The 288,358-nt window shown below is 42.1% G+C and overlaps 2 protein-coding genes across 2 annotated transcripts in view; one reads left to right on the plus strand and one right to left on the minus strand.

Moving 5' to 3' along the window:
* Window positions 1-17,339: 17,339 nt before the first annotated feature.
* On the minus strand, window positions 17,340-227,735 carry LOC140204096 (eukaryotic translation initiation factor 3 subunit E-A). Its single transcript, XM_072270472.1, has 13 exons — window positions 227,612-227,735; window positions 217,654-217,771; window positions 194,324-194,441; window positions 168,585-168,627; window positions 167,781-167,885; window positions 139,940-140,065; window positions 139,634-139,758; window positions 124,135-124,261; window positions 99,297-99,398; window positions 59,622-59,731; window positions 37,400-37,502; window positions 28,153-28,287; window positions 17,340-17,531 (listed from the first exon to the last, which is right to left on the minus strand). Exons 1-13 carry the CDS (start codon window positions 227,699-227,701, stop codon window positions 17,493-17,495), a joined length of 1,341 nt encoding a protein of 446 aa, XP_072126573.1. The 5' UTR covers window positions 227,702-227,735; the 3' UTR covers window positions 17,340-17,492.
* Window positions 227,736-275,742: 48,007 nt separating this feature from the next.
* The window catches only part of emc2 (ER membrane protein complex subunit 2), a 150,119-nt gene continuing 137,503 nt past the window's right edge, over window positions 275,743-288,358 (plus strand). Inside the window, exon 1 of the mRNA XM_072260810.1 lies at window positions 275,743-275,809. Within this exon, the coding sequence (XP_072116911.1) occupies window positions 275,770-275,809 (40 nt within the window). The 5' untranslated portion in view covers window positions 275,743-275,769. The remainder of the gene's footprint in view (window positions 275,810-288,358) is intronic.

Genomic DNA, 288,358 nt, shown 5'->3' on the forward strand with positions numbered 1-288,358 from the left:
GGACTACCTTAGAAATGGGGCACTCCGAGTGTAATGCAGCCTCTCTCGAAATGGGCTTGGATGACCGCAAGACCATAAAACATAGGAGCATAAATATACCATTCGGCCCATTGAGTCTACTCTGTGGTCCAGCATAGCTGAATTATTATCCCTCTCAACCCCATTCTCCTGCCTTCTCCCCATATCTTTTGACGCCCTGACTAATCAAGAATCTATCCACCTCTGCTTTAAATATATCCAATGACTTGGCCTCCACAGCAGTTTATGGCAATGAATGCCACAGATTCGCCAACCTCTAGCAACAGAAATTCCTTCTCATCTCTGTTCTAAATGGACATCCTTCTATTCTGAGGCTATGCCCTCTGGTCCTAGACTCACCCACTATGGGAAACATCCTCTCCACATCCACTGTATCTAGGCCTTTCAGTATTCAATAGGTTTCAATGAGATCCCCCCTCATTCTTCTAAATTTCAGTGAGTAAAGGCCCAGAGCCATCAAACATTCCATATAGATTAACAGTTTCATTACCAGAATCATTTTCGTGAACCTGCTCTGGACCCTCTCCAATGCAGCACTTCTTTTCTTAGGAAAGGGGCCCAAAACTGCTCACAGTACTCCAAATGCAGTCTGATCAATTCCTTATAAAGCCTCAGCATTATATCTTTGCTCCTATATTCTAGTGCTCTCAAAATGACCGCTAACCTTGCATTTGCCTTCTTTACCACTGACTTAACCTGCAAGTTAACCTTTAGGCAGGGGTTCACAACCTTTTTTAAGCCATGAACCCCCTACCATTAGCCAAGGGGTCAGAATCTCAGGCTGGGAACCCCTGCTTTAGGGAATCCTGCACAAGGACTCCCAAGCCCCTTTGCACTTCTGATTTTTGAATTTTCTCCCCATTTAGAAAATAGACTACACTTTTATTTATTCCACTAAAGTGCATGACCATACACTTCCCTACACAATATTCCATCAGCCACTTCTTTCAGCCAATCCATCGAAGTCCTCCTGCAGACCCCTGCTTCCTCAACACTATCTGCCTCTCCACCTATCTTCGTATTGTCTGCAACTTGGCCATAAAGCTATCAATTCCATCATCCAAATCATTGACATATAGCATGAAAAGAAGCGGTCCCAATACCAACTCTCATAGAGCATCACTTGTCACTGGCAGGCAACCTGAATATGCCACCTTTATTCCCAATCTTCGCCTCCTGCCAGTCAGTCAATCTTCTATCCATCCTATTATCTTTCCTGTAATATCATGTGCTTGTCAAGGCCTTCTGAATTTCCAAGTAACCAACATCCACTGACTCTCCTTTGTCTATCCGGCCTACTGTTCCCCTTAAAGAAACCATGCTGACTTTGGCCTACTTTATCATGTGCCTCCAAGTACCCTGAAACCTCATCCTTAATAATGGACTCCAACATCTTCCCATTCACTGAAGTCAGGCTAACTGACCTATAATTTCCTTTGCTCTGCTTCCCTCCATTCTTAAAGAGTGGAGTGACATTTGCAATTTTTCTGTCCTCCAGAACCATTCCAGAATCTAGTGATTCCTGAAAGAATCTATGCAGTTACCTCCTTCAGGACCCAGGGGTGTAGTCCATCTGGTCCAGGTGATTTATCTACCTTCAGAACTTTCAGCTTCCCAAGCATCTTCTTAGTAATAGAAATTTCTCTCACTTCTGCCCCCGACTTCCTCGAATTTCTGGCATATTGCTAGTGCCATCCACAGTGAAGACTGATGTAAAAACAAAGTTTCTTTGTTCCTCATTACTAACTCTCCAGCCTCATTTTCCAGCAGTCCGATGTCCACTCTCACCTCTCTATTATTCTTTATACACTATCTGAAAAACATTTTTGGTATCCTCATTTATATTATCAGCTAACCGTATTTCACCTTTTCTTCCCTTATGGTTTTTAGTTGCCTCTGATGGTTTTCAAAGACTTCCTAATCCTCTAACATCCCTCTAATCTTTGCTATATTATACACCCTCTCTTTTTTTTTTACACTGTCTTTGACTTTCTTGTCAGCCACCGTTGCCTCATCCTCCATTTAGAGTACTTTTTCCGCTTTGGGATATGTCAATACTGCGCCTTCTGAATTGCCCCCAGAAACTCCAGCCACTGCTGTTCTGCCATCATCCCAAGGAGGAAAAGGTGGCAGTGCGACGCAGCACGCACGGCCACTCCGGTGAATGATATCTGTAATCTGTCAAGTAGGGTGCCGTGCTTAATCCTGATTTGATGGAGGCAGACGTGAGAGCATGAGGAACATCTGGAGAAACTTCTGAAATGCCTTTTTCACTGCGCTGTTACTGTGCGATCCAGAATCTCTGGAGGGGAAGGCCCCGAGTCCTCGGCTTTGCCTGTTGCTTGGCGGCCGGGAGCGGGGACGAAGCGCTCGGCAGAGATGGTGCTCGGTGCTCAGTGCTCAGTGTCGGAGGGCTGGTCGGAGGCTCAAAGTTTTTGGACGGACTCAGAGTCGGCTGTGGTTGGGTGCTTCCAAGAAGCGAGTTTCTCCCTTCTGCCTTCTGCTATCGGGGACTATTGGGAGTCGATCGGAACTTTGAGAATTTTTTTTACCGTGCCCATAGTCTGTTCTTTATCAAATTATGGTATTGCTTTGCACTGCTGTAACTATATGTTATAATTATGTGGTCTTGTCAGTGTTAGCCTTTGGCTTATCCTGTTTTTTTTGTGATATCACTCTGGAGGAACATTGTATCATTTCTTAATGCATGCATGCATTTCTAAATGACAATAAACGAGGACTGAGTGTCCTCATAATCTAATCTAATCTAATCCCTGTTAGAGTTCCCTTCCAATCAACTAGGCCAGCAGCTCTCTCATGTCTCTGTAATTCCCTTTACTCCATTGTAATACTGATACATTTGATTTTAGCTTCTCTCTCTCAAATGCATGATGAATTCTGTCATATTTTGATCACTGTCTCCCAAGGGTTTCTTTATCTTAAGCTCCCTCATCAAATCTGGTTCATTACACAACACCCGATCCAGAATTGCCTTTCCCCTAGTGGGCTCAACCACAAGCTGCTCTAAAAAGCCATCACAAACAAGAGAAAATCTGCAGATGCTGGAAATCCAAGCAACGCACACAAAATGCTGGAGGAACTCAACAGGTCAGGCAGCATCTATGGAAAAGAGGATAGTTGACATTTCGGGCTGAGACCCTTCAACAGGACTTCAGCAGTGCTGAAGGGTCTTGGCCTGAAATGTTGACTGTACTCTTTTCCATAGAAGCTGCCTGGCCTGCTGACTTGCTCCAGCATTTTGTGTGTGTTGCTAAAAAGCCATCTTGTAAGTAGTCAACAAATTCCCTCACTTAGGATCCAGCGCCAACCTGATTTTCCCAATCTACCTGCATATTGAAATTCCCCATGAACATCATAGCATTGCCCTTTTCTCCTGCCTTGTCTATCTCCCATTGTAATTTGTATCCCACTCCTGGCTACTGTTCGGAGGCCTGTATATAATTCCCATCAGGATCTTTTTACCCTTGCAGTTTCTTAGCTCTACCCACAAGGATTCTAAATCTTCTGATCCTGTGTCACCTCTTTCTAATCATTTGATTTCATTTTTGTCCAATGGAGCCTCTCCACCCCCTCTGCCTACCTGCCTATCCTTTTGGCACAATGTGTATCCTTGGATGTTAAACTCCCAACAACGATCTTCTTTCAGCCACAACTCAGTGATGTCCACAGCATCATACCTGCTGATCACTAACTGAACTTCAAGATCTTATTCCGTATACTGTGTGCATTCAAATATAACACCACCAGCCCTGCGTTCATCACTGTTTTTGAATTTTCCCCCATGTGACCCCTCAACCCATCCCACTGATTGCAATTTTTCCCTATCGTCTGCCTTTCCTTCCTCACTGTCTCAGCGCACACTGCATCTACTTGTACACCAACGGCCCCATCCTCAGCACTTTCACTCGGGTCCCCACCCCCTGCCAAGTTAGTTTAAACTTTCCCCAGCAGTTCCAGCAGACCTGCCCATAGGGATATTGGTTCAGAGATAGCCGATCCTTTTTGTTCAGGTCACCTCAGCCCCCGGAGAGGTTCCAATGATCCAAGAACCTGAAACCCTGTCCCCTGCACCAGTTCCTCAGCTGCTTATTCATCTGTATTATCATCCCATTCCTGTCCGGACTAGCACAAGACACTGGAGCAATCCAGAGATTACTACCTCAGATCTTCACTTGAGGGCCCATAAATAGATCAGCAGAATGAAGACCGCCATCCTCGACCTCGAGGGATAGCCACAACCACGTCAACTACCTTGGAGGCATTGCTCCTTAGCCTTTCCCCTAATTCCATATCCTCACTGCACAGGACCTCTTCCCCTTTCTACCTACAGTACTGTGCAAAGGTCTTAGGTACATATACATATATATAGCCAGGGTGCCTGGTGCTTTTACACAGTATTGTATTTGTCAAGGTGGAGTGGAGAGCGATTTTGTAAATCTGGATGTTGGGAATGTCGAGGGGGGAATGCCACGGGAGGGGTGTGGGGCAGGTGGCAGAGAAGGAGTGCCAGGGACAGGGGGTGGTGCGGGTACAGACACACCCAGAACTGGGACATCGGGCAAGGCCATTTGATTCCAAACAATTGGTTTATTGATCATTACAGAGTATCTCTGTCTTATGCCTCCTGCTCCCTCCTCTCTCCCTTCCCACTTTCCCTAAAAAAATTCCCCTCTCCCTTCCAACTCTCAGTCCACAATATAGACCCATATCAGAATCAGGATACATACATATAGTCCTAAGACTTCTGCATATTGTTGTAAGTCATTGGTGCCAAAGTGCACCACGACTTTTGGCTGCTCACCCTCCCTCTTGAGAATATTCTGCAGCCACTTTGAGACATCCTTGACGCCAGCACCTGGAGGCAACACACCATCCTGGCATCTATTTCGCAGCCACAGAATTTCCTGTCCATCCTCCAAATTATCACCATTGCTCTGCCTGACTTTACCCTTCCCTGCTGAGCCTCAGAACTGGCCACAGTACCACTGGCCTGGCTGTTGCTGCTGTGCCCAGGTGGATCATTCCCCCACAGCAGCATACAAAGGTCTATCAAATCACAGACAAGAGGATGTCTGCAGATACTGGAATCACGAGCAACGCACACAAAATGCTGGAGGAACTCAGCAGGCCAGGCAGCATCTATGGAAAAACGTACAGTCAATGTTTTGGGCCAAAACCCTTCGGCAGGCTGATGGGAATGGCCAGTCCCCTTACTTCTCCTGGTGGTCACCCATTCACTATCTGAAGCCTGAATGGATATTTTCAGATAGCAACTGTGGGTGAGTGGGTTGGAGGAACAAGCCAGCTTCAGCCTGATTGTGGCTGGAGGTAGGGTCTAAATACCAACTCCTTTCTGGTAGATATTTCCTCTCTTCAAGAGCAGCATAAGTAACATTGGGTCAGGACCAACTTCACCCAACTAGTGCACCAGAGTTGCCCTAATAATGCAGAGAAGGAACAGCAAGATTCTGTGCCATTCAATGTATGCAAGCAAGTTGCAGTGCCTATAAAAAGTATTCCTACCCTCCCTCGGAAGTTTTCACATTTTATTGTTTTAGAGCATTGAATCACAGTGGCTTTTTTGACACCGATCAACAGAAAAGACTCTTTTGTGTCAAAGTGAAAACGAATTTCCATAAAATGGTCTGAATATAATATCGCTATTTTTCTCTTTCAGGGTTCTTTTGAAGACCCTGACCTGGAGTTACACACTGACTATGGTTCTTTGTGGGAATGGGACCCACTCTCGGGATTTCATGACCGACCATTATCCGACATGCCAAGGGCACAGCCTAAGAGTTCATCTCGCCTTTGGACGCCTAGGATCTTGGGGCTCTGGAGACGGGTGGATCGAAGGTCGGTGTCCCGACAGACCGGTGTGTCGTGGGAGCCGGAAGATCTTTGTCTGTGTGCCCAGAGACCTGAGATCTTTGGGCACAGAGCTCGGAAAAAGCCACACAGTGGACTTTTTAACATCATAAACCAGCAAGTTGTTTGCTATGTTTCCACTCTCGCTGTGAAACAGAGACATCTCTTTTTCCCTTATTAGGGAGAGAGAGAGCCTGTGGTATGTCGAATACCGGGTGAATGCGTAGTCTTTGGAGTACTGCAAGTCTGTGTCTTTGCTGTTGCTTTTGCTGCACACTTGAGTGCTCAGTGATGGATGCCAATGCATTTTTTTTGCCGATGGTGGAAGGCGAGATTGTTGCTTGCTGCCGCTTACACGCGAGATGGAGGGGAGCTGGGGGGGGGTGGACTTTGGGGTTCTAACATTTAACTGCCATTCATTCTTTGGGGAACTCCTCTGTTTGCATGAATAGTTGTGAGGAAAACACATTTCAGGATGTATATTGTATACATTTTTCTGACATTAAATGTTCCTCTGAAACCTTTGGAAATTTATGACAATAATCAAACACAAAATAATTGATTGCATAATTACTCACTCCCTTCAAGTCAGTATTTAGTAGGTGCAATTTTGGCAGCAATTATAGCTTTGAGTCTGTGTGGATAGGTCTCTATCAGCTTTGCACATCTGGACACTATAATTTTTCCCCATTCTCCTTAACGAAACTGCTCAAGCTCTGTCAGATTGCATGGGGATCATGAGTGAACAGCCCTTTTCAAGTCCAGCCACAAATTCTCAATTGGATTAAAGTCTAGACCAGGGGTGGCCAACCTGTTACATTCCATGCGTCAATTTTTTCACACACGAGTTCAGATGCGCCGTACAACTCTTGTACCCCATTCATTTCTTGTAAAAATATGTTAATATAGACATATTTAGCATTTTTACATGACATATTGATTTAATATAAAAACAAGATAAACATTACTTACCTTAATGAGACTTCTTTTAACAAATATATTTTGCCTTCTTTTGATTTCTTTCTTCTTCTTAATCACATATTCTTTCCGTAACTCAGACCCAAGTACTAGCTTCAGTTTTCCGTCTATTTCAGTCTGATGTTGTGTTTTATAGTGTCCATTAAGATCATGTCTTCTATTATGTGAGAAATGTTTTCACAAGCAAAGCACAACGGTTTTCCTGACGTACCCGCTATAAATAAGAACTCATTTTCCCACTGTTCATTGAATTCACACTTACTATCACTTTCTGATTTTCTTTTGCACTGTGATGGGTAACTGAATGTAAAAACAAGGCTTAATTTTCGAAAAAGTACAAAACAGCAAATGTTCACAAAGGACGAACAAAGCACAACTCCGTAGAGCACGAGTGTCAATTGTAAACTGACTGGCAAAAACCTGCGACGGACCGTTGGTACAGACGCCTGGCACCTCAGGATCAAACAAGTATCAAACGTGTATTGAACAGTTATGGAACGACTGCAGAACAAAAGTCCTTCTTTCCTAGTTTGACTCATTGAACATTTTTTAAAAATGAAAACAGATTAATGTGAAAGAAGGTAACGTTTGCCAAAAGATGTACACGAAATAATAAAATCGCTAAAAATAATTGCTAAGTTTTACATTTATTCTCAGTAAAACCCATTTCTAGCTCTAAGCTACTGGAATTCCTGTTATAGATTTTTTTTCTACAAATTGGTTTTGGGTTAATACTTTTTGCATGAGTAGGCTTACTTTTTTATTATTATCACTGGGGTGCAATGCGCCACTTGTAATCATCCAATATGCCACTTTTGGCACATGCACCATAGGTTGGCCATCCCTGGTCTAGACTCTGACTTGACCACTCCAGGACATTAACTTGTTGTTTTTAAGCCATTCCTGTGTAGTTTTAGCTTTATGCTTGGGGTCATTGTCTTGCTGGAAAACCAGTCTTCTCCCAAGTCGCAGTTCTCTCACAGACCGCATCAGGTTTTCCTCCAGGATTTCCCTGTATTTTGCTTTCACCATCTACCTTCACAATACTTCCAGGGCCTGCTGCAGTGAAGCAGCCCCACAGCATGATGCCGACACCACCGTGCTTCATGGTAGGGATGGTGTGTTTTTGATGATGTGTGGTGTTTGGCTTATGCCAAACATAGGATTTAGTCTGGTGGCCAAAAAGCTCAAATTGGTTTCATCAGACCATGGAACCTTCTTCCTGCTGACTTCAGAGTCTCCCACATGCCTTCTAGCAAACTTTAGCCAAGATTCATGTGAGTTTTTTCCCAACAGTGGCTCTCTCTTTACCACTCTCCCATAAAGCTGTGACTGGTGAAGCATCTGGGCAACAATTGTTGTCTGCACAGTCTCTCCCATCTCAGCCACTGAAGCTTGTAACTCCTCCAGAGTTGACACAGGTCTCTTGGTGGCCACTTTCACTAGTCCCCTTCTTGCATGGTCATGACAGCCTGCTCCAGGCAGATTTACAGCTGTGCCATATTCTTCCTATTTCTTGATAACTGACTTAACTGTATTCCAAGGGATATTCAGTGACTTGGGAATTTTCTTGTATCCTCTCCTGTTTGTGTTTTTCAATAACCTTTTCACATAGTTGTTTGGAGTATTTGTTTGTTTTTGTGGTGTAGTTTTTGTCAGGATACCGACTCACCAGCAGTAGGATCTTCCAGATACAGGTGTATTTTTACTACGATCAATTGAAACACCTTGACTGTGCACAGGTGATCTCCATTTAACAAATTATGTGACTTCTAAAACCAATTAGCTGCACTGGTGATGATTTGGTGTGTCGTATTAAAGGGGGCAAATATTTAAGCAATTATTTAATTATCGATATTTGTAATTAATTTAGCTCATTTTGTAGAGATCTGTTTTCACTTTGACACGAGTCTTTTTCTCTTGATCAGTGTTTTTTTAAAAAAAGCCAAATTAAATCCACTGTGATTCAATGTTGTAAAACAATAAAACATGAAAATTTCCAAGAGGAGTGAATAGTTTACTTTCTGAGCAGTGACTCCCCTCTCAATCTTGGGGGACGTTACAATGGCTCCTGAAAGATACGCACCCAGGGGGGCATAAAGAGGCAAGATTTCCCTGAATGGTGGATGGTCCAAGGGCAACACCATTCTTGGACCCTCATATGGAGCATTAAAAGGGAAGCAAAGAGCTAACCTGGATGCAGGCTGTAAAACTTTTATATTGGTTGTCAAATCTTGTCACATCTGCTGAGTGTGGAGAAGGAAGTAGAGGCCACACTGCTAAAGCTTGAAGGCCTGAGCCCAGTACTCAGGTATAATGATTTGTACCAACCTTCAGAAGGGAACTGGACACAATCTCGTTGGATAGAAGATTGCAGGCACTCATGTGCTCACATAATTATGGAAGATCCCAGGAAAGGTAGGCTAACAGAGCTTCTTTTCAGTAAGCCGGAGCATAGGTATCTGGTCACTGAGCTAAGGATGGGTGTTCAATTATTGATTTCTCTCACAACATAGCCTACCATTCCTGACCGCCTGTCAGGTGCCCATCATGTCAGCATCCAGGTAAATCCGCCGGTCCTTTAGGCCAGACATTCCTGAATTTTTAAATCTGGTCACAAGGCCACCTGAAATTCTGTTACACCCCAATCCCATTCCAGTGTTCCCTCACCAGCCCCTCCAAGTTTAAGTAGAGAAAAGTCCTTGTCTGGGCACGGGCTTCTCAACATCAGTCCAAGGATTGCAAAGTGCACAGTAGTGTTCACTTTGCATGTTCTAGTTTTCAGAGAACGCTGTCATTGTGCTGATACTCTGTGCTTCATGACATTGCATTGAAGTGTCCCTGCTGACAGAATTAGATCAGGTCTGTGAACATGTGGTCGAGTAATTCTCTTCCTGAGTCTCACTATCAAACTGTCAATTGGTGCTGTACATATGTATTTATAAACCTCCCAATCTGTTCAATTCGTGCCATAGCTTATGGCTGGGAGTGTGAAATACTCACATCAAGAGCTTTGATTACCCCACGCTACATCTGTGCCACACAGAACCTTCTTTCAGGGCTACAGACTTACCCTTCCGTGTGGGTGAGCTATCACAAAAATAAAACAGAAGGCAGCTTTGAAATAAATGCTTCCAAAGATGAAACCTCTCATCTCCTCACCACAGCACTGAACACACCCTCAATGTGCTCAAGGTATTTCATTCACTGCATTAGTTATCATAAAACAACAACTCAATAAACCTTACTGAACAAACCACTATTCAGCCCATTGGACCTGCGCTAGTCCATTGAAAGAATGCTCCAATTATCTCCACCTTATGTTCTTCCCTGCACATGCTTCATGCATTTATCCAGTTCCCCTATTCAAAGTTCCAGCTGAGCAGTTTCCAGATCACAATACTCTCTCCTCCTTTCTTCTTCGTTTTCATCAGCAATATTCTTTGATCAATGTCCTCCAACATCAGACATAGGTTATCAATGACTACTAAAACCATTGCTTCCTTTAAATCTCCTTCCCCTCTGCTCCATGATCTACCCTGGCTTCTCCAGTATCTGCACAGCTATAGTCTCATGCTTCCTGGGACTCCCATGGTAAACCTCTCCATTTTTCAGAGCCCCACTATCTTTTTTAAGAGTTGGTGTCTGGACCTGATCCAAGTGAGGCTTAAACAAAATCAATGGATTAATTTCCAAGCACCTACTACACCTTCACCCTTGACCCTGGCTTAGCTCTCCTTATGGCCCTGCTTCCCTTTCTACAGCTGCTGCCGTGTTCCCTGCGATGTTTTTTATCTCTGCTTTCCATCATCTGCAGCGTTTTGCTTTTAGATTTAATCACCCTCTGATAATAATAGTGCACAATGTGGGTAACTCTCCCAAAGCTGAGAAGGTTAAGAGGAGTTCTAAACATAGTCCCACAGCCAACTGTAAAGCATGTCAGGTTGCTGTTTGACTACAGCTCAGTATTCAACACCATTATCGCCTCAGTATTAATCAACAACCTTATAAACCTGGGCCTCTGTGCCTCTCTCTCCAACTGAGTTCTTGACTTTATCAGACCAGTCAATCTGGATCAGTGATAACGTCTCCTTCTGATGATAAAATGAGGTGAACTTCACGGAGATGTGCTTAACTCACAGCACTACACCCAGAACTGTGGCTAGGCACAGCTCAATTGCCATTTATAAATTTGCAAATAATCACTCTTGTTGGTAAAATCTCAGATGGCAACAAGGAGGCATACAGGAGCGGTAGGTTGTTAATTCACTGGTGTCACAACAACAACCTTGGACTCAATGTCAGCAAGACCAAAGAATTGACTGTGGATTCAGGAAGTGGAAGTTGGAGAACACACACCGGTCCTTATTGAGGGGTCAGTGATGGAAATGGTGAGCGGCTTTAAGCTCCTAGTGTCAATATCTCAGGATCTCTCCCGGACAAACATATTGATGCAGTCACAAAAATGGCACACCAGTGGTTCTATTTCATTAGGAGTTTGAGGATACTAATACTTATGTCAGGCTGCTGTTTATTGAACTACAGCTCAGCATTTAACTGTCATTCCTACAGTTCAAAAAGCTCCAAAGCCCGGGCCTTCGTACCTCCCACTGCAACTGGACCCTCGACTTCCTCACTGGAAGACCACAGTCTGTGTAGATCGGATATAACATCTCTCTCTCATTGATATTCAACACTGGTGCACCTCAAGGATGTGTGTTTAGCCCACTGCTCTACACCCATGATTGTGTGGCTAGGCACAGCTCAAATGTTATCTATAAACTTGTTTATGACATAGCTATTGTGGGCAGAATTTCAGATGGTGAGCAAGATAGATCATCTGGTTGTGGTGTCACAGCAAGAACCTTGCACTCAACATCAGTAAGACAAAAGATTTGGTTGTGGACTTCAGAAAGGGTAAGACAAGGGAACACACACCTGTCCTCATGGAGATCAGAAGTGGAACAGATGAGCAATTTCAAGCTCCTGGGTGTCAACATTTCTAAGGATCTATTCTGGGCTCAACATATTGATAGTTACAAAAAAGGCATGACAGCAGCTTATTTCATTAGGAGTTTGAGGAGATTTGGACTGTCACCAAAAATACTGTGGAGCCACTGGCTGCATCACTGTCTGGCACAGGATCGAAATAAACTGTAGAAATTTGAGAATGCTGTCAGATCCATTATGGGCACTAGCCTCCCCAGCATCCAGGACATCTTCAAGAAGCAATGCCTCAAAAAGGCTGCATCCATCATTAAGGACCCCCACCATCCAGGATGTGTCCTCTTCTCATTGGTACCATCAGGGAGGTGGTACAGGAGCCTTAAGACACACACACAACAATTCAGGACTTGCTTTATCCTCCTCTGCCATTTCTGAATGGATATTGAACCCATGAACACTACCTCACTACTTCCCTCTTTTCGCACTACGTATTTAACTATATATATCAATTTTTATTATGCATTGCAATGTACTGCTGCCACATAACAACAGATATCATGACATATGCCAGTGATATTAAATCTGATCTTAATACTTGGTGTGTCACCAAAGACACAAATTTCTACGGATATACGGTGGAGGGTTCTGACTGGTTGCATCATACCTCGGTATGGAAGCAGAGATGCAGAGGATTGCAAATAGCTGCAGAGGGCTGTAGACTCAGCAGCTCCAACATGGACACAATCCTCCCCACCATCTAGGTCATTTTCAAGAGGCAGTGCCTCAAGAAGGCAACACCCATTATTAAATCCATTTGGCCCTACCCTCTTCTTCTTCCTACCATCAGGGAGGACCACAAAGGCACACACTTAATAATTCAGAAAAAGCTTCTACCCACTGGTCCCCACCATCACATTTGTGAACAGTTCAAGAACACCAAGCCATTATTCCACTTTTTTGTAATTTATAGTAATTTTATGTATTTGGCACTGTACTATTGCTGCAAAACACCTAATTTCACATTGTACAAGACAGTGATAATAAACCAGATCCTAAAGGGAAGCTTGGATGCAACTTGACAAGGGCCAGTGAAACTGCAGGAGGGTGAGAATACCCAAAAGACAATGATAATGATAAATGGAATGGATCCCTGCTTAGGTGGGTAGACAATAGATGATGCTTGTACACAGTGGGTGTTGTGATGTGGGATGCTTCAGCAAAAGGGTTAGAGGAAGTAGAGTCACCAGCATCTTCCAGAAGGGAATTGGATAAACACTGAGAAGGAAAAACCTGTTTATGGGAAAGAAGTTGAGTGGGATTAATTGGAAAACTCAGTCCTGGTCAGCTGAATGGCTTCCTGTTCATGCATACCTAAAAATCACTAGCATGGTGTTAATGAAGCTTTGGCAATGAATAAAATCAAATCTTTCTTGCTGTAAAATATTTAAATATAAAGGGCCAACAGCTGAGATGTGGAGAGAGCAGAACCTCAAAACATGCAACGGCCAATGAATTCTGTTTAGAATTTGGAGATGCAGGAAACAGCGGCCAACCTTTACAAAGCAGGACCTACAAACAGCTACAATTAATAAAAACATAAAGAACAGTACTGTATCAGAATAGGCCTTTCAGCCCACAATGTCCATGCCAACCAAGCCAACAATTTAAATGGCATAGTGTCTGCACAGGGCCCGTACCCCTCCATTCTCTACCTAAATGCCTCTTAAACATTTGTTGAGTGCCACTGTGCCTTAATGGTTATTTCTGAGGACTTGGAATGCACAAGATGGATTATAAATTGGAACTTTGCCCCAGAAGCAGTGCTTGGGGCACCAGACAGCTCCAATGAAACTGAAATCAGTAGAGGCCAGGGTAAACTCCACACCCCTTGCACAGCACCCCACACAAAGCGCAGCCCCAGGACCTCACAACTGGAGTTTTTCAGCATGGTATTCTAGACCCAACAATTTTATAAATTTCCCTCTGCAATACAGAAGAACCATGGATTCTGCCTAGAGATCTGCTAACACTGATGAGGGGGTCTTGCTCACAGACAGAGCTAGTGAATAACTTGGTCCATCCCTGTCTGATTTATGGGACACACAATGACTACTTCCAACAAGTACCCGACGGTCTCTTCTGGTATTCAGTGTATGTCATCATGGAATTAACATCCTAAACTCTGTCATTATAACTGGATCAGCCACACAGCGGTGTGGAGAGTTGATCAGAAGCTGGGCACCCTGCAACAAGAGGCACCACCATCCATAAGCTACGTCAATGGATTCTCTCCACACAAGGTCATCACCATCCAGTGCCAAGTAGCCCATGTAATTGGTGCAGCCACTTCCATGAACATAGACCCACTCCATCAACAAGGTGCAGCATATAATGTATAATGTCACTCATCTAACCTTCTCCACCAGTAGTTTCCAAATCCAAAACTGTAACAGCTTAGAGAAGGTCAGAAGATGCTTTGGTTCATCAATGTCTAACTGAAAGGGTCAACTGTTTAAGGAGAAACAACTCCTCTGAAGAGATGATTCCAAACTGATCCCGGGCTATCATTTGGAGGTCTTGTTCATCTCGCTGAACTTCCCAATGAACTAGAGGAATTCTACCCAGTGAACCATTTTCAAACAAAACAGTAAAATGAAAATGCTAGAAATACTCAATAGGGCAGGCAGCGTGTATGGAGAGAAACAGGTTTAATGTTTCACCTGAAAGGCCATTGATCTGAACTGTGTCTTCACAGGTGCCGTCACTGAGTATCTGCAGCATTTTGTTGTTTTGTATCAGGATTCCATCATTTGCAATATTTGGCAATTGGAAAAGTGAGTGAAATTACTTTGAGGAAGATAGCCAAGAGAATGCCAGGCCAGCTCCCACTTTATCACCAGATGCATACGACAGTGATGTGAATTCCACGCAGCCGAATAGAGAAACCTGTATCACAGAACATAGAAATTTACAGCACATTACAAGCACTTCAGCCCACAATGTTGTACGACCATGTAACCTACTCTAGAGACTGCCTAGAATTTCCCTAGCGCATAGACCTCTATTTTTCTAAGCACCATGTACTACGAGGCTCTTAAGAGACCCTATTGTATTCACTTTCACCACTGCCGACGGCAAGGCATTCCACATGCCCACGACTCCGTGTGAAAAACTTACCCTTGACATCCCCTTGGTACCCATTTCCAAGCACCTTAAAACTATGCCCCTCGTGTTAGCCATTTCAGCCCTGGGAAAAAGCCTCTGACTATCCACACGATCAATGCCCCTAATCATCTTATACACCTCTATCAGGTCACCTCTCATCCTCTGCTGCTCCGAGAAAAGGCCAAATTCACTCAACCTATTCTCATAAGGTACACCCTCCAATCCAGGCAACATCCCTGTAAACCTCCTCTGCACTCTCTCTATAGTATCCACATCCTTCCCGTAGTGAGGTAACCAGAACTGAACACAGTACTCCAAGTGGGGTCTGATTAAGGTCTTATACAGCTGTAACATTACCTCATGGCTGTTGAACTCAAACCCACGGTTGATGAGTGCCAACAGACCATACGCCTTCTTAATAGCACTGTCAACCTGAGCAGCAGCTTTGAATGTCCTATTGACACAGACCCCAAGATCTCTCAGATCCTCCACACTGTCAGAGTTTTACCATTTATATTATATTCTGTCTTCAAATTTGACCTACCAAAATGAACCACTTCACACTTATTTGGGTTGAAGTCCATCTGCCACTTCTCAGCCCAGTTCTGCATCCTATCGCTGTCCCGCTGTAACCTCTGACAACCCAGATTATCCACAACACCCCCAACCTTTGTGTCATATGCATCTGATAAATTTACACTATTTGCTGAAACTAAGCACCATGTGAATTCCTGTACTGTTTTTGCCTTGTGATCTCAGCCTCTGCATCCAGTGCATTTACGAACTTTTAAGACATGACAGGGCACAATGCTTCACCATTTATAATCAGCTTCCTCCTGCAGAACATTCTAAGAGTAAATCTAGCAATTATCGTCCTGTGAGTTTGACATCAGTGGTGGGTAAATTGATGGAAAGTATTCTTAGAGATGGTGTATATATAATTATCTGGATAGACAGGGTCTGATTAGGAACAGTCAACATGGATTTGTGCGTGGAAGGTCATGTTTGACAAATCTTACTGAATTTTTTGAAGAGGTTACTTAGGAAAGTCGACAAAGCTAAAGCGGTGGATGTTGTCTATATGGACTTCAGTAAGGCCTTTAACAAGGTTCCACGTAGAAGGTTAGTTAGGAAGGTTCAATTGTTAGGTATTAATATTGAAGTAGTAAAATGGATTCAGCAGTGGCTGGATGGGAGATGCCAGAGAGTAGTGGTGGATAACTGTTTCTTAGATTGGAGGCCGATGACTAGTGGTGTACTAGGTCCAATGTTGTTTGTCATATACATTAATGATCTGGATGATGGGGTGGTAAATTGGATGAGTAAGTATGCAGATGATACTAGATAGGTGGAGTTGTGGATAATGAAGTAGGTTTTCAAAGCCTGCAGAGAGATTTAGGCCAGTTAGAAGAGTGGGCTGAAAGATGGCAGATGGAGTTTAATGCTGATAAATGTGAGGTGCTACATTTTGGTAGGACTAATCAAAATAGTACATGGTAAATGGTAGGGCATTGAAGAACGCAGTAGAACAGAGGGATCTAGGAATAATGGTGCATAGTTCCCTGAAGGTGGAATCTCATATGGATAGGGTGGTGAAGAAAGCTTTTGGTATGCTGGCCTTTATAAATCAGAGCATTGAGTATAGGAGTTGGGATGTAATGTTGAAATTGTACGAGGCTTTGGTGAGGCCAAATTTGGAGTATTGTGTACAGTTTTGGTCACCAAATTATAGGAAAGATATCCACAAAATAAAGAGTACAGAGTAGGTTTACTAGAATGTTACCTGTTTCATCACCTCAGTTACAGAGAAAGGTTGAACAAGTTGGGTCTTTATTCCTTGAAGCGTAGAAGGTTGAGGGGGGATTTGATAGAGGTATTTAAAATTATGAGGGGGATAGATAGAGTTGACGTGGATAGGCTTTTTCCATTGACAGTGGGGGAGATTCAAACAAGAGGACATGAGTTGAGAGTTAAAGGGCAAAAGTTTAGGGGTAACATGAAGGGGAACTTCTTTACTCATAGAGTTGTGGCTGTGTGGAACGAGCTTCCAGCAGAAGCAGTTGAGGCAGTTCGAAGTTGTCATTTAAAGTTAAATTGGACAGCTATATGCACAGGAAAGGAATGGAGAGTTATGGGCTAAGTGCAGGTCAGTGGGATTAGGTGAGAGTAAGAGCTTGGCATGGACTAGAAGGGCCGAGATGGCCTGTTTCTGTGCTGTAATTGTTGTATGGTTATATTCAGAATAAAATCAAAGCAATTTCCTGATGTATTAATATATTACTATTAACAGCCACAAATAAACTTCACACAAAAAGTCACAATATTTTAAAATCACGTTTTATTTGACCCATAAACACAAATTTCAAAATGTGACAAAGATTTTAAAAATGGATTATTGCAAAGATGAGCTTCATTTGGTCTGGTAAACCAGGACTGGTCTGATCTTCAATTTGTATATTATTCGGCATTTATTTTCAGTAAAAGCCAGAGTCTGTAGTAGTCCAGTTGGGAGCCTGCAAAACAAGAACAAGAACATATCCATTAAGACAAAACACAGGGAGATTTACTTCGCACATGTTACACCTTGGCATCTTAAACTGTAAATGCATTCAGTTAATCAGACCAGATTATAACATTACTAATTCACATTTGCTAAATAAGGAAATCTGTATTGATTTAAACTGAACATTTATTACACTCTTTGGCTGAAAATACCATTAATAGTCCAAACAGCAAATATCCCTAAACAATTAAGTGCCTGAAGTGCGACACACCATTTCAATAACAATTGAGTGCATGACATAATGTTCCTCTCCTAAAATGGCAACAAATACCAATTTTACAAAAAGAACCAAAGACTGCCTTAGAGGGAAGGCTGGGCATGATAAATATGTACCAACCACATCAGGAAACCATAACTGTTTCACCAAGAAAACAGGAGGCCACTCAGTCTCTCATTCTATCCTTCACTGCAATCATGGCTGATTTTAATCCTATCACAAACAAGAGAAAAATCTGCAGATGTTGGAAATCTGAGCAATACGCACAAAATGCTGGAGGAACTCAGCAGGAAAGGCAGCATCTAAGAAAAGATTTTAACCCTATCCACCTTTCCTGTTTTTATAATGCTTCTAATTCCCAAATTTTCCTGGATAGTTCTTCTCCAGCTCTTCTATCGATAAACTGTTTCCTGCTTGAGCCAAAATTTTCAGAGCACTTGCTGCCATTGTTCAGCAAACCAGTCTTGTGTTTTTGTGCATAGGTGAGTATCCTGATTTTGTTTCCACTCTGAAGGAATGGTTCTCGCATCAACTTTTCCATTAAGACCATTTTTGACAAGACCTCTCTGCATTATAGAAGGGTGTTCTTGGGCTCCCGTGGTTTCTGTGAATTCAGAGTTGATAGCAGTGCCGAACTTCTTTGGATTCAGAAGGGCTGTCAGTTTGTGCATCTTTGGAAGAGCTTGGAAGGCACACCTTGAAACTGTCTGCCACAAAATTTATGTTTGGGAGAGCCTGCTGATGCAGAATGACCACCTTGTGTCTTTTTGCTATGCTCACTCTTGCCATGGTATAAGAATTTTTGAGTTTAGTTCATTCAACTCATTGTCAATGATCAGCACCTGTTTGTTATATTGTTTAATCCTGCACAGGGCTACATACCTACAAAGTAATCAAGCTTTCATTTGAAAAGTGGTCTATTACTTAATATGTTACTTTCTTTAATGAAATACAAAAAAATCTCCAACCTTTAATCTTTTGGAAAAAAAAAAGTTGAGATCTAAAATCCTTTCTTTTTTCTGACACACTAATGTAGAAGACAGTTTATTGATAGAAGAGCTGGAGAAAAACTATCCAGGAAAATTTGGGAATTAGAAGCATTATAAAAACAGGGAAGGTGGGTAGGGTTAAAATCTTTTCTTAGATGCTGCCTTTCCTGTTGAGTTCCTCCAGTATTTTGTGTGTATTGCTCAGATTTCCAACATCTGCAGATTTTTCTCTTGTTTGTGATAGGGTGAAGTAATAATATAAACATCTAAAACAAAATTTATATACAAAATCTAGGGTGCCTGAGACTTTTGCACAGTACTGTTACGTCAGTGATATTAAACTTGATTCTAATCTCCTTAAAAATGAAAAAAAAAAGTCACTGGTACATTATCTCCACATCATATAGCATGGACCCTGAAGCTCCACTGACAAAGTACCCAGTTACGCCAATGAAAACACAGATGCCCAACTGAAATGCTACAAGGGATAGTTGGCGTAACATAAATGCTGTGTACAAACACTTAAATATAAGGGATAAAACAAAAATTATATTATTATCCATCTCCAACATGGACAGAAATCAATCAAAAAGGAGACTCATTGAAATAAGTATTGAGAATTTCAGATACTTTATGTAGCAGTTAGCATAATGATATCACAGTGTCATCTCGAAGATCAGAGTTCAATTTCCGCCACCGTACGTAAGGAGTCTCCCCTTGAGCACATGGATTTCTCTGGTTCACTGGTTTCCACCCACATTCCCAAGATGTACAGGTTAGGGTTAGTAAATTGTGGGCATGTTACCTTGGCACAGGAAACATCGCGACATTTGCAGACTGTTCCAGCACAATCCTCGCTGATTTGATTTTATACAAACAACATATTTCACTGTGTTTTGATGTACATATGACAAACGAACCTCATCTTCTTTTATTTAAATTTTTAGATATTCCACTAGTCTTTCCAAAATTTTGCCAACTTAGTTCTAAGCACCAAGTTAGTTGTGAAGAAATTCTTATGGATCTACCTTCACATTAACAATAATTTAAACTCAAAGTGCCTTATCTGCTCCAATACACTTGAGTCAATGTTATTCTGAATACTGACTTGTCACTCCCCAAATGAATGACAGTAATACCTCACATATCAGAAGCTTGATCTGTTAAACCAAAATCACCTGCACCATTCAGCAGAATTTCCAACATGTAGAAAGGTCTTGGTATCCCCACAAAAATAATGAGAATGGCTCAGCCAACTGCAGTCATGTCATCACAGACAGTGTCAAATATTCAGGAGCAACCCGCAAAATGCTGCAGGAACTCAGTCAGGCAGCATCTATGGACGGAAATGGATAGTTGAGATTTCAAATCAAGACCCTTCATTATGACTGGAAAGAATAAAAGATTGGGGTGGGGGGTAGAGTGGAGGAACAAAATCTGGTAGGTGTCTTTCTTGTGTCTGTCAACATTTAGGCAGCTTTAAATACAAATTGATAGCAAGTCAACAAAAATCCAGTAGATACATGGACTATAGATCTGCAAGGAAGGATAAAGAACTGGCACTTCTACAACACTTCCCTATTTATGATAACTGAAAGCATTTGACCACTAGGAAATATTCTGAAGAGCATAAATGAAAAGTAGGAAACAGGGAAAGAATCCTCTGCATAGCAAGCTCCCAAAAACAGCATGTGAAAATTAGAGATCATTTAACATTAGTGAAGGCAAGGTAAAGTATTTTGAGTACAGTTGGGGAGGGGGGGAAACGACCTACCTGGGGGATGGAACAGGGCAGTGCCTCTAGCACTGAGCCTACCCCTGTGGCTCAGAAGGGTAGGGAACTGAAGAGGATGGCAGCAGTAACAGGGGACTCCATAGTTAGGGGGATAGACAGATGATTCTGTGGACACGAAAAAGAAATGTGGATGGTAGTTTGCCTCCCAGGTGCCAGGGCGTGGTGTTTCTGAATGCGTCCACAATATCCTGAAAAGAGAGGGTGGACAGCCAGAGGTCGTGATACATATTGGTACCGAGGACATCGGTCACAAAAGGGAGGAGGTCTTGAAAACAGAATGCAGGGGGTTAGGAAGAAAGCTAAGAAGTAGGACCTCAAGGGTAGTAATCTCCGAATTGCTGCCTGTGCCACGTGACAGTGAGGATACGATTAGAATGAGGTGGCAGATAAATGTGTGGCTGAAGAATTGGAGCGGGGTCAGGGATTCAGATTTCTGGATAATTGGGACCTCTTCTGGGGCAAGTGGGACCTCTACAAAAGAGATGGGTTGCACTTGAATTTGAGTGGGGCCAATATTCTTGTGGCAGGTTTACTACAGCTGCTGGGAGTGGTTTAAACAAATATGGAAAGGGAATGGGAACCAGTATGATAGAGCTGAGGATGAACCAGCAGGTTTACAAATAGATGATGAATGTAACATGAATATATGGAACGACAAGCCAATGATAGGGTACAAATACAGACAGAGCAAAAAGTTAAATTGTAGCAAAGAGGCAAAATTCAGAAGAGCGAAGAATGCAGGACTGAGGGTGCTGTACTTAAATGCATGTAGCATTTGGAATAAGGTGGGCGAACTTATAGCGCAATTAGAGACTGGTCGGTATGACTGAGTCGTGGCAAAAAGAAAGCCATAGTTGGAAGCTTAACATCAAAGGATATGCTTTGTATCAGAAGGACAGGCAGGAAGGCATAGGCAGTGGTGTGGTTCTGTTGGTAAGAGATGGAATTACAGCTTTAGAAAGAGGAGACATAGGATCAGAAAATGTTGAATCTTTGCGGGTGGAGTTAAGAAAAAGCAAGAGTTAAATAAAACATTATGCGAATCACATATAGGCCTCCAAACAGTAGTCAAGATGTGGGGATAAGATTGCAAAGGAAGCTGGAAAAGGCATGTAATAAGGGTAATGTCACAATTGTAATGGGGGACTTCAACAGGCAAGGGGATTGGGAAAATCGGGTTGGTGTCAGATGGCAACAGAGGGAATTTGTTGAATGCCTATGAGATGGCTTTTTAGAGCAGCTTGTGCTTGAGCCCACTTGGGGAAAGGCTATCTTAGTCTGGGTGTCATGTAACAACCGAGATCTTATTATGGAGCTTACTGTAAAGGAACCCTTAGGAAACAGTGATTATAATATTATTGAATTCATAGTGCAATTTTTTTTTTTATTAAGTGCAATCGTGAACAATAGCCAGATCAGAAATGCTGACCAAGTCAACTAGCTCCCAAAGAAAACTCTGATAAGCTAATCAGATGGTTCACTGCTGCTCAGCGATAGAACATTAAAAAATCATATGTACAATTAAGAAACATTAAAAGATAGTAGAAATACTGGAATCATGATGAAGTCTGCTGGAGAGAGACATTTATACACATATACAAAGAGATTGAAGGTTAAGGTTGCAGGATGACAAAACGTGGCAGGAGCACTTGGAACTAAAAACTAATCCCTACCGGGAGAAATCAGCACCTGTTCTTTCCGCACTGTTCTCCAGCAGTTTAAGGACTAAGTCCAGCCGGAACACAACTCACAAGTGCCCTTGAAAGTCAGGTATTAACCCTACCTACCAACAACTAAGCATTGCCATCCTGGTCCCCTTCATGATAGCTTATGAAGAAGCATGTGACTTCCCTCCCAGAGATGATAGGTGTTTGTGCACTCGACTCTTGAAGGCTTGGACCCCATGGTTGCAGATGTTTCCAACCACAGCATCTGGAAGGCTGTTCCAAATTCTGATAGCACAGTGAAGGAAACTTCTATCCAGTGTGTAGGTTCTCACATCAAGCATAGAAACAGCATGAGCAGGCATAGATAAACTTGATCGTGTGGTGCGCCGTCTCTCAGAAGATGAAGGCAGCATGGTGCGAAGGTCTGCATTTTGTATAGCACAGTAGCTGCAGCAACCTGTCATCTGTGGTGGAAGCTACTGATGGCTAGCTTTTCACGAGCTGAGGCTTCATCTACACCTATAATCCTGAGGGCCTTTCTTTGAATGGAATCAAGCTGGCTGAGGACACTCTGTGAGGCATTCATCCACGATACTTTGTACCTGGGCTTTGTAAACCGTGGCTCTGCCCTTTTTGTCTAGTTTGGATGCTACTTTCCACAGAGCTCCAAGCCTTTGTCCAGCCCTGTTTGAAATAGTGGAAAGTGTTTATCCCACACCAACTGGCTGTCAATTTGAGAGGGAGAAGCACAAGTCACATGTATCAGTATTTTAATGGAATAAAGGGACTTACAGAAGCATGAGAGAGCAACTTGCCCAGGTGGAATGGAGGAGGATGACAGCAGAATAGAGACGGCTGATGTTTCTGGGAATAGTTCACAAGGTGAAGGATAGGTATGTTCCACAGACGAAGAAGTTCTCAAATGGCAGGGTACACAACTGTGGCTGACAAGAGAAGTCAAGGATTGCATAAAAGTCAAGGAAAGGGCAAATAAAGTAGCAAAACTGAGTAGGAAGTTGGATGTTTGGGAACCTTTTAAAATCCAACAATAGGCAACTAAAAAAGATCTAAGAAGGGAAAAGATGAAATATAAGGACAAACTAGCCAATAATATAAAGCATGATACCAAAAAGTTTTTTCACTTATATAAAAAGGGAGGTGATAGTTAATATTGGACCACTGGAACATTATGCTGGTGAGGTAGTAATGGGGGACAAAGAAATGGCAGATGAACTTAATGTGTACTTTGCATCAGTCTTCACTGTGGAAGACACTAAAAGTATGCCAGAGGTCCATGAGTGTCAGGGAGCAGAAGTGAATGCCATTGCTATTACAAAGGAAAAAGTGCAAGCAAACTGAAAGGTCCTAAGGTGGATAAGTCATCTGGACCAGTTGGATTACATCCCAGAATCCTGAGAGAGGTTGCTAAAGAGATAACAGATGCATTGGCCATGATCTTTCAAGAATCACTTTATTCTGGCATGGCCCCAAAGAACAGGAAGATTGGAAATGTCAATCCACTCTTTAAAAAGGGAGGAAGGCAAAAAAAAAGGAAATTATAGGCCAGTTAGCCTAACCTCAGTGGTTGGGAAAATGTTGGAGTCTATTATTAAAGATGAGGTTTCGGGTACTTGGAGATTAATGATAAAATAAATCAAAGTCACGGGGTTTTTGCAAAGGGAAATCTTGCCTGACAAATCTGTTAAGAGTTCTTTGAGGAAGTAACAAGCAGGGTGGATAAAGGAGAGGCAGTGGATGTCATTTACTTGGATTTTCAGAAGGCACTTGATGAGGGGCCACACATGAGGCTGCTGAACAAGATAAAATCCTATGGCACTACAGGAAAAATACTGGCATGGATAGCGGAATAGCGGAATGGCTGACAGGCAGGAAGCAGTGAGTGGGAGTAAAGGGGGCCTTTTCTGGTTGGCTGCCAGTGACTAGTGATGTTCCTCAGGGGTCAGTATTGGGACCACTTCTTTTCACATTGTTTGTCAATGATTTGGATAATGGAATTGATAGCAAAGTTTGTGGATGATACGAGGACAGGTGGAGGAGTAGGTAGTGCTGAGGAATCAATGCGATTGCAGCAGGACTTAGAAATTGGAAGAATGGGCAAAAAAAGATGGAAAACTGTGGGAAATGTATGATAATGCATTTTGGTAAAAGGAAGAATAGTGTAGACTATTATTTAAATGGGAGAAGGTTCAAACATCAGAGGTGCAGAGGGACTTAGCAGTTCTTGTGCAAGACTTCTAGAAGGTTAATTTACAGGTTGAGTCTGTGGTAAAGAAAGCAAATGCAATGTTGGGATTCATTTCAAGGAGAATAGAATATAAAAGCAAGGAGATAATACTGAAGCTTTATAAGACACTAGCCAGGCCACACTTGGGAGTACTGTGAACAGTTTTGGGCCTCATATCTCAGAAAGGACGTGTTGTCATTGGAGAGAGTCCAGAGGAGGTTCATGAGGATGATTCTGGGAATGAAAGGGTTAACATATGAGGAGTGTTTGGCAGCTTTGGGCCTGTACTCACTGGAATTTAGAAAAATGCCGGGGGGTGGGAGGAATCTTATTGAAACCTATCAAGTGTTGAAAGGACTAGATAGGGTGGGTGTGAAGAGGATGTTTCCTATGGTGGGGGTAGCCTGAACTACCTGAACTACAGGGCACAGCCTCAAAATTGAGGAGTGACCTTTTAGTACAGAGGTACAGAGGAATATTTTTAGCCAGAGAGTGGTGAATCTATGGAATGTTTTGCTACAGACTGCGGTGGAGGCTAAGTCCGTGGGTATATTTAAGACGGAAGTTGACAGTTTCCTGATTGGTCAGGGCATCAAGGGATATGGTATATGGGTTGAGTGAGATCCGGATTCAGCCATGATGAAATGGAGGAGCAGACTCAATGGGCTGATTGGCCTAATTCTGTTCCTGTGTCTTATTGTCTTATTGTCTTAAGTATTGGTCAGGGTAACCGGGAGAATGACTTGTACTTCGGAGGGGTCATGAGGTTCTTTATATACATTAAGAAGCACAAAGTGAAACATGAAATGCATGTTAAAACAAAAAAACCCACTCTACTCTGGCAGCTACAGAGGTTTGGCAGTGCTTTTCTGCTTGATCTTTAAAGGAGAGACAGAGTTCCAATACAAGGATCATTGGGATTTTCCCCCTCTTTCTTTAATTAGTAGTTCTAAAATTAAAATTCTGGTTGCCTGAACTTGTTTGGTGCTAGTCACTTCTTTTACTAAAAACTCCTTAGCCATTTTTGTTCAGCTTATAAGTTGAACAAAACTAATTATTCTCCACAAATGACATAAAAGCAGAAGGATATTTGTTACCTTAATCTGGCAAAGTTGTTAAAATCAATTATTTCCCACCAGTCATAGACCTAGCTAATCTAAAGGATTATTGGAAAAATGGAGCTGTGTGCTCTTTTAGAACTTAAAGGTATTCAGTATTAATTTAGCTAACTAAAAGAGAAGCAGCTCACAAAATCCCTTCATTATACCAGGGAAATAAAATAAAGACATCCTGTTCTTTTCTTTGACACATATTGAACATGGAATATTAGTTCAGGAAAACACCTCTCTGGACTTGAGCTAGTACTTACCTGACAGTTTGCAAACACAGGATTCAAAATAATCTCCAGTTTAAAACAGCAAAGCACTGCCAAAAATGTTAACTCTTCCCAATAAATAAGGCACAAAATATTATCTACATGATTGCTAGTGTAGATGGTTGTGTAAACAACAGAAATTTTCTCAAATTTGAAAAAATAAACTGCAAGCATGATGCACTGACCAAGGAAAAAATTCAGAAGAACTGGCAGAAGTCCTACAGATTCAATAACAGATTTAGTATCCTACAAATATTTCCTTCCTTCCAGATCGCAGCCTTTCATTGGCTGGTGGAGATGAAGAAAGGAGGATGGCTGCAGCGCAAGCTGCTTGGACAATGAACTGAGCATGCCCCCTTTGGCTGTACTGCGAAAATACGTGGCATAGAGTAATCCTCGGCACAGCTGGAGGTTGTTTTGTTGACTGCACAGCTTGTTCACATGCTTCCTCCTCTTAACCCAACCCCCCCCCCCCCCCCCAAGTCCCCCCATCCCAACTACATATTTCAGTCAGGATCAAGAACAATGAAAAAGAAAACAGCAGTCTGATACCAGTGTTTAATCACTCATGACCAATCCCCTATCTTCATGGCATGTAATCTTGCCACCACCCACCAGAATAGCTAAGCAAAGTTGCATGTGGATTCAGCTCTGGTGGTGGACAGATCAGAGATATTAATGTTTTTATTAATACCACGTAGAACAAATGTACACAACACAGTACTTGTTTCCAAAATTCCCTTTTAACACTTACCAGTCAAACTACACAAGACGTTTTCACTAATTCCCCAAAGCAGCCTACAGATGTTTTTTTCTATAGTCACTTATTTTAATTTTGCATTTTATAATCAATCACACTAAATTTAACCTTACATAATCATGAAGCTCAGTTTTGTTATTGGTTATTAAAAACAGATATACCATGGAATATCTGTCAACATGGCTGAAGGATGTACTGATTTCAACCCATCTGAAAAATCCCAAGATAAATCAGTGCAAGAAATTTACACAGCTTTTTTGCAAAGCCAAATAAACATGGGAAACAAGGTAATTTTTCTGGATGGGGGCAAAGGAGAAATGACTGGTTCCCAGTTCGATGTGTTATTCAAATATGGGTAAAAAAAAATAGACACCAATATATTTTACACAAATCAATGTGAAAGTTTTTGACAGTACAGCATACACATACCCTATAAGACTTTGCAATTTTGCCAAGCTGATTATGGATAAGGGAACATATGATGAATGCCTAAGATTCAGTTTAAGATAAAATATGTTGCATTAAAATTGTTTCCTTTTACAGTATTTTCTGAGTAAACTATATAAAAACTGTGCATGAAATACCAAATGGAAATGCAAACCAGTGGAAAGGAGACAATACTCACTGGAAAGAAATTTCTCGAAAACTTGTGGGGTAGTGAGGGAAGATTAGGTCATTACTTGCACTTGTTAGCTAGAAAAATATACCTTTTTCATCCCCATTTTATTTGGCTCTCATAATGGATCCTGCGATGAAACTGTGCGGATCTCGTGTTGATTTAACTAGGGACTTTTTAAAATGGGATGAAGTCAGTACAAGCTTTCAGCTGTATTGGCAGCTTTTCGATGACAAGTCTGTTTTTAATAAGGGCAGCTGCATGGAGCAACTAGTAGAGTTGCTGCCTTGCAGCTCCGATGATTCAGGTTCAATCCTGACCTCTGGTGCGGTCTGCATGGAGTTCACATGTTCTTCCCATGATTCCAGGTGCTCCAGATTCCTCCCACATCCCAAACAAGGACACTACAAATTGCTCCATTGCGTAGGTGAGTAGCAGTAATAGGGGGTAATAATATGAATGTGGGAAGAATAAAATGAGATTGCCATAAGTTTAGCTTTAGCTGCATGATGATCAGTATAGCCTCAACGGGATGAAGAACCTTGTTGTACAAGGCTTTGCTAAAATATATTTCATTCAGTGCCATTTATAAATGCAAAATTTATGTTGTTGCAATTTCTTCTTTATTACCTTTGCTCTAATTTCAAAGCGATTCAATTCAATCTGAAGTTGTAGTGACTATGGGTCACTTAATTACACATCATTTGCCATTTAAAACTTTTGTTTTGTGCTGTAGAACTAATGATAACTATATTATATCAATTTAAAATACTAAATTAATATTAAAGAACTGCCTTAAAGATTAGGTTTAATAATGAATAATTAAACAAACCTAGTCTAACACTGCATGGCCCTGAACATTCTAGCTCTTAGATTCTGTAAGACCACAGCAGTTCACATTGCTCACCTCAGTCCTGTTGTTTTGATTCATCTTTTTCTCAATGTTCATAGCCAGCATCTGACTCCGAAAAGAGAGGCTTTTTGTTTTCTCAATAACCTGTTGGTATGGTGAAACAGCATTGTTTCCCATGACGACATGTCCCTACAAAGAAAGAAATAGTTACCTCAACCACTGGAAAGAATTGCACACATCTGTAACTTGGAGTCAGTGGACTAAAATAGATCAAAGTTTATCAAGCAATGTAAATAATTAAGAAAGAATGGGAAATTCTCAGGTTACCAACACATTTGATATTTTCTCCATTTAAAGCAGAGATTGTTGAAGATGGAGGTGGTCAATGCCACGAATCATGGTCTTCCACACAACAATACAGACAGCTGTATCCTTTCAATACCTAATATGAGCCCATGAGTCATATTATCATCAACCCTGAATTATACCAGCTTTAATGCAGAAAGGTCATTGAGCTTCACTCAACATCAGAGCTGCAGCACTTAGAAAAAGCTTGTCAAGCATAAGTGGTGGCATTTCTGAACTAAAAACCTTCTAGGGTTAAAATGTTGAACTCATTCTTCAATTGGCAGAAGTACATACAATGAATTACAATTGGAGTAACAGCTCAGCCAGAGGGCAACTCTGAGAAATCGTACTACCAGTGTTAACACAAGACAACTACTTCATCAAAACCTAAAGCAGGCAAAACCAGCTGTCGCAGATTTCCTACTTATTAGTTCACAAGAAAAGTGCCTGACAATATTTGTTTGTTGAGGCTTTGGCCCTCTTGAATTTTCTAGTGAGTTGAGCTTTAGCAAAAGCAGACACTGTAGAGACTCTCATTACAAAAAGCTGTCAGCATATCAACCACTGGATACGGTTAGCTGAATATGAATATTCAACTTACAAAAGATTTTAAATTTGCATAAGATATGCAAGAGGTATTCAGCTCTGAAACGTTAACCTGCTCCAGCTTAATCAGGCTCTAGGAAAAAGTCAGCTTTAACATCAGTCAAAATCATCTGTTCATTACAACACCAGTCACTAACCTGGGAAACTGTATACATAATATATCCAGCACCAAATATGATGACTGAGCCCAAACAGTCCATGCGACATTCCATTCATGCCCCTTCCAACCTCTCTTATCAAAATCTATCAGCATTGTCTTCCTCCCTGCGGTGAACACAACTGCAACTGATTCCCATTATCCTACATCATCTTTGCTGTTTACTTTATCTGCACAAGTTCTATTCTCAGCTTCTGAAAAGCAGCTTTTCTCCAATCTGTTAGCTTGGCGTATTTACATTATTCTTGTCATTTCAAAACACTACATCATCATCATACTATGGTCACTAATAATTCAATGTCCCTATACATTTTATTCTCATTCTTTGTTATTAGCTCAATTTGAATTCTATTAGTTTGCACTTAATATCTATTTTATCTATTTATTTAGAGATACAGTGTGGAATAGGCCCTTCCAGCTCAATGAGCTGCACCGCCCAGCAACCCATCTATAAAAACATTAGCCTAATCACAAGGCAATTCACAATGACCAATTAACCTACTAACTGGGATGTCTTTGAATTGTGGGAGGAAAGCAGAACACCCACGGAAAATCCACTGAGTCATGGGGAGAATGTATAAATTTGTTACTGACTGCGCTGGAATTGAATTCTGAACTCTGAGCTGTAAGAGGGACGTGCTAACCTCTGCGCTACCATGGTGCCTGGTTCATAAAGAAGTCTTGCCCCTTTGTTGTTCAATTAACATCAGGGTGGTTGAAATCCCCTGTGATTATTCTATTTTTAAATTCATTTCCTGAATTTATTTTTTCTTTACCTCCCTTTCACTAGTAGATGGCCTGGTGGATCCACCAATTAGTGCAATCTCGCAAGTCACTCCCTCACCATCATTACATTTCCTGCTAATTTCAAGTCTTTGCCACTATAATTTCTGCTTGATCACAGGTCCCATGCAGTTCAGCTGAATCTGTGCTATTGGTCCTATTCCTTCCTGTTTTGGAACTAGTGTCAAGGTGCCATGAATATGAATCCCTCTGACACTTTAATCTTTCAGCTACAAATTAATTTGGTGATGTGAAGGTCTATACCAATTTACATGTTGAACCAATTAAAAAATTCTCATTCTTCTTTCTATCACTTCCTGCAAAACTCCACTCCACGTGGCTTCAATGGTTATCACTAATTCCAAATCCTGGAACTCTGGATGCATCTTCAACATATGGACTGGAAGAGTTGTGACGAGAGTACACATGAATTAAGATGTTAACTGTCCTGTGCTGGCACCAGTGGGATCAGCAGTTGGTCTGCCACCTGTCTTCAGGACAAAGAGAGATAAGGAAAACAATGGAGCAGCATTTGGAGATGTTAATTAAGGGACGGAAGGAGGGCTGTCAAGAGCAGCCCCCTCCTTTGAACTCTGAACTGTTTGAAGTGATGGACAGGCGATACCCCAGCAGGGGGATAAAAAGGGACAGGTTCGCTAAGTCAAGACACACACGACACCCCGAGGTAACGAGACCCTGGAAGCGGTGTATCTCCCACAAGTCGGTGGGAGGTTTTGGAGGGCTGGTCGCGGGACCAAGCCATAGACGCACAGGGTGGAAAGGTACGATCGGCGGGAACCTGGTGTGTGTCCGCCCTTGCCTGGGTGCCGGGTTCACCGCAGAGAAACGATTGTATCTGGAAACGGAGGGGTCATGGTCGGTGACCTCAGAAGACATCACAAAGGGCTCGCCCGAAAGCTGACTGCGAAGAATATCGAAGGTCTGTGTGGAAGCCATTTGAATATTCATTTGTTTTTGCTCTCTCTCTCCTTCCCACAACTGTCCACCTCCCACGACAGTGATTACTGTGAACTGAACTGAACTTTGCGTCACTTTGAAACTGGTCATTTACCCCTAGACGACGATAGAGCTTGATTGATCCTGTTAACCTAATTCTGTGTACATGTGTGTTTATCATTGCTGGACTGTTGCATTTATTATCCTTTTGATTAGAGTACTGTGTTGCTTGTTTCTTTAATAAAACCTTCTTAGTTCTAGTAATCCAGACTCCAACTGAGTGATCCATTTCTGCTGGATTGGCAACCCAGTTACGGGGTACGTAACAGAGTTCACAGCAGCTGCTGATCCCAACCTTCCTGAAGATATTGAGAGAGAGATGTTGTTTGATATTGTAGCGATGCTCACATCCCACAAGAATAAAATAATCAATGTTATTTATATACAAACCATACTCCCTGATCTTACCCAATTTTTAGCAAAATGAACTTGTTCATGGCTAATGAGCAAGCCAACAATCCATGGAATGTGTGGGCTAAAACACTTGGCCAAAATATTCCGATGGTAGTGTGAACCTTCAGGCTCAAGGGAGAGAGGGTGAGTATGTAGGTTTCAACTACAGATCGTCTTTCTATTTGGATTACAACGTTTCAAGTCTAGTGTTCTGATTGATTTCTAGCGTCTGGAGACAATGAGGAAATCAATGGTCTACTTGGTTCAGTCAGGAGCACCACATCATGAGGTTTTATATCGATCAATGCCAGATTTTTAAAAATCTTAGTGGTGTTCAGTCTGCCCATTAACGTGAGATGGACCCTCTAGCTTTAGGTATCAAGGCAGTTAATGGTCCTCTATTGGCCAGATGAAATAGCAGAAAGGCTGGCTGTGAATATCCACAGACAAGTTTCAGTCTACAGTGTGCCATAACCCATCTCATCAAAGCTTACTCCTTGAAAGAGAATTTATTAGGCTCTGTTTAATGCCCCATGGCTTAGCGTCACAAAGCACTATACAGGTGGTCCCCATTTTCCGAACGTTCGCTTTACACCTCGTTGTTACGAAAGACCTACATTAGTTACCTATTTTCGCGAACAGAAGGTGTCTTCACTGTTACGAAAAAAGGCAGCACGCGCCCAAACAGCCAAGCTCTCCCCCCGGAACTGCATTCTAGCCGGCATGCTTAAACACATGCTTTATCTTGATTTATTTTGTGCATCCGTTAGCAAGATGAGTTCTAAGGTATCGGAAAAGCCTAAAAGAGCTCGTAAGGGTGTTATACTTAGCGTAAAACTAGACATAATTAAGCGTTTCGATCGTGGTGAACGAAGTAAGGACTTTGTCCGTGCATTGAACTTGCCTGCATCCACCATTTGCACTATTTATATGCAGAGAGAAAGAATTTTGAAAGCTGCCGATGTTACTGTTGGTTCTGCTCGTAGCAAAGTGGTCTCTCTTAGTCGGCATCCAATAATGGATAAAATGGGAAGTCTATTGCTTGAGTGGATTGATGGGTGAACAAAGCGTGGTGTTCCGTTAAGTTTTCTTATACTTAAGGAGAAATCAGTCAGTCTTTTTAATAAGCTGAAACAGAAAACACTGGAAGATGGTGATGAAAGTGTTGCGAAAGTGGAATTTAAAGGAATTCATGAGTGGTTTGGTTGGTTTCTGAGGCGAGGGCACCTTCATAGTTTAAGCCAGTGGTCCCCAACCACCGGGCCGCGGACCGGTACCGGGCCGCAAAGCATGTGCTACCGGTCTGTGAGGAAACGATATGATATGGCGATATGAGTCAGCGGCACCTTTCCTCATTCCCTGTCACACCCACTGTTGAGCTTGAACGCACGCGAGCTCATTAACCGCGCATCATCCATGTCAGCGCGGGACGGAGATCAATTCCTCGAGCTTGCAAATGTCGGTGGGCTGAAAAGTATGTTTGACATAACATCTCTGCTGGCATTCCGGATCAAAGTCAAGGCTAAATATCCTGAGATAGCCACGAAAGTACTGAAAACATTGCTTCCATTTCCAACATACCTCTGCAGTGAATGCAACAAAAATTAAATTGCGGAATATACTGGACATAAGGAACCCCCTTCGAGTATCGCTGTCTCCCATAACCCCTTGATGGGACCGTCTTGTTGCAGGGAAACAAGCCCAGGGCTCCCACTGATTCAGCAATATTGGTGTGTTGCAATGATTTTATGTGTTCATACGGGGAAAATATGTTCTGTGTGTTTAATATCCAAATGTTACTTAAAATGTTATGATGCTATTGACTTATAAGTGACTTATATAACCATATAACAATTACAGCACGGAAACAGGCCATCTCTGCCCTTCTAGTCCATGCCGAACGCTACTCTCACCTAGTCCCACCGACCTGCACTCAACCCATAACGCTCCATTCCTTTCCAATCCATATACCTATCCAATTTTTCTTTAAATGATAATATCAAACCTGCCTCTACCACTTCTACTGGAAGTTCGTTCAACACTTACTTCAAGCTCCCCTGTCCTCCCCTGATAATTGACTTATCACTCTTATTCATGCAAGGAAAATATGTGCTGTGTGTTTAATAATAAATTTGTTAGATAAACTCTTTTAGAAACGAAATTGAGTGTATTAGCCACTTATCACCTATATTCCGGTCGTGATTACCCCCCCTCCCCCACCCCCGAACAGAATTGCCAAAAACGATTTGTAGAAAAAAAATCAGCACATACACACGTGCACTGGTGCCCGGCAAGGCTTCATGGTCATTGTAGTCTCTCTGGGTAAACACAATGTATTTGACTGCTACTCTTGTCCGTTGGCAACCCTACACCCTCCCCCCCCCCGCCCCCCCGGGTTGGCCGGTCTGCAAGAATATTGTCAATATTAAACCGGTCCGCAGTGCAAAAAAGGTTGGGGACCCCTGGTTTAAGCAGTGGTCCCCAACCTCCAGGCCACGGACTGATACATTGTCGCGAAGGCTGCAGTGGTGCAGCAGTAGTCGGGACGCACCCAGCACATCTTTAAGAAAAAAGCCGAAATAAACAAGCTAATTAATTAGGTGCCGCCTGGCACATAAATGTCAGCCCAGATCAGAGGCGAATGCCGACTGCATCAGGTGGTTATTTATATAAGCAAGTGTTTGACAAAACTGCAATTTATTGGAGTCTTCCCGATTCCAGTAAGTGAAACTACACTGTACATACATTATTTCTACTTTATATAGGCTGTGTATTTTTATGTGTTATTTGGTATGATTTGGCAGCTTCATAGCTTAAAGGTTACCGGAGAGAGTGTTTCTGTCGAGAGTGCTTCTGCAAGATTTTCGCTGCGCTAGACAGTGCTGCAGAAAAGTATTTCTACTTTATATAAGCTGTGTATTTATCATATCATTCCTGCTTTTACTATATGTTTCTGTTATTTTAGATTTTATGCGTTACTTGGCATGATTTGGTACGTTATTTTTGAGTCTGCGAACGCTCACAAAATTTTCCCATATAAATAAATGGTAATTGCGTCTTCACTTTACGACATTCCGGCTTACGAACCGTTTCATAGGAACGCTCTACCTTCGGATGGCGGGGGAAACCTGTATACTTAAAACTGTACAGGTTTCCCCCGCTATCCGAAGGTAGAGCGTTCCTATGAAACGGTTCGTAAGCCGGAATGTCATAAAGTGAAGAAGCAATTACCATTTATTTATATGGGAAAATTTTGTGAGCGTTCGCAGACTCAAAAATAACCTACCAAATCATGCCAAATAACGCATAAAACCTAACATAACAGTAACATATAGTAAAAGCAGGAATGATATGATAAATACACAGCTTATATAAAGTAGAAATACTTTTCTACAATCAATGCCTGAACTGTTCTCTGTAACGAAAATCTCACGCAAGCGCTGTCAGCAAAAACATGGCGCAAGCACTCTCCGGTAACCTTTGAGCTATGAAGATCCCAAATCATACCAAGTAACACGTAAAAAATACACAGCCGATATAAAGTAGAAATAATGTATGTACAGTGTAGTATCACTTACTGGAATTGGGAAAGCACAGAGCACACTGATGATGGTGTGTTAGACTGAGTCGTCGGAGTTTGGGTGGTGCAGTGGCCCCCACCCTCCGGGCAGCGAACCGATACCGATCCACAGAGAATGCAGAGGTACAGCGGTAGCCGGGAGGCACACAGCACATCTTGAAGAAAAAAGCCGAAATAAACATGCTAATTAATTAGGTGCCGCTCGGCATGTAATTGTCGGCCCAGATCAGTGCCGATTGCATCGTCTCTGATCTGGGCCAACAATTACGTGTCGGGCGGCACCTAATTAATTAGCATGTTTATTTCGGCTTTTTTCTTAAAGGTGTGCTGTGTGTCTCCTGGCTACTGCTGCATTCTCCGCAAATCGGTATCTGTCCGCAGCCCAGGGGCTGGGGTGGTGGGACACTGGGGTGTCATCTCGCAGTCTATTTCCATTCGAGCAGGCAGCTCATCTTCTCCTATGACTGCCCGCCTCGATGTCGAAGGTCGAGGTTCGTCTGCTGTGGCTGATGTGGAAGGCTTGCTTGACTGCTGAACCTCGCGCATTTTTCTATCATACAGTTCTTTGTAAGCACTCAAACCATCCTGCAAATATACCCTAAACCGACGTACCCTTTCAAAATTAAAGTCGTACTTTATCATTACTCATCCAGTTTTGATTGTTATCCTTTCCTCTTCCAATTGCATCAGCTCTTCATCTATCAGTTCTTGGTCATGGGATGCCAAAACCTCTTCAACATCATCTTCGTCAGCTTCCACAAGCCAAACTCACGTTGTCCTTACTTCATTCACCACGATCAAAACGCTTAATTATGTCTAGTTTTACGCTAAGTGTAACACCCTTACGAGCTCTTTCAGGCTTTTCCGATACCATAGAACTCATCTTGCTAACGACTGCTCACAGACACGTGTTTAAGCAATGCCGGCAAGAATGCAGTTCCGAATCCAGGAGAGAGTGGCTGCTCAGGGCGCACGCTGCCTTTTATCACGCACTGCTTTTTTCATAACAGTGAAAACACCTTCTGTTAGCGAAAACAGGGTACTAATGTGGGTCCTTCGTAACAGTGAGGTTTTGGAAAGTGAACGTTCGAAAAGTGGGGACACCTGTACTTATTATTGCCGTGTAGACAAATTCAGCAGCCCACATGGTGCACGCAAGCTCCTGCAAAATGTAGTAATGTACATGGCAAGGGCACTGTTTTGGGGCTTAATTATAAATTTTGACCAGGTATCCAGTCAGCTCCCTACTTTTCAAATGTTTACCCGATTTCAAGAATGATGGTCTTAGATTACAGGCTCACCTAAAAGAATTGCACTTGAAGAGATGCAGCATTCTTTCAGTATTGCACTGAAGTCTATACGAAGTCTTGGCTTGGATTAATTGCTCAGTATGGATTGAACCCATGCACATTTAGTCAGTCTATTACATTAACTTATAGGTTCCAACTCTTGAACTGAAATCTGAAATTTCTTTTAGTACATCTCGCAAACTTATTTTTCATCAAGTTAACTTGGTGGCACTGCCATTAACGCTTCAAGTACTATCCTGATTTATGTTTTATATTTGTTACATGAACTATTAAGTTAAACTCCTTATAAGGCCTGAAGAAGCAGTTGAACCAAAGACAGTTATCAATTAAAAACACAAAAAATGCAACCACATTGTGTTTGTAGAAGTAGAGAGCATTTAGAGATCATATAAAGATGTGTGATTAGGGATAACTAACCATGAACAGTGAAAGAATGGCTTGCTTTCTGTGAGGAGTCACTGTAAACAGAAAGCCAGAAGACAGCTGGTTTATTGGATAGTTATAGCAGTTGGAAAGTAAAGAGGTTTTCGCCACAATTTTTTTCATTAGGTAATTGCAAGTTTAAGTAGGTAGGGCAGCATGGTAGCATAAAGGGTGCACAGCAGTGTAATGGGCAGCACAGTAGCGCAAGTGCAGCATGGTAGTGTAGCAGTGGGCGTAACACTTTGGAGCACCAGCTGTAAAATTGGGGTTCAATTCCTGTTGTTTATGAGGACTTTGTACGTTCTTCCCACGGGTCTCTCCTGGGTGCTCCGTTTTCCTCCCACATTCCAAAGACACTTGCGGCTGTTTCGATGGACATGTGACAGATAAAGCTCATCTTTAAGTTGGTTATTCCATAAATAGCTTGCCCAACTTTCCTTTCAGTAAAAAAGTTACATAAAAATTATCAAAAACTATACAAATGTGATATGCTTCCACAGAACAATGAGGCCATCTAGATATTGCATACTACTGTTGTATAGTTTGAAAAGGAGACAACTTGATACTAACCAATGAATTCCCCAAGCCTCCACCTCCTTGTTTCACAATAAGACTCAAAATCCACTTGAATGGATTTGCTTTTGAAGCAAACCAACAAAACAACATTTTCAGAGACCCACTTACCAGTTTGGAATCTATTTTCGCATCCAACCTGGCATTTCGAATCAAGTTGACAATCCATCGCTCTGCTTCTTCAGGAGTCATATTCAGCTTCTCTGCAAGCATGCTGAAACAAGGAGAAAGGAGAGTCTTTACAACAAGGCAATTTGATCATTTACATCTCTGAACAAGCTGCAAGAGTCTTATAAATTGTCTTCAGATGTGGTAAAGTGACCAGCCTTTAGCAGTAGGAAGGACAGAATCCACAGCACAGCAATGAATAGGCTTTAAATCTGGTTGCAACAACTGTTAACTATAGCAGGAACAAAAACCAAACTTGTGATTTATTACATGATTTGTAACTGCAGATTTAAAAGAAAGAAAGTTCCTAACCAACATTTAACTCTACAGTTTTACTAGTAGATCAGCACTTTTGTAACTGCAATGTATCATTTGACTATGTTATCCAAACCATACATAATCTAAACCATTTACCAGCACATCAGGACCAGGGATATTTTGTTTAAAGCAAGTTGGAAACAGTTGAAAAATTACAGCAATTTTAAAAGAAGGGAGGCAATGACAGGTGGAAGGAAATAATTTTATCAGTGTGTACAAATAAATACGAACTGGGTCTGAATGGAATAGACATTGACATTTGTCACATTGACACAGTGAAAGTGGTAGGGGAGGTACCATTGTGCTTGTCAGTAGGGTCAACATCACTCCTCAGAACAATCCTAGTAAACAAAGTGAGATATTCAGATATCAGTATGTCAACATTGACTTAATACAGTCAAGCTCCGCTCTCTCAGATCTGAGAAAACCGGTGTGGGGATTGCAGTAAATAATTTAGGTTTGGCCAAAATAACAGACGCGAGAAAATTATCAGTTGCTCTGCATGTTATCGAACTGTGGGTCAGACAATCAGCATTTGAGAACAGAGGATGCAACTGAAGGCACTTGGGACAGTAGCTCATAAAGAATGGAAGTGGATTTGTGTACCTATGTGGTGAATCCAAGATCATTCTGCAGTCTTACACTACTGGGCAGTGTTAATGTTTTCTATACAGTGATAATGACAGTGTCACCAACTTCCCAAGAAGCCTCCTCTAGAACCTTCATCAAAATTTGTAGTTGCCTGAGCTATTCATGTTCCTTAAATCCTTGCTTTTTGTTCAGAGTCCTAAGTTGGCAAATTCAAAACCGAGAATTCAGTTCTAAACCTTAAGTAGGAGGTGGAGGTAAATCTTATAAAATTCTATGGAACTGCTTTCAAGGGAGAAGAGCTAGATGTAAACAGATTAACCAGTATTTGTAGTAGCAACATAGTTGGTTGATACATTTCTTATTTCATAGCTTTGGGACTTTGATGCTCAGAAAGGTGTTGAATGAGACTTTTCACCATTTTGATCTTCTGTGAAAGTAGTCCTAGAAAATCTTTACAATCAATTTCCTGTGCAGATGAACATGGTCCTTAATTTCTTTCTGATTTTAACCTTACCTGCAATGCCCAAAACTTGCCACAGAACTCTTTGGAGAAACTATATTGCATCACAAATTTCCTGTCACTTTGCTGCTGCTGAACTCCATGCCACTTCTAACTCAAAATCCATGTCAATAATGTCAAAAGCCACATTAATAATAAAAATTCAGCTTCAGTACAGGAACAAAGAGCTTCTGGATTTAGGTTTGGCCTATTCTATTGATATGAGGCTGTAAGAATGGGAGGACCTTTACTTGAAGGAGACCAAAACTACAACAACTGTTGGAGTCATATACAAGTGTTAGAAAATTATTTCAAATTGCACTGGGAAAGTTGAAGAATGGGGAAATGCAAATGTACTTGAGGCTTTTTATCATTTTGATGAAGCCCTGAGTGTTTGCTCATTATTGCATAGTGCCTTGAAAAAATATTCAGCCCCCTACAACCACTTTAGCATTTTTTGTCTCATTTTCTAAATCTAAAATATACTGAAATAGTATTTTTGAGCTAATCTACTAAACATTATGCATCATGTCAAACCAAAAGAAAAATTTCACAACCTGTCAAAAATCTACTAAAAAATTATAAACCACAATTGTGCGGCAGAAAAAGTATTTGTTCCCTTTGCAATTACTATGCTAACTTTCCTCAGGTTCAATACTGTATATTACCTTACCAACTCACCCAATTTGTTCATGTAGAAAATTGGAGGATCACCTGTTTTCAATTAATTCATAAGTATAAATAACCCTCTTTCTGTAAGATCCAAGTATGGTAGATTTTCAAGAGACCAAACCAAAATGAAGATAAAAGAGCATTTGCGACACGTCAGGGAAATGATAATAGAGAAGGACAATTTTGGAGAAGAGTACAAGGCCATCTCAAAGGCACTGAACATACTTAGGAGTTCAGTGTAGTTCATCTTGAAAAAGTGGAAAGAGTATGAAAACATAGCCACATTGCATAGGTTAGGCCGCCCCTCTAAACTTAGTCGCCACAGAAGAATGGTACTTATAAGAGAGGTTACTGTGATGCCAACAGTCACTCTGAGTGTGCTGCAGAAGTCAGAGGCTGCAAATGAAGATGTTCATGGTTCCATAATCTCTAAGGCCTTGCACAAAAAGGGCTCTTATGGAAGAGTGGCAAAGCAGTAGCTCTGGCTTAAAAAAAAACATATTCTTGCCCGTAAAACACTTTGCAAAGTGTCACTCAGAAGATAAGGTAAAGATGGCACATGGATGATAAGGGTATGGAGAACTATGGTCCGGGTGCAGGTCAACGGGAGTAGGCAGATTAAATGGCTCGGCATGGATTAGATGAGCTGAAGGGCCTGTTTCTGTGCTATACTTTTCAATGTGGAAGAAAGATAAGTTTAAAATGGAACTTTTTGGCCTTAACACTAAGCGGTACATGTGGCATAAATCTAATACTGTACATCAGCCAGGTAACACAGTCTCTATTGTAAAGTATGGTGGAGGTAGCATCATGCTGCAGGGAATGGAAATCTGGTCAGGATTGATGGGAAGATGAATGCTGGTAGACATAGAAAGATCCTGGATAAAAATCTGTTAGCCTCTGTCAGAAAGCTTAACCTAGGAAGGCAGTTTCCCTTTCAGCAAGACAATGACCCAAAGCACACTGCCAGAGCAACCATGGAGTGGCTTCACATGAAAAACAATTGTTTCTTTGAGAGGCCCAGTCAGACCTAACATTATCCCAATCAAATATCTCTGGCAAGAGCGCAAGATTGCTGTCCCCTGTTACTCCTCAACCAATGAGGCACAGCTTGAGCAATCTTGCAAGGAGGAATGGGCAAATCTTGCTCCATCATGCAGTGCAAAGCTACAAAAGACTTACCAAAAAGACCACTGGCTGTAAAAGCTGCAAAAGGTGGTTCAACTAAGTACTGAACAAAGGGGGATGAATACTTCTAAACTGCTAACATTTCAGTTTTAAAATTTTTAGTTTTTCATGCTTTATAATTTTCCGTTTCTTCGGCTCCACTGTGAAAAAAATGAGCATGTAATTCACAAATAAAAATTCTAAAATGAAATAGATCAAAATCCCTGGTCAAGACACTGTTTATCATCCAATGCAACAGAATGCCAGAATTACAAAACTCACCTGCCCAAATTTTTACAGCACAATACCTGACGTTTGATGTGGAGTTTGCAATCTCTCCACAACTATGCACTTCTGTTATACTGTATGTTAGTGGCACACCAACAAACCACAACAAAAATCAGACATACAAGATGCTCAGATTAGTACTTTGTTAACCTGAAGAACAAATTCTGAAATGGCAGCTCAAAGAGATTCTGAGGGTTTGCAAACATGGTATGTAGCACTCAGTGTCAAGACTAGACCTCAGCTCAGATTCCAGACTTGTCTCAACTATTCTCCCTACCTTCAACGAGGAACATCTAAGATGCTCTACTTTTGACTAAGAATCACAAGCATAGATGTCATTACTTGTGTCTTTTCAATAAACCCAATGCATTTCCTGCTGCTCTGTAGCTAGTTTCAGAGCCCCATGAATCCTCGCCTATCAACACTACAGGTCTCAACCAACTGCTGGCATTTTCCTCAGCAGCCTGAGTCTACCTGGCAGTAAATAGCATGCTGTAAACCCTCAGGCCAAAATATCTGCAGCTTCCCATCACTTCTTGCAATTAAATTTCTTCAAAAGCCAACTCACCACAATTAACTGTCTTCAACACAGTAAAGGCAATTATAAATGGTCTTTATGCTTTAAAGACAAACATTTGAATTTTTTAAGACTACACTTAGAATACAGAAAAGTACAGGCCTTTGACCTTTGTACTGTGCTGACTGTGTCCACCTTTTAACCTACTCCAAGATCATAGCCCTCCATTTTTTTCTTTCAAAAATGTATCTGTACCAGAGTCCCTTAAACGCCCTAAATGTATCTGCCTCTACCACCACCTCTGGCATCATGATTCATGCACCCACCACTCCGTGGGTAAAAAAAAACATTTTGGTTACCCGCCCCTCCCCCCGAACACTTCCCTCCAATCACCTTAAAATAAACTCTCTCATATTAGCCTATTAGCTGTTTCTGCCCTGGGCAGATGTCCACTCTATCAATGCCTCCTATCATCTTCAAGTCACTTCTCATCCTCCTGTGCTCCAAGGAGAGAAGTCCTACTTCATTCAACCTTTCCTCATAATTCATGCTTACTAATCCAGACAACAGCCTGGGAAATCTTTCTAAAGTTTCAACATTTTTCCTAAAATGAGGTGACCAGAAATCAACAAAATCCTCAAAGTGTGGTCTAACAAAAATGTTATACAGCTAATATCTCACAGCTCTTGAACTCAGTCCAATGACCAACATGCCATACGCCTTCTTAATCACCCTATTGACAGCAACTTTAAGAGATCTATGGACATGGACCCCAAGGTACATGCCACATATTCATGTGCCACACTATCCTATTCTTACCCTCAATTGTGCTTGGTCAAAGCAGCTACCTAAAGATTGCTATCCTTGGGGTCCTGCTTCTTAGCTTCCTACCCAGCTCCCTAAGTTCGATCTTCAGGACCTCATCTTTTTCCTACCAATGCATACGATGACTTCTGGCAGCTCACCCTCCCCTTTAAGAATACTGTAGACCGAATATGAGACCTCCCTGACCCTGACACCTGGGAGATAACATACCATCTAGGAGTCTCTTTCACATTGACAGAATCTCCAATTTGTTCCCCTAGCTATAGAAACCCCTATCACTCCTGCTCTCCTCTTCTCCCCCATTCTCTTCTGAGACACAGAGCCAAACTCAGTGCCAGAGATCTGGTGGTTACAGCTTTCAGTAGGCTGTACCTCTCAACAGTACCCAAAGCAGTATACTTGTTATTAAGGGAACAGCCACAGGGATACTCTTCATTGTTTGTCTATTCTCTTTGCCTGTCTTGATAGTCACCTAGTTACCTATCTCTTGTAACTTAGGTGTGACTACTTACTTGTAGTTCCTATATATTAATTCCTCATTCTCCCAGATGAACCGTTTGTCATCCAACTCCAGTTCTCACAGATGTATTAATCACTGGGGGTCTCCCAGGTCTCCTACATCTTGCAAGAGGAGCACACCACTGTTCTGGGATTTATTTGCACTCTTCTAAGTAAACAGTAATAAAAAAAAATTAGAAACTTGATAGAAATCTCAACTCTTCTCACCAAAGCCTCAGTTCCCCACTAACTCTGTCCACTCACACTAGGGCTGCTCCCACAATTATATATGAACAAAGCTCTATGATAGGCCCCACTTTTGAAAATAATCGCATATTTGCACAAACACTAACTCAGGGTACTCCCCGTTCGTCCCTCACCTAACATCACTCACAAATAAGATAATTATTTTCTTATGTTGAAATACAAGCCCACAAGAAAACACCTATTGGTATAATCAACCATATAGTACATGGACATGAGCACGTATACACATATACCCAATACCACCATGGAATCTCTTACAAAAGAAATCCCAGTGACAATAAGGGATAGAAATAAAACAAAGGAAAACTCTCCAACTTAAGGATAACAATGAACATGCAAAGATTCACTTAATTCACCAAACTTCTTCACAGGACAGAATCTGCACCAAACGTAGCCATACTCAAGGAGAAGAGGAAAAGTGCCTTAAAATTTATTTCTACTTTTGCTGAAGCATAATGCATACCCTGTGGTCTACCAATAATGGATAAGAGTAGGCCATTTTAGACTATAGACACACTATGTGGATTAGAATAATGTAAGCCCAATTTATCAAACCTGAAAAACAAAGCCTGAAGTCTTTCTCTTTTTAACCTCTTCCAGGGTCACTTACAGTGGCATGCAAAAGTTTGGGCACCTCTGGTCAAAATCTCTGTTACTGTGAATAGCTAAATGAGTAGGAAAGGTTTTCTTCTGATGACTCTTCCATGAAGGTCATATTTGTGCAGGTGTCGCTACACAGTAGAACAGTGCACCACCACTCCAGAGTCTGCTAAATCTTCCATAAGGTCTTTTGCAGTCAAACGAGGGTTTTGACTTGCCTTTCTAGCAATCTCACAAGCAGTTCTCTCGGTCTTCCAGACCTCAACTTGACCTCCACCGTTCCTGTTAACTGCCATTTCTTAATTACATTATGAACTGAGAAAATGGCTACCTGAAAATGCTTTGCTATCTTCTTATAGCCTTCTCCTGCTTTGTGGGCATCATTTATTTTAATTTTCAGAGTGCTAGGCAGCTGTTTAGAGGAGCCCATGGCTGCTGATTGTTGGGGCAAGGTTTGAAGAGTTATGGTATTTATAAAGCTTTGAAGTTTGCATCACCTGGCCTTTCCTAATGATGACTGTGAACAAACCATAGCCCTAACAAGCTAATTAAGGTCTGAGACCTTGGTAAAAGTTATCTGAGAGCTCAGATCTCTTGGGGTGCCCAAACTTTTGCATGGTGCTCTTTTCCTTTTTTTTCACTCTAAAATTGTACCAAACAAAAATAATACACTAATCTTGCTTAAAACGTTGAAAAGAATGTTTCATCTTTAACTTTATGACTTTTGGAGATCAGTTCATCTTCTACTCCCTTAACTATTCACAGTAACAGAAATTTTGACCGGGGTACCCAAACTTTTGCATGCCACTGTATCTCACCAACTTGCTCTAACAGTGATGATGATACCACACCATGAATTAACTTGGCTGCAAAGCACTTTAGGACATGCTGAGGACATTAAGGCATAGTGCCTCCTTCCAATGCCTCGGCTAGAGAATAAATGAACAAGTTGTTAGAGAAATATTTCAGCCTTGTTTCCCATAAAATAATCTTTCAACAGTTGCAAAATAGCACTAATTTGCAAGGAGCAGGAGAAGATGGTGGCGCGACACAGCACGTGCAGCCTCTCCAGTGATGAATATCTGTTATCTGTCAAGTAGGATGCTGTGCACAATTCTGATTTGATGGAGGCAGATGAGAGAGCACGGAGGAACATCTGGTGAAACTTCTGAAATGCCTGTTTCGCTGCCGCCGCTACTGTGTGATCTGAAATCTCTGGAGGGGAAGGCCCCGAATCTTCGGCTTTGCTTGTTGCTCGGCGGCCAGGGGCGGGGTCGAAGTGCTCGGCAGAGATGGTGCTCCGTGTCGGAGGGCTGGTCGGAGGCTTGAAGTTTTCGGACGGACTCAGAGTCGGACTGTGGTCGAGTGCTTCCAGGATGCTGCATCGGCAAGTTTGCGGCGCTGGAAGCTCCTGGCAGGGAGAGTTTCTCCCTTCTACCGTCTACATGAGGTGTTGGGGCTATCGGGATTTAGAGACTTTTTGTTTACCGTGCCCATGGTCTGCTCTAATCAAATTACGGTATTGCTTTGCACTGTTGTAACTATATGTTATAATTATGTGGTCTTTGTCTTTGTCTGTCTTGTGTTTCTGTGATATCATACTGGAGGACCATTGTATCATTTTTTAATGCATGCATTTCTAAATGACAATAAACGAGGACTGAGTGTCCCCATAATCTAATCTAATCTAATCTAATCTAATCTAATTTTCTTTAAGGAGCGTTCTAGTTTTTGGGAATGTTAAAAGGAGTGTTATAAAACTTAACTGGCAAGAGCTTGCTAGTGAATTATACACAGGCTCTGCACAAATAAAAAGCAGTGTCAGAATCTTTGTGATATAAAAAGTACAAGTACCATCTGCACAACACAACACAGCTCTCAGCTAAAAGCCATTGTATTTCAGTAAAAATAGCGAAATCTGTTATCCTCTTGGAATATAGAATATCTTTATATACATTATTAAGCTTAATTTTCCCTGGCATATTTTATTAGAATAACTCAGGGCTTTATCGACAAAACTTCACAATGAGTCCTTCAATTTAAGTAGCATTGCTACACATTAGGGAGAAGGAAAGGATGTTGAAGCAGAACAGAGGCAGAGCAGCCACTGAGGCAGTAAAAACCTACACACAAGCCAGCTGGTTCAGAAACCAATATAACAGGGCATGGAAATCGCCTTCTTGTGTTAACTCACTGGTGAGACACATGAAAGTCCATAAAAGGAAGTGTGGAAAATGGTTGTTTATTTCCTAAATAAAATATTGCTTCCTTTGTAAATATGGAATAAATCTGGAGGCATAATCCAGTAGTAGTATTGCCTACAGCAGTACTGCATTGGAGAAACATCAACCAAATAAGGTGATTGCAACAAGTTTTAGCCAATGCATGCATTAATAGAAACTACCTTAAATACATTTCCACTAAATAGGATCTGATTAACAGTAATCTGTAATATGGGCATGTCAATGGTTGACTAACTCACCATACTGATTACTAGACAACTTTTACAGATAGTGCCAAACATTAACAAATGCTCTTTCACTTCACTAACGTGATACAGCAAGTAGTGAATACCCCAAGTGCATCTACTTACAAGTTCACGTGTAGAAAAGTCTGACATTGAAATCTCTGCTCCCTTCTGCTTGTTTGATAAATTGTGATCAAAAATAAAGACCACTCCTACTTTTCTTCAAATAATGCAAAGGGATCTTTTGCATTTGACAGCCAGGACTACGAACTACTCTCTCATATCTCATTTATAACGCAGCACTGTTTTCAGCACTAGAGTGTAGTATCTGCACAGATTAAAGACTCAAGTCTGATGTGAGATCACTCATTGTCAAGTCTAAAATTCCTGCAATGATTTGTTATGAGTCACTTCTACCATGGCACACCTACTTTATGTACTAGATACAAGTTATCTTCAAGTATTACCTTAAACCTCTTTATGCAGCTCCAATTAACCATACAACTAATAGATCATGTTGAACAATATTCAAACTGCTACTGGTAACTTTTACTTACATGGCTAATCCAGGTTCAGATTTAATAGTACACAAATGATGAAAGTGATAAATAAGGATATTCATGACCAACAGTTGCAAATATTTTAAATAATTTGACAGAACAAAATGAAGTGATACTACATAGCTTTTAACATGGCTTCCCAAAGATTAAAAAGGAAAAGCATATGTAACATATCAATCCCTCCCTCTGTCCCCAAATGTTACAGTAAGCTGCAAAAATAAAAGCAATGAACTGAGATATGGACAAGAAATTCCAAACGCTAGTTTAAGATATTCCAGATATTCTATGTAGTGAATCTCAATTTGACAAGGAAGTTTTTCACAAATGTCCATTCTTCTGCAATAATTCAGTGTCCAGTGATACAACAGCTGAATCTCACCTCAGCTGTACACTGGTTTCTCTCATTCATGGGAGCTGGCTTTAAGGCAGAATGCCAATACGTGCAGAACAACACCAATTTACACGTTCAACAAAAAAAAAATCAGGCGAGCTAAGTCAGCCAGAGCTTCAAATAAATCAAGGTCCGTCAACAGTTTTGCAGAAAATTTACATCCAATGCTTCTGTTAATGAATCTTTTATTTAACTGCAAGTTCTTTAGCCATGAAACGCTTGCGAAAGCATTGGCATTCCAACATCAGTCAACAAGAGGTAAAATTAATTCAAATAGTTTCTTTAACAAGGATGGTCTCAGCTGAGTTCTTCCAAAATGGGAGATGAAAATAAAAATTATTTCTCAACTTAACATCATTGGCTTTCAAAGAGCATTTTAACAAAAGCTCATTGAGTATTTAATTGGCTCTTCATATTCATCTTTGCCCATCTCCCCAAAAAAATCCTCTGACCATTAAGGAAACAAGATATCTGCATTTAAAAAAAACCAGCAGAGAGACAGATTCCAGTGTCCAACAGGTTCAGCTCAGTCTTTTGGCGAACACATTTCTTAGCTGTCCAAATTTCATTGCTGAGCTTGAGGCTTCTGGTAACATGGAATGAAATTTGCTCCTGTGAATAATGCTCAGTGATCCATAGCTAGAGTAAATGCTATCACCTAGCCTCAAGGCATGGTGGCCATCTCTTCTCCATTTCACAATAAAAGTATTTGTGGGATTCCATTTTTACTTCCTCTAGTGTTGAACACCTGCCATACAAGTCTGTAGATATGTATGGTTTAACTGCAAACTCAAAAAACATGTTCATTTCAAGCAGCAGCTCAATGATTTAAAAGGAAATTAATCTGATTATAATGCTTGCTAGAAAAGACCAACTTTGTTTGTAATTGAGCATATTAGTGCTATCACATAGCAGCTCGAGTCTGTAAGCTACTGGCAAGCACTCAGCAGCTTGGCAATTCTACTTGTCCTTAAAAGTCACATTTTAAAACAATTACTTTCTTATTTGAAGCATCTGACTAATTAAAGTGTTTGTGCAAACTGTGCTGCCCCTTTCTCAAGTTAACTGCAAGGCAAACAGTGAGTGTGGGACACTCTTTTGCCATGATGAGGCCACTCTCAGGGTGGAGGAGCAACACCCTCATATGCTGTCTAGGTAGCCTCCTACATGATGGCATGAACATTGATTTCTCCTTATGGTAATTCCCCCCCCCACCCTCTTCCCTCGTCTTCTGTTCCTCACTCTGCCCCTCCTTCTTCCCTTTCTCCCACGGACTCCTCTCTTATCAGATTCCTTCTTCTCCAACATTTTATCTTTGCCACCTACTTGGCTTCACCTATCACATACAAGATAGTCCTCCTATCCCTCCCCTCACCTTTTTAATCTGGCATCTTCCCCCCTTCTTTTCCAGTCCTGAAGAAGGGTCTCGACCCAAAATGTTGACCGTTTATTCAGCTCCATAAATTCTGCCTGACCTGCTGAGTTCCACTGACTTGTATGATGTAAATAAACAATATAAAGAAAGGAATAATGAGGTTAACTGCCCAAACAACTTCTCTTGAAAGCTTCTTTCCCTGACCAAATTTCATTTCCAATCCTTAGCTCGGTGTAATTTTTTGTCAGAATGATTTGGCTCTGTGAAATGCTTTTCAGTATGAGGAGAGATTGAATAGGCTAGACTTGCTTACACTCAAGTTTAGAGGAGTGAGAGGCAACCTCATGGAAACTTACAAAACTCTACAAGGATTGACATGGTGAATTCAGAGAAAATGTTGCCCCAGCTTATGAATCCAGAAACAGAGCGCATCGTTTCAGAACAAGGATTATGCTGTAATGTTTATGACTTGGAATGAGGAGAAATTTCTTCACACAGTGGTTTACTGTTGGAATAGTTGGGATATTTAGAGAGTCAAGGGATGTATAGATAGTGTTAGAAAATAGAGTTTGAGATGATGATTATCTATGATCTTACTGAGAGATGGAGCAGCTCAAAGTGCCAGATGGGCTACTCCTGCTTCTACTTGTAATATTCTTATGAGTGAGAATGACAACTTAAAAATCTCATGGCTATAAGCATTCCAGTTTAAATCAATCTAGATGAAGAACAAGTGCTCAACATCTTCACTTTGGCAAGTGTGTATTTCAATTTCCTTGTCTGTGCACAGTTCTGATGAGCTGGATGTTTTTATTATTCATCCCCAGTAGGATTAGTTCATGTTAAATTACAGAGCCTTAATAAAAACAAGGCAACATTCCTTCAATACCTCTATTCCAGTGTTCCTTAGGTCTACAGTAAAGACCGTGATAAAGATTTCCTGCCTCAGCAATCGGAGGATGCTGCAGTTTTAATTATCCTTCTTACTTAACAGCATTCAGAATTCTTTCACATATATTTGTACATCAAAATTCATTCCTTAAGAGTGGGAAATGTTTGCAGCATAAATCTTCCTTGGTTCTCTTACAATGTAATTTGCAGTGAATAGTTTCACCCTCTCTTCTTTTTAGTATTTGTGTTATTAATTTGAATTTTGATCTGTAGTAATTAAACTATTTTATAAATACATGAACAGCAAGTTGCTCTAACAAGGGCTCTAATAAGTGCAGTAAATATGAAGTAGAATCCTTAAGATATATAATGAACGATCAATTCAAAGAAGCATGACACTTTCTGATGCATTCTTGAGACCGTTTCTACCATGCACTCACAGTACTGTCAGATGTTATCAAAAAGAACAAATTTCTGATGGGGATTATGACTTTAATTGGATATCCAAGTATTAAATAACTACACAAAGATGAAACAGTCTCCCTCACTGCAACGCTTTGCAGTAGCAAATTAGATCTGCATCTGAACAGCACATTGTACCTTCTTGCAGAAATTGCACATGAACGCAAACAGTATGGATCCATGCACAGCTCAACAGATCATTAATCACATATGCATTTTGCCTTCTTAAAAGTTCACAAATTTGACAAATATTGGGCACCATCCAGACAACGACCCAAAGTTTCATACTCCACAATCTTGTACAATGTGCAATGCAGGAGACCAGAGATAATATCCAGGAATAGATCAGGCTCAGCTCATTTACAAAATGTGCCGTGGTCTTCACAACAGAAAGTTACTTAATTACTCACATACAACATCATACTGCAAATGCATTTTGTCACTTTGCCTCACTTGCAACTAAAAGGTGCTGCAATATGCAAAGAACACCTTTTGCACAAAAGCCTGTATTTATCTGATTATCTGTGAAAGAATTTAAGTTTTTGCAAAGCACTAATCAATTAATGTAGATAAAGGCAATTTACTTCATTGAGGTTTGTGAAACATGCCATCATCAATTTTATGCCTGCAAGCTTCCCTTCCTGACTTTCAAACTTGTGTACTGTGCAAAGAAAACAGTATGGATCCATGCTCCAGTAACTAACATAGTTTTGTGGCAGTTCAATAAAAAAAAATGGGGAACTGATCATTAATTGAAAAGCAGTACCAATTGATCAACAAGGTACCATCAATCCTGAATTTTGAGAAACCTGTTAATATTTCAGATGTCAGGTGTTTCTGTTTAAGGCCAGGTTTTACTCTGTAAGAATGAACTACAGATGTGCAAACCTGTGCTTACAGAACCTCATTAAAGAGAGAATTCTATCAGTGGTTTCTTGGAAGTGATTTATTTTCTTGTGTTAAGTTAATATGAAACAGGAGAACCATTCAACCAACTTGTTACCTTATCAATGGGAGCTCCCTGATAATCCGGAGCAGAACACCAAAAATAACTAACAATGAGATAACACATTCACAGATAATCTTGACTGTATAATAGAAACACCATCACTTCCCTTAAAATTTGTATGCGTCAGTGCATTTTTTTGTATTTGTCACAAACACCAATAATTTTGATTTTTGTCTGCAGATCGAAACAATACCAAATTAAAGCTAAAATGAATTCAGATTTGGATAACTTTTCTGCAATCCTTTTTTAAGAAAAAATGGTATTTGGAAATTTGCACTTTGCCCACTCTAGTTATAATACTGACATCATTTCTTAATCCACTTGAATAACAGCATCAGAAACAGAATCATATTTTCACAGAATACAGCTGGATCAGACCAAAGGTCTCGTGCGTATATCCGCATTAATCATGAGAAGAGTGACCACAAAGATGAGAGAACTGACTTAGTTGTCCAGATGGAATAATTTCAATAATAATGAGGAAATTAAGGATTTCTAGAGACTACATGGTTTATTGATGTACTTTATTAATAAGTGCATGCAACTCAGTGTCTCCCAGAAGATTTTTCATCAACTTGTCACAATGTACATTTAGCCTCTGGTTGTAAATTGGCAGTGACACATCAGGTTTTAAATGAGAAATTTTTAAAACTTCATTTCGGAAGCACATGATGATTCTTGAGAGGGAATGTTAAATTTATAGCAATACTATATCTTCTGATTAACTATAAAGAATCACCGTCTGCGTGAGATGATGGGACTTTTGAGACTTTTTACTGTGCCCATGGTCTGTTCTTTATCAAATTACGGTATTGCTTTGCACTGTTGTAACTATATGTTATAATTATGTGGTTTTGGTCAGTTTTTCAGTCGGTTTGTCTTGTGTTTCTGTGATATCATTCTGGAGAAACACGGTATCATTTCTTAATGCATGTATTACTAAATGACAATAAAAGAGGACTGTGTGCCCTCATAATCTAATCTAATCTAATCCCAGACCTAAAACCACTCAAACAGTTAATCACACGTGAAATTGAGGAACTCCATATTGCCTGATTTGTTGAGTTCCTCAACTGCTTGGTGTCTGTTGCTCAAGATTTTCAGCATCTCTTCTGTCTACCGTTTAAGATCATGATTGCCTGGAGAATAATCCTGAAAGAAATGTAAATGCCTAAAATAGCTGAAACAGTTAACATCCCTCAATGAAGACTTTTATAAACTACAACAACAACAACAGCAGCCATATTGGTGTTTGCCAGTACTGACCTCTAACTGGTAAATTCTTATATTTCCACTCAGACAACTGTCAAAACTCTGTTGCATGTGACTGTTCTGTTCAGCCTTTGCCTTGATTTGGTCATTTATAACTTTGCACTCTTATGGTAAATCTTAACTTGTGATTTACAGTTCAGCAGCATTTATCTACCATCAGGGCGGGATTACTTAAGGCCAGCTGTCAAAATTGCCAAGGTGCTGCATGATATGCTCCATCCAGTATACTAATGCTATTAGATTCTGACAACATTCAGCTTATCCCACCCAGTCAATGGCTGATGCATAGATGCACAAGTATGCATTAATATCAGAGACATGCAATTATGTGACACTGAAATTTAATGTTAGGCATTCCACTGCTCAGCTTTTGAGGGAAAAAGTGACTAATGGTATCCTTTTGGTCTTTGTAGAATACCTCAAAGCAGGTGGTGTAAAATGGCATTTCTTCTAGTTCAAAGAAAGGTCATTCACCTCCATGTGACTGCTTGGGGGAAAAAAATCACTACTTGTAGCATAGTACTATTGCAGATAGTTGGTAATGGAAAGATACACAGTAGCAGACATCCCACCTCTCCCGGAAGTTCCAGGAGTCTCCCGCATATTAATAGCGGCTCCCTAATGCCCGCAATTTATATACAATGTCCCGGAAATCACTTTTTTTTTGAGAGCGAGCGAGCGAGAGTGTGAGAGAGACCATGAGAGCGACAGAGAGAGAGAGAGAGAGAGAGAGAGACACCGCGGGAGTGAGAGAGAGCAAGCACGAGAGCCCGAGTGAGAGAGAGAGAGAGAGAGAGAGAGCGCGAGCCAGCGCACATGCGCGCCATGGCAGAGTTTTCCAAAAAAAAGAAAATATAAAATGTACATCACCCCAGACTACACTAAAGTGTACCCCTGCCTAATAGGGGTCAAAAATAATGACAGTGTTGCTCGCTGCACTGTTTGCAACAGTGACTTTTCTATTGCCTGTGGTGGGTTAAGACTGTAAAAGACATGTTGAGGTGAGATTAACAGGTGTCATTCGTTCATTAGCAATAGCTAACATTATTTAAACTAGCTGGCTAGCTGCTAAGGAGCTACTCTATTGCAGACATCCCACCTCTCCCGGAAGCTCTGGGAGTCTCCTGCAAATTGATGGTGCTACCTCCCTGAAATGAGTTTTTGCGGGGTGGGATATCTGCAGTAGTTCCATGTACAAGCTTTATTTATATTTTGGCACCTAAAATGCGTTGTACTAAACAGTTTCAGAAATTTCTGTAGCTGATATTACCTATTTACAATGGAGATACAAGATAGACTGCTGATGATGGAAGTCTGGAGCAACACACAAAAATGCTGGAAGAATTCAATCAGTCAGACAGGATTTACTTAGGGAAATGGACAGTCGACATTTTGTAGCCCGACCTTCGTTCAGGACTGGGAAGAAAGAGGGGAATTAGCCAGTATATAAAGGTGGGGTAGAGGTAGAGCAAGAGCTAGCAGGTGATAAGTGGATCATGATGCGAAGGAAAAGACAGGCAGGTAGAGGAGGGGGAGAGAGTGGAAAATAATGTAAGGGAACAAAATGGAATCTGATAGGAGAGGACAGTGGATTATGGAATATGGGAAGGAAGTGAGAAAGGGAATTAAAGGGTGCAATGAGTAGGCAATGGGCAGATCGAGAAAGCGGAGGGGTAATCAGGAATGGTTGAATAAGGGAAAAGGAAGGGGTGGGGTCAGAGGCGAGTGGTACTGCAAGCTGAAGAAATCAATGTTCATAACATCAGGTTGGGACACTAGCAAGGGAGAATATGAGGTGATATTCCTCTCATCTGCACTTGGCCTCAAATTTGAAGTAGAGGAGGCTGTGGACAAACACGTTGTCATAGAAATGGTAAATGGAATTAACATGGCTAGCCACAGAGCGATCACCACCATTTTGGCAGATGGAGTGGAGATGATGATGATGATGATGATAATATCATCATCATCATCATCCTCCCCCTCCCCTCCCCCCTCCCCCTCCTCCTCCCCCCCTCCTCCTCCTCCCCCCCTCCTCCTCCTCCCCCCCTCCTCCTCCTCCCCCCCTCCTCTTCCCCCCCTCCTCTCTTCTTCTTCTTCTTCTTCTGTTGTTTTATGGCGGTTGGCAAACCAGCTTTTAGGTGCATTACCGCCACCTGCTAGACTGGAGTGTGGATCGTTGGATAAACAGAAGGGAAAAGAATTGCATTCCCTAAATTCTATATAATAAACCTGAATCTTTCAGATACTTCATGATACGGATCTGTATTTCTCTTGAATTCCCACTTAAAATGTCTTCTATATCCACATCAGTTTTTGTTTGTTTATCTTAAGCGCTCCTATCATCTTCACTCTTTCTTTTTGATACTTCTTACGTTTTATCAATACATGTTCAACTGCTTCTGGATGATTACAGTGTGGAGATACTCAATGAAGCACTCACCAATATAAATGAGGCTGCACCAGGAATACCGGATGCAGTAAGTGACCCTGATGGACTCACAAGTGAAGGACTGCCTCATCTTGAAGCTCTGTTGGGATCCTGAAAGTTGGTGAAGGGAAGTTGTAGAGGCAGGTCTAAATGCTTAGTGCTACATCTATTTGCATTGGACAAGAAAATGATCAATTTCAATCGTTTCTCATGAGCCAATTCAAACAGAGGTCTCAAGCAAGTACTGATCCTTCCCTCACTCACAAAGACCCTCTTCATGTGAGAATAATCTCAAGATTCACTGAGGATACGTACATATACAAGCAAAACAATCTCAGAATGCACGCACTTTTGCACAGGTGTGTAACCACTAAGTAAGATTCTGACAATGAACCTACAACTTATGGATAATTTACTAGCCTTTAATTGCTTTCAGCATATTACAAGCAGTTATTAACAGCTTGGATTCTCATAAGGAGAACTTACAAGGGCCTTAGATTAGCCAGATGAGCAAATGAAGTATTATGTCTGTCCTCCAGGCTAGGCATGAGCAATTCCATATTACATCCAGTGAGCATGTGTCATACGCAGTGTTTTGTACAAATGAGATATAGCCAAAAGATAACCACAAAACACACTCCCAATTAAGGATATTTCTGACTTGAACCATAAAGTTGCTGTTTTGTCTTCAACCTACAAACTTTCACAATCACACAATGATGTTAACCTAATGTAGCTGGCAATGTGCATTGGGAGGGAGGAAAGAACTGGGCATGTTTTCCTGCTGTGCTTAGTGCACGTTCTGCTTTGTTGTGCTCTGTGTTGCACTGCCAAGCATTCTGGCCATGCTATGTTGGTGCTGGAATGTGTGGCAACACTTGCAGGCTGCCCCCAGCACATCTTTGGCTGTGTAGGCTAACGGAAATGACATTTCACTATATATTTTGATGTACATATTACAAGTAAATATAAATCTGAATCAGAAGTGGGTTAAGAGAGGGATGGGAAATGTAGGTTGGAACTTGGTTCAAATATACACAGCTTTCAAGTCAGGTTGTGTGAATCGGGCAAGAGATGGCAAACAGCACACTAGTTAGTTATACTGAAGAATTAAATCCTATAACCCCCAAGAAGTGAGTGGTTCAGGATCAGCTCTGCTGTTTTGCATGATATGATATTCTATAATCACAGCTCCATCTTTCAGCTAGACACAAGCAAAAGACAAGAATCCATATTCAACAAAGTATCCCTGGAGCTGGAACATTCCACATCATTTGAAAAAGACAAACTTCTGCAAAAAGAAACTACTCAGGTGGCTTTAATTGCAAAGATTTTGGCAATAAAGCATCAAATTATTTTTCAAAAGAAATATCTATTCCAAATATGGCAAGATTGATTAATTCATACATGTTGGGGAACTTCTCACCTAATCCATTAACTTGGGTAACAGACTGACACCCAGCTGAATCCTCCAAGAACTAAAGAATTTCTTCAGGAATTTTAATCCAATATTTTAAAATATTTTACTGCTCCCTTAGCCTACAAAATACATGTGTGACTGACTAAAGAGCCATTACTTGTAGAAGTGTTTCTCACAAATGTCTAGTAACTTATACAAACATACATGCTTCAAAAACCATTACTAATAAGCAGTAGAATTGAAACAAATAGACACTGACACTGTGGGGCCCTGCTCTCCTCAGAGATATTCAAATACATGAGCTGCTCTGCTAGGCATTTAATGGTCTTATGAATTTTTAAAAAGTAAAATACAAAAACAATTGAGTGAACTCAGCCTTTTCTCCTTGGAGCGACGGAGGATCAGAGGTGACCTGGTAGAGGTGTAAAAGGTAATGAGAGGTATTGATTGTGTGGATAGACAGAGGCTTTTCCCCAGGGCTGAAATGGCTAGCACAAGAGGGCATTATTTTGAGGTGCTTGGAAGTAGGTACAGAGGAAATGTCAGGGGTAAATTTTTTTTTTATGCGGAGAGTGGTGAGTGCGTGGATTGGGCTGCCGGTGGAGGCGGAAACGATAGGGTCTTTTAAGAGGCTCCTGGATAGGTACATGGAGCTTAGAAAAGTAGAGGGCTATGGGTAAAGCCTAGGTAGTTCTAAGGTAGGGACATGTTCGGCACAGCTTTGTGGGCCGTAGGGCCTGTATTGTGCTGTACGTTTTCTATGTTTCCACAATAACCTTTAGAGATTTTTCACAGGCTGTGTTATCTGTGCTATCTTCTGCTTTCTAAACAAATTACAATCACCATAAATAATAATTGTCATTTTCACCACTGCCATATACGTGGCTCGGTATTTTTATTAAGCATGCTTTGAGCTTATTTTTACTTAACAGATTTCTTGATACTAAAAACTATTCTACTTCCCAGTGCAACCCCCAGAACACTAGTTAACAAGGAGCCAACAGGTTTTGTTTCAGTAGCCAAATGCATGTTAATCATTAGTTAAACAATTGCTCTCAATATGTTCAAATAGTATGTGTATTCTGCGGTATCAAACAGTGCCAAACAAGCAACTATTATACCAAATATTACAAACAAGTCACAAGTCTGCTGGAATGGCTACAGCTCTTCCGTCAGCTCCAAGGGAAAATAAGAATATATTTTATTCGAATAGATACACATGCACACTGAGTGGTTTTTAAGGAAACTTCGACAAAAATAAAATTCTAGTAAATTTCTTGTATTATTCACCATTAAAAAATTAAGAAGATTCCACACTTTTATTTAAAACAAACCACAATCAACTCTATAGGTTGACAGAAAGATTTTCTTTGTTCTTTTCAGGATTTCAGCTTCCAATCAAAAATTATCATCTATTGACGGGTGGGTGAGGAGGTGTTTGCTGCCTTAAGCCTACACACTAGCATCCTAAGGTTCAATTTCCCATTACACTATCTTTCATATCATCATGTTGCAACAGATTTCATATTCTTAGCTATCTGACATTGGAAAATTTAAATTTATAAGCCTGAGCGTCATGTACAGTGGCTATAAAAAGTATTCCCCCCCCATCGGAAGTTTTCATGTTTTATTGTTTTACAGCATTGAATCACAGTGGATTTTATTTGGCTTTTGTGACACTGAGCAACAGAAAAATTGTTTGAGGATGTGACAAAACACATTGATGAAGGTAGAGCAGTAGATGTAGTGTATCTGGATTTCAGCGAGGCATTTGAATAGGTACCCCATGCAAGGCTTATTGAGAAAGTAAGGAGTCATGGGATCCAACGGGAAATTGCTTTGTGGATCCAGAATTGGCTTGCCCACAGAGTGGTTGTAGACGGGTCATATTCCACATGGAGGTCGGTCACCAGTGGTGTGCCTCTGGGAACTGTTCTGGGACCACTACTCTTTGTGATTTTTATAAATGACCTGAATGAAGAAGTGGAGGAATTGGTTAGTAAATTTGTTGATGACACAAGGTTGGAGGTGTTGTGGATAGTGTGGAGGGCTGTCAGAGGTTACAGCAGGACATTGATAGGATGCAAAAATGGGCTGAGAATTGGCAGATGGAGTTCAACCCAGATAAGTGTGAGGTGGTTCATTTTGGTAGGTCAAATATGATGACAGAATATAGTATTAATGGCGAGACTCTTGGCAGTGTGAAGGATCAGAGAGATCTTGGGGTCCGAGTCCATAGGACACTCAAAGATGCTGTGCAGGTTGACTCTGTGGTTAAGAAAATATACAGTGCATTGGACTTCATCAATCGTGGGATGAGTTCAAGAGCCGAGAGGTAATGTTGCAGCTATATAGTACCCCACTTGGAGTACCATGTTCAGTTCTGGTCACCTCACTACAGGAAGGATGTGGAAACCATAGAAAGGGTGTAGAGGAGATTTGCAAGGATGTTGCCTGGATTGGGGAGCATGCCTTATGAGAATAGGTTGAGTGAACTCGACCTTTTCTCCTTGAAGCGACGGAGGATGAGAGGTGACCTGATAGAGGTGTGTAAGATGATAAGAGGCATCGATCGTGTGGATAGTCAGAGGCTTTTTTTCAGGGCTGAAATGGTTGTCACAAGAGGACACATGTTTAAGGTGCTGGGGAGTAGGTACAGAGGAAATGTCAGGGGTAAGTTGTTTTACGTAGAGAGTGGTGAATGCGTGGAATGGGCTGCTGGCAGCGGTGGTGGAGGCCGATACGATAAGGTCTTTTAAGAGACGTTTGGATAGGTACATGGAACTTAGAAAAATAGAGGGTTATGGGTAAGCCTAGTAATTTCTAAGGTAGGGACATGTTTGGCATAAATTTGTGGGCCGAAGGGCCTGTATTGTGCTGTAGGTTTTCTATGTTTCTATATCTGAGGTCCCAAAGGAAACTAGTCACAACATGTTGGAACCATTCTGGAAGAAAGAATTTTGAAAACAGAGCAGATGCAAAGGTGAGAAGTTTGAGCACAAGAGATCTGAAATCACAAGTTTCATTCAAAATCCTATCTATATCAGACAATGCATCTCAAAAAGAATGAGGCAGATGCACAAAGTGCCAGAGTATCTCCAATGAATCTCACTTAAAGTGCAGAAACATGAATTCTCTCAAACTCCACTGGTTTAGTCAACTGGTTCAGAAATTATTTGAACAGTAGTAAACATCTCAGAACTACATAGACAGTTAATATTTATTCAAACAAAACTTAAACACAAGGTCCCATGACCACTATCCACTTAATTTGCATTTCCATCAGTTAAACTGATCAGTTGAAGTTAGAGTATTACTCAAGCATCATTCAAAAGACTGGCCATTACTGGGTTCTGGGAGTTGAAAAAACAAAATTCTGGAAACACTCATCTTGACAGGCTGCAGCTGCAGAGAAACAAACCAGATGAATGTTTCAACTCTGAGACCCTTATTCAAAATTGGGAAAGGGTAGTTTCCAGTTCTGATGAATGGTGTTAGACCCAAAGCATTTACAAGTTTCCCCTTCCACAGATACTGTTGAGTGTTTTCAGCATTTTCTGTTTCCTTGTCTAGAGGAGCTCACGGTAAGATCATGATTTAAGTAACTTGCTTCTACACAAGCTGGTGATTAAGAGGCATCTGTACCTGATGCTAATGCACTGATGAATACGACAAAATGTCTCAAAGATAAAGAGCCGGGCATTCTCTATGAAGTCCTCAAGGCAGGCCACCAAGAAGAAATCATTCACAAGCACCTGAAATGAGAATATATATATATACATAGATAAATAATCAATGAAAATTCCACAATAAACTATTAAAATAGCAAATAACATGTGTTTTACACAGCCCTCTTTCACTACATTTGTAGTAGTTTGCAATACATCCTTATCTGAAGTGATTCTCATCTTGGAACATCAGCCCAAAAAAAATCAAGTTTCTACATAGCAGCAAAGAACAGAAAGATTTAGGGCAACTCTGTGGGTGTTGGTAACACAAGCAGAAAAATTGTTAACCAGCAAAAGCACATCTGTAAGCAAAACTATTCATTTTGGAAACCAGCAAGAGAGTTCTGCCCTTAGTAAGATTAGCTGTTAGATAAAGGGAGAAATAAAATTCTTTTAAGTATTGTTTTATTCTCCTGAACAGATTGATACAGATGGATTTCAAACTTATCAATATCAACACAAAATTCTCACCAGCCAATCTAAGATGATTTTAAGATGGTACTGACAAGTGGGTACTCTTTGCATGTAGCTCCAAAGGGAATCATCAAATATTCTCATTTAGGATCACTACAGCTGAAATCCACAGTCAGAGACATGGGTATTTTAGTGAAAACATCATTTTAAGATGCTTTTAAAAATCTATCATCTTCTATCAGCAGACCCTGGACTATAGCATCAGGTCATGAGTACAATTCCTCTTTAAGAAAAAGAAGGTGTTGAAATGCAGGGCCCTTAGATCCCCATTCCCTACTATCCTACTGGTAAATGTATAGTCTCTGGAAGATAAAATTGAAGACTTCAGAACAAGATTGCAGAGAACTAAAGGGACATGAGGGACTGCTGTGTAATTTGCTTGCAGGAAACATGGCTCCCTTGCCCAATCTCCCGCCATTTTGTATGCAGCTCTGCAGCCCGAGGGCTTCGCCTCACTGCCAAGACAGGACAGCCAAGCCTTTTAAAGGCAGAGGAGGGAAATTATGCTTCATGATTAACTCATTGTGGTGCACAGGTGTCAGTTCCTCCTCAGTCCTGCTCATCTGACCTGCAACATCTAGCAGTCAAGTGTCTTCCATTTTATCTGCTAAAGGAGCTTACTGCCATCATCCTGGCTGCAGTGTACATTCCACCCTTAGCCAATGTCAGGCAGGCACTAGAGGAGCTGAGCATTGTGATCTGCAGTCATGAAAAAGGGCACTGATACTTTCCCTATCATCGTGGGGGATTTCAACCAGGTCAGCTTGAGAAAGTCACATATCAACTACCAACAAAATATCACCTGTGGACCCAGAGGAGCAAACACACTTAACCATTGTTACACCACCATCAGAAATGCTTACCATGACATCAAACACCTGCACTTTATAAAGTTTGATTACATCTCTGCTCAGCACACAGCGATCATAGTACCAGTGGTGAAGACCAACAAGGGATGGTCACAGCAGATGGAGGAACATTTACAGCACTACTATGAGCTGCCTTCAAATTTGAATTAATATGTCAGGTTGTTACTCACTTCATCAAGACTTGTGTATATGAGTGTGTGCCTTCAAAAATATACTGGATATACCCAAACCAAAAGCCGTGGATGAACCAAGAGAATCGTAGACTGCTGGGGACTAGATCTGTGGCACTTAAGACAAGTTATCTAGAAAAGGTACAACCTATAGAAGGCTATTTTGTGAATAAGCAATTCTGATTGAAGTTAGGAACAGGAGCAGATGCACCATCAGTTCTGGCAGAGTTTGCAGGCCATTACTTCCTACAAGGCGAAACTTAGCATCATAAACATCTGAAGTGCTTCACTCTCAAATGAGCTGAACACCTTTTTGCATGCTTTGAAAGAGAATAATACTAAACCTGTGTGAACCCCTGCACCATCTGGTAACACTGTGATCTCTGTTTCGGAGGTAGACATTAAAACATCTTTCAAGAGGTCAAACACACGCGTCAGGACCTGATGGTGTACCTAGTAGGCCACTGAAAACCTGTGCCAACCAACTGGCGAGGGCATTCAAGGGCATCTTCAATTTCTCACTGCTTTAGTAGGAGATTCCCAGCTGCTTCAAAAGGGTGACAGTCATACCAGTGCCCAAGAAGAGCAGAGTGAGCTGCCACAATGACTATTGCCCAGTTGTACTCACATCTGCTATGAAATGCCTTGAGGGGTTGGTTATGGCCAGAATCAACTCTTGCCTAAGCAAGGACCTGGACTTGCTGCAATTTGTCTATTACCACAATAGGAATAACTATGCCAGGCTGCTGTCTTTTGATTACAGTTCAACCTTCAACACCATCATCAATATGCTCCAAAACTTGGACCTCTGTACCTTCCTCTGCAAACAGATCTTTAACTTCCTCATCAGTAGACCAAAGTTAGTACAGACCGGAAATAAGATCTCCTTGCTGACAAGCAACACTGATGCACCTCAAGAATGCGTACTTAGCCCATTACTCTACTCTACCTACACCCATGACTGTGTGACTAGGCACAGCTCAACGCCAACTATACATTTGCCAATGACACAAGACGTTTTTTTTTGCGCAGAGTGGTGAGTGCGTGGAATGAGCTGCCAGCAGCGGTGGTGGAGGTCGAAACGATAGGATTGTTTAAGAGACTCCTGGATGGATACATAGAGGTTAGAAAAATAGAGGGCTATGGGTAAGCCTTGGTAGTTCTAAGGTAAGGACATGTTCGGCACAGCTTTGTGGGCCGAAGGGCCTGTATTGTGCTGTAGGTTTTCTGTGTTTCTATGTTACCCAGTTGTCAGAATTTCAGATGGTGATGAGGAGGCACAGAGGAGTGAGACAGATCAGCTGGTTGAGTGGTGTCACAAAAACAACCTTGCACTCAACATCATTAAGACCAAGGATCTGATTGTGGACTTCAGGAATCAGAAGTCGAGGAAAAATACAGCAGTCCCCATTGAGGGATCAGCAGTGGAAAGAGTGAGCAGCTTCAAGTTCCTAGATGTCAACATCATGAAGATCTATTCTTGACCTAACATACTGACAACATTATAAAGAAGGCATAACGGCGGCTATATTTCATTAGGAGTTTGAAGAGACTTGGTATGTCAACAGACTCAGCAAATTTCTACAGATGTATCATGGACAGCATTCTAATCATTTGTTATGAAAGGGTCAATGCACAGGATTGGAAAAAGCTGAATAAAGTTGTAAACTCAGCCAGCTCCATCATGGACATTAGCCTCCCAGCACTGAGGACATTTGAAAAGGCGATGCCACAAAAAGGTTGCATCCTTCATTAAGGACATGCTTTCTTTTCTTTGCAAGCATCAAGGAGGAGGTACAAGAGCCAGAAGACATTCACTCAATATTTTGGGAACAGCTTCTTCCTCTCCATCATCATATTTCTGAATGGTCAATGAATCCATGTATACTCGCTCACTATTTTTTGTTTTCTTTTTGTACTACTTATCCCCTTTAATTTTATATATACTGTATATATATTTTCTTACTGTAATTTAAAAGACTTTTAAAAATTACTCTGGTTGCACAGTACTGCTGCCCCAAAACAGCAAATTTCACAACATATGCCAATGATATTAAACCTGACTTAGAATCTGATTCTGATTCTGAAGCAGCAGCTGGGGTTCACTGGCCAAATGCCAGCATATGCAATAGTGTTTAAATGAAAAATAATCCAAAAGTTAGATATCAATGTTATAAAAAAATTCACGGGGTCTTGCTATAGGAATAACCCGAGTTACAGCCTCTTTCAATTTTGTAATGGTCAGAGAAAGGTAAAGTCAGCTCAAGAAGGCAAATGCCAAATGGTTCTTTGGGTGTGATGCCTGACATATGCTGTAGCTTATTATTTAATACTTAATTTCGTACCTTTTCCATCATTCTTCTTTATCACAGTGCTTATTAACTGGCCAACAACTTTACCTATCACTTATCTGCTCTAAGCAAGGAGTCTCTATTATATCTATAATTTAGTTTGTCTTCCTTTGAAATCCAAAATCAACATCATGAAAAACGACTAGCACCAGTCATTACTGGAAATTCAAATCCAATACTCATGCATGAAATTAAAGCAGAACAGGAAAACAGCCAACAAAATGCTAATGCATTATTCACCCTGACCATATTACCTACTAAGACAAATTATAACGGTTATCTTCAAACCTATATTATCAGATTGCATCGAGAATACTGTAAGAATGTTTGGGCAAACAGCTAACTCACAAAGGACTACAATCTAAAACTTCACTATTTCTCCAGATAGTGTTTTGGTGCACCAATATTTTCAACAGACTGTCAGTGTCTGCAGTTTCAAGTTGCCATTTTGGGCTGTGAACTGTCCATTATTCATCCAAGTTAAGTAATCTTCCCTTAAGGTGATAAATTGCAATCATATTACTCTCTACTAGTCTGATTGCTGATGATTTCTACACTGGTCCAGCCTCCAAGGAGATCTGAGAGCACAGACATTGCTCCTTCCAAATGGCAACCCACTCTGCGTTGTTACAATGAGAAAGATCAAACAATATCAACGGCCTGGTATATCAGTGTTGTGTCCTGTCATAAATGCAATTTTCCAACAGACAGATGTGGATTAATCCTCACTGTTAAACAATATCAGAATACATGTTCCGTTATGAAATGACCATAAAATTCCAAATCAGAAGAAATCAAAATGTCACAAACTCCTATAACCACATCAGAGCCATTAATATTTGAAATATCACAGGAAGCAAAAGCTGGAGAAATTACCAAGCCAGACTTTTCTATGTTTTATTAATTCATGCATCCAGATTTAAAAAGATAATGAAACAGCCACTCTGGCTTCAACATAATATCTGGACTGGCAGTCTCCCTCAAATCTGCAACTTCAGTCTCAAGAATTTTTCTCAAGATGTTTCTCAAGAATTAGTTTAGGTGTTTCTACTATTGTTAAAGCACAACTTTTTTCAAACAATGAAACTTAGAATATTCTGCTTAAAAAAACACCAAAATCCAACATCTTATTACAACTAGTCTCAGACCATCTCAGATCAGCATGTTCTGGATTAAAGGAGGCATGATTGAGATATTTCACATATATAAAATTATGAGGCAAACAGATAGCAAGATTTTTTCCCCTTTTCAAAAGTGAATAAAATTTAGAGGGCATAGATTTTGGGCAAAGGGTAAGAGATTTCGAGGTGAACAGAGGGGGACTTTTTTTCACCTGGAGAGTGGCAAGTACCTGGAATGCACTGCCAGAAAAAGTAGTGGAAGCAGAGTTACTGTGAGCACTTAGGAAGTGCCTAAATCACCAGGCATAGAAGGCTACAGGCCAAATGTTGGAAAATATAATTAATACGGAAGGGTCCCTGCTGGTTGGTGTAGATGTGGAAATTCTTCCATATTCCATTCTGTATGACACTGTGATTCATGCCAGAAATTTGAGCCGTGGGGGGAGGGGAAGGCAGACAAGCTAGAAGGTGGTAAGTGGACCCAGGTGGGTGGGAAAGATAAAGGGCTGGAATAGAAAAGATCAGATAGGAGACGGCCAGTCTGGCCTCTTACTCCTTTTCCTCATCTTCCTATCTCCTCCTCCTGATGCCACTTTTTCTTCCCTTTTTCCCATAGTCCACTCTCCTCTTCCATCAGATTCCTTCTTCTCCAGACCTTTACCTTTCCCACCCACTTGGTTTCACCTATCATCTTCTAGCCTGACCACTTTTCCCTCCTCCACCCCTTTTTAATTCTGGTATCTTCTCCCTTTCTTTCCAGTCCTGATGAAGGGTCTTGGCCTGAAATATTGACTGTTTATCCAGTTCTACAGATGCTGCCTGACCTACTGAGTTCCTCTGCCTTACACAAATCCCATTTTATTCTCCTCACCCACATTTCAATCAGCTCCTCCCAACCAGATTCTACTTTTCTTCTATACAATAGGAGCAATTTACAGTGCCAATTAACCTACCAATCAGCACATTTTTGGGATGTGGGAGAAAACAGAAAATTCACTGAACTGCATCTTTCACTTTTTCTACCCAAGAGGGTAACTATACTCTCCACGTTGTTTCATCTGTGTTGTCCTCGCACTTGCACTTTGCTTGCCTATATCCCCATTAGTCAACTGCAGGAAACATAAAGTTGTGGTGGTAGGGGATTTTAATTTTCCATACACTGATTGGGACTCCCATACTGTTAGGGGTCTAGATGGTTTAGAGTTTGTAAAATGTGTTCAGGAAAGTTTTCTAAATCAGAAGATAGAGGGACCAACTAGAGGAGATGCAATATTGGATCTCCTGTTAGGAAACGAATTAGGGCAAGTGACAGAAGTCTGTGTAGGGGAGCACTTTGGTTCCAGTGATCATAACACCATTAGTTTCAATTTGATCATGGACAAGGATAGATCTGGTCCTAGGGTTGAGGTTCTGAACTGGAAGAAGGCCAAATTTGAAGAAATGAGAAAGGATCTAAAAAGCGTGGATTGGGACAGGTTGTTCTCTGGCAAAGATGTGATTGGTAGGTGGGAAGCCTTCAAAGGGGAAATTTTGAGAGTGCAGAGTTTGTATGTTCCTGTCAGGATTAAAGGCAAATTGAATAGGAATAAGGAACCTTGGTTCTCAAGGGATATTGCAACTCTGATAAAGAAGAAGAGGGAGTGGTATGAAATGTATAGGAAACAGGGGGTAAATCAGGTGCTTGAGGAGTATAAGAAGTGCAAGAAAATACTTAAGAAAGAAATCAGGAGGGCAAAAAGAAGACATGAGGTTGCCTTGGCAGTCAAAGTGAAGGATAATCCAAAGAGCTTTTACAAGTATATTAAGAGCAAAAGGATTGTAAGGGATAAAATTGGTCCTCTTGAAGATCAGAGTGGTCGGCTTTGTGCGGAACCAAAGGAAATGGGGGAGATCTTAAATAGGTTTTTTGCGTCTGTATTTACTAAGGAAGCTGGCATGAAATCTATGGAATTGAGGGAATCAAGTAGTGAGACCATGGAAACTGTACAGATTGAAAAGGAGGAGGTGCTTGCTGTCTTGAGGAAAATTAAAGTGGATAAATCCCCGGGACCTGACAGAGTGCTCCCTCAGACCTTGAAGGAGACTAGTGTTGAAATTGCGGGGGCCCTGGCAGAAATATTTAAAATGTCGCTGTCTACGGGTGAAGTGCCGGAGGATTGGAGAGTGGCTCATGTTGTTCCATTGTTTAAAAAAGGATCAAAAAGTAATCCGGGGAATTATAGGCCGGTGAGTTTAATGTCAGTAGTAGGTAAGTTATTGGAGGGAGTACTAAGAGACAGAATCTACAAGCATTTGGATAGACAGGGGCTTATTAGGGAGAGTCAACATGGCTTTGTGCGTGGTAGATCATGTTTGACCAATCTGTTGGGAGTTTTTCGAGGAGGTTACCAGGAAAGTGGATGAAGGGAAGGCAGTGGATATTGTCTACATGGACTTCAGTAAGGCCTTTGACAAGGTCTCGCATGGGAGGTTAGTTAGGAAAATTCAGTCGCTAGGTATACATGGAGAGGTGGTAAATTGGATTAGACATTGGCTCAATGGAAGAAGCCAGAGAGTGGTGGTAGAGAATTGCTTCTCTGAGTGGAGGCCTCTCACTAGTGGTGTGCCACAGGGATCAGTGCTGGGTCCATTGTTATTTGTCATCTATATCAATGATCTGAATGATAATGTGGTAAATTGGACCAGCAAGTTTGCTGATGATACAAAGATTGGAGGTGTAGTAGACAGTGAGGAAGGTTTTCAGAGCCTGCAGAGGGACTTGGATCAGCTGGAAAAATGGGCTGAAAAATGGCAGATGGAGTTTAATACTGACAAGTGTGAGGTATTGTACGTTGGAAGGACAAACCAACGTAGAACATACAGGGTTAATAGTAAGGCACTGAGGAGTGCAGTGGAACAGAGGGATCTGGGAATACAGATACAAAATTCCCTAAAAGTGTCGTCACAGGTAGATAGGGTCGTAAAGAGAGCTTTTGGTACATTGGCCTTTATTAATCAAAGTATTGAGTATAAGAGCTGGAATGTTATGATGAGGTTGTATAAGGCATTGGTGAGGCCGAATCTGGAGTATTGTGTTCAGTTTTGATCACCAAATTACAGGAAGGATATAAATAAGGTTGAAAGAGTGCAGAGAAGGTTTACAAGGATGTTGCCGGGACTTGAGAAACTCAGTTACAGAGAAAGGTTGAATAGGTTAGGACTTTATTCCCTGAAGCGTAAAAGAATGAGGGGAGATTTGATAGAGGTATATAAAATTATGATGGGTATAGATAGAGTGAATGCAAGCAGGCTTTTTCCACTGAGGCAAGGGGAGAAAAAAACCAGAGGACATGGGTTAAGGGTGAGGGGGGAACAGTTTAAAGAGAAAATTAGGGGGGGCGTCTTCACACAGAGAGTGGTGGGAGTATGGAATGAGCTGCCAGACGAGGTGGTAAATGCGGGTTCTTTTTTAACATTTAAGAATAAATTGGACAGATACATGGATAGGAGGTGTATGGAGGGATATGGTCTGCGTGCAGGTCAGTGGGACTAGGCAGAAAATGGTTCGGCACAGCCAAGAAGGGCCAAAGGGCCTGTTTCTGTGCTGTAGTTTCTATGGTTTCTATGGTTTCTAGTCATTCTTCCCTCTTGCACTCACTGCCACCTAGTTATATATGAGCACCAAATTTGGATACAATGCACAAAATTCCATCATCCAAATCACTGATGTAAGTCACCTGAACCACTGGAGATTCTATAACCACCTTTGTGGCAGAGATTTCTCAGCTTCCATTCTTAAAATCTGTTCCCAACCTCTTTTCTGACACTTTAACCAGTCATTAACCAAGATCAATATATTCCCACAATACAATGTGCTTATTGTTTTTCATAAATATTCCTGTGATATTCTACTGAAGGCCTTCTGAAAGTCCAAATAAACCATGTATGAAGGCTATCTCTTATTTACTCTGCCAACCATAGGTCATGAACTGGCAAACAGAATTATTTCCATAAATCCATGCCGACTTTGCCCAGCCAAATGCTGCTATCAATCCCTTAATAAGACATTTGAGTAATGAAGTCTATTGTTCCTCAATTTGGCCCCATCTCCTTTCCTAAATAAAGAAGGGAACTGGCATTTATCACCCAATCTGCGAGAAAGTTTTGGAAAACAACAATGTCGTCTCCATTGCTACCTCGTTTAAAACTCTAGGATACCAGTAATCATCTCCTGGGTATTTGTTGGCTTTCAGTGTCATTAATCCCTTCAAAGTACATCTTTTCAATACTGTAATACTGATGACACCCAGCTCCTCATTTATTCCAGAACTGCAGTACTCCATTATTTCGTACAGACAATTGTGAAGGGTTTAGTCATTCAACAGATGACAGCATCATAAACCCAGACAGCAAAGATAGAAGGCAACTGGCAAATAGGCAAAGATAGAAACCAATAGAAGAGAAGCACTTATATGTTGTGAGTGGTAAGGAATGAGAATAGTGGGAATACAGTGTAGACAGATTAAATTGCCATTCAAAAGGAAACTGGGTAAGGATTTGAAAAGAAACAGAAACTGCAGGGGAAAGGGCAGGAAAGGTGGCTGAAGTACTCTTGTATAGAATCAGCAATAAACTGAATATATTCATAACCTCTGATTCAATTGAAAGAATAATTATATTCAGTACCAAGGTGCTACAGTTGCAAGAAAAAGTTTGTGAACCCTTTGCAGTTACCTGGGTTTCCATATTAATTATATGTGGTCTGATAAAATGTGGTCTGATCTTCACGTAAGTCACAATAACAGACAAACACAATCTGCCTAAGCTAGTAACACATAAACAATTGTACTACTTCTTGTCAATACCGAGTACACCATTTAAAGAATCACAATTTAGGTTCAAAAAAAGTATGTGAACTTCTGAGTTAATGCCATCTACAAAAGCTATTTGAAGTTGGGTATTCCAATCAAGAAGGGATTGGAGGTGTGGATTGTAGAGGTACTCGGCCCTGCAAAAAAAAGACACACAAAGTCAGGTTACTGACAAAGCCTGCTCTTCTCAAGAAAGATCTGTTTATGTGCACCATGCTTCGAGCATAACAATTTTTAGAGGACCTCAGAAGAATTGCAGAGATGCACGAAGCTGGAGAGAGCTACAAAAGCATTGCTAAAGACCCAAGTGTTCTTCAGTCCACAGTATACAAAATTGTAAACAAATGAAGGAAATTCAGTACTGTTGCTACTCTCCCTAGGAACGGGTGTCCTGCAAAGATCACACCAAGAGCACAATGTGCAATGCTGAAGGAGGTGAAAAAGAACCCATGGGTATCCGAAAACCTGCAGAAATCTCTAGACCTTGCTAAAGTCTCTAATCATATCTCCACTGTAAGAAAAACAATGAACACGAACGGTGCTCATGGAAGGATGTCACAGAGGAAACCACTACTCTCAAAAAAAAACACATTGCTGTACATCTCTAGTTTGCAAAAGACCACCTGCAAGTCCCACAACGCTTCTGGGATAATGTTCTGTGGACAGATGAGACAAAAGTTGAACTTCTTGACAGAAATGCACACCCGATGTTTGGAAGAAAAAGCACACTGCATGCCAACACCAAAGCTTCATCTGTGAAGCATGGTGGAAGAAGCATCATGGTTTGGGGTTGCTTTGCTGTCTCAGGGCCTGGACAGCTTGCAATCATTGAGGGTACAATGAATTCAAAATTGTATCAAGACATTTTACAGGAGAATGTCAGGCTAGTGGTCTGTCACCTGAAACTTAACAGAAGCTGGATAATGCAACAAGACAATGATCTGAAACACAAGAGTAAATCAACAACAGAATGGTTTAAAAAGAAGAAGACATGTTTTGGAATGGCCAAATCAGAGTCCAGATCTTAACCCAACTGAGATGCTGTGGCATGACCTGAAGAAGGCTGTTCATGCAAGGTATCCCAGAAATATTGATGAACTGAAACAGTTTTGTATAAAGGAATGATCTAAAATTCATCCTTGCCATTGTGCAAGTCTGATCAGCAGCTACAGGAAATGTTTGGTGGAGGTAACTGCTGCTAAAGAAGGCTCTACCAGCCTGGACTGTGAATAATAAACAATGTGTTCAATTAAGACATGAGAAGTACAATAGTTTGTGTGTTATTAGTTTAGGCAGATTATGTTTGTCTATTATTGTGACTTAGATGAAGATCAGACCACATTTTATGAGTACTTAATGCAGAAAACCAGGTAATTGCAAAGGATTCACAAACCTTTTCTTGCAACTGTCATTGTTGCCTGAAATAGCATTAAAAAATGACATCACTGTAGTGTTTTCACATTAACTTGCTATGAAAGTAAAAGCAAATGATTATTTAAAATAACTATAAAGATATTCTAACTATTACCATCGAGTGCTTATCACTTGCTACAGACAGGCATTTCATTATTGTATTCAGTTGAATTTGACACCAGATTAAGTCAGCTGTATACCCTTGCATACTTTAAAGAACAGCATTGGCTACTCAGTAAGAAAAATCGTGGTTCTACCAACACCTGCTTTAAATGTAGGTGTTCATAGTCCCAGTATGACAACCCAACTACACCCTCAGAGTTATTGCTCCATTTAGGTAACACCTAACACAAGAAAAAGATAGAGGTACGTTTACAATTTATCAGAGTTACTGGTGTTGGGCTACTTCTTTATATGTTATATAATCAATGTTCTGAATGAAGGAATTGATGGCTTTGTGGCCAAGTATGGTGACATTATGAAGATAGGTGGAGAGGCAGAAAGTGTTGAGGAAGCAGGGAGTCTGCAGAAGGATTTAAACAGATAGGGAGAATGGGCAAAGTGGCAGATGGAATATAGTGTAGGGAAGTGAATGGTCATGCATTTTGGTAGAAAGAATAAAGATGTAGACTATTTTCTAACAGGGAGAAAATTCAGAAATCAGAGATGCAAATGGATTTAGGAGTCTCCATACAGGATTCCCTATAGGTTAAGTTGCAGGTTCAGTCAGTGGTAAGAAAGGCAAATGCAATGTTTACAATTTATTTTGAGAAGACTAGAATATAAAAGCAACCATGTAATGCTGAGGCTTAATAAGGCATTGGTCAAATCACACTTGAAGTATCATGAGCAGTTTTGGGATGCTTATCGAGAATATGTGCTGCCATTTGAGAGGGTCCAGAGGAGGCTCACGAGAACAATTCCAGAATGAAGGAATTAATGTTTGAAGAGCGTGATGGCTCTGGGCCTGTACTCACTGAAGTTTAGAAGAATTTAAGGGGGATATCTAATTGAAAACTTTTGAATATTGAAACTTGTTGAGTGGATGTTCCCAACCTCTTTAATGCCATGGACTCCTACCATTAACTGAAGCATCTGAGGACCATAAGTTGGGAACCCCTGCTATAGAGTCTAGGACCAGAGGGTACTGCCTCAAAAAAGAGGGGCACCTATTTAGAACAGAGATGAAGTAGAATTTCTTTAGCCAGAGGGTGGTGTAATTGTAGAATTAATTGACATAGACCCTTCTCGGCCCAAAACGTCGACGGTACCTCTTCCTAAAGATGCCGCCTGGCCTGCTGCGCTCACCAGCATTTTGTGTCTGTTGCTTGTAATTCCAGCATCTGCAGATTTCCTTGTGTTTGCGTTGATAGATTATTGATTAGCTCTTGATCAGAGGTTACAGTGAGAAGATGGAAGAATAGGGTTGAGAGAGATAATAAATCAGCCATGATGGAATGGTGGAGCAAACACGATGGGCCAAATGGCCTGATTCAGCTCTATATCTATGGTCTTCAAAGTCATCATAAATCAGTTGATAAAGAGCTCTTGGGTGAATGTTGATGAGAAAAACACGTCCATATGATTAGAATTAAATGATCACATTAGCTACAGTATGCAGAATAAGTGGTTCAATGGAAAGAGGCCAAAATACCTAATGATTTGATGCAGCATGTATGAAATAAATAATTGCCATTTTATTATGGCATAATAGGATTATAGGATTATATGACAATGTAAATCTTAGCTAATGTACAATTTTAATTCCATAAAGAATAAATCTCATGTTTATCTCTAACGGTATTTGAACCAAAATATTGTATTTAAATATCAACAGTAACCAAACAGTGTATACACAAAATGCAAATGTTACTTCTTCACAGACCTAATTCACTTTTTGGCAGATGATGTGGTGGACTGAGATTTCCCAAAAGTCATGGGCTGCTACAGAAACGTTTCCTAGGAAAAGTGAAGTGAGCCCTGGCCCTTTGACTAACAGCCTGATTTGACAGTGCTGATCTTCTGCCTCTCTTCACCAATGAGAGGGGGAAGCTTCTACCAACAAGTAGTTAGGCTAATGAGTTTCTCTAGGATCAGTCTGAATTAAAACTAGGAGCAGCAAGACAGCGCAGTGGTTAGAGCAACACTATAGCAGCGCCAGTGACCCGGGATCGATTCCCACTGCTGTCTGTAAGGAGTTTGTATGTTCTCACTGTGACTGCTTGGGCTTCCTCTGGGTGCGAGAGTCTCCTCCCACAGTTCAAAGACCTACGGGTTAGTAGGTTATTGATCACATGGGTTTGACTGGGTGGCACAGGCTTCTTGGGCCAGAAGGCTTATTGCTGTGCTGTATCTCTAAATAAAATAAAATAAAACAAAGCAGCTTTGTAATGTAATGGTAGCATGGATAGATTTTTAATCTCTGTTTTTCTTCTTCTGGTGCTTCAGATTGCAGATGTCTGCTATTTACAATCCCCAAACAAGCCTTCTGTTGCTAACTAACTTACTTTTTTTTTAAGATTTTACCACCCTTTTAAAGCCAGCTCCTCCACCATTGTATTAGTTACTCCCTCCCGGTCTCTACTCTTTCGTACACCCTCCCTTTTGCTCATTGCAACATCATCCCTTCTTTTCCATGGCTGATGACAAAAAAAATGTTGAGTTGCTGAACGGTCCTTTCAGGACCTAATGTATTTAATAGGCAATTTCATAATCTTTGCATCTAATTTTGTATAAATACTATCCAAATTCTTTCGTTTTAAATCTACCTATGGATGGTTATGTTCACAGCCATTAGCGAATCAACTAGAATGTAAATGAATAGCTGCGAACATTTAACATTGGATGCAAAGGATAGAATTGTTATGTTGTTCCTATACAACAGTGAGAAAGAGAAAGATGAATCATTAAAATGAACAGCAATTCAAAGACTCAAACATACTTTTATAACTGAAAATACCGGTTGCTGATCACAGCCATTTATTTTTCAGCAGTATACTAAATTGTCAGAAATATTATATTGTCTAAGTAAACAGGAAATCTGATATGAATCAACCCATTTCCAAAGAATACCACTGACCCCACATGAAGGCACATGGGTGAATCAAGCTCCCAACTACAGTGGCCATTTGCAGCACTGAAATTTACAGATCTCTTACAAACAGTACATGGAATTCAAGAAAAAAAACATTAATTTACCTGATTCACTTAGCTCTCACACAATTTTAGAAAAAAAAGAATCACGAAAGTATCATTATTTCCTGCTTTCATCTTTTGCCAGTATAATTAGTTACTATCATAATTAAAATCAGCTGAATTCAGCACAAGTTGAAGCATCAAAATGCTGTGTTAAGGCAGAAAAAACATTATTTCCCTTCCCCTTGACTACTCTTCATTTATCTTTTCTCCCAGCTGTACATTTATTGAGCCTTGTTTTCTGAACACAGAGTAACCACAGTATCCACAAGCATGGCAAGTATTCTTTGTATGCAAAAAGGAGTGTCTTACTGATGGCTAAATAAATGATATTGGCTTCTTTCTCCCATGCTCCCAATGTAGCCTTCTCTACATCGGTAAGTTCCGTCATAAATTGGGGGTGGTGTGGGGGGGAACTATTTCATTGATCTCTGTTACATCCGCCAAAAGCAGGACTTCCTGGTGGCCAAACATTCAAATTCCCATTCCGACATGTCAGTCCATGGCCTTCTCCTATGCCAAGATGAAGCCACCCTCAGGGTGGAGGAGCAACACTATATATTCTGCTTGGGATCCTCCAACCTAATGGCATGACTATCAATTTTTCTTTCGGGTAAACAAATTCCCCCCCCCTCCGCCCACCCCTCTATTCCTCACTCTGATCTTTTACCTCTTCTCACCTGCCTATTACTTTTCCCTGGGTCCGCCCTCCATTCCCTTTCTCCTATGGTCCACTCTCCTCTCCTATCAAATTCCTTCTTTTCCAGCCTTGACCTTTCCCACCAGCCTGGCTTCACCTATCACTTTCCAGCTAGCCACCTTCCCCTCTCCCCCACCTCTTTATTCTAGCATCTTCCCTCTTCCTGCTTAGTCCTGAGGAAGGGTCTCAGTCCAAAATGTTGACTGTCTGCTTACTTCCATAGGTTCTGCATGACCTGCAGAGATCCTCCAGCATTGTGTGTGAGTTGCTTTGGATTTCCAGCATCCGTAGACTTTTTTTTGTGTTTATTCTTTCGCCCAAGTCTGAGTGTGATTTACACATCACCATGACATATAACTTATTCGAATATAGAATGATTTAGGAAGCACAAAACCTACTCCATCCTATGTGAGACATTCCTTTCACTTCTACTCCTCCTTGCCTGGAGTATATTTCCACAGGCACTTGGAGTTGTACACTGAAACAAAGCTAAAGTTTAGAGGGTGAACATATCATCAGCAGAAAGTGGCAAGGGAGATGCAGGCTGTTCATGAAATAATGGATCAGCAAGATAGCTGATGAACAACTGGGCTGATCATCTACTACTCAAAGGTGCAAGACAGTTGCGGTGTGGCGTGTACGGGTCAAATCAAGGCGGCAGGGCCCGAGCCTAAAAGAGGGGAACGAACCAAGGTTTGGCCATTGCTGGACTGAATTTGGAGCCAATTCGAAGCAGCAGAACTGAGGTGAGACAGAGGGGCCAGATTGAAAAGGTCGGGTATGCACTGAATCGAGGCGACAGGTTCCGTGTCCAAGAGCGTATCAAAGTGGCAGGCCTGGGTCCAAGAGCAAGGAATGACCTGCTGTTTGGTTGATTTGAGCACTGGGCCAATGTTCAGTTGCTGCTCGGCGAAGTTTAATCATCTCTGCACTGAACTGCATCCAGCTGCAGCTCCTCGAAGACCATGTTAGGGATCTGCAGCAGCACCAGGATGACCTTCAGCTTGTACAGGAGAGTGAGAAGATAATTGATCAGAGTTACAGGGAAGTAGTCACGTCTAAGTTGCAGGAGGTGAATAACTGGGTGACTGTCAATAGAAATGGAAATGTGAATAGGCAGTTAGTTTCGAGTACCCCTGTGGCCATTCCCCTCAATAATAAGTATACTGCTTTGGATACTGTTGTGGGAAATAACCTCCTAGGGGAATTCCACAGAGACTGGATTACTGGCACTGAGCACAGGTCTGTGGTGCACAAGAGAATGAGGGAGAAGAGGCGAGTGGTAGCGATAGGGGACTCATTAGGGAATAGACACAAGATTCTGTGGACACGAACAGGACTCCTGAATGGTACTTTGCCTCCCAGGTGTTAGGGTCAGAGACGTCTCGGATTGCATCCACAGCATTTTGGAGGGAGAGGGAAGGCAACCAGATGTCTTGGTACATGTTGGTACCACTGATGTAGGAAGGGAAGCAACGAGGTCCTGAAAAGAGTACTTAGAGAGCTAGGTAGAAAGTCAAGAAGCAGGACCTCCAGGGTAGCAATTTCTGGATTGCTGCCTGTGCCATGTGCCAGTGAGGGTAGAAACAGGATGTTCTGGCAGATTAATGCATGGCTCAGAAGCTGGTGCAGGGGATAGGGCTTCAGGTTCTTGGATCACTGGGATCCCCTCTGAGGGAGGTATAACCTGTTCAAAAGTGATAGGTTGCACTTGAACCCAATATTCCCGTGGACAGGTTTGTTAAGAGTTGTTGGGGAGGGCTTAAACTAATTTGGTGGGAGGGGGGGTGAGAACCAGAGTAAAGGGACTTAGGATAGGGCGAATGGTAAAAAAGCAAAGATAGCGTGCAGTCACACTGTCAGGAAAGGCAGGCAGATGATAAGACATAATTGCAGCGAGCAGGGTGAATATCTGTGCATTATGAATGCAGAATCAAAAAGGGTAGCTAACACAGTACTCAAAGTGTTATATCTCAATGAACAGTGTATAAGAAATAAGAAATCTTGTTGCACTATTACAGATGGTGTATGATGTTCTAACCATCACTGAATCGTGGCTGAAGGATAGTTATAGTTGGGAGCTTAATATCCAAGGTTGCACGTTGTATCAAAGGAATAGGAAGGTAGGCAGAGAGGGTGGTGTGGCTCTGCTAGTAAAGGATGGCATCAAATCAGTACAAAGATGTGACATAAGGTCAGAACAATTGAATCCTTGTGGGTTGAGTTAAGAAACTGCAAGCGTAAAAGGACCCTGATGGCAGTTACATACAGGCCTCGCAACCAGTAGCTGGGATGTGGACCACAGATTACAACGAGAAACAGAAAAGACGTGTCAAAGGGGCAATATTTTGATAGTAATGGGAGGTTTCAACATGCAAGTCGATTGGGAAAATCAAGTTGGTAATGGATCTCAAGAGAGTGAGTTTGCTGAATGCCTACAAGATGGCTTTTTAGAGCAGTTTGTTGTTGAGCCTGCTAGGGGATCAGCTAAACTGGATTAGGTGTCATGTAATGAACCGGAGGTGATTCATGGAGTTTAAGGTAAAAGAACCTTTAGGAGGCAATGATCACAATATGATTGAGTTCAACTTGAAATTTGATAGGGAGAAAGTAAAGTCTGATGTAGCGGTATTTTAGTGGAGTAAAGTAAATTACAGTGGTATGAGAGAGGAGTTGTCCAAAATAAATTGGAAGGAAATGCTGGCAGAGCAGCAATGTTGTCAAGTTTCTGGGTAAAATGAGTAAGGTGTAGGCTAAGTGCATTCCAAAAAGAAAGAAGTACTCTAATGGTTAAAGTGTACAACCGTAGCTGATAAGGGAAGTCAAAGCCAATGTAAACACAAAAGAGAGGACATACAACAAAGCAAACATTAATGGGAAGACAGAGGATTGGAAAGCTTTTAAAATCCTACAGACAGCAACTAAAAGAATTAGGAGGGAAAACATGAAATATGAAAGCAAGCTAGCAAACAATACCAAAAATTGTAAAAGCGTTTTCAAGAATGTAAAACATAAAAGAGAGATGAGAGTGGATATAGGACCTCTAGAAAATGAGTCCAGAGAATTAATAACAGGGGTCAAGGGGAGGAACTAAATGAGTACTTTGCATCAGTCTTCATTGTGGAAGACACTACCAGTGTGCCAGACGTTGGAGGGTGTGAGGGGTGAGAAGTTAGTGCAGTTACTATTACAAGGGAGAAGGTGCTCAAAAAGCTGAAAGAACTAAGGGTGCACAAGTTACCTGGACCACATGAACTGCAGACTAGGGTTCTGAGAAAAGTAGCGGCAGATACTGTGGAGGCATTAGTAATAACCTTTCAAAATCCATTGTACTCTGGCATGGTGCCAGAGGACTGGAAAATTCAAATGTCACTCCACTCTTTAAGAAAGGAGGAAGGCGGAAGAAAGGAAATTATAGACAAGTTAGCCTGACCTCAGGGGTTGGGTATATGTTGCAGTATATGTTAAGGATGAGGTTATGGAGTACTTGGTGACATAGGACAAGTTAGGACAAAGACAGCATGGTTTACTTAAGGGAAAATCTTGCCTGACGAACCTGTTGGAATTCTTTGAGGAGATTAAAAATAACATAGATAAAGGAGATGCAGTGGATGTTGCGAATTTGGACTTTCAGAAGGCCTTTGACAAGCTGCTACACATGAGGCTGCTTACCAAGTTAAGAATCCATGGTATCACAGGAAAGTTATTGGCATGGTTAGAGCATTGGCTGATTGGCAGCAGGCAGCGAGTGGGGACAAAAGGATCCTTTTCTGGTTGGCTGCCAGTGATTAGTGGTATTCTGCAGGGGTTGGTGTTGGGACTACTTCTTTTGATGCTGCATATCAGTGATTTACAGGAAGGGATACATAGCTTTCTTGCCAAGTTTGGAGTTGATATGAAGACCGGTGGAGAGGCAGAGTGTTGAGGAAACAGGAAGGCTGCAGAAGGACTAAGACAGATTAGGAGAATGGGCAAAAGAGTGGCAAATGAAATACAATGTTGGAAAATGCACATGGTCATGTACTTTGGTAGTAGAAATAAACGCAGGCCATTTTTTAAAAATTCAAAAATTTGAGATGCAAAGGGACTTGGCTTCGTTGTGCAGAATAATTTGCAGGTCGAGTTGGTGGTGGGGAAGACAAAAGCAATTCATTTCCTTTCAATTCATTTCAAGAAGTCTAGAAGACGAGCAGAGATGTGATGCTGAGGCTTTATAAGGCACTGGTGAGGCCTCATCTTGAGTATTGTGAGCAATTTTGGGCTCCTCATCTAGGAAAAGATGTGCTGGCATTGGAGAGGGTCCAGAAGAGGTTCACAAGGATGATTCTAGGAATGACACTGTTATCATATGAGAACGTTTGATAGCTCTTGGTCTGTACTCGCTGGAATATAGAAGGATGGGGGGAACCTCATTGAAACATTTTGCATGTTGAAAGGTCTAGACAGAATAGATGTGAAAAGGATGTTTCCCATATTGGGGGGAGTCCAGGACAAGTGGGCACAGCCTCAGGATAGAGGGGCGTCCATTTAAAACAGAGATGTGGAGAAATTTCTTTAGTCAGAGGGTGGTGAATTTGTGGAACTTATTATCACAGGCAGCTGTGGATAGATATAGATAGATAGATGTACTTTATTGATCCCGAGGGAAATTGGGTTTCGTTACAGCCGCACCAACCAAGAATAGGGCATAAATATAGCAATACAAAAACCACAAACAATTAAACAACAAAATGCAAACTATGCCAGATGGAAAAAAGTCCAGGACCAGTCTACTGGCTCAGGGTGTCTGATCCCTCCACAGGAGGAGCTGCAAGTTCGATGGCCACAGGCAGGAACGACCTCCCGTGCCACCCAGTGTTGAATCTCGGTGGAATGTGGCCGAAGTCCAACAGTAAAAAGTTCAATATCCGGTCTACAAACACGTTCCTCGATCGTAATATGACCCGGATTGCACCACCTGTTGTTAACCAGAACAGTAAGGACCCAACTCCTTTATGCTTACCGCTCTCAGTGCACTTCCGGTCAGCCGGAACAGTCTGGAAGCCGTCCATGGAGAAGTTTTGACTGGGTATGTCCTCGTGCAGCCCCGTTCCAGTGAAACACATAACACTGCGCTCCCAAAATGTTCTCTGACGCCTGGCTAGCGCCGTGAACTCGTCCATTTTATTACCCACCGAACTCCTCTTCTCATAAGTCTCTGTTGTCTCGACCCGGTCCTCTTTCCCAATGAGGGGAGGTCATTGGGCGTATTTGAGGCAGAGTTTTAATTGGTTCTTGATTGGACATGGCATCAAGGGTTACGGGGAGAGGAGAAAATGATCAGCCATGATTGAATAGCAGAGCACACATGATGGGCCAAATGGCCTAAGTCTGATCTTATGTCTTATGGTCTAACTGAGGCTGTAGCCTCTAACTAATGAGTTCCTGGATCAGCTGCAGTGATGACTGGCTTCATTGTTGGGGACCTACTTTTGCGAATTTTAGTTCTGAATGTTATTTGCTTACTTTTATTGTTTTTATTTTTTCCTGCACACTGGGTGTTTGACGGGCTTCTTTTATTAATGGGTTTTATTGGGTTTCTTTGTTTTGTGGCTGACTGTAAGGAGACGAGTCAAATTTGTATAGAGTATACGTATTTTGATAATAAACGTACTTCGAACTTTGATCAAAATCATTAATGATTGAGCAGGATCTCAGAAAAGTGAAACCAGGTCTAAAGCTAAAATTTGAACGTTCACCATCAAAGCTGGTTTATATCTGCTTGACTCTTAAAACATCTGCTTTTCTTAATTGTAAGGTAAAGACATGGTCAGCCTGAACATTCAAGCTAACACTGTGCAAAATATGCATTAAAAAAGCACTACAGATTCCTTTCACAAGAAAACAACACTTAAAAGCAGCAAATGTTCTTTCCACACGTTCCTATACCAAGCCAGGGCTCTACTTCCTCTTGATATGTTAATGCAACCTTTATGCATTTGTCACACGAAGACCAGAAACACCAGCATAATTGGAGCTGAAAAGTGAGAAGGGGCCATATTTCAACATTACTTCAATAACCATGAAGCAATTTAGAAGTTTTAATGTTCAGAAAGATGCTGTGGAAAGTTAAATCAGATTTATTTTTAGGGAGATTACAAACTGGATCACCTGATATGCCTAATATTTCACTGATATGCCTAAACTCAACTAAATGCATAATTACATATTTCAGTGCAATTTTGTTTTTTATTGCGTTCTGAAGTTTGAGAGAACTACATAGATATGTTGACATCTTGTCAAACTACCTCTTCTAAAAAACAATCCTACAGGATTTGACAGAAGACTGGCTGGTGTTTCACAAAATCACAGAAAGAATACAAAACAGGTCATTCAGTATATCAACTCCTCCTCTCACTCCACCCCACAGCCTTGCATCTTATTTCCCTCTTCGAGTACCTATCCAGATCTAGTTTTCGCCCTGTTCTTGAGCCTACACAAATTTGTTCCTCATTTCTGAAGAGCTATCACTCTTCTCTAGTGCTATAATTTCCATTCCCCAAGCAATCTGCAACAGCACCTTCCATCAAAAATTAATTTGTCAATCATGATGGATGTGACCCATTATTCATTCATCAGTCATTATTTTATAAACCTTAAGTTACCCAATGTCTACTCTTCCCGAGACCTCTCCTCAAATTGTTCTGTAAAGAAATCTTAAGCTGAGAAATAATCAATATCCTTCACTGGGGACAACCAACAAAACACCTTAACGCCGAGAATTAGACAAGATATTGTAAAATAACAAAGTGGCATACTTTCTTTTAAGGTCAATTGGACTGTGAATATAACTTCACTGTTCTAAATTCTGGGAATGGCAAAAGAAGTTTACATCAGAAAGAAAGGCAGAGTAATTTATGAACAATCGCAAAATCAGGATCCAATATATAATTTTGAAAACAAAACTTCGGTGCTTTCATCCTTGCCCAAAGGATATTGTATGTCATAGTATTTTAAAACATACTAAGTAAATGAAGATACATCTCCATATACTTAAATATGGATTAAATGAGAACATTTTAAATTTGAGTCTAAGTGGCTGCTTTGCATTCAAAATACTTGTCTCATTCTGGAAAAATCAAAACCTCCTAACATCTCCTCCACAACCATCATCAGCACAAGTGCATAATGAAGATGTATGTTTAGATTCCTGCTCTACTCACTTTATACTTATGACTATGTGGCTAAGTGCAACTCCAATGCCATATTCAAGTTTGTTGATGACAGCATGGTCGTTGGCCAAATCAAAGGTGGTAACGAATTACATACAGAAGGGAGATCAGAGGATTCATCCTGGGACCGGGGACCGGCACATAAGTGCCACACAAAAGCAGCATGACCGTGCCCCTACTTTCTTGTAAGCTTGCATCGTTGATTGGCCAGATTAATTCTAGAAAAATGAATATTTTGCCTAAATTTTTATATTTATTTCAGGCCGTACCTGTTTTTATTCCTAAATCCTTTTTTGATTCTCTGGATTCTATTATATTTTCTTATATATGGAAAAATAAAATTTCTCAATTAAATAAAGTTCATCTTCAAAAAGCTAAAAAGAGTGGAGGTTTAGCCTTACCCAATTTTAGGTTTTATTACTGGGCAGTCAATATACGGAATCTTACATTTTGGTTATATTATATTAATCGAGAGGACTGTTCCGTTTGGGTTTCTTTAGAAGCTAATTCTGTTAATAAATTTTCTATCATTTCTCTTCTCAGATCCTCAATTCCTTTATCTTGAAGTAATTTAACTGATAATTTTGTAGTTAAACACACCTTGAGGATTTGGGTACAATTTAGAAAATATTTTGGTTTATTGAGTTTTTCACTTTCAAGTCTCATTTTTTCTAACTATTTTCTTAAACCTTCTATGATTGATGTAGTTTTTAAAGAGTGGAATAGATTGGGTATTAAATGTTTCCAGGATGTGCTTGTTGGAGATAGTCTCTCTTCATTTGAACAACTGTCAGCTAAGTATAGCCTACCCAAAACCCACTTTTTTCAATCTTTACAAATTAAGAGACTTTTTGTGTTCTCAAGTACATACATTTCCTATAAGTCCAGATAAGAATTTACTTGATACAATTTTTAATTTGAAACCCTTCCATCATGGATCTATATCTAATATTTATGGTATGTTGTTGGGAATGAGAAATATTCCTTTCGACAAAATTAAAAATCTCTGGGAACAAGATTTGCAGATTCCAATTTCTGAGGATTCTTGGAATGAAATTTTTTAAATTGGTTATTACCTCATCGTTATGTGCCTGTCATTCCCTTCTTCAATTTAAAGTGGTTCAAAAGGCCCACATGACTAAAGATAAGCTGTCTCATTTTTATTCGGATATATCTCCCTATTGTGATAGATGTAACAATGGAGAAGCTTCACTAATTCATATGTTTTGGACTTGTCTGAGTCTTGAAAAATATTGGAAGTAAGTATTCCAAACTTTTTCAGTGCTTTTTAAAGTAAATTTTAAACCTAATCCTTTGACTGCCTTATTCGGTATTGTTAGAGGAAATTATATTATTTGGAGTCACATGGTTTGCATATTTTGGCCTTTATTTCTCTCATAGCCAGGAGGACATTGTTGCTTAAGTGGAAGGATGCCACTCCGCCTACTCATACTCATTGGTTACATGATGTTATGTCTTGTTTAAATTTAGAGAAGATTCGCTGTTCAATTTCTGAACCTAGATATGATTTTTTAACATTGTGGGGACCTTTTCTGAATTATTTTCAAAATCTTTGATATGCTATTAAGCACAGATGTTGGCTAACAATATGTTTTATTATATGATATGGATTTTTTCTTTTTTTTAAACCAAACAGCTGTTTTTTTTTCTGGTAGAGGGTTTAGATCTTTTTTGTATAACAAAATTACCTCTTTTCAATATTATATTTAAATTTAATGTATACAGATATGGGGTAATGAGACTATATTTGTGATTCCAATATATTGTAATCGATATATATTATATATCCTACTGTACTCTATTCTTTTATGTAAGAAGTCAATAAAAATATTGAAAAAGAAAAAAAGTTTGCATAGATTTGGTTCGTCATCTAAAACTCTGACAAAGTTCTAGATACACAGTGAAGAACAGACAGATTGGTTGCATTGCGGCCTGGTATGGAACATCACTTCCCTTGAATGGAAAAATCAACAAAAAATGGTGGAAACAACTCAATATATCACAGGTAAAGCCCTTTCCACCATTAAGCACATTTACAAGGAGCACTACCACAAGAAATCAGCATCCATCATCAAAGACCCCACCATCCAAGGCCATGCTCTCTTCCCACTGCTGCGCGGAGGTTGTTCAGGAGCCTGTGGTCCACACCACTAGGTTCAGGAACTCATTATAGACAACTGAGTGGTATCCAATAGGAACTAAGGTTTCACAAATTAAGATTTATTAGGTAAGTTATTGTAGGTGATCTTGATTCCACTCAGGTAACAGCTACAAAAGACTGATTTATATTCAAGATTACCTTTATAGTAGCATTCTTAAATTAAAAATCTGCAGCACTCAAGTAAGCTTGCTCAGTTTTCAACATCCAGAAACAACAAGCATTTACATTTAATTTCAAACACAGGATCTACAGCAGCCGTTTATGTATAAGTTTTCACAAAAACTAATTTGCTGATGATGAAATAATATGCTATACTGATTGATAAACATTCATCCATCAATCAACAAGCTATTATAAATAATTCCTCTGTCCTTCTTTGATATGGTGTCATGGATATTATAATATTCATCCAAAAGGGAACAGTGGTCTTGGCTTATATCTCATCCAAGACTGCATCTAGACTGATGCCGTATTTGAATTAAAAAATCTGGGACACCAATTCATGAAGGTGGCTACGTGGAAAAAGCACTGGAAAACATTTCAACCATAAAACAATATCAAAGTACTGCAAGTGTTGGCAAGCTTTAAAAAAAAATCATTTTCTGCAAACTCTATTCATGAACTACTTGAGTCACTTGAGCATTTGTAATTATTGAAGCTAACTATATGTAAATACAATAAATTCTCAGACCAAACTCCCCCTATACTACCTTGAGAAGAGCAATGATATAGGTTACATTCAGTCATATTCTGTTGCAAAACTCCAACAAACAGTTTGAGAATTTCAGAAATAAAGAAAACTAGGCCATTAGCTGGTTGCTAATCACAACATAAAAGATCCGATATCAAATTAGGCATACGAAGAATGCTCTCAGCAGATGGTAATAGACCAATTCCCAAACTAAAGGGCATACACATCTCTAGGATGACATTCCAGACCACTGCAGTACAATAATAATAATTTAACTGAAAACTCAATGCAGTTCTCAAATAAAAATTAGGCATAAAATAAATGCATAGTGCTAATTTTAAGACTTAAATCATTTCTGTTCATTTCCAAGCCCATTATCTACCAAATTATCATATTCAATTATGGCTGTCTCACAGCTGTTCGTCATTGTCCATGCACCTGAGATTCCGAAATGTTATTCATGAAGTAAAAGAAGTGAACTATTATATTCATATTTTCAGCAGATGATACTACTGCATGCCAAGAGGGCAGCCTGTATACATTAAATTGAGAAAATATTTGGCTGGGTACATTTTAGAAGGCACTAATATAAAGTAATATAATTTAACTTGACTTAATCATGGCATAAAATGCTCAACCTTTACATTTATTAGAACTATTCCACTGCTTTTGAATACCAAACCAATTTGAGTTATCTCAATTGCCACTGCAGCACTTTAATAATTCAACCTGCACCTTCTATAAATTGATGTTCCCTTGAATTTACTGCTGGATATTCAAGACCTTGGTGTTCTAAGGGCTAGAAGAGAATAATAGTTTTCAAAATATCACCTTTTGTAAGTAATATAGGCATGGGGAGAGATTATGGATTGATCTTCACTTAATTTTCATTCCCCCATCACATTCTCATCATCAATACAAAAATCACCCTGTTTCATCATCAAGTGCTACATCTCTTCCCAGTTCTGAAACACTGGGGTAATTCCATTGCTATTTTTCAAACTACATTTCAAATGTTTCTTTCGCATTCCACATTAGACTCAGTGGGGAATAAGCATGCACCTGCCAGGTTGGACATCAATATTTGGGTGGCAAGAATGATCAGGCCTTGGTAATGAAGCAGCAGAAGTCACTTTCCAGAATGTTGATCCAATACTCTGAGCATTCAAACTGGGAAAGTTCACTGGATTTGATGGCAGTTCCTTAATGGGGTGGATTCCCAGCACAACCATATTAAGCAGCAACTACTTCCCGCTTCAGGATGGTGGTAATGTAAATCTACCTGAGTCAGCTGAGGACAACAACAAGAACGGCACCATAGATAGATATGTTCAGATAGGCAAGCAAAAATGGAATATAAAAGAAAAAGAAAGGTTGGCCTCTAAAACAACAGGATATTGCTTGTTGAACAGAGACTACAGAATACTCCTGCTCAGAGGAATCCACCTGAGATCATAGAAGAAATACAAATTCGGTATAAGGGTACAGTAATAATTAGGAAAGCACAAGGAAGATTGGCTTTATTAAAGTTTCAAAGTACAGTATACAACCCTGAGATTTGTCTTTCCACAGATAGCTGTGAAACAAAAAACACCATAGAACCATTTCAGAGAAAAATCATACATTAAGACCATTAAAGACCCAATGCATGAGAGAAAATAAACACAAACAGCAAAAAGTGAGCATATAACACAGAGAACAGTAAACATAAAACCACAGAGATCCTAAAATGGTCCAGGAGCTGATGATCCAGTCAGCTCAGCACTCTGTCAATGGCAGCAGGCCAAAGCGCGCAAAGCCAGTTCCGCACTAAGGCGCCTCAATCAGATCACACAAATAGTAAAAAAAAAGAGTAAATGAGAATACATGGCACTTGAGTCCCCAAAAGCAAATCCACAGCCATGGAGAGTGTTCAGCACAGAGGATATTGCACATCAAATGAAAATGAGTCCACAGCCATAAGCCACCTAGGCGATTGTACCTTGCAATATGGGACCCTACACCCCTGCACCTTCCACTAGCTACACCGAGAGGGAGACAACTTGAATGTAGGTAGATGCTGCTGAACACTCATTCGTTTTCCACTCTTGACCTCATTAATTTTAACCTCGCTCGACAGTTCAATCGGCGCAGAGTAATGGAGCCGACTACGGGTTCGTACTCCGTCATTAGGGATGGATGGCCACACTGCACACTCCATTCTCAACCTTCCCAAAGCCCCCAAGAGATTGCAGAAGTGTCAGATCATTTAGTTGGTTCAAAAATACATTAAAATGGTAATTAAAGGTTGCAATCAATCACAGCTCAAGAGAAGTATATTTAAAAGAAGAAGAGTATTCAGTAGTGTCGAGAGCTGTTTGCAGGATGACTCCCCATTGATCACCAGCGCCATCTTGCCAGAACATTACAGAGAGAAGGGAGTATGAAAGTAGAAACACCTTGCTGCATCTGCACAAAGCAATTGTGAGACCACACCTGCACTAGTTTGGCTTCCTTACTGCAATTTACAGTCCAATTGTTTAGAAAAGACTCTTTAAATTGATTCTTGGGGAATGCTTGCTTTATGAGGAACAGTTGAGCAGATTGGGTTGATATTCTTTAGAATTCAGTAAAATGAGAAGTAATTGAAACAAAGATTCCAAAAGGCACGTAAAAGCTGACAAGCTACTCCACCCCACCCTCAAGAGAGGAAATAGAATAAGGGAACACATTTTCAGAATAAGGTTAACTCCAAAACTGAGATTAATGTTGTCACTCAGAGTTATGAATGTTCAGAATCTCTACCCCAGGGAGCTGTGGAACACATTCAAGGCTGATAGAAACGATTGGGAACTAAAGAGGAGTTACAGGCTATGGACCAACAGACAGGAAAATTAAATTCATTGCTGGATAAACCATGAACTTAATGGAACAGACTGGCAGGAACCTACATTCAACCTCTGCTCCTAGTTCTTATATTCTTGTTGGATGTCAGCAACATTCACTATCTTGGTGTATACAAAATGCAAGAGGAAGGCCAACTTCCCATCCATTTAGTACTGCACGTTAAAGTTATCTCCATTTAAGGATTGATTAAAAGACAGTTAACCTTGAACAGATTGACTTCTGCCTAAACAAAAAATGTCCAATTGTTAAACCATTTAGAAAAGACCCCCTTCTCCCACAGGCATGGCCCCCGTCCCTGCAAAGTTGGATTTCTGTTCAGAATGAGATGTGTGGACAATAGCAGGAAATTCCTGGAATGTTTAGATACTGCAATGAGGCACATTGATTCTGGTCAGCTTCTGAATATGATGAAATCAGTAAATTCAGCAAGATAATTACAAATGTACTGAGAAGGCAGCTTTTGGTTAAAGTGGGTAATAGCTATTTGGCCATGACAATGCAAGACATCTAATACACTCCTGAAAATTTCCCCAGAGAGATCACTGTTTCTTCCCCCCACCCCAATGTCAATTCATTATTTTATTTATTAGAAAATAAATAAAATATATCAGGGGATATATTTTATTTATCAGGGGATTCTAAATTATATCCACAGCCTTCATCTACAGGTAACTTGCAATTAATACCAATTGCTGATAAGTCCTGTTTGGTGGAGAATCTGAAAAAGCATTTTCTGGCAGGACGAGAAATAAAGAGTGGGCTAAATGAAGGGGCACACACGTGAAATGTCAGCTACTTTTCTCTCTTTGAAGGCCAGCTAACAGGCAGATTATCTACGTTTTACATTTACAATATAGCATTTTATCTCTGAGGTTATTGGGATAAAAAGCTCAGGTTACCATATAAACCAACCTTGCTGGCATTTGGGAGTAGTGGAATTTCAGACACTGCTAGAGCTCCTAACATAACGCTCAGCTCCTTTCACTTGGTATTTACTCAAGGTACTGAGAGACAATATACTTGCTTACTTTTTCAATTCTCAAGCTTTTAGTAAATATACTTTCCCTTATAGTCAAAATCTGGTGAAATCTACACTGACTTCAGAGTTAGTAAGTAAATCTGAAAAATTGATGAACAATGCCAGAAGCCCAAAGAAATTAAAAATCAAAACAGAAAATGTGGTCAAATAGAATGCTTCCAAGATGCTAACATATATGCTTTTATTGAACTCCTGATGGAGAACTGATTTCTATAGGTTTACCAACCAATTCAAAACATTTATTATGGTTTATCAGTTGCCCAGATGGATCAAATGCAAAAGGACACCTTCTTTTGAGAAAGATGATTAACCAGGTACACAAGAGGAAGAATAAAGAATCCTTCTGGTGACATGGCAATTGAAACTTATTCACGCATTGCACCTCATTGCCACAATACCACTTCAAAAGTGACTCAACTGAACTCATAATTGCTGTCGTGATCACCACTTGGCCACAGAGTTTTAAATTTTTAACTTTTTCTGCAAACATTTTGCTGCTCCACTCCTATATTACATGGTAAATAAACATGTAAATAGGACTATGAGGCCTATGAATCTGAAGAAGGTCTCAATTCAAAGTTCCATCCATAATACTCAGGAATATTCTCTGGAATTTACCTACTGTATCTTCTGTATTAGAGGTATTTAAAACTCTTAAACACAAAGATATTCTTCAAATGCTAGAAATCCAGTTCAGCACACAAAGTGCTGGAGAAACTCAGCAGGCCAGGCAGCAGCTATCTAAGAAACTCTCAGAAAGCCACATGAATGATAGAAAAATGGAGGGCTATGTAGGAGGGAAGGATTATATTGATCTTAGAGTAACCTGACCTTTACCGCACTGTTCAATGTTCTAATACAGCCTCTTCGAAAGCTGCAACATATTTACATAGACATCCTGGACACATAAGTTAGCCACATAGAAAATCCAACTTATGGACAGCCTCCGAAAACCAAAGGAGGTTTAAAAATATTCAAAGAGGAATGAATGTGACATAATAATTTGGGGGAATGAACGGCATTACTGGTTAGATGTCTAAAATAAAATAAAAACTACTGCAAAATTATCCTTATGCTTGTAGCTTGCTGTTTCAGATGTATAATACATCAAAATCATAAACTAGACAGAGCAATGCTGAAGTTATCTGTGACTGTAAATGAACCTTTCTTATAGAGCAGTTGAAAATAACTGTACTCAGAAAAAAACTTTAAAAAAATGTCCCAATGTCCCCGACACCAAAAGAAGGCAATGACTGCCCCAAGAAAACTCCACAAAGACATGGATTGAAAAATTTTATGAGGAAGTCATTATTTCAGTTACACGATGGATTACGTATTTATTTATTGTATAAACAAACTATCAGCACAGTACCCTGATTGGCATTGCCATTGAAAGTTTCCTAAGATTTCTAAGCATCTTAAATTTTAATCATATTGACTTTTGGTTATTATTTCTTCGACATGCCATTCAAAGTCCAATTTACAAGTCTAGGTTAGTGATTACAATTACAAAAAAAAAACTGCATTTTTTATGCCTTCAACAGTCAGGGTTGATAAAACACATTATATATTTTACAGGTTTATTTAAGTTTCTGCAATGGATATATTTATTCAAATTATTATTAAATGATGTTACAGATTTAGAAGCAATTTCATTGTAATGTCTCATACAATCATAAATAGAGAAATTCATGGACTTGACAGACCATTTAGAATAGCTTCGCCACATAGACTGTAGCTGTTTATATACCATCTTCACATTACACATCACTGCCATCCACTTTTCAATGCCAATGTAGGATGGGTTACAAAAGATGGCGTTGGAGGAGACCCTCAATCCCCCCATACCAGAAACACTCTTTACTTTAAATGTGATACTACCAAATGTTTCAGGATTCATGGGTGACATTCCAGCAATAAATTTGACCATGAGTTTCAATAAATGGAACTACATGCAACTAATTTTGAGATAATCATTGTAGTATCTCAGCTTGCACATTGCAATTCTGTTAACCACCCATAAAAAGAGTAAACACACTGCTGTGCCATTATATACCAGGATTAATGCAGGACAACGATTTAGAAATGCATCAAATTATTAAGCTAATAAAACAGTATTGGTCCATTAGGTAACAAGGGCATTTAAAGTTTTAGTACTTCATGCTAAACAAGTCCCAATTAACTTAATCTGATTTGTTCCCTATTCAATGGCTAGGACAGTGCTTCCCTCTGAGCCTTTGCTCAGGAATGTACCTCAAAATACCATGCAAAAGAAATCAAGCAACAATCTCTCTTCGCACTTAGAACAACTCCAAAGAAGTGAAATATCCCAGTCTGTATTCCATATGTTCATTGGGTTTTGCCAAGGACCTGACAGATTTCTGCTAGAGGGCAGTTCTTGGCCCTGAATAGAGTATCCAGCTCACCACAATTCCAGCTGGATCCATACCACCTCCTGCTGAATTTATAAATGGAGGCATCACAACACAGCAGTGTCGAATGCCATATTTCCACTCATCTGCTCACCCAGTCTCAGATTTATTGCTGAGTGTTATACTGGGTCAAGGAAGACTGTCAGCTTTGGAAACAAAACACGTTTTCCACTTGGATAAAACTCTGCCAGGCAGTATTTTTAAGTTAAAGCTTTCTTTTCATGAGGCTCACAATAAATCTGGTGTCTACTCATAAACACTACTCGCAGTCCATCATTCTCATGTCTATTTTAGTCATACTTATGGTCAGAGTGGCAACCTATAACAAATAACAATCAGTTTGGTGTTGCAGGCCATGTCTGTCCAAAGCTGCCAGTAAAACTCCAAGATGACTCCATTAGACCATAAGACATTGGAGTAGAATTAGACCATTTGTCCAATCGAGTCAGTTCCGCCATTCAATCATGGCTGATCCTTTCTGCCCTTCCTCAGTCCAACACACCGGCTAACTCTCTGCAACCTTTGATGCCATATCCTATCCAGAACCTAATAAGCTCTGCCTTAAAACACTCAATGAACTGGCCTCCACAGCTGCCTGTGGCAATAAATTCCACAAATTCACCACCCCCGGCTAAAGAAATTTCTCTGCATCTCTGTTTTAAATGCACGCCCCTCTATCTTGAGGCTGTGCCCTCTTGTCCTGGACTCCCCACTATGGGGAAACATCCTTCCCACATTTCAACATTCAAAAGGTTTCAATGAGGTCCACCACCACCCCCATCCTTCTAAATTCCAGCAAGTACAGGCCCAGAGCTATCAAACGTTCATGTATGATAACCCTTTCATTCCTGGAATCATCCTTGTGAACTTCCTCTATAGCCTCTCCAATGCCAGCACATCTTTTCTTAGGTGAGGAGCCCAAAACTATTCACAGTACTCAAGGTGAGGCCTCACCATTGACTTATAAAGCCTCAGCATCACATCCCGGCTCTTGTATTCTAGACTTCTTGAAATGAGTGCTAATATTGCATTTGCTTTCCTCACCACTGACTCTACCTGCAAGTTAACCTTTACTGTGTTCTGCACAACAACACCAAGTCACTTTGTATCTCAGATTTCTGGATTTTCTCCCCTTTAAAAAAAAAGTCTGTGCATTTATTTCTACTACTAAAGTGCAAGACCATGCATTTTCCAACATTGTATTTCATTTGCCACTCTCTTGCCCATTCTCCTAATCTGTCTAAGTCCTTCTGCAGCCTACCTGTTTCCTCAACACTATCTGCCCCTCCACCAATCTTCATATCATCTGCAAACTTAGCAACAAAACCATATGTTCCATCATCTAAATCAGTGGTTCTCAACCTCCGGGCTGTGAAGCATGTAAAGGTGCAGCGGTAGCTGGAGCACACCCAGCACATCTTTAAGAAAAAAGCCAAAATAAACAAGCTAATTAATTAGGTGCCGCCCAGAAGCCAGTCTTCATTAGAGGAACTGAGGTGGAGAGGATCAATAACTTTAAATTCTTCGGCATTAAGGATTGACATTTCTCTCTCTGAAAAGTGTCAGAGGATCTGTCCTGGGACCAGCATGTAACTGTCATTACAAAGAAAGCACGGCAGCGCCTATACTTTATTAGAAGTTTGTGTAGGTTCAACATGTCACCTCCATCCTGACAGCCCTGTCTTTTCAGCCCGTCTGAGCTGGCGGTTAAATTGACCAAACAATGGAATAGCTAAAGGTTCCAGCGCCCTGGAAAGAGGAGTGAATATCGCGTAGAGCTAGTGAAATCGGCAATCGCCTCTGATCTGGGCCGACATTTACGTGCCAGGCAGCACCTAATTAATTAGCTTGTTTATTTCAGCTTTTTTCTTCAAGATGTGCTGGGTGCGCTCCAGCTACTGCTGCACCCCTGCATGCTTTGCGGCCCGGAGGTTGGGGACCACTGATCTAAATCACTGATAAACAGCATCAAAAGAAGTAGTCCCAACACCAACCCCTGCAGAACACCAGTAGTCACTGGCAGCCAACCAGGAAAGGATCCTTTTATTCCCACTCGCTGCCTCCTACCAATCAGCCAATGCTTAACCATGCCATTAACTTTCCTGTGATACCATGGGCTCCTAACTTGGTAAGCAGCCTCATGTGTAGCAGCTTGTCAAAGGCCTTCTGTAAGTCCAAATTCACAACATCCACCGCATCTCCTTTATCTATCCTATTTTTAATCTCCTCAAATAATTCCAACAGGTTTTTCAGGCAAGATTTTCCCTAAAGTAAACCATGCTGTCTTTGTCCTAACGTCCTGTATCACCAACTACTCCATAATCTCATCCTTAAGAATTGACTGCAACATATACCCAACCACTGAGGTCAGGCTAACTGGTCTATAATTTCCTTTCTGCCGTCTTCCTCCTTTCTTAAACAGTGAAGTGACATTTGAAATTTTCCAGACCAATAGCACCATACCAGAGTACAATAATTTTTGAAAGATTATTACTCTAATAATCTTTGTATCCTTCTCTACCACCGTCACCTGCAGCCCATTCCACGCACTCACCACTCTCTGCGTAAAAATACTCACCCCTGACATCTCCTCTGTACCTACTTCCAAGCACTTTAAAACTGTGTCCTCTCGTGTTAGCCATTTCAGCCCTGGGAAAAAGCCTGTGATTATCCCCATGATCAATACCTCTCATCATCTTCTACACCTCTATCAGGTCACCTCTCATCCTCCACCATTCCAAGGAGAAAAGGCAAAGTTCACTCAACCTATTCTCATAAGGCATGCTCCCCAATCCAGGCAACATCCTTGTAAATCTCCTCTGCACCCTTTCTATGGTTTCCACATCCTTCCTGTAGTGAGGCGACCAGAACTGAGCACAGTACTCCAAGTGGGGTCTGACGAGGTTCCTATATACCTTTAACGTTACCTCTTGGCTCTTGAATTCAATCCCATGGTTGAAGAAGGCCAATGCACTGTATGCCTTTTTAAACCACAGAGTCAACCTGTACAGCAGCTTTGAGTGTCCTATGGACTCGGACCCCAAGATCCCTCCAATCCTCCACACTACCAAGAGTCTTACCATTAATACTATATTCTGCCATCATATTTGACCTACCAAAATGAACCACCTCACACTTATCTGGGTTGAACTCCATCTGCCACTTCTCAGCCCAGTTTTGTATCCTATCAATGTCCCGCTATAACCTCTGACAGCCCTCCACATTATCCACAACACCTCCAACCTTTGCGTCATCAGCAAATTTACTAATCCATCCCTTCACTTCCTCATCCAGGTCATTTATAAAAATCACGAAGAGAAGGGGTCCCAGAACAGATCCCTGAGGCACACCACTGGTCACCGATCTCCATGCAGAATATGACCTGTCTACAACCACTCTTTGCCTTCTGTGGGCAAGCCAATTCTGGATCCACAAAGCAATGTCCCCATGGATCCCATGCCCCTTTGCTTTCTCAATAAGCCTTGCATAGCTTAGATAGGCATTGGTCAGCATGGACAACCTGAGCCTGTTTCATGCTGTATAGCTCTATGGCTTGACTTAAAACTCCTTTCTACTAAATCACTGCTGAGGTTGTCCTCTGGTCTCATAATTGTGTACAAGAAAACATTCACATTGAGGATCGCTTACTACTTTTTTAAACAGTCTTTGCACTTTCTCCCCCTTGACCCGATTTTATCCACGAGGTATCAATCTGAAAATTAATCCAGAATGTCTTGATTAACATGATTCTGTCAACAAGACTAATTCTTTCAAGTTTAATGTCACACTAACCATAACCCAAAAAACACAAAGAACAACTCCAGAAATATTAATGATTTTTCAAAGAACTATTATTTGAGGTCATGGCACATTGCGAATGTCATTTATATTTTCCCTTCAAAAAACTCAGAAGCAATGCAATTAACCTTTGCCAGTTTGTTTATATCAAGATATCTTTATATTATAAAACTTTGATGAACTTTCTCAGAATCCATGATATTCCAAAGTTCAGCAATTCCTACACACGTTAGTTGCCTTTCATGAAGCTAAAAGTGAGTCAATTGCACTGGGGAGAACAGAGAGCAGGATGACAGATGAGGTAAAGTTTGCATGGAGGTGGGAAGACTGAACTGACATCAAAACAGAAAGGAGGTTGGGGAAGCAAGTATTTCACACAGTTGGAAGAGAAATTGAAGGGATTGTGAATCCAGATGTTGTGATGCATATTGGAATCAGCAATATAGGCAAAGCAGGAGTTAGACCCTGCCAAGAGTGCCCAGAAAGCTAGGGTCCAAGCTAACATAGAGCATCTCATGGAAATTGATCTTTGGATTAACTGTGCCAAATTGTCAAATGTATTATAAGGTTAAGTGTGCGGCTGAAAAGAGTTGTGTGTGAAATACTGGTTTAGCTTCATGAGCCAGTGAAACTACATCTGGAGAAAAATGACTATTATGCAGAGAAGAGCTTCAGTAAACCGACATATAACTCGGGCAGCAAGCAGGACAAATTGATAAAATAGAACTTGGACAGGGGTCAATACAAAAGTAGAAAGAGGAACATCAAGGATGCATGTTGAAATAAGAGCATGCCTCAAAGTTCGTCCCCACTCTACTGATGAAATGATCTTTCAAGGCAGAGTACAACACACTGGTACTAGTGCATCATTAGAGGGAAAGGGTCCAACAAAGGTAAGAATACATTAGGGCCTAATGTCTCCTTGGGGGAAAATAGAAACTAGTTAAAGCTAACATGATTACATCAGAATGAAGGATTGAAAGCAAAATAGATTAACTCATGGCACTAATGGAAATAACCTTTAACAAAACAGAGACAGTCGCAATATGACGGGAATAAAAATCATTCAAAAAATCTTGTAAATAGTTGATTATACTACTTAATTATGATTTAAAATCCAAATCACAAAACTTTGTAGGTGTAAGGGAAGGGACGAACAAGATGGTTTGCGAAATTGATTTAAAAAATAGTTTAGAAATTTAAAATCATTCATAATATGCAAAATAAATACACATTCTCCAAAAAAAAAGGAAAATATGGTCCAATTGTGGCTAATCAAATTAGGTTAAACGAAGAGTCTTATAATGCTACCAGAAAGCCTGCACAAGCCTAGAATGAAAGATTTTAGATTCTTCCAAGTCTTGACCCAGAGATTAATAAGAAGAAACTTGATTGAAGCTAAATCTAAGAGACACAAAAAGCAGATAGTAAAATCTCATCTAGGTCTATGGAAAAAAGATGACAGTGAAAGTAAACACAAGCCTATGCAGAAGAAATTATCATGGAGGAGAAAGGATATGGAAAAAATGACGAAGGGTCTCGGCCTGAAACGTCAACTGCACCTCTTCCTAGAGATGCTGCCTGGCCTGCTGCGTTCACCAGCAACTTTTATGTGTGTTGCTTGAATTTCCAGCATCTGCAGAATTCCTGTTGTTTATGGAAAAAATAATCTCATTTTGCATTTACATTCACAGATGGAGACTAGGTATTTCTAAAATAGATGGGAACTTAAAGAAAATATTAGGGAAAAACAAACTACTTAAACTTAAATCAATGAAATACCTTGAATTGACATCTTAAAGAGGCAGTAACCATGATTGTGGATACAGTGAGTGCAATACCACATTTTAGGATAGTTCCTTGTAAATGGAAGGTAAGAAACAATCTCACAATTTAAGGAGAGAATGAGAGAGAATTCAGATTTCCAGGACAATTAACTTCATCTATAGCAGGATAAATGCTAGGATCTTGTTATCAAAATCATGGTACAAGAGCTGTGTGAACTCAATCTCGCTTTGCTAGTCAACACTCCCATGTCAAATATAGAAACATTCTGTTCAATATGTAGCTTTACTAGAAGAAAACATAATAATCTAACATTATAATACCATTTACCAAACTTCATCATATCCCGTTAACCCAAATAGCAGAGTCATCTCAGCAACCTTAAAGATGCATGTTCTCGATGTGTATTGCTTATTTATTTTTTTCTCTCTTTCTTTTGGTATTTCCACTATTAGTTGTTTCTCTTTGTACACTGGTTGTCGTCCGCCCTGTTGGGTGTGGTCTTTCATTAATTCTATTGTGTTTCTTGTACTTACTGTGATTGCCCGCAAAAAAAGGAACTGCAGGTAACATACAAGTACTTTGTTAGTAAATTTACTTTGAACTTGAACTTTAATTTACATTGGGAAATTTTTTGAAGCCCTTCAAAACTTGGATGAAGCAATGAAGCTGTGAAGAGCTTTCTGAACAAAGGATTGCATACTGTCTGTTGTAGTTGAAATGCACACTCTGCATTCAATTGCAGTCAGTGCAATGAAGGGAAGTTGGAGGTGTAGAACATGAAACAGGGCCTTCAGCCCATAATACCTGCACCAAACACTGCCAAATTAAACCAAACCTGTACATAATCCATACCTCTCCATTTTTCTCACATCCATGTGCTTTTCGAAGAATCTCTTAAGTGTACATAATGTATCAGTCCCTAACATGCTGTGTTCCAGGCACCTACCACCCTCTGTGTAAAATGCCCATCCCTGACATCTCCGCTATACTTTCTTCACTCACTTTAAATGAAATGTCCTCTGGTACTGCCCACTGCTACTCTGGGAAAAAGGTGCTGACTGTCCATTTTATCTATGCCTCTCATAATTTTATCCGCGTTTAATCCTCCTTCAACTTAGCCTAGTGTGCTCAATCTTTCTTTATTTTTGCTGGGGAAAAGATTCTGACAGCCCACCCTATCTATAACTTTACTAACTTAATAAATTTCTGTCACATCTCCCCTTTGACTCCGACGCTTCAGAGAAAACAACCAAAGTTTGTGAAACTTCTCCTTTTAGCTCATACGCTCTAATTTAGGCAGTATTCTGGTAAAACCTTTCTGCAAAAATGATGAAACAATGTACAGGGAGGAGGTCAAACACCTAGAGAGCTGGTGCAGGGATAACAACTTGATGCTTAATGTCACCAAAACCAAGGAGATGATCGTCGATTTCAGACGGTCTCAGCCTGAGCACACACCCCTCAGCATCAGCGGCTCCACAGTGGAGAGAGTGGAAAACATCAAGTTCCTTGGGGTGCAGATCTCAGACAATCTCACCTGGTCCAGGAACACCACTGGGATTGTGAAATGGGCCCAGCAGAGATTGCACTATCTAAGGAAGCTTAAACAAGCATCATTCCCCACTAACATCTTAACTACTTTCTACAGAGGCGTGGTTGAGTGTGCTGACCTTTTGCATCGCAACCTGGTACTCCAGCTGCAGTGCTGTCGACAAAAAAGCCTTGCAGAGGGTGGTTAGGGGAGCAGAGAAGGTTATTGGGGTCTCCCTACCTTCTGTCCAAGACCTCTTTCAGAGGCGATGCCTCCAGAAGACACGGTACATCATTAAAGACCCCTCACACCCTCTCCATGAACTGTTTGTTCTTCTGCCATCAGGCAAACGTTACAGGAGCATCAAAACTAAAACCACAAGGCTACTAAACAGCTTCCTCCCAGAGGCAGTCAGACCGCTAAATAGCTGCTCCACCTGACTCTGCTTTGGACACTTTTAACTTGCACTGGACACTTATAACTTGATTTTAACTGACATGTGGCTGTTGTGTTTTACTATTTATTGTTATGTTTATTATTTAGTGATGCGTTTGTTATGATTGCACTGCTCCTGAGAAACGCTGTCTCATTCTGCCCTGCAGAGCTGATGTACGGTTAGAATGACAATAAAGTTTTTTGAATCTTTTGAATCTTTGAATCTTTGCATCCTTTTCAAAGCTTCCACACCTTTTTAGTGCTAACGATTTTCCTAAATGTCAGCAATCGCAAAGGTGCACTTGAAAACCCACAGGTTCACTCATTTGCTTAACACATGCTTCATATTTGAAATGAAATATAGAATTCCTTCAAACATTTTGAACTAGTATGATTACTTGTCGCAATGGATAACTGCAGGAATTCATAGCACAACAAGATTTGAAACAAACTTACCGATTCACACTCTCTGAGCTTTTTCTGAGCACCATCAAAATCAAAATTCACATACAGGCACTCCACAAATTCTGTGATAGGGTCTTTGTAGGTGTAAGATTCCTGCAACAAACATTAAAAAAAATCACTGAAGTGAAATAGCAGTACTCATGAAATACTATGGAGTTACACATCACTACCACTTCTGTTTCTAAGCAGGTTTCAAAACTGAAGGACAGTTCAGAGAAATGACATGACACACCTTTACATGGTAAAAGATTCTTCCAATACAATCAATTTTTTTTCAGAGCCATTATGCACAAGAAAAATCAATTGTTCTAATTCACATGAAACCTATTCCAGGATTATTTAGTTGACTGTTCATACATAAAAGCTCACGCAAAGTTAATTGTTGGCTATTAAAATATTAATATCACAGACTGCAAAAACAGCTTGAAATTCAGCACAGTTAAATATAGAAATAGACTAACTGTTCTTATTTTCCAAAGCACCAGCCAACAACAGTAAATCTAAAGCATGTATTTTGTTTCTGTATGCAAGGTCCTTCTACATAACTTTTATCATAGATATTTCAAAACTTGAAAATTTAAAAAAAAAACAGAATTTGGGTTCTTCGAACCCAACCTTTTGTGGGTTTCTGGTACCCCTACAAGTTTGGACAGTGGGTAGCACTAATTCCCTTAATAAAGATTCAAATGATTCATTTGTGTCAAGCCAGCAAATTCAGCAATAGCCTATTGTCTGGGCAGGAAGAGGAAACCACTGTTGCTCCCCTTCCAATAGGAGGTTTAAGAGTTTGTATATCAATAATATCCAGAGTCCACTAACTTAGGGTGAAAGCAATCACTCTGTAGGCCTAGCCATGAGTAATGAATAGGAAACAGAGTATGTCTACTGTCTTCCAGGGTGTTAACAATTGAACAGAATAGAAAACATGACAACAGGAGAAATAAACCAATCATTGAAATGATGTGGAGGATTGAATATATCCATTGGTTGCCCAATGGGATGAATAACTTGGTTTAATGCTTTTTATTATTCCACGTGTTGAAATTTCAAGAGGAAATTGCAAAATTAGTAATACAAAAAAATCCATTTGTGAAACAAGAACATCAGTTTGATCACCTGAGACAGATGTAACTAAACTGAATGAATCATCAGAAAGATGGTGGCTATTCAATGACACTTGTCCTCCAACAGTTTCAAGCTTTTATCAGTTACCACCATTCAGCTCCGTTTACTAATTACATCTAAAACCACAAGAGAAAGGCAAAATAGGTAGAATAATCCAAAATAATGCTACTGCACACTCAATATTGCAGATCCAATGAAAAACCACTCTTTGCTGCTGAACAATATGCATCATGACCCCAACAGGTACAGATGATTTCAATGCACTGACAAAATACACATTACACCCTCAACAAGGAAACCAGCTGATCAGTTCTCTAGATAATCAAAAGGTGCAACTTTGACTAAAATTCTAGCCATGCTGTTACATTACAGAGCTACTTTACTTTACTTTATTTAGAGATGTAGCACAGTAACAGACCCCTCCAGCCCATGAGCCTGTGTCACCCAATTGTACCCATGAGACAATGAACCTATTAACCTATATGTCTTTGGAATGTGGGAGGAAACCAGAGCACCCAGAGGAAACCCACGCACTCACAGAGAGGATGTACAAATCTGCTTACAGACAGCGACAGAACTGAACTCGGGTCACTGGTGCTGTAATAGCATTACGCTAATCGTCACACTACTGTTCTGCTGCAGCTCTCCATTTTGTCGTCTCCTTACCAAACTGCTTTCATTTAAATGCTGCACTCTGAGATTCCGCCATCTAATTCAGGTACAGAACTGATCACCACAAGCTGAGCCAAAGTAATTGGAGCCATCACTAAATTATTGGAAAAATTTGACTGAATATTTGATTAGGGTGGCATGGTAGTGTAGCGGTTAGTGCATTGCTTTTACAGCAAAGGTTTTAAGATTGACTTCAATTCCTGCCAGCTGTCTGACTTTGAACGTTCTCCACATGACCACGTGGGTTTCTTCCTGGTGCTACAGTTTCCTCCCACATTCCAAAGACATATGCATAAGGGTGAGTAAAGTGCCGGCATGCCAGGTTACTGCCAAAAGCATGGCGGCACTTGCAGCACATTCTCGATGATGCATTTCATGAACACTTTGATGTATATGTGATGAATAAAGCAACTCTAACCTGAACCATCAGCCATTCAAGGAGGTTTAAATTTTACCCCAACAGCAATGTGGCAGTACCTTCACTTGAAGAACTACAGTTGTGCGAGGCAGTGGCACAACCCTGCTTTTCAAGAAGAAACCAGATGGGAAAGTTTAATATATACTTGCTTTGCCAACCATGCCCAGACCCCAAACCCCATAAAAAGCCATCAAATTTAAACTTTGAGCAACACCTGAACTCTGATAAGTTTTGTCAGGCTTGCCAGAGTGAAGATAAATATACATACACACTGTCTTTGGAACTTTCATTTAAGAGTATTATAGAAACACCCATGAAAGATTAAATCTAAATCCATGTAAAAGAGTAGGAACTTTCTCAAGAGATTTGTCAATTTATGTTTGACATGTTTATAATGTACTGCTGCAAAAAGTTAATTTTCAAAGCCCTGAGCATGTGTGGCATGACGATAAACTTGAACTCAAACTTCTTTGGAACCTAAGATTAATGTGTATATCCCAAATCTTTTTGAACACCTCTAGAAGGACAAAGGAGAACCATGATATTTTTACAACTATTTGGTGAGATGAGAGAAATATCAAAGATAAACCAAAGTATCCAGAACCAACTAGAATTGAATCAACATGTATTCTACATGAAGAATGCTTCAAAATGAGAATTCTTCAAATTCTTTGCATCTCAGATAACAGTTTAAATAGGAATCCTTACCAGCCAAGGTCAACTGCTGGGTCTTCAGTGCAACTACAATTTCTACCCCTGGTTCTGAACCAACAGGCACAGTACCAAGTGCAGACCAGCTTTAGTCACTACTAACATCGAAACAGATTAGGGTTGTGTAATGTTTTATCCTAGAGAAGTCTCCATTATCTAGCACTCCAAGGTCACTGAATTATTATGGCTACCCAACAACCAAATGGCATTAGCTTTAACAAGTTGTAATGAATTCTACTTCTTTCCTTCTGTAATGAGTGTGATCACACTTGGCTGCTTTGTCCAAGTTATTGGAAGCTACTTGTTCTATTTTTGTTCAAAAAGTAAGCAAGTTAATGAAACTGGGAGAACTTATCAACATTACATTCACATTTCCAGTCCACATCAATTAGACTGTGTATCAATCCCTTAAACGCTACAAAATAGAGGCCGTCCCGGAATTCATCATAAATCTGTGCCAGAAGAGTAATTAGCCAAAAAAGGCAAAACTGAAAGAAGTACATCAGAAGGAACTTAAAGAAGGAAGTGCTGCGATTGCACACCACACCAATGAATTTCATAAAGATTAAAACCTAGCCAAAAGCAATTACAATGACTTAATTTTACAAAAAATAATGTTTCCACTGAATTAAAAATATAGTTATTTGGTTGGGTTGATTTTAAATCAATAACTTTCATACCAAGCTTTTTGATTTCTATAAACAAAGCAGAAAAGAACAGTAAATCGCAGGAATGCATACTTTGGAACACACAGGAGTGGTATAAATTTAGTGATGACTATAAAAGCAATGTTTAAAAAATACATCACCACTTAAAGAGAGATGACCAGTATATCCAAAACCTGGCTAGTATAGGCCACCACCAGAAATAAAAACCTAAAAATTCTGCAGAAACAAGTTTTAATAGATTTTTTTTCAAACTTCCTTTCATGTATATGATGATTATTCAGTTACTAAGCACTTCCATTATTTTGTGCATTTTTTTCAGATTTCTAGCATCTGCAGAATTTTTCATTTGCAACATAAACATCTCACCCCCAACCCCTAACCTCAGTATCCAGGGCATAACAAGCAGAAGAATTCAAAGCAGTTACAGATGAGCGCAAATTTAATGGAAATATTTGTCAAACTTGGCTGCAACCTTACATTTCTTATTTCAGCCCACCCTTGGCATTGAAAACATTCTTTTCCACTTTCTACTAACCCATCTGTAAATCTGCTATATGCTTCATTGCACAAAGGCCCAAACTTTATAAAGTTGTTCAAGTTCTTTTTTTAAAAAAAAAGTTTTCAACACCTGGCATTGATATTGAATCCAGAGAAAAAGCACACGACACTACATAGGGGTTTATCAGACCAAAATAAAAGCCAACAAATAAAAGGGAACAATATTTGAATACTCAAGCACATTCTTATCGAGGACACGAGAGAGGGTTCAGGTTGTGGTTTGAAAAAGATCTCACAAGCACCTTTAATATGTTACAAGTAAAAACAGAAAATGCTAGAAAAAAATCATTGCAGGAACAGAAAAGCTAAGAAATACTACAGGTTGGAGGAACAAAACACTAATTGGGTGACCACTTGCAGAACATCTTCACTCAGCACACAGAGATGATCTTGTAGTCCAAGTCACCTGTGAGTTGAATTCTCCATTACCTTCACAGCCTTACCTCTCTGCATTTGAGCTCTGACACTGACCCGACAAAACTTAGGAGGCAGAGTCTCATCTCACATCCAGGCACATTACAACCCGCAGATTAACAATGAATTTAGATAACCAGACTTTCCAGTTTGTTATCAGAACTGGTTCATTCTGATGAAAGGTAACCAATCTATAATTTCACTTCTTTCTTCCCACAGATGCAAGCTGATCTGCCAAATACTTCCAATATATTTTTTTTATTTCACTAATCTAACAAATGCAGTAATGCAGTAACCCATATCTCACAGTTCCACTACTATTTTTCCCTCCTTGTCTCTCCTCTGTTCTCATTCATCCACTATTGACATTGCTCAGGCAGATAAGTTGTGATTAATAAGCTTTCACTACTGTGTCTCAGCCATCACCACCATTTGTGTCATTTTGTCCTCCTCGCCTCCACCCCATCACACTGCTCCTTCAGCTTTTCCCATTCCTTCACCTTTTCTGCAATTTGAAACATGCCTATATCCTAACATTTCCTTGTTCAGACTTAAAAAGAATCAATCTGAAATGTTAACTACCTGTACATGCTTTTATTTCAGTTTCTAACATCTCAACTTTAGTTTTCTCAATCACTTTGCAGTCATTTTGCTAGGCTTTTAAAATATCATGAATATAACTAAGTAGACTGAATCCATGTTTATTTGATTTGAAGAATGCGTCAGAATGAGTTTGCTTCAAGGTGTTGACAATATGCAAAGGCAAAAATGTGTTTTCTGTACAGAAAGGTCAGTATGTTAGCTATGGTAGAAGAGACAGAAAAAGGTGATGCTGGAATTGGCTGAAAATGGGAAGATCTAAGCATGATAAAAGGAAGAATTGCTTCATGACGGGCAACCTGCCTTTGAAATTGTTTCCTGAGGGAAGTTATAAGATCAGTATGCAGCTTGGATCTCCTTAAAGTCAAACTGAACCAATATCTTGCAGAAATGCACTGTCCACTTTTACCATTAAAAAAATAAGGGTGATGGACAAATGTTGATGCTAACTAAATTCAATTATATAAATTATTTGAAACATAGCACATGAAGTGGTTACTTTTCAGTGGGTGTTTGAAGTTCGCTAATCACCAGCCATTAAAAATACATTATTTTGTTACAGATCAACAAGTTGTCATGTGCTTGAGATTTTACATATTTTATAAATGGCATGGCAGAAGAAAGATTTCATTAGCGTGCAACATACAAATTCTATTAAATACGTAATGCAATGTACAGAAGTTAATGCACAATAATGAGAAATAATGTGGAAACTTTTTTAAATTAATTTTTTATGTTTCTACAATGCAACAAAAAAAAACAGTAAGAGGTTTACACAGCGCAAAATAAACATATCAAATGTACAGTTCATAACAGTTAAGGAAAAGCACCCATAGAATCGTATAAAGTTAGTTACCACCCCACACTCCCACTACCCAACTCCAAGCCAACCTTACGATATATAGAAAAGTTAATCAGAGATCTTATCACCACAGAGCTGTATTTACAAAAAGGTATATCGCCAACTATCTGAGCCATAATATATTTACACATTAAAAAAAGCTGTAAGTCTTCACCGAAAGAAGCTGGAAGTAAGGGATTTAAATGCAAAAGACAAAAAAGGAGGGATAAACCCTTAACCTAAACAGGAATTATGAAAATATTCAAGAAGAGGTCCCCACACCTTTTGAAACTTTATGTCCGAATTAAGAAGTGAATAATGAATCTTTTCAAGGTCTAAGCAGGACATAATGTCTCTGAGCCATTGAGCGTGAGTGGGGGAGCAACATCTCTCCACCTAAGAGGGACTGCATGTCTAGCCAAAAGAGAGGCAAAAGATAACGTACGACGTTTAGTCAGACTCAGATGCGTGTCAACTTCTCTCGAGGTGCCAAAAAGAGCAATCAGAGGATTAGGTTCCAAATAGCAATTAACTATAAGGGATAAAGTTAAAAAGACATCTCTCCAGAATTTCTCCAAGCTAGGACAAGCCCAGTACATATGAATAAGGGAAATATACTATTGAACGTAGGCACCTATTTAATTTATTAATCTGTAACATAACAGTACAGACATTGAGAAGAGTTTATATTGTCAAACACTGCAAAAAAATTTTAGCCAGTTGTTGTCTGAAGGGAACCTGTAGTGTTATCACTAAAATTCCAGAACAAGCAGTGTAGATTGTGCTATCAATTACTTTTACTCACTTAGCTATTCACAGTAACAGAAATTTTGACCAGGGGTGCCCAAACTTTTGCATGCCACTGTACATTTTAGATGTTCCATATGCTCCAAGTAGTCAGAGTTTACACTAGTGAAATTATTCACCTTTGTCAACTGCATTTTCCAGACACATCTAGACCACCAGGAATCACTGTAACATGCTTCATTCAGGAGTCCAAGGAACAGGCTAACTGACCATGTTGGATGAAGTGTGTTTGGATAAAAAGACTTCCTAAGGGCTATCCCAGGTATAGAAGAAAAAGAAAACAGTTCTTATCAATCCATCAAATTGGTCTAACATGAATACTTATTTTCATGAAATGAATTATTACTATCTCACATCAATGAGTGATAGCAACTAAAATCAAGGTTTACGAGATCATAAGACATAGGAGCAGAATTAGATAAATTGGCCCTTCAAGTTTGTTCTGCCATTCCATCATGGCTGATTTATTATCCCCCTTGACTCCATTCTACTGTCTTCTCCCCAGAACCTCTGACACCCTCACTAATCAAGAAACTTTCAACCCCTGCTTTAAATACATCCAATGACTTGGCCTCCATAGCTACCCGTGGCAATGAACTCCACAGATTCACACCCTCTGGCTAAAGAAATTCCTCCTCATTTCTGTTCTAAAGGGACATACTTGCATTCTGAGGCCATGCCCTCTAGTTCTTGATTCATATATAGGAAATACCCTCTCCACATCCACTCTATCTAGGCCTTTCAACATTTGATAGAATATTGTCCCCTTTCTTTTGCCACTAAAAAGTAGGAGAATTTGCAAGTCCTGAAGCAGAAGCATACTAAAGGAGGATGGACGGCAGTTAGCTGAAACATAACTGAAAATACAAATTTAAATCTGGAGAGCTCAGAGTTATGTGCCAGATCATAATTGGCAAAAAAGTCAGGTAGGCCGAGTAACACTCTTCGATGTTTAATAAGCCCCAAAGGATTAGATTTCCATCAATACTTACTGCAGAAAATGAGATCATGGTTCGCATTTTACATTGCAATAAGTCAGATGATTGTTGAGCACTGTACTTTCTAAGTGCACTTTAAAGATTAGAAAACTGCATATTCCAACATGAGTATATGTCAGCAACAAAGATAATCAGCCATCCAGGAAACACCAATTTACCTCAATTTCTATACAGACTTGCAGCAAATTACATTATCAACATGCAATTTATCCTTTCGCTTTCCCTTAGACTAAAAATTGACAAAGGCAATGCAACAGATGAAAATTACACTGCCAGAATAATGCAATGAGGCCCAGTGTGTAGGAAGGTGCAAAATGCAAACTCAATGTCATCCACCATCATGTCATTTGATTTGCACCACATCCACTACCCTGAACATCAGTTTCCTTCACCACCCATCACTTCAGTATGTACTATTTGTAAAATGCAGTTACAATTTATCCTGTAACTCACTCTCAAAAACACAATTTCTATCATGAGAGGAGGCAAGCGCTTAACATGAATGGAATCAGAACCAGGTTTATGATAACTGACATATGTCATAAAATTTATTTGCGGCAGCAGTACAGTGCAATACATAATATACCATAAATAACAAAAAGATATATGTAAAGAAAAGTAAGTAGTGCAAAAAGAGAGCAAAAATAGTGAGTTAGTATGTGCCTTCAGGCTCCTGTACTTCCAACCCTGAAGTTAGTAACGAGAAGAGGGCATGTCCTGAGTGGTGGAGATCCTTCTAGATGGATGCTTCCTTTCTGAGGCATTGCCTTTTGAAAATGTCCTTGATACTGGGGAGGCTGGTGCCAATGATGGAGCTAGTTGAATTTACAATGTTTTGCAACTTTTTCCCGTCCTGTGCAGTGGCCCCTCCATACCAGTCAGAATACTCTCCATGGTACCACAGTAGAAATTTGCTGAAGATGTAGGTGACATACCAAGTGTCCTGAAACTTCTATTGAAATATAGCTGCTGGCACGCCTTCTTTGTAATATGTGGAAGGACTGCCATCCACATATTCACACAATACTAGACACTATCATGACCCTGGAGTTACATCACCATTCCTTCCCTGTTGTGCTTCTAAAGTCTGGAGCTCCTTCCACAACTATACAGGGGTGGGAGCGGGGGAGAAGGACGTTAGTTTAAGGTGGCAGTTGACAACCACCTTCTCAAGGCCAACCAGAGTTTGCCTTGCCAAGTAATGTCCACATCCTGAAAAAAATGAAGAAAATGTAATTCTTGTCCAAGAATATTGACCAATTGAAGCAGAGATGCACAATGGCTTTCAGCCATGAAACTTCAGTCTGAAGTTTCAGCGTCTTGGAATGGATGGTAAAAACTGACTGGGCATGGGGCACTCAGACACTCCACCAATAAAATTTAGTTCAATGTTATGCAGTGGATTTGCCCAGTGACACCACTGTAACTTATCAGTATCAGGTTTATTGTCACCAGCATGTGACGTGAAATTTGTTAACTTAGCAGCAGCAGCTCAACGTAATACATAATATAGAAGGAAAAAAAGACAAAATAATAATAATAAGTAAAGCAATGCAAGAAGACTAAGATACAAGACTAACACATTCAAATGTGGCATTGTTGCTGGAGTCTAACAAGAGAAGCAACTCTGGAGAGCGGTATTGCAGAGGACCGATTCTGAACTCATGGGTACAGAGAGTAATACAAAACACAGCAGCTGCTCTCTTGGTCTACTTATACATCTTACATAAAATGGCCAATGCAAGATGTCTAGCTTTCCTATAAAATATTCATACATTTTAATGAAATCTATGTGATTAAAACACCAGTCTTTCAAAGAAATGTACACAATATATAAACATTAAAAGGGCAACGAAGGTTACAGACATTGTTATCATAAAACTGCTTGTGTACTTGCATTAACATTCTGCATGCCAATCTCAAGTCATCCAAGTCTAATATTTTAATAATAAGAGACTTAAACCAAGTACTAAGCTGGTAAAAGCAATATGAGGTTAGTCAATTATCAGCCGAGAAACACTGCATTTGATGAAGTTGAAGGACAGAAGTGTAATGTTACAGGGGATCAGCACTATAACGCAAGTGATGTAATGAGGACAAATTATTTCTTGTAATATTACCCAAACAATTTAATACTTCAGTTGCTGCAGAACAGATTGACTAACACAGACAGTATTGTTTTCTAACCCCCTTCACCATATCTGATACACAATCTACATATAAAACTTGATTGTCACATAATGAGGCAATGTCACCAAGATTCAAAGCCACATTTTAAAATGAATTGAAAGTTTGAGCTGTGGATGTGGGATCATTAATATAATCTGCAAAGTGATGTCAGTTTCTTCCTCTTCTATAATTTTTGTCTGATAACTAAACACTTGATGTCTCCGAATCAGAATAATGTGCTATCCTCAATTTTTTTCTTAAGGTTGAATAACAAAGTATAAATCAAAAGATGAACCAAGTGCTCGCAGTTCAATTAGACAACCTTCTCTACACTACACTTACGCAAACAGCTGGCAATTCCAATACATTGCCCTCTTGCTGTCCTCCTGACGACTCTTCCACACTATTAAACTTCAGCTTGCTCAAAACTCGTTATTATATTCCACTCATTCATGTGACCTCAGCTGGCTCTTGATCTAACAACATCCACACTTTTCAATCCTTGTCCCCGAGATTAAAAACCTCAGTGATTCAGCTCTTCCCCCTCTCCTCGAATCCTCAGATCATTACACCTCTATAACTTGGGCTCATTACAGGTTCCTTATTTCTTCAAAATTCCACTGACAGCTGTGCTACAATCAGCAAAGACTCCACTCTCTGACTAACCTCCCCATCTTATTTCAAAATTTAAAGATAAAAATAAGATAACAATTAGCTTTATTTGTCACATGTACATAGAAACATACAGTGAAATAATGTCATTTGTGTCAACCAAGTCTGAATATGTGCTGGAAGCAGCCCACAAATGTCGCCATGCTTCCAGCAGCAACATGGTATGCCCAGAACTTACTAACCTTTAACCCATATGTCTTTGGAATGTAGGAGGAAACCAGAGCGCCAGGGGAAACCCACGCAGTCATGGTGAGAATATACAAACTCTTTACAAACAGTGGCAGAAGTTGAACCCCTACACCATGGTAATTCCCACTTTAATTCCTACTTCTAAGACCAACCTTTGCTCATATCTCCCATCTAGCGAAGTGTCTGTGTGTGATTGCACTGCACAACATGCAATGTTATTCCATGATATGTCTAGATTTGCAGAACTGCAGGTGGTTACAGTGATTTAAATTGTACAAGCTGAGTGAGGAAGTAGCAAATGGTATCCATCTGGGGTTTAGCAACAGATGGACTGAGCGCAGGAGCCTTGTTCTTGGATGGTAACGAAAGGGCTCTGCCATTATGCCTTCTGTATCACAGTAAGTTTGCAAATTTCACCAAGCGCCACACAGGAAAGGAGTGTATATCAATGACAAAAAACAGTAGCTTTGATTTTCTCAATATTGGATGTTTAGTATGTGAGATATCTCAGTAAACGCTTCAGTAAATGCAGAAAGGAATCACAGTCTGAAAATTCACATGAACAAGCAAAACCTATGCACTTGAACTTGAAAAGCAACACCCATGTGATTTTGGTCCCAGATTGAAACCAACAATTGCAGTTTCCCAACTCAACCCACTGATGAGCTTCTCTCCAGCAGGAAGCTTGAAGATGGCATTAAATACTGCAGAGGCCTACAGAAATGACTTGGTTTTACTTGCCACTCCACCAGCACCTCCCACGATAGATGCGGTGGATCAATTTCTAAGGATCAAAGCTTCCATGCCATTTTACATGATGGTGATAAATTCTGGTGGGCACCTAAGACCTGAAAAGAATCCTTCATAATTTGATTAATGGCAAAGGCTTCTGTGGGGAAAAGGTCAGGTATATGTCATGATTGATCTGCACTTATCTTGTACCTGTCATGCGGTGAAAATTGTATATGACCTTGGGAAGAGTCCTTAGCTCCTGAAAGTTAGTTGAGGATAATCCCTGTAATGACTTTCCTCATGGCAGGCAGCAAACAGACTACTCGTGAATTAAATAATCAAACTTTCATTCTTTCATGTTTAGTGTGCCATTGTAATCCTCTAGCATGTTCTTTCTTCAATGTGGGAGATGAGAAAAGGTCATGAACTCATGCCAGAAGCACTTCTGTGCCATGTTTTAGAATTTCAGCAAGGATTTTGTCTGCTCCTGTGTTTTACAACTAATGCATGTCCTTTTCTACATCGTGCCGAGCTGGCACAGTAACAGCTGAGATGGAAAGAGTGCCAGGAGATGAAGTCAAGGATACATGCACCACGTCTTGGTTGAGGAGATCTTAGTGCATGCTCCATCAAGCATACATTTGGCTCATCATGATTCTTTAGAAGCTTTTCTCCATTCCTGGCTCTCAACAGGATGGGATATTTAGGCTATAGATGGAGATGACGACACTGATTTTGTGGTTTTCAGTAAATGCTTACCTCTTGGTGATTTATCCACCTACTATGTGTTCTTAAAAACATTCATTCAATATTCTTATATTTAGAAAAAGTCAGAGAATATGAGCATGAGTTGATTAGTTTATTTTGATATGCAAGGTCCGTCTGTTCCCCAGTATTACCCAGAGTTTTCCATTATAAGGATTTGAATAAAATACCAGAAGTGTATCTACATCACCACCTGAAGGTGCGAAATGAAGTTCGATGTAAATTTTATTATCAAGCGTATATGTCATCATATACAACTGAGATTCATTTTATTGCGAGCAATCACAATAAATATAAGAAACATAATAGAAACAATGAAAGACTACAACCAACAGAGTCGACAACAACCAATGTGCAAAAAATACAAACTGTGCAGGTACAAAAAGAGAGAAAAAATGAGTAAATAAATAAGCAACAAATATCAAGAACCTGAGATGAAGAGTCCTTGCAAATGACTGCAGTTCAGTGGGAACAGTTCGGTGATGAAACAAATGAAGTTGAGTGAAGTTAAAGAGCCTGATGGTTGAGGGGTAATCGCTGTTCCTGAACCTGGGAATGTGGGTCCTAAGCCTCCTGGATCTTCTTCCTCATGGCAGCAGCAAGAAGCCAGCATAGCCTGGATGGTGGAGGTGCTTCATGATGGATGCTGCTTTCCTATAAAAGCACTCTTTGTAGATGAGTTCAGTGGTGGGGAGGCCTTTATCCATGATGTACTGGGCCATATCAACTACTTTTTGTAGGCTTTTCCATACAAGGGCATTGGTGTTTCTATACCAGTCCACGATGCAGCCAGTCAATATACTCTCCACCACACATCTATAGCAATTTGCCAAAGTCTTAGATGACATGCCAAATCTTCACAAACTTCTAAGAAAGTAAAGGTGCTGCTGTGCCTTCTTTATAATGGCACTTACATGCTGGACCCAGGACAAATTCTCTGAAATGATACCACCAAGGAATTTAAGCAACTGGAATTAAAATCATTCCCTGTAGTAATTTTAAGTTGGAATTAGTGAGGCCAAAATATCTGGAAGAAAAAGAATATTTTGCTCTCGATGCGTGATCACAAAATTAACAGAATTGAGAGCTGCATAGATCGTGCATTGGTGGAATATGCTGCTTCCCTGACTGTGGCATGTTTTGTTGCTGCACACCATCTTCAATAGGTTTTGGGCTTGGGTATATCTTCACAAAGTTAACTTCTTGATTTGTTTGTTTGAATCTAAAGATTCAGTTAAATGTCCAGACTCTTCCTTTGTCAAGCAGTTTAAGAACCACGTATCATAACAACATTCAGCCTTTCAGGATATATTTTAGTTTGTTATTATTCTGTGTAGTTAACAGAGTGTTTAGTCTGTATAAAAAAAAATCTAGCAAATAGTTTTAACTAATAACATTTCTATATTTGTGTTACCTTTTAACCTTACAACAATTATTACAACGCCTAACAGTCACGCAGTCAGATAAGATTGCATCACAGAATTTTGTTATAGGTATTATATACATACGTTTCCATTATAAGCCATCTCACTGAGAGAAGACAAAAACAATTAAGTCCTACATCAATTTTTTTGTCACAGATATAGCTCAAAACACTGAGAAAGGAGAATTTTCAAACACATGAAATGATCTTCGAGAGACATCCTTGAAAAAGATCAAAAGCTAACTTAAGCCAGCGAAGCAAACATTACTGATAAGCAACAGAAGATGAATCAGGTGGGTAGGTTGAGATGCTTCAGGGCAATTTCATTAAATCTTGAATAGAAACGACAATTATACAAATTATAACTAGCAGTAAGGTAATAAACGCTGGAAAAAAAATAGGGGTCCTAGTGGACTAGAATGCTGAATGAGAGGTTTCTGCATTTATAACTGTTCCTATTCCATGCTATTAGGAGCTGCCCAAAGCTTCACAAATATCGAGAATGTCAAAATACGACAAAAGTAATGAATTTCCCACTTGGCACACTTGGAAGGATTTCCTTCAGGTTTTACATTTCCTTTCATAACAGTGGATTCTTTTTTATTAGAAATGCAACTTGGATCCTCTGTTTTTTTTTACAAATGAAAACCAAAATCTTCCAGTATGTCTACAAAGTTGACAGCAAACAATATTCATAATGTATCTTCACCTATTTTGAGATGCCAATGTGGCTTTGAAGTATAATTCTCAGCACGGCATCTTGGTGAGACAAAAAAAATTGAATTCCAAACTATGCACTTTGTCCTTTGTTCCAAGCACTTCAAGCAGACATACACAAGGAGGAATGCAACAACAAATTTTTCATCAAGCCTTCAGGTTACATTTGCTGCATTTTAATCTTATTACATAGTGTAAGTATGTACATTATTTCCTTACTATTCAGCCTGCTGCAGAAAATAAACAGCATTCATTTCCTCAAACAGTTCCAATTCTGTACAACATAAATGTGTACATTTATTGTTTCCAAAAAGCACTGCTCTATACAAGACTCCCAAAATATCCTCAAGATTCATAATCCTTCCACCCTTGCCCTACACTTTGATTGATATGTTGCTACAAGGACAGGACTGACAATGGACTCTCCACAGTTCCAATGATTTCAACATCTGTATGTTCCTCTTTCTTTACTGACCACTAGAAACAGCAACTCAACAACCTAGACCATTCAGACCAGCTCAGGTTCTTATCAAAACGTTTCTTATAAAATTCATCATGCACCACGTTTGACGTACGCAGAGACATTAAGGTACAAAATCCCTAGCTCCCTGAAAGTGCTAACACAAGGAGATATATGCTTGCCTGTATAGGCAGAAGCAATGAGTATGGGTACATCATGTTGCAGCCGTACAAAACATTGGTCAGGCTGCACTATGTGCAATTCTGGTCACCTCACAGAAAGAATATAGTGGAAACAGAAAGAACGGTGAAGAGATTCACTGGGTATTACCTGGAATAGTGGGCTGTAGATAGAGGAGATACTGAATAGGTGAAGTTTATTCTCATTGGAATGCATGAGGCTGAGGGATGAACACAAAGGCTTACAAAAATATAAGAGGCATAGATAGGACTGATAGCTATTCATAACAATTCTATAGTGGATGCGAGCTAATGACAGGCTTCAGAGCATTGAAGGCATATCAAGACAAGACACTCCTAGTCTTTTTATCCAGCAGTTAGAAATATCATACTCTTATGAGTATCAATGTCAAAGATACTCAGTTGCCACTTTATTAGGTACACCAGCTCATTAATGCAAATACCTAATCAGCCAATCATTTAACAGCAGCTGAAAGTACAAAAGCATACAGATATTCGGCACGGACTAGAAGGGCCAAGATGGCCTGTCTCCGTGCTGTAATTGTTATATGGTTATATGGTCAAGAGGTTCAGTTGTTGCTTAGACCAAACATCAGAATGGGAAAGAAATGTGATCTGAGTGACTGTGACCGTGGAATGATTATTGATGCCTTTGGTGTTTGAACAGCAATGGTCAAGGGCGGGTGGATACTTGGTAAACAGGAGAAATGCTGGCAGTAATTTGGTGTCACTCTCTTGAAATTTGCCTGATTGAAGTTACCAGCAATGACGAAAAGGGCCTCAGGGTATTCTGTTTCAAGGCTGTTGACCACAGAGTATAGTTCATTAGTGCAGGTTTCATGTCCACCTGAAATGAGATGTAGACTGCCTTCAGGACAGCTGAATTAAAATTCCCGTGGCGAGTAGAATAAGTGACATTTTATTGTTGGATTATGTCACGGTAGCAGAGGGGCTAGCACCTTGCAGTGCCAGTGATCAGAGTTCAAATCCTACTACTGTCTGTAAGAAGTTTGTAAGTTCTCCCTGTGACTACATGGGTTTCCTCAGGTGTTCCAGTTTCCTCCCACATTAAAATAACGTATGGGTGAGTAAGTTGTGGGCAAGCTATGTTGACGCCAGAAGCACAGTGACACTTGCGAGCTGCCCGCAATGCATCCTCAGACTGTGTTGATCATTAATATAAATGACACATTTAATTGTATGCTTCAATGAAAATGTGGTAAATAAAGCTAACCTTTAATCTATAGATATTCCAAGATGGTTGATCAGGAACTCACCAGGATTGACATATACAAACATGAGAAAGAACTGATCAGGAAGCAGACCCTTCTATCTCTAACTTTGCCTGAGGATGTTGTATGATGCATCCTGTGAATACATTAGCCCTCAAGTTGTTTGGAACAGTCAGGTGAAGTAGGTGTACACCACGTTTCAGTGAAACATAGCACACAGCAGTACCTCAATTCTCTTTGATAGGCCAGCCCTGCTCTTACTCAATCAACTTTGTTCTCAACAGCCTGTACGTTAGTTGATAATGTGCTGGCGAGCAGGGACTTGAACATGCACTGTTTCAGTCTCACCTGCAGCCCAGCTCTCTTACCATGCCTCTGAGGTAAATGGCTGCAACAGATTGATCCTGAGGCTCCTGAAGTGGAGATACTTGGACTGGGAAGTAAGTGACTGCTTAAAGACAGACCTGGAAGACTTGGAGTGCATTCATCTGGACTGAATCAGGAAAACCTGAAGGTGGATCCAGTTGTATATAGTAAATAATAAGACATTAGGAATGTTGATAAATAAGGATCTTGGAGTTTAATTTCATAATTCCATGAAAACAGCTAGATAGGGTGGTGAAGATAGACAATATGGCATGCTTGCCTTCAGAGGATGGGGCGTAGCATACAAGAGTTGGGTTCTTATCTTAGTTAGGTCACATTTGGAATTCTGTTTGCAGTTCTGATCCCCAAAAACAAGGCGGCATGGGTTTAAGGTGAGAGGAAGTTGTTTTAAATGACATTTGAAGGAAAAATGTTGTTTCCACAGTGTGGCCAATATTTGGAATGCACTCTCAAAAGGCGGTGCTGGAATCACATCATTACATTTAAGAAGCACTTCAGCAGACACCACTTGGAGGACAGGTTTCCCCCGCCATCCGAAGGTAGAGCGTTCCTATGAAACGGTTCGTAAGCCGAAATGTCGTAAAGCGAAGAAGCAATTACCATTTATTTATATGGGAAAATTTTGTGAGCGTTCGCAGACCCAAAAATAACCTCCCAAATCATGCCAAATAACACATAAAACCTAAAATAACAGTAACATATAGTAAAAGCAGGAATGATATAATAAATATACAGCTTATATAAAGTAGAAATACTTTTCCACAATCATTACTGCACTGTTCTCCGTAGCGAAAATCTCACGCAAGCGCTGTCGGCAGAAAATCTCACGCAAGTGCTGTTGGCAAAAACACGGCGCAACCGCTCTCCAGTAACCTTTAAGCTATGAAGCTGCCAAATCATACCAAATAACACGTAAAAATACACAGCCGATATAAAATAGAAATAATGTATGTACAGTGCAGTATCACTTACTGGAATTGGGAAGACAGCGCAGAGCACATTGATGATGGTGTGTTAGACTGAGTCGTCGCAGGCTGGGGTGGTACAGTGGTCCCCACCCTCCAGGCTGCCGACCGATACATTGCCGCGAAACATGCCGGGGTCCAGCGGTAGCCGGGAGACACACAGCACATCTTCAAGAAAAAAGCCGAAATAAACATGCTAATTAACTAGGTGCTGCCCGGCACATAATTGTTGGCCCAGATCAGTGCCGATTTCCGACTGCGTCGTCTATGCATTCTCCGTGAATCGGTACAGTATCTGTCCGTGGCCTGGGTGTTGCGGTAGTGGGACACTGGGGTGTCATCTCGTCGTCTGTTTCCATTAGAGCAGGCAGCTCATTTCCTCCTATGACTGCTCACCTCGATGTCGAAGGTCGAGGTTCGTCGTCTGCTGTGGCTGATGTGGAAGGCTTGCTTGACTGCTGAACCTTGCACATTTTTCTATCATACAGTTCCTTGTAAGCACTCAAACCATCTTGCAAATATCCCCTAAACCGACGTACCCTTTCAAAATTAAAGTCAAACTTTATCAAAGCAGCAAAAATCTCACATAGTTGCTTCACTTTCGCTACAGCATTCGGTTTTGATTGTTATCCTTTCCTCTTCCAATTGCATCAGCTCTTCATCTATCAGTTCTTGGTCAAGGGATGTCAAAACCTCTTCAACATCATCCGTCAGCTTCCACAAGCCAAACTCATTTAGTCCTCCACAATTCGTTCACCACAATTGAAACGCTTAATTATGTATAGTTCTACGCTAAGTGTAACACCCTTACGAGCTCTTTTAGGCTTTTCCGACACCAAAGAACTCATCTTGCAAACGGTTGCTCACAGGCACGTATTTAAGCAATGCCGGTGAGAATGCAGTTTCAAATCCGGGGGAGAGCGGCTGCTCGGGCACGCGCGCTGCCTTTTATCGCGCGCTGGTTTTTTTCGCCTGAATTTTTTATCGCGCTGCCTTTTTTTTTCGTAACAGTGAGGTTTCGTAAAGCAAACATTCGAAAAGCAGGGGACACCTGTACTGTGCTCAGTTCTGGTCGCCTCACTACAGGAAGGACGTGGAAACCATAGAAGGAGTGCAGAGGAGATTTACAAGTGTAAGGGGGTTTCATCTTTTATGTTACTGTGTAGGCTAATTAAAATGGCTTCCTTGTTATGTTATACTAAGGAATGTTTCTTTGTTATGTTAAACGCTGAGAAAGCCCTTCCCACTAGCAGTTTGTTTTGTATTATCTAATGATATGAGGACGAATGAACCAATTGGGATAGTTGTTATGTTTTTGGTGTATTTGACGATACTGTATGCGCGGGGTTTTGGGGCAGGTGGGAGAGAGAGAGACAGAGAGTCGACCAGGTGCTGTGAGTCCGCTAACGGGGTTGGACCCCGAGCGCGGCGTTCGGCGAGGAGGGGAGATGGAGACAGACTCGTGTGGAGCGTCTGGTCGACCACCGTTGTTGGTCCCAGGCAGCCAGTCGAGGCGGTCCGAGGGGTCGCCGGGTGAAGTAGAAGGGTCCTGAGCGCCAACTTTTTTGTGCACGAAGAGATTGAACTTTGATAAGTGTGGCGCCTTTTATTTTCCTTTTATATTTTATTCTCTATTAATTATATAGTCCCAGTAATATCTATAAACTGTAAATCATTTACTTGTATCTGGTGTATTGTCTGTTATTTGGGTGGGGTGGGGTACATCACACAGCATCCACACAAACTATTACCCAGTTTGGCGGGGCCGAGGGCTGTTTCCCTAGACGACAGCAAGCCGAGCGACCCTGAGGCTGGCCAGGGGGGCTACATTGTGGGGGTTTTTGTCCGGGATTGGGTCTACTGGTATGCTGTGTGGGTGCCCTGGTTAAATCTGTAATGTGTGTCTCTGTGGGTTATTTGCTGGTTATTGCTGTATGCGTGGTGGGTGTGGTCTTTGTTCGAGTTCAGGCTGGCATTGACGAGTTGGGAGGTAGCACTCGGGGCTGTCTATGCTGTTGGGAGAGAGAGGAAAGAGTGGTCTGATTTGGAGGTAGTGTGCACGAATAAATGTTCTAGCTCTGGCAGGCTCTGCTTGGCATTTGGGATAGTGTCCACCCCAAGAGGGGTGGAGGCGTGCAAGGCGTGGGCGCAGCGATCTCTCAGTTGTTAGATGAGTGGCAGTGCTCGGTTGAGGGAGAGCGACAGGGAGTGGTTGAAATTTTGAGTAGGCGGGCTGGTGACGGTGTTAGAGCTGTCAGGTTCACTTACACCATAGTGACAGCTGTCAGTTATTTGAAAGAGGGGGGGAAAGTTTTCAGTGCGTTTTCTCTGACTAAGAGGGCAGCTAAATTGCTTGCAAGGCCAGGGGGATCATTTCAGGGGGTCCTTCAGTTGTTCAGCTGATCAGAGAGGTGTCGGGAAACTTAGTGGAGGCCCAGTGGGGGAACGGCTTGGGGTCTCTGGGGAAGCACGTTCCTAGAAACGTACCAATGAAGTTCCGCAAGGAAAAGACCCTATTCCTGAAGGCTTAGAGGGAAGCGATGCTAAAGCCATCCTCGACGCCAGGGCGCAGGTCAAGTTGTTGTACAGTTCGTTTTACAACCGGTGTCTGAAGCATTTACCCTTGACAACCGCAAGGGCACCGGAGACTTTGGGTACTAGTGGCAGTAGTTATCCAGAAGACGATGATTGGTTAATGACTCTGGAGTTCATGGGGGCATTGTCTGGGCACCCAGCGTGTCAAGTTGCTTCTGAGGATGTGTGTAGCAGCCTTGAGCCGGTATTGAGACCCAGTGGTGGAACGGCTTGGGGAAAGTAGCTGAGGGTGAGACCCTCTTAGTAGATGCTCCCAACTACCACGAGGGAGGGGAGTTGACCGCTGAAGACACCTCAGTGAGAGGGAGGTCATGGCAACTGGACCCTGGCGCCGGGGAAGATGGAGGCAGCGTGTGTGTGGATTATGTGACGTGGTTTAATGTGCTAGATCTGAGGAGTGGATGTTGCCAGATCCCGAGGAATGTGGCTGTCAAGCTGAAGATGGCCGTTACTAGTTCCCTAGGATTCTTCCGATCCGAAAAGATGCCCAAGGGCATATCCAGAGCCCCTGCATCCTTCCCGCAGGGCATGAGAAAGAGCATGGGGGAAGTGAAGGTGTGTGGAGTTTTGGTGTATGTGGATGACCACCTAAAGCTTGGATTCGCCTGGGGGGACTATGAAGCCAGGCGAGTGGCTGAGCCCGGGTGACAGAAGCGAAGTGTCAAATGTGGAGGTGTTTGGTGCAGTGTGAGAAAAATGACCTGACATACCAGTTGAACTTCCTGGTGTTGGAACCGACGGTGGTGGACCTGGGGATGGAAACCCAGGTCGTCAATCTGAATGAGACACAGGGGAGAGAGGGGATTTGCACCGCTGAACTGAGCGCTCAGAAATGCCGGCCGGAGACTTGAGTGCCGCACTTGGGGGACGACCATGCAGACTTGGAATTCACGTTCGTCAACGTGGAGATGGAGCAACAGAATTCTGAGCCGACACTGCGGTCATGTACTGATGAATTAATCCAGCAAGAAGAAACAATGACTCACCTTTGAAGGGATCAGCAGAAACTCAAGACGTCGATTCAGAAAAGATTGGAAGACTTACAACTTGGGGAAGGAAGTGTTCTGACTAAGGCCAACAGAAAACTGAGAGCCCAGGGAGGGGAGTTTGACTACACTCCCGAGAAGGTGAAGAAATGGAGGACAGGTCTTGGAAAAGGGAGGTGGACGCTTGAACGGAACCTGAAGGTGACTATTGCGAGTTTAAATTAACTGGAAAAACTGAAAGTTGACCTGGAAGGCATCATCAGGAAGAAAAAACTGGAGGCTGAACATCCTTTAACTGCTGCTTTTCAGGTCAGGGTGGAAGAAGCTGGTGGGGTAACTGCATCCCAGATTGAGATGGCCAAGAACTCCGAGTCGGACCTGCTGAGGCTGTGGCAAGAGTTGAAGGAGTCCCCGAAGAAGCTGACGTCTTGACTGCAGGAGACTGAAGGGGTAGCCCCAGCTAAATGTTTCAGTTTGGAGAAACTTAAACAGCGGCTACCGATCGAGGGAATGAGGAAGAATACGGATTCCAAGGATGATGTGCTGCACATGTGGTACATGCTGCCTTTCACTAACTTCCCCGTGATTGAGGAAGAGACCTTTGGCCCTTCTCCCACTGAGTCAGGTGTAGTGGGGAGGGCTAGCTGTGGGCAGTCTGAGTTACGGTAGGATCAGGAAGGAAAAGAAGCAGGGCCCCGGACACAGGACAGGGGGCTCCGAGCTGTAATGTGAGAGAGGAGTTGGCAAGCAGGCCTGAGGTATCCCTAGTAGTGTCTGAGCCCTTTGGGTTTAGGTGAGGGGGTACGGAGGTCTCGGAGGGTTAAGAAGCTCCCAGATAGGTTGGCCTATGTAGCGCCCATGGGACGGGTGTAAGGTCCACTGTTTGGGGAGCACTGTCACTGTGTGTATCTGTGTATGTGTGTGTTGTGTGTCTGCAGGACTGGTTGGCGAGTTATTTATAAGTCATGAGGACATGACTTTATTTGGTGGGGGGAGAGTGTAAGGGGGTTTCGTCTTTTATGTTACTGTGTAGGCTAATTAAAATGGCTTCTTTGTTATGTTATACTTAGGAATGCTTCTTTCTTATATTAAACACTGAGAAAGCCCTTCCCACTAGCAGTTTGTTTTGTATTATCTATTGATATGAGGACGAATGAACCAATTGGGATAGTTGTTATGTTTTTGGTGTATTTGAAGATACTGTATGCGCGGGGTTTTGGGGCAGAAGGCGGGTGAGAGAGAGAGAGAATGGACCAGGTGCTGTGAGTCCGCTAACGGGGTCGGACCCTAAGTGGGCCGTTCGGCGAGGAAGGGAGACGGAGACGGACTTGTGTGGAGCATCTGGTCGACCACCATTGTTGGCCCCAGGTGGCTGGTCGAGGCGGTCCGAGGGGTCGCAGGGTGAAGAAGAAGGGTCCTGAACTCCAACTTTTTTGTGCACGAAGAGATTGAACTTTGATAAGTGTGGCGCCTTTTATTTTCCTTTTATATTTTATTCTCTATTAATTATATAGTCCCAGTAATATCTATAAACTGTAAATCATTTAATCGTATCTGGTGTATTGTCTGTTATTTGGGCGGGGTGGGGTACATCACACAGCATCCACACAAACTATTACCCAGTTTGGTGGGGCCGAGGGCTATTTCCCTAGACGACAGCGAGCCGAGCGACCCTGAGGCTGGCCGGGGGGCTAAACAAGGATGTTGCCTGGATTGGGGAGCATGCCTTATGAGAACAGGTTGAGTGAACTCGGCCTTTTCTTCTTGGAGCGATGGAGGATGAGAGGTGACCTGATAGAGGTGTACAATATAATGAGAGGCATTGATCATGCGGACAGTCAGAGGCTTTTTCCCAGGGCTGAAATGGCTAGCACGAGAGGGCATAGTTTTAAGCTGCTTGGAAGTAGGTGCAGAGGAGATGTCAGGGGTAAGTTTTTTTTTACCCAGAGAGTGGTGAGTGTGTGTAATGGGCTGCTAGCGGCGGTGGAGTTGGAAACAATAGGGTCTTTCAAGAGACTCCTGGATAGGTACATGGGCTTAGAAAAATAGAGGGCTATGGGTAAGCCTAGGTAGTTCTAAGGTAAAGACATGCTTTGTGGCCAAAGGGCCTGTATTATGCTATAGGTTTTATATGTTTCTATGACACTTAAATAGCCAAGACAAGAAAGATAAAAGACCAAATAGGATTAGTGAAGATGGGCAAAAACGTTGGCATGAATGTGGAAGGTTGAAGGGCCCAGTTACATAGTATATGAAACTATGACTCTTGGAGCACTGAGCTTGAACAATGTTACTAATTACTTTGTACTATTCTGGTATTTTGTGCTCTTCACTATATCTATATTTACTCTTGTATTTATTAGTATCATATACACTGTTGATGTTTTCACCGCTAACTTTGATTCCCAAGATGTTTCTTATTTTTTGTAATATTGTTTCATCTTGGGAATCAAAGTTGGCAGTGAAAACATCAATAATTTCAGATATGCAGATGACACTGTGTTAATTGCAAGTACGGAGGAAGAACTACAAAACTTAATTGATATAATTGTTGAAGAAAGCGCAAAAATGGGTCTATCTATCAATTGCAAAAGGACAGAATGTATAGTGATATCCAAAAAAGAAGGAGAATCCTATCTGCAGGCTGAGAATAAACGGGGAAGACATAAAACAAGTACAGAACTTTTGCTACTTAGGAAGCTGGGTGACATCAGATGGCAGGTGCAACTTGGACATCAAAAGAAGAATAGGGATGGCAAAAGCCACCTTCACGAGAATGAAGAGTATACTGACCAATACTAAACTAGGCATGACAACCTGCCTCAGAGTACTGAAATGTTATGTTTATCCAGTTATGTTATATGGCTCAGAATGCTGGACAATATCTAGTAACATGAGGAAACGAATTGTAGCAGCAGAGATGTGGTTTTTGAGGAGGATGCAAAGAATATCATGGACAAAATTAATATCTAACGAGGATGTCATGAACAGAGCAAACAGAAAAAGAGAAAATGTATGAGATCACGAAAAGGCAACATAACTTCATTGGACATGTGATTAGGAAAGAGGAGTTAGAATGCACGGTAATTATGGGAAAGATTGAAGGGAAGAAAGCAAGAGGAAGACAAAGACAAATGATGATGGAGACAGTAGCCAGAGAACTGGAAATGAATACCAATGAATTGATCCACTTGACCCGAAACAGGAGTGTGTGGGCCATGGCAGTCAAAGCTCAAACTGGGCACGGCACCTGATGATGATGATACACTGTTGACACTATGAACTTCAGACAAGTAAAGAATTTCATTGCACACATTGATATATTTGACAATAAAACCGTCTGAATATGAACTCACTTGTGGAGTGTCAAGGGTCTAATAGAGCCAAGTTTGGATTTTTAAAGCCTGAAAAGTGCAGAGGATTGAAGGATGAGAGTAAAATGAGATGCTTCCTGATTTAGGGTACTGGGGGGAAAAAAAAAAGGAGTTCCTTAAGAGAAATAACCAAATAGATATAAGCACTCACCTGCTGGATGACCTTTACTAAATCTTTCAGGACCTGCCTACGCTTTCGGACATCCTTGTTGGTGATCACAGCTGTGGTCAGGTAACGAAGAATGTGTGGACACATAGTCTGAATGGCATTTAGATATCTAGAGAATGAAAAGACAAAGACAGTCAGTTTATGAAGCTCTGCACTTCAAATACATAAACACATGGTGAGAAACAGCTGTTTTTTGTCTGAAAATGGATGACAATGCCAACCACAACAGTTCCACAAGCCATAACCCATGTTCCATTCATTATAATATTTGTATTTGCTCATCGTCCACAAATAAAAACTGTACCAAAACTTGGGTTTCAGAAAGAAACTTCAAAAACAACCTCCTGGAGTGGTTGTTTCAGCCTCTTCTGTTTTGAGTGAGGGAGTGTACAGAAAATGGGAGCAGCAACAGTCCATGACAAAACCAAAAAAAGTGCTCTAAGAACTTAAATGCACAATCATGTCAATAAAGTGTTTAGCTCAACCACAAAATAAATTTACTTCAAATAGCACAAGCATGCTAATTTCCATATCACAGCTGCATTAAATGGGTCCAATTTCTTCCTGAAACTTACACTTCTCTGTCAGCAATCCAAGAATAATACTCCAGCTATTACCCTCTATTTCTCTGCCACTGAGTATTTTGAGTATTTCTTTGACATTGAGTACTTTACAATCAGCAGCTTGGGAAGAAGCTGAGCCAATGAGCACCTATTGTCAGAGATTTGTGGCACAACTCATGCTTGACAGTGATATTCATAACTGTGCAATATTTAGCATTTTGGGAGTAGTAGCGTGACTTACCAATCACTTCAATAAGTTTTGTTGGAACTGTTAAAATTCAACCTTCAGCTATGAAATATGGTACCATGTAGTCAGGGTTACCAGAAATACTTAAATACAACACCTCCTATTTTAGATAGTGCCCATAAGGTTCTGATGCCAAGGATATCCCAAATAGTTTAATGTCTTATCATTAACTGACAGAATTTCAAAACTGGGATTGTTACACCTGAAAATATGCATCCTATCCTTTCATCATTTTTCAACAATCCCAACACTCACCAATTTTCCTCATAGTTACTGCATTCTTTCTAAACTCAAATTTCAAAGCAGGTGGGTTATCTGTGAAAGTAGCTTCTCCATTCTGTACCAGAAATACACGATGAAGGGCCTCAAATTGGTGTGGCATCTAATTCATACAATGTTTTTGAAATATTCCTGCCTCAAAATGCTCACACTGGATATCCATCAAATGAATGTAATTATAACAAAAAAAAATCCAATGCTATTTTTTGATTGGTTCAAGATCAATGAACTTCTCTTGAAAGACCTTTGCCTACTGAAAGGTGAATTTTGAAATGATAGAGCATAAAAAGGACTGAGGCCATACCAACACTTAGCGGGGCTTTCCTAGTAGCTGTTTCCTTGGCCTGGCAATATTCTCTTTTTAATCATTTATACAAATTCTTCATTGCAGGCACTGGTCTGATCATCATTTCAAGTGTGGCTTTCCAGATAACATGTCAAAAATTTTCACCTTATGTCTGGTTCTTCTAAGAATTATTTTAAACCCAGTTGCCAACCCTCCTACTGTCGAAACTCTTCACTCTCATCTTCAGTATTTCCAACACTTTCTATAAGTTTCAGGTTCTCAGAATCTGCTAGACTGGCCTTTGTAAACATTTACTTTCAGGAGTTCCAGTAATGCAGTATATTTGGGTAATGTAATAATAGATTCAAAGTTGCTCCAGGAGCATGCAATATCCACATCAGGTTTAACTAATACTGTCAAAAGAGCTGCCAATTTGCTTCTTCCTCACAGATTATCCAAGTTGATGGAGAGGGACGTGGAAGCACAGAGGAACATCTGGAGAAATTTCTGAAACGCTCATTCACTGCTGTCGTTACTGCATGGTCGGGAATCTTCCGGAGGGTAGGCCTCAAAATCCCCGGCTTTGCCTGCTGTTGGCGACCGAGATTGAGGTCGAATCGTTCAGACAGAGATGGGGCTCAGTACTCAGTGTCGGAGAGCAGATTCGGAGGCTTGAAGTTTTCGGATGACTCAGAGACCGATTGTGGCTGGGCACGGCACGGAGAGCTTTTCTTCCTTCTCCCGTCTGCGTGAGATGTGGGACATTTGAGAGACTTTGAACTTTTACTGTGCTCATGGACTTCTTCATCAAGTTATGGTATTGTTGCATTGTTGTAACTATATGTTATAATTATGTGGTTTTGTCAGTTTTTTCAGTCTTGGTCTGTCTTGTGTTTTGTGATATCACACCGGAGGAAATATTGTATCATTTCTTAATGCATGCATTACTAAATGACAATAAAAGAGGACTCGGTGTCTTCATAATCTAATCTATTTAGTTCATCTCTGGGTCTTGTGTTTCCTCTACTGTCCATCAACATAATTAAAACTATCTTCCTGCTAAGATCCAAATGAGCCATTAACTCCAGCCATTGGCTCATTTGGTAGGCCAGAACACAACAAACAGCTGGTTCAAAAAAAATCCAAGAAAGAAGCTACCCATTCACTTGCTAAATTATATTTATTCATTAATGTGACCTTTACTGCTCAAATTAAATAGTCTTTAACTCCTGATATCTCAGAAGTCAAGGGTTCAACTATATGATGCCAGGATTTTTTGTACATACAGTACGCAAAATCTCAATCATTCACAGGAGTTGATGGATAGGACAGTGTGACCCCTTCCCCAATAGCATCCAACACTGGAGAGTGAATTTATAAACTTCAAGCAGAAACAAAAACCCAAAATATTTCAATACACCTCCCTAAAGAATTCTCTATAACCTCTGTTGTACTTTCTACAATAGTTACTGCTGTGATACTACAACCAATTTCCATAACAAGCTCCCACAAAATGTGAAAACACATACACAGAAAATGCTAGAGAACCACAGCAGGTCAGGCAACATCTATGGAGGAGAATAAACATTCAACATTACAGGCTGAGACCCTTCATCAGGACTGAAAAGGAAGAGCGAAACCAGAATAACTTCCAGTAATTTCTCCCCCGCTCCCCTTTCTCTCTTCTACCATTCCCCATTCTGGCTCCCTTCATACCCCTTCCATTCACCTGCCCCCTCATGTCTCTCTGATTTCCCTCCTTCTCTTTCTCCCATGGTCAACTCTACTCGATCAGATTCCTTCTTCATCAGCCCTTTACCTTTTCCACCTATCACCTCTTAGCTTCTCACTTCATCTCCCCCCCCACCCACTTTCTTACCACCTCAACTGGCTTCGCATGTCATCTGCCAGCTTATACTGTTTCCCCACTGGACACCTTCTTAATCTGACATCTTGCACCTTTCTTTGCAGTACTGATGAATGGTTTCAGCCCAAAATGTTGACTGTATATTCTGTATTTGTTAATGTGGAGCAGAAGGCGAGTTTGTAAATCTGGCAGGAGCAAAGGATGTTGGGATTGGTGAGAATGAGGCACTGCAGGAGGGGTATAGGACAGGTCAGGGTGGGGAATGTCACAATTTTTTTTTGTGGCAGCAATACAGGGCAATACATGAGATTACTTCAGTACTGTGCAAAAGTCTTAAGCAGCCGGGGGGGGGGGGGGGTGTGTGTCTAAAATTTTTTGCACAACTGTGTGTATATGCGTATGCGCGTGTGTGAATACAGGATTGAAGGTGATATTTGAATGCACGCAATCTACAGAATTAGGTAGATAGTCTTGTAGCACAGTTATTGGTAGGTATGATGATATGAGCATCTCTGAGTCGTGGCTGAAAGAAGATCATAGTTGGGAGTTTAACATTAAAGGAAGGATACACACTGTATCAAAAGACTTAGTAACTAGGTAGAGGGGTTCGGTGACTTTGTGGGCAAAAAAATTAAATCAAATCTTTAGGAAAGAGTGACTTAGGATCTGAAGATGTAGAATCCTTGTGGGTAAAGTTATGAAACCACAAGGGTAGAAAGACCCTGATGAGAGTTATATACAGGCCAGGATGTGAGCTACAAATTATAAGTGGGAGATCTTTTTAAAAAGCATTTAAAAAGGGCAACGTTGCGATAATCATGGGGGATTTCAATATGCAAGTGGATTGGGAAAATCAGGTTGGTGCTGGATCCCAAGAGAAGGAATTTGTAAATGGCTATGAAATGGCTTTTTAGAGCGGCTTAAAGGTCCCAGATTTGAATCCAGCCAGCTGGCTCCCCTGCACGCTTTCCATCTGTGCTGGGTTACGAGCTGGTGATCTCTTTGGAAATTCACCCGGCAGAAGACAATGGCAAACCACAAACCACTGCTGTAACTTGCCTGGTACACGATTCCCCACGACATCAGAGAGGCGTGGAGGGAAATTGTCCGCTAACCAGAGAAACTCCGGATGCGACGTACCTTTCCTCTCCTATGGTTGAATGCACTAAGTGTTATGTAATGATACTGATTTGCTTAGGGAGCTTAAGTAAAGAGAACCCATAGCAAGCAGTGACCATAATATGATGGAATTCACCCTACAGTCTGAGAAAGAGAAGCTAAAATTGGAGGCATCAGTGTTACAATGGAGGAAAGGGAATTACAGAGGCATGAGAGAGGAGCTGGCCAAAGGTGATTAGAAGGAGACAATGCTAGCAGGGATGACGGGAGAACAGCAATGGCCGGTGTTTCTGAGGGAAATTTGGAAGGCACATTTAAGATATATCCTAAAGATGAAAAAGTATTCTAAAGGGAGAATAAGGCAACAATGGCTGGTAACAGAAGTTAAACACAGCATAAAAGCTAAAAAAAGAGGGCATATAATAGAGCAAAAATTAGTGGGAAGGGAGAGGATTGGGAAGCTTTTAAATCCAACAGAAGACAACTAAAAAGCCATAAGGAGAGAAAAAAATCAAATGCGAACATAAGCTAGCCAATAATATTAAAGCAGATACATAAAAAAAGCTTCTTCCAGATATTTAAAGAGTAAAAGAGAGACAAGAGTAGGTATTGGACCGCTAGAAAGTGATGCTGGGGAGACAGTAATTGTGGTCAAAGAACTGGCAAATGTACTGAATAAACATTTTGAGTCATCCTTCACCGTGGAATACACAAGCAGGGTGCCAGAAGTGCAAGAATGTAAGGGGGCAGAAGAGAGTGTCGTTGCTATTACTAAGGAAAAAGTCCATAAGACCATAAGATATAGGAGCAGAAGTAGACCATCTGGCCCATCGAGTCTGCGCTGCCATTCAATCATGGGCTGATCCAATTCTTCCAGTCATCTCAAACCCCTGCCTTCTCCCCATACCCTTTGATGCCCTGGCTAATCAAGAACCTATCTATCTCTGCCTTGAATGCACTTGGCCGCTACAGCCGCTCGTGACAACAAATTCCACAGATTTACTACCGTCTGACTAAAGTAATTTCTCTGCATTTCTGTTCTAAATGGACGTCCTTCAATCCTGAAGTCGTACTCTCTTGTCCTAGACTTCCCTACCATGGGAAATAACTTTGCCATATCTAATCTGTTCAGGTCTTTTAATACTTGGAATGTTTCTGTGAGATCTCCCGCATTCTCCTGAGCTCCAGGGAATACAGCCCAAGAGCTCCAGACATTCCTCATATGGTAACCCTTTCATTCCTGGAATCAATCTCATGAATCTTCTCTGAACCCTCTCCAATGTCAGTATATCCTTTCTAAAATAAGGAGCCCAAAACTGCACACGTTACTCCAAGTGCGGGCTCACGAGTGCCTTATAGAGCCTCAACATCATATCCCTGCTCTTATATTCTATACCTCTAGAAATGAATGCCAACATTGCATTCACCTTCCTCATCACTGACTCAACCTGACATCTATTCTTAGTGTCACACCATACATGGAATTTAGCACAGGACCAAATCTTTCATTCCACAATGCTGTTCTGAACTAAGTAAACTAGTAATTAAAAGTCTATTAAATAAGTCTCTGCTGCCTACACATCCATATTCCTCCATTCTCTGCACATTCATGTGTCTATCTAAAAGCCTCTTAAAATCCCCCTTTTTGTATTTGCCTTTACTACCACATTTGAGACTGCTTTCCAGGCAACCACCACGGTGTAAAAAAACTTGCCTGGCACATCTCCTATGAACTTACCTCCTTTCACCTTAAATGAATACCCTTCTACTATTAAACATTTTCACCCTGAAGATACTAGTTGTCTTACTCCATCATAACCGTATTAAGTTCTATCAACTCTCCCCTCAACCTCCATCACTCCAGAGAAAACAACCCAAGTTTGCAAATAGCCTCCTCTGCACCCTCTCCACATACTTCCTATGATAGGATGACCAGAAATTAATGGGATACTCCAAGCCAGATATGACCTAACCAGAATTTTATAAAAATACAACATAACTTCCTGACTCTTGACTAAAAAAAGGTAAGCATGCCATATGCCTTATTTATCACCCTATCAACTCGTGCAGCTCTTTTAGTGAACCATGGAAATGGACCCCAAGATTCCACTGTAAATCTACATGGTTAAGGGTCCTGACATTAACTGTGTACCATCCCCTTAAATTTGATCTCCCAAAATGCAATGCCTCACACATGGCCATATTAAGCTCCATCCGCCATTTCTCCACCTATATCTGCAACCAATCTGTATCACACTGTATCCTTTGGAAATCAGCTATACTATCCACAATGTCATCAATCTTGTGCATCACCTGAAAATTTACCAACTCAACGATCCATGTTTTTATTCTATATATATATGAATAGAAGATTGTTTATAAAATCTGCAAGCATTCAAATGAAAAGTTTGCATGCGTTTGAGCTGGGTCTTTAGCCAAGTATATGATATGGTATCGCGCAGTACAGTAATTTATCATAAATTCAGTAACTGTCAACCAGAGACAATTCACCACCACAAAGTACCTAAGCAGCTACTTTCAATCACCATTTTCTATGTCTAATCTTGGATATCATTTCACTTCAAATAATTATCCAGGGTCTCAATATCCAACCTCAAAAACACCGTTGTCATGAGAGGCAGAAGTTGAATTAGCTGATGATATAACCATAGCAGAGACCTTTAAAATCTTAGATGCAATTTCAATAAGGACTATAATTGCATTACATAATCCTACCTTACAACAGGCTTACAAGGAAAACCATGCATTTTTTTAAGATCTCACTTTTAATTTCAACACACAAACCATACTATTTATGTAATTTATTCATAGAATCTCATTAAATAGATGACTGGAGAAACTGGGATTGTTGTTCTTGTCACAATATAGATTTCACAGATGTCCAAATCCCAAAGGAAATCCTCTCCAACTATCTCCATGTTTGCAGCAGAAAATAAAAACTACAGATGCTGGAAATCCGAAATAAAAACTAAAAATGCAGTAAACACACTGCAGTTCAGCCAACACCTGTGGGAAAATAAACAGGTTTAACACAAGGGATTCTGCAGAAGCTGGAAATTCAGAGTAACACAAACAAAATGCTGGAGGCACTCAACAGGTCAGCAGCATCTATGGAAAAAAAAGAGTCAACACTTTGGGCTGAAGCCCCTCCTCTGGACTGGTAAGGAAGGGGGAAGAAGCTAGAATAAGAAGCTGGGGGAGGGAAAAGACTACAAGCTTGAGGGTGATAGGTGAACCCAGGTGAGGGGGAAATAGGGTGAGTGGGGGTAGAGAGGATGAAGTCAGAAGCTGGGAGGGAATAGATGGAAAAAAGTAAGGCTGAATAAAGAGGAATCTGATAGGAGAGGAGAGTGGAGCATGGGTGAAAGGGAAAGAGGAGGGACACCGGGAGAGGTGATAGGCAGATGTGGAGAACAGGCGAGAGGGAAGTCAGAGTGGGTAACAGAAGAAAACAGAAGGGGGAGGGGGGAAAATTACCTGAAATTAATGTTCATGCCATCAAGATGGAGGCTACCCAGGCAGAATATGAGGTGTTGATTGATAGGACCAGCCTCTGGATGTCAGTCCAATTAATTTAGCCCCCATGCCAGCCAAGCCCTTTAGTGCCTAACAGATTTAACATTTTCAAACTGAAACCTTTCAACAGAACTAGGAACTTTTGACCAGAAACATTAACCACAGATGTGGCATAATCTGATGAGTGTATCCAACATTTTCTGGCTTTACTCTAAGTTTCCAACACTCTCTTATATATTCATGGAGTTACACAGCAAGAAAACAGGCCTTTTGACTCAACTTTTTCATTCCAACAAAGATGCCCATCTACACTAACCTAATTTACCTTTTCTACAACAGCCTTCTAAACCTTTTCTATTTGCAAGCCTATCCAAATATTTGTTTTGGAATATTGTAACTGTACCCATCTCTATCATCTCCTCTGGCAGATCTTTCCATATACCAAGCACTTTCTGTGAGGAAAAACTTACTCCTCCTCCTTTTAAATTGTTCCCCCCTCACCTTAAACATATACCCTTGGCTTTCTGACTCCTCTATACTGGGAAAATGACTGGAAATTGTCCCTATCTATGTCTATCAAAATTTTATTAACCTCTGTAAGGTCACCTCTCAGTCTACCTTGCTTCTGCATTAACATACATCAGCCTATTCAATTTTCCCTTATAAATTTAAACCCTCCAATGCAAGCAACATCTGTGTGAACCTTTACTGCAACTTCTAGCTTAATCACATCCTTCCTATAGTGTGGCAACCAGAATTGCAAACAATACTCCAATTACAGCCACGCAATGCTTCACACAACTGTAACATGAGGTTCCAATACAGCAGACACAGCTCTTGTATACCCACAAGCGATTTTCAGAAGACACTGGTTAATGGGTGGGATGGCTTGCTCAGCTAACTAGTAGAAAAATTATGGAAATAAAGTAAGTTGCAAATAATACATTTCAGATGATGGTACAATCAAAACACACAAGTTGAGATTATTTCCACGGCTCAATATTTTGGGTTGCAACAGACATTAAGATATAATACCAGAAAGTGGAACAAGATGTTATAGATGAAAATGAGAATTCAGACAGCTATAATTTAAAATGAATTCCAATTGCCTACTAGAATGTACAACAGTGTTGTAATTAAGCATGTTGTATATTCCAAGACGTATAACTCCAATAGTTTTAAACATGTAAATATGCAGGGTTGAATAAATGCACAGCATACCAGAATATAGTTCTGCCCACAACATCACACTTGGACATCCATAATTCCTGGCAAACCTCCAGCACACTTTAAACCAATTATTTTAAAGAATTTCATTTTCAAAAATCTTCTTTATCACTTATTTCATTTTCTCAGTAACTTACAGTATCTCACATAAACAGTCAATATTTAAAACTGTGATAAGTGAGATTTGGCAACGACAAGTTTTCACAGACTATCAATATGAATTCATCCACAAATGTCTTTCATTAAAGCTCTTAGTCAGGGTCCAGAATTCTCCACCTGAGATTTGAATTAATGTTAATGTTATATATCAAATGCTGAAATTTGCAATTTTCTGTGCATTATGCAATTTTATGAGAACCCTAAGTTTCATTCTTTGACTGCCCCAACTTTAAATCAAGATAGTCCAAGAGTGTTTATTTGCTGCTAAAACAACTGAAGTGGGAATCAAGATTTGCGTTCTCTCTGTAATATTTATCTAGGGCAGGTCAGTTCTCCTCAGGTCACCTTTGCCTAAATATATTCTGAATTATATGAGTGTTTTTCTAAATCACTTCCAGACTAGCTAAAGGCAGAATGTTTAATGCACAACTGAACTATTCCTAACTGCTCTATTTTACTTCACAACCAGGAAGGGGGTGTGGTTTTAATCACTCTGCAATATCCCAAACATAGGTGCCCACTTTGGAAATTAGGGAAGTGACCGACTTTAATTAAGGTTGAGGTCAGATGGGATCAGGCATTTTTTAAATTGTGCAGCAGTTGGCTAATAACCAGGTGTGCATGCTTTGCTTTTTGAATACACTGGTTTAGCACTCAGAATGTATTGCCAGGAACAAGAGCACTAATGGAATCAGCACTCCACTGAGTCACCACAGCATGTTGCACACTGAATTACAGTACTGACAGAACTGGCATTGAAGGGAATCTGGCTTGTTCCCTGCCTTCCCACTGCTGCAGGCTGACATGCCAGGTATTTTGGTGCTGGGAGCCCAGTATGAACTGTTACCTTTCCCACTGCTGTGTATTGCAATGTTGGGAATCTGGTGCATTGAATCAATCATGGTTCAGTGTGGAGGAGCTGCCTGCGATAGCTGATGTTGGGCCAGTAGGGCAAGCACTGTGGCAGCTCAGCATTGAGGATGGGCTACTCCTGGGGAGTGTTGGATAGGTCAATTACTTTCTCCTCCTCTCTGTTTGGCAATTCAGCTCTGTCCAGACAAGGATCTTCTTTCTGGTAAAAAGCTCAACTGACAAAGGGACACTGAAATTTCTGTCACAACCAGCAGTAAGTGATCCGACAGACCATAGGATATGAGTGGTCTGCCAACAAAGCAACCGTTCTACGGTAATTTCTTGCTGCAGAAGCACTAGCTGAGTATGAAGGCTTGCATCAAGATCCCGATACAGCAGCAAGCAGATTCAGATTTATTTATAACATGTACATTGAAGCATACAGTGAAATGCCTCATTTGTGTTAACAACCAACACTCCTAAGGATGGGGAACCAGGTACTCCAGATCCTAAGAACACAGTGACTAGTAAATTATTTGACATATATAAATTTCTCCTAACATTGGTGGTTAGTAGGAGATACAGGCTGGAGTTGATGGGCATGTGAGAGTGAGTACAGTACAGGCTATTCAGCCCACTATGTTCTGCCAACCTCTTAACCTACTTGAAGACCCTCTCCCACAGAGCCCTCATCCATGTACCCATGAGTTTCTTAGATGTCCCTAATATACCTACCTCTGCTACCACCCAGCAGAGTGTTACACATACTCACCACTCTGCGTAAACAAGCCTAACTCTGACCTATCTACTTCCCTTCAATCACCTTAAAAGTATGCCTCCCCATATTAGCCTTTACTACCCTGGGAAAAATATATCTCTTAACATCTTGTACACCTCTAACATGCCACCCCCCCCCCCCCATCCTTCTTCACTACAAACAGAAAAGCCCTAGATCGCTCAACCGATCCTCATAATATATCACTCCAATCCAGGCAGCATCCTGGTTAAATCTCCTCTGTACCCTTTCTAAGCTTCCACATCCTTCTTATATTCAAGGGGACCAGAATAGAACACAATACTCCAAGTGGGTTAGTAAGGATGTTAATGGGGAAACGGATTGCTTCAAAAGTTGGCATGGGCTCTATAGGCAAATGGCATCCTATATTGTAAGAAAGTATATCATCATACCATGGATTTAGTCATAGTCATACTTCATTGATCCTGGGGGAAATTGGTTTTCGTTACAGTTGCACCATAAATAATAAATAGTAACAAAACCATAAATAGTAATATGTAAGTATGTAAATTGTGCCAGGAAATAAGTCCAGGACCAGCCTATTGGCTCTGGGTGTCTGACCCTCCAAGGGAGGAGTTGTAAAGTTTGATGGCCACAGGCAGGAATGACTTCCTATGACACTCTGTGTTGCATCTCGGCGGAATAAGTCTCTGGCTGAATGTACTCCTGTGCCCAACCAGCACATTATGTAGTGGATGGGAGACATTGACCAAGATGGCATGCAACTTAGACAGCATCCTCTTTTCAGACACCACCGTCAGAGAGTCCAGTTCCATCCCCGCAACATCACTGGCCTTACGAATGAGTTTGTTGATTCTGTTGGTGTCTGCTACCCTCAACCTGCTGCCCCAGCACACAACAGCAAACATGATAGCACTGGCCACCATAGACTCGTAGAACATCCTCAGCAACATCCGACAGACGTTAAAGGACCTCAGTCTCCTCAGGAAATAGAGATGGCTCTGACCCTTCTTGTAGGCAGCCTCAGTGTTCTTTGACCAGTCCAGTTTATTGTCAATTCGTATCCCCAGGTATTTGTAATCCTCCGCCATGTCCACACTGACCCCCTGGATGGAAACAGGGGTCACCGGTACCTTAGCTCTCCTCAGGTCTACCACCAGCTCCTTAGTCGTTTTCACATTAAGCTGCAGATAATTCTGCTCACACCATGTGACAAAGTTTCCTACCGTAGCCCTGTACTCAGCCTCATCTCCCTTGCTGATGCATCCAACTATGGCAGAGTCATCCGAAAACTTCTGAAGATGACAAGACTCTGTGCAGTAGTTGAAGTCCGAGGTGTAAATGGTGAAGAGAAAAGGAGACAAGACAGTCCCCTGTGGAGCCCCAGTGCTGCTGATCACTCTGTCGGACACACAGTGTTGCAAGCACACGTACTGTGGTCTGCCAGTCAGGTAATCAAGAATCCATGACACCAGGGGAGCATCCACCTGCATCGCTGTCAGCTTCTCCCCCAGCAGAGCAGGGCGGATGGTGTTGAACGCACTGGAGAAGTCAAAAACATGACCTTCACAGTACTCGCTGGCTTGTCCAGGTGGACGTAGACACAGTTCAGCAGCAATTCTTTTCAATTGCGGAGAATCCGAGGTTCAGGAACACTTATTTTGAAATACTTCAGCATGGAGAAGATTGGGGTACTGTGATTTATGTGGCTGCTGAAGGAGCTATCCAATAAATGGAGCCCATTCTGTGTTTGCCCAGCAAACCCGTAAAAATTTCCTTACCAATACAAGTCCAAATCAATTTGGAAAGTTCCAACTGAATCAGCTACAATTATAATTTAAGGCAGCTTCTTCCAAATAACAATCACCCCTCTGGTTCTTTTGTCACTTGCATTAAAACCACATCTTCATCTACCAAACGTTCTTTCAATCAAATTGGCTTCTAGATTAAATTATATTAAATCACTCCTCCAAAAAAGGATTGTTGACTGAAATGCTTCAGCTTTTCTCACACCTCCCTGGTCAATTCCAAGTGTTTCCTTAAAAGAGTCTTGGATACCTTGGAAGATGAGCTTCCAAGGTATCCAAGACACTTTTTTTAAGGAAATAAACTACTTTCATACAAAAAAAGACTGAGCATTACATCCATGTATTAACGTTAGTAACCTTGGACCTTGCAACACAACATACTGAGTTCCCCAACCACAAAATCATTTCGGGTTCAATTAACTCCAGGTTTAAAGCACTAACAGTAACAGATCGAATGCCACAGGCTAAGTAGGCAACAAATAAAAAAAAATGTAACTCTTGCAAACAAAAAGCTGAAATAAGCAAGCATTTCTCTTTACCAAAATCAACACTCATGGAAAGGGGAGCAATTAAGAATCTGTGACATACACTCAAGGGCAAATTAGATCAGCATACAATGGTCAAGACATCTTGTAATTTTAAACAGAATTAATCCACACCACACACTGCAATAGGCTTGTGGCACTCATGTGGTCCATATTAGAAACTTCCTGTATGTCCTTGATAGAATGCAGAACAAAAACTAATGAGGGCACTTGGTCAGATACATTAGCGGTGTGCAATTTTATGTGGATGGATAATTAATCTAAAACTACACCACACTAGTTCTAAATCCCAATAATTTCATGATCTGGACTCCTGCCTGTTTAGAAGTTAGTAGACATTTTGCATACTACTTAAGTTATTCATTTTCATCTTGTGTTTAAAATGAAGTCTTCTAACTTTTCAAATAGGAAGCTGGTTTATGTATTAATACATTTATAGCCCCTCTTGTTTCAAACGAAACACATCTACTGCATCTGCTGGCAGGAAAAGTTCCATGAAACACATTAGTACAGCTGGTTTCACTGAACAGTCTACATGTTTTGTGGTCATGGTTGATTAATCTTCAAATATACCAATGTTTACAACTAATTCTATCTCTTAAGGCACATAAAATTCATGACATACAAATGTCTAACCCTATTAAACCCGTTGCATCCTCTTCACAGTTACAGTTATTTAGCTTTCTATATACAACAAACTTGGATATATTAATTTGGGTCCACTCTTTCAAATAACTAACTGCCAGAGAATGTTAACCACTGGGCCTTCAGCCTCAATCTCCACAGCATCTACTAGACACAGCCTTGCTACCTAAAAAAAGCTGTTTTATTTTAATTAGTGATCTCTCATGTGGTATTTTATCAAGGCCTTCTGAAAGTCCAACTAGATCACATCAACCGGTTTCATCTTATTTATTCTGCTAATTACCACCAAAGAACACTAACTAATTTGAAATTTTTTTTTCATAAATCCTCTCTCATGATAGTTTACAGCATATTTATTAATTCATTTCATTCAGTAATTGTCAATTTGATCCAAGACTAATGTCGACATTATCACACTCAAATCAAAGTTAACTAACCTTATGCAACAATTTAATCCTCATAATAGGCAACATTAAGTTTTCATTGAGAAAGTATTTCAGCCACTGTCAGGAATATGTAGATTACCAAAACAACTCAAGTATTATCCCTGTACTACCTACTCCACAATTTTATATTACTCACATTCTAATAAACATCAGCAATAACACATTTACAGGAATAAATATTTATGCTATTAAATTCCCCAAAACGACACCAAGGCAGTAAAAACTTACTGAGGGTGAATGTGCGTTAGATGCATTGCTATTACTTTGGACTAATTACAGGCCCTTTATCCCTTGGAAGTATATTTCTTTCTGAGCTTTATTATTTATAGTAATAAATTGAAGATAATTTTAAACTACAATCTAAAACACAAATATTGACTTTTATTTTTAGAATTAACATGTCACGTCAGCCAATCACAAGCTGTCAATGCACATGCAGCTACCAAGTCCACTTTAGTGAAATGTGAATCAGAGCTAGTTGTATGGACAAGAACAATAATAAATTCACTGTTCTGGGATTCTCAGCAGTACCGCTGCATGGCAACCGGGTCATCTCTGCTCCAGCTCTACATTTCCTTTTATTGCTTGGTACTAATCAGTCTGCTGCTGACTTTTTTTTCCTTCCTGACTATTCATGGTTGTAAGAATCGATGTAGATTGTTACAGCATGCTATGTATACCTGGTTGTGAATGCCAAATTCCTTATACAGAATGATGCACCTTTTACAAATCATCTGTTAGATTCATGTATCCAACTCAGCCGCTAATTTTTTAAATCATACAATTAAAAACCAAACAACCTTGTAGTGTTGAGAACTACAAGATTTAAGTTTAAATCATTACCGTACAATATTAGTGATCAGAGAATATTTACCAAAATTCTTCCATTAAGAATTGCCCCATTATGAAAAGAACAAAATAGGCAAGTAGAGCAAACAAAAAACATAGTCTTTTACATTGAAATCCTTCTATTTTCTTAAGGTATGGTGCCTAGAACTACACACAGGACAACAAAAGGTCCAAATTGCATTTTATAGGTTTCCATTTTAATTTTTATCTAGTACACTCAATAAAAAGGTCAGCACTTCTTGACTCAACTAACCTATTTGGAACAAGTGAAATGCTCGACATGTGCTATACTTACTGTGGTTGATAGAGGAAAAGGTCAATGATATTGTCTCTGCCTTTGGGGTGGTTGAAGAATACAAATAGTGACCAGTGGATTAACCACGTCCTTTGCTGCAGAGACTGAAGAGGAGAACTGACAGTCTGAGAAGGAAAAAGAAAACAAGCATTTAATCTACAGGTTGAAGCTGGTGGGAAACCAACCTTCTTCAAAGTGCAACTCACACCAAATACACCAAAAGAAGAGTAACTCTGAAACTTGAAAAATTCTCACTTTAATGCACATGCACTAAGTTCAACCTTTATGAGAAGAATGAATACTCACATTGTTATCAATGGTCTCTTTGAGTCGTGTTAGATCCTCCATTGCAGCTTCCCAATTCTGCATCAGTATCTCCGACGCTAGTTTGCCCCAGAGGGAACTTAAAGCATTTCGGTCTGTTGAAGGAACCTGTAGAAACAGGAAAAAAAGTATTATTCTCTTTAGATATTTCAATCCAAAAAATTAGCACACACACGTGCGCGTGTGTGTGTGTGTGTGTGTGTGTGTGTGTGTGTGTAAGCAACCTGTCAAAAACAGTGGATTATAGGTGAAGGTTATTAAAAGTTAGCATCAGTGACTTCCGAATAATCTCTATTCCAAGGCACGACTACATTAAAATGAAAGGTATGGCTTAAGGTTTGCACAATAACACCTGTTAATAAATAGTTAGACAGCCTTGCCACAAGTCGGTTTTTGTAGTATATTTAATATTTCAGTAATATGAGCAATAATGAAAATAAATTGTTTGATTAAGCATTCTGTGTACATAATTCCATAAGACCAGAAGAAATAGGAGCTGAATTAAGCCACTCAACCCATCAAGTCTGCTCCACCATTCCATCATGGCTGATCACGGATCCCACTCAACCCCATACACCTGCATTTTCACTATATCCTTTGATGCCCTGACCAATCAGGAAACTATCAACTTCCGCCATAAATATACACAGGTACTTGGCCGCCACCGCAGCGTGTGGCAGAGCATTCCACAGATTCACTACTCTCTGGCTAAAAAAATTCCCTCTTTGCCCCTGTTCTAAAAGGTCTCCCATCAATTTTGAGGCTGTGCCCTCTAGTTTTGGATACACCCACCATAGGAAACATCCTCTCCACATCCACCTTATTTAGTCCTTTCAACATTTGGCAGGTTTCCATTGAGATCTCCCCACATTCTTCTAACTTCCAGGGGGTACAGACCCAAAGCTGCCAAACCCCTTTATTCCCAGAATCATCCTCGTGAATCTCCTCTGGATTCTCTCCAATGACAAAACCTTGAGATATGAGGTCCAAAACTGTTGACAATACTCCCAGCGTGGCTTGACTAGTGTCTTATAAAGTCTCAACATCATCTCCTTGCCTTTATATTCTGTTCCCCTTGGAATAAATACTAACATTACATTTGCCTTCTTTACCACAGACTTAACCTGTAAATTAACCTTCTGAGGATCTTGCACAAGGACTCCCAAGTCCCTCTGTACCTCTGTCGAACCTTCTCCCCATTTATATAATAGCCCACACTATTATTCCTTTTACGAAAATGCATTGTCGTACATTTCACAACACCATTCTCTCTGCCACTTTTTTTGCCCATACTTCCAATCTAAGTTCTGCTGCAATCTCATTGCTTCCTCAGCACAACCTATCTTTCTACCAATCTTCGTAACATCCGCAAGCTTTGCCACAAAGCCAACAATTCTATTATTCAAATCATTGACAAACAATGTGAAAAGTAGTGATCTCAATACTGACCCCTTGAAGAACACCACTCGTCACTGGCAGCTAACCAGAAAAGGCTCCCTTTATTCCCACTCGCTGCCTCTTGGCTGTCAACCATTCCTCTATCCATGCCAGCATCTTTCCTGTAACGCCATAGGATTTTACCTTGTTAAGTGTCCTTATGGCACCTTATCAAATGCCTACTGAAAATCCAAGTAATTGACATCCACTGCCTCTCCACTGTCCACCCTGCTTGTTACCTCCTCAAAAAACTCTAACAGATTTGTCAGGCAAAATTTCCCTTTACAGAAATCCTGATGACTTCGATTTATTTTATTATTAGTCTCCAAGTACTATGAAACCTCATCCTTAATAGACTCCAACACTTTCCCAAACACTGAGGTTAGGCTAACTGGCCTATAATTTCCTTTCTTTTGCCTTCCTCCCTTCTTAAAGAGTGCAATGACATTTGTAATCTTCCAGTCTTGCGGGACCATGCCAAAATCAAATGATTCTTGAAAGATCATGAGTAATGCATCCTTTATCTCTTCAGCAACCTCTCTCAGGACTCTGGGATGTAGTCCATCTGGTCCAGATAACTTATCCACCTTAAGACCTTTCAGTTTGCCTAGCACTTTTTCCTTTGTAATAGCAATGACACTCACTCCTGCTCCCTGACACTCGCGAACCTCTGGCACACTGCTTGTGTCTTCCACATTGAAGACTGATGCAAAGTACTTGTTAAGTTTATCTGCCATTTCTTTGTCCCATTACTACCTCACCAGCATCATTTTCCAGTGGGCCAATATCAACTCTCACCTCCCTTTTACTCTTTAAATAACTAAAAAAAACTTTACTGTCCTGCTTTATATCACTGGCTAGTTTGCCCTCATATTTCATCTTTTCCCCCTTATAGCTTTTTTAGTTGCCTTTGGTTGGATTTTACTGGCCTTCATCCACAGTATCAACAGTGGGATTGGGTTCAACAGCCGTGAGGTAATGTTAAAGCTACACAAGACCTTAGACAGACCCCACTCAGAGTACTGTGTTCAGTTCTGGTCACCTCACTACAGGAAGAATGTGGATACTATAGACAGTGCAGAAGAGACTTACGAGGATTTTGCCTGGATTGGAGAGCATGCCTTATGAGAACAGGTTGAGTGAACTTGGCCTTTTCTCCCTGGAGCAACAACGGAGGATGAGAGGTGACCTGATAGAGGTGCACAAGATGATCAGAGGTATTGATCATTTGAATAGTCAGAGGCTTTTTCCCAGGGCTGAAGTAGCTAACATGAGGGGGCATAGTTTTAAGGTGCTTGGGAGTAGGTACAAGGGGCATGTCAGAGGAAAGTTGTGGGTGGAATGCACTACCAGCAACAGTGGTAGAGGCAGATACAAAAGGGTCTTTTAAGAGATTCTTAGATTGGTACATTGAGCTTAGGAAAATAGAGGGCTATGCAGTAAGGTAATTCTAGGCAGTTTCTAGAGTAGGTTACATGGTCAGCACAACATTGTGGGCCGAAGGGCCTGCATGTGCTGTAGATTTCTATAACTCTACCCAATCATCCAACTTTCCACTCACTTTTGCTACCTTATATGCCCTTTCCTTAGTTTTTATACAGTCCTTAACATCTCTAGTCAGACATGGTTGCCTACCCCTGCCATTTGAGAATAACTTCTGTGGGACAGATCTATTCTGTGCCTTGTGAACTATTCCCAGAAACTTCCACACGTAAACACGAGGAATTCTGCAGATGCTGGAAATTCAAGCAACACACATCAAAGTTGCTGGTGAACACAGCAGGCCAGGCAGCATCTCTAGGAAGAGGTACAGTCGATGTTTTGGGCCAAGACCCTTCATCAGGAAGAACGAAGGGTCTCTGCCCAAAACGTCGACTGTACTTCTTCCTAGAGATGCTGCTTGGCCTGCTGCGTTCACCAGCAACTTTGATGTGTGTTCCCAGAAACTTCTGCTCTGCCATCATCCCTGCCAGTATCCTCCTCCAATCCACCTGGACAGGCTCCTCTCTCATGCCAGTGTAATTCAGCAGGAGGAGAAGATGGCAGTGCACCACGCGTGCGCAGCTCTCCAGTGAAAAGTGATGTCGTATCTGTTAAATAGGGGCTGTGGACAATTCTGATTTGATGGAGAATGGATGTGAAATCACAGAGGAACATCTGGAGAAATTTCTGAAACGCCCATCTACTGCTGTCGTTACTGTGCGGTCAGGAATCTTTCTGAGGGTAGGCCTCAAAATCCCCGGCCTTGCCTGCTTTTGGCGACTGAGAAAGAGGTCGAATCGCTCGGACAGTGATGGCGCTCAGTACTCAGTGTCGGAGAGCTGATCAGAGCTCGAAGTTTTCGGATGACTCAGAGTCGGATTGTGGTCGGCGTGGCAGGGAGAGTTTTTCTTCCTTCTCCCGTCTGCGTGTGATGTGGGACATTTGAGAAACTTTGAACTTTACTGTGCTCACAGACTTTCTTCATCAAGTTATGGTATTGTGCACTGTTGTAACTATATGTATAATTGTGGTTTTGTCAGTTTTTTCAGTCTTGGGTTGTCCTGAGTTTTGTGATATCACACCGGAGGAAATAATGTATCATTTCTTAATGCATGCATTACTAAATGACAATAAAAGGGGACTACGGGTCATCATAATCTAATTCCCTTTATTCCATTGTGATACTGATACATGTGACTTAGGCTTCTCTCTCTCGAACTGCAGAATGAATTCAATCATATTCTGATCACTGTCTCCTAAGGGTTCCCTTACATTAAGCTCCCTAATAAGATCTAGGTTTTTACACAACACCCAATCTAAGATAGACTTCCCCCCAGTATGCTGTAGCACAAGCTGCTCTAAAAAGCCATCTAACAGGCATTTAAGAAATTCCCTTTCTTGCAATCTGACACCATCATGATTTCCCCAATCCCTTAGCATAACGAAGTTCCCCATTACATTGAAACATTACCCTTATTACATGCCTTTTCCAGCTCCCTTTGCAATCTCAACCCCACATTTTGGCTGCTATTTGGAGGCCTATATATGAATCCCATAATGGTTTTTTTACCCTTGCAGTTTCTTAACTCCACCCACAAAGATTCAACATTCCCTGACCCATCACCTCTTTCTAGAGATGTAATCACATCTCTTACCAACAGAGCCACACCACTGCCTATGCCTTCTTGTCTGTCCTTTCGATATAAAGTATATCCTTTGATGTTGGCCATAGCTCCCACGACTCAGTGATACCCACAATGTCATACTGACCAATCTATAATTGTGCCATGAGTTTGTCCATCATATTCTGAATGCTACATGCATTTAAATACAGCACCTTCAGTCCTGCCTTCTTCGCTTTTTGAATTTTGCCTCTGTGGTACAACTTAACTCTTCAGTCTGTCTGCATTTGTACCCAATCATTGGCTTGACCTTACTTGCATTCATGTTACATCCATCGTCTACTTGTAGACCTGCTGTCTCATCCACAGCTCTATCATACAGGTTCCCATCCCCCTGCCACATTCATTTAAACCACTCCCAACAGCTCCAGTAAACCTGCCCGCAAGAATATTGGTCCCCTTGGATTCAAGTGCAACCCATCCCTTTTCTACAGGTCCCAATTATCCAGAAATCTGAATCCCTGCCACGGCCCAATTCTTCAGCCACGCATTTATCTATCACTTCATTCTATTCCTATCCTCACTGTCACATGGTACAGGCAGCAATCCTGAGACTACTACCCTTGAGGTCCAGCTTCTCAGCTTTCTTCCTAACTCCTTATATTGTTTTCAGGATCCCCTCTCTTCCTCAACCAATGTTTTTGGTTCCAATTTATACCATGACTTCTGGCTGCTCACCCTCCCTTTTCAGGAAATTGTGGACGCATTCAGAAAGATCGCGGATCCTGACACCTGGGAGGCAAACTACCATCTGTGTTTCTTTTTCACATGTACAGAATCGCCTATCTGTCTTCCTAACTATAGAGTCCCCTATTGCTGCTGCCATCCTCTTCTGTTCCCTACCCTTCCGAGCCACAAGGCCAGATTCAGTGCTAGAAGCACTGCCGCTGTTGTTTCCCCCAGGTAGGCCATTCCCCCCTCCCCACACCATGTAACAGTACTCAAAATGGAATAGTTATTTTGAGGGGTCGGCCACAGGAATGCTCTCCACTATCTGGTGTTCTCCCTTCCCTCTCCTGACAGTCACCCATTTATCTCTCTCCTGTAGCCTTGGGTTATAAGTAAAAGGTGCATGAAAGACATACATCATTACGTCACCGTGTCATATGTGAGTGCCTCACTAAAAAGAACTAGGTAGCCAATTTCTCCCGGCTCCTCTGTTTTTCTTTCAATTCGTTTCTAGGAGTTACAAAGCATCATAGTGGTGGAGAGGAAGTTTGAAAATGAACCTAAGACAACTACTTGCCTTAGGAAGCCCAACACACTTTACTTTTAAGAAGGGGAGAGTGTTTTAAAAAAAAAAATGCAGCATGCTTCTCTTCAGAAGGGGAGAGAGAGGTTCAAGTTTAAAAAAAAAAGCAGAAATGGCTGGCTACGTGGGAAAGATATATGCATCATCCAGTTATCTTTTGTACATTTGAATGCATCTGAGTAGTATTTTGAAGCAAATGAGAAACAAATTCCAGTTTTGCTGAGTGCATTGGGTTTAAACGCATACTTTCCTTTTAAGTTTGACCAGTATCACTTACTGTGGTCACACGATTGATGCACAAGGATTACACAAGTACGCTAAGTAAATTCAAGCAGTGGTGGATGCCCCACGCCCAAAGGAAGTCTCATAGCTGCGGTCCTTTTTAGGATTTGTCAATTACAATAATAGGTTCCTGCCAAACCTGGCTACTGTGCTCCACCCCTTGAACTCATCACTACAGATTGGGAAGAAATGGCAATGGACAAAGCACTGTGAGGTGGCTTTCCAAAAGGTAAAGGAAATGATGATGTCCAACACAGTTCTAACACATCATCCAATGAATTTCGCCTGTGATATCTCACCTTATGGTGTTGGTACAGTCATACCACATGCTATGAGTGATGGAAGTGAACACCCCAAAGCCTTTGCATCATGTTCCCCTACAGTTGTAAAGAAAAATTACAAACAGATTGACAGAGAGGCCTTGAGTCTGGTTTGGCGTAAACCATTTCAACTAGTACTTGTATGGGAGACAGTTTACTTCATTACTGATCATCAACCACTGCTGTCAGTTTTCAACCCACAGAAGGGTGTTCCACTAGCAACAGCAGCACTTATGCAGAGTTGGGCCTTTTTCTTGGAGGACACAATTACAAGATCAAATTCAAGAACTACACTAATCATGGAAATGCTGGTGGATTATCCAGTTCGTCCTTAGAAAAGGAGATACCTGGAAAGTTGACAAAAGAGGGCACTCCTCCTGACTTATTTTCCCTAATGCAAAACAAAAGTCTCCCTATTACGCAGAGATGATCCTAAGGAAAACCAGAAAAGACCCCAACACTGTCTCAGGTCTACATGGCAACCCAAAGTGGCTGGAATATGCAGCAGGAATTCCAGTTCCCCTACTTTACCAGTGCCGGGATGAACTTGGCCTTGACAGGGGTTGCCTTATGTGAGGATTGCAAATTGTTGTACCATCCAAGCTGAGGGCTAACTGCAGGAGCTACATGCCAGTCCTCTAAGCATGGCCCAAATTAAAGTGTTGGCTTGAAGATTTGTCTGGTGGCCTGAGAGAGGTCAGCAGATCGAGCAGCTTGCCATGCACTGTTTGGGATGTCAACATGTCCAGAAGATGCCAAGAACACCACCTCTCTCCATCCCTGGGAAAGGCCTGCATTGTCCTGGCATTAGCTTCATGTGCATTTTGCCAGACTATCCATGGGCACAAATGTCTTGGCAGTAGTGGATCCAGCTGCAAAGTGGCCAGAAGTATTCCAAATAGTTTCCACTACAGCCTCACACACTGTTGATGTGTTGAGGAGCCTCTTCTCAAGGAATGGTATTCAAGAACACTTATTCAGTGAGAATGGATCACAGTTTGTTGTGGAAGAGTTTCATTCATTCCTGAAAATGAATGGAACAAGACATTACATCTGCACTGTACCACCCAGCTACAAATAGCTTAATGGAAAGGTTTGTCCAAGTCTAGAGAACGTGAGTAATGTCAACAGAACACACTACACTGACACTGAATCAGCTCGTCAATTTACTCCTTACATATTGCAATGCAGCATACTTCACAACCAACAATCCACCTGCTATGCTGTTCCTGGGTCATCCTTTGTGCTCACACTTCAATTTCCTCAAACCCAGTCTCAGGAGTATGCAGGACAAACAGTGGAGTCAAATTGAGGGCTCCTCAAACAAGGAGGTTCGATGTTTCACTCCTGGACAAGTAGACCTGGTGAGGGACTACAGGTGATCAAAAGTGGGTACTTGGAAAGATTAAGGACAGAACTGGACCACTCTCTTACACAGTGGAGATTGATACATCATATCCAGATGGCATCAGGTGCAATCAGTTAAAGACAGCAGAATCAATTGTTAGAAGAAGGTTAGTCAGAGCTAACTTCCTGCAGTCCCAGAGCCAACTCCTACCACCACTTCCAAGGAGGCCCCAGAACCTAAGATTGTTTCATAGCCACTAGTCTCACCTGCCAAGCAGTAACTCACCTTGTCAGGAAAGACATTATCCCACAAGAGTAAGAAATCCTCCACAGCGATTAAATCTTTAGGCGTGAATATGACAATTCAAAATTTACTATGTGGTGGATGTTTATTTAGTCATTGTATTATATAGTATACCGTATGTGCACGCACACATGTATGTGTGCCTATATAGTTTAGTAATATTCGAGTAATGTTGTAAACGTATTGTTTAATTTAGCATTTTTTATTTGTTCACATAATTTATTATGGGTTAAATGTAAGTAGTATGTGAATGGTATATATCATTACACCACCATGTCATATGTGAGTGCTGCACTAAAGAAAAACTAAGTAGACAAATTCTCATTTTTCTTACAATTAGTTCAAGTTACAAAACATAACAGTTTTTCTACCAACTTTAATAATGACAGAAACTTGGCAGCTTCAGACACCGATAATTTTAAACAAATTGTTTCTTCATTGTTATCCTGTAACAGTTTTGTGCTTTTTAAAAACTGATAATGCCTGACAGCAGCACAGTGGTACAACTAATAAAGCTGCTGTCTTGCAGTGCTGGAAACCCAGGCTCAATCCCGATCTGAGGTCTTATTTGCATGGAGTTTGTACATTCTCCCTATGAGCATGTGAGTTTCCTCTGACATTGCAAAAACATGCGATTTCATAAGTTAGTTGGCCCTAGTGTGCAGTTGAGTATAGATTCTGGGAAGAGATGAGAATGTAGAAAGAATAAAAATGAAGTAGGATTAGTGTCAATGAATGGTTGATTGCTAGCATGGACCCAGTGAGCAGAATAACCTGCTTCCATGGTATAACTCTAAAGGAGCAACCTAGAAAACACCATAGAGAGGAACACGGGAGTAGTGACAACATAGTTCGTAATTGATTCAAATGTGCAACCTGGCTAAGAAAAAAGAAAAACATTCAAGGTTTAGTTTTGTAAATTCAGATGCCAAGATCCAAGACCTAGATCAAAAAGCAAGGAGTGGAAGTTGTTAATAAAAACAGAAAAAATCAGGTAGTATCTATGGAGGAAGAAAATAGTTTATAGCTCTCATGAAAGGTCATTTGGCTGGAAAAGGTAGAATACAAGCATTCTCATTTGCAGACACATGAAAAGTTAGAAAGCTCAAAGGAAATACTTGTAACGGGGGGAGACCAAGAGACTGTAATGCAAATGGTGAACATGCCAGCTTAGAGATGATGATGGAGGTTCAGTAACTGCAGCTTGTGCCTGAGGCACAAGAGGAAGAGAATGAGTACAGAAAAAGGTGCAATCGAGCTGTGAGATACTGCTCACTGTAGACATGGAAAATCTGAAATAAAAGAGAATGCTGGACATATCCAGTGTGTCAGGAATGCCTTAAAGAAAAAAAGAAAATGAAATGACATTACAGGTTGAAGACCTTGGATTAGAATGGCCCTGCTCTAATACAAACTGCAAAGGAGGGTGGTTACCTGAAATTACTGAATGGAGAATAGAGACACATCCATTTAGAATGGAGGTTGTTACCATAGGCATTGGGTATATTTAAGGCAGAGGTTGATAGATTATTGATTAGTCAGGATATGAAGGGTTACAGGGAGACGGCAAGAGATTGGGGCTGAGGGGGAGACTCGATGGGCCAAATGGCCTAATTCTTCTCCTATGTCTTACGGTCTTATGGTCTGCAATTAAGAGAAAAACATAGAATTTCAGAGAGAACAGCTCTTCAGAATGTCTCAAAAAAAACAGGGGGGGGGGGTCCACAGTGAAAGTAGTGGAATTTATAGTTCGCAGAAAGTGAACTTGATGGGCTGTAAGGCAAGGATAAGAGGAAACCCGTGCTTTCTCAGACTGGGAGAAGAACAGGTGAGAAAAGAAAAGCAGAAAATGGAAAACAGGCAATTGAGAGCTCAGTCAATAATAGTGAGGACACTAGGATTAAGGAAAAAGGAAAACTTTGAAGCAGTATGTGCAAAATCCTACCATCAGAACAGTTAAGATAGAACCATAGGAAATGGAAGAATGGAATCTCCCCAACAGTTGTGGAGTGGGAGGATGTAAAATCAAGACATCTGGGGAATTCTGTAGTCTTGTAACTGATATTGTGCATTATTCAATCTTGGTGCCATGCACAAATTTGCTGATCCAGTTTACCACATTACCATCCAGATAATGATACAGATAACAAACAATGGACCCAGCACTGAACCCTGCAGCACACCATTATTGACAGGCCTCCAAATCAGAGGGGCAAACTCTACTACCACTCTCGATAGCACAGACAGATTGGCAAACTCAGTGGGCTGAAGCACTACGGTTCCTAGAGCTGGGGCTTTCTTCAAAAAAAGAATGCCCCTCAGGTAATCTGATGTACTATGAAAGTCTGGAGGGACGAACACCCATAATGAAAATGAACAGGATGAAACTAGGGAACTGAAAGGTGGCAGAGATGTGAATTTAAATGAATGGACAAGGGGTGAAAAGACGGAATCAAGTCAGGAAGAAACAAATTCTTTGGAACAAGATCAGGCAGAAATGATGAGTCTACCAGGACATCCTATAAGTTGATCTCAATGAGCAGGTTGAGGTGGCTGTGCTTATTCAGGAGAGCATGAGCTGGAGGGTGGTAAACTGCTTTGTAATTGGAGTCCGTAAAATGCAAGAGGGAGAAAATATATACGTGCACCTCATTTGTAATCATTTTCTTTTTACCCATTGCATTCGCTATTTTCACAGCAATCACATAAAAGTGGATGCAAATCCAAATATTTCTTTACAGCTTAACTGTTGAGATGATAGTTGTTTCACCAATCTTGGAATTTACTATTTACGAGGCATTAGAAAGTAACAGACTAGCTAATCTCCATCATTAACTTCTACACTTCCACATTAATTCCATCATTTACCTTCAGGGCACCATTAAGAAGGTGACTTGTGTGAACAGCGCCAATGGAAATCATCAGATATTCCCATTTTAGACTGCTACAGCTGAAATCCACAGCTACAGCTATGGATACACAGCAAGTAATATTGTTTTAAGGCGATTAAAAAAAATCTACTGCTACTCGAAGTCATCAAATCTCGGACAGTCTCTGGTTGCTGGTGCAGTTCCCTTTAAGTCAATGGAAGAGAGGATGCCATACTGGTTTAAAGGTTCAATTAAGATGACGGAGGTTCAGACTCCCACTACCGACTATGCTGTTGGCAAATGTACAGTCCCTGGTAAATAAAAAGGAAGTTCTCAGAACAAGACTGCTGCACCTAAAGGACATTAGGACCTGTTGTGTTTTTTGTTTTTCAGAGACTTGGAGGTCCCCCGCCATTCCATATGCAGCGATACAGCTCACTGGCCTTACAATTCACCACAAGATAGGACTGCTGAGACTTTCCAAAGGCAAAGGCAGAGGAGGTGGAGTATGCTTTATGATCAGTTTCTTGTGTGTACAAACCAGGCAGTACTGGCCCAGTCCTGCTCACACAACCTGGATCATCTCACAATCAACTGTTGTCCATTTTACCTGCTGCGGGAGTTTTGGAGCATTCTGGAGGTAGTGATCACAGCTCTGTCTCCTTTACCATAGCGCTGGAGAGGGATAAGAGCAGACAATTTGGGAAAACAAGGTGGATGAACTTAGCTTGGATCAATACCTGGAACTATGACAGTGTGGCCATTACAGAGACTTAGATGTCTCAGTGGCAGGTATGGCTGCTGAGTGTGCTAGACTTTAGGTGTTTCAAGAAGGACAGGGAGGGACGCAAAAGAGGTGGGGGCATGGCATTGCTGATCAGGGACAGTGTCACGGCTGCAGAAAAGGAGAAAGTCATGAAGGCATTATCTACAGGGTCAGTGTGGGTGGAAGTCAGAAACAGGAAGGAGGCAATAACTTTACTGTTTTTTTATATAGACACCTCAATAGTAAAAAAAGGCATTGAGGAGCAGATATGGAGGCAGATTCTGGAACGGTACAATAATAATAGGGTTGTGGTGATGGGTGATTTTAACTTTCCTAATTTTGACTGGCATCTCCTTAGAGCAAGGAGTTTAGATGAGGTAGAGTTTGTTAGGTGTGCCAGGAAGGTTTCCTGACACAATATGTAGATAAGCCAACTAGAGGAGAGGCTATACTTCATCTGGTATTGGGAAATAAGCCTGGTCAGGTGCTCAGTGAGAGAGCATTTTGAAGGGAGTGATATGGTGCTGGAGAGGAATAGGAGCAGATAAATTGGGAAAATATTTAATCAGGGTAGGGGAAATATGATGCTATTAGGCAGGAACTTGGGAGCAGATGTTCTCAGGGAAATGCACGGCAGAAATGTGGCAAATGTTTGGGGAACAATTGCACGGTATTCTGCATAGGTGTGTTACATTGAGGCAGGGAAAGGATGGTAGGGTAAAAGAACCGTGGTGTTCAAAGGATGTGGAAAATGTAGATAAGAAAAGCTTACAAAAGGTTCAAGAAACTATTTCTAGAACATTACAAGGTTGCCAGAAAGGAGCTTAAGGATGAAGTTAGGGGAATTAGAAGAGGCCACAAGAAGGCCTTGGTAAACAGGATTAAGAAAAACCCCCAAGGCATTCTACAAATATGTGAAGAGCAAGAGAATGAGCCAGGTGAGAAAAGGACCAATTAAGCTGTGATAGTGGAAACGTGCATAGAGTTGGAAGAGGTAGTGGAGGTATTTAATACTTTGCTTCAGTATTCACCATGGTCAGAAGAGGTAGTGGAGGTAATTAATACTTTGCTTCAGTATTCACCATGGAAAAGAACCTGGCAATTGTGGGGATGACTTACACCAAACTGAAGCACTTGAGCATATAGACATTAAGAAAGCAGATGTGCTGGAGCTTTTGAAAAGCATTGTTAGAAAAGTCGTCGGGACCAATCGAGACATACCCATGGTTCCTGTGGGAAGCAAGGAAAGAGATTGCTGAGCCTCTGCCGATGATCTTTGCATCATCAATAGGACAGGAGAAGTACCAGAGGATTTGAGGTTACAAACGTTGTTCCCTTGTTCAAGAAAGGGAGTAGAGATAATCCAAGAAATTATAGACCAGCGAGTCTTACTTCAGTGGTGGGCAAGTTGTTAAAGATCCTGAGAGGCAGGATTTATGAGCATTTGGAGAGACATAATCTGATTTGGGATAGTCAGCATGGCTTTGTCAAGGGCAAGACATGCCTTAGGAGCCTGATTGAATTCTTTGAGAATGCAACAAAACACATTGATGAAGATAAAGCAGTGGATGTAGTGTATATGCATTTCAATAAGGCATTCGATAAGGTTCCCCATGCAAGACTCATTCAGAAAGTAAGGAGGCATGGGATCCAAGGAGACCTTGCTTTGTGGATCCAGAATTGGCTTGCCAACAGAAGGCAAAGGACGGTTGTAAATGGTTCATATTCTGCATGGAGGTCAGTGACCGGGGGGTTCTGCAGTGATCTGTTCTGGGACCCCTCCTCTTTGTGATTTTTATAAATGAGTTGGATGCAGAAGTAGAAGTAAGGGTTAGTCAGTTTGCTGATGACACAAAGGTTGGGGGTGTTGTGGATTGTCTGGAGGGCTGTCAGAGATTACAACAGGACATTGATAGGATGCAGAACTGGACTGAGAAGTGGCAGATGGAGTTAAACCCAGATAAGTGTGAAATGGTTCATTTTGGTAGGTCAAATTTGAAGACAGAATATAGTATTAATGGCAAGACTCTTAGCAGTGTGGAGGACCAGAGAGATCTTGGGGTCCGATTCCACAGGACACACGAAGCTGCTGCATAGGTTGACTGCGTGTTTAAGAAGGCGAATGGTGTGTTGGCATTCATCAACCATGGGATTGAGTTCAAGAGCTGTGAGGTAATGTTACAGCTATACAAGACCTTGGTCAGACCCCACTTGGAGTACTGTGTTCATTTCTGGTCACCGCACTACAGGAAGTATGTGGATACTATAGTGCAGAGGAGATTTACAAGTATGTTGCCTGGATTGGAGAATGTGCCTGATGAGACGAAGTTGAGTGAACTTGGCCTTTTCTCCTTGGACTGACGGAGGATGAGAGGTGACTTGATAGAGGTGTATAAGACGATGAGAGGCATTGATCGTGTGGATAGCCAGAGGCCTTTTCCCAGGGCTGAAGTAGCTAACATGGAGGGGCATAGTTTTAAGGTGCTTGGAAGCAGGTAGAGGGGATGTCAGGGGTAGGTTTTCACATAGAGTGGTGGGTACATGGAATGCACTGCCAGTGATGGTGAAGGAGGATACAATAGGGTCTTTTAAGAGACTCTTAGATAGGTACATGAATCTTAGTACACAGGGGCAATGTGATAAGAGTAATTCCAGGCAGTTTTTACAGTAGGTTACATAGTCAGCCCAAGGGGCCTGTAACGTGCTGAACAGATTTCCATGTTTGTTCTGTGTTTTCAGCCATCCCCTTGGTAGCAGCATAAATCCTACCTCAGGCCCCTGTTATACAGGTTCTTGATGAACTCAGCAACATAATCAACACCCATAGTGCACCCTGTTACCTGCCCCATCATTTTAGGGGACTTTAACCAGGCCAACTTTAAAAAGTCCCCAAATAATTATGGCCAACATATCATTTGTGGAACCAGAGGAGCTAACACACCAAACCAGTGTTATACTACCATCTAGAGCAGGGGTCCCCAACCTTTTTTTTGCCGCAGACCGGTTTAATATTGACAATATTCTTGTAGACCAGCCAGCCAATCGGGGGGGGGGGGGGGTGTTCAAGTGGGGTTAAACTCACCTCAACATGTCTTTTACAGTTAGGCTTGCCAACTTTCTCACTCCCAAATAAGGGACAAAAGTAGCAGTCAAATACAGGACACTTGGGTTTACCCCAAGAAAGACTACCATGACCATGAAGCCTTGCGCAGGCACCTCTGTGGGCATGCGTGTACATGCCGATTTTTTTTCCACAAATCGGTTTTGGCATAATCTTCCCGATAATACTGTACATACATTATTTCTACTTTATATAGGCTGTGTATTTATTATATCACTCCTGCTTTTACTATATTTTAGTGTTATTTTAGGTTTTATGTGTTATTTGGTATGATTTGGTAGGTTATTTTTTGGGTCTGGGAACGCTCAAAAAATTTTCCCATATAAATTAATGGCAATTGCTTCTTCGCTTTACGCCATTTCGGCACGAATGGTTTCACAGGAACACTCTACCTTAGCGGGGGAAATACAGGACAAGGGCCAAGGAGACACCAATTTACCCCAATATATGGGATGTCCCGGCAAATACGGGACAGTTGGCAACCCTATGTTCAAGTTCAACAGTGCGTGATGGGGAATGAGGAAAGGTGCAGCTGACTCATATCGTTTCCTTGCAGCCCAGTAGCACATGCTCTGCAGCCCGGTACCGGTCCGTGGCCCAGTGGTTGGAGACCGCTGATCTAGAGCACTACCGTGCCATTCTACGCCCACACTTTAGAAAATCTGATCACCTGACTGTACTTCTACTCACTGACTATAGGCAGAGACTGAAGACCACAGCACCTACAGTGAGGACCAAGAAGGTATGGACAAGGGAAGTGCAGGAGTGCTACAGGACTGCTCTGAGTCAGTGGACTGGACTCAGGGATTCATCTTGGAGTGTGAATGAGTACCTCACAGCTGTCACTGACTTAATTAAAACCTCTGCGGACGAATATGTGCCTACAAGAACATAACATACACACTCGAATCAAAAGCCGTGGATGAACCAGGATGTTTCCTAGTCTGCTGAGGGCGAGATCTGTGGCATTCAAGTCTAATGACATAGGAAGGTTGTAATTCTAGTCAGTTATATCTTAGGTACTAGCCTACAAAGTACCCAGGACATCTTTAGAGAGCGGTGTCTCAGAAAGGCAGCATCCATTATTAAGGACCTCCAGCACCCAGGGCATGCCCTTTTCTCACTGTTACCATCAGGTAGGAGGTACAGAAGCCTGAAGGCACACACTCAGCGATTCAGGAACAGCTTCTTCCCTCTGCCATCCGATTTTTGAATGGACATTGAAGCTTTGGACACCACCTCACTTTTTTTTAAATATACAGTATTTCTGTTTTTGCACATTTTAAAAAATCTATTCAATATATGTAGTTGATTTAATTATTTATTAATTATTATAGAAACAGAAAACCTACAGCACAATACAGGCGCTTCGGCACACAAAGCTGTGCTGAACATGCTCTTACCTGAGAAATTACCTCGGGTTACCCATAGCCCTCTATTTTTCTGAGCTCCATGTACCTATCCAGGAGTTTCTTAAAAGACCCTATCGTATCCACCTCCACCAGTCGCCAGCAGCCCATTCCATGCACTCACCACTCTCTGCGTAAAAAACCTACCCCTGATATCTCTTCTGCACCTACTCCAAGCACCTTAAAACTATGCCCTCTCGTGCTAGCCATTTCAGCCCTGGGAAAAAGCCTCTGACTATCCACACAATCAATGCCTCTCATCATCTTATACACCTCTATCAGGTCACCTCTCATCCTCCAATGCTCCAAGAAAAAAAGGCCAAGTTCACTCAACCTATTCTCATAAGGCATGCTCCCCAATCCAGGCAGCATCGTTGTAAATCTCCTCTGCACCCTTTCTATGGTTTCCACATCCTACCTACAGTAAGGCGACCAGAACTGAGCACAGTACTCCAAGTGGGGTCTGACCAGATTCCTATATAGCAGCAACATTACCTTTCGGCTCCTAAACTCAATCCCACAATTGATGAAGGCCAATGCACCAAATGGTCTCCTAATCACAGAGTCAACCTGCGCAGCAGCTTTGAGTGGACTCGGACTCCAAGATCCTTCTGAACCTCCACACAGCCAAGAGCCTTACCATTAATACTATATTTTGTCATGATATTTGACCTACCAAAATGAACCACCTCACACTTATCTCACATTGATAGGATATCCCACTGTAACTTCTGATGGCCTCCACACTAACCACAACACCTCCAACCTTTGTGTCCTCTTGTTCTTAACATACTTGTAAAATGCCTTGGGGTTTTCCTCAATCCTGTCCGCCAAGGCCTTCTCATGGCCCCTTCTGGCTCTCCTAATTTCTTTCTTGATCTCCTTCCTGCTAGTCTTATAATCTTCTAGCTCTCTATCATTACCTAGGTTTTGAACCTTTCGTAAGCTCTTCTTTTCTTCTTGACTAGATTTACAACAGCCTTTGTACACCAGAGTTCCTGTACCCTATCATCCTTTCCCTGTCTCATTGGAATGTACCTATGCAGAACTCCACACAAATATCCCCTGAAAATTTGCCACATTTCTTCCATACGTTTCCCTGAGAACATCTGTTTCCAATTTATGCTTCCAAGTTCCTGCCTGATAGCCTCATATTTCCCCTTACTCCAATTAAGCGCTTTCCTAACTTGTCTGTTCCTATCCTTCTCCAATGCTACGGTAAAGGAGATAGAATTGTGATCACCATCTCCAAAATGCTCTCCCACTGACCAGGTTCATTTCCTAATAACAGATCAAGTACCGCCTCTCCTCTTGTTGGCTTATCTACATATTGAGTCAAGAAACCTTCTTGAACTCACCTAACAAACTCACCCCATCTAAACACCTCGCTCTGGGGACATGCCAATTGTGTTTTATTTTATTTTATTTTTTTTCCCTCTCTCTCTGCTAGATTATGTAATGCATTGAACTGCTGCTGCTGCTAAGTTAACAAATTTTACGTCACATGCCGGTGATAATAAACCTGATTCCGATTCTGAATATACAAGAAGCCCAAGTACGATTTACGTGGGGCCATCTCAGGAGCAAAGGAACAATTCCAAACGAAGTTAGAGGTGGAATCAGGTGCAAATCAATTCTGGCAGGCTTTGAATGCCATACTTCCTACAAAGCAAAACCTAACATCATAAATGGCAGTGATGCTTCACTCCCAGATGAGCTCAGCATCTTTTATGCACACTTTGAAAGGGAGAACAGAACTACTGCTACGTGGATCCCCGCAGCATCCAGTGACACTGTGATCTCTGTCTTGGAGGCTGATGTCAGATTGCCTTTCAAGAGGGTGAATCCACACAAGGCAACAGGTCCTAATGGAATACCTGGAAGGGCTCAGAAAATCTGTGCCAACCAACTGGCGGGTGTGTTCAAAGGAATTTTCAATCTCTCACTGCTACAGTTGAAAGCTCCCATCTGCTTCAAAAGGGCAACAATCATACCAGTGTCCAAAGGCAGGGTGAGCTGCCTCAAAGACTGTCGTCCAGTGGCATTCACATCTACAGTGACGAAGTGCTTTGAGAGGTTGGTTTTGGTGAGAATCAAATCCTGTCTCAGCAGGGGCCTGTAACCACTGCAATTTTGTCTATCGCAACAAAGGTCTACAGCGGAGGCGATCTCACTGGCTCTTCACGCAGTCTTAGATCATCTGGACAATACCAGTACTTAAGTCGGTCTATTTAATGACTACAACTCAACATTTTTCCTACAGGTCTGATCGAAAAGCTCCAAAACCTGGGCCTCTGTACCTCCCTCTGCAACTGGATTTCGACTTCCTCATCTGAAGATCATCTCCACCTCACTGATAACTGACAATGGTGCATCTCAAAGATGTGTTCTTAACCCATTGCTCTACTTTCTCTACACCCATGACTGTGTGGCTAGACCCAACGCAAATGCCATCTTTAAATTTGCTGATGACACAACTATTGTTGGCAGAATTTCAGACGGTGACAAGGTGGCGTATAGGAGCGAGCTATTAGCTAGTTGGGTAGTGTCGCAGCAACAACCTAGCCCTCAATGTCGATAAGACCAAAGAACTGACTGTGAAGTTCAGAAAGAGTAAGATGTTGGAACACATACCAGTCCTCAGAGGGCTATGTACATACATTTGCAAGAAAAAGTTTGTGAACCCTTTGCAGCCTGGTTTTCTGCTGTGTGTGTGTATATATGCACGCGTGTATGTACGTGTATATAATATATATCAGTGCCTATAAGAAGCATAGACCTCCCCTAAGAAGTTTCATGGTTTATTGTTTTACAACATTGAATCACAGTGAATTTAATTTGGATTTTTTGACACTGATCAACAGAAAAGTACTCTTTTGTGTCAAAATAAAAACAGATTTTTACAAAGTTATCCAAATTAATTACAAATGTAAAACACAAAATAATTGACTGCATAAGTATTCACCCCTTTAATATGACACACCAAATCATCACTGGTGCAGCCAACTGGTTTTAGAAGTCACATAATTAGTTAAATGGGGATCACCTTGTGCAGTCAAGGTGTTTCAATGGACTGCAGTAAAATACATCTGTATCTGGAAGTTCTAACTCGGCATTCTGGCAAAAGCTACACCATTAAGACAAAGGAACACTCCCAGCAATTCCACAAAAAGATTATTGAAAAGCACAAGTCAGGAGATGGATACAAGAAAATTTCCAAGTCACTGAACATCCCTTGGAAACAGTTAAATCAATCATCAAGAAATGGAACGAATATGGCACAGTTGTAAATCTGCCTAGAGCAGGCCGTCTTCAAAAACTGAGTGATTGTGCAAGAAGGGGACTGGTGAGTGAAGCCACCAAGAGACCTATGACAGCTCTGGAGAAGTTACAAGCTTCAGTGACTGAGTTGCCCAGGAGCTTCACCAGTCACAGCGTTATGGGAGAATGGTAAAGAGAGAGCCACTGTTGAAAAAAAACTCCCATGAAATTTCAGCAAGAATTTGCCAGAAGGCATGTGGGAGACTCTGAAGTCAGCTGGAAGAAGGTTCTATGGTCTGATGAAACCAAGTTGAGTTTTTGGCCATTCAACTCAACCCTATGTTTGGCATGAGCCAAACACCGCACATCATCATGAACATATCATCTCTACCTTCAAGTATTGTGGTGGCTGGGTCATGCTGTGGGGATGCTTCACTGCAGCAGACTCTGGTAGGCTTGTGAAGGTAGAGGGTAAAATGAATGTAGCAAAATACAGGAAAATCTTGGAGGAAAACCTGATGCAGTCTGCAGGATAGCTGCGACTTGGGAGAAAACTTGTGTTCCTGCAAGGCAATCACTCCAAGCATAAAGCTAAAGCAACACAGGAACAGCTTAAAACAACGATGTTAATGTCCTATAGTGGTCAAGTCAGAGTCCAGACCTCAATGACTTGAAAAGGGTTGTTCACTCACAAACCCCATGCAGTCTAACAGAGCTTGAGCAGTTCTGTAAAGAAGAATGGGGGAAAATTGCAGATGTGCAAAGCTGATAGGAAACCTATCCACACAGACTCAAGGCTGTAATTGCTGCCAAAGGTGCACTTACTAAAGACTGACTTGAAGGGGGTGAGTAATTATGCAATCAATTATTCTGTGTTTAATAAATGTAGTAAACTTAGGCCAATTTGTAGAAATTTGTTTTCACTTTGACACCAAAGGGTCTTCTCTCTTGATCAGTGTCATGAGGCCAAATGAAATCCACTGTGATTCAATGCTGTAAAACAATAAAACGTGTAAACTTCCGAGGAGGGGTGAATACTTTTTATAGGATATATATATTATTACACGCACTTCTTACTGTAATTCATTTATTATTATTATGCATTGTAATGTATTGCTGCCACATAACAAATTTCATGACATTTGCTTGTGATATTAAATATGATTCTGATTAACTTCACTACTAAAAGGAATACAAATTGATTTTCAACTTAAAACCTACAAGTAGTCTCAGCAAATATTTCTCAACATAGAGTACAAGAAGTTTTTTACATTTAGTCTCTCTGCCCGGAGGAATCAGCTGAAGTCATGATTTGATCCTTAGAGTTACATTGGAAATTCATTTCATCTCCTTAGAAATTAAATTCAAGCTTTTATTCCAGTTTATTACATTATAAAATCAGGATTATCTCCGGGGTTAGATTACATAATGTGGCATTAACTTCAACCCTGGAAGAAGCACTGAAACTTCACAAGTGTCCTATCAGGTATCAGCACTTAAGATTCTATTAATCTCTTAGGCTGACTTCATGTTTAATATGGAAAGCTATTACTGTTGATAACAGTTGCATCACTTTGATAGCTGTGAACGATGTCTCGACTCTTCTTCCATACAAGCTGTCAACCATAATCACTCTGGTACCATAGAGAACGCAACAGATACTGTAACAGAGTGATTATGTTATTGATCTAGAGATCCAGTGAATTGGACAAGTGATCTGAAGAAAGTTCTCCAAAGCAGCCAGGAAAGGTAAATTTAGTTAATAAAATAACCTGGAATGTGACCCTGAAATGATTCGATACACCACACCTGGAGGGTCTACTATTTACCCACTGCAGAAACATACTACAACTTTCTTCACAGCACCACACAAGCTCACTAACATCATCCTCCACAAAGATAAGGACCATGGCCTCACCAGAACTGCTCCACCATACCTGCCAGTTCCCTTCCAAGTAAGACATAATCTTAGTTTAAAATATATCAAAGTTAATTTACTGTAGATGTTCAAAATCCTGGAGTCCTCGTTCCACTAAAGACCAAATCATTGAGTGTGCACCAAACTAAGGGGGTCAAGTGAACAGTCTGCCACCAACTTTCCAAGTGCAATTCAGAATAGTAAATATTGGCTTTGCTACCAACACAACAGCATATCATTAATAACAACTGTAAAAATGTAACAGAATACTGTTGTGGTCTCTTATCACCAAGGAATGACAACACAAAACTCAGCCTCTTTTGCTTTCTGATTATGAAACCTCTAAATTTGCCAGTAATTTGTTTTAATTTATTATTTTTCCCCCAAAATGTACCTTTCTGAGCTTTAAATGTCAATTTAAATCCTGATTCAGAACAGAATCAAAAAAGTTGATTTTCTGAAAGGCTTTGCGAACTCTGCTATAAAAATATAAACATCAACTGAAAAGTAATTTTTCAAAGATTATTCTTTCAACATTGTTAGCATCCTCTGTAGCTGTTACATCTAGATCTGCCTAATCAGATGTAAATTTTAATAATATCATGACAAAATGGTTGCAATATCAGCATCTCTGGCACTGAGCCTGGGTCTGTGGTGCAGAAGGGAGAGAAGATGATGAGGAATGCGTTAGCCATAGGGGATTCCATAGTGAGGGGAACAGACAGGAGATTCTGTCAGCCTGATAGAGATACCTACATGGTGTGTTGCGTCCCAGGTGCCAGTGTACAGGATGTCTCGGATCGGGTGCAGAGTATTCTGTCTGAAGGAAGCCAAAAGTAGCCTTGGTACAAGTTGGTACCAATGACATAGGTAGAAAAAGGGAGGAGTTCCTGAAGAGAGAATTCAGCGAGTTGGGTAGGAAGCTGAAAAGCAGGACCTCCGGGGTAGTAGTCTCGGGATTGCTGCCGGTGTCACATGCTAGCAAGTGCAAGAATAGCATGATCAAGCATATTAATGTGTGGCTGAGAGACTGGTGTAGGGGGCAGAGCTTCAAGTTCCTGGATCATGGGGGCATCTTCTGGGGGAAGTACAACCTGAACAGAAAGGATGAATTACACCTGAACCCAAAGGGGTCCAATATCCTAGCAGACAGGTTTAATAGAGCTGTTAGGGAAGGTTTAAACTAATTTGGTAGGGGGATAGGAACCAGAGTGATAGGGCTGAGGAAGGGGAAAACAGAAATAAATCAAAGGTAGCTTACAACAGAGATGATTGAAAGGACAGGCAGGAGATGAAGCTTAATCACAGCCAGTGGGATGAGTTACAGGGCAATAGAAGTGTGGTGCAGTTAAAACAGAAAGGAACAAATACTGGACTGAAAGTGTTGTATTTGAATGCATGTAGCATAAGAAGTAAAATGGATGATCTTGAAATTCAGCTGCAGATTGGCAAGTATGACGTTGCAGCCATCTCTGAAACTTGGCTAAAGGATGGCTGCCATTGGGAGTTGAATATCAAAGGATATACGGTGTATCGGAAAGATAGGTTAGTAGACAGAGGGGTTGGTGTGGCCCTGTGTATAAGAAATAATATTAAATCATTAGAAAGGAAAGACATAGGATCGGGAGGGAGAGCCTCTATGGGTTGAGTTAAGAAATGGCAAGGGTAAAAGGACCCTAATGGCAGTCGTATACAGGCCTCCAAACAGCAGCAAGGATGTGGATTACAAATCCAGCAGGAGATAGAAAAGACAGAAGGACAATGTCATGGTAATCGTTGGTGATTTTAACATGAAAGTGCATTGGGAAAACCGGGCCAGCAATAGACCTCAAGAGAGAAAATTTGTAGAATGTCTAAGGGATGGCTTTTTAGAACAGCTTGTTGTTGAGCCCACTACAGGATTGGCTGTGCTAGACTGGATGTTGTGCAATGATCCAGAGGTGATAACAGAGCTTATGGTAAGGAACCCTTGTGGAACAGTGATCACCATATGATCGAATTCACTTTGAAATTTGAGAAGGAGAAATTAAATTCCAACATGTCAGTATTTCAGTGGAATAAGGGAAATTACAATGGCATGAGAGGGGAACTGTCAAGTTGACTGGAAAGGGGCTCTATCAGGAAGGACAGCAGAGCAGCAAGGCTGGAGTTTCTGCGAAAAAAGAGGGAAGTACAAGACAGATATATTCCAAATAAGAAGAAATTTTCGAATGGAAGGACACTACCATGGCTGACAAGTGAAGTCAGAAACAAAGTAAAAGCAAAAGACAGGGCATAAAAGGAAGCCAAAACTAGTGGGAAGATAGAGGATTGGGAAGCTTTTAAAAACTTGCAGAAGGAAACCATAGACCTGTTAGCCTGATATCAGTGGTTGGGAAGTTGTTAAAATCAATTGTTAGGGATGAGATTACAGAATACCTGGAGGTACATGACAAAATATGCCAAAGCCAGCATGGTTTCCTGAAAGAAAAATCCTGCCTGACGAACCTACTGCAATTTTTTGAGGAAATTATAAGCAGGGTAGACAAAGGAGATGCTGTAGATCTGCTGTCATCATCATCTTCTTCATCATCAGGTGCCATGCCCAGTTTGAGCTTTGACTGCCATGGCCCACACACTCCTCTTTCAGGTCAAGTGGATCAATTCATTGGTATTCATTTCCAGTTCTCTGGCTGCTGTCTCCATCATCATTTGTCTTTGTCTTCCTCTTGCTTTCTTCCCTTCAATCTTTCCCATAATTACCGTGCATTCTAACTCCTCTTTCCTAATCACATGTCCAATGAAGTTACGTTGCCTTTTCACGATCTCATACATTATTTCTCTTTTTGTGCTTGCTCTGTTCATGAAATCCTCATTAGATATTCCTTTCGTCCATGATATTCTTTGCATCCTCCTCAAAAACCACATTTCTGCTGCTACAATTCGTTTCCTCATGTTGCCAGATATTGTCCAACATTCTGAGCCATATAACATAACTGGATAAACATAACATTTCAGTACTCTGAGGCAGGTTGTCATGCCTAGTTTATTGTTGATCAGTATACTCTTCATTCTCGTAAAGGTGTCTTTTGCCACCCCTATTCTTCTTTTGATGTCCAAGTCGCACCTGCCATCTGATCTCACCCAGCTTCCTAAGTGTCAAAAGTTCTTTACTTGTTTTATGTCTTCCCCATTTATTCTCAGCCTGCAGATAGGATTCTCCTTCTTTTTGGATATCACCATACATTCTGTCTTTTTGCAATTGATAGATAGACCCATTTTTGCACTTTCTTCAACAATTATATCAATTAAGTTTTGTAGTTCTTCCTCCGTACTTGCAATTAGCACAGTGTCATCTGCATATCTGAAATTATTGATGTTTTCACTGCCAACTTTGATTCCCAAAATGTCTCTTATTTTTTGTAATATTGTTTCACTGTACACATTAAATAAATCAGGGAAGAAAGCACATCCTTGTCTAATGCCTCTCTTGATTTTCGTAAACTGACTTACTTCTCCATCTATTCTTACAGCAGCAGCTTGTTCCCAGTACAGATTTCTGATTAGGTGGAGGTCTTTCGAATCTAGATCTAGAGTTTTCTGTAATATTTCAAATAACTTATTGTGCCTCACTTTATCAAATGCTTTTGCGTAGTTGATAAAACAAACAAACAAATCTTTTTGCACTTGAATAGCTCGTTCTGATAGTATCCTTAACATCATATTGCGTTTCTTGTACCTTTGTCTTTCACAAAAACACATTGTTCCAATTCCCTTTCCGTTTCATTTATCACATTGTCCAATCTTCCTGCTTGATATAAGGTTCTTACATTCCAAGTGGCAATAATTTCCTTTTGCGTTACTTTAAATTTATGAGCAGTAGCTTGACGACGGTCGAGGATCCCCTGCTGGCCAGAATCAACCCTACCGAGCCAAACATCTTCAGAGTTGTCTTGAAGATCCTCTTGACCCTGTTATTGTGTGATACATTTTGTGAGTTTGACCATGGTTTTCTTAGCAAACTGCAACGGTGGTTTGCTATTGCCTACCATTGGGCGAACTAAAGAAATTGCCATTTCTCTTCCCAAATGTTCATCCGCCAATACTACAGCTGTTGACATTTGAGGTTGTAGCTCATCCGCCTTCTCCGTCATAAGTTCAGTTACCGAACTTGTCGGATCCGCCATATATGCAGATGTGCTGTACTTGGATTTTCAGAAAGCCTTTGACAAGGTGCTGCACATGAGGCAGCTTAGCGAGATAAGAGCCCATGGAATTACAGGGGAGTTACTAGCATGGATGGAGCATTGGCTGATCAGCAGAAAACAGAGAGTGGGAATAAAGGGATCCTATTCTGGCTGGCTCCCAGTTACCAGTGGAGTTCCACAGGGGTTGGTGTTGGGACCGCTGCTTTTTACGATGTATGTCAATGGTTTGGACTGTGGGATTAATGGATTTGTGGCTAAATTTGCCGATGATACAAAGATAGGTGGAGGAGCGGGTAGTGTTGAGGAAACAAAGAGACTTAGATAGTTTGGGGAATGGGCAAAGAAGTGGCAAATGAAATACAATGTTGGGAAATGTATGGCCATGCACTTCAGTGGAAGAAATAAACCGGCAGACTATTATTTAGACGGGGAGAGAATTCAAAATGCAGAGATGCAAAGGGACTGGGGAGACCTTGTGCAGGATACCCTGAAGGTTAACCTCCAGGTTGAGTCGTGGTGAAGACGACGAATGCAATGTTGGCATTCATTTCTAGAGGTATAGAATACAAGAGCGGGGATGTGATGTTGAGGCTCTATAAGGCACTCGTGAGACCACCCTTGAGAGTATTGTGTGCAGTTTTGGGATCCTTATTTTAGAAAGGATGTACTGACATTGGAGAGGGTTCAAAGAAGATTCACAAGATTGATTCCAAGAATGAAAAGGTTACTGTATGAGGAACGTCTGGCAGCTCTTGGCTGTGCTCTCTGGAGTTCAGGAGAATGAGAGGGGATCTCATAGAAACATTCCAAATGTTAAAGGGCCTGAACACATTAGATATGGCAAAGTTATTTCCCATGGTAGGGGAGTTCAGGACAAGAGGGCATGACTTCAGGATTGAAGGACGTCCATTTAGAACAGAGATACATGAAATTACTTTAGTTAGAGGGTGGTAAATCTGTGGAATTTGTTGCCACGAGCAGCTATGGAGGCCAAGTCATTGGGTGTATTTAAGGCAGAGATAGATAGGTTCTTGATTAGCCAGGGCATCAAAGGGTATGGGGAGAAGGCAGGGGAGTGGGGATGCCTAGAAGAATTGGATCAGCCTGTGTTTGAATGGTGAAGCTGACTCGATGGGCCAAATGGCCTACTGCTGCTCCCATATCTTATGGTCTTATAAGCTACTTTGTATGTACTTCTTTCAAACAACATTTCAGAGGATCTATACTGGGCCCAACACATTGATGCAATCATGAAGGAGGCACCTCAATGGCTCTACATCATTGGGAGTTTGAAGAGATTTGTTATAAAACCAAACACTTGCAAATTTCTATAGATGTATGATGGAGAGTATTCTGTTTGCGTTACAACTTAGCATGGAGGTATCAATGACTGCATAGATCGCTCAGAGGGTTGTACATTTAGCCAGCTTCATCATGGCACAACCTCTCCATCATCAAAGACATTTTCCAAAGGCAGTGCCTCAAGGTGACAGCGTCCACCACGAAGGACCCTTGCCATCTAGGACCTGCCTTTTCTCATTACTACCGTTGGGATGGGGACACAAGAGTCAAAAGGTGTACACTTAATGATTTAGGAACAGTTACTTCCATTCAGTCATAAGATTTTTAAATGAACCAATGAACACTTTTCTGCATAATTTATTTGTTCTCTAACTTATAATCTTCATGTCTTCAGCTGAACTGCAGCCGCAAAACAACAAACGTTACTACATGCAAATCGGTGATAATAAATCCAATTCTGTTTCTGAAACTGTTGCAAAAGAAAATAAGGCTGGTTAAATTCTCCCCGAACCACTGTCAATTAATCTCATGGCATAGTCAGAAATTATATTGGTTATCAGTGTACTGGCTACACTAACAACAAAATTGTAGACTACGCATATAGCTTTCCAAATGTGTGGCTGTTGTACAGGCATCCTTAACAGAGGTTCAATAACTCATTATTTTTCATGGTTCTAGATAGTCAAGTAAAAAGGACAGTTCAAGCCTCCAAGTCATATACAACTTGGCTCAGAACACAGGTTGAAGAGGGCTGGAGTTAATCAAGTGATATGCATGGTTAGTTGAGAGGTTGATAAATGTATAAAAATGCATCTGAAACACAGAGCTAGAATTCTTGGACAGTAGAGCACCAAGCTTCACTTCTCTAGGAAATGGTACTCACCAGAACGCGGAAAAAGTAAAGGTATTCTGCTGCACCCGAATAATTACCACACTCATATTGGAATTTAGCATATCGGTACAAAGTGTCTAAATACTCCTGACGAAACTGCAAAACAGATACACAGCACATAAAAATGAGCTGAAGGAAAGCAAGACCTTCTTACATTAAGACATTACCTTTTTCAGTTAAGGCATTCCCCAGCACTCAATGATTTATGGACAGCTTCTTACCCTCAGTCATCAGACTTTTGCACAGCCCATGAACACTAGTTCGTCATTCCTTTTGTTTTGCACTATTAGTTACTTTGTAATTTTATACTAATTTTGGCTTTGCACTGTACTGCTCTTGCCACAAATCTCATGACATAAGTCAATGATAAGAAAACCTGATTTTGATTATCTTTTTCATTCAGAAGTTAAAGAACATTCTGCATGATATGAATTGTATGAAGTTTGCATATTTAAATATAATAATTTTCCATCAACATGCTCTCCTCTAATGCAGTGATGGTATTCAAGTGTTAACTTGTTAACAGAGTAAATCCAAATTACTGATTTATTTTAACAAGTAATGATGTCATTGGTTAAATAATCATTGACTAGCAGACCAAAAGCAGCACCAGCCTCACTCTCCAAACATTTACTGAATCAATCACATTTCAGGGCAAGTGTAATAAAGGTACTAACGCACTGCTTCAACTATTACTCATGATCACTGTCATTCACTCCTCAGCAGCTGGGGTATAATATTATGCCATGGCGAGCTTTAAATATTCACTATAACAAACACATGACCATCACTTACCCCATGCTTTTCTGCTAGATAATCAAACAGCATTCGCCCATCTCTATTTGGGGAGAAAAAAAAAGTTTTATTGGAAACACATTACTTCAGCATTAATTCAAGACTGAGAGACACAGTAGGAATCTTGTGACAGTTTAAGAATTTCTATTTTTTTTTAAAAAGCTCAATATTTCATTGAAATCAAGATCAGTATACTAATCAACAGCTTTTGGAATTGTTTAGCATCATCTTTTGGTGGCTATGCGCTAATGGGAGTTAAGACCAAGATCACCATCAACTCATTGCGTACTTGTTCACATACGTAATCACAACTGGTCAAGGTGAATTAAAAGAGACAAAAGTCATTTCGAATCAGGCTAAATCTTCACTAGCTTCTTAAAAGCTGAAACACAATGGCCTGGTTTTCATTATTGCAGCACATTTGGGTTAATAACGAAAATATGCTTTGGCTGGCAATGTGATAAACTCCAGCCAGTTTTTTTAAAAAATCACTCAATATGTGTAATCATAAAACATGCATGGCTGCAGTCTCCCATCACACTCAAGTGCATTTCGTGCTGAAGGAGCAAATCACAAATTTTTTGAGGCACACCTGGGGGAGGGATTGGCACATCTGTCAGTACAGTGCACTCCCGACCTTGATGCACCTTCCACAGGAACGTGGAATGAACATCATTTTGCATTCCAAATTTTCCATTAAAAGAGAAATAAAGACATCTGTTGGAAAAGTGATGAGGCAACCTCAAGGAATGATAACAGGACTTCTTCACTTCTTTGCCACATGCTCTCATGGAGATAGAAAAGTTTAAAGCATTGCGAAAAACTTCACAGACCATTTTTATTACGGGTTTTTGCTTTGCTAATTTTGACTGAACATTCTACAAAATTTCTCCAGTCACTTGTGCTCAATGGACTATCTAAAAAAAATCAATAGATGGCAACAGGAACAATTTTTCTCTCAAAATATGGACTGAAATATATTTCATTCTTGGAAAGTTCTCACAGTTTTTATTCTCATTTTTTAAAATAACAGAAATCGTTTTTAAAGATTACGTGCTTCCTTTGACCATTTTAGCAGGATACCAACTTTTCTTCAATTGGGAACTTACCCACCATCCCCCTGACACGCCACCCCTCCCCCCACCAAACGGCCACCCGAAAGCTTGTACAACAAGTAATAACACAGATCCCATGCAGCCTACTTCATTGCAGTCAGTCGAAAGGTCGTAGAGATAGATAATGTGGAGCAGGAATATCAATGAAGTTTACCCCTCCCCAGCCAGGAGATTTCTCTGCAAACTAAAACAATCCCATGGCTGCTGTGGGTGTAGTCATTTGCACTTATACTCAATATCCAATCACCAGCAACTGCAAGGATAGATCCCTTTTCAAAATTTTACCTGTATCCTAAATGCAATTAACTCAATGCAGCTAAAACATAAATTTACCAATGCAAAAAAAAAACTGGCAGTTCACATCACAAATGCTTCTAATTATTGTTGAGATATTTCATACAGCTTGTTTCAGATGCCACTGTTAATTCTAAGTATCCGGCTTGATTCTCTTGGTATAGTCTGGGCACTGCATGAGCAAGCTGCAACAAAACTCATCACTTGTTTCTCCCACACACAATTTGTCCACAGGAAGTTAAAATTCGTCTACAGCAGCTGTCAGTTCCAAAGTTCCAGGTGAAAGTAAGATCTCTACAGAGTACCATAACCATAAGTACTCTATTCCATAAATTTATTTCATAAATGGCCCATGCCAAAAAAAATGAAGAAATCATGTTACTAAGCTATAAGCAACTTCCAAATTTTAATGAGGCACCAAGCTACACTGTTTAGCATATTCCAGCTTTAACGGAGCTACAACTAACAGGGTGTCACAGGGGTCAGTGCTGGCCCTTCCAGTTCACAATCTACAGTGGCATGCAAAAGTCTGGGCACCCCGGTCAAAATTTCTGTTACTGTGAATAGCTAAGCGAGTAAAAGATGAACAGATTTCCAAAAGGCATAAAATTAGAGATGACACATTTCTTTAATATTTTAAGTAAACTTTTTTTAACTTCCATCTTTTACAGTTTCAAAATAACAAAGAAGGGAAAGGGCCCAAAGCAAAAGTTTGGGCACCCTGCACAGTCAGAACTTAGTAACACCCCCTTTGGCAAGTATCACAGCTTGTAAACACTTTCTGTAGCCAGCTAAGAGTCCGTCCATTCTTCTTTGGGGAATTTTGCCCATTCTTCCTTGCAAAAGGCTTCTAGTTCTGTGAGATGCACTGCTCTTTTGAGGTCTATCCACAAATTTTCGATGATGTTTAGGTCAGGGGATTGTGAGGGCCATGGCAAAACCTTCAGCTTGCGCCTCTTGAGGTAGTCCACTGTGGATTTTGAGGTGTGTTTAAGATCATTATCCTGTTGTAGAAGCCATCCTCTTTTCATCTTCAGCTTTTTTTATAGACGATGTGATGTTTGCTTCCAGTATTTGCTGGTATTTAATTGAATTTATTCTTCCCTCTACCAGTGAAATGTTCTCCGTGCCACTGGCTGCAACACAAGCCCAAAGCATGATGGACCCACCCCCGTGCTTAACAGTTGGAGAGGGGTTCTTTTCATGAAATTCTGCACCCTTTTTCTCCTTTTTTTCTTTTTCCAATATTTTATTAAATTTCATATACAAAAACACAAATTCATAAGGATACTTATTATAAACCAAAATAAGGTAGCACAAAATACACTATATATAAATCACACTGATACAATCACAGTATCTCATATTCATGATCAATCAAATAAAATAAATTGAACTATGAAATACAATAATATGGTTAATTATATTATTAAAAAAATCTACACCCACTTCCAAGACAAAGATGGTTGGTAAAAAAAAACCAAAAGAAAAAAAGAGTACTTCACCATATAGTGTTTTTATAATAATAGCCCAGATCTACATTTTAATAACAATAACAATTCAAAGATTTTCAAAATAGTTCAGTCCCCATAATGTTTGAAAATCTTGATTAGAACCAGAAATCGAACAACGAATCTTCTCTAAATTTAAATATGACATAACATCGCATAACCATTGAGCATGCATAGGTGGGCGCAACCTCCTTCCATTTAAGCAAGATCGCCCTCCTAGCCATAAGAGAAATAAAAGCCAGTACCCGCAAATGAGAGGGCTCCAAAATTATAGCTCTTTCCTCAACAATACCAAATAAGGCAGTCAAAGGACTGGGCTTAAAATTAACTTTTAAAAAGTACAAAAAAAGTTTGGAATACATCTTTCCAATATTTTTCAAGGCTCGAACATGACCAAAACATATGAATTAATGAAGCCTCTCCATTATTACATCTGTCACAATAAGGAGATATATCTGCAAAAAAACGAGAGAGCTTGTCTTTAGACATATGAGCCCTATGTACCACTTTAAATTGTAGGAGGGACTGACGAGTACATAATGATGAAGAATTAACCATTTTGAAAATAGCCCTCCAGGTCTCATCAGATAATGAAGTCTGTAAATCCTTTTCCCAATATGTTTTAATTTTGTCTAAAGGAGCCATTCTCAGTCCCAACAAGAGACCATAAATATAAGACATTGAGCATTGTCAAAAGGTTTCAAATTAAAAATTATATCTATTATGTTCTTATCTGGGCTGGTAGGAAATATATGTAGTTTAGATCTTAAAAAATCTCTAATCTGTAGATATCGAAAAAAGTGGGTATTTGATAAATTATATTTCACTGAGAGCTGCTCAAAAGAAAAAAGATCCCCTCTAACAAACAGATCCTGAAATTGTTTAATGCCTAATCTATCCCATTCTCTAAAAAAGATCAGTCGTAGATGGTTTAAAAAAAAATTAGAAAAAATAAGATTAGAAAGAGAAAATCTCAATAAACCAAAATGTTTTCTAAACTGTAGCCAGGTCCTCAAAGTGTGTTTCAAACTGTCAGTTAATTTATTTAAAGATAAAGGAAGAAAGGATCTGAGAGGAGAAATGATAGAAAATTTCGTAACAGAGATGGCTTCCAAAAAGACCCATATTGGACAATCCTCACGATTAACATAATATAACCAGAACGTGAGATTTCATATGTTAATTACCCAATAATATAACCTAAAATTGGGTAGAGCAAGGCCTCCGTTCTTTTCAATTTTTTTAAAGGTGGGCTTTATTTAATCAGGGTTTTCTATTCTTCCATATATAGGAAGAAAGAATCGAATCGAAAGAATCAAAAAATAAAACAGGAATAAAAACAGGTAGGGTTTGAAAAAGGTATATAAAATTAGGTAAAATATTCATTTTAATAGAATTAATTCGACCAATCAATGATAAAGAGAGAGGTAACCAATTAGAAAGTGTCTTTTTCACATAATTCATTAAGGTTAGAAAATTTTCTTTGAATAGATCTTTATAATTCTTAGTGATTGTTACACCAAATATGTAAATTGTTTTCTTACAATTTTACAAGGAAGGTTAATATCGAATGGTATCAAATTATTTAAAGGAAACAATTCACTCTTATGTAAGTTCAATTTATATGCTGAAAACACTAAAATTAGTCAGTAAAAGAAAGATAGAGGGTAAAGAAGTTGTAACATTAGATATAAAAAGCAATAGGTCATCAGCATAAAGCGAAACTTTACAAATAGTACCTCTTCTTAAGATACCGGTGATATCTTTAGACCCTCGAAAGACAATGCTAAAGATTCTAATACCAAATCAAAAAGCCAAGGGCTCAATGGACATTCTTGTCTGGTTCCACGTTGCAGTTTAACTGGTTTGGAATTCTGAAAGTTAGTAAGGACTCGAGCGGAAGGAGATAAGTAAAGTAATTTAATCCAAAGAATAAAATTGGGCCCAAAATTAAATTTTTCTAAGGTTTTAAACAGGTAATTCCATTCAACTTGGTCAAAAGACTTCTCTGCATCCAGAGAAATCACACATTCCGGTATTTCCTTGGATGGAGAAAGCATAACATTTAACAATCGTCGTACATTAAAATGGGAATATCGATTTTTAATAAATCCTGTCTGATCATCAGATATTATAGAAGGTATAATATTCTCGAGTCTACAGGCCAAAACTTTAGATAGGATCTTAGCATCAACATTGAGTAAAGAGATTGGTCTATTTGAAGAGCATTCAGTGGGATTCTTATTCTGTTTTAAGAATAAGTGAAATGGAAGCTTCATAAAAAGACTGTGGCAACCTACCCACCTTGAAGGAATCAGTAAGGGTAGAACATAAATAAGGTATAAGCAATGAAGAAAAGGCCTTATAAAATTCTCCAGAGAATCCGTCAGGTCCTGGAGATTTCCCAGAATGCAATGAACATATAGTCTCAGTGATTTCCTCCTGAGGAACAGGTTGATCCAACTGCTTTCAATTATCAAACGAAAGCCCAGGAATATTTAATTGGTCTAAAATATTGTTCATTGTAGTATTATCTTTAACAAAATCAAAACTATACAGTTTAGAATAAAATTCTCTAAAAGTGTCATTTATTTCAAAATGGTCAGTTATCAAATCACCATTGGTTTTGCAAATTTCTTAATTTGCCGTTTAGCTATAAATGTCTTCAACTGATTAGCCAATAGTTTACCAGTTTTTTCTCCAGGTATATAGAATTGGCTTCTATCAAAAGTTGGCTTTCAATTGGATATGTAATTAGAAGATTATATTTAGTTTTAATTTCAATACGTCTTTTGTTTAGTTCAGGGTCTGGTGCCAAAGCATATTTCTGGTCCAATTGTTTTAATTGATTAACTAAGTTCGTTCTCTCTTTATTAGCTTTTTTCTTAATATATGCAGTATAGGAGATAATCTGTCCTCTAATATATGCCTTAAAAGCATCCCAAATGATAAGACTAGAAGTCTCGCCAACGCATTTTCTTCAAAAAGGAGTAATTTGATTCTCCAGAAATTTTAGGAAGCCCTTATCAGATAATAAAGTTAAATTAAAACGCCAGGATCTGTTCATATGAGTGAAACCAGGAAGATTTAAAGATAGAAATACAGGAGAATGGTCGGATACAGCTATTTCTTTATATTCAATGGATCGAACTAATGGAATCATTTGACTATCAATAAAAAAAAATCAATCCTGATATAGGAATGATGGACATCTGCCAGGTGAAAAAAATGCCAGACATCAACAATATCACATTTCATTAGAAAGGATTGAATAAATAAAGCTGATTTATTATGTATGGTTGATTTAGGAGAAGAATGATCTAATACTGGGTCTAGACAACAATTAAAATCTTCTCCCATCACTAAAGAACAAAGACTCAAATCTGGCACGAATGAAAAGAAACATTCAAAAAATCCTGGATCATCCACATAAGTAAATACAACTAATTTATTATCTAGTTTCCTTGACACTATGACAAATCGCCCATTAGGGTCAGAGACAACTTTATGTTGAACAAAATAAATTGTATTGTCTATAAAAATCGAGACCCCTCGAGATTTTGCTCTGAATGAAGAATGAAATTGTAAATCCCTCCACCAATTAAAAAGGCGTGCGTTGTCACAACTATGTACATTAATAAATTGGACAGATATATGGATGGGAGGTGTATGGAGGGATATGGTCCATGTGCAGGTCAGTGGGACTAGGCAGAAAATGGTTCGGCACATCCAAGAAGGGCCAAAAGGCCTGTTTCTGTGCTGTAGTTTTTCTATGGTTTCTAAGTGTTTCCTGTAGGAAAATAATGGGGGCCCTTAACTTTTTAATATAAGCAAAAATCTTATTCCGTTTCACAGGATGATTTAACCCTTTCACATTAAAACTAAGTAAATTAATATTTCAATCCATTTTAAATACTAATTAAAAGAGTTAAAAGATTTGACCATAAATTATTAGAACCAGAGAACGAACCATAAAACAAGGTACTCAAACAGAAAATTTGGATGGTAGCCCAACCCAGCTTCCAGAGAAAAAAGAAATCCCACCCCCTCCCCCTCCCAAACCCTAAAGACAACCCTCCCAAAGAAATCTTGCTGGCAAAACTCCAATCATTCAAGGTTATTATGTTCCTACCAAGAGAAAACAGACAAAATAAACTTAGATCAGAAATCCAAAACATAAGAGGAAGAAAAACCTCAAAAAAAAGTAAAAAAAATCAAAGAAAATATCAAAAAGATATATAAACAGTCAAAATGTAAGTTTATTAAAACCTTATTCTATCCAACATTAAAAAGATAATTGTTCTTGTAAGAGATATAATGCAATTAATCTTCTGTGTTCAAAAACTTCTATACGTGTTCAACCGATCCAAGCCATTTCTGCAAACCATTCTGCTGAACGATTCTAAGACGTGCGGGGAAGCAAAGGGAGGGCTTCAACCCTTTGTTATAAAACAGTGACATAACCTCTTTATACTTGGCACGTTCAGCCATAACCTCCGGTGTATAATCTTCCACAAATCTGATCATCTTCCTGCTGTAATCGATCATTCCTACTCGACAGGTATGACGGATTAAAAGCTCCTTAAATGAAATTCATGAAAACATAAAATAACCGACCTAGTTCGCTCCCCCCGACTTTGGTTTCGGGTCCAGTGACCAGTGGGTGCGGTCCAACTTGGGCACAGATGGCAATAAATCAGGGAATAGCTGCTTCAGAAAACTTGCAAAGAACTCCGTGGGGTGGGCACCTTCAAGACCCAGAATACGTAGGTTGTTCTTCTGCTTCTGCTTTCCAGCTTGGTAATCTGCTTTGTTAATTTTTCATTAGATAATGGTAATTTTTGCAGACCTTACTCATGTCTTCTAAGTCCACTTCCAGTATCGACAAAGTTTATTAATTCTCCTCAATTCGCTTATCATGTTCGATTAGAGTTTGTTGAATAGTATCCAACTGGACTTTAAGATGTTTAAATTCCTCAGAAAGTTCTGTTCTTTGCTTTTTAAGGAAATCTCCAATTGATTCCAAAGTGGTTGGAGAATCATCATCTTTTTCTTTTCCAGAGGCTTTAGTGTTTCTCAAAGACATAACAGAGCAATATTGAGATTTATAATAAGGTTTCAAAAAACTGGTAGGAAACAAAAAGATAGATAAGGTAGGAGCAAGTTCAAAAAGATGTTACCCCATCGGCGGCCAGCAGGGATCTCCCTCTACCAGTGAAATGTTCCCCGTGCCACTGGCTGCAACACAAGCCCAAAGCATGATCGACCCACCCCCATGCTTAACAGTTGGAGAGGTGTTCTTTTCATGAAATTCTGCACCCTTTTTTCTCCAAACATACCTTTGTTCATTGCAGCCAGAAAGTTCTATTTTAACTTCATCAGTCCACACTACTTGTTTCCAAAATGCATCAGGCTTGTTTAGATGTTCCTTTGCAAACTTCTGATGCTGAATTTTGTGGTGAGGATGCAGGAAAGGTTTTCTTCTAATGACTCTTCCATGAAGATCATATTTGTGCAGGTGTCGCTGCACAATAGAACAGTGTCTGAGAAGCACTCCAGAGTCTGCTAAATCTTCCTGAAGGTCTTTTGCAGTCAAACGGGGGTTTTGATTTGCCCTTCTAGCAATCCTACCAGCAGTTCTCTCGGAAAGTTTTCCTGGTCTTCCAGACCTCAACTTGACCTCCACCATTCCTGTTAACTGCCACTTCTTAATTACATTACGAACTGAGGAAACGGCTACCTGAAAACGCTTTGTTATCTTCTTATAGCCTTCTCCTGCTTTGTGGGCATCATTTATTTTAATTTTCAGAGTGCTAGGCAGCTGCTTAGAGGAGCCCATGGCTGCTGATTGTTTGAGGAGTCAGGGTATTTATAAAGCTCTAAAATTTGCATCACCTGGCCTTTCCTAACGATGACTGTGAACAAGCCATAGCCCTAACAAGCTAATTAAGGTCTTGAGACCTTGGTAAAAGTTACCTGAGAGCTCAAATCTCTTGGGGTGCCCCTTTCCTTTCTTTCACTCTAAAATTGTACAAAACAAAAATAATGCACTAATCTTGCTTACAATGTTGAAAAGAATGTTTCATCTTTAACTTTATGACTTTTGGAGATCAGTTCATCTTCTACTCACTTAACTATTCACAGTAACAGAAATTTTGACCACGGGTGCCCAAACTTTTGCATGCCACTATTGAAAAGGGTGTCAACTATAATCTGTCCAAGTTTGCTCATGATTCATAGATGGACATCCATACAAGATGGATGCAGAGTACAATAAGGCTTCAGGAGTTAAAATTAGGCTAAGTGCATGGCTGGGGGCATGTCAGGTGCAATACCATGGAGAAGAATGCAAGGTCATACACTTCAGTGAAAGAAACAAGAAAAGTGTTTCTTTTTAAATGAGCAATTGAAGCATTTCATTCAGAGGGGCTTGTGTATTTTCATATATGGACAATTTAAAGTTAACATGAAGCAATGAGGAAAGCGAGCAGTCTGTTAATTAAAAAGCTGGACTATTTACTTAGAACACAGAACAGCACTACACAAGGAACAGGCTCTTCAGCCCATAATGTTGTACCAAACTAATTAAATTAGTAATCCAATGTCCAAGTAAACTAATCCCTTCTGCCTGCACAATGTCCATATCCTTCCAGTTCCTGCACATTCATGTGCCTCTCAAAGAGCCTCTTGATCACCTCTATTGTATTTGCCTTTACCAGTCTCCCAGAAGCACATTCCAAACACCACCTCTCTGTGTTTATAAAAAAAAACTTGTCCCATACATTTCCTTTAAACTTACCCCCTCACCTTAATTGCATCCTCTCTGGTATTAAGACATTTCAACCATGCGAAAAAGACACTGGCTGTCTGCTCTCGACACCTCTCAAACTTATAAACCTCTATCAGGTCTCCACTCGAGAAAACAACTAATGTTTGTCCACCCCCTCCTCATAGCACATCCTCTAATCCAGGCAACATCCTGGTAAACCTCTATTGCTTTTGAGGTAAACAAAAGGAAGTATATACTTGCAATAGAGAGAGGACTGTCATTTAAAACAGATTACATACTGGGCCTGTACTCTTGAATGAGAGGTGATTGCAATGAAACTTCAAATTCATACAGCACAGATGCAAAAGGTCAAACAGCCTACTCTGCTTCTATTTCTTTTGCTCTTATATTTTGTACTTAATTCAAATATTTTAAAATGTAATAGCTTTTAAAATATTTTAACAAAAATTTAATACTGTAGTTTTAACAGTAACAATGTGTTCAAATCTTTAACACCAAAATGTTTAAAGTTAAAATGTTAATTAAAAACTGTATCATTCCTTCTTGATTTGCTGTTCAACCATCTTTTAATGTGATTAACTACCCAACCAGCGTAGTGACATCATAACTATAGGATGTCAGAGATCCTTCAAAACTGATGCTGGTAGAGTCGAAGTTCTTTCTGGATAGCCCAAGGAGATCAGCACAAAGGCCAAGCTCTCATTTGGAAAAGTCAAAACAAAAACAGCTTTTACTGCATAGTTTCTGTAAACCACAAATTAAGTCCACTACTTGTTTTCTCTGTCAACATGGACAAGAGAAATGGCAACAGACCAGAATTGATGCCTTTGCAGTTTGGTGTTAGGCATACGAGACAGGCGTACTAGAGAATAGTTACCTCAGGTTTGCTAACAGTTTTATCTTCCTACAGGTCATTAACCAAGAGGGTGACACCAGACCAAAACATCCTCTTTAAACAAGATGGACACAGAGTTTGGCATTAGGTGCCACTTTAAAGAACCAGAAAGATACAGAAATGGTAAGGAAAGAGACTTCAGAGTTTAAGCCCTCAGGAGGTAGAACAAGTAAAAGTGATGGCACACAAGAAGCTGGATTCTTCAAACAAGAGAAAATCTGCAGATGCTGGAAATCCAAGCAACATGCACAAAATGCTGGAAGAACTCTTCAGGCCAGGCAGCATCTATGGAAAAAAGTACAGTTGACGTTTCAGACTGAGACCCTTCGGCAGACCTGGAGAAAAAAAGATGAGCAGTAGATTTAAAATGTAAGGGGGGGCGGGAAGGGTTTAATCTACTCATCCTTTTTTCTCCATTCCTGCCAAAGGGTCTCGACCCAAAACGTCAACTGTACTTTTTCTCTGATAGATGTTCCCTGGCCTGCTGAGTTCATCCAGCATTAAACTCTTAAGTAGCTTGCAGAAAGGAAAATTGTTATTAAGCTGAATTAGCAAGTGCTAACCAGTGAGATGATAAAATTTAACACGACAGCATTTTATCTTTCATTCTCAACAGTCTTACGAAATTTACTCAAAGACTGTCTTTATGCTTTTAAACTTCAAATCTGACTGAAACATTGACTCAATTAAAATCCAACTTCAAATGTTTAATTAGTCTAAGTCCTTCCAAACAAACTCATCTTTCTTTGGGTAATATAGTAGGAAGTTATGTTTCCCTTAACTTGCTCTAATCCACCAGCAACCAGCATGGGTAAGGAATTATGATAATTATAGGCAGACATTGTCAGTGCAATAACCCTGGAACAGCATTAAAGTTCAAAGACAGCCTGCTACAGCCTTATGGCACTGCCCTTCTCCTGAAGCACAATTATACAAGGACTTAACTTCAAACACCCAAGCAGCATGGGGCACCTAAATTACCCTTAGATGACAGCAAGAACAACCGGATGAGCACAACTGGTTGTCATACATAAAATACCAGTCACCGTTCTATTCTTTCTTCAAGGGTTTCTCCACACTAAAGAGTCTGATCCATGTGCATCACAGTATGTAATTTATAAATATCTTACAAACATGAAAAGGGAAATGAAGACCACCTGTTCAGCATGTGACTACCATCCCACAAGCTGGATTTGATGAATACATTTTAGTCCAATCCCAGTTACCTTATGATTCCTTTCAAACGTGTTTCTCTGCAATGAAAGCGGGGAGCGGGTGGGCACAAAAGATTTAAATTCAGACAAAACAGATTGATCTCCACTGCACTTTTACGGTTTTTAACTATTTCCCAATGATCCTTTAGATTTGCACAGTTAATAGACCTAAATTATTGTAGAGGCTGTGCAGAATCTTACAGTCATTGGGATTTTTACAAGGTTTCAACTTGCTTGAACTGTGGATGATACAGCAGATCAATGTCTTGTAATTCAATCAATCACATGATCACTGACTTTAAATCAAAGCATTTTGTGCCATATTGATTAGCTTACTTTTTCATCATTTGTAGACCACCTGTATTTTTGTCAACGAATACAGTATTTGCGTTAGACCACCACCATGCCATTGAATTTCTGGCTGCACCACACAGCCATAATGAACCCCTTGATATAATCATTTGGGAAATGAGGAATATCTCACTCATGCATTAGAGAATATAGAATACTTTTATAAGCTACAGTGTAAGTTGTATTAAGGAAGCTGTTATTTTCTCGTGACCTGTGCCTCCAAGGAAACTGTGTGCAAGATGTTTCCAGCGACAGATCACAAAAATACTCATCTTCTTCTGAACTACGATCAATTGCAGCCTGAAAATTCCCTTTTAAGCATGTACTTTTGAGCTAACTAAATGATCTGGTGTTTTTGTAATCTCCTGGGAGATTCAGTAAGCAAGACCGTTGTGAGTGCAGGTATGACCAGGGAAGCCATTGCTTGGGGGGGGTTAATGCCTGTTGGCAAAACACGAATCCGTGGTCAGCTCCATTACTCCACGCCGATTAAAGTATTGAGCAAGATTAAAATCAGAGGACAAGAATGGAAAACGAACAGATGTTGACAGCTGTCTGTCTGTGCCTGACTGGTCTCCCTCTCTACTACCCAAGAATCTTTGCTCCCATGACGCCAAGATCGGGAGAAGTTGCTGCTCTGCAGACATGGGGCTCCTGTTCGGGCTTCACTCACCTCAGCACAGAATGGGCTCCACAGCTGTGGACCTCACTTTCGGGGATTCTGCAGTTCATGTTCCATGTTACACTTTTTTTTTACGATATGCGTGATTTGATCAAGGTGCTTCAGTGCTAAACTGACGCTGCAGCTGTAGCCTGCAACCATTGGCACTCGCCTTGGCTAAGTACCGCCTCCATGTCTCTGGACTCATTTTCAGAGTCTGTGTGGTTAATATTCTGTGTTATTTGTTTACTTTTTTTTTGTTGTTTGCACTATTTTCCCCCCCACAGAATGGGTGTTGGACAGTCTTTGCTGTGTGCTTTTTTCAAAAAATAGGTTCCATTGCATTTCATTGTTTTATGACTGCCTGCAAGAAAACAAGTTTCAAGGTTGTATACAGTAAACATACTTTGATAATAAATGTACTTTGAATTTTGAAGGAAATAAGAATCCAGGTTGCAAGTCAACATTTCATTCTCTTGGTGGAACCAGACACAGTTTCCTAAAATACAAAGCTGTTCAAGATCCACTTGATGCTCATGTGAATCAGCAAACCAGGATTTGCCAGAGAAACCATGCAACAGAACATTTAAAAAAAAAAATCACTGAGGGTGGCGAGCTTCCTCTTATAGATACTTAAGAAAACAGAAGCAGAGAAATGGGGAGGTGGGGGGAAGAAACTTAAGGTCAACAAATAACATTATGGCAATATGAAACAATAAAGAGGACATATTCATAAAAAGAGTCTTGGGCACAAATTTAAGATCAGATCCAATCACAGCTAATATGATCTGAACAGTGAAACAATTATTAATAGGAATATCAGGAAAACATTCATTTCAAAAAATGTAGTTAACAGAGTGTATCACATCCAGTAAGATGCCACAGTTTATCTAGCTATCATTTACTTACATGAAAAGCTTGCACTGAAATCAAAACCCAGGAGGTAAAGTAGAAAACCTGGTAAACTAATTAAAATAGGAGAGAGAACATATGCTAAACCTGCAAAATTAGAAATATAGTGTGCAGGGGCAGGGAAAGATTGCAACTCACCAACTAACTAGTCACCACCATCCTCTCTCACCTATGTGAATAACCTGCACATTCAAAGTAAGCATTCAGTCTGTCAAATTTACTGACAACATAAATAAGATCAAGAGTTATACTAAAGATAGCTAAAAAAAAAAATGAGATGGATTTCAATTTATATGGTAACTTTAGAGGTAAGCTGCAAATTTAATTCAGCTAATGCAAACTAATGCACGCCAGTTAAAAACATACAACAGTACACTGCAAAAAGGAGCATTAACAACAGATGGCTTACAGCAGACCTGGCTATGAGTAGCCAGTGAAGTTAATAACACCAATGTCTAAAAGATGCAAAAAGGCAGTTCAAAAAGTAATGCAAATGAGGGACAGCCAGCCACAAAATTGAGGCTCTGTCCTGCAGCATGTATATTAAAGAAGGTTTATCACTACACAGAGATAAAATTTTAAAGTGATCTATCAATATCAATTCTGGACAAATTTATAATATATAGATATAGAAATAGAGATATATAGATATGATATATAGAGGAGGCAGAACGAGAATAACTATCAGTCCAAATCCTTGTGAACAATTCTCTTTCACAAACCATATTGCCACCTTCTGTACGATTTCTCCTGCCACCCTGCTACACGGGGAGTAATTCCCAGTGTCTAATTAACCTACAAGCAGGTGACTGAGATGTGGAAGGAAACCAGAGCACCCAGATGAAACCCACATGGTCAAGGAAAGACTCTACAAGTAAAACCTTAATTTAAATGCTACCATGACCATATGAAATGGACCAACCTTTCACATCAATAAAACTTGCCACTTTCATTTCAAAGCTTTGTGTAATAAAGCACATTGCTACACCTGCAATCTACACCCAATGGGTATTTGTGGACCTGCAAAGTAAGATATAATATTCTCACATATCAGACCACAGCCTCATCTTCTCCAGGGAATTTGGCTAAGTCACAAAACTGTCACTGTCAGGAACATTTTACTCTTCAAAGACTTGACTAAGTAAATCCAGAACTTGCAGCAGAGGTTGTAAAGGAAGCTGCAGTTAACTCTTTCAAGCCTTCAATTTTGTGTCCTAAATGGCTCTTACAGGAAGCACTAAATTCAGATTTCAAACTGAAGACACAAGTGAAGAATACTTCTGATGCAGAACTGGAATATGTTGGTGAACAGCTTGTAATGTCATTATTCCGTGTTTTTGGAAGTAATATCTAATGAACCAAATAACCTGCAGGAGGTTTCATGGTACATCTGGAATCTCACATGTCTGATTTGAAAACAAATCAACAAACAGCCTCACTATTAAGTTTTCCTTTAAAGCAGTTACAAAGAGTTACATGCTCCAGCACACCATTCTTTAAAGGCTGAAGTGAGTGCTTAGCACATCAGCAGGGGATCAGCCTGGAGGAGCTGCCAAATCAAGCCACGCGAGGGAGCTTACTATCAGTCAAGGTAGAGTCACAAACTGAAGCTGCAGGCATAAATCATGCTGTTCTAACAGGATATGTTAAACTCTACTTATTCAGTGTCAAACTCATTAACTGCTCAAAACCAATTTCACTTCTATTCAATGCCTGAGAACAGCATGCCTTAACTTCAACCCAACTATCAGACCTATTTTTTGTAAGATGTAGACAACGCAAAGGTTCAGTTTTGCATTCCTTCCTCTATTCTGTTACGGTCGGTCGATTTCGTATCCATATGCACGCCAAAACAGCTACGCTCTCATGAGACCCAATCTCAAGCACCCCATGCTACAAATCAATATAGGACCAGCTGCAATCTAGTAGTCTAAAGCCCTGGGCTAATGATCTAAAGACACATGTTCCAATCCCACAAAGCTGGATAATTAAATTTACATGATTAAATAATTTTGAAATTAAAAAGATGAAGTAAGTAATTACAGAACAAGAATCTACCAGTGTCCTAAAAACCATATGGCTCACTAACATGTTTCAGAGATCCTTGACACCACTGGAAAACATTCCTGGAGAGAAACAGAACGCAGAGCTCACATTCCATATCAGGTCCACCTGATGTATCTCCCTCTGGCTTGACTGGGTTTCCCTGAAACACGAGAGCTACGCGTTTCCATTAAAGGTCAAGGCACCATTATTTAGAAACATCGAAAATCTGCAGCACAATACAGGCCCTTCGGCCCACAATGCTGTGCCGAACACGTGCTTACTTAAGAAATTACCTAGGGTTACCCATAGCCCTCTATTTTTATAAGCTCCATGTACCCATCCAGGAGTCTATCGTACCATTCCACGCACTCACCACTCTCTGCGTAAAAAACTTAACCGACTTCTCCTCTATACCTACTTCCAAGCACCTTAAAACTGTGCCCTCTCATGTTAGCCATTTCAGCCCTGGGAAAAAGCCTCTGACTATCCACATAATCAATGCCTCTTATCATCTTATACACATATTTGGTGATAATGGAGATAAAAAGAAATAACTTCATGCCAGAAAAAAATGTACGAGCATTTGGACAACGTGGGCCTTAAATTGCTCTAATTGTTAGTACATAATTCAAAAGTATTTAAAGGTTTGTCTGCTGAGAGGAGGCTTGTTTAATGTGAGCTTGACAAGCTCGGGCTCCATCCCACTGAATTGTCTGTTCCACATGTGAATTATGTTAATTTAATTGTAAAGCAATGAATCTTTTAAAATCAATGTGAGATTTTGGTTACATCAGATGCTCAGGTTGCTTTTGATTTTCCAGGAATCCTAAAGAGCTGTAGAATGATTGCAAACAAATTTTGCTGTCAAACACTGGTCACAATTCCCAGAATCTTCAGTAAGAAAATTATCTAGTTATTAGATGATAGCAATCCCAATGAAAAATAATCTTTTTTACAAATGTTAATATTTATATCTTCATTTATTTAAGTTAACAAAGATCTAGTATGTGATTATACACCTTTAAAATAGGCTGAACTGGAGGCTGTCAGAAGGTATGACCATTTCTCATGTTTTCTTACAACAGGGAAGGCGCCTTTGCCCCATTGAGTCTGTGCCAGCTCTTACAGCAATTCCGTCACTCGTTTCTCAGCAACCCACACTCTCACACATGCCCATTATCACCCTGCTGATTCTCCTGCCACACACCTACACAAATCATTCAGCCCATGCACTACCTGGCAAACCCTGCTTGTGAGCCTGTCCTCTGCAGATGCTCCCACACTGATAAAAAGGTGATGTCATCCACACATGACCTCAGCACAGTGCAGACTACCAAGACAATACATGACGCCTGGGCAAACAGAGTGGATACTTGGTGCCAAGTTACAAGATTCAGGGAGCAAAGTGCGCACGGCCATTGCTGGGAATTAAAGCACTCTCACCACCTGGATCCTGCAATGGTGTCATCAGCTCCTATTAGATAGATACAATGGAAGTGGATGTCTGCCCTGCTGTTTGGCAGCACTGCTCTCTTAGCCTAAAGATTTTTCCATGTCAATAAGCTTAATGATGGTTGCTAGCCATTGAGCTTATCGACTCTCAGGGTTGAGGAGAGTTGTGCAGCCAAACAAAGAGACCTACCTCCCAATGGCCCACATACACTGTACTAGCTAAGGTACAGACCTCACTCTCAGAGCTTAGCATCAAGAGCCACATCACCCACCCTGAGACTGTTCAACACCAGTCCCCTTCCCCCGCCCCACCCATAATCCACACCTTAATTAATGTAGGGCTACCATCAGAGCACTAAGCCTCAACCTGGTTCCTGAAACAGCAGCCGTCAGCAGCGGGGAGGGCAGGGGTTCACGTCTGCCCTATCACTAAAGTGTTTCCACAAGCTATGGATTCACTTTCAAGGACTCGTAATCTTACGTTCAATGTTTATTGCTTATTTTTTTTTTCTTTTGTATTTACACAGTTGTCACCTTTTGCACATTGGTTGTTTCAGCTATTCTATTATGTTTCTTAGATTTACTGAGTATACATACCAGAAAACAAATCTCAGGGTGAACATAGACGCACTCTGATAACAAATTTGCTTTAAGTTTTGAACAAATTCCACTAAGGTAACTCAGTGTAATCTCCACCAACAAGCAGCTGGGACAACAGGAAGGTATCCAATTCCTCTAGACACAGAAGACTTCCCAGACATTATCACTCAGGGCTACCTTCAGTTACATCTGAATAAGACTTGTGGATCTTGTGCCCTTCATTTCAAGTTATGTTTTAGCTCCAATTGTGGTTAATCAAACAGAAAACATTCTAGTCCTCCCACTGCCCATGTCTGATGTGGATTTGTCAAATCTACCAACGGCAAGGTCCTCCAGTCTGCGCTCCACCTTTGACCTGCTTACATACTACCATAGCCTCTCATTTGATCCCCTAAAATACAAGCTGTCAGTATCTCTTGGAGCCATGAATTCAATAAAAGATAAAGGTTAATGCATCTACTTTGAAGTCAATTTCAAAAATTATTGATCCATTTTGTTTATACCAGTCACTCACAAGTAAAAATTATTAATGTTCATAATCGGAAACATCAATTAACTCAGGGATCTTACTGAACAAGATTTTGAAGGTTACTGATAAAAATATTTTAACAAAATGCACCACTTTTAAATTTGGAAATAAAAATCATGTACTTCTGCAATATCTTTTGCAACCTCAGAACATCTCAGCCAAGTAAGTACTTTTCAACTGAAGTCTTTATTGTAAAATAGGAAACTTGGTTCTCAACTTGCACAGATCAAACTCCCGTAAACAACTAGAAGATATCAATCAATCTGTTTAATATGTTGACCAAGGCAAAAACGTTGGCCAGGAGGCCTAGGAATTTTTTTCCCCAGTTCTTCAAAGTAGTGATACATCCATCAAGAGAGCAGATGGGCCTCAGTGTAACCTTTTTCTGTAAAAAAAAAGGGCAATTCTAATAATGCAGCATTCTCTTAGTATTGTTCTGGAGAGTCAATCGAGATTTGTGTACTCAGAATCTCTATGTTGGATGTTAAACCAGTAACCTACTGATTTAAGTATATTATTCATTGAATCACAGCAATTAAGTAAACTAGATTTTATACATATCACATAAAATAAACTTAAATTAAGATAGATGCTGCTGAAGAGCATACACACAACCATTTAAGAAGTTTACTCTAGACCCCTCCCAGATTCTAACAGCCTGTTAAAAAAAAGATAAAGTTTCTGCCCCACTCACCTAACAAAATTATTCTCATGAACAGAATAAAAAATTACAACAAACCTCCCTGAAATAATCAGAATTAGACAGCTCATTTATTTATTCGAAGTTATCATGAAAACTAACTGAAGAGAACTGAAAGAGGCCCTTCTGCATCAGTCTTACTCTCCCAGCTCCATCTTCAAGGCCATGAAATTTTCTCCCTTTCAAGTTTACATCCTAAATCCTTTTTTCAAAGTTACTGAAACGTTTTCCCATTTCCATTTCAGGAACTGCATTTACAGTCAGAACAAAGGTAAAACCTCATTTATGTTTTGTCAGTTATATTAGAATTTTTACCTTTACAAATCTTTTATGGCAAGATGAACAAGAAGGGAGTGATTATCACAGCTTGTCCTCAGATATCATGAAGCTTAGGGGATTGAATTTCAAATGTTGGTAATACAGTACTGCAGCTGTAGATCTGTGGTTGTCACTTCAAGGAATTGGGAGAAACATTTTGACATTTTATAGTCAGGGTGTCTAAAGTGCTTTCTATTTGCATAATACCAGCAATAATAGCTAATACCTTAAACAGTAAGCCTGTCAAATTGAAAATCATCCAGTTTAGTTCAGTCAGCTTATGAATCACAATTCCTGAAAACATGCTGTAAAAACCAAAGCACTGAATAATTTACTTGACAAACCTGTAGGTTCCCTTGCATTGTTTTACTTAATTGCAAAATACCATAGAGAGCTATGCAGTGCACAGTAGGATAGTGAACATCCAGCAGCATGCCGATGTCCCTTACCTCAGGCATATTTTACGCTACTCCACTTGCCAATTACCAATCTTCAGTAACATCTCTTCTCCCCGCCATCAAGCAAATAGTTAAACAACCTTACTCATGAAACAATGATTGTTTTACACTGCCAGTACTTTTTAAAATCATACACACAAACAACTGAGTTCCCTTTAAGATGTCCAAATACTTTCAAAGCCCTTTGATTGCCCCTTACTCAATGGAATGAAGAATGATCACCATGATCTGCAAATCAATCTTCTCATCAACTCTAACCCCAGAAGTATTCAGCCTTGATGCAACTGGTCATGCAGTTACTGATCATTTCCAACCACATTAGAACAAGACACCATTTGTATTGCCGAAACCTAATGGGACTTTCACAGTGACAACAAATACAGGGATTGCAATGATGAGCAATGTGTATTAGTGACTTAAAGGAAGGAAATAAATATATGCTGGCCAGATTTGTGGATGACACCAAAATAGTGGGAATGCAAGATGCATGCAATTTACAGACATGTATTGATGGGGTAAGTAATTGGAAAACAAAATTAGCAAATGGGGTATAATGTGAAAAAATGAGGTTGTTTATTTTGGAAGGAAGAACAGAATATTAAACAAATTGTGAAGAACTGCAGAAAGCTACAACACAAAAGGATTTGGAAATACATATACATGAAACACAGAAAGCACACAGCAGTGCAACAAACAATAGGAAAGATTGAGAGACTACTAGCCCTGAATTCAGTGATTAAGTATAAAATTCAATAAGTCCTGCAATTGTACAGGATTATAGCAAGACCACGTTTACAATGTTGTGAATAGTTTTGTTTTTCCTATTTGAGAAAGTGATACAGATCCAGATTTCAATTTCTCAAGCTCACGGAAGAGAAAAGTTAACATTATGAATCTCAAATAAATAAATGTTAGCGCACCCAGAAACTCAGCAGGTATTAACCTGACAACCTAATTGGTACAAAGTTAGTAAAGTGGGGAAGAGAAAATTAACATAACATTGCCAGAATGATAAACTGAAGATAAATTGTATAAATTGACAAATTGCAAAATTTACAGAAGGCCATATATAATTACAAAGCCAAAGCTAATTGGAGAGTGAAGATAATCCAGTAATTCTACTCCTATGCAAGATTGGTGACGATGTTATGATTAAGACTGATTTATGTATGCATTATATGTGACCATCTTCCACTCGTGACATTTTTTCAGAGGAAACTTCCCTGCTTTTACTGGGAACTGCAAATTCTGTCTTCTCCGCACTTTAAATGGACTAAAAGTAAACTAACTTTATATAGAATACTGCTCAGAATGAAACATGTGCGATGTTGACATCTAACACAGGTTGTCAGTGTTGTTTATAAATATCGTTTAAATTATGAACTGCAAGACTTTGATTACAGAAGCATCAAGTTATAGATGAGGAAACTGCAACTCTAATTCTCTTTTCATTACAAGCTCAATAAAGCTAAATAGACGACATGACTTTAGTGTGCCTGGGAGCTTAGTCCAGTGTGTTTTCATTAGCCTTAACTTGTGCAGTTTAAGGTAATTTGTCCACTCTACCAGGCCATCAACATACAAAAACAAACCAAGTGTGACAACCCCAAACAACAAAACATCAGCAGCTCACAATTTCCATTCACACCAAGATGAGCAAAACCAATCAAACCGTTAAAGGTTAAATGGGTAGGTGATAGCATCTGCATATTTTAGATCATGGTATAAAATACAGGGTTAATACAATTGCTTAATGCAGATTACAATATTCCATACAAACCTTTTGTGAAACAGCAATAAACTTAATTATTCTTTAAGGCCATAGACATAGGAGAAGAAATAGGCCATATGGTCCAGAGTTTGCTTGGGCAAATCCATTATGGCTGACCCATTCTCCCTCTCAACCCCATTGTCTCGCCTTCTCCTCATAAACTTTGACGCCCTGACTAATCAAGAACTGTCAACCTCCACTTTAAACATACTCAATGCCTTGGCCTCCAAAATGCATAACCATACACTTCCCTACACAATATTCCATCTACCACTTCTTTGTCAATTTTCCCAATCCATCCAAGTCCTTCTGCAGGCTCCTTGCTTCCTCAACACTACCTTCCCCTCCACCTATCTTCGTATAATTGGAAAGCTAGCCACAAAGCCAGAAATTCCATCATCCAAATCACTGACATATGACTTGAAAAGAAGTGTCCCCATACCAACCCCTGTGGCCCTGTGGAACACCACTAGCCATCACCAGACAACCAGAAAAGGCCCCCTTTATTCCCAGTCTTTGCCTCCTGCCAGCCAGCCAGCCAATTTTCTATCCACGCTAGTTAGTATCTTTCCTGTAATACTCTGGGCTCTTGTTAAACTGCCTCATTTGCAGCATCTTGTCGAAGGTCGTCTGATAATCCAAGTACACAACATCCTCTGACTGTCCCTTTGTCTATCCTGCATGCTACTTCCTCAAAAACATTCCAACAGATTTGTCATGCAAGATTTCCCCTAAAGGAAACCATGCTGACTGTAGCAACTACTTGAAAACAAACTAAAAGAGGTGAAGTGAGGGGGTATCGCATTGTATGATGTGCTTCCAATTAAGTGAATTTCAAGTCAAAAAAGTATGTTTAATCCTTTATTATGACTCTTCCGTAATTCATGTAAAACGAAAATGAGACAACGTAATTGGATCAAATTCAAACAAAGATGAGCAGTCAACAAAAAGAATGCACCCTTTACTCACCCTCTCTCTACATCGCCATGCAGATGAACAGGAGACTATATTTAGCAACTGAAGCTGCCCAGAATGGCTAGAAGACCAAAATTTTCCCTGCAGAAATGGGATGCAGGGGATTTGTTGCTACATCTACGACCAGTCTATTGAAAAAGATGGGGGCGAGGGGTCACTTCCTCCAACAAGCAATCAAGTCCTTGTCAAATGCAGAAGAAAGCAGCAATTGGATTTGGATTAAAAGGAAAGACAACAACTGGGCTGCAAGATGAAGACAGGAAGGTATGGAACTGAGGGGGGTGTATCTGGGATGGCAGGCAGCACCGTTGAGCCCTCTGGAGACGTCAAAGAAGGAGGGTGCCCACCTGATGACCCCAATGACGTATCTACCCTCCCTCCTTGTCACCACTCCAAGCCCACTGCCAACATCGAGAGTGCCGACTTACCATAGGGATTGAAACATCAAGTCCTAGTAGCTCTACTGCTCTACTACATATTTCTACCACCACTCCACGTGACAAATGACCTTAATCCAGAGTGAGGATGTGCAACACAAATACAACACAGAAAGACAATAAGGAGATACATGGCTCTTACACTGACTTTGGCCTATTTTATCAAGTGCCTCTAAGTACTCTGAAACCTCATCTTTAGTAATGGACTCCAAAATCTTTCTAACCACTTAAGTTAGGCTAATTGACTTACAATTTTCTTTCTTCTGCCTCCAACCCTTCTTAAACAGTGGAGTGACATTTGCTATTTTCCAGTCCTCCAGAACCATTTCAGAATCTAATGATTCTTGAAAGATTATTACTAATGTCTCCACAATCTCTTCAGTTACCTCTTTTAGAACTCTGGGGTGTAGTTCATCTGGTTCAGGTGACCGATCTACCTTCAGACTTTTCAGCTTCCAAAGCACTTTCTCCTTAGTAATAGTAACTACACTCACTTCCGCCCTGACACTGTCGCATTACTGTCTTCCATACTAACGCAAAATTCTTAAGTTCATCCACCAATGCTCAGTCCCCTATTACTAACTCTCCAGCATCATTATCCAGCAGTCCAATATCCACTTTTACCCTTCTCTTTTACCCTTTAAATATGTGAAAAAATTTTTGGTATCCTCTTTGATATTATTGGGTAGCTTACCTTCATATTTCATCTTTTCTCTCCTGATGACTTTTTATTTGCTTTCTGTTGGTTTTTAAAAGCTTCCCAATCCTCTAACTTACCACTAACACAGCACAGAAAAGATTTTGCTTCATGCATACTTTTGGGTGTATCTTGAAATTTAGGCGATTTCAAAAAAATGGTGCCTGATGGGGAAATTTCATGGTGCTGTTCATGAAAATCACCATGAAATTTCCCCATCAGGCACCATGTTTTTGAAGTCGCCTAAATTTGCTATTTCAATTCATAATTCATCAATTAAAATGTTGCCCACAATGTACACAGGAACATTTTCTATCTTGTCCAGACAGGCCTAGGCATGCCTAAGCAGGGCAGATGCAGCATGGCAGGACAGGTTTTAGAAAGGCTATAAATGTCTGAAGGATTTCAATATTTGAGACAGATGTTTCCTAGAATAACTGATGCCCAGGATTAAGACAGGCATTTTTATTGGTCCACAAATCAAACAGGTCATCAACGACAGGCAACTCGAAGGATTTCCAGTAGGACGGAAGAAAATCACACAGAAGGCACTCAAGGATGTTGCTGAACCTTTTCTTGGCAATTACAGAGCAAACTACCTGCAGCTGGTTGACAACGTGCTTCAAGCATACAAAACCATGAAGTGCAACATGTCACTAAAGATTCATTTTCTGCATTCCCATTCAGACTCCTTTCCTGCAAATCTTGGTGCTGTCAATGACAAACATGATGAAAGGTTTCACCAGGACACTGTGGTCATGGAGAAACAGTATCAGGGCAACAGGAATCCACCAGTGCTGGCTGATTATTATTGGACACTTAAGCAAGAAAGCTCAGACACTGAGCACAAATGAAAATCATCAACAATATATTTTAGCTTAGTTGAACTATTGCAAAGCATCAGCACCATTATGCAATTAACTGCATTATTTTCAATAAAAGTTAATTTCTTGTTTCTCCAAATATAAGTAGTCTGAAATTACGTGTTCAGTTTCAAGCAATCATAAACCAAAAAAAACTTCAAGGAAGCAACACTTTCAAAAAAATTTGTTATCCAGTATAATTTTTGCCATATTATATGCCCTTTCTTTTCATTTAATGCTGTCTTTGACTTCCTTTGTTAGCTATGGTTGCCTCATCCTCCCTTTAGCACACTTCATCTTTAGGGTGTATCTATCCTGCGCCTTCCAAGTTGCCCCAAGAAACTACAGTCATTACTGTTCTGTCATTATCCTTGCTGGTGTCCCCTTCCAATCAACTTTGACCACTCCTCTCTCATGGCTCTGTAATTCTCTTTACTCTACTGTAATACGGATAACTCTGACTCCCTCTCAAACTGGGTTTATAATATGATAGAATTCAGGGTGAATTCTATCATATTATGATCACTATCTCCTAAGGGTTCATTAACCTCAAGCTTCTTAATCAAATCTAGTTCATTACAGAACCCTTCGTGGGCTCAAACACAAGCTGACTTTGAAAAAAAAAAGCATCTCAAAAGCCTTCTACAAATTTCTTCTTTTGGGATCAGAACCAATCTGATTTTCCCAACCTACCTGCATATTGAAATCCTCTATGAGTATCATAACATTGACTTTTCTGTCTCCCATTGCAATTTCTATCCCACATCCTAGCTACTGTTCGGAGGCCTGTACATAACTCCCATTAGTGTCTGTTTTAACTCTTGCAGCATCTTCACTCTACCTACAAGGATTCTATACTTTCCAATCCTACGTCATCACTTTCTAAGATTTGATTTCATTTTTCACTAACAAAGCAACCCCACCACCTCTGCCTACCGGCCTATCCTTTCAATACAGTGCACTTTTAATAAGATTAACCATATCCAACTCCAGAATATTTATTTTATTTTATTTACTTATTTAGAGGGCTTTTAGGATTAATCATAGTCAGGTAGCTGATCATCATGTTCATCCTTCAAAGTTTAGGAACTTGGTTTAAAAACATCTCCATTTGACTTCCATAAATAACTGCAAGGTATATAGTGCATACCTGGTGGGCTGCATTTGCCTTGTAGTTTCTGGGTCCTCAAACATCTTCACAATTGGTTCCGTTTCTGACTGGAGTTGTTTCAGTTGTGCAACCACAGTTGTACGCTTTTCCCTCAGAGCTAAAAATACAAAGAGGTCTTCCTTTACCCAAATGGTCAGAGATGAACTTTGATAAAAATAAAATCCTCTAACTTATGACAACTAACTTGTCTTAGATTTGAAACATTACATTCACGCCTTATTAAGTGGGGCATGGGAAAACAATAACTTTAAAGACTAAGTGTTCTCTCAACACTCAGGCTTGCCCTGTGTTGTCAGGACCATTTCCTCAAGAAAAACAGGTCTGTTATAAATAATGAAAACCCTCAACCAGTAGCATCTGCAAAAAGAGAAACAGTTAATGCTTCATGTCAAAGACCCTTCAGCAGACTCTGACAAAGACCCTGAAATATTAACTCTGTTTCACTTTCCACAGATGCTGCCAGACCTCCCGAGTGCTTCCAGTATTTTCAGTTTTTTTTCTGCAGCTTTTCATTTTGGAAAAAAAACACAATTCTGTTACCATTTTGGATACACAGGACTCATATTTGATAACTGGCCTAAAGTTTACCCAGACGCTACTGAGAATCAATCACACCAAAGTTGAAATTTCAAAGTTATTTTGCTCTCTGTAAAGTACTTGGGACATTGTGAAGTTGGTAAAGATGAATAAGAATGAGTGTACCCTTTTCTCCTGTGGTTTTCAGTATGGAATAATATTGTGATACAGCTAAATAAAAGGCATTTCTCCCTCAAAGGATTTTTCTGCAAGCATTCATTTTAAAAATAAAACCCACTTTATGTTCACATTACATACATATCATCATTCCGTGTGTTTCAGAAACTGACATACCACAATGTGGAAGATTAATGCAGATCCTGCTTCTTCTCACTGCTGCTTGCAATACTGAAATACTACTGGCCTCCCATGATTGCTTAATCAAGTGCTGTTAAGTGTGAGATCAATCATGCTTAAAATTGCTTGCAGCCTCTAAGTGCACAGCAAAAATTACTCAGTATTTTTCTATTTGGTTCTGAAATAAGTAAAGAAACACTTAAGAGCATTTAGATGGTGAACTTTGCTAAGGTGTCTGGCACTGATTTCACTGCATTTACCATCAAACACTTCATGTTGAAAACTTTTAAGACTTGAAATCCTGAAGCGAGAGTAATAATGAGTATTAAACACTAAAGCATGTTGGAAATCAGAAACTCAAATCTTATAAGTCATTGCTCAGCAGACTTGACTGTAAAAAGGCCAACGTGCATTCCTAGAGATTTCAAGCAGTTAAGCAACAGAACAAGAAATCAAAGTCGAGTTTATTGTCATAAACACAATACATGGTTAAATACAATATATACACAGGTGCAATGAAAATCTTACTTGCAGCAGCATCAAGGCACAAAGCATCCAATTTTTACAAGAAAATACAGTTAGAACATAAAAAGAAAGTCCATTTTTGTGCAAAGTAGTCAAGGTGGCTGCTGAAATGTAGTGATCAGGGTTTTACCAGTAGGTTCAAGAGACAAACAGGTGAAGTGAAGAAGCTGTTCTTGAAATTGAAGGTGTGATACTTCAGGCCTGCCCGATGTTAACTATGAATGGCCTGACCGTGGGCATCTTTGATGATAGACGTTGCCTTCCTGGAGATACTATCAATAGTTGGGAGCAACACACCCATGGTGTACTGGGGAGAGTGCACCACTCTCTGCAGCTTATGATCCTGTGCATTCAAATTGCCAGACCAGACCATGATGCAAGCAGAATTTTCAATGACAAGCCATACCTCCTTAATTCCTGATAAAGTAAAGATGCTGGCATGCTTCATTATGATTGCATTAACGTGCTGGGCCAAGGAAAGGTCATCTAATATGTTAAAGTCCAGAAATTACAGCTGCTGATCCCAAAATGCAGACTGGCAAATGTTCGCCCACCACACACCAACAACGTTCATACTGTAAATCATACCAGATTGTCAACTTCCAACAAAGAATGCAAACATAAAATGATCAAATCTCCCCCATGAGTCCTGTGAAATGGAGAAAACAGCAGTGAGCTTGTGCTCTGGATCACTGTGTCAGTGAAGCTGCAAAAAGGTCAAACATCTCTCCAGTGTTGGGGTTCAAGTGAAATGGAATCATTTTTGGGAACTGATAACTGACCAGCAAAGGGTAGTTAAAACCCAACAAACATTTTTTTCATAAGTTTAATTAAAACAGTCACAAAAACAATCTAAACTAAGAACACTCACCAAGTCAGGCTACTTCTGTGCAGATGACAAAAATAATTTTCAGGTCAGGCACTTTTTAGAATGCATCTTCAAGCCGAAATGTTTACATTAACATGTAGTAAAGTATCTTTGAGCAGAAACGTTAACTCCAAGTTTCTAACTCTAAGGAACATGCCGAATGCTTTCAAGTACTTTCTGCTCTAAGATTTTATTTCAAAATTTAAGCATCTATCTTTTTTTGACATGGAAAAATGGTTATTATATATGTAACCCTCAGGCTCGGGCAGCACGTGTTCGTCTAGGGGAGGACAACTTCTGGCCCCGCCAATCTGAGAAATCTCGTTTGTGTGGATGCTGCGTGATGTGTTGCCTGGTTACAAATCCGAACCACAAAGTACCGGACAGTACACCGTATGCAATTAACTAACTGAACTTTACAAATCTTAATCTGAATATAGGGATAGTAAAGAAAATAAAAAGAAAAAGGGCCCATTTTAAGAGAAAAGTCAAAAGTGCACTTTGGAGCTCACAAATATGGCCATTCATCGACCATCGATCTCCTCCAAGTGTCGCCGACCTTCAGACCCTCGCTCCCGGTCCACTCCGTCCAGTGATCTACCAGCTCTCTCCACACGTCTTCTTTCTTCTCCTCCCGCCGACCAAAGACCGCGAAAATCTCTCTTCCAGACTCACAAGAAACAACAACAGCATTCCAAACCCCATTATCTCTTGTCATAACCCAAACATTGATGCTACAGATAAACCATTACATTTGCAGTGAAATCTTACAGCAAGCTACACTCTCCCCCCACAAATTTCGTCATGTCCTCATGACATTGAGATAATTCGCCAACCCTTCCTGCAAAACACAAAGTCCAACCCAGGTGTAAAGGGCAGTGACATAGCTCCCCAGAACAGTAAGGGTCACGCCCTGTTCCTCTGGTGCTACGTAGGCCAGCCTAATTCTCTGAGACCTCTGTACCCCCTCATCTAACTCTTCAGGTTCGGATACTACTGGGTGTTTCACCCATTGTTTATCTGGGGTATTCAGCTAAGATCCAGCACCTTTGGGACTAAAATTAGACGCTGTCGTGGACGTCCAGGGAGCATGGACACTGCCTGCCGTGGACTGTGTGGAGCATCCAAATCTTTACGTCATGTGCTGCAAGCCTGTACTGTGACTCATCTCGCACGTTGAGCGAGGCACAATCGGGTTGCTCGTTTCATTGCAAAACGTATTTGGAAAAGAGGACATAAGGTGCTCAAGGAGCCCAGGATACCGACAGCCGGGACGTTCTGCAAGCCAGATCTTGTTATTCGATCTGGTCCGGCTGCAGTGATTATGGATATAGCAGTCCCGATGAAAGAACCGCTGTCGGACACCTGAGTGTCCAAACGACAGAAGTACGACGAGTCCTCTGTTCAGCGGGCCATCAAAGACTTTTTGGTCAACATTGGTTGGGACATCTCGACGGTGAGGTATGAGCCTGTTGTCATTGGTTACCATGGACTTATGTTTCCTCGCTCGTCTTCTGCGTTGACATCATATGGACTATCTCGGACTGAGCTGGCCGACGCCACTCTATTGGTCATTCGTGGGTCGCTGGTGTGTTGTGATGTCTATATGCGGGGGGCGGGGGTTGGGCACGGGCACCCTCGGGATGCACACGACTGGATGATGTGAACTCTGTATAGGGATTCCTGAATTGTCTGACTCTCAGATTTATTAACACTTTTGCATATCTCAGATTGTAATGACATGGTAATTTGCTTATGCTGACTCCACTTGCTCTTCTTGTTGATCTCCAGGGTCCCAAGCATGTCTAGCAAGGTCCGATTAAACCTCTCGGCTGGGGATCACCCTGCAGGTGATAGGGCGTGGTCCTCGACTTCTCGACTCCAAGCATGCCCAGTAACTCATGGATGAGTCTGCTCTCGAAATCCCGTCCCTGATCGCTAGTTATTTGCCTGGGGAGGCCATAATAAACTAAATACTTCTCCCATAACACTTTAGCCACCGTAGACACCCTCTAGTCCTTGGTAGGAAAAGCCTGAGCTTATCTGGTGTAGTGGTCCGTGATGACTAAGACATTCGCCATGTTGCTGGCTTCAGGTTCTATTGCCAAGAAATCCATACACACCAGGTCCAGAGGCCCCGCACTCTGCAAGTGGGACAAGGGAGCTGCCTGCGTAGGCAGTGTCTTCCGCCGTATGCATCGAATGCACAACTTGCAGTATTCTTTAATCTCTGACTTCATTCGGGGCCAGTATGCCAGGTCTCTGAGCAATCCATAGGTCTTTTCCGCCCCCAAATGCCCAGAATCATCATGAAGTGACTTATACTTCTCCAGCAGAACCAGCTGGCAACACCGGGGTCGGTCTGGGGGTGGCACGACCTGGTATAAGATCTGGTTCTTCAACTCCAACTACGGCCACTCTCGCAGTAATGGAGGCACCGACGCATGTTTCCTCTTCTCCGCCTGAGCCCCGTCTCCTTTTTTGATCACCACCCTGCTACGGGAAACTCAACCTGTGACTCAGCCCGCTCCGCTACGTTCTCCTCCTCCCTGACAGTATGGACAGGCCATGGCCCCGCTTCACCCGGGCACCAAAAGATGCTGGCAGTCCCACTACCATTAAGTCATTGCTAGTCTGAACAAAAACAAGGTCTGAACCTGCCATTTTATCAAAACGCCACGCTACGATCTCAACTTTGCCAATAGCTTTAATTGTACACAAAAATCGAATTAACAATTCATCTAGGGTACGATTATCCACTCCATTCAACACGCACATATTAGTTACCGGTAACCCCACGGAGGCGCACCACTGCTCCACCCCAGCAACAGCCATTCCAGCACAGATTTAAACACACAGCCCACTAGTTCAATGCTCAGGGCAATCACACAGCATCCAACGGAATCAATCCCAGACGAGCCCCCACAATTGTAACCCTCAGGCTCGGCCAGCACGTGTTTGTCTAGGGGAAGACAACTTCTGGCCCCGCCAATCTGAGAAGTCGCGTTTGTGTGGATGCTGAGTTAATTTGCTCTGTTACAAATGCGCACCGCAAAATATCAGACAGTACACCATATGCAATTAACTTATTGAACTTTATAAATCTTAATCTAAATATAGGGTTAGTAAAGAAAATAATAGGGATGGCAAAAGACACCTTCACGAGAATGAAGAGTATTCTGACCAATACTAAACTAGGTATAACAACCCACCTCAGAGTACTGAAATGTTACATTTATCCAGTTATGTTATATGGCTCGGAATGTTGGACAATATCTAGTAACATGAGGAAACGAATTGTAGCAGCAGAGTTGTGGTTTTTGAGGAGGATGCAAAGAATATCATGGACAAAACGAATCTCTAACGAGGATGCCATGAACAGAGCAAGCACAAAAAGAGAAATAATGTATGAGATCATGAAAAGGCAACGTAACTTCATTGGACGTGATTAGGAAAGAGGAGTTAGAATGCACGGTAATTATGGGAAAGATTGAAGGGAAGAAAGCAAGAGGAAGACAAAGATAAATGACGATGGAGACAACAGCCAGAGAACTGGAAATTGATGAGTTGATCCACTTGACCCGAAACAGGAGTGTGTGGGCCATGGCAGTCAAAGCTCAAACTGGGCATGGCACCTGATGATGATGAAAGAAAATAAAAAGAAAAAAGGGCCCATTTTAACAGAAAAGTCAAAAGTGCACTTTGGAGCTCACAAATATGGCCATTCATCAACCATCGACCTCCTCCGAGTGTCGCCAACCTTCAGACCCTCGCTCCCGGTCCACTCCATCCGGTGATCTACCAGCTCTCTCCACACGCATCTTCCTTCTCCTCTCACTGACCAAAGACCGCGAAAATCTCTCTTCCAGACTCACAAGAAACAACAACAGCATTCCAAACCCCGTTATCTCTAGTCATAACCCAAACATTGCTGCTACAAAGAAACCATTACATTAGCAGTGAAACCTTACAGAGAGGCCATTACATTGGCAGTGAAACCTTACAGTACGCTACACATACATGGACTCAAGTTTGAGATAATTGTCACTCAACCATATATGAACACCGCCAAACAAAACAGCGTTATCCTAGGGCTAAGGTGCAAAACACAGTACCAACAGTAATACACAGTACAAGGCATACAGTGGCATGCGAAAATTTGGGCACCCCCATCAAAATTTCTGTTACTGTGAATAGCTAAGTGAGTAAAAGATGAAATGATTTCCAAAAGGCATAAAGTTAAAGATGACACATTTCTTTAATATTTTAAGCAAGTAAACTTTATTTTCATCTTTTACAGTTTCAAAATAACAAAAACGGAAAAGGGCCCCAAGCAAAAGTTTGGGCACCCTGCATGGTCAGTACTTAGTAACACCCCCTTTGGTAAGTATCACAGCTTGTAAACACTTTCTGTAGCCAGCTAACAGTCTTTTAATTCTTGTTTGGGGGATTTTCACCCATTCTTCCTTGCAAAAGGCTTCTAATTCTGTGAGATTCTTGGGCCGTCTTGCATGCACTGCTCTTTTGAGGTCTGTCCACAGATTCTCCATGAAGTTTAGGCCAGGGGACTGTGAGGGCTATGGCAAAACCTTCAGTTTGCGTCTCTTGAGGTAGTTCATTGTGGATTTTGAGGTGTGTTTGGGTTCATTATCCTGTTATAGAAGCCATCCTCTTTTCATCTTCGGCTTTTTTGTTGCTTCCAGAATTTGCTGGTATTTAATTGAATTCATTCTCCCCTCTACCAGTGAATGTTCCCCGTGCCACTGGCTGCAACACAAACCCAAAGCGTGATCGATCCACCCCCGTGCTTAACAGTTGGAGACGGGTTCTTTTCCTGAAATTCTGCACCCTTTTTTCTCCAAACATACCTTTGCTCATTGCGGACAAAAAGTTCTATTCAAAAGGTTCAAAGGAACACCTAGACAAGCCTGATGCATTTTGGAAACAGGTCCTGTGGACTGATGAAGTTAAAATAGAAACAGCTGTTTCCATATTTAATATCTTTATTTTTCCCTTTCAGGGTTCTTTTGAAGACCCTAACCTGGAGTTACACGCTGACTTCAGTCCTTTGCGGGAATGGGACCCGTTCTCAGGGTTCCATAACTGGCCATTGCTCAGCACGTCAAGGGTTTGGTCTGAGAGTCCAGCTCGAATTTGGAAGCCTAAGATCTCAGGGCTCTGGAGACGGGCGGATCGAAGGTCGGTGTCATGGCAGGAGACCCGTGTGTCATCCAGGGAGTCGGGATATCTGCTGTGGACCCAAAGATCTGAGATCTTTGCAATCTCCAGGCACAGAGCTCGAAAAAAGTGACATAACAGACTCTTAACATCATAAATCAGCAAGTTGTTTGTTATGTCTCCCCGCTCACTGGGGAAAAAAACAGAGATACCTCCTTCTCCCTTATTAGTGAGAGAGAGAGAGAATTTGCGGTATGCCAAATGCCGGATGAAAAGCGAAATCTTTGGGGTAACTGCAAGTCTGTTGCTTTGCTCACGCTGGGTGCTCGGTGGTGGTACCGATGCTTGCTTTTATATTTTGCCAGTGGGGGGAGGGGAAGTGTTGCTCGCTGCCGCTTACGCATGGGAAGGAGGGGAACTAGGGGGAGGACTTTGGGGCTCTTACGTTTATCTGTCATTCATTCTTTCGGGCACCTCTGTTTTCATTTCTCTGACATTATACTGGACCTTTGAACCTTTGAAGTTCTATTTACACACACAGTGGCAGGTGCCTGGAATGGGTTGATAGGCTGCCAGGTGTAGTAGTGGAAGCAGGTAGTGTAGTGGAGATTATGAGGCTTAAAGATGTACACATAAATCTAAAGGGAACATGAAGAGGACATTTAGTATAAATTGGCATCACGATTGGCCAAACATCATGGGCTAAATGGCCTGTTCAGAGCTGCATTTTCTTTGTTAAAGTTTGCAGATGTCATTAAAAATCTAAAGATAAGCTATCTCATTTTTATTCCGATGTATCTCCCTACTGTGATATATGTAATAATGGAGAAGCTTCATTAATTGATATGTTTTGAACTTGTCCATGTCTTGAAAAATATTGGAAGGAAGTTTTTCAAACTTTCTCTTTACTTTTCAAAGTCAATTTTAAGCCTAATCCTCTGACGGCCCTATTTGGTACTGTTGTTGGACAAGATATCAAGTTGAAGACATCAGATTTACATATTTTGGCCTTTAGTTCTCTTATAGCTTGGAGGGCGCTTTTGTTTAAATGGAAAGATATTTCTCCTCCTACTCATGCTCAATGGTTATGTGATGTTATGTCATGCTTAGATTTAGAGAAGATTCGTTGTTCGATTTCTGAATCTCGTCAAGACATTGTGGGGACCCTTTCTGAATTATTTTCAAAACTTTCAAAAACCTTAATTCATTGTTTAAATTTAGATGTTGGTTATTATTAATTTTTATTATACGAGAAGGTATTTTACCTTTTATTCTCCTTAATAAACAGCTTTAGTCTTGGTAGGGGTTAGATTTCTTTTGTAATAAAATGGTAATAATTTAGTATATTTCAATATAACTTTGATTAACCTACATGAATGAGATTGTTATCATGAATAGATATAATGTAATTGGTAGTTGTTTTTTTTCCAACTTTTATATATACTTTCTTGTACTCTGTATTCTTTTATGTAGAAACTAATAACAATATTGAAAGAGAGACATTAAAATATGTGGCATCGTAGACAGTAAATTGGATCTTGATCAGCTGGTTAAGTGGGCCCAGGAATGGCAAATGGAGTTTAATTCAAATAAGAGCAAATGCTGCACTATGGGAAGATAGAATGGTGAAGGCGGCTTTTAGCAGATTCAGAACCAGATTTAATATCACTGCCATATGCTATGAAATTTGTTGTTTTGCAGCAGCAGTACCATGCAATACATTAAAAATTACAATAAGACTATTGTAGTCGCGCTGATACGCAACGAGTGAAAGCAACACACAGAGTCGAGCAGTGTCTGGTTGAACTATTTACTGTTTAAATCCGCGTGCACTTAAGTGCCCGCTCTCAGCATCCCCTGCTCTTTATGGGGCGGAAGTGACATCAGCTTCTGGGTTGAGGTCTGCCCCACACTCAGAGCCCTCTTGGTTGCCACCGGCTGTGGACTCGCCCGCGACTAGTGGAGCCAGTTCAGTTGCCGCATGGGCAAGCCGCCACATGACCCAACCCCCAGAACCGGCGCTAGGAGGTGCAGAGTCCACAGCCTGCACACTGTCAGTTCTTTTAGGTGGTCGGCCTTGTCGTCATGGGGGTAGCACCGCAACCGGGCGTTCAAGGTCTAGATGCGACAGTTTGAGACGGTCAACGGTAAAAGTCTCTTCACGACTGCCGATGTCGAGAACACAGGTCGTTCCATTATAGCGCACCACCTTGTAGGGCCCTTCTTATGGTCGCTGCAGGAGTGGTCTGTGCACGCCTCGGCGAACGAAAACATTCTTGCTCTGTTATAGGTCCTTGGGCACGAAAGAGGGTGTTGTTCCGTGATGGGACGTCGGGACTGGGGAAAGTGTTCCAAGCCGCTCCCGTAGTTTAGTTAGGACTGCCGTAGGTGTGTCCTCCTGGCCATGGGGTGCTGGCACAAACTCACCGGGAACTGTGAGCGGGGCACCGTAAACCAGTTCGGCCGATGATGCGGCCAGGTCCTCCTTGGGTGCCATGCGGATGCCAAGCAGCACCCAGGGGAGTTCGTCAACTCAGTCTGGCCCTCAGAGACGTGCCATCAGGGCTGACTTCAAGTGCCTGTGGAAACGTTCCACCAGGCCGTTGGACTGCCACCCAGGTGGTAATCCGGGCTCTGGCGCACATCTCCATGGCCATGTCAGCGAGTGAGATATATTCCGGCCACCTCGTGAACCAGTCCACCATGGTGAACAGGTATCTCGCTCCTCCCGAAACCAGCAGTGGGCCGACGATGTTCACATGGACATGTTCAAACCTTCTATGTGTCGGCTGGAAGGGTTGCAGTGGGGCCCTCACGTGCCTCTGGATTTTGGAGGTTTGACAGTGCGTGCATATCCTGGCCCAGTGCCCAACCTGCTTGTGCAGGAAGTGCCACACAAACCTGTCTGCAATCAGCCAGGTGGTCCCCCGGATGGAAGAGTGGGCTAAACCATGCAAGGCGTCGAAAACGCTGCGCCTCCAAGCGGTCAGGACATTGGGCCGAGGTTGCCCGGTGGACACATCACAAAGGGGCTCATTACCTTCAGGCCCAATGGGTATGTCTTCGAGGCAGAGTCCTGACACTGCGGTTTGGTACGCCAGCATCTCACCATCCAGTCATTGTGCCTTAGCTAACGCCGCATAATCCACCCCCAGAGACAGAGAGTGCACTGATTGGACAGAGGTGTGTGACAGCATGTCGGCCACCACTTTGTTCTTCCCGAAGATGTGCTTGATCGTGGTGGTAAACTCCGAGATGTACAACAAGTGGCGTTGCTGGCGGCCCGACCACGGGTCTGACACTTTGGCAAACGCGAAAGTGAGGGGCTTGTGGTCTGTGAAGACCGTAAACCCCCTTGCCTCCAGGAAATACCTGAAGTGCCAGATGGCAAGGTACAGGGCCAGCAGCTCCCTGTTGAAAGCGCTGTACTTAAGTTCCTAGGGTCGTAGGTGCCAGCTGAAAAAAGTGAGCGGCTTCCACTGGCCTTCGATGAGCTCCCCGAGCATGCCACCAACTGCTGCGTCGGAGGCATCCACAGTGAGGGCAGTGGGGACGTTGACCCGGGGGTGGACCAGAAGCGTGGCGTTTGCTAGTATGTTCTTGGTTTGTTCAAAAGCCACCATCGCCTCCTCTGTCCAGGTGACCTCTTTGACCTTGCCAGATATCAAGCCGGAAAGGGACCGCATGATCCGGGCCACTGAGCGCAGGAAATGGTGATAAAAGTTAACCATCCCAACGAATTCCTGCAGGCCTTTAACAGACTGGCAAATTGGCGGACGGCTTCAACTTTTGCTGGCAGGGGCACAGCTCCATGGCAGTCAATCCGGTGTCCCAAGAAGTCAGTGGCGGGTAGGCCAAACTGGCACTTGGCGGGGCTGATAGCCAGGCCGTAGCCACTTAGGCGGCAGCAGAGCAGGCGTAAATGTGCTAGATGTTCCTGGCAGGAGCGGCTGGCGATAAGTATGTCATCCAGGTAGATGAACAGAAAGTCCAGATCTCGCCCTACTGCATCCATCAGGCGCTGGAACGTCTGGGCCGCGTTTTTGAGCCCGAACGGCATCCTGAGGAACTCGAACAGGCCAAAGGCGGTAATGAGGGCTGTCTTGGGTACATCGTCCGGATGGGCTCGGATCTGATGATACCCTCAAACCAGGACACTCTTCAAAAAGTTGCGCACCCCGTGCAGGTTGGCCATAAGGTCCTGGATGTGTGGTACCGGATAGCGACCGGACATAGTGGTGTCATTCATCCTCCTATAGTCACTGCACGGTCTCCACCCTTCCGCGGACTTGGGCACCATATGGATTAGGGAGGCCCACGGGCTGTCAGAACACCACACAATCCCCATCTCTTCCATCTTCTTGAATTCCTCTTTCATGAGGCGGAGCTTGTCGGGCGGTAGCCTGCGGGCCCGGGCATGAAAGGGAGGTCCCTGTGTGGGGATGTGGTGCATCACGCCGTGCTTGGGGTCTGCTGAGGAAAACTGCAGTGTGATGATAGATGGGAACTCCAATAACACTCTGGCGAACTCGTTGTCGGAATAAGTGACGGAGTCCAGATGCAGGGCTGGTAACCTGGCCTCACCGAGGGAGAAAGTCTGGAATGTCCTCGCATCAACCAATCATCGTCCCTTCAAATCCATGAGCAGGCAGTGCGCAAAGAGGAAGTCTGCACCTAGCAATGGCTGTGATACTGCGGCCAGCATAAATGTCCATGTAAAGCAGCTGGAACCGAACTGCAAGGGGATGGTTCTTGTACCGTAGGTGCGGATGGTGCTGCTGTTGGCTGCCGTAAGTTCCGGTCCTGTTCTTCTAGTTCCAGTATTGTGGCTCGAGGGGGGTAGGACACTGACTTCCGCCCCCGTGTCCACCAGGAATCTACGCCTGGAGTGCTTGTCCCAAACGTAGAGGAGGCTATCACGGTGACCAGCCGCCATAGCCGTCAGCGACGGCTGGTCCTGGCGTTTACCTGGAACGAGCATGGCAGTCGGCAGCGGCGGGTTTGATGATAAATACACCAAGACTCAGAAGTGGTGCCGTCCCTTGGTGTGGATGTTATGTGCTCTGCTGCTGGGATGCGGGAGGGCTGGGCTTTCGGCTGTGCCACAGCACTAATTTCGATGGTGGTTCCGCCATTTTGTTTGGCGCGCCAAAGCACATCTGCTCGGGCAGCCACCCTGCGCAGGTCTCTGAAGTCTTCATCTGCTAGCAGGAGGCGGATGTCTTCTGGCATTTGCTCCAAGAAGATCTGTTCAAAAAGCAGGCAAGGCTTATGGCCGTCTGCCAGTGCTAGCATGTCACTCATCAGGACTGATGGCGCGCGGTCACCCAGGCCGCCCATATGCAGTAACCGCGCGGCCCGTTCGCGGCCAAATGTGCGGATTAACAGGGCCTTGAGTGCCTCGTACCTGTCTGTTGCTGGGGGCTGATACAGAAAGTCGATAACGTGGCCTGCTGTCTCCTGGTCGAGGGCGCTCACCACGTAGTAATACCTGGTGATGTCTGAGACAATTTGCCTGACCTGGAACTGGGTCTCTGCTTGCTCAAACCAGACCAGGGGTTGAGTGGTCCAGAAGGTTGGCAGTTTAAGGGAAACTGCATTCTGCAGAGCCGAATTGTTCATGCTGGGTCCAAATGCCGTTGGACCATCGGGGTCACCAATGTAGTCGCGCTGATACGCAATGAGTGAAAGCAACACACTGAGTCGAGCAAGGTCTGGTTGAACTGTTTACTGTTTAAATCCCTGCACGCTTAAGTGCCCGCTCCCAGCATCCCCTGCTCTTTGCGGGGCGGAAGTGACGTCGGCTTCCGGACCGAGGTCTGCCCCACACTCAGAGCCCTCTCAGTTGCCGCTGGCTGCGGACTCGCCCGCGACTACTGGAGCCGGTTCCCTGCCGCGTGGGCGAGCCACCACACTATAGATAAATTAAAATAAGTAGAGCAAAAAGAGAGCAAAATATTAGTGAGGTAGTGTTCATGGGTCAGTTCATTGACTGTTCAGAAATCTGATAGCAGTGGGGAAGAAAATGTTCATAAAACGGTGAGTGTGTGTGTTTAGGCTCCAGTACCTCCTCCCTGATTATAGCAATGAAACGGTGCCTTGAAAAAGTATTCAACCCCCACAAATATTTTCACATTTTACTATTTCATTTTTCTAAATTAAAAAAAATCAAAGTAGGATTTTTTGAGCTAATCTACAAAACATGTCAAATCAAAAGAAAAATTCTCAAACCTGTCAACAATTTACGAAAAATTAAAACCAAAATTGTTCAACTGAAAAAGCATTCATCCCCTTTGTAATTACTGCACTAACTTTCCTCAGGTGTAATATACTATTACCTTACCAACTCACCCAATTTAGTGATGCAGAAAATTGGAGGATCACCTGTTTTCAATGAATTCATAAGCATAAATACCCCCACCTCTCTGTAAGGTCCAACAGTGAGATAGATTCTCAAAAGACCAAACCAAAATGAAGACTGAAGAAATATTCAAGACAAGTCAGGGAAATGATAATAGAGAAGCACAATCTGGGAAAGGGTACAAGACCAACTCAAAGTCACTGAACATACCTCGGAGCTCAGTGCAGTCCATCATGAAAAAAATGGGCAAAAAATGAAACCACACCCACACTGCCTTGGTCTGGCTGCAACTGGAGATGAAGTTCATGGTTCCACAATCTCTAAGGCTTTACACAAAAAGGGGTATTTATGGAAGAGTAGCAAGGAGAAGCCGTGGCCACCAAGATCTTGCAAAGCGTCATTTAGAAGATAGTGTAAAGATGTGGAAGAAGGTTTTGTGGTCGTATTGACTAAAGTGGAACTTTTTGGCCTCACACTAACCAGTACAGGTGCCATAAACCTAATACTATGCATTAGCCAGGTAACACCATCCCTACTGTAAAGTATGGTGGAGGTAGCAACATGCAATGGGGATGCACTTCAGCAGCAGGGACTGGAAATCTGATCAAGATTGATGGAAAGGTGAATGCTGCTAAATACAGAGAGATCCTGGATTAAAAACCTACCAGACTCTGCCAGAAAGTTTAAACTGGGGAGGAAGTTTATCTTTCAGTAGGACAATGACCCAAAGCACACTGCCAGAGCAACCACGAAGTGGCTTCAAATGAAGAAAATTGATGTCCTTGAGTGGCCCAGTACTGACCTTAACCCAATCGAACATCTCTGGCTAGATCTCAAGATTGCTGTCCACCACTGCTCCCCAACCAACACGGCACAGCTTGAGCAACTTTGCAAGGAAGAATGGGCCATCACGTTGTGCAAAGCTAATAGAAATTTATCCAAAAAGACTACTGGCTGTAGTAGCTGTGAAAGATGGTTCAACTAAGTACTCAGCAAAGGGAGCCGAGTACTCTTGAACTGCTGACACTGCCTTTTGAATTTTTAGTTTTTCATGCTTTACAATTTTCCCTAGTTTTTGGGCTCTACTGTGAAAAAAGGAGCATGTGATTCACAAATAAAAATTCTCAGTTAAATTGATCCAGATCCCTGACTGTAATGCTCATTTATGCGAACAAAGGATGGGGGGGGGGGGGGCAGAATACTTTTAAAAGGCCCTGTAAGAGGGATGTCCTGGGTGTTGGAGGTCCTTAATGATGGATGCCGCCTCTTTAGGCATCACCTTTTGAAGATGTTCTTGATGTTGGGAAGGATAGTGTCCATGATGGAGCTGGCTGAGTGTGCAACACTCCGCAGTTTTTTCTGATCCTGCGCAGTGGCCCCTCCGTACCAGGCAGTAAAGCAGCCAGTTAGAATGCTCTCCACGGTTCATCTGAGAAATTTGCTAGAGTCTTTGGTAACATACCAAATCTCCCCAGACCCCTAAAGAAATATAGCTGCTGTCACGCCTTCTTTGTAATTGCATCAATATGCTTGGCCCAGGATAGATCTTCAGAGATGTTAACAGCTAGGAACTGCTCACTTTTTCCACATCTGGTCCCTCAATGAGGACTGCTGTGTGTTCGTTCGACTTCTACTTCCTGAAGTGCACAATCAATTGACATTGAGTGCAAGGTTGTTGTTCTGACACCTCTCAAACAGCTGATCGTTATCACTCCTGTATGTCTTCTAGTCAACATCTGAGATTCTGCCAACAACAGTTGTACCATCAGTAAGTTTATAGATGGTGTTTGAGCTGTGCCTAGCCACACTGTCATGGGTGTAGAGAGAATAGAGCAGTGGGCTAAGCATGCATCCTTGAGGTGTGCCGGTGTTGATTATCAGTGAAGAGGAGATGTTATTGATGAAGTCGTCAAGGATTCAGTTGCGCAGGGAGGTACAGAGGCCCAGGTTTTGAAGCTTGATGATTAGAGGGTACGATGGCAGTGCGAAGGGGCCACGGGAGGCAGACAAGTGGGTCACGGTTAGGAGGGGGAAGGGGAAGAGTCAGGTAATAGAGAGTCCCCCGGTGGCTGTGCCCCTTAACAATAGGTACTCCTGTTTGAGTACTGTTGGGGGGGACAGCGACAGTGGCCGTGCCTCCGGCACAGAGTCCGACCCTGTATCTCAGAAGGGTAGGGAAAGGAAGAGGAGGGCAGTTGTGATAGAGGACTCGATAGTAAGGGGGTCAGATAGGCGATTCTGTGGACACAGTCCAGAGACCCAGATGGTAGTTTGCCTCCCTGGTGCCAGGGTCCAGGATATCTCTGATCATGTCCAAGATATCCTGAAGTGGGAGGGTGAGGAGCCAGAGGTCGTGGTACATATAGGTACCAATGACATAGGTAGGAAAAGGGAAGAGGTCCTGAAAGGAGAATATAGGGAGCTAGGAAGGGAGTTGAGAAAAAGGACCGCAAAGGAAGTAATCTCGGGATTACTGCCTGTGCCACGCGACAGAGAGTAGGAATGCGATGAGGTGGAGGATAAATGTGTGGCTGAGGGATTGGAGCAGGAGGCAGGGATTCAAGTTTTTGGATCATTGGGACCTCTTTTGGCGCAGGCGTGACCTGTACAAAAAGGACGGGTTACACTTGAATCCTAGGGGGACCAATATCCTGGCAGGGAGATTAGCAAGGGCTACTGAGGTGACTTTAAACTAGAATGGTTGGGGGGTGGGAATCAAATTAAAGAGGCTAGGCAAGAGGAGGTTAGTTCACAACAGGGGGATGGGAACCAGTGCAGAGAGACAGAGGGGTGTAAAGTGAGGGTAGAAGCAAAAAGTAGTAAGGAGAAAAGTAAAAGTGGCAGGCCGACAAGTCCAGGGCAAGCATCAAAAAGGGCCACTTTTCAACATAATTGTATAAGGGCTAAGAGAGTTGTAAAAGAGCGCCAGAAGGCTTTGTGTGTCAATGCCAGGAGCATTCGTAACAAGGTGGATGAATTGAAAGTGCAGATTGTTATTAACGATTATGATATAGTTGGGATCACAGAGACACGGCTCCAGGGTGACCAAGGATGGGAGCTCAACGTTCAGGGATATTCAATATTCAGGAGGGATAGACATGAAAGAAAAGGAGGTGGGATGGCGTTGCTGGTTAAAGAAGAGATTAACGCAATAGAAAGGAAGGACATAAGCCGGGAAGATGTGGAATCGATATGGGTAGAGCTGCATAACACTAAGGGGCAGAAAACGCTGGTGGGAGTTGTGTACAGGCCACCTAACAGTAGTAGTGAGGTCGGGGATGGTATTAAACAGGAAATTAGAAATGTGTGCAATAAAGGAACAGCAGTTATAATGGGTGACTTCAATCTACATGTAGATTGAGTGAACCAAATTGGTAAAGGTGCTGAGGAAGAGGATTTCTTGGAATGTATGCGGGATGGTTTTTTGAACCAACATGTCGAGGAGCCAACTAGAGAGCAGGCTATTCTAGGCTGGGTTTTGAGCAATGAGGAAGGGTTAATTAGCAATCTTGTCGTGAGAGGCCCCTTGGGTAAGAGTGACCATAATATGGTGGAATTCTTCATTAAGATGGAGAGTGACATAGTTAATTCAGAAACAAAGGTTCTGAACTTAAAGAGGGGAAACTTTGAAGGTATGAGACGTGAATTAGTTAAGATAGACTGGCAAATGACACTTAAAGGATTGACGGTGGATATGCAATGGCAAGCATTTAAAGGTTGCATGGATGAACTACAACAATTGTTCATCCCAGTTTGGCAAAAGAATAAATCAAGGAAGGTAGTGCACCCGTGGCTGACAAGAGAAATTAGGGATAGTATCAATTCCAAAGAAGAAGCATACAAATTAGCCAGAAAAAGTGGCTCACCTGAGGACTGGGAGAAATTCAGAGTTCAGCAGAGGAGGACAAAGGGCTTAATTAGGAAAGGGAAAAAAGATTATGAGAGAAAACTGGCAGGAAACATAAAAACTGACTGTAAAAGCTTTTATAGATATGTAAAAAGGAAAAGACTGGTAAAGACAAATGTAGGTCCCCTACAGACAGAAACAGGTGAATTGATTATGGGGAGCAAGGCCACGGCAGACCAACTGAATAACTACTTTGGTTCTGTCTTCACTAAGGAGGACATAAATAATCTTCTGGAAATAGTAGGGGACAGAGAGTCCAGTGAGATGGAGGAACTGAGCGAAATACATGTTAGTAGGGAAGTGGTGTTAGGTAAATTGAAGGGATTGAAGGCAGATAAATCCCCAGGGCCAGATGGTCTGCATCCCAGAGTGCTTAAGGAAGTAGCCCAAGAAATAGTGGATGCATTAGTGATAATTTTTCAAAACTCATTAGATTCTGGACTAGTTCCTGAGGATTGGAGGGTGGCTAATGTAACCCCACTTTTTAAAAAAGGAGGGAGAGAGAAACAGGGGAATTATAGACCGGTTAGCCTAACGTCGGTGGTGGGGAAACTGCTGGAGTCAGTTATCAAAGATGTGATAACAGCACATTTGGAAAGCGGTGAAATCATCAGACAAAGTCAGCATGGATTTGTGAAAGGAAAATCATGTCTGACGAATCTCATAGAATTTTTTGAGGATGTAACTAGTAGAGTGGATAGGGGAGAACCAGTGGATGTGGTATATTTGGATTCTCAAAAGGCTTCTGACAAGGTCCCACACAGGAGATTAGTGTGCAAACTTAAAGCACACGGTATTGGGGGTAAGGTATTGATGTGGATAGAGAATTGGTTAGCAGACAGGAAGCAAAGAGTGGGAATAAACAGGACCTTTTCAGAATGGCAGGCAGTGACTAGTGGGGTACCGCAAGGCTCAGTGCTGGGACCCCAGTTGTTTACAATATATATTAATGACTTGGTTGAGGGAATTAAATGCAGCATCGCCAAGTTTGCAGATGACACGAAACTGGGCGGCAGTGTTAGCTGTGAGGAGGATGCTAAGAGGATGCAGGGTGACTTGGATAGGTTGGGTGAGTGGGCAAATTCATGGCAGATGCAATTCAATGTGGATAAATGTAAAGTTATCCACTTTGGTGGCAAAAATAGGAAAACAGATTATTATCTGAATGGTGGCCGATTAGGAAAAGGGGAGGTGCAACGAGACCTGGGTGTCATTATACACCAGTCATTGAAAGTGGGCATGCAGGTACAGCAGGCGGTGAAAAAGGCGAATGGTATGCTGGCATTTATAGCGAGAGGATTCGAGTACAGGAGCAGGAAGGTACTACTGCAGTTGTACAAGGCCTTGGTGAGACCACACCTGGAGTATCGTGTGCAGTTTTGGTCCCCTAATCTGAGGGAAGACATCCTTGCCATAGAGGGAGTACAAAGAAGGTTCACCAGGTTGATTCCTGGGATGGCAGGACTTTCATATGAAGAAAGACTGGATGAACTAGGCTGGTACTCGTTGGAATTTAGAAGATTGAGGGGGGATCTGATTGAAATGTATAAAATCCTAAAGGGATTGGACAGGCTAGATGCAGGAAGATTGTTCCCGATGTTGGGGAAGTCCAGAACGAGGGGTCACGGTTTGAGGATAAAGGCGAAGCCTTTTAGGACTGAGATTAGGAAAAACTTCTTCACACAGAGAGTGGTGAATCTGTGGAATTCTCTGCCACAGGAAACAGTTGAGGCCAGTTCATTGGCTATATTTAAGAGGGAGTTAGATATGGCCCTTGTGGCTAGGGGGATCAGAGGGTATGGAGGGAAGGCTGGTGCAGGGTTCCGAGTTGGATGATCAGCCATGATCATAATAAATGGCGGTGCAGGCTCAAAGGGCCGAATGGCCTACTCCTGCACCTATTTTCTATGTCTATGAATGCTGAGCTGTAATCAATAAACAGCAGCCCGACATAGATATTGCTGTTATCCAGATGGTCCAAGGTCATGGAGAGCCAGTGAGATTACTTCCACTGTAGACCCATTATGGTGGTAGGCAAATTGCAACTAGTCCAAGTCTTTGCTTAAGCAGGAGTTGATCCTGACCATGGCAAACTTCACTTCATCACTGTAGATGAGAGTGCAACTGGGCGACCGTCATTGAGGCGGCTCACTCGGCACTTCTTGGGCACTGGTATAATTTGACACTCTTTTGAAGCAGGCGGAAACCTCCAACTGCAAAACTGAGAGATTGAAGATGTCCTTGAACACTCCTGCCAGTGAGTCGGCACAGATTTTCAATGACATTCCAAGAGCACCATCTCCCTTTACCATATTTTTGTGGTCCTCACAATTGGTACTGCTGTTCTCAGTCTCAGTCTGTACACCAGAAGTAGTAAAGCCAGGTGATCAGACTGGATGAAGTACAGGTGTGAGATGACACAGTAAGCGTTCTTGATGGTGGTGTAACAGTGGTAAAGTGTATTAATTCCTCTGGTTCTACAGGTAATACTGTATGTTGTTCGTAGTTGGGAAGAGACTTATATAAGCTGGCCTGGATGAAATTTCCCACAATGATTGGGAAGGCATTAGGGTGCGCAGCTCCTCCGTCGGCCGGGGTGGAATGCACACAGAAACCAGGATGAGAACGGAAATCTCCCTCAGCAGATAAAATGGACATCACTTGATCACTACATGTTCCAGGTCGCCAAGTGGGACTGAGACAGATTGTCAGTGCACCACAATGAGTTAATCATGAACTCCACCCCCTCGGCCTTCAAGTGTCTTTGCTGCTCTGTCCACGTGCAGGATAGTGAATGTTGTTTGCTTGAATTTTCAGAAGGCCTTTGACAAGATGCTGCATGAGGCTGCTAAATAAGAACCCAGCGTATTACAGGAAAGATACTAGCATGGATAGAAGTTTGGGTGAATGGCAGGTGGCAGAGTGGGAATAAAGGGGATGTTTTCTGGTTAGCTGCTAATAGCTAGTGGTGTTCCGCAGGGGTTGGTATTGGGACTGCTTCTTTTCATGTTATATGTCAATGATTCGGATGACAGAATTGATGGCTTTGTAGTCAAGTTTGCAGATGATATGAAGATAGATAGAGGGGCAAGTAGTGTTGAGGAAGTAGAGTGTCTGCAGAAGGACAGACAGATTGGGCAAATGAGCAAAGAAGTGGCAAATAGAATATAGTGTAGGAAGATGTATGGTTATGCACTTCGGTAAAAGGAATAAAGGCATAGACTACTTCCTAAATGGAGAGAAATTTCAAAATTAAGAGGTGCAAAAGGACTTCGGAGTCCTTGTGCTGGATTCCCTACAGGTTAACTTGCAAATTGAGCCTGTGGTAGGGAAGATGTATACGATGTTAGCATTCATTTTGAGAGGACCAGAATATCAGACCACACCTAGAGCATTCTGAGCAGTTTTGGCCCTTCATCTATGAAAAGACGTGCTGGAATTGGAGAGGATCCAGACGAGGTTCATGAGAATGATTGGGTTAACTTATGAGGAATGTTTGATGGCTCTGGGCCTGTACTCACAGGACTTCAGAAAATGAGGGGGATCTCATTGAAACCTATGGAATATTGGAAGGTCTACATATAGTAGATGTTTCCAACAGTGGGTGAGTCTAAAACCAGAAGGCACAGCCTCAGAATAGAAGGGTATCCCTTTGGAACAAAGATGAGGAATTTCTTTAGCCAGAGAGGGTGCATCTATGGAATTCATTACCACAACAGCTGTGGTAACCAAGTAACTGAGTAAATTTAAAGCGGAGATTGACAGACTCTTGATTAGTCAGAGCGTCAGAAGTTACAGAGAAAAGGCAGGAGAATGGGGTTGAGAGGGATAATAAATCAGCCATGATGGAATGGTGAAGCAGGCTCAGTAGGCCAAATGGCCTAATTCTGCTCCTAATGTCTTATGGTCCTTCTAGTCTGAGGCTGTGCCTTCTGTTCCTAGACTCTCCCACTACTGAAACACCCTCTCTACATCCACTCTATTTATATAGTCAACATTAGGTAGTTTCAATGAGATTCCGACCCCAACCCCTCCAATTTTTTAAATTCCAGCCCAGACCCAAGCACACCTCACACATTAATCCAGCACACATAGAAATTGCTGGTGAACGCAGCAAGCCAGGCAGCATCTATAGGAAGAGGTACAGCCTCCAACCTGATGGCATGAACACTGACTTCTCTAACTTCCGTTAATGCCCCACCTCCCCTTCGTACCCCATCCGTTATTTATTTATTATTAATTTTTTTCTCCCTCTGTTCCTCTCACTATACTCCTTCCCCAACCTCTGGGCTTCCCCCCTCCCTGTTTCTTTCTCCCTAGGCCTCCTGTCCCATGATCCTCTCATATCCCTTTTGCCAATCACCTGTCCAGCTCTTGGCTCCATCGCTCCCCCTCCTGTCTTCTCCTATCATTTCAGATCTCCCCCTCCCATTTTCAAATCTCTTACTAGCTCTTCTTTCAGTTAGTCCTGACGAAGGGTCTCGGCTCGAAACGTCGACTGTACCTCTTCCTAGAGATGATGCCTGGCCTGCTGCGTTCACCAGCAATTTTTATGTGTTGCTTGAAATTCCAGCATCTGCAGATTTCCTTGTGTTCGCATTTTTAAATTCACACATTAATCCTAATGTTTGCAGAATCATTCACACAAAACTCCTCTGAACCTTTTCCAATGCCAGCACATCCTGTCTAAAATATGGGGCCCAAAAACATTAAATGGAAAGAAAAGGCTTAGATTGGGGGTGCCCATTCTGGGGTCAACAGACCCCTCGGTTAACGGTAAGGCCCCATGTCATAAAAAAGGTTGGAAACCCCTGGTTTGGGGCCAAACGTGGCAAACAGGACAACCTTAAATGTGAATCCTAGCTGGGCATCAACTTGTGTCAAAGGGCCTGATTCCATGCTGTATGACTCTAAATACAAAATTGCAATGAGTTTTGGATCCACACCAGCATATTCCTTCACGACAAGCTGTAAATGATGCTTATGAATTGTGACATTATATGTCCTGAAAAATATACATTATTATATGTAACACTGTAGGATTTCACTGCTGTGTAACATGCTGTAAGGTATCACTGATTATGTAATGGTTTCTCTGTAGCAGCAATGTTTGGGTTATGACTGGAGATAAAGGGGTTTGGGGTGCTGTTGTTCTTTCTTGTGAGCTGGAAGAGAAATTTTCACGGTCTTTTGCACGGGGAGAGATGAGGAGAGAAGACACGAATGGAGACAGTTGGTAGACCGCCGGACGGGGTGGGCTTGGAGCGAGGGTCCAAAGGGCAGCGACGTTCGGAAGAGGTCGATGGTGGACGATCGACTTATCAGTGAGCTCCAACATTGCGCAACAGACTGTTTAACAAGATTGGGCCCTTTTTTTTCTTTTTTTCATTTCTTTACTAACCATATAGTCAACGTAAGAATTAAAAAGCTTAATCATTTAATCACATATTGTGTACTGTTTGTTATTTCGGGGTACTGATTTGTAACAGGGGACACAGCGCAGCATCCACCCAAACGAGAAGTTTGGCTGGGCCAGGGGCTATCGCCCCCTATATTAAGCTGCTAGCCGAAGCGAAAGTTACATATATACAACTCACCTTGAGGAATCTCTTTATCAAGATACAAGTTTTTGTACACATCCATAGCGAAGTCAACCATGTTTGTGTCACTGAGTAGGTCCAGTTTCCCTTGGAGAAGCTCCTTTTCATTGTAAATCTATAATTAAAACATATCAAATGCAGGTATAGTACCCTTAAAACTTAAAAGAAAACACAACATCACAGTGTTCAACTCAGGCACATTTTGAGCATTACATCTAATTCAGTACAGACCACAGCTTAATTCTAAATAACCCACAATGCCCAATTCTAGCTCTGCACAGCAATCTTGAATGAAATCATCATAATTAAAAAGCACACCAACAGTCAACGCGTAAAATTAAATGGTGAAGTGTGAGAGACGAGACTTTCTGAAAACCTGAGCACTCTGTGATCTCTGTAGTCAGTTGAGCAGAAAGCATGTGTGATAACTACTGACTACTCACTCCCTCCAATGAAAAAATTATCTACAGCTCTGAACGATACTATCTTTTAATTTTACAGCATAGGAATTCCTTCAACCCATCATGCCCATGGAGACTCTAAAGATTTGTTCAATGCACTCCCAAAGCCCAGCTTTTTCATATTTCCTAACTGTCATTTACTTTTGACAGAGACAAGTCATTCAGCCCAATAAATCTACACTCGCTCCCAAAGCAATTCCATACATTCTGTTCCTTTCCCTGGAATTTATTTTATCTGAAATGCTAACTGACACTATTCTAATTGTGTTGCAGAACCTGGGCCTCTGTACCTCCCTCTGCAATTGGATTCTCAACTTCCTAACCGGAGGACCACAATCTCTGTGGATTGGTGATAACATCTCCTCCTCGCTGGCGCACCTCAGGGGTGTGTGCTTAGCTCACTGCTCTACTCTCTATACACACATGACTGTGTGGCAAGGCATAGTTCAAATACCATCTAATTCTCCAACTAATCACCTATAATAAGGGGAATTTACAACAGCCAATTAACCTCCCAAACAGTATACCTTTGACATCTATGAGGAATCTGAAGAATCTAGGGGAAATGAGAACAATGTGCAAACTCCACACAAACAGTGCACAAAATCAGGATCAAACTCAGGCCACGGGAGCTGTGAGGCAGCTGCACTACCTGCTGTACGACTATTCAAAGTAATGAAGTAATTGTCAAATTGCTCTTTGAGAATACAGGTGGAATCTTATTCCGATCTCTTTGGTCAGTGGATTCAAACAGCTGAAGACCCAACACATGTCTGAAAGGACCAAGACAGAAATGGGAAGTACACAGACAGCAAACTGCAATAAGATGGCAGGATGATATAAAACTCTTCATTTTAGTAGAATAGATGAACTGAATATATTTCATCTACTAAAACTGAACAGAACACTTCCATTCAGTGACGAAGGTGATTCTGAGTTACCTGTCTCTTTCACTCTGTACTTCATTATAACCAACCTCTCTCACAGCATGGCAACACAACAGTCAGCATGGCTTTGTCAACGGCAGCTCGTGTCTTATGAGCTTGTTAGAATTATTTGAGGCTGTAACCAAACACATTGATGAAGGTAGAGCAGTGGATGTAGTGTATATGGATTTCAGTAAGACATTTGAAAAGGCTCTCCATGCAAGGCTCACTCAGAAAGTAAGGAGGCATGGATCCAAGAACCCTTGCTTTGTGGATCCAGAATTGGCTTGCCCACAGAAGGCAAAGGGTGGTTGTAGATGGTTCGTATTCTGCATAGAGGTCAGTGACTAGTGAAGTTCTGCAGGGAACTGTTCTGGGGCCACACCTCTTTGTGATTTTTATAAAAGACCTGGATGAAGAAGTAGAATGGTGGCAGTGTAGAGAATCAGAGAGATCTTGGGGTCCGCATCCATAGGACACACAAAGCTGCTGTGCAGGTTGACAGTGTTGTTAAGAAAGCGTATGACGTGTTGGCATTCATCAACCATGGAACTGAGTTCAAGAGCCATGAGGTAATGTTACAGCTACGCAAAACCTTGGTCAGATCCCACTTGGAGTACTGTGTTCAGTTCCAGTCACCTCACTACAGGAAGAATGTGGATACTATAAAGACAGTGCAGAGGAGATTTCCAAGGGTGTTGCCTGAATTGGAGAGTGTGCCTTATGAAAATAGGTTCAGTGAACCTGGCCTTTTCTCCCTGGAGCGACGAAGGATGAGAGGTGTCCTGATAGAGGTGTACTAGATGATGAAAGGCATTGATCATGTGGCTAGCCAGAGGCTTTCTTCCCAGGGCTGAAGTTGCTAACACGAGTAGTTTTAAGGTGCTGGGAAGTAGGTCGTCGTCGTCATGGCTATCTCTCAAGGTCGAGGATGACGGTCTTCATTCTGGGAAGCAGGTACAGAGGGGATGTCAGGGGTTAGTTTTTCCACACAGAGTGGTGGGTGCATAGAATGCACTGCCGGTGACGGTGGTGGAGGCGGATCCAATAGGGTCTTTAAAGAGACTCTTAGATAGGTACATGGAGCTTAGAAAAAAAAAGGACTATGCAGTAGGGTAATTCTAGGCAGTTTCTAGAGTAAGTTACATGGTCGGCACAACATTGTGGGCCAAAGGGCCTGTAATGTGCTGTAGTTTTCTATGTTCCATGTTACATTTCCAATAAAGCCCAATGTAAACACCATTTCACCTTCCATTGACAGGCTAAAGTCCTCAGAACTCAAGAATTTCAGATAATCATCCTTTTCTGTTTGTATCAAGGTGGACATATCTAACAAAAAGTTATGAACCAGGAACATTAACTACTTGTCTTTCCAAAACCACTAACTGTCCTAATTATTTCCAGTATTTTCTTCATATTTTCAGCATCTACAGCAATTATTTTCTCCAATTTTCATTTTTCATTGTTTTTTTAAGTTTTATCTAGTCTCTCTGTTTTCAGTTACTTGCTAATTCCATTTCTTCTACATTGATCACATTCAAAGACCAAACTCTCTAGGATGGTACCATCATTTGGTCTCTTGACCACCAATCACTGACATGTTATTTGTTTGCCATCCCATCTCTGTCCGCAAATGAAAATATATTTGATTTCAAAGTTTTCCTAATTCTGAGAAAAGGTCATCAACTTTGAACAATGACTCTCTCTGCATACATTATACAACCAGAATATTGACAATATTTTCTAATTTCTATCCCATCTTGAATCTCATTTCCAGTGTTGCTTAAGAGCTGCACCTCTGCCAGCCCTTCTGCTAAAACCTGATTTCAATTGCCTCCTACAATTTATACCTCGCCAGATACGCCCCTCCCTTGCCTCCACCATCCCCTTGTAACCAGTACAATCCCATGTCATTCAATCACTTCTGATCTCTAGCTCACAGATCTGCCCTTCCCTTACCACTTGTTTTTCTCCTCCCAATAAGATGACAGCACATTGACTTGAAAGGTTCGTGCTGATTCTCTCTCCATAGATGCAGTCCAACTTGCAGAGTATTTCCAGTAAAATAAACTGGGAAAATTCTGGAAACATTCAGCAAGACATGCAGTATCTACAGACTGACTTAATGTTTCAGATCAAAGACAACTTCATTAGAATTGTTAATTTTGTTTCTCTTTCCACTTATGCAGTTTGACCTCCTGAGTGTTTCCCAACATTTTCTGGTTTTATTTCAGCGGAGTCCCAATAATTTGTTTTATTCCAGTTTGTTAGTGTCTGTCATAATTTGTTATGGAAAACAGAAAATATTGAGGCACGGGGAAACGTTAATCTGCAGCTGCATGAGATGCATGAAGAGCAAGCAATTTGGGGGGCAACCAGCATTAACATTTATTGCAAATGGCTTCATGCAAGGTGAAAGCAAATCTCCCCAAGAATGTGCAAGAGCCTGAAGAAACTTCATTTTGGAGTACTGGTTGAAAAAAAAAGGACTGTGGACCAGGGTGGAGTGAGGGCATTGCTGCCTTGAGGGTGATAAGAGATTCAGATCTTTTAACATCTTTTCCCCTACCTTAAAAATCACAATCACCTAAGGATGTGGAACTTGACTCGGGGGGGGAGGGTTGAGGAGGGGTGTAAGGGGAAAGAGATTGGCTTGTGTGGGGAATAGGAAGATGCAGCCTTTGTGGTTGGAATGACTAGAGGGGGAGGGTAGGAGGAGAGGCACACGAGTTCAGTTTATTGTCATTCAGCTGTACACATGTACAACAGCAAACGAAACAATGCTCCTCCTGGCCAAGGTGCACTACACAGTACATATAACCCACACAGAGAAAAAACAAAGTAACTTTACCAAAAATAAATTAACAAATAATGAAATATATTCCTGAATACTGACATTTACCACAAGGTGTATTTACTATACAAGTCAAAAAGTAAATAGTATAACTCCGCTGGCACTTCATACATGATGAGATCTGGGTGGTGGCAGGGAGTTCAATGGTCTCACAGCCTCTAGGGAAGAAGCTATATCCCATCCTAACAGTTCTTGTCCTAATGGTACAGTACGTCCTGACTAATGGTAGTAAGTCAAAAAGATTGTGGGACAGATGGGAGGGATCCTTGACAATGCTAATAGCCCTGCATACACAGTCTCCTGATATGTATCTTTGATGAGTGAGAGAATAACCCCAATGATGCTCTCAGCAGTCCTTGTATTCCTTTGCAGGGTCTTGTGATCCAGATGCCTTGCAATTCCCATAACAGACAGTGATGTAGCTGCTCAGGACATGCAATGATGCTCCTGTAAAATTGGTGCAATTGGGGAAGGAGGGGGTGAGGGTCTCCAGATACTGCAGGTGCTGGAATTTGGAACAACAAACAACGTGCTAGAGGACCTCAATGGATCATGCAGCATCTATGGTAGGTTTTGACCCAAAACATGACCAGCTGAGTTCCTCTAGCACATTTGTTTGTTGTGGGGGAAAAAGGATGACAAGGGGACGGATGAGTGGGAATATAAGGTGGTAGGGAGGGAAAATGTGATAGTGGGGGAGGCATTGAGAATCTGCAATTATCTTAGGCCTCCAGCAGGACCTTTGGCAGGGTATAGGGGAATGGGAAGGGGCTTTGTCTCCTGAGGGACAGTGTTGGGAGCAGGGAGGGGAAATTAAGAGCTTGTGCTCCTCAGGTTTCTAGCAGTAACATGTAGTGGAAAGAGCATTGTGATGAGAGAGTTGGGGTGGGAGAAGAAGTGGACAGTTTAGTGAGGTGCAGAGGTTTCATCAGTGGGGGGGGGGGGTCCCATTGTCTCCCATTGCTTCCAACCAGATATGCAAAGGAAGAAGGGGTGGAGAAGTGTGGAAGTGTCGGTATATGTGTGCTGAAATCATTCTCTCCCACTCTGGCCAGACAGAGTATTGGCAGGGTTTGGGTGGGTGGGGGTGTCAACTTCTTGATGCCTTCCACTCCCGGAGTGCCACCAAGAAGGTGACTTGTGCCAACAGCTCCGGTGGAAACCATCAAATGTTCCTGTTTCAGTGTGCAACAATTGATAACCACAACTACATCCAAGGTCTCAAAGTCCACGAAACTTGAATGGACTCCGGTGACTGGCACTGTTCCCCTTAAGACAGCGGAAGAAAGAATACCGCTCTAGTCTAAAAGTTGGTCCAACTAAGCATAGCTTTCGACTCCCAATACAAGCCATCTTGCTGGCAAACAAACGGACGGTGTCTGGTAAATAAGATGAAGATTTCAGAGCTAGATTGCTGTACCAGAGGGACATTAAAAGCTGTTGTGTTTTTTGCTTCATGGAATCTTGGTTATCCCCCGCAATTTCGGATGTAGCAATACAGCTTGACGGTTTCTCAATACACCACCAAGATAGGACTGCTGAGTCTTTCATAGGCAGAGGAGGTGGAATAGGCTTTATGATCCACTACATAATGTACTGGGTGGACACAGGAGTACAGTCAGCCAGAGACTCATTCCTCCGAGATGCAGCAGAGAGCGTCATAGGAAGTCATTCCTGCCTGCGGCCATCAAACTTCACAACTCCTCCCTTGGAGGGTCAGACACCCTGAGCCGATAGGCTGGTCCTGGACTTATTTCATAATTTACTGGCATAATTTACATATTACTATTTAACTATTTATTACTATTTTCTATTACTATTCTATTACTATTTATTATTTCCATGACTATTACTATTTACTAATAGTAATATTACTATTAATGGTGCAACTATAACAAAAACCAATTTCCCCCGGGATCAATAAAGTATGACTATGACTATCAACTCCTTGTGGTGCACAAACGTTGTGGTGCTGTCCCAGTTCTGCTCACCCAACCTGGAACATCTTGCAATCAACTGTCATCCATTTTATCTGCCATGGTAGAGGTATACATCCCTCAGGTCGGTGTAAAACAGACTCTAAATGAAATGAGCGATGTAATCAACAGGTATGCAACAGTGCATCCTGATGCCTTCCCTATTATTTTGAGGGATTTAACCAGGTCAGCTTGAAAAAGCCTCAAAATAATTATTGCCATGGTGAGCTGCCTTAAAGTCTATCGTCCAGTAGCACTCACATCTTCGGCAATGAAGTGCTTTGAGAGGTTGGTCATGGCTAGAATTAACTCCTGTCTCAGTAAGAACCTGAACCCACTGCAATTCACCACAATAGGTCTATGACAGATGTGATCCCTTTGGCTCTCACACAGCCTTGGATCACCTGGACAATAGAAAAGAGGAACCAACACACTGGACCACTGTTACACCACCATCAAGAGCACCAACTGTGCTATCCCACACCCACACTTTGGAAAGTCTGATCACCTGGCTATACTTCTACTCCCCGAATATAGGCAGAGACTGAAGACTGCAGCACCAGTAGTGAGCACCAAGAAAGTACGGACAAGGGAGGCACAGGAGCGCTTACAGCACTGCTTTGAATTGGTAAACTGGATTGTATTCAGGGATTCATCTTCGAGTCTGAATAAGAACATGACAGCTGTCACTGACTTCATTAAAAGCTGTGTGGATGAGTGTGTGCCCATGAGAACGTACTGTACATACCCAAATCAAAAGTCATGGATGAGCAAGGTTCGTAGTCTCTGGGCTAGATCTGCGGCACTCAAGTCTGTACAAGAAAACCAGGTTCGATTTGCAGAAGGCTATCTCAAGAGCAGGGGTCCCCAACCTTTTTTGCACCGCTGACCAGTTTAATATTGACAATATCTTGCAGACCAGCCGACCGGGGGTGGGGGGTCCAAGTAGGGTTAAACTCACCTCAACATGTCTTTTACAGTTCGGGTTGCCAACTTTCTCACTCCCAAATAAGGGACAAAAGTAGCAGTCAAATCCCGGGACACTTTACCCCAGGAAAGATTACCATGACCATGAAGCCTTGCACGGGCACCTGTGTGCGCATGCGTGACCTGCACATGTGATGTACGCATGCGCGTATGTGCTGATTTTTTCCCCACAAATCATTTTTGCCTACATCTTCCCAATTATACTGTACATACATTATCTCTACTTTATATAGGCTGTGTATTTATCATATCATTCCTGCTTTTACTATATGTTAGTGCTATTTTCGGTTTTGTGTTATTTGGTATGATTGGTAGGTAATTATTTGGGTCTGGGAACACTCAAAAATTTTTCCCATATAAATGAATGGTAATTGCTTCTTCGCTTCACGCCATTTCGGCACGTAAGGTTTCATAGGAACGCTCTACCTTAGCAGGGGAAATACGGGACAAACCAATTTAGCCCAATATACGGGATGTCCCAGCAAACACGGGACAGTTGGCAACCCTATATTCAATTCAACAGTGCGTGACAGGGAATGAGGAAAGGTGCAGCTGACTCATATCGTTTCCTCACAGCCCGGTAGCACATGCTTTGCAGCCCGGTGGTTGGGGACCGCTGCTCAAGAGCAAAGGAATAATTCCAACCAAAGTTGGAGGCGGAATCAGATGCAGGTCAACTCTGGCAGGGTTTGCAAGCCACTGCTTCCTACAAAGTGAAGCCTAACAGCATGAATGGCAGTGATGGTTCACTCTAGATGAGCTCAATGCATTTTATGCATGCTTTGAAAGAGAGAACATCTTTCAAGAGGGTGAACCCCTGCAAGGCGATAGGCCCCAATGGAGTACCTGGTAGGGTTCTGAAAACCTGTGCCAAACACTGGTGGGGGGGGATTCAAAAACATTTTTAATCTCTCATTGCTACTGTCATAAGTTCCCACCTGCTTCAAAAGAGCAACAATTATACCAGCGCCCAAAAAGAGCATGGTGAGCTGCCTTAACGTCTATCGTCCAGTAGCACTCACATCTACAGCAATGAAGTGCTTTGAGAGGTTGGTAATGGCTGGAATTAACTCCTGTCTCAGCAAGGACCTGAACCCACTGCAATTCACCACAATAGGTCTATGATAGACGTGATCACATTGGCCCTCAAGCAGCCTTGGATCACCTTGACAACACAAATACTATATCAATACTATATTTATTGACTACAGCTCAGTGCTTAACAAAATCATTCCAACCTTTCTGTTTGAAAAGTTCCAGAAGCTGGGCTTTCGTACCTCCTTCTGCAACTGGATCCTCAATTTCCTAACCGGAAGTCCACAATCTGTGCAGATTGGAAATAACAACTCCACCTCGCTGACAATCAACACTGGCGTACCTCAGGGACATATGCTTAACCCACTACTCTACTCTCTCTACACCCATGACTGTGTGGCGAGGCACAGCTCAAATGCCATCTATAAATTTGCCAATGATACAACTATCGTTGGCAGAATTTCAGAAAGTGACGAAAAGGCATACAGAAGCAAAATATATCAGGTAGTTAAGTGGTTTCGCAGCAACGTCCTTGGACTCCATGTCGGTAAGACCAAAGAACTGATTATCAACTTCAGAGAGGGCAAGACGTTGAAACACACACCAGTCTTCATGGGGGTATCAGAAGTGAAAAATAGTGAGTAATTTCACGTTCCTGGGTGTCAATATCTCTGAGGATCAATCCTGGACCCAACATATTGATGCAGCTACAAAGAAGGCACAATGGATACATTTCATTAGAAGTTTGAGGTGATTTGGTGTGTCACCAAAGACACTCGCAAATTTCTACAGATGTACTGTGGAGAACATTCTAACAGGCTGCATCACTGTCTGGTATGGGGAGGCCATTGCACAGGATTGAAATAGCTGCAGAGAGTTCTAACTTAGTCATGGGCACTAGCCTCCAATCGTATCCAGGATATCTTCAAGCCAATATTGCAAAAAAAAACAGCCATCATTATGGACCCTCATTAACCAGATCATGCCTTGTCTTCATTGCTACCATTAGGAGGTACAGAAACCCGAAGGCACACACTCAATGATTCAGGAACAGTTTCTTCCCCTCTGCCATCCTATTTCCGAATGGGCATTAAACTCATGAACACTACCTCACTACCGTTTTTTATTTTTACTTTTGCTCTACGATTATATGTATATCTTTTTACTGTAATTCACAGGTTTTTTTCTATTATGATGTATTGTTGCTATAAATACAACAAATTTCACGACAATGCCAGTGATATTAAACCTGATTCTGAAAGAGGTGAACCAGATGCCCTAATCCCTCTGGCCAGATGTGCAGTGAGTAGGGGAGGGAGAGGATGTGTGCTTATGACAGGGAGAAATCAATATTACTCTTGTGCTGGATGGCGGAGGTGGTAGAAAAGAGTAAGGGAGAAGGTTTATAGTATAGGTTGGGGGGGGGGGGTAATGGAAGACAGTATCTCCCGCTCCCGCTCCCGCGAGGCTTGGGAAGCAGTGTCTTCCGCTCCCTCGATTCTCCAGCCCGGATGATGTGCGGTAGATTAGCACAGGGGTGTGAGGCAGGTGGGTTACGGTTGGGGTGAGGGTTGAAATCGGTGCCTCCCCAGGCCCCCAGCGGCCACGCTCAAACTAGGCCCCGGCTGGAGACCGCCTCACGTGGGTGCGCTGCAGATGCCGGGAACCGCGACACAGACATCGACAACGCGGGTGGACCGGACCCTCCGCCTTTACCTCTTTGACCGACAGGAACTCGAGCAGTGGAAAAACCAAGTGGCGATCCAAGAAATTTGCAATTCGCATCGTCAGATCGTAGTCCGCCATCCTGGCCAGGAAAGGATTCAAACTATTGCAACTTTATCAATAGGCTCTGTCCGTGGACATAGCCCGCCTCCTGCCGCAGCTCATTGGTTCAGCCCGCATTCCTCTCTGTCAATCAAATATCGCCTTTGACCTTTCAGCCCATTCATCGCCAATGCAGAGTACAGTCCAAAAATATCAAAAGGAGAGGATGTAAAACAGAAGGTGACGTATCATTATTGAGTAATGAGGAATGATATCTGAGAAGGGTCTATGGTTGAAAAAAGGAAAGGATCACTTTGCTGGGTGTATTCCACAAGCCTCCTGACAGTCAGCAGAGCTGAGGAGCGGATACGGAGTCAAATTATGGAGTGGTGTTAAAGGCTGATCTATACCTGTGCATATGGGCTACGCCGTAGGCCTGATTTATACTTTTGTGTAGCCTTACGCCGTAGCGAGCATGCGTATTGTGTCTGCATCGCTCTGCAATTCACCGCTAAAACGCTAGTTGGCGGTGAGGTTTCTATGCCACTGTGTTGAGTTTCTTCGTGAGAGACATGTTTGAGGAAATGCATTTCAAATATTTTCGGATGTCGGCAGGTAGATTTGACGATTTGGTTCATCGTCTCCAACCATTTATTTCGCATCAGTGTATAGACATGGCGGAGGAAAGCAACTGGAAATGCGTATCAGGAAATGCGATGCTACCAAACGGACACTTAATGCTAAGCAACACACATCAAAGTTGCTGGTGAACGCAGCAGGCCAGGCAGCATCTCTAGGAAGAGGTGCAGTCGACGTTTCAGGCCGAGACCCTTCGTCAGGACTAACTGAAGGAAGAGTGAATAAGGGATTAATGCTTATTGCTAAATGTAACTTAGGGGAATATAGCTCGTTAATTGGTTGTAGAGTCAGTGGGAGAGCATCTTAAAGATAGTGATCATAATTGTACTATTCAAAAGTAGTCATAGAATGAAACAGAACAAAAATTTAGGTCTTCAAAGGTGGGGAAAGCCAATCCACTGCTCTTGAGCTTTCCTATGAGGACGTTGGTTCCAACTCGGAGTTAATCCATCAAACCTGTGCAGGTCCCACCTGGCCCAGACCCAGTCCTCAGCAATCCAAAGCACTCGCTCCTCCAACATCAGTCCAGCCACACAGTCATCGTGGTATTCTACTAACTTGGGAGTTCAAAATGGAGTGATTACAAATACCTGGGAATACGAATTAACAATAAACTGGACTGGTCAAAGAACACTGAGGCTGTCTACAAGAAGGGTCAGAGCTGTCTCTATTTCCTAAGGAGACTGAGCTCCTTTAACATCTGCCGGACGATGCTAAGGATGACCTACGAGTCTGTAGTGGCCAGTGCAATCATGTTTGCTGTTGTGTGCTGGGGCAGCAGGCTGAGGGTAGCAGACACCAACAGAATCAACAAACTCATTCGTAAGGCCAGTGATGTTGTGGGGATGGAACTGGACTCTCTGACGGTGGTGTCTGAAAAGAGGATGCTGTCCAAGTTGCATGCCATCTTGAACAATGTCTCCCATCCACTACATAATGTACTGGTTGGGCACAGGAGTACATTCAGCCAGAGACTCATTCCACCGGGATGCAACACAGAGCATCACAGGAGGTCATTCCTGCCTGTGGCCACCAAACTTTACAACTCCTCCCTTGGAGTGTCAGACACCCTGAGCCAATAGGCTGATCCTGGACTTATTTCCTGGCATAATTTGCATATTACTATTTAACTATTTGTGGTTTGATTACTATTTAATTATTTATGGTGCAACTGTAACGAAAACCAATTTCCCCTGGGATCAATAAAGTATGACTATGACTATGATATGGGAATGGTAACTTTCAGGGTCCTTGAAATCTGCTTGCAGAACACCATCCTTTTCTTTATCTATGTCAAACATTTTACATCCCCCCCCCCCCACAGAATATCCTTTGGCCAGTCAATGATGTTCTTGACTTTGGCTCCAAGGCACAATTTTCCATGAAGGGCTCCTACATGACCCTGTAATGAAAAGACTGGAACAACCTGTAGTGGTTGTGAGTTCAGCCAGCTCCATCATGAGCATTAACCTCCTAACCATCAAGGACATCTTCAAAGGACAATGCCTCAAAAAGGTGGCATCCATCATTAAGGACCCCCACCACTCAAGGCACACCCCTTTCTCATTACTACCGTCAATAAGGAGGTATAGTAACCCAACAATGCACACTCAATGTTTTGAGAACAGCCTCTTGCCCTCTCCCATCAGATTTTTGAACAGTCCATTAATCCATGAACACTACACCATCAGTTTTACTTTCGTCTTGCACTACTTAATTATGCTTTTAAAAGTATTTTTCTTACTGTAATGTATAGTATGTTTTATGTATTGCACTGCACTAGTGCTGCAAAGTGAAAAAAATTGTGATACATGTCTGTAATAATAAACCCGATTCTGATTCTGTTCCTATCATGACAGATGCTGCCTGACTGGCTGGGCATTTAGTCATAGTCATAGTCATACTTTATTGATCCCAGGGGAAATTGGTTTTCGTTATAGTTGCACCATAAATAATAAATAGTAATGGAACCATAAATAGTTAAATAGTAATATGTAAATTATGCCAGTAAATTATGAAATAAGTCCAGGACCAGCCTATTGGCTCAGGGTGTCTGACCCTCCAAAGGAGGAGTTGTAAAGTTTGATGGCCACAGGCAGGAATGACTTTCTATGACGCTCTATCCAAGAATCACTTCTACAACCATAGAAATGCCTGAACCCCTATCTACTGAACACTGCTTGTTCCTCCTCCTCCCTCCCCGGACAGCTGAGCCATCCATGGTGCTGTGCGTCTTGGCTCTGGTTGTACTTCCTAGGGAAAAACCTCCCTCGCCATCAGCACTCATTCAAAAATAGGTACCAAATCTACAGACGTGCCAAGAAAGAACCATCCTTAAATTTGCACTTTGTTTAACGAAAATGATAATGTTAATGCTCGGTTAATACTCATAGGGTCCAGATCAGAAATACTTGCTCCAAAAATTGGAGCGCTGTAACAGTAACATTGTCTTGATAATACACAAGGAATAATTCAGGAATAGTTATTTTTACCAGTTGATCAAGCACCATGGGGGTTCCGGGGTGATTGGGTTGAATCTGTAGATATTCATCTTGTGTGGGAGAGTTCACTGTTGGAGGAGGAGGACATTGTGAGGAACAGTGAAGTTCCATTCTTTATCAGCCAATTTCCCCACACCCTTGCTCATGTAGTTCAATCAAAATTACTCTGCAGCAGAGTTGATGAGACTTTAAGGTTAATTCCTTACTGGCATTCTATACGAATTGCTATAAGAAATTGAACAATTTTTTATCTGGAGAAACTAACAACAGAAATCAGCTTAACGTCCAAGAATTTGAATAATATTTTGCTTTAGAATGTGATGAGCAAAAATAGATACCAATAATTAATTATATTAGAGAAATTCTGCAAAGGTAATGAATAGTCTCTACCTATTGATCGACAAATAAAAAGAAGATTTGGCCAAGCTATGGGATAGGTTGATGTATCTGAATAATAACAAAAGTGTGCCCGTTATGCACTAAAATTGTCCCAAGGCATCTCACAGCTGTGAGCCAAAATGAAACCCATTGACCCTAAGACACGAAATGAAATACTGGGGCAGGCAATCAAAAGATTGTTTGAAGTGTAGATTCTGAAAAGCATGAAAGACAGGTGAGAGGCTGAGAGTTTCAGAAAAGGAATTTCAGTGCCTGTGGGGCAAGGAATTAAAGGGACAGCCCAAAATTTAAACAGTGTAGAGATTAAAGTGGCAATGATCATGGAGCAAAAAGAAGAGGAAGGTAGAGATCTCAGTGAGTCACAGGCTGGAGAAACCCAAAGAGACGTGAGGGAATGAAGACAAGAAAGTGATCTGAATTAAAAGTTCAGGTGTTGTTTACACCGTAGGAGCAGGATTAGGACATTCGTCCCATCAAATCTGCTCCACCGTTCAGTCATGGCTGATATATTATCCCTCTCAACCTCGTTCTCCTGCCTTCTCCCCATAACCTTTAATGCCCTGACTGATCAAGATCAGTTTTCAGGAGGGAAATCTTGGGGTTGTATGTGGTGACACGTATGTATTCTGATAAAAAATTTTTACTCCTACTACTGTACAAATTACTTGGCCTTCACAGCTGTCTGTCACCCTATGGCTAAATATATTCCTCCTCATCTCTGTTATAAAGGGATGTCCTTGTATTCGAGGCTGTGCCCTCAGGTCCGAGATGCACCCACTATAGGAAACATTCGTTCTATCTAGGCCTTTCTATATTTGATAGGTTCCAATGAGATCCACTTTCATTCCTGTAAACTCCAGTGAGTATAGGCCCAGAGCCATCAAATGTTCCTTATACGTTAACACTTTCATATGCAAAATCATTCTTATGAACCACCGCTGAACCCTCTCCAATGTCAGCACATCATTTCTTAGACATGTGGCCCAAAGCTGCTCGCAATACTCCAAGTACGGTTTGACCAATGCCTTATAAAGCCTCAGCATTACATGCCTAAATATTCAATCAAAACTTAGCCATCCTCATGTTGGGTTTCAAACCAAAACATCAGCAAGTCCTTTCCTCCCACAAATGCTGCCCAAACCGCTGAGTTTGACTCACAGGTTGTTTATTGCTTAACCACGTGGTGGGAGTTTGGAGATACAATGCATAGTCTGGATGACTTCAAGTTGAAGGTTGTTTCCATTATCGTTGATATGCCAAGAATCTTCAATGCTGGGAGCCACATTTGTTCAGCCATCCTGCTGTGGAACATCAAACATTGTGCACAGGTCCTCTGTATAGTGCCCGAAAAGTGGAACATCAAGCCCTTGCTTTCTATGTCCCGGCAGCAGATATGACAAGACAAGGCATCCAGCGTCAGACTCAGTAAGTGGACAGGTTACTCCCGGGTGTTCAACAGGCTTAGGTAAAATGACAAACATGTTGGCAGAAGATCAGAATTAGGTCAGCTGTCTCATCTTCTCAAGCAAGCAGTGCAGCCCAGGAACTGAGAAAGCTGGAAAATTAACTTAGGAAATACAAGTGGTAAGCTAATAAGATATAAGCTATTACCTTCAATAAGGAAAAGTAATGTAATGACAAAGAAGCATCGTTTGTCATTGACTGTGAACCAGAATGTCCCAAGTCTGTAAGGCATTAGAAAATGAAAATTAAGTTTACCTTTTTATTGCCTGAGGAGGGAAGGCGTCCTCATCTGCTTCGCACCCTTGAAGAGCTCTGGGTGACCTGTCCATCAGACCATGGAAATGGAAGATGAGTGCTGCTGAGTTAGGAAGTGGACATTCAGCAACCTGGGATCGGAAAGAGGGGAAGTTCGCACATTACAATAGTGAGCACATTTCCAGTGTGGCAAACAAAGTGCAGACTTCTTCTGGAAGGGCCTCAACCAAAAATGTAGATTGTCTATTTCCCTCCACAGATGCTGCCTGGCCCACTGAGGTTCACCAGCATTTTGTTGCGCCAGATTCTAACTTCTGCAGTATCACATGTCAACAATTCCAATGTAGTTCATTGGCTGAGGGCGCAGCATCCTGATGTTGGGATAGTTGCTGTAGAATTATGTCCATATTCGTTTCGTATCTTTACAAAAAGCAAGGAAAATGACTGTGAATGGGATATTTTTGTTATTGAAATAAAACTGAGCAGGACATACAGCTTGCACATGCTATCATCTCCTCAATCAGGACAGTCACCTCACTACATTCGGTTGTATTGAAACACATCTGGGGCGGAGCTACGATGGCATTTAACAGCGACTACTTTGAGCTCATCTGCAGAAATAGCTTAATTTCCACCTCTGATGTCTCTCTTTTTTCTTTTCAGGAAGGATGAGATTCTATTGGAGACCCTGACCTGGAGTTACACTCAGACGTAGGTTCCTTGCAGTGGTGGGAACCGCGCCCTGGGGCTCACAGCTGGCCGTGTTTTGAAACCACAAGGACGCGGCCTAGAAGACAAGTGCACCTTTGGGATTCTGAGGCTTCGCGGCTCTCCGGATAAGCTGCTGTTTGGTCCAAGGATGTTGGGAAATGCAGAGGTGAAAGCATGAATTATTGGATTTCATCTCCTGAGGCTGCGTAGGGTAAGAAGGGTTAGGGCCCCAGGGGTGTCCTGGATGTTGTGGGCAAAGACCGGACTGGTAGAAAAAGAATGGAATGAATGTACAAAGGACATCTGGCGGGGTGGTTTATATTTCAGACCCTGCAGAATATCCAGTTTCCCTATAGATCCCTATAGAAATACACACATGGTAACCAAATCTGATCCAACCAAGTGTCAGTTCCAGTGTGTCTCTATATTTGAATCTTCCATTAGACAATGCATTGCATTTTGCATGCTTTCCATTCGTGTTGGGTTGAGCGTAGAGATAGCAACTCAGTCTCATAAAAAACAGACAAATGTGAATGAACTGGCAAGTTTGATGCCCATTGCACCATAAGGTGCAGAGAGGAACAAGATACTGCATGCATTGCAAATGTCTCTCCACTCTTTGAGAAGGGACGAAGGCAAAAGAAAGGAAATTTTAGGCTGGTTACTCTAACCTCAGTGGTTGGGAAAGTGTTGGAGTCTATTATTAAGGAGGAGGTTTCGGGGTACTTGGAGACTAATGGTAAAATAAGTCAAAGTCAGCATGGTTTCTGTAAAGGGAAATCCTACCTGACAAATCTGTTAAGAGTTCTTCGAGGAAGTAACAAGCAGAAGTGGGCGAAGGAGAGGCAGTAGATGTCACTTACTTGGATTTTCAGAAGGCATTTGATAAGGTGCCACACATGATGCTGCTTAACAAGATAAACTCCTATGGCGTTACAGGAAAAACACTGGCATGGATAGGGGAATGGCTGACAGGCAGGCGGCAGGGAGCAGGAATAAAAGGGGCCTTTTCTGGTTGGCTGCCAGTGACTATTGGTGTTCCTCAGGGGTCAGTAGTGGGACCACTACTTTTCACCTTGTTTGCCAATGGAATGGAATTGATGGCTTTGTGGTAAAATTTGTGGATGATATGAAGATGGGTGGATGGGTAGGTAGTGCTGAGGAAGCAATGCGGTTGCAGGAGGACTTAGACTGATTGGAAGAATGGGCAAACAAGTGGCAGATGGAATACAATGTTGGGAAATGTACGGCAATGCAGTTTGGTAGAAGGAACAACATTATCTACATTAATTAAATGGGGAGAAGGTTTAAATATCAAATGTGCAGAGGGACTTAGGAGTTGTAAACACAAAATAATCTGCAGATGCTGGGGTCAAAGCAACACTCACAACACGCTGGAGGAACTCAGCAGGTCGGGCAGCATCCGTGGAAAAGATCGGTCGATGTTTCGGGCCAGAACCCTTCGTCAGGACTGTAGAGGGAAGGGGCAGAGGCCCTATAAAGAAGGGGGGGGTGGGAAGGAGAAGGCTGGTAGGTTTCAGGTGAAAAACCAGTAAGGGGAAAGATAAAGGGGTGGGGGAGGTGATAGGCCGGAAAGGTGAAGAAGGAATAGGGAAAAACACAATGCGTAGTGGAAGGAGGCGAACCATGAGGGAGGTGATAGGCAGCTGGGGGAGGGGGCAGAGTGAAATAGGGATAGGGGAAGGGAGGGGAAGGGAATTACCGGAAGTTGGAGAATTCTATGTTCATACCAAGGGGCTGGAGACTACCTAGATGGTATATGAGGTGTTGCTCCTCCAACCTGAGTTTAGCCTCATCATGGCAGTAGAGGAGGCCATTACTTCGGAGTCCTCGTGCAAGTCTCCCAGACAGTTAATTTACAGGTTGAGTCTGTGGTAAAGAAAGCAAATGCGATGTTGGCAGTTATTTCATGGGGAATGGAATATAAAAGCAGGGAGATAATGCTGAGCCTTTGTAAGACACTAGTCAGACCGCACCTGGAATATTGTCAATAGTTTTGAGCCTGCTATCTCAGAAAGGATGTGTTGTCATTGGAGAGAGTCCAGAAGAGGTTCACAGGGGTGTTTCTGGGAATGAAGGGGTTAACATATGAGGAGCGTTTAGCAGCTTTGGTCCTGTACTCACTGGAATTTCGATGAATGTGGGGATCTTATTGACACCTACCAAATGTTGACAGGACTAGATAGAGTGGATGTGGAGAGGATGTTTCCTATGGTGGGAATATCCAAAACTAAAGAGTGCAGCCTCAAAATTGAGGGGTGACCTTTTAGAATCGAGGAAAAGAGGATTTTTTAAAGCCTGATAGCAGTGAATCTGTGGAAAGCTCTGCCACAGACTGCAGTAGAGGCCAAGTCTGTGGGTATATTTACGGCAGAAGTTGATTTTTTCCTGACCGATCAGGGCACCAATGGATATGGTGAGAAGACAGGTGTATGGGACTGAGTGGGATCCGGGATCAGCCATGATGGAATGGTGGAGCAGACTTGATGGGCTGAATGGCCCAATTCTGCTCCCATGTCTTATGGCCTTATGGTCTTATGCATTTCCAGATTCCATCACGTTCTTACACCCTTTTGATACTCATTTTCCAGATACTGCGTGACCTTCCAGGATGCAACCCTCCCCTACCCCATAGCCAACCTAAGTATTCGCTACCCCTCTCAACTCCAGATTTAGAAAATCTCCTGCCCCACCGAACTTGTTTCTGCATACCTCGACACTGTTTTATCACCCCTTGTTCAATCCCTTCCGACCTATGTTCGTGACACTTATCACGCTCTTAAACTTTTCGATGATTTTAAGTTCCCTGGCCCCCACCGCTTTATTTTCACCATGGATGTCCAGTCCTTATATACTTCCATCCCCCATCAGGAAGGTCTCAAAGCTCTACGCTTCTTTTTGGATTCCAGACCTAATCAGTTCCCCTCTACCACCACTCTGCTCCGTCTAGCGGAATTAGTCCTTACTCTTAATAATTTCTCCTTTGGCTCCTCCCACTTCCTCCAAACTAAAGGTGTAGCTATGGGCACCCGTATGGGTCCTAGCTATGCCTGCCTTTTTGTTGGCTTTGTGGAACAATCTATTTTCCGTGCCTGTTCTGGTATCTGTCCCCCACTTTTCCTTCGCTACATCGATGACTGCATTGGCGCTGCTTCCTGCATGCATGCAGAACTCGTTGACTTTATTAACTTTGCCTCCAACTTTCACCCTGCCCTCAAGTTTACCTGGTCCATTTCCGACACCTTCCTCCCCTTTCTAGATCTTTCTGTCTCTGTCTCTGGAGACAGCTTATCCACTGATGTCTACTATAAGCCTACTGACTCTCACAACTATTTGGACTATTCCTCTTCTCACCCTGTCTCTTGCAAAAACGCCATCCCCTTCTCGCAATTCCTCCGTCTCCGCCGCATCTGCTCTCAGGATGAGGCTTTTCATTCTAGGACGAGGGAAATGTCTTCCTTTTTTAAAGAAAGGGGCTTCCCTTCCCCCACTATCAACTCTGCTCTTAAACGCATCTTTCCCATTTCACGTACATCTGCACTCACCCCATCCTCCCACCACCCCACTAGGAATAGGGTTCCCCTAGTCCTCACCTACCATCCCACCAGCCTCCAGGTCCAACATATTATTCTCCGTAACTTCCGCCACCTCCAACGGGATCCCACCACTAAGCACATCTTTCCCTCCCCCTCCTCTCTGCATTCCGCAGGGATCGCTCCCTACGCAACTCCCTTGTCCATTTGTCCCCCCAATCCCTCCCCACTGATCTCCCTCCTGGCACTTATCCGTGTAAGCGGAACAAGTGCTACACATTCCCTTACACTTTCTCCCTTACCACCATTCAGGGCCCCAAACAGTCCTTCCAGGTGAGGCAACACTTCACCTGTGAGTCGACTGGGGTGATATACTGCGTCCTGTGCTCCCGATGTGGCCTTTTATATATTGGCGAGACCCGACGCAGACTGGGAGACCGCTTTGCTGAACATCTACGCTCTGTCCGCCAGAGAAAGCAGGATCTCCCAGTGGCCACACATTTTAATTCCACATCCCATTCCCATTCTGACATGTCTATCCACGGCCTCCTCTACTGTAAAGATGAAGCCACACTCAGGTTGGAGGAACAACACCTTATATTCCGTCTGGGTAGCCTCCAATCTGATGGCATGAACATCGACTTCTCTAACTTCCGCTAAGGTCCCACCTCCCCCTCGTACCCCATCTGTTACTTATTTTTATGCACACATTCTTTCTCTCACTCTCCTTTTTCTCCCTCTGTCCCTCTGAATATACCTCTTGCCCATCCTCTGGGTCCCCCCACTTGTCTTTCTTCCCGGACCTCCTGTCCCATGATCCTCTCATATCCCCTTTTGCCTATCACCTGTCCAGCTCTTGGCTCCATCCCTCCTCCTCCTGTCTTCTCCTATCATTTTGGATCTCCCCCTCCCCCTCCAACTTTCAAATCCCTTACTCACTCTTCCTTCAGTTAGTCCTGACGAAGGGTCTCGGCCTGAAACGTCGACTGCACCTCTTCCTACAGATGCTGCCTAGCCTGCTGCGTTCTCCAGCAACTTTGGTGTGTGTTGCCAGATTTAGAAATAGTAGTTTTTGATTCCGATGTCTGAATCATTAATGCAAATAGTGAACAGTGGTCCCACAGTGATCTTTGTGGGGTACCACATCCTAATTCCAGGTACTCTGACTGGCTGCCCTATGCGCCTTCTCTTTTCCTTCTAAAACCTCACGTGCGTTCCACAATCGCTTCCTGTAACAGCATGTTTTCTGACCTTTTCCATCAGTCCTGAACATGACGTCTTTTCAAAGGCTTCACAGAAACCTAGATCCAGTACAGCTGCTGTTATTCATGAGATTCAGAGTGATTAACTTCCCTCTGGGATGACTTTGAAACAGCTCCTGAACTATTTATTTAGAATTGGGGGGGTGATGTGTTAAGCCTGGCACTGAAAGCAGCATGCAGCATGGCAGATGATGAGTGTGGAACAAGTGAAGCGCCACGACCTGGAGACCAGACCAGCCTCTCCCTGCTCGGCTTCTGCAGGAGTCTAGGTGAGTGATGGTGGGTTTGAAGGAGAACATGAGCTGGACAAAGCTTTCAAATAAAGATATCTGAACTCAATCTTGTGAGCATTCTGCAGACCAATATGAACAGTTCAGGCACAATGCCGACTGCTCCTCATGGATATGTTCAGCACAATTTTCCTGGTGATGGGCATTTTACTGAGTCTAAATCAGGCATAATCATTAAAGACACCATTCAATTCTTATCCCTTTCTCCGGCTGGCTTGGTGTTGAATTGTTTCATTATTCCTAGCATGGTGTTATTGTTGGAGTTTTCACAGAATAATACCTCAGCAATACCCTTTTTGTACAGTGTCGCCTAGAACACAGCACAGTACTGCACAATACAGGTCCTTTGGCCCACACTGTTGTGCTGACCCTTTAACCTGCTCCAAGATCAATCTAACCCTTCTCTCCCACACAGCCCTCCATTTTTCTTTCATCTATGTGCCCCTCTAAATGTAGCTATTATATTTGCCTCTATCACTACCCCTGGCAGCATATTCCATGCACTTTCCACTCTGTGTATAAGGTCTACCTCTGACGCCTCCCCTTTACTTTCCTCCAAATAGTTTAAAGTTATATTATCCCTTATATTAGCCATTCTGAACTGGGGTAAAAAACTTAGGCTGTCTACTCTATCTATGCCTCTTATCATCTTATACACCTCTATCAAGTCACTTCTCATCTTCCTTCCTTCCGTAGTGTTGGCAATGCTTGCACTTTAAGAGACTGCTCTCACCTTTCAGCTCATCCTCTGGAGAATGGAACACAAACTCAAAACTAGTGCTCCGATGCATAACTGGGTGAGTGGCATGCTGCTGGAGGTGCCACCTTTTGACTGAGATATTAGAGCAAAGTTTACTCAATGTTATGAATATACACCCAGGATTGACTGGCTGACCTCAGTTCTGTAGATAAATGCAAATGGCTCTGAGTTTGCATACACACTGGTTAGTACAGAATATCGGATCATAGGGTTACGCAGCATAAAAACAGGCCTTTCCACCCAACTCCTCCTTACCAACCAAAGTGGCTTGTTGAGCTAGTCCTATTTACCTGGGCTGGGCCTGTATTCCTGTAAAACTTTTCTATGTACACTCAGTGGCCACTATTAGGTACACCTGATCATTAATGTAAATATCTAATCAGCCAACGTTGTGACAGCAACTCAATGCATAAAGGCTTGCAGACATGGTGAAGAGGTTCATTTGTTGCTCAAACCAAACTTCAGAATGGGGAAGAAATGTGATCTAAGTGACTTTGACCATAAAATGATTGCTCGTGCCATGCGAGGTGGTTTGAGTATCTCAGAAACTACTGATATCTGGGATTTTTTCACACAACAGACTCTAGAGTTTACAAAGAATGGTGCCAAAAAACAAAAACATCCAGTGACTAGACGTTCTATGGGTATAAATCGCTTGTTAATGAAACAGGTCAGAGGAAAATGGCCGGACTGGTTCAGGCAGACAGGAAGACAACTGTAATTCAAATAAACAAACATAACAAAAATGCTGTGCAGAAGAGCATATCTGCACACCCAACATGTCGAACTGTGAAGTGGGTGGGCTATAGCAACAAAAAAACCACAAATATACACTCAGTGGCCACTTACTGGGTACAGGAATTACCTAATAAAGTGGCCACTGAGTGTGGGTACCTGCCTTATGTCTTCTAAAAATTGTAACTCTACCTGCTTCTTCTATGTACCTACCATACTCTGTGTAAAAAAAAAAATTGCCTCTCAAGTCTTTAAATCTTTCCCCTCTCAGCTTAAATGCTTGCCCTTTAGTTTTAGACTTCTCTATCCTGGGATAAAGACTATTACGATAACAGTGGAAGCTGAAGAAATCCAGAAACAGTTTATATTTCAGATTCTACTGAAAGGTTGTTGACCTGAATTGAGAACTTCGGTTCTCTCTCGACAAAAGCTGCCTGACCTACTGAATATTCCTCTGTTTTTATTTCAGAATTTTAGCATCTGCAATGCATTGCATGTGGATGATCATGTAATTTGTTCCTACTGGAATGGGAAGCAATGGGCCCCAGCAACACAAAATGACAGGCTGCTGGTGGTTTTGTACCCCACAAGGGGACAAGCAGCCACTACCTTGTTTGCATCAGGGTTAGCATGTTGTGTGCTGGGAGCAGCATATCACTGACGTGGAAAGTCTGGTGCTTGTGTGCAGTGGAAAGGCAGGGATGCCTTTCATGAAATTTACAATAGAACAACACAGGGACAGGCACTTTGGCCTAACACGTCTCTGTCAAGCATGAGGCCAAATTATGCACGTAAACGAGATCACTCTACTTTATGCCTGTTTTTATGGCTGTTTAAATGCCTCAAATGCTATCATTGTGTCTTCTTCCACCACCACATTCCAGCACCTACCACTCTGTATGTGACAAAAAATATTTGCCTTGAAATTCTCATTTAGGTTTTCCTGCTTTCATTTTTAAAGCTATACCCTCTTACCATTTGATATTTCCATCCCAGAAAGAAGCACTGATTATCCATTCCATCTGTGCCTCCCATAATTTCATAAATCCCTTAGCCTCCTACACTTGAGATGCTCAATGTCGCACACTTCAGATGCCCAATGACCTTGTGTCCAGCATAGTAGCAACCGGCTCAGCTCACCAGCTGAGAAGGCCAGTGCACTGCTCCGGATGCAGTGTTAATCTCTTCCACACTGTCTCCTCCAGCCTCACAACCTCCCTTCCTACACCTGGGTCCTGGGAGAATCCAACGTGGCCAGCTTAAGATGTTAGATGTTGTTTGCGATGTTCTAATAGCATGCCACAGAGATATTTTATTTTATTTCCTTACAGTGACATAAGGAGGCTATTTCGCCCATCAGATCCATGCCAGTCCCCAGCACAGCAATCTCATCCACACATTTTCCCCCTCCTTATTTTCCTGTAGTACTGCAACAATCTATCACCTGCCCATCAACTCCACTCTGATTCTTTTGCCACTCAACGACACCAAGGGGCAAGTTACAGCAGTCAATTAACCCACCTTTGGGATGTAGGAGGAAACGGGAGCACCTCAGGGAAAATGTGCAAACTCAGCACTGACACAGACACCGGAGGTCAGATCAAAGCCGGGTCACTAGAGCTTTGAGACAGCAGCACGAGCTGCTGCAACTGTGCGCCATCCTTTATGAGCTTAAAGGTACAGTACTTGCTGACGTTGTTATTGAAATGGAGACATAAAAACTGTAGCACAGAAATAGAAATAGCACAATACCCATCTCACAAATGTAGAAAGTTTGGATGAGTTTGAAAAAACTTTCATTTATATATTACCTTTTACATCCTTTTCAAGGCCACACATGAATTAAGGATGGCCCTCCCATTTCCATCCCCCCCCCCCAACACCACCCATTCATTGATTCACTGGAGATTGATGGAACAATCACGTCAGGGCACTCTGTGTGTGCAGATTTTCCAAGGCTGGACATGCCTGAGTTGCACTTCTTTCAGTGGGCTTGCACAGCTCTGAACTTGAGCCCCTACACTGATCATACCCAGCCAACACCAGCTGCTCACTCGGCCATTTCTAATAGGCTTCGCTGACCTTGTTGTCTTGACAACGTCATGGCATCACACACAGTGCTCAGTGGCTGCAGAATAAACCAGAGTCAGGGAAAACAGTGCTCCCCTTGTCTGCATGTGATCAAGCATCTGACCAGGGGCTGAGTGGAATTAAAGCTAACATGTCAAAAGGTGATGTATATATTACACAGCTACCGAATCTGGATGAGGTCAGCATGTTAACTGAACTTTTGCCATTCAGTTTTCAACAGTGCATTCTGTGCTGGATTCCTCTATCTAGTGCAGCTGATGAAAGTCCAAGATAAAAGCCCCAGTTTAATTACTGACATTAATGCTGCTGCAAACAGAGGGCCAATGAAACCTGGTACATGGACATACGCGGTCTGGCCCAGTAGAGCGGGCTTACAGCTCACTGCATGAATACTGCCATTCTGATTTGAAATGTCCTCCCATTGAATTGAGGATGCAGAGGGAATGAAAGAATCTCGTCCCAAATTCAGCTCCTAAATTCATGGGGCCTTACTGTATGGACTCTCAGAACAGCTCCCCAACTGTTCCCACACCTCCTGCTCTCCCCCAGCTGCCTGGCAGAAAACTCGACAAGAATTTCTCCAGTTCTGACCTCATAGTTCCATTTGAATCTGCTCAAACTGCCTGAGCGGCAGAGAGTTTTGGAGCAACAGACACAAAATGCTGGAGGAACTCAATAAGTCAGACAGCGTCTATGGAAAGGAATAAACTGTAGATGTTTGGACCAGTCAGAGTACCTGGCCATGCACTAAAGATCTGAGCTGACCAACTGGCTCGTGTGTTCACTGAGATCTTTAAACTTTCACTTCAGCAGTATGTGGTACCCACCTGCTTCCAGCAGGCTTAAATTATACCAGTCGCTCAAGAACAGTGTTGTGACCTACTTCAATGACTATCGCCCAATTGCACTGACATCCACAGTGGTGAAGTGTTTCCAGAGGCTGGTGATGAAACGTATCTGCTTCCTGAGAGGTGACTTGGATCAGCTCCCATTTGCCCAACAGAACAATAGCTCCACAGCAGATGCCATCTCATTGGCTCTCCACTCAATCCTGGAACATCTGGCCAGCAAAGGTGCATACATCAGGATGCTCTTTATCAACTACAGCTCAACATTCAAGACCATCATCCTCTCAAAAGTAATCAGTAAGCTCCGAGATCTTGGCCTCAATACCACCTTGTGCAATTGGATCCTAGATTGCCTCACTTGTAGACCCCAGTCAGCTCAGATTGGCAACAGCATCTCCACGATCTCCATCAGCACAGGTACTCCAAAAGGCTGTGTGCTTAGCCCCCTGCTCTACTCGTTTTACACCTATGACTGTGTGGCTAAGCACAGCCCCAATACCATGTTCAAGTTTGCCGATGACACCACTGTTGTGGGCCGAATCAAAAGTGATGATGAGTCAGCATACAGAAAGGAGACTGGAAATTTGGCTGAGAGCTGTCATAACAACAACCTCTCAGTCAATGTCAGCAAGATGGTAGACTTCAGGAGAGGGAAACCAAAGATCCATGATCCAGCCCTCATCAGAGGATCAGAGGTGGAGAGGGTTGCCTGTGGCAAAGAATTCCACAGACTCATCACTCTCTGGCTAAAGAAATTCTTCTTCATCTCCATTCTAAAAGGACACCCCTCTATCCTGGGGCTGTGTCCTCTGGTCTTAGACTCTTTCACCAAAGGAAACATCCTCTCCACATCCACTCTATCAAGGCTTTTCACCAGTCAACAGGTTTCAATGAGGTCACCCCTCATTCTTCTAAATTCTAGTGAATCCAGAGCTATCAAACGCTTTTCGTATAACACGCCATTCAATCCTGGAAACATATCTCTGAACCTCCTTTGAACCCTCTCCAGTTTCAACAAATCCTTTCTAAGATAAGGTGCCCAAAACTGCTCACAATACTCCAAGTGAGGCCTCACCAGTGCTTTATAAAGTCTCAACGTTACATCCTTGCTTTTATATTCTAGTCCTTTTGAAATGAATGCTAACATCACATTTGCCTTCCTCACCACAGACTCAACCTGCAAATTAACCTTTAGGTAATCTTGCACAAGAATTCCCAAGTCCCTTTGCGCCTCAGTTTTATTTTATATCGTCTCTCCAGTTAGAAAATAGTCAACCCTTTCAGTTCTTCTACCAAAGTGCATGACCATACACTTCCAGACACTGTATTCATCTACCATTTTTTTTGCCCATTCTTCTAATCTGTCTAGGACCTTCTGTAACCCCTCCACCTATCATCATGTTGTCTGCAAACTTTGCAACAAAGCCATCGATTCCATCATCCAAATCATTGACATAGGATGTATAAAGAATGGTCCCAATACAGACCCCTCCGTAACACCACTAGTCACCGGCAGCCAGCCAGAAAAGGCTCCCTTTATTCCCATTCTTTGCCTCCTGCAAATCAGCTACTGATTTATCCATGCTAGAATCTTTCCTGTAATACCATGGGCTCACAGCTTATTAAGCAGCCTCATGTGTGGCACTGTGTCAAAGGCTTTCTGAAAATCCAAATACACAACATCAACTGATTCTCCTTTGTCTATCTTGGTTAGTATTTCTTCAAATAATTCCAACAGATTTGTCAGGGAAGATTTTCCCTTGAGGAAAACCATGGTGACTATGGTTTATTTTATCATGTCCCTCCAAGTACCCTGAGACCTCATCCTTAATAATCACTCCAACATCTTCCCAGCCACTGAGGTCAGACTAACTGGCATATAGTTCCTGTTCTTCTGCCTCTCTCTCTTCTTGAAGAGTGGAGTGACATTTGCAATTTTCCAGTCTTCTGAAAGCATTTCAGAATCTATTGATTCTTGAAAGATCATTACTAATGCCTTCACAATCTCTTCAGCCTCCTCTTTTAGAACCCTCGGATGTACTCCATCTGGTCCAGGTGACTTATCTACCTTCAGACGTTTCAGTGTCCCAAGAACCTTCTCTCCAGCTATGGCAAATTCACAAACTTCATGCCCTCTGACACCTGGAACTTCCACCATACTGCTAGTGTCTTCCATAGTGAAGACTGATGCAAAATACTTATTCAGTTTGTCCACCATTTCCTTGTCTCCCATTACTGCCTTTCCAGCATCATTTTCCAGTGGTCCGATATCCACTCTTGCCTCTCTTTTTGATAATAAAGTGTACTTTGATAATAAAATTTACTTTGACTTTATTTTGCCAATTCTCTGCTGTGTGATTACCTATCCTTCTGCCCTCCCAGGTTTCTCAATATTTACTGGATCAAAACCTTTATGTTCAATCCCCTCCTGATCTACCCTGCTGTAAGGAGAACAGCCCCAGCTGTTAATAAATAGATGTGAAGACCCTCATCCTGTGTATAAGTGTCCCAAAATGCAAAGCCTAGTGTTGGCAGGGATAGATCAGCTATGGTTGGCCATGATTCAATATATTTCTCTTTGGTTTGTACACTAGAGATTATGAAGCTAAGGATCTCTGCTGTTTATTTTATAAGTGCCTTCTGCACTTTATGGGTCACCTTAACCTCTGTTTCCACAACCATTTCATATTAACTGCAGTGCAAAAGAGCTATTTGGATGCATCCGGTCAGTCAGGTAAATTACAAGTTTCCTGCCAAAAGCTTTAAGTCAACCTCCAGTCAACATCCCAAGCTAGCCACTCTCTGACAGTACTTTCAGAGGGACAGTACTGAGGGAGAGTCACACTGTGAGAGGGACAGTATTGAGGGAGTGTCACACTGTGGGATGGACTGTACTGACAGAGTGTCACACTGGGATGGACAGTACTGAGGGAGTGTCATACCGTGGGATGGACAGTACTCAGGGAGTGTCACAGTGTGGGATGGACAGTACTGAGGGAGTGTCACACTGTGGGATGGACAGTACTGAGGGAGAGTCACACTGTGGGATGGACAGTACTGAGGGAGTGCCACACTGTGGGATGGACAGTACTGAGGGAGAGTCACACTGTGGGATGGACAGTACTGAGGGAGTGCCACACTGTGTGATGGACAGTACTGAGGGAGTGTCACACTGTGGGAGGGACAACTCTGAGGGAGTGTCACACTGTGGGATGGACAGTACTGAGAGAGTGTCACAGTGTGGGATGGACAGTACTGAGGGATGTCACACTGTGGGATGGACAGTACTGAGGGAGTGTCACACTGTGGGATGGACAGGACTGAGGGAGAGCCACAGCGTGGGATGGACAGTACTGAGGGAGTGTCACACTTTGGGATGGACAGTAATAAGGGAGTGTCACACTGTGGGATAGACAGTACTAAGGGAGTGTCACACTGTGGAATGGACAGTACTAAGGGAGTGTCACACTATGGGATGGACAATACTGAGGGAGTGTCACACTGTGGGATGGACAGTACTGAGGGAGTGTCACACTGGGGGATGGACTGTACTGAGGGAGTGTCACACTGTGGGATGGACTGTACTGAGGGGGTGTCACACTGTGAGATGGACCATACTGAGGGGGTGTCACACTGTGAGTTGGACCATACTGAGGGAGTGTCACGCTGTGGGATGGACAGTACTGAGGGAGTTTTACATTGTAGGATGGACAGTACCCAGGGAATGTGACACTGTGGGATGGACAGTACTGAGGGAGTGTCACACTGTGGGATGGACGGTACCGAGGGAGTGTCACACTTTGGGATGGACGGTACTGAGGGAGAGTCACACTGTGGGATGGACAGTACTGAGGGAGTGTCACACTGTGGGATGGATGGTACTGATGGAGTGTCACACTGTGTGATGGACAGTACTGAGGGAGTGTCACACTGTGGAATGGACGGTACTGAGGGAGAGTCACACTGTGGGATGGACAGGACCGAGGGTGTGTCACACTGTGGGATGAACAGTACTGAGGGAGTGTCACACTGTGGAATGGACAGGACTGAGGGTGTGTCACTCTGTGGGATGGACAGTACTGAGGGAGTGTCACACTGTGGGATGGACGGTACCGAGGGAGTGTCACACTTTGGGATGGACGGTACTGAGGGAGAGTCACACTGTGGGATGGACAGTACTGAGGGAGTGTCACACTGTGGGATGGATGGTACTGAGGGAGTGTCACACTGTGGAATGGACGGTACTGAGGGAGAGTCACACTGTGGGATGGACAGGACCGAGGGTTTGTCACACTGTGGGATGGACAGTACTGAGGGAGTGTCACACTGTGGGATGGACAGGACTGAGGGTGTGTCACTCTGTGGGATGGACAGTACTGAGGGAGTTTCACACCGTGGGTTGGATAGTACTGAGGGAGTGTCACACTGTGGAATGGGCAGTACTGAGGGAGTGTCACACTGTGGGATGGACAGTACTAAGGGAGTGTCACACTGTGGGATGGACAGTACAGGGAGTGTCACACTGTGGGATGGACAGTACTGAGGGTGTGTCACACTGTGGGATGGACAGTACAGGGAGTGTCACACTGTGGGATGGACAGGACCGAGGGTGTGTCACACTGGGAGAAGGGCTGGACTGAAGGAGAATCCACTCTGGGAGGGGCAGTAATACAGGAATGTCGTATTGTGGGAAGGGTGTTGCTGAGGGAGTGTTGCACTCAGAATGTGTTTCATGCATGGGTGTGTCTGGTGGCTCTGCTGTTCTTTGGCTGGTGTTAAACAAGCGCTTGGCTCCTTCCAGCCAGAATTGTGAAGGTCCCCCTATTTGAAATTCTATAACAATAAGTTTTCCTCTATGTTCAGGGACGATTGTGGGCAGATCTGCTCATCACCAGGGAGACATGTTGGGAGCTTACCGCCTGCAATAAATTGACTGTGAATCCCCATTGGAGCAGAAGCCACACTTTGGAAGGTGGGCTGACTAGCTCGCAAGGGACCCCTCATTGTTGAGATATTGCTTTATCTTTCTTTAATCAACTTCCACCATCAGCAAGCAGGGAAATGAAGCTGTGACAGTGATCAGAAAGCTCTCCCACTCTTCTCACAGTTCACCAGCTCACCCGCGCTCTCTGGGGCTCGAGGCCCTGTGATTGCAGCCCCAGTGATCAAGTCTGTTATTCCGTGTTTATTTACTTATCGGACAGATAATCAGCCACATCTGGATGCCAATTACCCAGATGTGCATGATGTATTGAGAAGCACAGAGCAGCATTAATGCATGATAGATTGTCTCCTGAAGATACTCACTGTAGTGACAGCACCTCCTGTGTGCTTGTAAAGAACTTATTAACTATTGTTCCGCTCCAGGAGCAACTCATAATTCACCTTGTGGCATTGAAGCATTCGGGTTGTCAGCGGTAATATCAGTCATGCTCAGTCACTGACACCAACCTCTGACTGGAGCAGTCTGGCATTGTCAGTGTGGGCGGGGCCAGGCACAGCCGAGCTGACTGACAGCTTCTACCTTCAGTGATCTGGAAAAAAAGACACTTTGATGGATTCAACATTCATCGGCAATGCCATCATCTCCTGATCCCCATTTCAGGTTATTTTTCCCAACCACCTTCTGGAATTCTTGGCAAAGTTTCAGTGGTTAATTTCCAGCTATTAAACTCACTTAGCATCATTTATTAGCCTGTACTGAATGACAAAGACTGCCATCTATGTGTGCTCCTGTACCAAACAGGGCATCTGGCCAGAGCTTCGCCTGGTACTTTACACTAAGCTGCACTAGGAACCTCAGAAAGGCAGGTTACAGAGAAGGGGAGACGAAGAGGGATTTGCAGTGGCTGGAGTCAAGGCCAGGTGAGACACCCATGATTTGTAGGGCTGAAAGAAGTTAACACAGTATGAGGGTAAGGCCGGGATCTTTTCCCTGCTTGGTCACTGACTGGACTCGAAGGTAATCCTCATAAAGAGGCTGAGGGAACTCAGCAGATCAAGCACACTATAGAGGGAAACAAGACAGTCGATGTTTCACGTTGAGACCCTTCATCTGGACCTAAAACCTTAACTGTCCGTTTCCCACTATAGATACCCTGAGTTGGACTGTGAGAACTTAACTCTTTTCATGCAATTCTGCCCAAACAGCAGCAGAGAATGGCTGGGATTGTGAGCATGGAATTTTCCACATGCATTTGGCCATGTCAGACACCTGGGACTGACCCCTGAATCAGCACTGATGCTATTCACTGGGCAGTAAGTTTATATCCTCTTAAACTTCCTAGACAATGTATGTTGGACAACACCACACTCTGGGAAGAGGCCATCAGGCCCATCAGAACTGTGCCAGTGCTTTCAGTCCTGCCCATGTTTTGCTCCTTCTCCACAACTTCAGACACTTCCCCTTTACAAAACGTTACCCATTTCTGTATTGAAAGCTCCTCTCATTGCCTTTTCTGGCTGAATAGCCAGAGCACAGTGACTCACAACATGAAGGCACTTTGCACCATGCCACCCCACCCCTACCCCCAGCCTTCTCACCCAACAATCGTTGTGTCCTCTAGCCGCTGACACTCCTGCCTCTGGAAATCCCGATTTACCGCTAAAATGGCTTCTGTTCCAAGAAGACTGAGCCCAGCTTCTCCAGCTCACCACTGAGCCCAGCTTCTCCAGCTCACCACCTGAGAGCTGTGGCCTTCCCACACTCAACTGTTGTTTGACTAAGGCCCTGGCATAACAAGCTTCATTCTGATGCAATTTAGATTCAGGACGCTTAAACTGGTGGGCATAGGAGTCTTTTAGAATCAGAGTCAGAATCAGGTTTCATATCACTGGCATATGTCGTGAAATTTGTTGCTATGCAGCAGCAGTACATTGCAATACATATTCATAAAAACTACAAATTACAGGAAAAATTATATAAAATTAGGTTGAATAAGTAGCGTAGAAAGAGAGCAAAAAAAAAGAAAAATTGATGAAGGAATGTCCTCGGGTTCTTTGTCCATTCGGAAATATGATGCAAGTTAACCCGGAGACCATGTGAAGCCCACCGATCACACTTGGACTCTGCAGGCGAAACCCGGAAGTCGCACAGGGCTACAGGTTACAGAGATAGGATACGGCACGCGGGTTAGCCGGACACACTGGAATGTGGGATGTGGATGAACTGGAAGTACCAGCCGCACCCCAGGATTTGGCTTCTGTCTCCACACTACATGAAATCATCACAGCTTGATTGAATTACAGCCTCCTCACTGACTCTCTGCTCTGCAGAATGCGACATATCGCAAACAGTTCAATACCATATTGATCTGGGTGTTTGGTGCCAAAGGTTACTCATTCCTCTAACTAACAAAACCAGTGAGCTCACTTTGAGTCTCGCACGTCCACAAGGAGAGAAATGAAATCCGGGAAACAGCTCCTTTCAACTCTAGCCCCGTGACAACATGAACTAGATTATGGGAAAATGCCAAGTCCCAAAATGAAGAATTGGGAACAATTTCACTTTGCCCTGTTCACCTGCCTCAGCAGAAGGACAGCAGCTGTCTTTAATGGGCCAAAACCCTCCAGTACATCACAAGAGCAGTGTCCAACAAAAGCCTCATGTTGTGTTACTAAAGGAGGTAGCTGAATAAATCAGGCTAGACCAAAGGCTTGGTCAGGGAAGATTTTAAGGAAAGGATGGTTTGGGACCCATGCAGTGAAAGAGGAGCGGGGTGGTAAGATGTAAGAGGAGGTCTCAGAGCTTGGGACCCAGGCAGTGAAGGAGGAGAGAGAGGTGAGAGATGTAGGGAGGGAGTTCAGGGTCCAAGTAGCTGAAGACACAGCTGCCAGTGGTGGAGCAATGGATCTGGGGATGTTCAGGAGGCCAAAGTTGGAGGAGTGCACAGACATGGGAGCTGAAGGATGAGACAAAGAGAGAGAGAGAGGAAGGGTGCGACCAAGAGAGATGTTTTAGATAATTCTGGTTCAACATGGGAACCAGTTAGAATGGTTCCCATGATGAACCAGAAAATGTGCCTTGCAAGAACATGCCCGATATGCCAGAATAAAATATGCCAGTTTGTATAAATTCAAAATAAAGACGGTGGATGTAGGAAATAGGTCAAAGTGCAATGGAAAGAGAAAGAGTTAATGTTTCAAGCAGGTGATCTTTTATCAGAACTGAAGTCTTCTCCCTGACTAGCAGAGAATTTCTAACATTTTGGGCATAGAAGGCTTTTCCATACAAACTTCCCAACCTATCTCCTGGAGATCTGTTTCTTCATCACACACCTGTCAGAGTCCAATCAGATACTTTGATATTCACTCTCACTCTCTCCCTGTCCTTCCTCAGATGAGCCAGTTGCTATGTAAATACTTTTATGTTTCTGATCAAAATTCTCTTCATCACAAAAGATTGAATTTGCTCGTCTCACTCTGACCTCCTTCATCTACTTGACTCAAATTCCCCCCATTCCTGCCGCCCCACCCATCCCTCAACTGCATCCAAGTAATTACCTGTGTCCCATTTACCAGTCTCAGTCCAGTCATGCTCAGCCAGAACACTACAGCCTGTTCCTTTACTCCCACTCAGTACCTCTACGTTCATTGACTCCCAATCCAAAAAGGCTTTGATTGTGAAACTTTCACCATTGTTCTTAAATCTCTCCATGCTTGCCCTCCTCTCTGTAACCTCTTTCATAGTTGTCTGTGCATCTGGTTTCTTCTACATCCCTATCCATCTTCCCCACCACTGACATTGAAACCTTTAACCACTCACTTCAGAACCCACTCCTTAAAAGTTGCCACCTCACTGCCCCCTCTGCTTCTCCTTCAGGCCCGTGACTGGCTTTTTGATTTCTCATATCCACTACTTTTACCAACCTCTCTATGGCTTTGCATTGAGCTGGTTCTGACCCTGTTTGCGAGTTCAAAAGTCAGGAGTTATTTGATTAACCAGCCCTGCAGTGTTCCACAAAGTTGCCTCAGAGCAAAATTTTCCAGATTAGTTCCAGTTTTCATCAACATTCATCCGGCAAGAAGAAATTGACTTTCTTACTGCTTTATTTAAAGTACTTGGAGCACAGTAAAAATCTGGGCCTGCTTCAGTGATCAGCTGTTAGTGGAAGCCCTTGACCTCCACTTGTTTAATTTATTAAAGCACTGGAACCCCTGATTTTAGGAATAATGTGTGTACTCGCAATCATCTTTCCAATTCAAACACTTTGCAAGTGTTCTTGCTCAAAGTTTCCTTCTGTGGTCTGGCTTGAGACTCAGGCAGACAATGAATCTAGTTGATGCACTGACGTCAAATAGTGCTCAGCAGGTCCTGTCCTTATGTGCAGCTTGCTACGGTAATCTTCACCATTGACAGTGCCAGCAGCGCAGACTGCTGGACTCTTGGTCAGGCCTTGATTATTTTTATGTGGTTTCTTTATTATTTGGAATGTCTAACCAGCCTGGCCACATATTCACTTGAAAGCACATTGCCAGTTTGAAGATTAAAAGCCAAGCAGATCACGGACGCGTTCTGAGAATGGAGCACGCACAATGCATGTTTGTCAGTGTGGGCTGTACGGGGGATCAAGCTGACTTCTGTATCAATATTTCTTTCAATATTTGCATTCGCTTGTGCACTTACACATCGTCAACAGCATCATGAAGCTTGACACCATCCAGACAAAGCAGCCTACTTGATTAGCACCCCATCCACCACTTTAAATACCCCCCTGCCTCCACCACCACTGGTGCACAATGGGAGTAGTGTGTTCTGTGACAAAATGCACTGTAGTGACTCACCCGGGTTCCTCCAACAGCACCTCCCAAACCCACCACCTCTAATATTAGGAAGGACAAGTGCAGGGGACACCAGGGAACACCACCAGCTACGGGTTCCCCTCCAAATCATACTCCATCCTGACTTGGAAATATACTGTTGGTCCTTCATCAGTTCTGCATCTAAATCCTCAGCACTTTCACCAGAAGGACTGCAGCAGTTCAAGAAGGCAGCCCACTCCTGTCTTCTCAAGGGCAATTAGGGATGGGCAATAAATGCTGTTGTTAACAGCAAGTTGAGATTACCGAAAGAACAAAAAGCTGCAATCCTCCCTCATTCACTCATTCTGTCTGCCTCCCTCTTTCTTTCTTTGTCTACGCTCTCCTTCCATCCCTTTCACCCGTCCTTTTATACTTCTTTCTTTCTCTTACACTTGTCTTTTACTGTCTCTATAAACCTTACTCTATCTGTCTTTGTCTCTCCCTTACAATAAAGCACACTCATTCACACCTGCACATATGAATACACACACATGAATTTGTGTACACTGGTTCAATGTTATTCGGAATGCATGATGGGTCGCTGTATATCTGAAGATTTATCATCCAAATCCTGCAAGGCGGTGTGCCTTATATTTGCTCTGACATCAGTCCTTAGTCCTTACACTTTCCAGAAATCTGCAATGGTTCCAGTAGATTGGAGGGTGGTCGATGTAACTCCATTTTTTAAAAAAGGGGGGAGATGGGAAACGGGAACCAGAGATCTGCCACTATTATTGAGATTAATGCCAGAGCCCATTCTAGGGTATCCAGAAATGTACCACCAGCATCAGACAAGTCAACATGGATTTCTGGAAGGGGAATTGTATTTCAAAGTCTGCTTGAATTTTTCTTTGTGTGTAATAAGTAGAAAAGAGAGAACCTATGCATATGGTGTACTTGAATTTTCCAAAGGCTTTGACCAAACCTTGTTTGAGAGGTTAATGTGTAAACTTAAAGTGCTGTGCATTGGAAGCAGTGTATTGATTTGAAATGCAAATTGATTGAAACAAACAAGGGATAAAAGCCCTTCCCTTAGAAACCAAAACACTGCACACACTGGAAACCGAAATAAAAATTGCTGGAAACACTCAGCAGGCCAGGCAACATCTGTAGAGAGAGAGAAAAGTAGGGTTAATATTTCATGTCAGTGACTGTTCAAAGTCTTGCTGAGTGTTTCTGGTAGTTTCTGCTTTTATTGTATGCATGTTCAGGTTTCAGGCAGTAACTAGAAAGAACCCACAGGGAGAAGTCCATGGTGCTCAGCTATTTCTGACATGTTGTCAATGATTTACATGAGGGAATATACACAGGAAATATACAGAGGAAATACAAAATAATCGGGACCTGTCCAATTTTACATTTATTCTGCCATAAAACTAATACATTCCATTTACAAAACAGCAGTGCCACTATTGCCTTCCATATTGAAACCCTCTTGCACCAACATACACACAAAGTGTTTGAGGGGTGGTCACACAGGACACAGCCTCTCTAACACTTGATGGGTATGTTGCCCAGACGGTGATTCTTCCTTACAAAGCCTTTGTGGTGGCTGCACCAAGCTTCAGTATGCCCTTCATCAAATACTCTTGCACCACTGGAATGTGCCATGCTGTGTGCATATCTTGTTGCAATCAAAGACCACCAGGCTTTACACAGATTTCTTCCAGTAATCTTCAAGTAGTACCTGAAGATTCCATTGCCCACCCACTCCCCGCCAACCTGACAGTCCTTACTGACAGTTGTAAACTCTATGCTCCAATCATTCTTGCAAATCCTTGAATACAGACATATCCATTAAGTTATCAGGGTTGCGGGAAGAGCGTTGAATACACATGTTCCGAGGCGACAATGAAACTGATGGCAGAGAGGGAAGTTGCTGAATTGCCTTGCAACTGCTGATGGAAATCTATCCATTTGTCGAAGTGGGAGCAAAAGACATTGTGCTTTTTATAAACCCTGCTTTTCAGCCCTACTGGTTTGAGACCAATGACAAATGCAAACCTTCTTTATTATTTCATTGTACTTTTTTATAAACCATAAAACCATAGAGTTATACAGCACAGAAATAGGCCCTTTTGTGCAACCTCTCCATGTTGACCGATTCTCTAAGCTAGTCCCACTTTCCTGTGTTTGTCCCATATCTTCCTATCAATGTAACTGAATAGGTATTCCACATGCCTATTGCCCTTTGTGTGAAAATGCTGCCCCCACCCCCCACTTCCCAGCTCCCTGTTAAATTTCTTTCTTCTCAATTAAATCGATGACCTCTGATTTTTGATTCCACTACCTTTAAAAAAAGGATAACGTGACCATTCAACTTATCTATGATCCTTGTGATTTTATATACTTCTGTAAGGTCACCTGTCACTCTCCAATATTCCAGGGGAAACAGTCCCAGTCTATTTGGTCTCTCCTTATATTCAAGCCATTCAGACCCTGTAACACCCTTCTGAATCTTCTCTGCACCCATTCCAGCTTAACGACTCCTTCCTAGAATTAGATGACCAGAACTGCACACAATACTTCAAGCTTTCTCTCACCGATGTCTTGCAAAGTTGTAAAATGACATCTCTACTCTTCGAGTCAGAGCCCTGACTGCTGAAGAGAAGTCTGCCACAGACCTTTTTCACCACCCTGTCTACCCATGTTGCACTTTCAGGGAACAATGTACTTGTATTCTTCTGTGTTTCTGTTCTACAACATTCCCCATGGTTCTGTCATCTCCTGTGCCCACTGATCCTTTTGCCCTGTGTTCACCCACAGCAGCAGGGAAAACATATGGTCCACAATCAGTGGTATTTAAAAGGATCATAAGCCATTTGTCAATGTTTCATGGACATTCTCCTCCTACACAAACGCAGCGCATGCTCCACCCAAGTGATACATCCCTTCAAGAGGGGAAGGCTGGCATTACAGAGCCACTCACTACCTCAGCCAGTGAGGAGCGCAGTTACTGTACACTGCTACAGAAATCATTCAAGTGAGGAGGCAACACGTTGCCCACACTGGGCACTCCCAGCATCAGCTTGGTTTGAGTGCTTTTCCCTTTGACCCCATTTTCCTTTCCACAAACACATTGCTCTGATTTAAAAACCCAGTCCCTGTTATTTCCCTCACAGATAGAAGACTCCTAAAGGGTGCAGTATAACAGTGTCTCCTCAGATCAGTCCTGGAGAATTTGTAGTCTTTAATTATTCCATACCATTATAATAAATTTTAGTGCTGGGGCAGTTGGAGAGATGGAATGGGAACAGGCTGCAAGAATCCACCTTGTTATTACACAGAACCCTTTAAACTTAGCTAATAATTTCTTTCCAGCATTTCCAGACCAGATTTTGAAGGTTATATTAAATTGGATTGCCTGATTTTAGGTCAAATCATGGAATGGAAAACTCCTGTGGAGACCAGTTAGCACATTGTACTTGCGCTGGTTCTGCGAAATGGTTTTCAACAAACAACACACATCAAAGTTGCTGGTGAACGCAGCAGGCCAGGCAGCATCTCTAGGAAGAGGTGCAGTGGACGTTTCAGGCCGAGACCCTTCGTCAGGACTAACTGAAGGAAGAGTGAGTAAGGGATTTGAAAGTTGGAGGGGGAGGGGGAGATCCAAAATGATAGGAGAAGACAGGAGGGGGAGGGATGGAGCCAAGAGCTGGACAGGTGATAGGCAAAAGGGATACGAGAGGATCATGGGACAGGAGGTCCGGGAAGAAAGACTTGGGGGGGGGGGAACCAAAGGATGGGTAAAGGGTATATTCAGAGGGACAGAGGGAGAAAAAGGAGAGTGAGAGAAAGAATGTGTGTATAAAAATAAGTAACAGATGGGGTACGAGGGGGAGGTGGGGCATTAGCAGAAGTTAGAGAAGTCGATGTTCATGCCATCAGGTTGGAGGCTACCCAGACGGAATATAAGGTGTTGTTCCTCCAACCTGAGTGTGGCTTCATCTTTACAGTAGAGGAGGCCGTGGATAGCTTCATCTTTACAGTAGCGGAGGCCGTGGATAGCTTCATCTTGCTTGAGAGGTAAAGACTGGCTAGGAAACAGTTCAGAACAACTGTGTCTTTGGTGAAGACCTACGAGCCTCTTACCTCATGGAGGGGGCAAACAGTGCGAGAAATTGCAGAGAGCTGTAAATGCAGCCTGATCCATCACAAACCAGCCTTCCCTCTATTGACTCCAACAATGATTCCCACTGCCTCAGGAAAGCAGCCAACATAATCAATGGCCTGTCCCACCTTGAACCCTCTCAATCTCCCAGCCGTCCTCCCTCACCCCTCCCCCATCAGACAGAAGATGCAAAAGCTTGAAAGCATGTGCCACCAGGCTCAAAGAACAGGGTCTGTCCTGCTGTTATCAGACGCTTCAATGCACCTCTGGTAAACTAAAGATGTGTCATGGTCCGGATCGGGGTCCCTTTAAATTTACCTTGTTTATGTTACGATCCGGACCATTGATTCCCTGTTTTCCCGTGTCCCTCGACTTTGGTGATTAGAGGCAATTAACGCTCGGCTGAACCTGTAGTTTATAGTATCCGGCTTTCAGCCGTTTGGCGCGGGAGCATCTGCAAAGTTATCTAAGGTACGGTGTGCCGATGTCATCTGGCTGGAGCAAGCCTAGTCTCTGCCGAAGCCAGTGCCAGTAATTCGCCTCTCCTCACCAGAGCAACCCTGTCCAGTTACCTCGCCAAAGCGAGCAAGAACCGCTGTCTACAGTTCCCAAGCCGAGTCGAGAGCTCGCCACTACCCGGAGGCTCCAAGTCAAGTCCTGGCTCCGGGGGCATTCAAGTACTAAGTCAAGTCCTGGCCCTGGCGACATTGAAGTACCAAGTCAAGTCCTGGCCCTGGCGGCATTCAAGCACCAAGTCAAGTCCTGTCCCTGGCGGCATTCAAGTACCAAGTCAAGTCCTGTCCCTGGCGGCATTGAAGTACCAAGTCAAGTCCTGGTCCTGGCGGCTTCCCAGTTCTGAGTCAAGTCCTGGCCCTGGCGGTCTGTGATTCCTGTCCTACCCCCTTGTCTGAATCCCTTCTCTGCCCCTCTCGCCTCTAGCCCTTGTCTGCAGCCCCCGCCTGCATTTCGGTCTAGTTCCATCACTGGAGCTAGATAGGTACTGTCTGGTGTTCATTCGTGTTGGTCTTGTCATGTCTTGTCCTCACCTCCGTGGGGTAAGTCAGGCTGTCTTGCTGTTGCTCTGCGGGGGGTCATGTCTTGTCTTGTCCTCGCCTCTGTGGGGTAGGTCAGGCCATCTTGCCGTTGCCCCGCAGAGGGTCGTGAGTCCCAGCCCTATGTCCTGTACCCAAGGAGGGGTCCCGGCTCTCTGTTCTGTGTGTGAGTCCCGGCCCTATGTCCTGTACCCAAGGAGGGGTCCCGACTCTGTGTTCTGTGTATGTGTCCATGGTTCCATGTACCTGCTCCCCGAGACCGAGGCTCTGTGTTCCCATGTTCCTCCTCTCCCTAGCCCATGTCATGTCCTTGCCTGGTTCTGGGGTCTAAGCCCGAGGCAAGACCCAGGTACTGGGTCCTTGCCCAGTCTCTGGTTCGGAGTCCATACTCTAGCCTCTTCATGTCTCCTCTAGTTCTGGGAGCTGATTCCGAGTCCAAGCCCAGACCCTTGGTCCCAGTCTAGTCGTAGTCCTGAGTCCTTGTCCAGTTCGCTATTTCCTGCTCCTGCCTTGCTCTCCTGGTATCGAACAATAAACTAAATCTAAGTAACCTCACAAGATGTGTCTTGCATTTGGGTCCACCCTTGCTCCCAATGCCCCGCCACTATGACAAGATGAACTCCTGATCTTCTAGATTTCCTCATCATAGTCCTTGGACTTTATTTGCCTACCTGCACTACACTTCCCCTATAACTGCAACACTATATTCTGTCTGCATACCTCGACTGCACTCTTCCACTCTTGGTTCACTCCCTTCCTACCTACATCTGCAACACTTCACATTCTCTCGATTTCCTCAACAACTTTCAATTCCCTGGCCTTGATTGCCTCATTATCGTCATAGCTGTCCTGTGCCCATACACTTCTATTCTCCACGACGAAGGCCTTAAAACTCTTCACTTCTTTTTCAACAAGACCCAGCCAGTGCCCATCTACTACCACCCTCCTCCATCTGGCAGAACTGATCCTCACCCTCAACAATCTCTCCTTCGGCTCCTCACACTTTCTCCAGGCTCAAGGGGCAGCCTTGGGCACTCAGTATGCCTGCCTTTTCATTGGCTACATAGAATAGCCCATGTTCCAAGCCTTCACTGGTAATGCTCTCCAACTCTTCCTGTGTGACATTGACAACTGCACTGGTGCTGCTTCATGGACCCATGCTGAGCTCATCAATTTCATCAACTTTGCCTCCAACTTCCACCCTTCACTTAAATTCATTTGCTCCATTTCTGACAGCTCCATCCCCTTTATCAATCTCTCTGTGTCCATCTCTGGAGACAAACTGTCGACTGACATCTTGTATGAACCTACCGATTCCCATGGTTATCGTGACTTTATCTTTTCCCACCCAGTCTCCTGCAAAACAGCTATTCCATTTTCAAGGTTCCTTCATCTCCACTGCCTCTGTTTGCAGGATGGGATTTTCCTTTTCAGGACATTGGTGATACCTGCTTCTTCAAAGAACAGCATTTCCCTTTCTCTACCATTGATGCTGCCCTCACCTGCATCTCCTCCACTTCCCAGACATCGGTGCTCACAACATCTTCCTGCTGCCTTAACAGGGAAAGAGTTCCTCTTTCAATCACTTATCACACTATGAGCATCTACATCCAATACATCATCCTCTGTAAATTCCACCATCTTCAACGGGATCCTGCCACCAAACACATTTTTACCTCCCCTCCCCACACACACACACCGCTTTCTGCATGGATCACTCCCTCCATGATTCCCTTCTCCATTTGTTCCTCCCCATTAATCTCACTCATAGAAACGTAGAAAACCTACAGCACAAAACAGGCCCTTCAGCCCACAAAGCTGTGCCGAACATGTTCTTACCTTAGAACTACTTAGACTTACCCATAGCACTATATTTTTCTAAGCTCCATGTACCTATCCAGGAATATCTTAAAAGACCCCATCATCTCCGCCTCCACCACTGTCGCTGGCAGCCCATTCCATGCACTCACCACTCTCTGCGTAAAAAACTTACCCCCGACATCTCCTCTGTACCTACTTCCAAGCACCTTAAAAATATGCCCTCTCATGTTAGCCATTTCAGTTCTGAGGAAAAAGCCTCTGACTATCCACACGATCAATGCCTCTCATCATCTTATATACCTCTATCAGGTCACCTCTCATCCTCTGTCGCTCCAAGGAGAAAAGGCTGGGTTCACTCAACCTATTCCCATTAGGCATGCTCCCCAATCCAGGCAACATCCTTGTAACTCTCCTCTACACCCTTTCTATGGTTTCCATGTCCTTCCTGTAGTGAGGCGACCAGAATTGAGCACAGTACTCCAAGTGGGGTCTGACCAGGGTCCAATATAGCTGCAACATTACCTCTTGGCTCTTAATCTCAATACCACGATTGATGAAGGCCAATGCACTGTATGCCTTCTTAACCACAGAGACAACCTGCGTAGCAGCTTTGAGTGTCCTATGGACTCGGACCCCAAGATCACTCATATCCTCCACACTGCCAAAAATCTTACCATTAATACTATATTCTGCCATCATATTTGACCTACCAAAATGAACCACCTCACACTTACCTGGGTTGAACTCCATCTGCCACTTCTCAGCCCAGTTTTGCATCCTATCAATGTCCCACTGTAACCTCTGACAGCCCTCCACACTATCCACAACACCCCCAACCTTTGTGTCATCAGCAAATTTATTAACCCATCCCTCTACTTCCTCATCCAGGTCATTTATAAAAATCACAAAGAGTAGGGGTTTCAGAACAGATCCCTGAGGCACACCACTGGTCACCAGCCTCCATGCAGGATATGACCCATCTACAACCACTCTTTGCCTACTGTGGGCAAGCCAGTTCTGGATCCACAAAGCAATGTCCCCTTGGATCTCATGCCTCCTTACTTTCTCAATAAGCCTTGCACGGGGTACCTTATCAAATGCCTTGCTAAAATCCATATACACTACATCTACAGCTCTACCTTCATCAATGTGTTTAGTCACATCCTCAAAAAATTCAATCAGACTCGTAAGGCACGACCTGCCTTTGACAAAGCCATGCTGACTATTCCTAATCATATTATGCCTCTCCAAATGTTCATAAATCCTGCCTCTCAGGATCTTCTTCATCAACTAACCAACCACTTCAATGGGATCCTACCACCAAACACATTTTTACCTGGCACATATCCCTGCAAGCGACAGAAATACTACACTTGCCCACCTACCTCCTCCCCTACTTCCATTCAGGACCCTAATCAGTCCTTCTGGTGAGGCCACACTTCACCTGCAAATCTGTTGGGGTCGTCTATTGTATCTGGTGATCTCAATGTGGCCTCCTCTACATTGGTGAGACTTGATGTAAATTGGGGGACCACTTTGTCAAGTGCCTCCACTCTGTCCACCAAAAGCAGAATTTCCCGGTGGCCAACCTTTTCCCCCATTCACTGGTGGGAGGTGACCAAGGAGAACATTAAGAGGTTCTTACTCCACAAAAGGGTTCAGAAAGCAAGGTGTCTAACAAGCCTGATAAGAGTTCTTTGAGGAGGTGACCAGGTATATAGATGAGGGTAGTGCAGTGGATGTGATCTATATGGATTTTAGTAAGGCATTTGACAAGGTTCCACACGGTAGGCTTATCCAGAAAGTCAGAAGGCATGGGATCCAGGGAAGTTTGGCCAGGTGTTTCAGAATTGGCTTGCCTGCAGAAGGCAGAGGGTCGTGGTGGAGGGAGTACATTCAGATTGGAGGATTGTGACTAGTGGTGTCCCACAAGGATCCGTTCTGGGACCTCTACTTTTCGTGATTTTTATTCACGACCTGGATGTGGGGGTAGAAGGCTGGGTTGGCAAGTTTGCAGACGACACAAAGGTTGGTGGTGGTGTAGATAGTGTAGAGGATTGTCGAAGATTGCAGAACGACATTGATAGGATGCAGAAGTGGGCTGAGAAGTGGCAGATGGAGTTCAAACCGGAGAAGTGTGAGGTGGCACACTTTGGAAGGAAAAACTCCAAGGCAGAGTACAAAGTAAATGGCAGGATACTTGGTAGTGCGGAGGAGCAGAGGGATCTCGGGATACATGTCCACAGATCCCTGAAAGTTGCCTCACAGGTGGATAGGGTAGTTAAGAAAACTTATGGGGTGTTAGCTTTCATAAGTCGAGGGATAGAGTTTAAGAGTTGCGATGTAATGATGCAGCTCTATAAAACTCTGGTTAGGCCACACTTGGAGTATTGTGTCCAGTTCTGGTCACCTCACTATACGAAGGACGTGGAAGCATTGGAAAGGGTACAGAGGAGATTTACCAGGATGCTGCCTGGTTTAGAGAGTATGCATTATAATCAGAGATTAAGGGAGCTAGGGCTTTACTCTTTGGAGAGAAGGAGGATGAGAGGAGACATGATAGAGGTGTACAAGATAATAAGAGGAATAGATAGAGTGGATAGCCAGAGCCTCTTCCCCAGGGCACCACTGCTCAATACAAGAGGACATGCCTTTAAGGTAAGGGGTGGGAACTTCAAGGGAGATATTAGAGGAAGGTTTTTCACTCAGGGAGTGGTTGGTGCGTGGAACGCACTGCCTGAGTCAGTGGTGGAGGCAGATACACTAGTGAAATTTAAGAGACTACTAGACAGGTATATGGAGGAATTTAAGGTGTGGGGTTATATGGGAGGCAGGGTTTGAGGGTCGGCACAACATTGTGGGCTGAAGGGCCTGTACTGTGCTGTACTATTCTATGTCCTATGTTCTAAAGCAAGGTAGGGTCAGAGGAAACTGTGTAAAATACAGACAGTTGCAGCAAATTCTCCTTCAGCAGTCAAAGTGGGTGGATGTGAGGGAGAAGTTACGAGAAGTGAAAAGCCAACAAGCCCAGCACTTCACTGCCAAATCCTCCAAGATCATCTTCCGATCCAGGGTCCACACTGTAGAACAGAATGAGACGTGCTCACATTTCTTCTTCCAAGATTCACAGGAGGAGCTCTGTGATCCACAACATTAAGGAAGTAGGCAGCTCAGTCGCATCCTCACAGATGGACATACGAACAAAAAGAAGGGCCAACCGTAAGATTTGAATGACTACCATCCATTGGTCCTGACCTCACACATCGTGAAGACCCTAGAGGGGTTGTTCCTGGCTCACCTCCGACCCCTGGTCAAATTAGCCCTCAATCCCCTGCAGTTTGTTTACCAGGAGCACATTGGAGTTGATGATGCTGTCATCTATCTGCTGAACAGAGGCTATTCCAATTAGATAAGCAGGGTAGCACTATAAGGATCATATTTTTTGATTTCTCAAGTGCCTTTGATACCATACAGTCCTCATTGCTGGGGGAAAAGCTCCATTTAATGCAGTTTGCCGCTTCCATTGTATCCTGGATAATGGACTATTTGACTGGCAGCCCAGTTTGTGCAGCTTCAGAGCTGTGTGTCAGACATAGCTATAAGTAGCACTGGGGCCCCACAGGGGACTGTACTGGCTCCCTTCTTGTTTACCTGGTATACCTCAGGTTTGTCATCTGCAGAAATTCTCTGATGACTCAGCAATAGTTGGGTGTATAAAGGGAGGACAGGAGGATACATACAGGGCCCAGGTTTAGGACTTTGTCAAATGGTGCAAGCTGAATCATCTGCAGCTCAACCTCATTAAGACAAATAGGATGGTGATGGACTTTAGGCAGACTAAGCCTGCACTGCTCCCTGTAACTATTGTTGATGAGAACGTGGATGTGGTGAGAACCTGCAAATACCTGGGGGTGCACCTGGATGACAGACTTGAGTGGAGCACCAACACAGATGATGTGTACAAGAAGGGCCAGAGTTGCCCCTACTTCCTGAGGAGACTGATGTCCTTTGGAGTGTGCAGGCATCTCCTTCACATGTTCTACCAGTCTGTTGTCGCCAGTACAATCTTCTATGTGGTGGTGTGCTGGGAAAATGGCATCAGCACAGGTGATGCCAACAGGCTCAATAAACTGATTATAAAAGTTGGCTCTGTTATAGGAGTCAAAATGGACACGGTGGATGCTGTGGTAGTACAAAGAACCCTGCTGAAAATTCTGGCAATTCTGGACAATGCTTCTCACCCTCTGCATGCCATCTTGACTGAGCAGAGGAGCACTTTTAGTAATAATAGACTAAGACAACTGTGCTGCTCCAAAGAGTATAAAGCGAGGTCATTCTTACTCTCAGCCATTAGGCTCCATGTTGTTCGTCCATCGTTGACGTCGATGAGGACCTCGACACCATAATGATGGTGTCGAGACTAGCGTGTGATTTGGATTTAAGTGAGGGAGAGTTGCGCAGCGTCAGCCTCACTCTCTCTTCCCAATTCCCATCTGGGTCCAGTGGCAAGACAGAGTCTAGACAGCTGGAGATGGGACTAGGCACAGTGGATGACCAGGACGTCTTCTGTGTCTTGTCCTGCTCTACACATTCCATGACGCTTGCAGAGACCGCCTTCTTGACCGTTGGACCTTCCATTGGTCTCGTCCGTTCAATCTGCCGGAGTCTGTCTTCACATGCTGGGATAGACAACTCCCTATCTCACCGAGGGTTTGAGACCCGTCGGCTACCCTCACCTGGTTTAGCCGGCTTGTCGAAGCCGTTGCCTGGGGTGTGGCCGCTGTCACATGCAAACAGCTACGAGGAGCCACAGGTGAGAGCTGAGTGCCAGGTGGGGACCAAAGATGGACTAACCGCCCTGAAAAGGACGCGACATGTTCCCCCACCAGAGGTGCTACCCTTCCCTGACACCCCATATACCCCTATAATGGCTCTATAATGAGTTAACTTATAGCCAGAGAAGTGATGACCCCCCCCCACCCCATTAGACTGTTAGAGGTAACTTATTTTTATATTCTTTCTTACTTCTCTTCTAATATTTGTATATCTGTGCACTGTATTACTGTGACACTGTAATTTACTTTCGGCTCAATAAAGTATCTATCTATCTACATTAGGATCTTTAGATCCTTCTTTGCCAGTCTGTATCAGAATCAGAATCAGAATCAGGTTTAATATCACTGGCATATGTCATGAAATTTGTTGTTATGCAGGGGTACATTGCAACACATAATAATAAGACAAACTTTAAATTTCAGTAAGATGTATATACATATTAAAAAAGTTAAATTGAATAAGTAGTGCAACAAGACTAGAGAGGTTGTGTTCATGGGTTCAATGTCCATTCAGAAATCTGATGGCAGAGGGGAAGAAGCTATTCCTGAATCGTTAAGTGTATGCCTTCAGGCTCCTGTAACTTCTCCCTGATGGTAGCAATGAAAAGAAGGCAAGTCTTAGGTGATGGGGGTCCTTAATGATGGATGCTGTGTTTTTGAGGCATCGCTCCTTGAAGATGTCCTGGATGCTAGGGATGCTAGTGCCCATGATAGAGCTGACTGAGTTTACAACTTTCTGCAGCTTATTTTGATCCTGTTCAGTGCCTCCACCCATACTAGATGGTGATGCAGCCTGTTAGAATGCTCTCCATGGTACATGAGTAGAAATTTGCGAGTGTCTTTAGTGACAAACCAAATCTCCTCAAATTCCTAATGAGTTACAGCTGCTGTCGTGCCTTCTTTGTAACTGCATCAATATGTTGGGCCCAGGATAGATCCTCAGAGATATTGACGCCCAGGAACTTGAGACTGATCACCCTTTCCACTTCTGATCTCTATGAGGACTGGTATGTGTTCCCTCGCCTTACCCTTTCTGAAGTCCACTATCAATTCTTTGGTCTTACAGAAGTTGAGTGCAAGGCTGTTGTTGCGATGCCACTCTACCAGCTGTTATATCTCACTTCTGTATGCCTTCTCCTCACCATCTGAGATTCAGCCTACAATGGTTGTATAGAGGCCCAGGTTTTGGAGCTTTTTGATCAAAACTGTGAGAATGATTGTGTTAAACATTGAGATGTGTGTTCGTCCGTCGTCAACGTTGATGAGGACCTCAACACTATTATGACGGTGTCGAGACTAGCACGTGATATGCATTTAAGTGAGGGAAAGTTGCGCAGCGCCAGTCTCACTCTCTCTTCCCAGTTCCCATCTGGATCCAGTGGCAAGACAGAGTTGAGATGACTGGAGATGGGACTAGGTGCAGTGGATGACCACGACGTCTTCTGTGTCTTGTCCGCTCTACACATTCCATGACGCTTGCAGAGACAACCTTCTTCACTATTGGACCTTCCATTGGTCTCGTCTGCTCAATCCGCCAGAGTCTGTCTTCACATGAGGGTTTGAGACCCGTCAACTACTCTCACCTGGTTTAGCCGACTTGTTGAAGCCATTGCCCGGGGTGTGGCCGCTGTCGCATGCAAACAGCTACAAACATTGAGATGTAGTCAATACGTAACAGCCTGACATAAGTATTAGTATTTTCCAGGTGATCCAAGGCTGGATGAAGAGCCAATGAGATTGCATCCACTGTACACCTATTGTGGTGATAGGCAAATTGCAACGGTCCAGGTCCTTGCTGAGACCTGATTATTCTAATAACCCATAACCAACTTCATCACTGTAGATGTGGTCATTAAGGCAACTCACACTGCTCTTCTTGGGCACTGGTATAATTGTTTCTCTTTTGTAGTACAGGTGAGAACTTCCAACTGTAGCAATGAGAGATTGATAATGTCTTTGAACACACTAGCCAGTTGGCTGGTACAGGTTTTCAGAGCCCCACCAGGTACACCATCGAGGCCTGTCACCTTGCGAGGGTTCACTCTCTTGAAACAGGTCAGCCTCCATGACAGAGATCACAGGATACTGTTGGTATACTGTTGTAATTTTATTCTCCTTTTCAAAGTGAGCATAAGAGACGTTGAACTCATCTGGGAGTGAAGCTTCACAGTCATTCATGATGTTAGGTTTCACTTTGTAGGATGTAATGTTCTGCAAACCCTGCCAGAGTTGACATGCATCCAATTCCACCTCTAACCTCAATCGGAATTGTTCTTTTGCTCTTGAGTTAGTCCTCTGTAAGTCGTACGTGGCCTTCTGGATCACCAGAAGTTGAATGCCATAGATCCAGCCCTCAGCAGACGATGACTCCTCTGGTTCATTCATGGCTCTTAATTCAGGTATGTACAGTATGTTCTCATAGGCATGCATTCAACCACAGAGGTTTTAATGAAGTCAGTGATAACTGTGGCATATTCATTCAGACTCGAAGATGGATCCTTGACTACTGTCCAGTCCACTGACTGAAAGCAGTCCTATAAGCGCTCCTGTGCCTCCCTTGCCCATATCTTCTTGGTCCTCTCTACTGGTGCTGTGGTCTGCAGGATGACCGTTGTGGGGTCACTGTAGCTCACCTCTATGCAGAATATGCGAAGAGGTCTGGAGATAGACAAAAGGGCCTGTGTTGCATTTCATCCTGAGCAGTTGCATAACAGAGGGCGATTCCTAGGGATGCACAAGGAGAAAAATGTCAAGTGCTGCTGGCAGATCATCATCTTGGTGAAAGCTACTCTCTGGTCTACCAGCACATCAAGATATCCGTTGAAGAATGCTGCCGACTGCTGCATTCTGGTCTGCTGGAGTATGTGATGAGGGACACATTGAAGCTTGGTGCGGCCACCATTTGGGCTCAGTGGGAAGGACCACAGTGTCGGGGTTATTCTCCTACTGTACAGTGAGCCTCTCAATTGTTGTAGTGGTTAGTATACCACCTCAGAGTGCCACATCAGTGCCAGCAGTACTATTAATGTCTATGAATGTAACAGAACAGTACGGAAAGCATTGACCATGTGAGGAAGGAATGAAAAGGCATTGAATAGTTTATTCTTGTAAATAATTTTTAGTATGAATAAATTTTATTTTGGTTAAAAAATGTAGTTCTTAGTCTCATTCCCATTCCAACATGTTGGTACATGGCCTCCACTTTTACCACAATGAGGCCATGCTTAGGGTGAAGGAATAACATCTCATATTTTGTCTAGGTAGCCTGATGACATGAACATCCATTTCTCCATCTGGTAAAAAAAATCCCTCCTCCTATTCTCTTCTTTTATTTCTGAAGCCGGTCTCTTACCTCTTCTTCTCACCTCCCCCTGGTGCCCCTTCTTCTTCTCTTTCTCCTATGGTCCACTCTCCTTTCCTATCAGATTCCTTCCTCTCCAGCCCTTTACTTCTCTAACCTACCAGGCTTCACCTATCACTTTCCAGCTTGCCCTCCTTCCCTTGGCCCTCACTTTTTATTATGGTGTCTCTCCCCTTCCTATCTGGTCCTGAAGAAGGGCCGCAGCCCGAAACATCAACTGTTTATTCATTTTCTTTTTTTTTTTAATTTTATTTTTATTTGGATAAGGAATTCAGTGTCATGTACTTTTTCCACACTTATAACCTTTTCCATTTTTTATATATTTAAAACTATAATTATTTATACATTCTTAAGTACACATTGAGATGATATAAAAGGAAATTAGACACTTAAATAGATAATTATGTACAGTGGTAATTCTAATCTATTAGGCTAAGTAATGGTATTAGTTGTTAAGAAACATAGTAACAATAGATTCCATAAATCTCTTCTGGACCATTTCTTCTGGTCCAAAATGTTGTATGTAAGCCTATGTAGCATGTTTATTTATTTTCATAGATGGTGCCTGACCTGCTGAGTTGCTCCAGCATTTTGTGTGTTTTTCTCTGGAGTTGTTGATCTGTCTGGACAGCATGGAGATAAAAACTTTTTACCGTATCTCGATACATGTCAGAAAAATACACCAATATCAATTCCAATTCACCTGGAGTCCAGCATAGCCCTCGACTGTCAGTCCTGGATTCCATCTCCTGATGTCATATCCACACATTCTGGACAAGTGAAGGGGGAAGTGAGAAGAAGAGGTAAGAGACCAGCTTCGGAAATAGAAGAGAATAGGAGGAGGGATTTTTTTTTACCCAATGGAGAAATGGACGTTCATGTCATCAGGCTACCTGGATAAAATATGAGGTGTTGTTCCTTCACCCTAAGCATGGCCTCATTGTGGTAAAAATGGAGGACATTTATATTAGAGCAGGATTGAAGGTGCTATGGCAAATCTCATCGGGGTATGAGGCCCAGCAATTGCCCTCGAATGGTTTAACCCACCTGTCAAAGTAGTGTATCGGGGTGTGGTCACTGTCATATTCAAACCACTACTTGGAGCCACAGGATAGAGCTGAGTGTCCAGAGGGTCCAAAGATGATTAAGCTGTCCCAGACTGGACACAACAGGACCCTTCCCCAGAGGCGCTAACTCTCCCTGCACATTCCATACATCCTTTAAATCCTGCTGTTCATGACAATTCCTCTTTCCAAACTTTGTCATGGAGTACTACATGAAGAGGCACTGAGATAACATCAAGATCGCATACACCTGCCAATATGGTGAGCACATTTGTGCCCTGTAGCTTTAGTGAGAGAGTTGTCTCATGTGAATTCCCTCATTGATGATGGGCTTTATTTTATGATGGACTGCACAAGCTGGAACTGTGCCTAACAGAGGAGTTTCAAATCATCACGGGGTTTGAAATGTAGCAAAGATTAAGTAGTTTCTATTGGGCACTGTTTGGGACCTTAAATGGGGGTGAGGGAGGAGGGGAATGGGCAGATTCCCCAAACAGTCCTTCCAGGTGAGGCAACATTTCACCTGCAAGTCACTCAGGGTCTTCTACTCTTTCTGGTGTTCCTGGTGAGGCCTCTGTATTAGTGAGATGAAATATAGATTGAGGAACCACCTTGTTTGCTGTGTCCAGGATGGGGAGGATTTAGCATTGGCCAACCATTTAGTTCCACTCCCCATTCCTATTTCAACAAGTCACTCCATGGTCTCTGACCCCCCTCTTATACCTTCATTTCTCACCTGTCTATCACCCTCTACTGGTGCTCCACTTCCTTCCTTTTCCCCCATGATCCAATCTCCTCTCCTATCAGATTCCTTCCTCTTCAGCTCTTCATCTTTTCCACCCATCACATCTATGCTTGTCACTTAACCTCTCCTCCCCCACCCATCTACTTTCCCCCTCACCTGGGTTCAGCTATCACATTCCAGCTTGCTCTTCTTCCCCTCCCCCCATCTTCTTATTCTAGCATCTTCCCCCTTCCTTTCCAGTCCTGAAGAAGGGCTTTGGCTGAAATGTTGACTGTCTATTCATTTTCATAGGGAAGTGATGTACCTGTAATATTTTAAGTGTTGCAAATGATATGGATCTGGAGGAATTTGTGAGTTGTGCATATAATGCTAAGATGCTTCAAGTTGATTTATACAAGTTGTTTCCAGTCAAGATGGTGACAGTGAACAACAATTCCACGGGTGACATCTTCCAGATAGCAAAACTTTTCAATTATTTCACTTTTTCTATGCCTCTGCTTGTTCTTTTTGTTTTGTTTGTGCTGGAGCCTGTGACATACAGCTCACATCTCGATTGAAGGACCCAGCGCTGTGCTGTGTCTGGACAGCTGCCCCGTGGAGATCAGAGACAGGAGTCCGGAAAGATCCAAGAACACAAGCTGACTTTGGAAAAGACCAGAGATGAGGTGTGGGGTCACGAATGACTCCATCTTGAAGAGGTGAGGAAGATTGAAGCATCGAGGTGAATGTGGAAGGGGTCAGGAATGGCTTTGTGTGAGATAGTCAGCAGTCAGATTAGCGCGTCTGAGCCCGGTTTGGCTCCAGGTGGGCGGCATTTGGCCCCATATCGGAGGTGTGAGGACCTGGACTAGCATTCACTCTTTACGAAAAGCCTGAGTTTGTGCAGCTGCTCTCCTCCTATGCAACGAAAAGGCGTTCCTCATATTCTGAAATTTATGTGATTATTGGACTGTACATTATATTGGTTTCCTTCAGCTTTTCAGTGTTTTCTTTCTTGTGGTTGATTGGCGGGTGGGTGACCTGTTAATTTTTTGTGTGTAAGAGGGGAGTGGGTTGGGGATTTAGTGCTACTGTTACTGCTCTTTTCTGCGAGTGAGGGGTGTTAGAGATTGTTATGCGTCGAGGATTGTTGATGCTTTTGTGGCTGTTTTTTGCTGCGGGCGATGGGGAATTAGGGGTCTGCGAGTTTTGTTTTGTTTCTTTTTTTCACGCCAGTGGGGGGAGTTGATGTCTTTTCTTTCATCAACGCCCATGGCCATTCTGTATTTAATGGCTGTCTAGTGTAGACAAATATCAGAGTTGTATTATACTTTGACAATAAAATGAACCTTTGAATAGGCAGATGCAGTACAATTTAGCCAAATGTAAAGTTTTATTTAGAATAATAAAAAGTGACGTAGTATTTAAGTGGTACTACATTTAAAGCTGTTAATGTAGAAGGGACCTACATGTTCTTCTACAACAGTTGCTGGGAGCAGACATGAAGTGAGGAGTTACATTAGCAGATGGTATGTTTATCTTCACTGCAGTTTCTGAGTATAGGAGCAGGGGTGACGTGCCACAGTGATACAGGGTCTTCATAATTGTACAACTGGAGTACTATCTGCTATTTTAGTGTTCTTATTTACCCGCCTTTCCCACCTCACCTTGTCTCCCTCCCTGATCAACTTGTCAAAAAGGGAGTGCCACAGAAGTCAACTGGGATGACGGAACACAGTACCTATTATCTAGCCCTTTGAGCAACCCCCGACAAAGCCGAATCCTAACCCAATCACGGGACAACTTACAATGTCTTTGGACAGTGGGAGGAAACCGAAGGACCCAGAGAAAGCCCACACATTCCACGAGGAGAACGTACAAAAACTCCTTACAGAATGGCGTCAGAATTGAACTTTGAACTCTTGAATGACCTGATCTATAATAGCATCGTGGTGGCCTATGAATGAGAGGAGTTTGAACAGACTGGGCCTGGATCTACTGGAGTTTAGAAAAATGAGAAGAGGTCTCATGGAATGGTACACAATTCTGGATGCAAGGGGGATTTTTCTCCAGGCTGGTGTATTTAGAACAAAGAGGCACAGTCTCAGAATATGGCACCAAGAGATTTAGGACTGGGATGAGTTAAATTTCTTCACTCAAGGTTGGTGAACAGGCAGAACTCTCCATCTGAGGCAGCCGTGGAGTTGAAAATGTTGAATACATTTAAAAGGACACACAGGGCATCAAAGGTATGGGGAGAGGGCAGGAATGTGGTTGTTCTAGTCTCTAGAGGCACAGTTCATTTTGTACACAGTTAATTGTATATGAACATCACTTACTGTACATACGCTGTTTTTTTAAAAAAATCATTTCCTACATGTATTAATTTAGATTTCAATTTGAAGCACATGGTGGAAAGACATCCAAGCACTCTTTTATTTGCCCTTGAAACAGCAATGTCTTTTCACAAGTAAAATCTCACTGAAAACTCTGAAGGAACTTTCCATCTTTGGTGATTTTTTAGAAGGTGTTTAATTTGCTGCATAGCTTTGATAATGGATCATATAGAATGGGAAGCAGGCCAAGTAGCCTTCTCCTTTTCCTATTTTCCATTTCTCTCTCTGTTCTTTTCCTTTGTTGGCCTGTTCTATGGTTACTGACAATAGTGTAATAGTGAAAAATAGTGTAACGCTTCTCCTGAGCATTGAACTAGCTAACTTGCCTTCCAGAGATGAATCAAGGCTGTCCGGTGACTGAGAGTGTGCATTAACATTTTGGGTAGCCTGTCCTACCTAGGTCCTGCATATAGATGCAATCATAAGCAAAGTGTGCCAAAGTCTTTACTTTTCAAAGAAATTAAGCAGATCTGGCTTGTCACTGAACACTCTAACAAGCTTCTACTAATATACTGTTGAAAATCTTGATGAATTATATCATGGTCTGGTAAGACAATTCAAATGCACAGGAATATGAGAAGCTATAGCAAGCAGTGGACTCTGCCCATCATGGGCACATCCTTCCCCACCATCAGTTGTATCTAAAGGAGGTATCATCCATCATCGAACATCCCCACCATCTGGACTATACCATCTTCTTGCAGCTATGATTTGTTAATTGATATAAAATCCAGAAATTCCACAGCTATTTCTGTGGTTCAAGACCAGCTACATTTCTCCAACTATTTGGTTCTTGAATCAACCTGCAGAGCCCTAATCACTAGTTTATAACAAATTTGATTGCTGTGATTATTTTGCATTAAAATGGACTTTTAAATATTATGATTGTGTTCTTTCTTAAATAAATTGTTTAATTTATGTTTTTCATATGTATACTGCTTATATGATGCTCTGTGTCTGCTTCAAGTAAGTTTTTCATTACTTCTGTACTTATATGCACATGTGCATATGACAATAAACTCAAACTTTGGCTTTGAATTAATTTTACATTCTACCTGCCCTACTGACAGCAATGTGAATTGACCATGTTATCTGCCCAGCAATGTTGATAGAGGTATAAATGTGGTTTCAACAGCAAGAGAGCCCCTGCTCTGCAGAACAGACCCATGTGATTTTTAACTCTGAGGGCAGAGAGGGCCTTGGTTTAATGAAGCACCTGAAAGACAGTGCTGAATATCTCCTGCACTGCATGCCTGCAGTGGGGTTTGAACCCATGAACACCCAACTCAAAAGGAACCATCTAACCCTTGAGAGAGATTGGGAGCTCAAGCGTTCATCTTCATTATACAAGAGATCCGTTGAAGAGTCTTATAACAACAGGATAGGTGCTGTCCTTCATCCTGATGGTGCATGTTTTCAAGGTTTTGTGTCTTCTACCTGGTGGAATATGGGGGAAGAGAGAATGTCCAGGGTGCATAATGTTATGTTTTGTAACTCCAAAGCATAAAGATTAGAAAAGGATCTAGTGCTTTCCTGGCATGTATGACAAATAAACTCTTCTTGGGCTTCTAGCCAGGTACAGGTGTTGATTTTAACTGATGTTTCAATGACAAACTCTGGCTATATGGTTTTTGGATATAATACATCAACATACCAATCAGTAGCAAGATTAGGCCTCTCAGTTTTGTTGACTAATAAGATCTGATTGTAATCACAATAACATATTCCAACCTCTCCCTGATAAAAGCTCAGCCCTTACTTATCAAGAATCCATCCACATTAAGGATATTTAAAGCCACTTCTTCCACTGCTCTTAGAGACATTGAACTGAGGTCCTATTTGTTCTCTCAGTTGGAAGTGAAAAGAACAAGTGTAACACTGCCCCATCATAAGTCAGCTCTTTGCTGTTCGTCAGGCTTGTTGTTTGCAGTCTGTTTCCTACGTTCCAACAGAGGCTGGACTTTGACTGTTGTGAGAGAAACTTTACAAAGGCAAATCCTTTTGTTTTGAAAGATCCACTCCGCTCTGAATTGTATAACAAGCCCTAGCCCTCCTACAGATAGCTGTTTTAGGAATGAAATTTTATCATGTCAGGATTCTTAGAGCACATAGTGTGGCATCTAAAGCCTTTATCAGGCAACTTAAGCCCATGTTAAATCTCTGGGAGTTCTGTATGGAAAAGGCAAAGGGGTTTGGCCCCACATCATTGCATCAACCTTGCTGCAGGCAATAATAAGCACCATGTTTCCACAAGGTAATTCAATCAAATGCTTTTAGTGGCATCATCAACCTTTAACAGCAAAGTTTGATTGGTTTATGAGCTTCCTCTGACTTGAGAAACTGAATCAAGGCTTAAAATGAGATATTCTTTATAACATGTAATCAATTTCTCAAAAGTTTCCATAACAGGACATGTTTTGAGTGCTGAAGAAATGGAAGGGCATGAAGGGGATTTACAATGATAGTGGGAGCCTTTGGAATTAAAACCTCTCACTGGTTCCTCCGTTGGGTTACAATGTTGATATTTCTGCTTACATACTGCCATTTCTATTTCTACTCCAATAAATGTCTAATTGTTTAATGTTGTTTTTGTGCAGTTTTACTCACGCAGAAAGCTGATGGCCACAGTGAAGTGAGGAGTGAGGGTGAAAAGATAGATGGTGCAGTAGTATTTTTTTAGGATGGCTACATATAGGAGCACTGCAGAAGGTGGGCAGGTGTGGAGAGAGGACAGGGTGACGTGAAGGCTGGGACGAATGCATTGCGCTTCAAGTGCTGTCTGAAAGGTATGTAAAAACACAAAAAAAACAAAGGTTGGGGAACTCGAGCAGCATCTGTGGAGGCAAAGGGGGAAAAACAGAATAGGGTTATTATCACTTACTTATATGTAGTGATGTTTTCGGTCGAGTACCTTCATCAGTTTGGTTTTAGCTCCAGATTTCAGAATCTGCAGTCTCTCATAGCTTCAGTCTTAGGGTTGCGCAGATAAGAAGAGTTGTCAGGTGAAGGGAGAGGTGCAGGCGCTGAAAGAAGCCAGGTGTGAAGGGCAGTTGAGAGGAGGGATACAGGGACAGACGATAAACCCCTGCTTTACCTGGAGATTAGATAGGTGAAGTAAGGATACAGGCGCAGAAGTTGGACAGGTGTACTGGAGAGCGAACAGGTGAGGTTCTGGACAAAGGTGAGGCGGCAGACACCAGTGCACGACAGGTGACGTACGGACGCCGTACGTGTGCAGACGTTGCGTTGCCTCAGTGATTAACATAGCGGTGGTAACTTGCCAATCAGATGCGAGGATCGCCAACTTGCACAGAAGCCCCGTCCCTGAACCGCCCGCTCGCTGGGAAATCAGCTAGCTCCTATTTGACGACGGAGGTGAAGGGGCGGGATGACTGTGCGTGGGGGCGTCGAGTCACGTGATGTAGCGTACAACATGGCGTCGGTCGCGGACATGTTCGATGTGACCTGGGAGGGTGAGTTGTTCCCGGGTTGCTGAAGCGGATTTGGGGTTCCGGTTGTTTACTTATAGGCTTGCTGCTGAACCTTTGTTGGCGCGGCCGTGGGGAGTGAGGTGCTTAGAGCTGAGTGAAGGTGATTGTGCTGGCAAGGTGATGGGAGAGTGGGGACAGGGTCACGGGGTGACTGAGCGTGTTTAGGAATGGGATGGGTCTGTTTAGTTGTGGGGTACAGGGTGAGTGGGGGAGAGTTGCTTGAAGTTGGGAAATGAAATGGGATGAGTGGGGGGTGGGTTACGTGGGGTGAGTCTATGTTACCGTCGCAGTGGAGGGGGTCTCCAATGGAACTCTATGCAGGGGTGCTTCTACTGTACACTGGGGACTTAGGGTGGAAGGTGTTGCATTGGGTAGTACAGATTTTGAGCAGGTTTACACCCCGTCTACCTGTCCATTTTGAGGACGGCAGGAGTCAGGATACCAAGCTTACACGGACTGTGAGAGGTTGTAGCCCCTGTTTGAGTTTCTGAAGGGGCTGCTCTTGGGTTCTGGCTACATTTTAGTCCCGTGCTCCTCATATATGGGCACCTAGTTTGGAAGGGGGCAGTTCGTGAGGATGATCTCCTGGTGAGCATGCTCCTGGGCCTGGCTAAATTGGCAAATCATGGGTCTAGGTGGTGGAATGTGCAGGGTGCTGCTTGGGCTGACCACCTGCCCCTTTTCTGAGGATACGTTCACGCCAGCTGTCCTTGGAGAGGGAGCATGTGGTCGCAATGAGTACATGGGGGACTTTTGGGAGTGGTGGGCCCCCCGAGGATGGTAGTAACCATATTTTAATTTGAGTGCACTCACCGTCTTGTAAGTACTGAATGTATGTACCTTGTGTAATTGTGATGTGAATAAACTTTTATAGTTTTGTTAAAAAAAAGTGGGGGGGGGGGCTTGCCTGTTGGTGGGCCACGCAGAGCGAGTGGGAAAGGCCTGCTTTTTGGAGGATCACGCGGGGTGAGTGGGGGAGCCTGCTTGGCAGTGGGTCACATGGGGAGAATGAAGATTGATTTTAGGGTTGGATATGTGCCAAGAGTGGGGTTTCTGGGATGTGGGCCACGTGGGGAGAATGGTGGGGTAAGGTTGGGAAAGAACATGTGGAGAAAGTGGGTTTTGGGGGGCTGTGTGGGTCTCATTGGGTTTGGTGAAAACAACTGCAAAGCCATGAAGTGAGTGAGGGCTGGAGCTGGAACTTGATGGGGTGAGGAGTGATGCTCGGGGTGAATTGGTGACAGTGGTCGCAAGATTGTGGACAGAATGGGGACCAGAGCTTGGGAGAGGGGAGATGAGCTCAGAGCAGTAGAGCTTGTGGATTATTTGGAGAAAGGCTATGGCGTGGGTAAACAAGGTTGACACACAAAGATTTTGGTGTCAAAATATTTATGACAGTTGAGAAGGCAGTTCAGTATCAGTGGTGGTATAAGTGGGAGTTGACAGTAGTGGAAGAAAGATCCTCATATGTTTGAAGCCTGAGGTCATGCCTCACAGTATACAGTGGTATGCCAAAGTTTGGACACCCCTGGTCAAAATTTCTGTTACTGTGAATAGTTAAGTGAGTAGAAGATGAACTGTAAAGATGAAACATTCTTTTCAACATTTTAAGCAAGATTAGTACATTATTTTTGTTTTGTACAATTTTAGAGTGAAAGAAAGGAAAGGAGTACCATGCAAAAGTTTGGGCACTGGAAGAGATTTGAACTCTCAGATAACTTTTACCAAGGTCTCAGACCTAATTAGCTTGTTAGGGCTATGACCTGTTCACAGTCATTGTTAGGAAAGGCCAGGTGATATAAATTTCAAAGCTTTGTGAATACCCTGACTCCTCAAACCTTGTCCCAACAATCAACAGCCATGGGCTCCTCTAAGCAGCTGCCTAGCACTCTGAAAATTGAAATAAAAGATACACGCAAAGCAGGAGAAGGCTATAAGAAGATAGCAAAGCATTTTCAGGTAGTCATTTCCTTAGTCTGTAATGTAATTAAGAAATGGCAGTTAACAGGAACGGTGGAGGTCAAGTTGAGGTCAAGACCAAGAAAACTTTCCGAGAGAACTGCTTGTAGAATTGCTAGGAAGGCAAATCAAAACTCCCGTTTGACTGCAAAAAGACCTTCAGGAAGATTTAGCAGACTCTGGAGTGGTGGTGCACTGCTCTACTGTGCAGCGACACCTGCACAAATATGACCTTCATGGAAGAGTCATCAGAAGAAAACCTTTCCTGCGTCCTCACCAGAGAATTCAGCATCAGAAGTTTGCAAAGGAACATCTAAACAAGCCTGATGCAGTTTGGAAACAAATCATGTGGACTGACGAAGTTAAAATAGAACTTTTTGGATGCAATGAGCAAAGGTACGTTTGGAGAAAAAAGGGTGCAGAATTTCATGAAAAGCACCCCTCTCCAACTGTTAAGCACGGGGATGGATCGATCATGCTTTGGGCTTGTGTTGCAGCCAGTAGCACAGGGAGCATTTCACTGGTAGAGGGAAGAATGAATTCAATTAAATACCAGCAAATTCTGGAAGCAAACATCACACCGTCTGTAAAAAAAAGGCTGAAGATGAAAAGAGGATGGCTTCTACGACAGGATAATGATCCTAAACACACTTCAAAATCCACAATGAATTACCTCAAGAGGCGCAAGCTGTGGGTTTTGTCATAGCCCTCACAGTCGCCCGACTTAAACATCATTGAAAATCTGTGGATCGACCTCAAAAGAGCAGTGCATGCAAGAGGACCCAAGAATCTCACAGAATTAGAAGCCTTTTGCAAGGAAGAATGGGCGAAAATCCCCCAAACAAGAATTGAAAGACTCTTAGCTGGCTACAGAAAGCATTTACAAGCTGTGATACTTGCCAAAGGGGGTGTTACTAAGTACTGACCATGCAGGGTGCCCAAACATTTGCTTCGGACCCTTTTCCTTTTTTGTTATTTTGAAACTGTAAAAGATGGAAAAAAAAGTTTTCTTGTTTATAATATTAAAGAAATGTGTCATCTTTAATTTTATGCCTTTTGGAAATCAGGTCATCTTTTACTTGCATAGCTATTCACAGTAACAGAAATTTTGACCGGGGTGCCCAAACTTTTGCATGCCACTAAGTTTATAAGGGGGTCTCAGTGTGAATTTGTAAGGGGGTCACAGGTTGAAGCTTGTGTACTACTTGCTCAAATCTGTTTTGGCACTTGTGCACAGACTTCATAAAGATGGCCCATTCTGGCTCATTCACTTCCCTTCCCTTCCCTGTGCAGGCTTCAATGGATTAGTTTGGTGTTTCTGACAATTTGGCAACCTTATAGTTTGCTTAATTGAAACAAGTGTATGGTAAATACTTTTGGGCAATGTCAGGTGTGTTTTCTTAGTAACCTGGCTAACACAAATAGATTGTCAATGGTTATTTGTAAGATCTTGCTGTGTTACAATTGGCTGCACAGTATCTTTCATTGTGCACCAATGATTAGAGTACACAAGTTCCTTGGCCATAATGCCCTTGGGCCATACTGAATTTTGTTCCAACTCCAGAGAGAAAATGTATGCACACCTGTTTTATTAAAGTGCATCAAAATATTTAGTTACATTGTTACTTTATCACTGGAAGTTATTGAAGAGTCGTTGATGCTCTTAAATGTGTTCATTTTAACTTTGCAATGCTTGTAAAGGTTGATTGTAACCATGGACTGTCACACTTCTGATGGACAATTCATGGAGCAAGTTAATAACTTGAAAGCATTATCATACAGATTTAAAATCCATCTGTATGGCAGCTTTTATGGTACCCTGCAGTAGCTAATGCTACTACATCAGGGCTTCAGTGACCTGGGTTTAGCCTTAACTTTCGTGTTGTCTGTTTGTGGTTTGCATGTCTTCACAATGTGCTGTTTTTCTCCCATATCCCAGAAACTTGTTGGTAGATTAATGGTAAAAAAGAAAATCCAAGGAGAATTGATGGGCATCTGTGAAGAGGATATGTTGGAGGTGTGCATTGGAAATGAGCCCTCCTGCCAAACCTCCCTCCCCTACCGTCTTCCAAATGGGATTGCTTTTTGTTTAAAGTAAATGTATTGTCTATGTACCTATATGTCATCATATACTACCTTGAGATTCATTTTCTTGCAGGTGTTCACAATAAAACAATGAAATACAATAGAATCAATGAAAAACAACACACATAGACTAACAAACAACTAAGGTGCAAAAGAAGACAAACTGAATATTTTTGAAAAAGTAATTCTGAGAACATGAGTTGTAGAATCCTTGAAAGTGAATCCATAGGTTCTGGAGAGTTGAGGTGTCCCAAGTTATCCATGTTGCTTCAGGTGAACCTGGTGGTGTGGGACCAAAGGCTCCTGTATCTCCTTCCCAATGGCAGCAATGAGAAGAGAGCATGGACTGGATTGTGGCATCCTTGATGATGAATGCTGCTTTTTTTGTGGCAGCGCCCTTGGTGGATGTGATGGGCTGGGCTGTGTCCACCATATGCATGGAAGCCAACATAGAATCAATGGGCTGAATGGACTCCATTACAAATATATTGGTTTGGTGTTGGTTTATTGTCGTCAGATACACCAAGGTAACAGTGAAAAGCTTGTCGTGCTTGCTGCTCATATAGATCAAATCATTATATAGTCATTGAAGTAGAACAAAAGCCATAATTCAGAATAAATTAAAAGTTACAGAGAAAGTGCAGTCGAATCACAAACATAAGAGAATCTGCAGATGCTGGAAATCCAAAGCAACACACACAGAATGCTGGAGGAACTCTGGAGGCCAGGCAGCATCTATGGAAAAGAGTAAACAGTTGGTGTTTCGGGCTGAGACCCTTGACCCTTCATCAAGACAGAAAATGCAGTATGGGTAAACAAAGTGCAAGATCTAACAAGGTAGTTTCATTTAGGACTCTGATAATGATGGGACAGAAGCTGTCCATGAGCCTGGTGGGAGTGTTTTCAGAAATTTGTATCTGCCTAATGAGAAGAGAGAATATCCAGGGTGGGTGAGGCTTTTTATTCTGCTAGCTGCTTTACTAAGTCAACAAAAAGTATAGATACAGGAAACAACAGGAATTCTGCAGATGCTGGAAATTCAAGCAACACACATCAAAGTTGCTGGTGAACGCAGCAGGCCAGGCGGCATCTGTAGGAAGAGGTGCAGTCGACGTTTCAGGCCGAGATCCTTCGTCAGGACTAACTGAAGGAAGAGTAAGTAAGGGATTTGAAAGTTGGAGGGGGAGGGGGAGATCCAAAATGATAGAAGACAGGAGGGGGAGGGATGGAGCCAAGAGCTGGATAGGTGATTGGCAAAAGGGGATACGAGAGGATCATGGGACAGGAGGTCCGGGAAGAAAGACAAGAGTGGGGGGGGGGACCCAGAAGATGGGCAAGGGGTATATTCAGAGGGACAGAGGGAGAAAAAGGAGAGTGAGAGAAAGAATGTGTGCATAAAAATGAGTAACAGATGAGGTACGAGGGGGAGGTGGGGCCTTAGCGGAAGTTAGAGAAGTTGATGTTCATGCCATCAGGTTGGAGGCTACCCAGACGGAATATAAGGTGTTGTTCCTCCAACCTGAGTGTGGCTTCATCTTTACAGTAGAGGAGGCCGTGGATGGACATGTCAGAATGGGAATGGGATGTGGAATTAAAATGTGTGGCCACTGGGAGATCCTGCTTTCTCTGGCGGACAGAGCGTAGATGTTCAGCAAAGCGGTCTCCCAGTCTGCGTCAGGTCTCGCCAATGTATAAAAGGCCACATCGGGAGCACCGGACGCAGTATATCACCCCAGTCGACTCACAGGTGAAGTGTTGCCTCATCTGGAAGGACTGTTTGGGGCCCTGAATGGTGGTAAGGGAGGAAGTGTAAGGGCATGTGTAGCACTTGTTCCGCTTACACGGGTAAGTGCCAGGAGAGAGATCAGTGGGGAGGGATGGGGGGGACGAATGGACAAGGGAGTTGTGTAGGGAGCGATCCCTGTGGAATGCAGAGAGAGGGGGGGGAGGGAAAGATGTGCTTAGTGGTGGGATCCCGTTGGAGGTGGCGGAAGTTATGGAGAATAATATGTTGGACCCAGAGGCTGGTGGGGTGGTAGGTGAGGACCAGGGGAACCCTATTCCTAGTGGGGTGGCGAGAGGATGGAGTGAGAGCAGATGTACGTGAAATGGGGGAGATGCGTTTAAGAGCAGAGTTGATAGTGGAGGAAGGGAAGCCCCTTTCTTTAAAAAAGGAAGACATCTCCCTCGTCCTAGAATGAAAAGCCTCATCCTGAGAGCAGATGTGGCGGAGACGGAGGAATTGCGAGAAGGGGATGGCGTTTTTGCAAGAGACAGGGTGAGAAGAGGAATAGTCCAGATAGCTGTGAGAGTCAGTAGGCTTATAGTAGACATCAGTGGATAAGCTGTCTCCAGAGACAGAGACAGAAAGATCTAGAAAGGGGAGGGAGGTGTCGGAAATGGACCAGGTAAACTTGAGGGCAGGGTGACAGTTGGAGGCAAAGTTAATAAAGTCAACGAGTTCTGCATGCGTGCAGGGAGCAGTGCCAATGCAGTCATCGATGTAGCGAAGGAAAAGTGGGGGACAGATACCAGAATAGGCACGGAACATAGATTGTTCCACAAACCCAACAAAAAGGCAGGCATAGCTAGGACCCATACGGGTGCCCATAGCTACACCTTTAGTTTGGAGGAAGTGGGAGGAGCCAAAGGAGAAATTATTAAGAGTAAGGACTAATTCCGCTAGACGGAGCAGAGTGGTGGTAGAGGGGAACTGATTAGGTCTGGAATCCAAAAGAAGCGTAGAGCTTTAAGACCTTCCTGATGGGGGATGGAAGTATATTAGGACTGGACATCCATGGTGAAAATAAAGCGGTGGGGGCCAGGGAACTTAAAATCATCGAAAAGTTTAAGAGCGTGATAAGTGTCACGAACATAGGTCGGAAGGGATTGAACAAGGGGTGATAAAACAGTGTCAAGGTATGCAGAAATGAGTTCGGTGGGGCAGGAGCAAGCTGAGAGAATAGGTCGGCCAGGACAGGCAGGTTTGTGGATCTTGGGTAGGAGGTAGAAACGGGAAGTGCAGGGTGTGGGAACTATAACGTTGGTAGCAGTGGATGGGAGATCCCCTGAGCGGATAAAGTCGGTGATGGTGTGGGAGACAATGGCCTGGTGCTCCTTAGTGGGGTCACGATCGAGGGGTAAATAAGAGGAGGTATCCGCGAGTTGTCGCTGTGCATCGGCAAGGTAGAGGTCAGTACGCCAGACTACAACAGCACCCCCCCCTTATCGGCGGGTTTAATAATAAGGTTAGGATTAGTGCGGAGGGAGTGGAGAGCAGAGCGTTCGGAAGGAGTGAGGTTGGAATGGGGACAAGGTGCGGTGAAGTCGAGACGGTTGATGTCCCGTCGGCAATTAGCGATAAAGAGATCCAGAGCGGGGTGTCCATGAAGAAGAGGAGGGTTGAAGATGGGAGAAGGGGTCATCGGTGGGGGTGGAAGAGTCCTTGCCGAAGAAGTAGGCTCGGAGACGGAGACGGCGGAAGAAAAGTTCCGCATCATGGCGAACACGAAACTCGCTGAAGTGTGGGCGAAGGGGGACAAACGTGAGGCCCTTACTGAAAACAGAGCGTTCTGCCTCCGACAGTTGAAGGTCGGAGGGGATGATAAAGACCCGGCACGGATGAGAGCTGGGATCAGAGGGGGGAGGGAGGAGGCTAGGGGTGTCACTGGAGAGGGGAGGGTTGGGGTGAGAGGAAGATGGAGCCTCCGAGGGCCCAGGAGTTGACGGTGGGATCTGAGGAAGATGGGGCTGCGGAGTGGTGGTGGGGGACGGGGAGACGGGAGTCACAACAGCAGCACATAAAGACCCGGCCTGGAGTTCAAGGCTGGAATCTTGAGAGCTGGGATCAGAGGCGGGAGGGGGGAGGGTTGGGGTGAGAGGAAGATGGAGCCTCTGAGTACCCAGGAGCTGACGGTGGGATCTGAAGGAGACGGGATTGCAGGGTATTGGTGGAGGAAGGGGAGACGGGAGTCACAACAGCGGCACCAAAAGACCCCACCACTAAGCACATCTTTCCCTCCCCCCACCCTCTCTGCATTCCGCAAGGATCGCTCCCTACACAACTCCCTTGTCTATTCGTCCCCCCCATCCCTCCCCACTGATCTCCCTCCTGGCACTTATCCGTATAAGCGGAACAAGTGCTACACATGCCCTTACACTTCCTCCCTTACCACCATTCAGGGCCCCAAACAGTCCTTCCAGGTGAGGCAACACTTCACCTGTGAGTCGACTGGGGTGATATACTGCGTCCGGTGCTCCTGATGTGGCGAGACCTGACGCAGACTGGGAAACCGCTTTGCTGAACATCTACGCTCTGTCCGCCAGAGAAAGCAGGATCTCCCAGTGGCCACACATTTTAATTCCACATCCCATTCCCATTCTGACATGTCCATCCACGGCCTCCTCTACTGTAAAGATGAAGTCACACTCAGGTTGGAGGAACAACACCTTATATTCCGTCTGGGTAGCCTCCAACCTGATGGCATAAACATCGACTTCCCTAACTTCCGCTAAGGCCCCCCTCCCTCGTACCCCATCTGTTACTCATTTTTATGCACACATTCTTTCTCTCACTCTCCTTTTTCTCCCTCTGTCCCTCTGAATATACCTCTTGCCCATCCTCTGGGTCCCACCCCCCCTTGTCTTTCTTCCCGGACCTCCTGTCCCATGATCCTCTCGTATCCCCTTTTGCTTATCACCTGTCCAGCTCTTGGCTCTATCCCTCCCCCTCCTGTCTTCTCCTATCATTTTGGATCTCCCCCTCCCCCTCCAACTTTCAAATCCCTTACTCACTCTTCTTTCAGTTAGTCCTGACGAAGGGTCTCGGCCTGAAACGTCGACTGCACCTCTTCCTATAGATACAGGAGGCTGCTTTCTGAGATGTACTGAGCTCTGTCACAACACCGCAGTTTCATGCAGTAATGTGCAGAACATGTAGGTAGTGTTTCTATGGTGCATTGATGAAAATTGTATATTTATGTAGTTTATACATGCACTGAAAGTCTGTTTTATGAAATTTACTTATTTACTTGAACTAAAAGCATTGGATACTTGTGTTAGTGCAGGACAGGAATGAGGTGAATAAAAATACCCCAAGGAATAAAGGCTCATAGTGGCTGAACCTCGCACTCTATCCAATTCAGACCCTTTAGTTCAGGCAACATCATCATAAATCTGCAACCTCTCCAGCTTCATGATGTCTTTCCTATAATGGTGACCAAAACTGTACACAATGCTCCAATTGTGTTTTTACCAATAACTTGTATAGTTCAAACTTATTAAGTATGTACGTCACTAAATACTAAGGCATTTCCTTGTAGGCATTCACAGTATAAGAAAATACAATAGAATCAATGAAAAACAACATAAAGAAAATGTGCAAATATAAAAAGAAACAAGCAGCAATAAATAAATAGAGAACATGAGTTGTAGAGTCCTTGAAAGATTCCAGAGTTTGTGTTCATTTATCAGTTCAGTGTCCAGCTGATGGTTGAGGGGTAATAACTGTTTCTGAACCTGGTGGTACGGGAGCTAAGGCCACCTTCCTGATGGTAACAGTAAGAAGTGGGTGTGGCCTGGATTATATGGGGGGCGGGGGTGGTCCTTGGTGGATGCTGCTTTTCTTCTGATTAATTGGGCCACCTTTTGTCAGCTTTTCAGTTCTTGGCCACTCGTGTTTCTATACCAGACCGCAATGGAACCAGTCAGGATGCTCTCCACTGTGCATCTACAGAACTTTATCGGAGTTTTAGATGACATGTCAAATCTGTGTAAACTTCTAAGAAAGTAGAGGACCTGCTGTACTTTCTTGGGAAATTGCATTTCCAGGACAGATCATCTGATATGGTAACGCCCAGGAATTTAAAGTTCCTGACACCCTCCACTTTTGATCCCCTAATGAGCACTGATTCATGGACCCCCCCCATTTCACCCTCCTGTAGTCAAAAATCAGCTCTTTCGTTTTGCTTATATTCAGTGAGAGGTTGTTGTTGTGAAACCATTCAACAATATTTTCAATCTCCCTCCTGTATGCTGATTCATCACCACCTTTGATTCAGCCAACAAAAGTGGTGATGCCAGGAAACTTAAATATGGTATTGGAACTGTTCTTGGCCTCACAGTCAAAAGTATAAAGCAATAGAGCAGGGGGTAAGCACACAGACTTGTGGTGCATCTCTTCTAATGGTGGTTGTGGAGGAGTTGTTGTTGCCAATTTGTACTGACTGGGGTCTGCGAGTGAAGAAATTGCAGATACAGTTACCAAGTAGGTATTGAGGCCGAGAATGGAGCTTGCTGATTAGTTTTGTGGGGATGATAGTGTTAATTGCTGAGCTGTACTCAATGAAGGGCATTCTGATGTCTGTATCTTTGTCCAGATGGTCCATAGCTTAGCAGAGAGCTAATGAAGTTAGTCCTGAGGAAGGGTCTCGGCCCAAAATGTTGACTGTACCTCTTCCTTTAGATGCTGCGTTCACCAGCCCCATTTTTTGTGTCTGCTGTTGACCTATTTTGACAGTCGGCAATTTGAAATGGATTCAAATCACTCTGTAGGCAGAAGTTGATATGCTTCAAATACCAACCTCTAAAAGCGCTTCATCACTGTGATACTGGATGATAATCATTGAGGCAGGTTACCATGTTTTTCCTGGGCACCAGTATGATTGTAGTGTGCTTGAAGCAGATGGGTACCTCAGACTGCCAAAGCGAGAGGATAAAGGTGTCAGTGAACACTCCAGCCAGTGGATTAGCATGGGTTTTCCGTACTCGGCCAGGTACACCATTTAGGCTAGGTGCTTTTCATGGGTTCACCCTCCTAAAGGATGCTCTCACATTGGCTTTAGAGAATAAAATCACTGGGTCATGGGGGGGGGAGGGGTTGTGGGAGTTTGTGAAGATGCTTTCATGTTTTGTCAGTCAGAACATGCAAAAAAAGGCATTAAGCTCACCTGGGAGTAAAACCTTATTGTCATTTACGTTGCTTGTCGGAGGTGAAAACATTCAGCCCTGCCACAGCTGTGGAGCATTCTTCTGTATTTCAATTTTGTTCCAGAACTGCCACTTTGTATGGGAGATGACTTTCCAGAGGTCATACCTGGAAATTCTTTATAAAGTCCATGACAACTGTAGTATATTCATTCAGGTCCTCAAATGAGTCCTTGAACATGGCACAGTCCACCAAATTAAAGCAATTCCAAAACCGCTCTTCTGCCTGTACACAGGTAAGAGAGGACAGTCAGATGATTAGATTTCCCAAAATCCGGTCCAGGGATGAACAGTAAGCATTCCTGATCGTAGTATAACCGTGGTCAAGTGTGTTGGGACCCCTGGTAATGCAGGTGATATGTTGAGAGAATTGAACAAAGATTTCTTCAAGCAAGCTTGGTTTAAGTCCCCAATATTATGTGAAGGCATCGGGGTAGGTTGTTTCTTGTTTGCATATTGTGGCACTCAATACATTGAGTCCTTGCTTAACATCTGCCTTTGGCGGTATGTAATCTGTGGTCAGGATCATGGAGAAGAACTCTCTCAATAGATGGAAGGGTTGGCACTTAATCATTAGATGTTCCAAGTCAGGAGAACAAGAGTATGACAAGACTGCTGTGTCCGAGCACCACGAGTTTATCATGAAACATAAATCACCACCTTTTGCCTTTCCTGAATGTTCTGCAGGTTGATCCATTCGGTCTCCTGTTGATCTGCAGCATACCTTGAGCTGCACTGCTGTGCCCACTGTGTCTTTAGTGAGTTCATGTCTCAGTGAAACAGATGCAACGTAGTGTCTCTGCTCTTAAATTTGATGCCCTGACTGCTGAAGTGCCCGTACCCCCCCCCCATAGTACAAAGATGTACTGTTAGGGTTAGTGAGTTCTGAGCATGCTATGTTGGTGTCAGCAATGTGGCATTGCTTACAGTCTGCCCAGCCCAGTGCTCACTGATTTGATGAAAATTATACATTTCACTGTATGTTTCGATGTACATGTGGCAAATAAAACTATTCTTTAATCTCTCCTTGCAACTGAAGTCACTCATTGGCCTGTTGTGCCCTGACCTTTCCTGGCTACCCTTCTTGAACAATGGGACAACATTAGCCACCCCCCAGTCATTTGAACTTCACCAATGGCTAACAATAAAGCCAATATCTCTCTAATGGACTCTGTGATTTCTTTCCTGACTTTGTGCACCTTAATGCATCTGATTTTTTAAAAATTTTGATCAAATGAATACTTTGAGTAAATTAAGTTTCAGACGTGAACATTGGTCTCCCTGAGAAGGTGCTGCACCTTAGCATAAATCAGATTTGTGGAGGACAGGATTTAAGTATAACAATGATGAAGAATTGATATTTTCCAGTGTTTGGAGAGGAACCACGGGGCAGTGGTCATCCCATTAACCTGAATGCTGTGTCATTCTTGAAAGGTGCTGTTGTAACACCTAGGTGAGCAGCTGCAGTGCAGTTCAGTCAGGTTTGTTATCAATGTCTTACGA

This window comes from Mobula birostris, chromosome 1 (genome assembly GCF_030028105.1).
Source record: "Mobula birostris isolate sMobBir1 chromosome 1, sMobBir1.hap1, whole genome shotgun sequence".
Taxonomy (NCBI): Eukaryota; Metazoa; Chordata; class Chondrichthyes; order Myliobatiformes; family Myliobatidae; genus Mobula; species Mobula birostris.

Coding starts and splice junctions, on each gene's coding strand:
- LOC140204096 (XM_072270472.1), bottom strand. CDS start 227,701: ATGGCGGACTACGATCTGACGATGCGAATTGCAAATTTCTTGGATCGC. Junction 167,886..168,584: donor ATCTAGCAGAAAAGCATGGG/GTAAGTGATGGT, acceptor TCTGTTTTGCAG/TTTCGTCAGGAGTATTTAGA. Junction 99,399..124,134: donor TAGTAAAGGTCATCCAGCAG/GTGAGTGCTTAT, acceptor TGTTTGTTGCAG/GAATCTTACACCTACAAAGA.